The 288,358-nt window shown below is 42.2% G+C and overlaps 2 protein-coding genes and 1 long non-coding RNA gene across 6 annotated transcripts; 2 read left to right on the top strand and 1 right to left on the bottom strand.

The window, feature by feature from the left end:
• Nucleotides 1-12,263: 12,263 nt before the first annotated feature.
• HADH (hydroxyacyl-CoA dehydrogenase) lies at nucleotides 12,264-58,473 on the top strand. The gene is made up of 8 exons (XM_032860263.1): nucleotides 12,264-12,456; nucleotides 36,070-36,198; nucleotides 39,396-39,553; nucleotides 43,485-43,611; nucleotides 46,980-47,069; nucleotides 50,861-50,933; nucleotides 56,538-56,654; nucleotides 57,580-58,473. The coding sequence occupies exons 1-8, from the start codon at nucleotides 12,325-12,327 to the stop codon at nucleotides 57,696-57,698; spliced, it is 945 nt and encodes a 314-aa protein (XP_032716154.1). The 5' UTR covers nucleotides 12,264-12,324; the 3' UTR covers nucleotides 57,699-58,473.
• Nucleotides 58,474-69,585: 11,112 nt separating this feature from the next.
• LEF1 (lymphoid enhancer binding factor 1) lies at nucleotides 69,586-189,162 on the bottom strand. Of its 4 annotated transcripts, XM_032860183.1 has the most exons (12): nucleotides 188,736-189,159; nucleotides 186,164-186,230; nucleotides 184,623-184,756; nucleotides 105,513-105,645; nucleotides 99,816-99,906; nucleotides 98,085-98,168; nucleotides 95,829-95,951; nucleotides 94,664-94,826; nucleotides 89,696-89,803; nucleotides 84,070-84,118; nucleotides 83,394-83,434; nucleotides 70,666-70,778 (listed from the first exon to the last, which is right to left on the bottom strand). In XM_032860183.1, the coding sequence occupies exons 1-11, from the start codon at nucleotides 188,949-188,951 to the stop codon at nucleotides 83,400-83,402; spliced, it is 1,203 nt and encodes a 400-aa protein (XP_032716074.1). In that variant the 5' UTR covers nucleotides 188,952-189,159; the 3' UTR covers nucleotides 70,666-70,778; nucleotides 83,394-83,399. The 4 variants fall into 4 exon arrangements, with proteins under 4 accessions (XP_032716065.1, XP_032716084.1, XP_032716074.1 ...); XM_032860174.1 differs by lacking the exon at nucleotides 83,394-83,434 and having other exon boundaries at nucleotides 69,586-70,778; nucleotides 188,736-189,160; XM_032860201.1 differs by lacking the exon at nucleotides 98,085-98,168 and having other exon boundaries at nucleotides 188,736-189,161.
• Nucleotides 84,493-89,954, top strand: LOC116869200. The gene is made up of 3 exons (XR_004382980.1): nucleotides 84,493-84,592; nucleotides 86,391-86,458; nucleotides 89,927-89,954. It is a non-coding gene; the product is annotated as an uncharacterized LOC116869200 (long non-coding RNA).
• Nucleotides 189,163-288,358: the final 99,196 nt, after the last annotated feature.

Raw genomic sequence — 288,358 nt, 5'->3', positions numbered from 1 at the left:
CCCTGTTTGTGCTCTCTCTCTGTCTCTGTGACAAATTAATTAATTAATTAATTAATTCTTTTTAAAAAATGAGAACAGCTTAAAGAAAGCTGATTACATAAAAATTTTTTAAAAAAGAATAACATATTTTCTCTCTTTTCATATACCCAAATCTAAGAGTTAAGTCTAAAAAGCAGAAACAATATTGAATGTATATATATTCTATATGTGTAAGTATCCATCTATGAAACATTTGATATGGGAATGGGAGCTACTTTTCTCAGCATAAAAAAATAGATTCAGGGTTGGGAGTTAGGGATAGAGTGGCTGGGTTATGGACATTGGGGAGGGTATGTGTTATGGTGAGTGCTGTGAATTGTGTAAGACCAATGATTCACAGACTTGTACCCCTGGGACAGATAATACATTATATGTTAATAAAAAAATAGATTCAATCACAAATACAAAGCACAGTAGATTGATGACATAAAAAGGGAAAACTCAGGTTCTAAAATGACAGTTGGCAAATCATGAAAAATAATTATATCAGTCTTGACAAAAATTTAATATTCCTAATATATAGATTATTTATAACTCAGTGAATGGAACACCCAGTTTTAAAAATAAGGAGGGGCTTCCTGATTGTGTTGGTGGATAGAACATGCAACTCTTGATCTCAGGATCGGGAGTTCAAGCCCCACATTGGGCATGGAGCCTACTAAAAAAGTAAACAAAAATAGGTGAAAGACACACAAAATTTTGGAAATACAAATGACCAATATATGAAAGAATGTTTAAATTCATTGAAAATGCAACTAAAACAGTAAGATACCATTTTTTACCCATGAAATTTTAAAGATACATCTTAAAAGGAAAATATCAAATATTGATTAGAGAGAAGTGTTCATATATTGCTGTTCGCAATTACACTGAAACTATATTTCTGGAGAAAATTTAAGACTACGCATGAAGGTTTTTAAAGTATTTGTTCCTAGCTGCAGACTGGTAGTCTACATTGGATTCTGGGCCAGAATACCACATTAATGGATAAACCTGAGAATCCCAGGGAAGTCTGGAGTTTGGTTAATAGCATTGTCTTCAGTGTTAATGTCTTCATTTTTGAGAAGTATACCATGGTCATGTAAGATGTCAAAATTAGGGGAAGGGAACGCATGAACTCTCTGCACTACCTTTACAACTCCTCTGTAAATCAAAACTCATTCCTCCCAGAAGTTTTCTTGAGTAAATATCCATCCCACTTGGCTCACTCAGTTCTACTTCTAAGATATAACTATGGGTAACAATGAGAGAAAAAATAGTTCTGGATTAGTTATTCATTATTTGTTGCAGTCGTATACTTGATAGCAAAAGAGAAAGGAAGGAAAAGACAAGCAGTCCAAATGCTCAACACTATGGGCAATGTCATAGACAGACTCATTCACACATAAAAGAATTATGAGACCCGCTCTGGATATTGGGGCATAGAAGCAACCAAAATGAAGATTTCTGACATGAAAGAGCTTAATTTCCAAAAGAGGAAAAACAGACAGTGAATAAGATAAATAATACGTGTAGATATTAGTCATCAATATTAAAGCCCAAAATAAAATCACTGAAGGGATGAAAAAACCAGGGGGAGGTTGCGCTTTTAGGTAGAGAGGACAGAGAAAGCCTCACTGGGAAGCGGATATTTGAGTGAAGACCAAGGGGAAGCAGAGCGCAAACCCTAAGGACCTCGAGGCAGAAGGACAGCAAGTCCACAGGCCTCAGTGCAGGGGCCATGAATGGGACATCTGCAGCAGAGTGAACAAGGAAGGATGGTAGTAGGAGAGGAAATGATAAAGTTGGAAGAGAGCACAGATGATAGGGACAGTGGCTCAGTCTGAGTGAGATGGGAGCCATGGAGAGTTTTGAATAGAGAAGGAACATGATACGACTTTCAACTAAATGGATTCTCTCTGGTCCTGGGTTCAGAATAATCAGAATAGGGGCAAGGGTGGAATCATCGGGTGTTACTTAACAAACATTATTCTTAATAACTTGAAGGCATCAAAGTGCTCAAAATATTGCACTATAAGTTTAAAAGGAGGACACAAATCTAAATACACTATGATCCCTTCTTCTAAAAAAACAAACTGACCGAATTTTGGATAGTAAAATTACGGTTAAGTTTTGTTTTGCTCTCAACTCTTCTATGTTTCTCAACTTTTCTGTAATGAACATCTTTTCCTTTAAAAGTAAGTGAATGAAAATGTCTACCTGATTATGAATTGCTCACCTCTAATCAGTTGAGGTCTGAGTGTGATTTTTTTTTTTGACTAATGAGAATTTTCTTTTTAATTCTTTTTAAAGATTTTATTAATTTGACAGAGAGAGAGAGATCACAACTAGGCAGAGAGGCAGGCAGAGAGAGGAGGGAAGCAGGTTCCCTGCTGAGCAGAGAGCCCAATGCGGGGCTCAATCCCAGGATCCTGAGATCATGAGCTGAGCCAAAGGCAGAGGCTTAACCCACTGAGCCACCCAGGCACCCCTGAGTGTGATTTCTTACAGCATTGAGCCTGTTTGGTTCAAGATATTTTAATATTCATCTGTAAAATGAAAGCTTTTGTAGCTCTGAAAGCATACTGAACATTTTTAACTGAAACTTCTTTAGTTTAAAATGACAATAGGCTAAGGTTTTTTATTTTTATTTTTAAGTAATTAATTAGTTAATTCACATGTAATGTATTATTTGTCCCAGGGGTACAGGTCTGTGAATCATCAGTCTTACACATTTCACAGCACTCACCATAGCACATACCCTCCCCAATGTTCACCACCCAGCCACCCTATCCCTACCCCTTCCCCCTCCACTCCAGCAACCCTCAGTTTGCTTCCTGAGATTAAGAGTCTCCTGTGGTTTGTCTCCCTTCCCAGTCCCATTTTGTTTCATCTTTTCCCTCCCTACCCCCCACGACCCCCTGCCCTACCTCTCAAATTCCTCATATCAGAGAGATCATATGATAATTGTCTTTCTCTGATTGTCTAATTGACTTACTCTGCTTAGCATAATATCCTCTAGTTCCACCCAAATGTCAGGATTTCATTTCTTTTGATGGCTGCATAATATCCCATTGTGTATATGTATGTATGAAGATATATATCTATATATAGATATATATAGATATCTGTATACCACATCTATCTATCTATCTATCTATCTATCATCTATCTATACCACATCTTCTTTAGGCTAAGGTTTTTACACAACAGAACTTTAGAGCTGAAAGGTTTAGAGATAATTTCATTTAGTTTCAGGAGATGGAAGAATCAGTAGTGAAATGACCAAACCAAGGACTCTTGGATCCAGAATCAGAACCCACATGTTCCGATACCTGGTCTGCCTCTACCGTATGGTCAAGGAAAATTGAGAGCAAGATGCCAAATTTTAAGGGTTTACCTAAAACATCAAAGGTAGGATTCTTATTTCAAGCACCTAAATTAAATGGTATTTTTCAAAGATTGTATTTATTTGAGAGAGAGAGAGACTGAGCATGAGCAGGGGGAGGAGGAGTGGGGAGGAGCAAGCTCCCCACTGAACAGGGAACCTGATGCCAGGCTCAATCCCAGGACTCTGGGCCCAGGACCTGAGCCAAAGACAGACACTTAACTGATTGAGCCACCCAGGTGCCCCTAAATGATATTTTTTTTAAATATTCATCTATTTTAAGCTATTCTCTTATTTAAGGAAGATCTTCAATGGCTACTATGTGCCAAGCTCTGGTAAAAACTTTCAGAATTTAGTCTAAATGAAAAGCTATGATTGTAGTTCCTTGCCTGTGCACTTAAGGGGGAAAAAAAGAGCTTAAGGAAGTTAAAGAATAAAAAGTACTGCCACTATCAGATTTTCAACATGCTAGTAACTGTGTATTGAAAAGCTCTTTGCTGCCCCATTGTGGGGAAATAAAGATCTTCACATTAAAAGTCTTAAAGGCAAGAGTTACATTGGAAATTAGAGATAATTTCTCTGGGGGCCTGAGATTAGCTTAATACCATTTAGCCATGTGAGTGGTAAATTCTTTCTGTTCTGTTAATAAGACATGTAATTGCATAGAAAACAATGAGGCTTTGCTTCTTTCAGGAATCATCCCATGATGTGTGTAGAGGTAAGTTGTAGGCAAAAACTTCTAAGGGAGCAGAGCTCAAGCTAGCATACCTGGGAAGAAAGCCAAACATAGCAGGAAAGTGAGGACGGGACTAGGGGCATGGCATGCTTCAGACACCAGTGTCTCTGCCAGGAACTGACCGTATGACCTCTCTGGGCCTCAGTTTCCTCATTTGTCAAAGATTTGGAGAGAGGATCGCTCAGGACCTTGCTCAGGTTTCTTGTCCCGCCCTTATAGCCTCTCATGTTGAGCATCTTGGCTGTGTCCATGAACTAGTAATATTTCCCCACCCCCAAGTAAGGAGTTGTGAAATTTCTGGGCATCTTTCTCCTCCCTGCTTTTCTGCTATGCATCTACAGTGGGCATATCCAGGAATAACTACAGGCGGTGGAAAGAGGACTGGACTGGAAGATAGCGCCTGGGTTGGAGCCCCGATTCTGCAGTTACCTTCTCTGTGTAACTGTTGGTAAGCATTTAACTTCCTTGGGCCTCAATTTTTCCTGCTGTCATAGAAGAGAGTTCAACTACATCAGTGACTCTCAACTCTGGCAGTATTTGAGGCTCACCTGGGGAGTTTGGTAAAAATGCTGATATGTAGACTCCTCCCCAGACCAGTTAAACCAGAGTCTTACCAGGGTTGGGCATGAGCATCAGTAGCTGCAAAAATGGCAAAAGCTAATTAAAAAAAAAAAAAAAAGTATTTGTAAAAGCAAAGAGCCAGAGCCAGAATAGCCAAAATGATCATGATACCAAGATGTCGAGTCTCCTTCTAAAGCTACAGTAAGCAAGACAGTGTGGGATCAGCACGAAGTCAAACAGACCAGTGAGGCAGACTCACACACATAAGGGCACCTGATTTGTGATGAAAGACGTCACTGTCATACGGTGGGGGAATGGGTGGAATTTTCTATGACTGGCATTGCATCCGGTGAATATCAAAATATAGGAATAAATGAACCCTGACCCCTTATCTCACACCACATACAAAAAACAATCTAGAGAGTGACAGGCCTAGATGTGAAAAGTAAAGCAAGAAATCTAAAAGAATGTAGGAAAGTGTCTTTATGACCCTGAGGTTGTATGGTCGCCCTTACCTATTCTTTCTGTAGTTCCCTTCCACATCAAATATGGCTGACTCATGTGACCACTAGGTTACTGGGGTGCAGCTTTGGAAGATAAGTCATGAAAAATATGTGGCTTCTGCTTTGTTCTCTTTTGGATCACTTGTTCCAGGAAAAGCCAGCTGCCACGATGTCAGGACACACAAGTGACCCTCTGGAGATGCCCATATGGCAAGGAGCTGGGGCCTCCTACTAATAGTCAGCAAGAATCTGGCACATCCTGCCCATAGCGATGTAAGTGAACCATCTTGGAATCAGACATCCCTGCCCTAGTGAAGCCTTTGGTTGACTATGGCCTTTCATGACATCTTGACTATAACCTCCTGAAGAATCATTAGCTAGAACCACCTAGCTGTGCTGCTCCTGATTCTCTGACACACAAAAACCATGAAATCATTTACTTTAGCCATTAAGTTTTTTTTTTTTTAATTTTATTTATTTGAGAGAGAGAGAGAGAGAGCGTGAGAGTGGAGAGGTCAGAGGGAGAGCAGACTCCCCTCGGAACAGGGATCCCGATGTGGGACTTGATCCTGGGACTTCAGGATCATGACCTTAACTGAAGGCAGTTGCTTAACCAACTAAGCTACCCAAGCACCCCCTAAGTTGTCTTTTTTTTTTTTTTTTTAAGATTTTCTTAATTTATTCATGAGAGAGAGAGAAAAGCAGAGGGAGAAGCAGGCTCCCTGCTGAGCAGGGAGCCCATGGGACTCCTTCCCAGGACCCTGGGATTATGACCTGAGCCGAAGGCAGACACTCAACTGACAGAGCCACCCAGGCACCCTTAGCCACTAAGTTTTAGGATAATTTATCGCATAACAATAGAGAACAAATATATCCTTCAGACAGCTTCCAGACTAATCTCTTTAAAAGTATAGCTGTCCCCAGACCTTGGTCTCCAATATCATTCCCATTAAAAGGAACTGGAGCACATCACAAAATGACTCTTTCTGGAACTAAGGCAGTGTAGGTATAAAATAAGCTTCATTATGCCAGAAAGTGAGGAAGTGTTGAGAAAAGAATGGGGAATGTCACAAGAAACCATCTGAAGAGGTTCCCACTGGCCCAATCTAGAATAATTTGAATCTCAAAATAATTAAATCCAGTAATGAATTATACAGCTTTGGAAAAATTAGAAACTTGTGAGTCTAAACCAATAATAAAACCAATGAAAAAGTGTATAAGATATGAACAGATGTTTTAAAAGAGAAGATACATAAATGGCTAATAAGCTCATGAAAAGATATTCAACATTAGGGAAATCCAAAATAAAACCATGGAGATACCATTTCATACTAGAATGAGAAATAAGACAGAAAATAGAGACTATAATAAATGACCATAATAAATTGACAGAAAATAACATGTATTGGTGAAGATGTGGAGAGATGGAAACCACTGTCTGTCGATGGTGATTATATGAAATGGTACCATCACTTTTGAAACAGTTCTGTGTGAGGCACCTGGGTGGCTCAGTAAGTTAAGCATCTGCCTTTGGCTCAGGTCCTGATCTCAGGGTTCTGTGATCAAGCCCCATGTCAGGCTCCCTGCTCAGTGGGGAGCCTGCTTCTCCTTCTATCCATTCTCCCCCATTCTCGCTCTCTGTCAAATAAATAAATAAAATCTTAAAAAAAAAAAAGGAAACAGTTTTATTGCTTTTCAAAAAGTTAAACATAAAACTAACCCTACTTCTCAGCAATTACATCCCCAGGTATCTGGGGAAACAAACACTTGCAAGAGAATGTTCCTATCAGCATGATTCATTATAGTCCCAAACAAGAAGCAACCTAAATGTCTATCAACTGGTGAATGAATAGACAAATAGAGTAGATGCATACAGTGAAATACTATTCAGTAATGAAATGGAACGAAGCACTGACACATAGTAGACCACGGAGAAGCCACAGTTAAAAAACATTTTGCTGAGACAATGTATTTAAATGATTCCATTCATATGAAGTGTTTTATAAAAGGTAAGTATACAGAAACAGAAAGTAGATGTGTGATTGCCTGGGTCTGGAAGTAGGAATGAGGATTAACTTTAAAAGGGCATTAGGGATCTTACTGGGGGGATGAAAATTTTAAAACCGATTTATGGTGAAGGTTACACCATTTTGGTAAAAGCCACTCAACTGCACACTTGAGCTGTGTGATATGTGAAATAAACCTCTTTTGCAACAACTAACATGATAATCTGAAATATAACAGGAATGTAAAAAATTGACTCAATGGTATTTCATTGAAGAGGAGTCTACAAACAAGGACGTAAACCATGTTTTTATTTTAATAATAAATAATCTCTCCAATAAAACATTTTTAACATTTAGGACAAACATTGTGTTTGAGATAAAGGATAATGAAATGATTTTATCCATGAGCCAAGATGAAAATTTTAAAACCATAGTTCACAATGCAAGCAAATAAAAGTAATGACCAAAATTGAACACATTTTAATACCATATGCAGTTTTCCTCTTTTTATTTTTTTATTATGGACAATACCTACAGAAGTTAAACAAACCTTGTTTCATCTACACCAAACCCACTTTCTGTCATCCCCATTCCGCATTGATTTATTGTGAAGCTAGTCTCAGACACATCATGTGAACATATTCATAATGCAAAATACATCTTGCAAGGATGGCTCAAGTCTAGTTGCAGTTTTATTTCAAAGAAAAAAATGACAAGGTGTATAACTATATTTACGAAATAGTCTAAGGAATTTCAGAATGTCAAATCAAACAGACTAGAAAAACATGGTTGTAATTCTCAAATGTTTTATGATTAAATTACAACTGTAACAATGTTATTGAAGGTTGTATATCCTACAGTTCTTCTTATTCAGTCTTACTACTCAGATTTCCTTTATGTACGATGTGTGCTTCATTTAAAAGAAAGTTTTCCATAAGGAATATACCAATTTGGTATTTCTAATTCTAAAAGATGACACTAAATTCTGTTCTTCTCTCATCATGTTGTTTGGGAGCATTTGTCCTCATTGTATTTTTGCCGGTCTGAATTTGTGTAGAGACTCTCTTCCCACCTCATATGCAAAGGCTGAGCAGTGAGTTGTCAATTATAGCTTTTAAAAGATCTCTCCAAAGAATATTTAAGTCCTTTATATAGTTTCCTTGTTCACAAACACAATGTTCATGGCAAAGCCAGTACCTAAACATAAAAATAAAAACAAATTAACTAAACCCTCAATAAATCTGTTATTTAAAGAGAGAGAGAGAGAGAGAGAGAGAGAGAAATGAAACTAAATGCCGTATCTGACCCTAGAGTGGATTCAGTACTAGAAGGAAAAAAAAAAAAATCTATGAATGATATTACTGGATCAATTAACTAAATTGAAATACTGGTGCTCAATTAGATAGAAATGTTGTAACAATATTGAATTTACCAATGTTGACAACTGTGCTGTGTTATATAAGAGAACCACCCAATTCTTAGGAAATACACGATAAAATACTGGATGAAGAACCATGATATGTGTAACTTACCCACAAATGGCTCAGGAAGTATATCTTTCTCTCTACATGTTATACATATCTTAAATATTATGGATAGATAAAGATATGTAGAGAGGTAGACACAGATAAATGATAAGAAAAAAGATGACAAAGCAGGGGCACCTGCGTGGCTCAGTCAGTTGGGTGTGGGTCTCTTGATTTTGGCTTGGATTATGATCTTGGAGTCATGGGATTGAGCCCCACTTTGGGCTCCATGGGGAGCATGGAGCCTGCTTGGGATTCTCTCTCTCTCCCACTGTCCCTTGCTTGCTCTCTCTCTCGCTCTTAAAAAAAAAAAAAAGATGAAGCAAATGTATACAATATCAACAATAGGTAAATATGGGTATATGGGTTTCTTTGCATTATTCTTATTCTTATAATTTTTCTATGAGTTTGTGATTATTTCTAAATAAAAATTTAAATGTAACTATGACCATGAAATGGTCATAAAAAGGCCCACCCTGATCTGGCCCATGCCACCTTCCAATCTCATATTTATGGTTATTCTATATTAATTGTATTTCCAGACCATTTTCTCTTCTGTATTCCTTCACAATCTACAGACACAATCCTCTGTCTGGAACATCATTGTAACTCTTTTTCCACTTGATAATCTTCTACTCATCCTCACTACTCTGAGGAAGTAGTTTAGCATACTGGTGAAGAGCAGAAACGTGATCAGCAAAGAGTCAACAAATTGAGCATTCACTAAGTATGTTAGCTGCTACCCCTGTGACACCCCATAGACACACTGCTACTCACCCCAATCTAACCTCCACAGTCCCTCGCATTCCCCTGTGGAGAGCAGCTGCAACACATCTGAAGGACCTACTGTCCGCCCTGCTTCTGCCACTCTCCAGGGCCTCCACGATGTATATTTGCAAATAATGCTTCTTTGATATGTATTTTTGAAGTATTACAATGATCCATTTATGAGACAAAAATAAAAGCAGTCATCACTTACTCCATTCTCTGTGCCAGTCCTTCCCTTTGCAGTCTCCAAACTGGTTCAGTGAGCAGGGTCATGCTTCCTAGTACCCCTTTCTGTAGAGAGAAATGACAGAACCCCAAGAATAGGGTGAAGGTGCCAGTTAGGGACCACAGAAACTATTACTGGATCCCTGAAAGGCCACACTTGGGAAAAGTCTCACAGTCTTGGTAAAAGAAAGTGATTCTATTGTAACTGTCATTCGATCAGGACTGGGCTGGAGTGGAAATGATGGAAATGATGAGAGTGGAATGATGGAGGAAAGATGTTAGGGTTCAAAGACCACGGCCAAGAAAGAACTCTTGAGATGTCTTTGGTACAAACAGCTGGTTTTGTTAAAACACGGGGACAGGACCCATGGAAAGAAAGAGCTGCAGTGGGGTCATGAGGAGTGGTCCATTATATACTTTCAAGTTGGGAGGGGATTAGGGATAGTTAAGTTTCTAAGGCATTTTGGAAGCAAGGTTTCCAGGAACTTGAGTGGGCTAGCTATTGTTAGAAAAGGTCATTTACTATTTTCTAATAAGATCCATATCGGTGGGCCATGGACTTGGGAGGTGATTGCCAACATGTATCTTGGGGGGTTTAGAGATAATGGAAAATTCTAAAGGAATTTTTATATGTTAAAGTCGTTTCTCTCTCGCAAAAAGAAATAAATAAAATCTTTTAAAAAATAGACTTACAAGATCCTGGGGGTCGGGCTAAAGTTGCCTTTTGCCCTTAGCAAAAACATTAACATCGAGGCAGTTGAGTCCTTAGAGGAATGTCATTCAGCCTGTTTCAAGGACTTGTCCATGGCCTGTGGGTAGTAAGAAAATTCATTTCTCTTTTGCCTTTGTTTCCCACATCAAGAAGACTGTAAACTGGGGCTGAGTCTTAGTGTGGAATCCCCCCATTTCCTTTGATAGACAAGGATACTGGAGCGCAGGTAGAGCAAGTGTTGCAAGGGTCCTAGTGCACACAGGTGACAGAGCCAGGACTCCTGACGCCCAGGTCTGTGTTCTATTCTTCCCATCACACCTTTAGCTAATAGACAGCCTCAGATTTGAGAGCCACTAAAAACATGGCAACAGTTAATCTTCCCAGGGGAAAACAGATCACAGATCTGAAAATGCAGCATCCTTGGGCACTGTTTTACAGTACACACATTTTAATTAGAAAGTGTTTATTGTGGCAGTGCTAGAGTATGTTTGGATGTCTGGCCTTGCGTGAGACACAACTTGTAAATGAGAACTGAAAGCTAAAATCCACCTCAAGAAACATCCACACATCCTCCTAATCCAGCATCCTAGCCTCACTTCTAACCACACCTAATTCCTCTGTCCCACCACCCCCGCAATATTTTCTTCTGTTTCTACTTTTTAATGGGCTGCTTCTTCTGCCTAGAATTCTCTCTTCTTCATTGTTTTTCAAGTTACTAGTTTTCTCTGTGTAATCTTTCTTCTCCATTTCCAGTCCCACTGGCTTCTGCATTTGCTACATTCTAGCACTCAATGGACTTTAGTTACTTGGATGTAACGCTGTCTCCTTAAGCAGTAGTGATCCTAGTATTGCTCCAATCCTAACAGAGCTCTGAACAACAGAACTTCTCCCATAATCTTACAGAATTAGATAAAAAATGAGACCAAAGCAAAGGAATGGCGAACACTGGGTTCACTATGTGAATTACTTCTGACAGGGGAGGCCGATTTTTGTTTGGATGGTATGTTTGTGGAGTCTTATTATGTATTTAAAAATAATAAAGATTGTGTATTACTAAAGTACAGTAACCAGACATTCCTCACATGAATGAGAAGACTGACCTAACGGGTATCCACATCTCCCGTTACTTGGAGAGGCATTCTTTTCCTCTGCTTCCTGCGAACGTTACATCACAATGGCTGCTTTTTGACCTTCAACCGTCCACTTTCACTGCACTGATAGACGCTGACGTTGAAATGGGGAACACAGGTCAACTCCCTTTCCCTCCCGCGGGCCTGTTCTCTGTGTTGAGACTCAGGGGTCCTTAGCCGTTTGTTTGGGGTGTGAGCAGTTTGTTTCCTTCCGTTTCAGCAGAAACGGTCAATACCCACCGCATTAAAATGATCACTACTGCGAATCTGCAAGTATGTATTCGGCGCCGATATACGCACAAGCATCAAGGGTGAGGATTTAAAAACCTAACGGCCCGCACTTCATCTCACGAGCGGCTGGCGCCTTTTCCGAGGAGACGCGGGCGCAGCGAGGGGGCCGAAGCCCCGCCCCGCGGCCGCAGGGAGCCCAGGGCTCCTCGCAGTCGCGCGCTCCCTCCTCGCCCCCACGACCACGCCCCTTTCCCCGCCTGAAGGCCGTAGCCGCGCCCGCCCGCGCTGGGCCGGAAGTCGTGCTGCGCAGTTAGAACGCGGTTCCCCGCCCGCCCGGGCCAATGGGCGGGGCGAACCTCGGGGCTCCACCCCCGCCGTCGATGATGTCACTGAACGCGGGGGCGGGAGGGACGGAGGAGCGGCCTCGGTCTCCGCCCCCAGAGGTCACTTAACTGTTAGTGCCGGTGCCGCGGATAACTTCGCGAGGTCTTATCGGTGTCGCCGCCTTTGTCTCTGCAGCATGGCTTTTGTAACGCGGCAGCTCGTGCGCTCTGTGTCCTCCTCGTCCACTGCCTCGGCCTCGGCGAAGAAAATCATCGTCAAGCACGTGACGGTTATCGGTGGCGGGCTGATGGGCGCCGGCATCGCCCAGGTGAGCGGCGGGGTGGGCGGCGTACCCCGCTCGGTTTGCTGCGCACGCTTCCGTGCTGGTCCTGGCCAGCGGAGACCCCTCGTGGCTGCTCCGCCGGGAGGCCTGCGTCCGCGGGAAGCCGGAGGAGATGCCACCCCGCCCCTCACCCGTGCCGTTGAAAAGTCTCGAGTCTGGGCCTGACTCCTGCAGTCCCCCAAAGAACGAATGTCCTTGGACTGAGCCTCAGGTTCCTGGTCTCTAAATTCCAGCCGCCCGCAGGGTCCGACGGAGGCTCTGTGGAAAGTGTTTCTGAATGCACTTCGGAATCGGGCCGTGCAGAGAAGATAGTATTCTATGTGCACAATATTGAGGAATAACATGCGCGCTCGCTGCTCGGCTTAGACCGAATTTGCTTCCGGAGACCCGGACTGCGATCAGTTAGTTTTGTTTTTATTCCGTGTTTTCTAATTCTCCAGTCTTTGTTAGAGCCGTTTTCTGCTCTTCTGAATGGTCTCTCTTCCCCGCCCCCGCCTTGTGTTTCCTTTGCTTATGGGTTATAATGAAAGGTTAATAGTCATCCTTTTGGTAGCACTTTGTAAAGTTACCCAACCCAAGCTTGCGAGGCCCTGGGACTCCTCCAATTGCAAGCGCGTTGGCTACGCAACTTTGACCTATTACCCTTTTTGCAAAGAACAGCGCGGTTTAGGTTCTGGGGAGAGTGGGAGTAGAGTGGCTGAGGGCCCAGGAAGAGTGTCTAATCTCATTGTTCATCTTCAGGACTCTGCCCTGTTCGCCTGAGCTGTATAGTACGGGGTCAGTTGTGCAACTGATTACCTGGTTACTGTGATACTTGTTATTTGTTTATTTATTTTTAGCGCTTACATTCCAGCTCATATTGGAGAACTGTGATGTTCTTAGCTTTCCAGCCCTTTGCAACTTGTATTGTGGAGGGGGTGGGGCGGGCCGTTAACCAAGTTTCTCTTAAGGGAGTGCTGGAGTGCAATGGCTACAGTCAAGAATGTTTAATTTTTTCAGTGTCTGTTTGCAACCAAGCCCACACTTCCGTGCTTGCTTTTTAAAAAAAAATCTTCTGGGGTGCCTGGGTGGTTCAGGCAGATAAGTCAGACTCTTGATTTGGCTCAGGTCTTGATCTCAGGGTTGTGGGATCAAGCCCCATTTGGTGCCTAGTGGAGCCTGCTTAGGATTCTCTTTCTCCCTCTGCCTCTCCTCCCCCTCCCTGTCTCCCTTTTTCTCTCTCTAAAACTTTTATTATTACTATATATTTTAATTCTCCCTGCAGATTTTTTTTTTTGCAGCATATTCACATTTTCTCTTAAAAACAGAATGTTTAAAATGTTTTTATCCATCTGACTTCTTATAGTTTCTTCTTTTTTTTCTTCTGAGATTGTGTTTTTGGACATACATTGCCATTTTTGTTGTATGGATACCCTGGCTGTTCCAGTAATCTGTTTTTTGTGAGGAGGTGTAAGTCCCTCTAACCTAAAAGTTCCACGTGTTATACTATATATAATATACTTGAAGAGAGCTTAGCCTTGAGCACACTTGTATTCCTCCTGCTCCACCAAAAACTCCCAAGGTTATGAGAGTGAGATTTATTGCAGGCAGGTGTAAAATAATGTATTGGCTTAAAAACACTTAAACAGTGTCTTGGCGACAAGTTATTAGGGCTTTAGCCTCCAAGAACAGTATAGGAAATGGACAGTGCCTTGAAGACATCAGTGGAAGAAGATCAGAAACTGTGTAGAAAGCATCACCTCAACTTTTGTACAAAATGGGATTGCTCAGTTCTTGCGATGTTGCATCCATTATTGGATACCATGAGAAAGGGTGTTACGTTGCATGAAAAGGCACAAAGGTAGCTCCTAAAATTACGGGTATGGTAATAGAGCATTCACTTGAGAAAGGAGTGGGGAGAAATGACTGACATTGATGGGAACACATACTTGTGGGTCAAATCCTTGAGTAGTTGGAACAGGGAGTGTCTTTTCATTAAGGGGAAAATGTTTTTTTACCCCACTAGTTGGAAACATAATGGAATTGTCATTCTGAAAGCTGATAAACACCAGAAGTCTAGGGGTGCCTGGCTGGCTCAGTCAGCAGAGCGTGACTCTTGATCTCAGTGTCATGAGTTTGAGCCCCACGTTGGGTGTGGGGCTCAGGGGGAAAAAAAAAAAGACCGGAAGTCCAAGTAGTGGACATTCATAAGGAACATAGTTCCAATCTTACATAACAAGGTTCAAAAGAACCTCACCCACTTCAGGTGACAGCTTTAATTCTGTGGAGGGAAACCATGCTTTCCTGTAGAACCTTTCTGGGTGCCGCTGGTTGGTTTCGCTGATGTTTTGGGTGGTTTAGTGGATCTGCATTTGCATTCTGCCCTGCGGTATGCAGTCCCAGGCAGTATCACTTACTCTTTATGCTCCTTGCCCTGTGATTTTTTGGCACCCGGTAAGTCTGTTTTGCTGATTGAGTGCCACTGAAGAATTAGTTGATGTGTTTTGAATAGAGAATGGGTCCACTTCAGTATGAGGAATTGGATGATTTTTATGCTGGCTCAGCTTCACATGCCAGCTGTGTTAACATGGGAAAGTTACTTAGCCTCTGGCCTCAGTTTACTTTTTTTTTTTTTTTTTTTTTTTTTTTAGTTTACTTATTTCTAAAAGTAGGACTAATACTAGTACTAGCCTGGTAGGAGTATGGGGAGGATCAAGTGAATTAGCAAAATTTAAGCATTTAGCACAGTGTCACTTGTCACTTAATAAGAGCTCACAAAATGTTAGCTGCCTTTGCAATTACTTCTCTTCATTGTGGTCATCCTTGTCCATTTGACCTTCTCTCCTCATATCCACTCCCAACTCTGATTGTTGCTGCAGAGGTAGGACTGTATTATTTAGATGGAGAATATTGGTCATGATTTGGTTCCAACTTGCTTAATCTTTTTTTTTTTTTTAATTGGACACAGAGAGAGAGATCACAAGGCAGAGAGAGAGAGGGAAGCAGGCTCCCTGCTCATGCAGGGCTCAATCCCAGGACCCTGAGATTATGACCTGAGCCGAATGCTTAACCCACTGAGCCACCCAGGCACCGCCCAACTTGCTTAATCTTGAACACAAATGCTGGTTGATACTGTGGTTGGTTTGCTAATGGACCTCTGAAAAGAGGGAAGGCGCTTTTTACTGCCCTCTCACCCATGAAACCTCACTGAAGCCTTAGAAACACAAGCACAAACTAGCATCAGCTCTGCATTTATCTTCACTTCCCTGAACTCTTTCTGAAGTAGTTTGAATTTTATTCAGGGTGTAGTTCCATTTACAATTTTAATTTTTTATAAAATGTATCCTTTTGCCAAGTGTCCCATTTCATGCTGAGTAGGATTAAAAAAAATTTTTTTTATTTTTTACTAGATTTTGTGGGAGCCTGACACATTTCTCAAGCAATTTAACAGTTTCAGATAAGTGAGGTTTGTGCTTCATTACATTTGATCAGAGCACAGACCATTTGTACATGTGTATTCTACTAGAGCATCTACTTTGCCTGTCATTTTTGTTTGTTTTAAATTAAAAAAATCCCTTAGGCTGCAGGTTAATATTTAGTAAGGTTAACCTGTGTTGTTGCCCATTACAGACTTCTTACTTGGTTCTGATTACCAATTCAGCTATAGCCAAATACTTAGGCCAGCAAAAAAGCTTATAGAATTAAATGACCCTTGAGTGAGGGGCAGGTTGTTTTTTGTTCTGTGAAGGAGGGGAGAAAAGGAAGAAAGCTACTAGCTCTCATTTTTTCCGTTTATTGAATGAGTCCTTTCTGTACTTTGCTTTTTGCCTTTTTTTCATCTGAGGCACCCAGAGAGACCATAGCTTTCCTTAAGTTACTGGGCAGGGGCAGGGGAGTCAACGGGCTCCCTGGAAATGGCCGTTTCAGAAAGTGGATTCCTCAGGGCTCCTGGTACAGCCTTCCTTTTAATGCACTCTACTTCTTTGAAGAAATAAGAAAGTGTGGAAGAGTTTGGAGGCCTGATTCTTCTCATCCAAAGCTCCCCCCCACCCCGTTAAGAAACAAAAAATACACATTTCTTCTGGGGGGGGGGGCTTCTTAGACTATTAAAACAAAGTTGGAGTATGGCGGGGGAGAGCATTCTAAGCCTTGTTACTTTGTGGTGCTCCGAAAGACTAAAGTGGAGTTGAGAGCTTTTTTCCTCCCAGCCACTGAATTTGTTCATGCCCCAAACTCTGAATTTTCTGATGCTGAATAGGATCACAACTGCTCTGTACAGTTTACTTTTTTGTTTCTTTCTTTCTTTTTTGCTACAGTGGATATGTCTCCGTTGACTGTGCTTGGAAACAGTGCCGTGGCCTGGGATAAGTTTTAAGATCACAGGGGACTGGCATGGTTACCTGGCTCTCAGCTGTCCTTTTGGTGTTCTTTATGGAGGGGAATGTTTTTACTCCGGTGTTAACTCCCCACTCAAGGGTGTGGGATGCATTTGTCATGAAGCTGTTCCCTCCTTTCTTGTGGCGTTGTTCACTTCTTTACTGGGCTCTTGTCTGATCTTCATGATACACAAGGGACAGCAAAACCAGCCTCTGTCATCATGTTAGTCATTGGACTTGGGTGGGCCTGGAGATACTGTAGGAAAACGTGGGACTAACAGGTAAAAAAAATAATGCCAAAGAATACATTTGGCCATTGTAGAGCCGAAATGGCACCTTAGTCAGGTTTGGGGTTTTCTCTACCATGTCCTAGATAGAGCCTCACTGTTTCCTACCCCTTGCTTGAGTTTCTAATTTCTTTTCCTCCACTTCGGTCTTCTCCCCGTCTGCCTTAGGCACACCCCTCACTGCCTAGCTCTCGAGGGCCCACAGGGAGATTGTACTGCTGGTGTCTATCCTGTGTCTGCCTAGGGTGTACGAACAATGCAGTCGTTTCTGGTGAGGGGTGGTCCAACCCTTGAAAGTGAGCAGAGGAGGAGGTGCCTCCCAGAGCCTGGCCCCCAGCCCTACCTGGCCCCTGCCGTAGGAACCTTAGGCGAATCTCTTAACCCCTCTCTGCCTTTTGCCTTACCTGCAAGCAAGGATTGCCTCACAGTGTTGGGAGAGCCAACCGCGCAAAGAGCTGCGGCGACTTCTCTAGCATGTTCAGTGATAACTGTCCGGTAAATGTGGCTTTCGTGTGGATTTGTGAGACCCATCCAGGGATGACGTCTCTAATTCTCAGTTCTCTTCACTATCTTTGAAGGTGTCTGATCCCCGAAGCCGAGGTAAGCACAATTCTGCCTGGACCTCTGGCCTCTGCTGTGTTGTAGAGAGAAGTGTGGTCTCCGTGGGTGGGGGGATCTTTCGCGGGTATCTGCAATCAGTAGATAACAGCTTGACCTCTCCTTAGCTCTAGACTCGAAGTAGGAATCACTCCCTGGTGATCTCTATTTGGCTGCCCTGATGCCATCTTTCTGCCAAGAATAGACTTAAACTGTAGCCAAGACTTAATTATTCAGCCAGTTCCCTTCCTTTGCCCCCTCCAGCTTTCCCTGCAACTTTCCTCCCTCTGTTATTACCCCTGTTGTTCCTCCAGCCACATACACTCTGAGGCTGAGGTCACAGTCGGAGTCTCCTCTATTCTGCAAAAGGCTCTGCGGCTTTTCTCTGTGAGGAGTGTTCTTTCCCCTGCGCTCCCCTTTGTAATTCCTGGACCGGGCATTGATCCTCGAATCGTTGTGGGAGCCTCTTAATTGGTCCTTTTCATCAAAACCCCATTGATTCTAGCAGACACTGCCATACTCATCTTACTGGAGAGCAGTTTGGATTTGTAACTGTCTTTTCTACTCGGAAAGCATTCCTCATGGCAACATCTTGGAGAGCTGGGTCAAACCAAGGGTTTGTTTGATGGCTAGTGACATGTCCAGTTGCCCCTTCTCCTTCCCGGAATTGGTGGGAGATGGGAGGAGACAGTCCTGGGAGAGAAATTATTTTCCTCTATGTTACCAAATCCAGATGCTTACTGAATTTTCAAAAAAATGTGTTGTTCTCATCTGAAAATGAAGGCACATTTCTTTGGCTTTTTAGAAATACTTTTTGAAATATTAAAAATCAAGTAAAAAAAAAAAAGGCCAGCTAATGAATTACACTGTTCTAAGAATCAACCAGCTGGTTATGGTGGCAGTGGTGATTGAAAGCCTCAGTGGAATGCCTTGTTTTGGATCGTCGAAGTTAGCGAAGACAACCTATGCGGATGGCAGAGTTGAAGGGATTACACAATCGGAGGTAATCATAAACCCAGAATTGCCAGCTCTGAGAGACACATCTGATTTATGACTTTTTTCCTTCCTGAATCTAACCATGTGCTCAAGGGCGGGCCTTGATGCAAAGGAAAAGCAATGCCTGGGCTACAGTCAGCATCATGAGTGCTCACTCAGTGCCCTTATTCTGGGAATTGGAAGAAAGAATAGTTTTCTGAGGCAACATAATGCTGATGCCCCACGAACCTCCTGTCGCGTAGGGGTGCATGAGACAGCTCTCTGTCCCAGGTGACAGAGTTCTCACACATTTACCATTCAGGTTATGCTTTGGAGAAGCTGCTTCAAATCTGGTGATCTGTTCGCAAAAATACATAAAGCCAGCATGCTTCTGCTTGGCCTGCTTCCTTGGCCCAGTGGCTGGAGTACTCTGGGGCTTTGACAAGTGTGCTTTTTACCGGCCTATTTTTACAGCTCTGAAGCACCCTGGTCTAAAAATATTTCTCTCTGGCTAAGCCTGCCTTCCACCATGGCTAGGAAGTCATGGAACTATGAGGACATAGCCTTCAAATAAATTTTTTTCCATTACAGATTGCTTGTCCTCAAGGTCTTACAGTGGGTAGGTACTGTAATATAAAACAGGAGTTCCTAATGGGCTCACTTAAATTATGGTTGCTCAAGTTAAAAATGGTAGGCAGAGCTCTCCTTATTGTAAGAACAACAGCTGTCTATGGGAGAACGAACAAAAGACCTTTATTTTTCTGTTCCATTTCTCCACTGCCATCTCCTCCTCAAAAGTTGGGAATAACTTGGGGGGCACTGCTGCATAATTCAAGAAGAATGAGTGTGGTTTCTTTGCATCTGCAACACGTGAAATTCTTTTCTAAGTAAGAACCTCCGGTAATATAATTATTTACACATTGGTGGGGGGCCTTCAGCTACACTGGACCTTCAGGAGATCTGATCTCATCTTAGCTTTCCTACCAGCTCTGTTTGGTCGGTATTTCCTGGGGGTCGGTATTTCCCAGGGGTATTTCCTGGGTCTCGGTGCCCAGTACACAGAGACCAATGACATTTTGTTGGGAGCCTACGGTAGGGAAGTAGGGAAGACAAGGCTGAAACAGATGGTCAGAGCAGTGAGGTGGGTGCAGAGCCATTACCGGAGCACAGGAGGGACAGCTAGCCCAGAGCTAAGAAGATCTTGGGGTGGGAGGTCTGGAAGTGATCTTACTTATTATCTGTGTACTCAGCACTTAGTATGTGTGAAACTCAGACGTTGTCTGTGCGATACTGAGGCTTAGTTAGTGAGGGGAAGCTGCAGAGATGGCATGGACCATGCAGAGGCCAGGAGAGGAGACAGTAATAGGTAGGTGTGGAGGCCGTGGGCCTCACGGTGGTGGTGAAGTAGTCGGCATCAGGGAGCCGTGCCTCTGGAGCAGAGGTGAGTCTCCACTGTGGAGGGCTTTGCAAGCCATGTGTGGGAACTGAAGTTCTATTCTTTGGTTCCCAGGGGCCAGTGAAGAGTTTGGTGGAATAAGTGCTATAGATGGAAGTGCCTTTTATGCAATTACATTTTGGGTAGAACGCTACTGCCGGTAGTGTGATCTTACGTGAATGGTTTTTCTGCTTTAGTTCTGTTTCTTTCCTCAGGAAAATGAAAGTGTTGTGTTGGGATCGAACAAAGGTTTTTTGTTTTTTGTGTTTTTTTTAATTGTGGTAAAATAGGCATAACATAAAATCGATCATTTTATCCATTTTTACATGTGGGTTTCCCCCACCTTCCAAGAGCTTGCATTATGCCATACTGCTTTTCTGAAAGATCTACATCAGTCTCTTTTTGGTAACTGAGGGAAAGCCATGGAGGACTTTTGCTGTTGCGAAAATAGGTGAAAAAGCATTCAGCACTTGTTAGGCTGCCAGCGGTGAGAGAGGCGGGGCTGTGGTGAGAGAGGCGGGGCTGTGGTGAGAGAGGAGGTGCACAGCCGGAGGGGCTCCTTCCTGGGAACCGCGCTCAGCATGAGTCACCAGGGCTTTGAATTGTGTCCGTGAGCACCTGTGCTTTATCTCCAGGCGCTTTATCTCCATTTTGTGTATGCATCGGCAAGATGTGTCCTAACATATCAAAAGAGCCTAAAAGGTTATTTTTTGGGTCTGAGGAGGTTCAAAATTTTTCCTTATAAATTAATGATAAGTGCTTTTTCACTTTATACCATTTTGGCTTACGAAGCGTGTTATGGGAATGCTCTGCTTCCAGATAGTGGGGGAGACCTGTATGCAGTGCAGTGATATTTGAGCGTATACACATTGTTGCAAAACCATCACCATCATCTATCTCCAGAACTCTGAATCTTGCAAAACTGAAGTTTTGTACCCATTGAACGATAACTTCCCCCATGCCTCCCCAGCCTTTAGAAGCCACCGTTCCACTTTCTGTCTCTGACTGTTCTAGGGACCTAAGTGGAATCATACAGTAGTCTTCTTTTTGTGACTAGCTTATTTCACTTAATATTGTATCTTCAAGGTTCATCTGTGTTGTACCATGTGTCCAAGTTACCTTCCTGTCTAAGGAATAATAGTTCACTGGAATATTTTTAATGGAGTGATGTATATACCACATTCTGTCTCTCCGGTTATCTGTCTTGGGACGCTCAGGTTGCTTCCACTTACTGTGACTGATGCTGCTGTGAATATGGTATACATAGAACTAACAAGGGCTGTTGAGAGTCCTTGGTTTCAGTTCTTTTGGGTATATAACTAGAAGTAGAATTGCTGGATAATATGTAATTATTTTTCCATTTTTTAGGAATTACTGTAACATATTCCAGAGCAGCTGCAACATCTTACATTTTCATCAGCAGTGGGCAAAGGTGCCTATTTCTCCATATCTTTGCCGGGACTTATTTTCTGTTTTTTGTTCATTCGTTTGTTTTTTATCATAGCCATGCTAAGGGATGTGACTAGGTTAGAGATTTTTACACTAAAGCTCTGATGGACTGTAAGGGTTCTCTGAGTCTCCTCAGTGGTTCCCAGACCTCCCTCCCCTGACCTCTGTTTTACATATCACTCTTCCATATGCATTCCTGTAGAAGGATTTTATGGTTAAAAAAGTTTGAAAGCCACCACACTGAATGATCGTTAGGGTGTCTTTCTGATCTAAAAATCTGTAGCTAATTATCTGTAGCTAATAAACATGAACAATAAATGCTTTTGCTCATCTCTGACCGTGCAGCAGTTGTGAGAAGCTAAGGTGCCTTCATTTCCCTGGTGTGATAGAGAAACAACCTGTGTGTCTGTGCCCATCCTTGATGTGGCTCACACATGTGCCCCTCAGATGGTCACAAATACAGGGTTTGCATGCCTCTAGCCTTGCCCACAACCCCTTTGATAAAAGGGTACAAGACCCGTTCACATGCTGGAGGAAATTAAGCATAAGTTCATTTTTTAAATCACTCATACTGCACAGCAGTTGTCTTTCAGTTCTGCTTTTGCCTGCCATCTTAACCCCAGTGCCAGAAAACAGTTAATGTGCTTGCCAACATAACAGAGACTTTTGTAGCATTTCCCCCCCTCCCCGGATAATTGACTAAAGGACTGTGTTTATTAGCTCTTTCTGTTGTTGTTACTATACTTTTCAAAGTAATGTGATTTTTCATAAGTAACTTGAAAGTTATGGAAAAGTTATAGTTTCAAGGTTTTTTTCAAGGTTTTTTTTTTTTTTTTGGAATTCCAGTTAACATACAGTGTCAACTTTCAGGTGTAGAATTTAGTGATTAGTCACTTACATACTCATCACAAGTGCCCTTCTTAATACGCATCACCCGTCCAGCCCAAACCCCCATCCACCTCCCCTCCAGCAGCCCTCAGTTTGTCCTCTATAATTAAGAGTCGGTTTCCTGGTTTGCCTCTCTCCCCCACTGCCATGTTCATGTGTTTTGTTTCTTAAATTCCACATGAGTGAAATCATGTGGTATTTGTCCTTCTCTGACTTACTTTGCTTAGGATAATACCCTCTAGCTCCATCCATATCATTGCAAATGGCAAGATTTCATTCTTTTTTATGGCTGGATAATATTCCATCATATATATGTATACACACACACACACACACACACACACACACACACACACACACCATGTCTTCTTTGTCCGTTCCTCAGTCAACGGGCATTGGGGTCTTTCCATAGTTTGGCTGTTGTTGTTAATGCTGCTGTAAACATTGGTGTGCATATATCCCTTCGAATCTATATTTTTTGTGTCCTTTGGGTAAACACTCAGGAGTGCGATTGCTGGGTCGTAGGGTAGTTCTATTTTTAACTTTTTGAGGAACCTCCATACTGTTCTCCAGAGCGACTGCACCAGTTTGCATTCCCACCAGCAGTGTAAGAGGGTTCCCATTCCTCTGCATCCTTGCCAACATCTGTTTCCTGTGTTGTTAATTTTAGCCATTCTGTATAGTCCTGACTTACTGAGAACTCTGTCCAAAAATAATTTATGAACTAAGGCTTTTTAGAAATCTATTATTCATGTGTTCTTTTCACCAATATTAAGTGTCTTACATCTGGGTTTTAGGGTGGGTAAAACGTAATACGTGGTTGCTGCTCTTGAGGAGTTCACTGTCCAGAGAAGGAAATACAAGCATGAATGACTAACTAATGGAGGCAGATAGAGTTCCTGTCTGTCACATCTGGGATGTGACCTGATACAGTTGAAAGTTTTGGTGGTTTAAATATCCTAAGGTCAGTGGCACCTAGCTGGCTCATTTGGTTAAGCATCTGATTCTTGGTTTTGACTCAGGTCATGATCTTGGGGTCCTGGAATCAGGCTGCACTTGGGGGAGGTTCCCGCTCTGGGAGTCCGCTTCTCCCTCTGCCTCTGCCTCTATCTCCGCTCATGCTTTCTCATGCACGAGCTCTCTCTCTCTCTGAAATAAGTAAATCTTTAAAAAGATACCTTAAGGTAAGACTTTTAAATACATAAGATCTGATTTGATCTATATGATACCTCTTTTATGATAAGGAAAAAGGGACATTTAAAAAGTATATGTAAAAAAGGCATATGTATATGGGCACCTGGGTGGCTCAGTTAAGGGTCCAACTCTTGATTTTGGCTCAGGTCATGATCTCAGGGTGGTGAGAATGAGCCCTGAGTTGCACCCCATGCTGGGTGTGGAGCCTGCTTAAGAGTCACGCCCTCTGCTCCTTCCTGCCCTCAGCTTCCACTCTCTCTCTCTCAAAAAAAGGCATATGCATATATTGTACTATATATGTATATGAAATTTATTTTAATGGGAATTTTTTTCAAAGACTTTATTTCTTTAGAGAGCAAGCTGGTGGAGGGGCCGAGGAGGAGAGAGAGGAAGAATATCAAGCCTACTTCATGCTGAGCATGGAGCCTGATGTGGGGCATGCTCAAGACCCTGAGATCACGAGCTGAGCTGAAGTCAGGAGTCAGGCGCTTAACCAGCTGAGCCACCCAGGTGCCTCTACTGGAAATTCTGCTTGGACTACAAATAGGAGTGTGCCAGACCCACCCTGTGTTGGTATTTGGGGTAACAGCAAATTCAGACTCTGAAGTGGATGATGCAACAGCTCTTTTGAAAGGTCTCTAGGTGTTATCTTGAGTTCATCATTAAAAGTTGGTGTTGGTCAACTTTCCCATGTCCAGTTTGTCTTTTATCTTTCATACCTGGACTTTCTCCAACATACTGATGGGTTAGTGCCTGTTATTCTGAAATTTGTGAGATTTTACAACATTAAATAGCCTGTGACCAGTTTGGTTTTGATTTATCTGTTGTGTCCATATCCTGGTAACTGCATGCCTACATAATGGAGCAGCCATTGATAGCTGGTGGCTCATACCAGCTCTGTGCTTTTTCTTTCAGTATTTGGAGTCCTATATGAAAGATTTTCTTGTATCTGTAAGTCAGTAGATGTTCCAAGAAGTGACCATTTCTGTTAAAGTTTGGGAGACATGTCACTAAAGGAGAAGTAGCCTCTGTGTTGAATTCTAAAAGATGACTGGAATCCCCCAAGCAGCAGTGAGGGAAATGGGGCTTCCCGGTGGAGGGAGCCACCTGGGCTGGGGCATGAGGCCATAAAATAGTATGGAGGAGGAAGAAGTGGGGTGTGGCTGGAGAAGAGTACAGGCTCAGGTTACCGTGCTCCAAAGCATTTAGTATTTACCAGTTACTTTTGGGACAGCCACCATGTGCAAGGCATGTGGTAATTACTAGAAGGTATAAAGACCAAATCAGTTTATGCCATAAGGAATTTCACCTGGGAGCAGAGATTGCTAGACAAAGATCCAAATGACACAGTTTACTTCAGTATAAAGCAGCAGCATAAGACCAGTAAAAATCTAGCTCTGAGGTTTCAAAACAGAGAAAAGAGCACATTAATTTGGAAAAAGGCTTCATAGAGAGGGTAGCGTTTGAAGTGGGTCTTGGATAAGGAGTAGGTTTTTTTGGACAGTAAATTAGGGATTTAGATCAAGAAAAAAGTGTTATGTAGCAGATTGTGACTGTCAGAATAGTGGTACCGTTAATGAAGTTCAAAGAGAACTGGTTTTAGGGTGTCAAGATGATGACTATAGGACATCAAGATGATGACTGAGAACAGAATATGTTAGTTGTAGGCATAGTTGGAATTATGAGAATGATTGAGATACCAGAAGGAAAAAGATACAGAGGCAGAAGAAAAGAATATTGAAAGCAGAACCTTGAAGGGGATACCCTTTGTTCAGTGGTTGAGAAGATTCAGAGAAGTTAATATGGGGTGCCTGGGTGGCTCAGTTGGTTAAGTATCTGCCTTTGGTTTGGGTCATGATCCCAGGGCCCTGGGATCAAGTCCTGTGTCAGACTCATTGCTTGGCGAGGAGTCTGCTTCTCCCTCTGCCTGCTGTTCCCCCCGGTTGTGCTAACTCTCTCTCTGACAGATAAATACAAAATCTTCCAAAAAAAAAAAAAAGTCAATATGGCTAAGAGGAGCAGAGATAAGAAATTGAAGAGAGAGTTTCAAAAAGTAAGGTCTAGTTGACAGAGTGCCCCGGCTGTGGAAAAGTGGAAGATGTAGTCAGAGGACAGACATTGGCTTTAGCACTTAGAAGACCACAGATAAGTTATGTGTAATTTCCTACAGCAGTGGTGTTGGAGGAAACCATACTGGTAGGGTTTAGGAACTGTATGGCTTGGTAAAGAGTGGAAGGACCAGGCTGGGTGACCAGAGTGGCAGCTAACAAGCATCATTGCCCATCTATGTGCCTGGCATTGGTCTAAGCACTTTAAATGCATTTGTGGCAATCCAGTGAGCAGGGTACTGTGTTGCTCTTTGTAACACATCAGGAAACCTCAGAGAGGCTGTGTAACTTGCCCGAAGTCGTGTAGTAAGTGGCTAACCCAGGGTTTAAACCTAGAAGGTCCAGTTCTAGAACTTGTATTCTTCATACCACTCTGCCGCACAGTAGTCAGAGGACTTTAGTGGTGAAGCAAAGGCCAGCTTAAGGTGGTTAAGGGAGTTTGTGGGGGCCCCTCTCCACCTTTTTTTTTTCTCCTTCTTCTTCTTTAAGATTTATTTATTTGAGAGAGAGACTGAGAAAATCTTCAGTAGACTCTCCTAAGCATCTATCCCGATGTGGGGCTCAGTCCCAGGACCCTGAGATCATGACCTGAGCTGAGGTCAAGAGTCTGTTGGCTTAACTCACTGAGCCTCCCAGGTGCCCCTTACTTTCTTTTTAAATGAAGAGAGATCCCAGTCTGTAAAGATGGAAGAACAAAGCAAGGTAAACCTGAAAATGAAAACCAGAAAGGGAACAAGTCTTGGGATCGGAAGATCTAAGAACAAAAGCAAAATAAAATTATTTACCTTAGGAGGCTGTCCTTGGATCCAGTATTGGGCCTCAGACCCTCGAACAAGGAGGAAGGAAGCTGCCTAGAATAAAAATAATGAGCTCTTGCAACATGCCAGGCACCATTTTGGGTGTTCAACATGTATTAACTTGTTTAATCCTCTCAGCAACCCTGTTGCTCCACATGGCCCACAAAGGTCATGGAAAGTTTCCCATCTCACAGCTGGTAATTGAGCTCCAAATGGGCTAGCTCTTGCCCAGCTCCTAATGATCTTGACTGTTCCCCTTAGACCCAGCCGTGCCTTTTGGGTCTAGAATAGCCAGCACGTGAGCTCCAAATGCAGACAGCCCTATCTTCAAATCCCAGTCATCTGCAGACCTTAACATTGCTTATTGTTACAACGCCACCCCAAAGACTATTATGAAGATGAAATTGGGTAATTTATGAGGAGTGAAAGCTCTCTGAGAGCAGGGGTCTTGTTTTGTTCACTGCCTCATCCCAGAGCCTGGAAGAGGCACAAGCGACATAGGTGTTGTATGTCATAGGTGGTAGGCGGTAGTGGAAGGAATGAATATGGAGATGTGGCCAGCATGGTACTCTAAATGGTAGCCCCGCTGCATTCATAGGGGAGCACAGATGTTGGGGAGGGGATCAAGAATGCTCACTTCCAAGAAGCCAAGCTTCTTATCTGTGACTTTGGATCATTTGTTGAAAGCATTTTCTAATCCTGTGTTTTTTACCCAGACTGTTCTCAAAGGCTTCCCCACTGTGTACCCCAGTACCATTATTTGGCTTCCAAGAACAACACAGCATCTTGTTCTGCTCTTAGCCTTCAAACCAGAGTGTAACTGAAAGCCATGAATGAAACCCTAAGCACTTGAAGGACTCTGGATTTCACTGGGGAGGGGTCACCGGAAAGCCATAAATATGAACCACCATCTCTGTCACGGGAGAGAAGTGGGCCTCAGCAGTGGATAGGTATGGTTCTTACAAGAAAGAGTGAGGAAAGATTTCCTCACCCTTTCTTGTGGGGCGCCTGGGTGGCTCAGTGGGTTAAAGCCTCTGCCTTCGGCTCAGGTCATGATCCCAGAGTCCTGGGATCAAGCCCCACATCGGGCTCTCTGCTCAGCGGGGAGCCTGCTTCCCTCTCTCTCTCTGCCTGCCTCTCTGCCTACTTGTGATCTCTCTCTGTCAGATAAATAAATAAAATCTTTAAAAAAAAAAAAAAATGTCGGAGCTCTGAATGCCGAGGAGCGCGAGCCTCCCAGCAGTTAGTGGAATGCTTGTGATGCAGATACTTGTATTCCGTGCGTCTTGTCTCGGAGTCAGCAATGAGCTGTGGGAGTAATGGTATCTGCATAAGGAATTTTCCCATTCCAGATGTCAAAAATAATATGTGCTCTATTATTGCAGGTTTTAGTCTCTTCATTGTCTTCAGGAGAATACTACAGAACTGTAAAGTGACATCTCATTAAAATTGGCACTTGACAATACTTGAGACTTGGTTAAATAAAATTAAATGAGATAGGATAGGCCTGATGTCTGGCATATAGGAAGGACTCTAAACTGTAGTTGTTACTAGGGATGGCAAACCTCCGTGGACTTGGGTTTCCGTTGGTTGTGGAGTTTTTCAAGGGATTTCTTCTCTAGGGAGCGGAGGATTTTTCTTGGCATTGTGGCTTGTGGAGAAGGGAGTGGCTGGCTTAAGGTTGTTAGGGGTTAGCCAGGAGCCATCAGTTAAGAATCAAAGATCAGTACAGATTCGAATATGGCTAGAGATCAAGGCCGGCAGACTGCCATTTCAAGGGAGGGGACTGAAGAAAGGAATTAAGAAGCAGGTTCTCTTTAGGGGAGATGTAGCGAGTCCCTGATGTTCAAGAGGCCTAGACAGAAGTAGCAGCTTGGTGGGGCCTGACTTTTCCTTCAGGGATCTGGGGAGAAGTTAGAGGAGAGGAGTCTTCCTTCCAGATAGTATCTTCTAGATCACGTCTAGAACTTTCTCATGGCCACAGGGCAGCAGGAAGACATAGGAACCCCACGGATTTAGGGACAGATTTGCTGGCTTCTCAGTGGTTTGAAGAGATAATTGGCAACCCAGAAGGACTGGGGTGAGTGAGGATAGGAATCAGGGCAGATGGGTTCTTTTCAAGTGATGCTTTAGTATTTGGGCTGCACATTAGAATCACCTGGAGGTTTTCTCAAGCTTGCACTTTCTGTCTCTAAAGTGAGTAAATCTTAAAAAAGGAGCTTCTTGGGTGGCTCAGTCAGTTTAGTGTCCGACTCTAGGTTTCAGCTCAGGTCATGATATTAGGGCCCTGAGAGCAAGCCCCTCATTGGGCTCTGCACTCAGCAGGGTCTATTTAATACTCTCCCTCTCCTTCTGCCCCTTCCCTCCCACTCGGCTCTCTCTCTCTCAAAATAAATCTTCAAAAAAAATTGTCTTGGGTTGTTTTTAAAATGCCATGCCTTTAGACTACATAAATCAGAGTATCTACAGATGAGGTTTGGACGTTGGTCAGTTTAAATGTTCCCCACCTGATTCTTATCCGCAGCCAGATTGGAGCACAGATCTTAGAGCACCAGAATCACCAGGAAGGGTTTGTTTTAATTCTGGCCCCACCCCATAGTTTCTGATTCATTGTGTTGGGAGTGGAGTCTGAGAATTTGCATTTCTAACAAGCCCCCAGGTGTGGTTGATGCTGCTGGCATGGGCCCCACACTTGGAGAACTGCTGTCCTAGAACCACAGGGTGTTTCAGGTATCTTTTGAGGCTTTCATGCTCACGTGGCGAAGTCATCTGTCTGGAGAGATGTTCTTGGTTTTCAAGTCATATTTGCTGTGAACATGACTGTGGTTTGATGGAACCAAAGGCTGCTTCAGGATGTTATCACACCTCTTGCTAACCCTCACCATGGGACGGTGTACAAGGTATGGAACCTCTTTGAGCCCCAGTTTACCTCATCTACAAAATGGAATGGTGCTGCCAATTTCGTAAGGACTGTGAATGTGTATTAGGACTCCAGTTTGGGAAAGAACTGACATGTTATTTAAGAGGAATTTTTATAGATGTCACCATATCTGTAATAGTTCCTAAGGAAGGCATGGGGGAAAGAGAATACAAAAAAGTCAATAGCGTGAAATTTTTGTGAAAAGATACTTTATTATTAACTGTATCTTGAAAGGTGGTTGTCTCAACAAATAAGACTACATTCCTTTTCCTCCTTGAACTAGATTACAAGAAAAGTTCTGGAGCCAGACAGCCTTGGAATTTGAACTCTGGCTTCACAGCTTAGCCGCTGAGTGATACTGGGCCAAGTGACTCAACCTCTTTCATTCCCTTTTTTGCAAAACAGGATGGTGTCTACTTCAGCACGGTTATCGGATTGATCAGAAATAGTCTTGGAAAATGCAAAGTATGTGCCTGGCACGTGGTAAATGCTCAGTACATTACATCTCTTAATTTTGCTGCATTGGGTTTTTTTGCTTGTTTGTTCGTTTTAAGGGCTTATGTTCTTTCTGATAACTGTGGGTAGAGACTGTTATTTCTGTAAGCTCTCCCAGCTCTCAGGGATCTCATAGGGGAAATAAGACAAATGCATTAATAATTGAGAAAGAAACAAGCTGGCCTTTATGAAGTGGCCTGTGGCTGTCTAGCCATGCTTAATACTGCCTCAGTTTATTGAGCCCGTCTGGGATGGGAGTCGTGCAGCTGGGATGAGAGTCTGACATCGAATGCATGGGGGCAAGCGACAGACTGCTTGCATCCTGGGTCATCTCAGTGTTGGACAGTTGAGACACACAGCAGGAGTAGATAAATACAGTCAAAAAGCACCAGGATTATCCTGTGGAAATTGTATTAAGTATCTAACATTGTGTTTTATTAAGTATCTAACATTGTGTTTTGTTTGCCCATTTATTTAGCAAGTAAACATTTGAGTGCTGAGTCTGGGCCAGGCACTTAGGGTTGCAAAGACAAATAGGGCTTGAAGTTGTCCTCAAGATATTGCTGACCTGGTATCTGTTCATAGGGTATTTCTGCAAGAGGTGATTGCAAGAAACTAGAACATTGGGATGGGTTGCTCTCTGCAGTTGGGTAGAATGTAAATGTTGTTATAACTTGAAATCACTGGACTTGTAATTTAACGTTGTAATTGTATTTTAACGTTTAAATTTGTAATTTGACATTCATTTATTTCTACACAAATAAATTGTGACCTGCACTAAAGAACATCTTCATAAAATGGAAAATATTTCAGGAGAATTTAATTTTCTCTTTTTTGCCTGTATTTTCTTTATTCAGACCTAACCATATCCACTTTGGGTTTAAATAGGAATGTCCTTTCTGTGTGTGTGTGTGTGTGTGTGTTGTTTTGTTGTTGTTGTTGTTGTTGTTGTTTATTTGACCGAGATCACAAGTAGGCAGAGAGGCAGGCAGAGAGAGAAGGGGAAGCAGGCTCCTCGTTGAGCAGAGAGCCTGATGCGGGGCTCGATCCCAGGACCCTGAGATCATGACCTGAGCCGAAGGCAGAGGCTTTAACCCACTGAGCCACCCAGGTGCCCTAGGAATGTCCTTTCTATCTACCGTAAGATTTCCTTCATATTTTCCTGAAGTTTTATGAATTAAAGAAAGAAAAGCTGAAGTAGGAAGTTTTTACAAGAACAAACAAAACAAGATTCCTGGGGATAACTGTTCAGAGTAGACAATTGTGGCCTTCTCCCTGGACCAGAAATATAGTAGAGGCATTTGGGAGCATAGAAAACGCTCCAGTCACTTGAGAAAGAGAGATAACATTGAGCTTTTTGAGACCAATGAGGCCGGATGGAGCTGAGTGCAATTTTGCAGAGCAAGAATGTGATCAGTAACAGCACACTGGGAAGGATGTGTCTTCTTCTCTCTCAGGTCCGGCCCCTCCTTGCACCTCTTGCATCTCCTGGGTGAGAAGGAAACTAAAGGTTACACACTCAGTCCCTTTGACACGGTCATTTGACATGTGCACTTGGCTCTCCTGAGACATTGTCTGGAGAGCTGTGTTGTAATAGCTGTGTTTGGTCAGGGTCTACACACGTGTTGTCTCCAGTGTGCTTGGTCAGAAACTCCGATGAAGCAAGGCAGGGATCGGATTGGCTAGTGTCTTCTTACAGTGGGGGCAGGGAGTGGCTGGGGGAGTTTGTCACAGGACTTTGGATAAGAGAAGAAGGTCAGCATGAAGTCTGAAAATGCTCTTCTGGCTATGGTTTTTCCTGGTTGCATTTTAGTGTTTTTGTAACACACTTATCTCTGGTTTACTTGAATATTTGGAGTCCTTCTCATCTAGGTTTGGATCTGCTTGCAGTTTAAAACAATTACAGTTGATCCTTGAACAACATGGGTTTAAACTGGGGTGATCCACTTATACATGGATTTTTTTACAGGTTTTTTTTTCTTTTAAAGATTTTATTTATCCATTTGACAGAGAGAGAGAGAGAGCGCGATTACAGGTAGGCAGAGAGGGAGGGAGAAGCAGGCTCCCCGCTGAGCAGAGAGCCCGATGCGGGGCTCAATCCCAGGTCCCTGAGACATGACCTGAGCCGAAGGCAGAGGCTTAACCCACTGAGCCACCCAGGTGCCCCCAATTTTTTTTTTTTTTTTAAGATTTTATTTATTTGACAGCACAAGCAGTAGGAGCAGTAGGTGGAGGGAGAGGGAGAAGCAGACTCCCCTGCAGAGCAGGGAGCCTGATGTGGGGTTTGATCCCAGGACCCCAGGGATAGCCAAAGGCAGTCACTTAACCAACTAAGCCACCCAGGTACCCCTGCATTATTTTTTTTTTTTTTAAGATTTTATTTTGAGAGAGAGTAAGCAGGGGAGGGGCAGAGGGAAGGAGAGACTCTGGGACTCCATGCTGAGTGTGGAGCCTGATGTGAGGCTCAACCCCACAACTCTTAGATCATGTCCTGAGCCGAAATCAAGAGTCGGGCGCTTAACTGACTGAGCCAGCCAGGCGCCCATATTTTTTTTTTTTTTTGCAGTATTGTAAATATATTTTCCTTATTAGTTTCTTAACATTTTCCTTATAGTAAGAACACAGTATATAATACATGAAGCGTACAAAATATGTGTGAATTGATTGTTATCTGTAAGGCCTATGGTCAACAGTAGGCTATTAATAGTTAACTTTTGGGGGAGTCAAAATTGTATGTGGATTTTCAGCAGTGCAGCGGCAGGGGTCAGCACCCCTCACCCCAAGTTATTCAAGGTTTAGCTGTCTAAGGAAAGCATTGTGGTTTATCTGTTACATAACCAAAAATGCCCCATGATTATCACAATCAAACATGACTATAATACCTTTGAAAGTGGGTTTCTAGAGAAAAGATGTGAAATCAACCCTCGCTTCTTTATGGTTAGTTCTTTTATTCCTTGGGAAGTTGGCCCATTCTAGATCTCCTTTTATCCAGCCTTCTGAGTTCAGCTTCCTGACAGGATTCTTCACGAGGACCATTTTTATTTTATTTGACTTCCCTGTATGGAGTCTTACATACTTAGTTTTCCCCCTGTGTATTCTCAGAGTGATTATAAAGTCCCTAAGCAAAAGGACACTGCCCTCATTTTCTTTATCTCTGTCCCCTTCAGCTTTGGTATTAACTTGTGCCAAATGTACTTGAATTTTCTTCTCTAACTCCTTGAGGAGCAAAAAAATCAGTGATTCCTACTGGAGGTAAAGAGGGGGAAAGAGGATCGGGACCCAGTCAGGTAGAAGTCTGGGGGGTGGGGGGTCCTTCCTGGCCCTTTCAGAGAATGATCTAGGTCAGAGGTTAAGAGGGACAAAGTGAAAATCAGTTGTGTCATTCCCCAGGGACACTCAGAGGAGCCAGAGCAAGAACGGAAGGAACCTAAAGCTAGTGTCCCTGCCTGCTCCTGCCTTGCAGGCAAGGTGCCCCATCAGTGATCATCCTGCCCCCATTCAACTGTTGCCCCGCCCCCTCGCCCCGGGTGCCTGCCTCAGAGTAATTTAATTTCATCTCTAACTGCATCTGGAATTGGAGATTTATTTCCTTAGTTTCTGTGTCTGGATTCTCCACCAAATCCACCCCCTTCTCTGAGTTTGTGATTGAGTCACAGACCCAGCACATAATGATGGTCATGGCTACAGTTTATTTCAGCAAAAGGATACAGAACGAAAGCAGCGGAAGGAAAGGGGCAAGGGGCAAAGTCCAAGGAGAGCAGGGGCCGCTTCCACAGTCCTTTCCCCGAGCAGTTGCACGGGACACATGCATTTCCTCTGGCAACAGTGTGATGGCACATGCGAAGCGCCTACCGGGAATGCCCGTCAGAGACCCAGGGCCCTGGGCTTTCACTGGGGCTGGGCACACAGGTACCTCTGCCTGGCACACACCCAAGTCCCTGACCCCTGGAAGGCAGGCAGGTGTGCAGCAGGGGCCACAGTGCATCAGCAGATTAGGCACAGCGAGCCCCTCTCCTCCGGGAAGGATGGGCACTGTCTCCAAGTCTGAGTTTCCGGGGACCAGCCAAGGGCCTTTCTGAAGACAACAGTCTCAGGGCTGCTGGCTCACTTTTCCGCACGGTTTCTAAATGCGCTCTTGCTTTCTTCACTCTGCATGTGTGAGTGGGGCCAGTTCATGTCACATGATTTAAGTGTTGGCAAGCTGAGCCGCGGTCGGCTGATACTCAGGGAGAAGGCTTGCTTCGGATAGGCGGGCACTCGCTGCCCGCCTGCAGGCCTGCGTTTCTGCCAGGGCAAGTTCACTGCTTGCCTCTGTCCTTTTATCAAGATAACGCCGTTGCCCAGCCAGGCTGATGAGACCTTCCTGTCCTGGCAGTGCTTTCTTGACCTGGTTCCCAGGCAGGCTCCGGGGAGCCGGCAGCCTGACTCCTGCCCGCAGGTCCCACAGGCTCAGACCTGCATTCTCTGTAGGGAGCTGGCTCAGGGAGAGGCCAGAGGTGCTCTTGTTAATTAACTTCCATTTTTTATAAGTGTTCTTCGGAAGTCTTGGTTCAGGGATTTGGACCTCTTTGCTGTGGAGTTGTGCTCTTCTGTTACTTTTCCTCTCTGGTTTCAGTTTGGAGTTTCAGTAGCCTTGCATCCCGATGGTGAGTTACAACTGTCCTACTGTCCTCTCTGGGCAGGTTTGCTTCAGCTGACTGTGCCCTCTCCTACACACTGTTGATCCAAGGACGTTCCAGTGCAGTGGTTCTGCCGGGGCCTTTTCGGTCTCCGAGGGGCATCTCAGTTGTGCTGGTGTCCTGTATCACTCAGTGTTTGTTGTAGACTGCATGTCCTCTTACCTGCGGCGTGAACAGAGTGCAGTATTTACCTGTAATGTGACCCAGTGACCTACTTTTAGCTGCACTACCTGTTCCACACTCCTTGCAAAAGCTATTGGTAGGAGCGCCTGGGTGGTTCAGTCGTTAAGCGCCTGCCTTCGGCTCAGGTCGTGATCCCAGGATTCTGGGATCGAGCCCTGCATTGGGCTCCCTGCTCAGCGGGAGGCCTGCTTCACCCTCTCTGACTCCCTCTGCTTGTATTCCTGCTCTCACTGTCTCTTTGTCAAATAAATAAATAAAATCTTTTTAAAAAAGCTATTGGCAAATCGTGATGAAAAAGGGATTGACCTGTCACTGAATGTGGCTGAACTAAGCTGGCTCCAGGAGAACTTCGGGGCTGCTGCACTAAGTATACCCTCTGACCTTCAGCCAGGGTGGGATGGGGAGTTGCCTTCCTAAATTGGCTGGTCACCAGAGACCTACTTTAATGGGAGCCATGTCACTAAATAGCCCTTGGCGTCTTTTTTTTTTTGTTTTTTTTTTAATTTATTGGACCAAGTGAGCGAGAGTGAGCATGTGTGTGAATTGGGGAGGGGGAGAGGAGAGAGAGAGAGCCTCTCAGGCAGACTCCATGTGAAGCCTACACGGGGCTCGATCTCACAACCCTTAGATCATGACCTGACCTAAAACCAAGAGTCTGACACCTAACTGACTGAACCCCCCCGGGCATCACGGCCCTTGGAATCTTTTTGCCACCATTATGGAAGTCTGGCCTATTGCTGATTTAAGGACTACAGAAGAGATGGGCTAACAGTCAAGCTGCATAGAATGCTCTAGTTTTAAGGAAAAAAGATGATGGGTGGGGAATTAAGTGCTCTGTGAATGGGCTGTTGAGCACTTGGAATATGGCTAGTGTAACTGAGGAACTGAATTTTTCATTTTATTCAATTTCCGTTTATTTCAATAGCCACATGTGGCTAGTGGCTCCCTTGTGGGACAGCTGGGAAGTAGTTCTGGTGTGGCCTTCAGAGCCTTGAGTCACATCCCAGCTCCGCTGCCTGCCTGTCTTTAGTAACCTTATGAGGTGTTTCTGAGAATTCGTCGACCCTTTTAAGCCTTCAGAGCGGTGCCTGGCGAGAAGTGTGTGTTTAGTTGAGGTTGCCTTATGATGTTTCCTCAGTATTTGGAAGAGAATGGTGGCAGAGTTCATCTGGAATGTGAAACTCCTACTGTTTTTTTCTAACTTTTGTGTTTCCTTTCTTTCTTTTTTTGCCCTAGGTTGCTGCAGCAACTGGCCACACAGTAGTGTTGGTGGACCAGACAGAGGACATACTGGCGAAATCTAAAAAGGGGATCGAGGAAAGCCTTAGGAAAGTGGCCAAGAAGAAGTTTGCAGAAAACCCCAAGGTAATTTGTTTTATGTGACCTCAAGACCTGTCCTCTGAACATAACATGTTTGGTGGCCTTTGCTTGCTTTTTTTATTTGTCAAGTAAAGCTCATTTTCCCATAACTTTAGACAAATATAAATGACATATGATCACTGAACATTCTGTGAGGACTGACTACAAAACAGAAGTAAACAACTGTATTGCTGGGGAGGTTTTGAGGTAAGGGAGAAGATTTCTGCAGGTAGTGAACTCACTCTTTCTACTGGGAATTTGGGATGGAAGAACACCTGTTTTGTCATACGGATGGAAGAGAGCAAAACAGGAAGAGAATTTTGGTACTTTCAAGTTAAAAAGAGAATGATATAATAAACATTGCATTTAGATAGAAAATCTGGACTGCTGGGGTGATGTCTTCCGCACATTTATAATGTAGTTACTGGAGAGGGAAATATAGAGAGTGTTGTTCCCACTTCCCAGCAGCAGAGGGGGTACGAGAGCTTGAGGAACTCAGAAGGTTGGGAACTCTGGTTTACTGACTCTTTCTCATTGGACCTTCACATTTAGTTGGAAATACTGAAATCACCCAAGTGAAATTTTTTTTTAAAAATGTGTTATTTACTTGTTTGATAGAGAGATCACAAGTAGGCAGAGCAGCAGGCAGAAAGAGGGAGAAGCAGGCTCCCTGCTGAGCAGAGATTTCTGATGCAGGGCTCAATCCCAGGACCCTGGGATCATGACCTGAGCTGAAGGCAGAGGCGTAATCCACTGAACCACCCAGGTGCCCACCCAAGTGAATTTTTCCTTACCTCTGCTACCTTCTTAAAGTTGCTTGAGATTGCTCTCCTTGGGGCTTGGATGGTATTTCACTTCATATATGTGCAGAGAAGGGGGCAAGGGGGGCTTTTGTTGTGTTTGTCACCTCGGGTATCACAGGAGTGTGGCTATTCCCTTTGAAATTTTGTGTTGTAAAATAATATGTAACAAAATTTGCTATTTTAACTGTTTTTAAGGGTACAGTTGGGTGACTTTAATTAATTCACACTATTGTGCAGGTATCACCACTCCTTACAAAACTTTTTCATCTTTCCCAAGAGAAACTATACCCGTTAAGCAGTAAGTCCTCATTCCCTCCTCCTCCCCACCCCTGGTAACTTCCAATCTGCTTTCTGTCTCTCTGAATTTGCCTCTCCTAGGGGCCTCATGTAACTGAAATCAGGATATTTGCCCTTTTACGACTGACTAATTTCGTGTGCTGTACTATCTTCAAGGTTCACACGGGTTGCAACGTGTGTCAGAACTTCATTCTTTTTCCTGACTGAATAGTATTCCAGTGTGTGTAGACCACATTTTGTTTAGCCATTCATCTGTCAGTGACACTTGCATTGTTCTCACCTTTTGGTCAGTGTGAATAATGCTGCAGTGAACGTTGCTATACTGTCTGTCCAGGTCCTTCTTCAGTTCTTTCACATTTGTACTGGATGGAGAATTGCTGGGTTATAAGACAGTCCTGTGTTTGGCTTTTTGAGGCACCACCAGACTATTTTCCATAGTGGCTGAACCATCTTCCATTCCTACAAGCAGTATATGAAGGTTCCAGTTTCTCCATGTCCTCGCCAGCACTCGTAGTCTTCCATTTTTTCATCACAGCCGTCATAGGAGGTATCTCGCCATGCATTTTCTTAATATGTAGTCACCTTTCAGAAACCAGAGAGGCAGGAGTGGAGTTAATTTTTACCCTCCCCTGAAGAAATCAAAACACTAAATACCACAGGCAGATTAACATCTCTGTCACCTGTCCCCTATATTCTCCGTGACAGGGGGACCTGAGTTGGGCATGTGCGAGGGTCCAGGCAAGTGGGATTTTAAGAGCCCTGGGCTAGAGGTTGGAGTTGAGGACAGAGTGAGTCTGAACCCAGGTAATCTGCATTTTTCATGTGTTTACTCTGCAAACTTCTGCTGCTTGTCCCCTTTGGGCACAGGCTCTGGGCCCCACTCAGAGGGTTAAAAAACAAAAACAAGGTGCTTGTACTCAAGATGCACAGCTTCGGAAGAGTGAGTCCTCGGGAGCCTCGTCTCTCAGTCTTTCTCATCTGCAGCCAGAATGTGCGTGGGGGAGGGGCGCAGCCCTTCGCCTTGTCTGCTTACCACCCCGTCCGCGCCTGGCCCACACCAACCCGCACAGCGGCCACAAGGGGCCGGGATCGTGTGACATGGGGCGCGTTGTGTGTGTGAGACAGAGCCCAGAATTCAAAGACTTAATAAGAGAAAAGAGTCTAAAACATCTCAGTGCTTTTTACATTGATTACATGTTGAGATGGTAGTACCTTAGATGGATTGGGTTAAACAGTATTAGCTTTACCTGTTTACTCTTTATAATGCAGCCAGTAGAAAACTGAAAATCACCTGCCCTCTCACGGTGTATTTCTGTGGAACAGCTGTGAGAGTTGTTTTGTTGCGCGATGGTTTCGGATGCCTTTGCTGATGGTGCCCATTTTGATGCCTCAGGGACAGAGTCCATCTTTAGATAAAATGGCAGTTGATAGAGGTGCCGTCTTCGGCCCACACTAAGGTCTGTTTGTGGAAACGTGGAGTCACAGATAAGACCACAGTGGGACTGCGATCTCTTCGTGAGCAGAGGCTGTGTCTGGCACGTTGTTGTGACCCCAGTAGCTGGCCCGTGCTGGGCACTGATTGCTTGCAGACTGACCGCTGAGTCTGGCCCGCTGACCCTCTCTTTCCCTTACTCAGCTCTTCTCTGCCCCTGTTAGTAATGAACAGTCAGCACCACGTCTCAGACTAATGAAGGGTGCTAAGCTAAGCTTGTCCTCTTTTCTGGAAGGTCATATTTCAGCACCTGTTTCCTGCAACAGCACGTGGCAGTCTGTTCACGGTGGGCAAAGAGAGAAAGCCGGCCCAGACAGGTGCTGCGAGAGGGCTGTGGTGACTGGGCAGAGCCGACGAACATCGTGAGGGTTACGGCCTGTGCACCACAGCCATCTCGACCGGCAGCTGGCAGGTTCCCAGGCTGATCCTTGCCCCAGCGTCTGCAAGTACCTGAGATGCCACCATCCCTGAGCAGACATGTAGGGAGTTTTATTGCTTAGAATCCCTGGGTGCATTCAGGTTGCAAGTTCGCCTGTCCTCACCCGCAGATCACACATAGCGTCTTCCAGTGGGTCCAGTGAACGCTCTCTTCTCCTTCCTCCCACTGTCAGGCGGGTGACGAATTTGTGGAGAAGACCCTGAGCAGCATATCAACCAGCACGGACCCCGCATCCGTAGTCCACAGCACGGACCTGGTGGTGGAGGCCATCGTGGAGAATCTGAAGGTGAAGAACGAGCTCTTCAAGAGGCTGGACAAGTTTGCCTCTGAGTACGTGACCCGTGGGCATTCTCATTGGGTCTGGGGGCTCCCTCCCTGGGCTCGGGCTCTTCTCCCTGGAGGGAGTCTTTTGACACCAAGCCCACTTCTCCAAGCTGTTTCCAGAAGACCTGATGCTCTTTCCCTTGTCCTCCATCCTCCCACCCCCAGTTGGCTTCCCCAGGCTTGGGCTGCCTTCATCAGATCCTTATCCCCCAATGAGGGTGGAATTCCCCACAGTAAAGTGGGGCGTCCTTTCAGGGACAGTTCTCTTTCTCCTGCAGTGTCTGGGCCATGGGCCCTCCCGGGCCAGAAGATGAAGAGGCTTGGGCACGTCCTCAGAGGTCTGCCGAGGAACCTCAGGGTCGTTTGTGTGTCCCCCTTTTTGAGTGGAACATACAGAGTGGTGCGGTTGAGGGCAGTGCCTGTCTGTCTACACAAAGTTCCCTGGGCTTTCCTGTGTTAAGCTTTATCTGGCTTAAGTCACAACACTTGGGAGCATTACAGGAGCACTGAGTTCTCACCGGGCGGGAGGGGGGAGCAGCCCCACGCAGGTGAGGCATCTGGGTGCCTGGGGCTCAGGACCGGTGGTGCAGCTGTCTTTCTCAGAATCTGGACCCTCTGTTTGTGTTTGACTTTTGACTTTTGGCAGTCGTGGCACCTGGCTGACTTATTTCTGCTCTCCTTGGGGCTTGTGTAGCCACACGTCACCCTTCCTGGATAGAGCTGAAGTCAGAGTAAGATTATAGGACAGAAGTAATCCTCAGCCAGTGAGCAGTGGCTGAAGAGGGACGATCGCGTACCCGCCTGCTGGAACGTCAGCCCCCATAGCTGTATGGCCTGGTGTCTGAGAAGCCCTGCCCTAACGCAGAGGAGAGCTCTGCCGGTCACCTGTAGGTCACCATGCTGCGGAGTGGGCTCATGCCCTTCATAAGTCATGAACCCCACCGGCCCCAGGCAGTTTGGCCTTTATTGAAATACTGGTCATTCCACGGTGACACTGACCGGTCTGACTGCCCTCTCGTGCCTGAGTGAGTAATGGAAGGACTGTTGGGGAAAGTCAGGTGGCCTGGGGCCTGGGGCCATGTCCCCACCTCTTTGCTCTCTGTCCTCGGACAGTCATGAAGTCTTTCTGGCCATCAGTGTTTATCATCTGTAATTTGACTGAGGGGTTAGGAGTAAAACCTTTCTAAGACCTTCCCCGTTCTGATTCCCTGAAGACGAGTTTCCCTAGTGATCTGCAGAACAGGGATAGCAGTGTCCTGCGCAGACTTCTTTAGGGTATTCATTCGATTTGGCTCAGTTTCCCCAGCACCTCCTGTGTGTCAGGCACTGTGCTAGGCTCTTCCGCTTAGATTCCTGTCACACAGATGAGCCTTATGAAAGGGCACTCCAGAGGAGGCACACTGTAGATGTGACCTTGCTTCTGGCCATCAGCAGGCCATCTCTGCACTCTTGTTTTCATTTCATTTATTTATTTTATTTTTAAAAAGATTTTTTTTTTAAGATTTTATTTATTTATTTGACAGAGAGATAGAGAGCACAAGTAAGCAGAGCAGCAGGCAGAGGGAGAGAGAGAAGTAGGCTCTCTGCTGAGCAGGAAGCCCGATGTGGGGCTCGATCCCAAGACCCTGGAACCATGGCCTGAGCCGAACGAAGGCAGCTCCTTAACCAACTGAGCCATGCAGGCGCCCCAAGATTTTATTTACTTATTTGACAGAGAGCACAGGGCAGAGCTGCAGGCAGAGGGAGAGGGGGAGGGAGAAGCAGGCTTCCCGCTGAGCAGAGAGCCCGATGTGGGACTTGATCCCAGGAGCCTGGGATCATGACCTGAGCTGAAGGGAGCAGCTTAACTGACTGAGCCACCCATGTGCCCTCTTGTTTTCCTTTCAGATCACCTTTATTAACCCCCTACTAAGTTTTGTGGTTGCCTTTTTAGGTAGCTTGATTGAGATATCCTTGACTGTTGATTTCTGCAGTGATTCCTGTAATGGGAGAAGAAAACGTGTTCTAGTGGTGAGGTTCCCAGTAGCACCCCTGACGTGCCCTAGGAAAGAACACGACTTCCTTGGCTGCGGAAGTGCAGGTGAAGAGGGGGGCCGTGGCCCACAGAGAGCCCGGCTGTCCTGTCCTCCCCCTCTGCTCCACCAGAGTCCCCACTGCGCCCTCTTGTCTTCTCCACACTAAGCCTTGGGGTGTTGCCAGTGATCATCGTGTTTGTGCTATCGATTTTCTGTTAGTACCTGTAAGAGGAAAGTAGTGTTTGGGTCTCTGAGTGTCAGAAAGGGAAAAACCAAAGACCATCCAAGAGTCCAGTGTCCCAAGGAAAATGTGAGGGTGTACTTTTTTGTGGAAGGTAAGGCACCCCTGTAAATTGACTGTGTCCGCACGTTGTGTTTGTGTGGAAAGAAGGCAGTATGAACGCTATTAGGAGCAGAGCCAGCCCAGCTGATTGGGTGAGGGGAGGTAGAGGTCTGTGAGGAAGAGGCATCTTTCCCCTACTGGTAAAAGGTTCACTGAGAGCACCTTGAACTGGAGACACTGGGGACTGGGCTCTAATGTAACTTCACCCTTTAATGAAACGTGCTGTCCAGTGTGCTTCCATCTCTCCTCTCTGCAGGGAAGTTGCCTCCCGTTGTTCTATAAGACGGCACCCCAGTATGAGTGTAGCAGCCCCTGCCCATACAGCCTTGGGGTGCCACGGCCTGCTGCTGTCTTTGGGGTGCCGTGGCCTGCTGCTGTGGTCACGGTGTGCAGCCTCATGGTGCCTGTGCCAGGCACACTTGTGTTTCTTCCCCCTGACCGCTCCTCCCTGACTCACCCCTGATTGCAGGCAGATTGTAGTATTGCCTTTCGGGTAAGCTAGAGCCCCCAAATCTGGTCAATCAGGGGCCACTCTGCCTGCCTGCACCAGGCTGTTCTGGTTCTCGTTAGCATTAGGTGTTTTATGTTTGTGTACCCACAAGGTGGCGCTATAGGAAAGCCTAGAAGTCTTGCTTGTCTTTGTTTTAAAGATTGGCCCCTAATGCCTTTGGCACCCCACTTTATGGTGGTCTTTAAAAATTGAATTTGGATTAAGCCAATATGGATTTTTAGAAATTTATATTAGCAGACACACAGAGATGGTACTGCTTTTTTAGATTTCTTTCTCTCTTTTTCTTTCTCTTTCTTTCTTTCTCTCTTTCCTTCCTCTTTGAGAATGAGTGAGGCTGGGGTAAGAGACAGAGGGAGAGAGAGAATCTTAACCCCCATGCAGGGCTCAGTCTTACAACCCTGAGATCATGACCTGAGCTGAAATCAAGAGTTGGACGCGCAACTGGCTGAGCCACCCAGGCACCTCTGCTTTTTAAGATTTTATAAGCAGAATACCTTGAGCTACATTTCTTGTAGATGAATGTGTATCCTTCCTTCTCCAGATCTACCTGTGTAACCTTAAAACTATTTTTAGACCATGTTGGTTTTTCTTCTGTTTTCATTTTAATTCCCATTCAGTGGAACATGAAAGCTTTTCACTTGAGGGGGAAAGATCTTAGTTCTTTTCGAGTTTTTTGTTGACTTTGAGGGTCTGTGCTCACTTGGGGTTTCATTTTGTGACCGAGGCTGCTACTTAATTAACCTCAGTTTTCCCCCACATACCATAAAAATTAACAAATACAAGTGGAGACATGTTGCTCCCGAAAATAAATGGAAGATTGGTAAAGATTAACTACACCTCTGAAACAGGTAAGTTTAAATTACCTAATTTAAAGATTCAACCTTGAAATGAAACTGGTCACTTGATTTCAGCTCCTCGTGTGAAGATCTCTCTTCCCCGACTTCCTCCAGGGGTCAGGACAGCAGATCTGGGCAGTGGGCAGTGGCCTTGTGCGTTGTACCGAGGGCAGTCCTGTTTGTTGCCAAAGACGGGACTCATCCCGACACTCCACCGTCTCTCTCTCCGCAGACACACGATCTTTGTCAGCAACACCTCCTCTCTGCAGATCACAAACATAGCCAACGCCACCATGAGACAGGACCGATTTGCCGGGCTCCACTTCTTCAACCCAGTGCCCATGATGAAGCTGGTGGAGGTCGGTGGGCGTGTGCTTGTGTGTGTTTGCTTGCCTCGCCAGCTCCGCCAGTCCTGCTCTCAGACTCATGCCTCTTCTGCCATCCGGGGGGTGGGGGCTCCAGGTGGATTTTGTTGGGTGGTTGGAAGGTATCTTGGAGCCAGAAGAAGAGACAGCCCCTGATTCGTAAGGAGGCCTCTGTGCTTTGTTTCTTCGCAGCCCAGTGGTCTGACCAGTGATGTCCGGGAGGGCTACTAACTCTTGGGATGTCATTTACTTTTTTGTGCCATATGGGGTGGGCAGTGCAGGGAGAGGCGTCTGACTGGGAAGACAGCACTGCAGACCACTGGCTCTTGGAGGCCACAGAGGCCAGAGCCGCACGTGTTCATACAGTCTCAGTGAGGTCAGGGTGCTCCAGGCTGTGAATGGAATTTTAACAGCCTGTTTTACACAGGAGCCACTGCACCCCCTTGTCCACCGTCGCTGGGGTGAATTCTGGCCCAGGTAACCGGGCCTTACTGTTGTCTCCAGATGAGGCCCATCTCCCGGTGTTTTGATCGTAGCTGTTCAAGCAGCTCTCCGTAGCCTGAACCTCCTGAACACAGACCTTTGGAGGGGAGTGGGGCCCCTGGTGATCCTGTTGGGGTCACTTCCGCTTTCTTGCTTGCTTGCTTGCTTGGAGACTTGGGTACAGGGAGACGAGTCACAATAGACAATTTGCACCTGAAATGTGGCAACTTGCCTTTTACAGGGGGCTAATTACAGGGTCTGAGGAGCAGCCGCTGTTAAAGTAGCATTTGTTCTGGGGTTGAAGAGTTATTGCCGTGCGAAGTGTGGGGGATGTGAAGCCAGGCAGACCTCCGGGGGTGGGCCGGGGCTCCCTGGGAGAGTCTTGGGGTTTGCTTTTGCCCCTGGTGCCTTCTCCTGCCAGCCCTTTCCGTCCTTCATCTTGCATGCCCTCACCCCTGCATCCTCCTGCCTAAGCATTCACCTCTAATTCTAATTCACTTTTAATGACTACTGTATGTCCTAAGTTTTCTCTCAAAGACAGCTCTGAGCTGTCTGTGGTAGGAACTTATCTGTTCTGCTGGCATTGCTCCTCAGCTGCTTCCAGTGTACTCTCCCGTCCGAAGGATATTTTTGAAGAAGTTGAAGAATGAAGGGGAGGGGTGGGGGTAATAAAAGAAGCAGAGAAGACCAAAGAAGTGGGATGGAATTTTCAACCTTTCGGTGCTTAGGGACTAATCACTTTCCTAGTCATTGTGTCAGGTATGTGTGTTTGGAGATAAAGACACGTTGTATACATTTCCTTCAGACTCTAATGCTGTTTTCTACTGTAGTTATGTAATAGTGTAGGTCTGTGTCTTTGAGAAGGTAGGGTGTTGGTTGTTAAAGGCTAATGCTTAGCATATGTTACCATTTTCTAGAAAATGTTTTCTAAAAGTGCTCTTTATTCAGTTTTTATTCTTGGGTGTTCACATATGTGTTGCTGGTGGTGAGCATGACAGTGAATCATGTCCTAAGATGAGCCTTTCTGCTCTACTTGGGACGGGACTCACACGTATGTGTGTATGTGTTTTTTTCCAGACTTTGTATTGGAGCTATAAACGGAATATCTGTAGCACATTGCTGCTTGTTGAATGGACGAATAAATATACCTCCTCTTATTAAAAAATCTTTACTATTGACTCCTTTAAATCAGTAAATTAAATTTGAAACTCTATAATTAGCAGCCTTTGTCCTAGTTCAATCTGCAGGATTCTGCTGGAGACCTTTTCACACCTCCTTTTGAATCACTCTTGGATTGCTGTTGGGTTGAAGGTGTTTGCAGAGCAGTTTCTGGTCCATCTCCTCCCATTCCTCATCCCCATCGTCCTGGTGCTTTTGTCTGTGCTTCTCATTCACTTCCCTCAGTGTCATAACATACAGCCACACCCCAAACTGTGATCACATTAAAAGACGGGTGGTGGTAATTCTCTCCATTTATATAGCACCTTTCATCCTGCACAGACACTGGCTCATTAAGCCACACAGCCCTCTTACAAGATGCAGGACGTGGCAGATATCATTATCCCTGTTTCATAGTAGAGAGGCGAAGCACGGGGGTTGACTAAGTTGTCTCACCTCATATAAAGGGTCTAAAGTAGAAGCCAAACCTGTTTGCTTTGACTCCCATTGAAGTTCCTTTACTGGCATACATATATATATAGATAGATATATATATCTATATATATATCTATCTATATATATATATATTTTTTTTTTTTTTTTTAAATTTTAAGTTTAAATTCGCCTGGGTCTCTTTCCATTTGCCAAAATCTAGTTGCTGACAGGTGTGCTGTGTCCTGGGGCTGGCTGCAGGTGAGGTGGTTGGTGAGACCTCCCAGAGTGGCAGCGGCTTCTGTGAGCGGGGCGGCTGGCCCTTTGCTTGCTTGCAGCTCTGGGGTCCAGCGGGCTGCCAGGAGCCTTCCCCAGGTGCACGGCAGGTGGTAAGCCCAGCCTGAGGCACCCGTGTGCTGGAAGTGGAAACCTTCCTCTAGGATAAGCCTGTTCTTGGGGCATCTGTGCGAGAGAGAGTGGAGCATTGGTTCTCTGTTTTCTGGGGACACAGTCTCCTCATCTGGACCAGAAGATGGCACTCCAGGCAGAGTACTATAAGGGCACTTGTCATACTCAGTAGACCTCCCGTTACCTCCCTGAAGTATAGTAACTGTACTGAGTAAAACAATATCAAAGTCAACATTTCCTGGGCACTTTCTACCTCCTAGCAGCTGCCTTGAATGCTTCCCTTCCTGATCTAATCCATTGTCATCTCACCTCAACTGCTTGAGGTGGGGAGAGTGAACTTAGTGTCATCTCAATTTCAAGAAATGTGCCCAGGGTCACAGAGCCAGTTAAGTGATGTGATGGGCATTTGAACCCAGGTCTGTCTCAGGGAGAAAGTCTGTAAAACTCTCCTACACACATACACATTTATATTTTAAGCCTTGATTTTGTACATTCTGTAGTACTTCATTATCCTTTTTTAAAAGATTTTATTTATTTGAGAGAGTGCACACGAGCGGGGTGGTGGGGGGATAGAGGGAGAAGTAGATTCCCTGCTAAGCAGGGAACCTGATGTGGGGCTCGATTCCCGGACCCTGAGATCATGACCTGAGCCGAAGGCAGACACTTAATGGACTGAGCCACCAGGCACCCCTAGTTCTTCGCTGTCTTAATGTGGACATTTTGGTAAATGCTTTGTTTCTGGGTTTAGATTCTTGTATTGTGGAACGAAAACTATTTTTACCCCCTTCTGTATAGACACTTTACATCAGTATTTTCTTGAATTGTTCTGTGGCAATTGTTTGCTGACTCCCTGGTCATAATCCTCTGCTTTGCATTTCCAGGTCATTAAAACACCAATGACCAGCCAGAAGACTTATGAATCTCTGATAGACTTCACCAAAGCCCTGGGAAAGCATCCTGTTTCTTGCAAGGTAGAGTATAGGTACTTTGGGAAGAGGGTGGTTTTCCTCAGAACTGACTCATTTGGGGTAGAATTCATCTGCAGAAGGATGTGAGGGTTGGGGGCACTCTCATGACAGGGCTGTCTGGGGGCTGGGAAGAGCAAGCTGGGCCTCTTTCTCTAGTTTGCTGGCAGGGGAGCTGGACCCAAAGCCTTGCCCGTGGCTCTCTGGTAGATCCTTTGAGATCTGAGGAGAGCCAGGGCTTCAGTTGAGGAGAAAACTTCCCCATGGGTCTTGGCTTTTGTCTGTGAATGGGCTGCTACGTTTCCATAAATGGTTTATGTGGTCCCATTGGCTTTAACCTCTGCTGGGCCTCAGGGAGCCATGGAGCCTGTGTGTCAGCGATAGCGTGGTAGACACGTGTATCCCTGAACTGAAAACCAGCGCCTCACTTTGGGAAAGAGCGCAACAGGTGGCTAGGGAAATAACGAGAGAGGGGAAGAGCCCACTTCCCCAGGTGGGATTAATGAAGCGTTTCTCAGGGAGTGTGGCTTTATGGTCTTGTGTCTTGTTTTTCATTAAGAAGCAGGGGTCCATGGGAAGCATGCCTCCCACCTTTCTTCCCTTGTTGCCACACTCCAGCACTTAGTTGGTTAAGTGAAATGACCCCAGCTGCTGTCACCTGCAGTCATTTTCCTTCCGTCTCTGTTGCCTCTAGCTCCTCTTTAGTCCTCCCAAGGCTCAGGACTACACTTCTGCATGACTTGGCAGTTTTTCTAAATGGGCACTTGTGCCATACCGTTAAAAAGCCTTGTAAGTGTGCATCTCTTTTTTTGACCATAATCTTTTCTGTCATTGCGGTTCTTCTTACAGAATGCTTTTGCTTTCTAAACTCCTCTCCATCTTGAACTCACAGTATTGGAGTAATCTGTGGAAAGGTCTGTTTCTGAATCCTCTGAATGAGTCCTCCGTCGGCATGGCCCCTGTAGGCTTGAGAGAGCAGACTCACGTGCCTGTCCCCCAGTCCAGGAGGGTAGCCTTATTAGAGAGTCTCATTTTTTAGCACTCGTTTTTGATTTGTTTAGTGGTTTTCCTTTTTAGTTGTTTAAATTTTTGTTTTTAGTTTTTTTAAAGATTTTATTTATTTGACAGAGAGAGACACAGCAAGAGAGGGAACACAAGGTGGAGTGGGAGAGGAGGAAGCAGGCTCCCGCTGAGCAGGGAGCCTGATGTGGGGCTCGATCCTAGGACCCTGGGATCATGACCTGAGCCGAAGGCAGATGCTTAATATGACTGAGTCACCCTGGCACCCCTGTTTAGTGGTTTTACATTGTCTGGATTTTTTTTTTTTAAGTCCAATTAATAACCCGAAGTTGCACTCTCTCACTGGGTTATGCTTTGTTCGTGGCAGAAAGTAGTAACGGTGTGAGAAAGAGCATCTGTGTGTCGCATGAAAAACTAGGTAAGAAAGTGGAAATGTGGGCAAGCAGTGATTGTCCTGAGCAGCAGGATCACTCATTCACAGAGAGTGAGGGTCCCTTCTCCCACTGGAGTGGCCCCCGCAAATGCAGGAATGAGAACTCCTGATCTCATAAAACTGCCTTGCTACATCATGTTCAGAACTCTCTCTGGGTGATACGTTCCAGCTTTCTGGGTCAGTTACTCGGGCTCTTGAGGAAGTGTCCAGACAGTGTAAGGCAACCCTGAAGAACAAGGGTCAGCACACTTCCCTGCAGAGAGCCAGATAGTGAGTGTTTTCCAGTATATGGTCTCTGCTCTAACTACTTGGCTCTGTTGTTGGGGGTGGGCGGAGCGGCGGGGGGCGGCCTAGACAGTACACGCAGGGCCCGTGGCTGTGCCATGGTGGTGGAACAGTACAGAGGCAGGCTGGGGGCCGGATTTGGCCTGTAGGATCACAGCAGACCAACACGCAACATAGCAGATGATGCTGATGCGCCCGGACCGTGTGTTTCTTCATAGTGAGACGACTTGAGAGCATGGTGTGGAAAGCATGAGACCATGGACTCTGGAGCCAGCATGACTGGGATCACATCCTGGCTCTGGCACTCGTTAGCTGTGTGATCTTGGGCAAGTTACTTAACCTCTCTGGGCCTCAGTGTCCTCTCCCCCTGGTAGGTTATCATAAGGAGAAAATGGATTAATATTTGTAAAGTACATAGAATAGTGCTTGGCACATAGTGTAGTAAATAAAGCATATTTAATAATTGAGTATAAAAGCATAAGGCATCTGGTTACATAAAATTCAATTGCTTTATTAAGGGGCTGTGTCTCTTTACAGTACAGTTTACATATCAATATCGTGAGAGTACATGTCTCTGAATCATCAGTGGCGTTGAATATTAGCATGAGGGGGAAAAAACCCTTTTGCCAGTAATCTTATTGGCAAAATGCCATTTTATTCTAATGAGAACAACTTTGATTACTAGTGAGTTTAAATATTTTGTGAGTTTTAGCACTTTTTTGGTATTGAGCTCTGTGGATATTAACTGTATAAAACTCCATGTATTCTGATTGGAGCAAACATTTTCCCCTGGGTACTTTCTGACTTCTAACCTTGTAGAGGTGTGCTTCGTCTGCCCTGCCCTGAGCTTCTACAGTAAACTTTCTGAGGTTGGAAAGCACTTTGGCCCTAGTTATAAAGTCAGCATCATTTCCTTAATACAGTTGTGGTTAAGCTGATGCAGCCGTTTTGCTCATCCCTATGGTCCTGTGGAGCTGGGAGCAGGGCATGCTTTCTGCTTATGCAGAGTTACAGGAGGGACAAATCCAGTGGCTTTACTGCCTAGTTTACACAGCATGCAGTCAGGCTGGTTTAGACTAATGAGGGGGGCAGGCTGGCTTTCATTTGTACATTTATTGAGGGCCTAGTGTGTGTACTAGAAAGGGAACACAGGGCCCAGGGCAATAGCGAGGAGTTCTGTCTGAAGGAACATTGCAGCCTTTTGTTAAAATTCATACCATTTACTTAGTGGTAATCAGCTTCATAGAAATAACACCAAAAAAAATTACCAGCCCAGCCTGCCCCACAGATTCCCCCAGAGAGACCACATCCCACAGGAGGCCTCCAGGAGAGCCGATTAGCATGGTAATGAGGAGGAAATCGAAAGGGGTGTGCGGTCCGGGGCGGGGGGTTATCCGGGGTGCAGGGACCTTCTGCCCTGGCACCTGTCCCCAGTTGCACTGCCTGGTACGGTGCCCTGGAGTGTGAGAACAGCCCAAGTAGCCCATAGATGGCCCCAGGGAGTCCAGGCAGTGGCGCTTCCGTGCAGATGGTTCAAGGTGGCGCGTGCTCTTTCCAGAGCCCTGAAAGGGGTCCAGGCAGGGAGAGGGGTGAAGGGGCGACCATTTGAGGGTTGGCCGTGTGCATAGCATCTTGTGTGTTTTCTGAGTTGTCTTCACAACTTGCGGAAATTATGACTCTCATTTCACCTGTGATGAGCCTGATTTCAGAGTGTCTCAATGTCAGAAACTATTAGCATTTGAGCTGAGACGGCCTGCCCTCCGAGCTGCGGTCTTTCCAGTGACCTCTCTGCTTTCATCTGCCTTTATTTCAGGATTCCTGCAGTGGGGGCATCTAGGCTTGATCTTATTTCATTTTTTTTAAGCATTAGAACCATTGGATAAATTGTCATGTACCATAGAAGTAGGGCCGTGCTGGGAGTTCAGAAGAAACCTTGAGAACGCTGAGCTTTGTCAGTGCAGGTCATATGATACAGAGGGAGAAGGGGCAGTCTGCTGACTTGCAGAAGATCAAGTTCAGTGAAAATTCACCTGTCTTTGATTTTTCTCTCCTAAAACAGGACACTCCAGGGTTTATTGTGAACCGTCTGCTGGTGCCGTACCTCATGGAAGCGGTCAGGCTGTACGAACGAGGTAGCTGTCCTGATCCGGGCTGGGGGGCAGTGGGTCTTAGCTCTCGGCGCTGCTTCCTGGTTCTCAAGCAGCCCTGTGGGAATGGTGAGGCCATGCAGGGTTCGGGAGGTGCTTCTGTTCCTTTAGCTCTGTGAATCAGCCTCCCTCTGGACCCCAGGACCTTTGTTGTTGTGTTCTCCTGCCCCTCTGGGTTCCCTGTGAGGCCTCTGAGCTGCTGAGATGTGGCTCTGGAATGCCCCCTCTCCCCCAAGCACCCAGTTACAGTCAGCCAGAGCAGCTGCATGGCCAGCCCGGATTTATAGCCTGAATCTCTGCTTTTGATGAAAAGTTTCCTGCTTAAAATAATAATAGTGTAAAAATCACTGGACTAAGGGACCTTTAACATCCTTAAAGTTCTGAAATTTGTGACTCTGTGATAGGTGATGGGAGGTAAGTGACAAGGCTGATAGGGGACAATGACTATTTCTAAGAGCCTTCCCCATCCTTACTAAATGATGCCATGATGATTTGATGATTTTTTTTTTAACCTTAAGAATGGTCTCAAATGCTTTTCTCAATACTTGTTGATTTACAAAGAAAGATTTCCCCTGTTATAAAATTATAGAACTTGGGACATGGTCCAAGGGTATAAAATGGTGTGCATTCTTCTGCCTCCCTTCCCTACCACATTTCTGGAAAGGTAACTATCATGTCAGCTTCAAAGGCAAATAGGCCTTAATAGGACTGGATAAAAAGCAAGTGTAATTGTTTTCAATTACTTCATTCACAAATGCTTGCTCCTGAGAATGTCATTTTTGAAACAAAATATTTATACCAGCTCTTCAGAGAGATGAAAGCACATTTGCTTCCTCAAAATCTGCTTTAAATATTAAAACTTTTCTCTGTTTTATGGAAGCATTTGCCACACTTTTGCTCCAAGATCAAACCAACACTTCTGTGTTTATCTATCAACAAATATGCCTAATTACACCTCAAAGAGTGCGTGAAGCATTTTACCCTACTTTGAAAGGCAGGTGGTTTTTTTTGTTTGTTTGTTTTTTAGTGTAATGTTTTAGAATGTAGCATGCGGGTAATCTACTTCTTAATGGTTTTTTTCCTCACTAAAACATACTGTCACTTTGATATATTTTCAGATGCACCTTGTATCTGATCGTAAGTGGAGAGGCGTTTTCTTGTCTTTTGCTCCCCTCCCACTGGCAGTGGTCCCTTTGACCTTCTCCATCAGCACCCCTCACCCTGCCCTGTGAGGTGAGGCTGGATAGGGGGGTCTGAGCCCCGGGGGACGTGTTCTTAGAGACTGCCCATGGTGCTGCCCAGGACGGCACGGCACTGCTCGCCCCTCTGCCTCTTTCCCCGCGGCTGCTCGGGGCCTGGGAGCTGGAGCGTTGGCCTCGGGAGCAGCTGGGGCCATGTATGGGGTGGGCGTGTGGCCCGGCAGGCACACTGCGGTCTGGACTCCATGTATCCTGCCTCGGGCTTCTTACCAGGCCCCTTTGCCCGGTCTCCACTGCCCCCGTTCCAGCCCGGTGAGAGGGGCGCCCACTCTCAGTGGCTGGTGGAACCGCGTCATTTCTACTCTGAAACCTGAGCTAGTTTGGACCCTTCCTCTCCTGTCTGCCCTGCCTGTTCATTTGTCACGTCGTCCGGGAGGGCGAGGAGACGCTGCCTGCCGCACCTCCCGATACATGGCGAGGAAGCTTGGGGCCAGCAGCGGAGTTGTGCAGCGAAGACACTCTGACACTTGGCTTTGCCCAGCCTCTTCCCAGCTTCTCCAGGGAGCTCCTCTACGTACACCACCGTCTTAGTCGGTGTGGGCCCCGGTAACACCAGCCCCGCAGACTGGGTGGTATATCAACAACAGACATTTATATTTCTCACGGCTCCACAGGCTGGAAGCCGGGGTGCCAGATGCTGGGATTCTGGCGAGGGCCTCTTCTGGGACGCACACGGTTGCCGCCTCGTATTTTCACGTGGCAGGGAGCAGAGAGGGGAAGTGAGCTCTCCTGACTCTTGGAAGGGCTCTCATCCTTTCATGGGGTTCCACCCTCACGATCTCGTCTCATCCTGGGGGCAGGGGGTTAACATGCATTCTGGGGACATGCACAGTTGGTCCCTCACAGAGCCTGTCAAGCCGGGCTGTGTGTGCTATGCGCAGAGCTTGGCGAAGTGCCGCTCCCAGTAGGGGAGGCCCCTTGGGGGGATGTGTTGGCATTAGAGCAGTCACCTCTGTCACTGCCGCTTGGCCCCCCCGGGTGACTGAGGGCCCTGCACCAGCGCTGCTGGCCAGCCCCCTGGGGCGTCTGGGGGCACTGTGTCTCGTCCCCCACCACTGCTTTCTGATGCTCTTGGCCTCGTGACTTCTTCCTCGGGCCTGCCTTCTCAGTCCTTTGGCTTCTGGCCTCACTCTGCGTGGCTCTCATGTGTTCATGCTGTAACGGGCGGCCTGGTGGGTGCAGTTGGTCCCCCTCATCCCGGCAGCTTTGAGCAGGCTGGTGCCCTGTAGCAGACTGCCACACCCTTTGGATGCCCTTTCCTGCCAGGCCCCAGGCAGCTCTTCTGGGAGGGCTGGGCTGGTGGGGGCCCCCATCACGGTGTGACACCCTGTGCCCTGTCATTCCTCTGCTGAAGAACTGTTTGGTATTTCTGTTGTAGTCTACTGGATACAGTTCCCTTCCCGGAGAAGCTGCTCTCAGCTTCCCCTCTGCCCTTGCTGCCCCTGCTGCCTCCCCCTCTGCCAATGGACCTTACTCCCACCGTTATTAACAAGGTCCTGCCTGATGTTCCTGGGGTTCCAAGCTGGTCCTGATCTGTTTTCTTTTCCTTTTCTTTACAGCTTGACTCTCCCTCAGGGTGGTTGCCACTCTCCTCCCTGTGGCAGGGCGTGTCCCTCTGTTGCTGGATACTCTTTTTTTCTCTTGGGGCCTGGGAAGTGTCTCCTCTTTATCGTGGCCCAGAGTGCCCGGACAGGCACTTAGGGAGCTGTTGATGGAGAAGGGAGTCGGGGTGCTGCCCCGTTTGTTGTTAATGCCGAGAATGGTTGGTAGGTGGCGCTGGTGAGCCAGCCTAGGAAACAGGAACCACGTCTGGCTGCTCCCAGCTCCCCACTGCGCAGGAGGTCTGGGGGCTCACTGAGTTAGGGGCTCTTAACTGGGGAGAGGTGGGAGGCCCCATGAACCTCCTGAAGTTGATGTGAAGTTTTGTGTTTGCGTTTTATTTGGGGCAGGTGTCCTCTTGTCAGTGAAGTGCTTGATTCTCTACAAGTTTAGGAATTACTGGTCTAAAGCACAGTTCCATATTTAACTCCCACGTGGAACAGCAATCTGTGTGCTTTATTTCTCCCTCTTTTTGCCTCTTTTGCTCTGTATTACTGAGAATTTTTAGAGTTGCTGACTTTGTAACATTGCTTAGATTCTTTTTCTTTGATATGCTTTATCTTCATACTGTTTTTTGAAATAAAAGAGTCTTCACGTGAGTCTCTGAATCTGGAATTACAGAATTGCCTCCAGGGTTCATTGTTTGTCCTTGAATATAGATTTGATGAAATGGCTTTAGGTAAGTTGGGACTGTTGTGCTACGAGATTTCTGTTCCCAGGAGCGGATATTCTAATGAAGGGAGCCATCCACAGCGAATGAAGCAGTAGATACCGTGTTAGGTTGTGACCAGTAATCTGGAGAGAGATAAAGGGAAGAGGATGGCGGGAGTCCTAGCCTGGAGTTCTTACAGTTGCTAGTTTATATGCAGGGAGAGGGTGGGGTGCTCTGATGAAGGGACACTTGAGCAGAGGCATGTGGGAAGCAAATGTCGAATGTTGGAGGAGGGAGGGCCCTAGGCTCAGGGAGCAGCAGGTGCTGGGCCAGGAGAGGCGCATGCTGGGTGGTCTTTTAGCATTCTGACTCTTAACACCACAGAAGTCTCAGGGTCCAGTGAAGGCCTCTGAGCAGAATCCATTTATCAGCTGCTGTGTTCTTGCTCGTTTCTCCTTGGCGCATGCCTTTCCCTCTGCCTGGGAGTTGGTCCCCCTGGTCCCCCAGGCTCTTCCTGCCTGCCGTCCCTTGGGATTTTCTTCATCCTCCAGGACCTGGGCCTCCGTGAGTGGGTTTTGGTGACATGTGGGCACTGCAGTTACATCTCTCACCTTTGCCCATGCAGAGGCATGTCGGTCTTCATGAATCTTCAACAGGGGGTTGGTGAAGTTTTTGATTTACACATCTGAGTCATCCCGCTATATCATGAGTACTTGAGTGGTGGTCTGGTTTTTCTCTGTCTCATCCTAAGTCTCTGGTGCCTGGTATGGAGCAGACATAAATAAAAGTGGAAGGAAGGAAGGAAGGTTGCCACCTGAAGCCGATGTATTTGATCATTTTTGCTCTTTTTGCTTTCTTACAGCCTAAAACTCAGAATTGTGATTCTCAGCACCTCTGGTTGACAAATCACTGAAGCACTAATAATGTCACCCATAGGAAATAATCAGTTGGTATTTTAATCACCTTCAACTGTACTTCATAGACTTTTTAAAAAATAGAGTGTGGGGGTGCCTGGGTGGTATGGTTGGTTAAGTGTCCGACTCCTGGTTTCAGCTCAGGGCAGGGTCTCAGGATCATGAGATTGAACCCCACTTCAGGCTCCGTGCTCAGCACAGAGTCTGCTTGGGATTCTCTCTCAGAGAACTTCAGACCTTCCAGAGTTCTGCTTCACTCGTGCTCTCTCTAAAGTGAATAAATAAATCTTTTAAATACACACACACACACACACATATATACATATATATACGTGTAAGTAGCTCCTATTCTTCATGTCTAAAAATCTGAAACATGTTCAGGTATAAAATTCTCTTGGAGTATTTGAACTTTTTTCTCCTTTCAATTAGCTCTGGTGTAATTCACCATTTCTTTATATTTTGGAACAAAATTCCACATAAAAATAACTTGTTATAGACGATTCCCATTTCTCATTTTGGAGAAAAGAAACCAGGTTCTCTGAGAGACTTCTTGTGGCCTGAGGACCATAAGAGTGAAGGGTAAAATTCCAAGGAAAAAGCACACTGGCTCTTATCCTAGTCTACCAAACTCACACTTGAGTGGCAATTCTAAATCAGATTTGGGCTTCTTTTTAAACTTCATCTTGACTAAAGGGTTGATGGGAGTGGAATTCCAGAGGAATACTCATTAATTGTAAAACCAAGAAAGCTGGAAAAGTAAAATATGCATAATAATACATATAAAAATACAAAGGTTTGTTTTTTTTTCCTGTTTTAAAATCCTGTTTATCAGTAAAAATGATGCTCTAGCTTTAAGTGATGTTGGGAAATCCCAATCCATTAAAAATAACTAATGTTTCCAGGCCACCAGGGCCTTCTCCCTGCGTGAACACCGTAGCAGTGCTCTCGAATGGACCTTGCAGAACAGCGTGGTGGAATGGCTTTGGAAATCTTGTGGTGTATTTGGCGTGTACCTCTGTGATGAAATCTTACCATTGCCAGAAATCCTGACTCTGGATATTTTTTGAGTGTGCAAATTTGCAAAACTGAATTCTGGGGTTAACAGTATGACAAGGAGAACCGTGGGAAATACAGTGATGGCTCAGTGCTGCCCTCTTGTCCTCAGGTGATGCATCCAAGGAGGACATCGACACTTCCATGAAGCTGGGAGCTGGTTACCCCATGGGCCCATTTGAGCTTCTCGATTACGTGGGGCTGGATACTGTGAAGTTCATTTTGGATGGTAGGAATTGGACTTCTCTCTTATCTTTCTGTAATGCAATTGAGGTAGTCTCTTTTGACTGTGAATTACAGTGCCTGTTTCCAACCGTAACTTCAGACCTTCCAGAGTTCTTTCCCACCAACTTAAAGATTCAAATTAAAAGATGGCAGGAAAAGGAAAAATGTGCTTGCCAGCATCTCCTCATAGGGTAACTTATTTTTAAAACTTTTCATCTTGAAACAATTATAGATTCAGAGGAAGTTTCACATATGGCACTGACTGGTCCTGTGTACCCCTTCCCCGGTTTGCCCTAATGGTTCTGCAGGACAGGATCGCACTGGAAGCGGACATTGGTACACTGTGTCTTTCCATCATGAATGCTCATCTGTATATAACCTCCACTTCTGTGGAGCTCTAACCTCCTTTAAAGACAATAATATATCTATTTAGTGGCTCTGAAGATGTAAACATAATTAGGAAAACTGGGCTCCTAAAGTTTAGTGTAGCTCCTGCTCCCACCTCTCATGAAGAACACCTAAGTATTTGTGGGGAACAAGGACGGTTTTAAGTGAAGCGTGAACTTTTGGATTTAATGAGCCTGCCAGATTCCAGTGGCAGCAAATCCCAGTTTTTAACATGTGTTCCAGAAGTCATAGCACTGTGCCACTGAGGAGTCCAGGGGGCAGAGTCACTGGTTCTGTGTTTGTCCTTGGACTGTGGGCATCAACCATTTCCAGGAGGAGACGGCGTGAGTGGCCGGGCCACAGTGAAGCCAGCCGTGAGAGCCACGGTTTGTCCGGCTGTGTCCTCCCAGGGGCCCCCTGCCTCTGCCACAGCGGAGCAGGGCCCCTTCTCCCAAACTCCAGCCCCTGCCTTGCCCTAGGGATGCTGAGATGTCAAAAGAATCCCAGCGCTCCATCCTAAGCCTTTTCCCTCCTCTCAATAGGGTGGCATGAAATAGATGCCAAGAACCCCTTGTTTCAGCCTGTTCCGTCCTTGAAGAAGCTGGTAGCGGAGAACAAGCTGGGCAAGAAGACTGGCGAAGGTTATTACAAGTACAAGTGAGGCTCAGCTTGTCTGGCTCCAGGAGGAAGCCCCGGAGGCACGTGCCAGCAGCTCCCTCAAGTGCCCACGGGAATGTTCTGTGGTCAGACGTTCCCACACACAGCACAGTCTGTTCGATGTGCATTTTGATTGTAATCTAGCTGACGTAATTATTTACACTACTTGTCATAATGGCCGATTCCACCATTGAGAACTGATTTCCCTTTTTCAGTCTGTTCATTTCTATGTATTTTCTGAAAAGCGTTATATACCCTCAGTGCCTTGGAGCAAACCTTACCATTTTTGTCAAGAAGTGCCCAGATTCCCTCACTTGTGGAGGGGCCGGCACTTGCTCTGGGTGCTGTTGTGTTGGGTGTTCCCGCGTGGGAGCGTGAGGAGCTGCCGGTGGCGTGTCTGGGAGGGACCGCCGTGAGCAGCACCCGCATCTGGCCTCGCCGAGAACAGTTGCTCCCCGCAGCTGCAAGCCTTACCCTGTATTTGGGGCACGACCTGAGACGTCATGTCTTTACCGAACTCAGGTTGTCGGTGGGCCTGTCTCCAAGTGCTTGGTTTGGAAGAGGTTTCATTCACATCCAGAATCTCAGTGATGATGGTCTGTCTGTCTGTCTCTCTCTTTTCCCCATGAGAAATCATTGCTACAGACTGCCTGTAAATTGATTCTAATAAAATGCAATCTTTTAATCTGTGAAAATCTGAACTGAAATAAACGTGTATAATTTAAAATTGTAACATGCTTGAATGGTTGCGGAAGTAAAGGTTGGTGATTTAGTCAAAAGCCTTGCCCCATCTTCTTTGGCCTGTTATAATTTTTTTAAAAAAGATTTTATTTATCTATTTGTCAGAGCACAAGTTAGGGGGAGGGTCAGAGGGAGAAGCAGAACTCTCCCCTTCCCCACCTCACTGAGCAGGGAGCCTAGTGCGGGACTCGATGCCAGGACTCCAGGGTCATGACCTGAGCCTAAGGCAATGGCTTCACCGACTGCCCACCCCACACCCTGTTGTGTTCTTACCGCTGCAGTGGCAGTAGGCGATTCTGTGGAGCCGGCCTGCGGCTGTCGCTCCGTAGACTTCTTACCCGTAAAGCAGTAGTAAGGGCACAGAAAACGATTTTTAAGGAACATCTGTTTCTTCTTTGCTAACAAAGAGAAATAGTGTAACATAAGCTTCTTTTCATCATGGAGTTGAGAAAGTGTCTTCCAAGATAGAATTTTGAAGCAGGAAAGACATCAGAGGCCCTCAAGTCCAGCGGCCCCAGTAACAGTGCTTAAGGGACGTAGCCAAGGTCACGGAACTGGGTCAGAGCAAAATAGCACATCTGAAAATCTCAAATCCAGACATTTCACACAGGGCTGTCCCCAACACGGCCATGCTTGTTTGGTGTCCTGGGTCACAGTTCTCATGGTTGAGAGGTTCCCACCTCCCCCACCCCTGTGTCATGGTCTGGTTAACCCTTTTCCTGACTCTCTAGCATCATGGGAAAATAATACGGTACATTTCTACCCCACGTAGAGCCTGGCTTAGGAAACTTTTAGGGTATTCTTATAAAACATTTCCTAACGAAAGAAAGGAAGCACCTGTGACGCCACTACCGTTGCAGTACCCAGTCCCCTGTGGTCGCACAGGGCCCTTCTGCGCTAGGGCTGCTGCTTGACCTCGGCCAGGAGCCCTCACTTCCTTCCCGCTCTGACGGCAGGGCTGGGCCCGGGGCACTGGGGCGCTCACCCCAGGAGCCGCAGGTCTCGCTCCGGACCACGGAATTCCCGGAGAGCAAGAACTCCCTGATGCAACTGCTGCCCTGCCGGGCTGTTCCTAGCCTAGGTGTTTAAGTGTACTTCTAGACTACCGAAAAGTCCACAGGCTTGGCCTCTGCCGCCTCCACCATGCTTGGGGCCCGGCAGGAGTGTGAACATCTGTCGCCCCTGGCAGGCGGGGCCGCTGTCCCAGTTGGGTGCGCCTTGGTCTCTGCGTCCCCCGCAGGCTGGGTCGCTGCCCAGCCGGACCTGCTCGGGCCTCTGCTTCCCGGGGTGCACCCATGCTTAAAGACTGGGCCTCGGCGGGGACCCCGGGGGCTGCTTGGTGGCCCTTGTGCGGGAGAGGGCGAGTCTGGCTGGAGCCACCAGCCCTGGCCCTTCCTCCACACAGCAAGCCGGCACCTCTGCTGGAATCTGGAAAGGAACCACCAGGCTTTCGGTCAAGAGGATACTCATTTCCCCCTCTCTCTCCTGTCGTCCTTCCTAGTGATACTTTTATTCCTAGAAGAGAAAGGAACATCTGAGAGGAGAAAGAAAACGCACCGTGGGTGAAATGGCTCGCCGGGAAAAGCGTCTGAGCTCTGAGCTGAGCCATCCGCCTGGCCCGGCGTTCCGTCCAGCAGGAGGGGTTCTCTGAAGCACCGCTTACGTGCTTCTCGAAGAAGTCTCTGTAAAGTCGAAGCCGTGGCCCTTTAATGTCTGTAAGATTCACTGTTCATGGAGGGGAGGGTGGTTGGCTCACTCCTCTTCCTAAGGTGTATGTCCCGTCTGGGACTGTTTGATGGCAAGGCAGGGTGGGTAAGGTGGGACCAGATCTGGGAGCTGAGAAACTTCTGTACATTATCCCGGTGGTACAAAATGAGGGCCCCTTGGGTGCCAGGGTGCGGTGATTTCTCTGGCTGGGTCCCACGTCAGCTTGAAGCTCACTGGAGGAGGCCCAGTCGCTCGCCGCGGGACATCACGCGGCTCCCTGAGCCCCGGCTCAGATGCCGTGTGCGGTGTGTGCTTCCTCTCTCGGTTTGCGAGCTACACTTTCCACACGTTCGTGAACAACCTTTTGTCTCGTCTCACCTCGATTTTAGCCCCCATAACATTTCAACGTAGAGAACCAATTAAGTCTGTCTAAAAGTACAAGGTGTGGCTGTAATTTTGTGGGGCTCATTTTCTTCTTGGAAATAGGCATTGATGCTACATAAATAGTAATCCGAAAAACACTTCGAACAATGGAAGCAGTGCTATATTCTCAACGCATTTGGTTGTGTAAATTCTATTTTTTAAAATTGGTCGATGGGGGGCGCCTGAGTGCTCAGTCGTTGGGCGTCTGCCTTGGGCCATGATCCCGGAGTCATGGAATCGGGCCCCACACGGGGCTCCCTGCTCAGCAGGGAGCCTGCTTCTCCCTCTCCCTCTGTCCCTCCCCTTGCTTGTGTGTGCTCGCTCCATGTATGTATGTATGTATGAAAAAAAAAAAATGGTCAGTGGCAGAACAAATTTCACTTCCGGAAAGAAAAGTCCCATCACACATACTAATTCTATTTGGCGTTTTATTTAGAATCACCAGCCGTATTTGTTGCAGAATTAATCAGCATAAATGATGAGTGGCATGGGCTTTGGGGTTAAACAGACTTGGGTTCTAGGGCTGTGCTCCACCCTGCTTTCCCTGTGTAACATGGTGGTGGGGGGAGCTGTTTGTCCCCCTGGGTGTCTCGGGTAGGATGGACAAAGTGACAGAACCCATCTCGGGAGGTTAGGTTGATGGATTACAAATGGTGAGCACCCCGCCAGCCAATTAGGCTACTTATGCCCCACCTCCCTCCTCTCTGACCGATCTGGAAGGGAATGTTCCTGAAAACCTATTGGCTTGCAGAGTCCCACACCCTTTACACCTGGGGGAAGAGGGCTGAAGATTGAGAACAGGCCCCAGTCTCATAAAAGATCCTTGGCAGTTAAGCTGTTGGACCGCCTGGGTAAAAAGACGAGGGCCGGAGCCCCATACTCCGCCCTCAGCCTCCCCGGGGGGCCTTTCCAGGCCCCGGAGAGGTGCTGGTCCCAGCTGTGAGAGACGTGGGAGCGCGTGGGGAGGCGTCCAGCGGACGTGCGGGAGGCGGCTGCCGCTCAGGTAAGTTCCGTTTTATCAAGTAAGCGACAGACTGCTGCTGACTGAAGACCCCAGGAAAAAAGCAAGTACCCAGAAGAGATGTGTCCAAGGCTCTAACATGTACGGTAGAGAAATAGTGGTGTACGAACAGGAGAAAACTTCAACTCCATTTTATCCTAATGTGGTTTGTCCAGGCAGAACCCCTTTGCAGGCCAGAGAACGAGGCAGGCCGTGCATCTCCCCACCTGCAGCTGTTGCAGACGAATCTGTATAAATGATTACCCTGGGTTTGGGAGTTAAGCAGACTTCGGTTCTGGGGCTCAGCTCCAAGGTGCTTCTGTCACCTGAGTGTGGTGAGCATTTGTTTTCTGGGTGTCTCTTAGCGTGACACCTCCGCCTCATTTCTGTAGATGCACTTACTGGAATGTTCCACCAGAAAACGTCAGCTGTTCTTGGGCAGGTGGGTATTAATTAGGGAGGAAAGCCCAGAATGGGAAGTGCTTCCTGCTACTTCCTTGTAAACAGCCACTGGACTCCGAAATCCCAGGTTTAGAAGCCAGGAAACCCAGAAGTCTCCAAAACCAGGAGTGGGGGGAGGAAGTCCATGTGTGAACGAAGTATCTGCTTGGGGTGGTTTGAAGGACTGAGCCCCTAGTACCTCCTTCCGGAGCTGTGTGGGGGTTTTGGCGTATACTTGTGGGAAGGTAGATTTCCAGAACCTTCCGGCCTCCGTGTTAAAGCTCTAGAGAAGGGCGAGGGTGCAAACTAGCATGCCCTCCTCCACATGGAGCTGTGGTGGGCGGGGCAGGCCGAGCAGGAAGCACTGCCTGGTGCTGCCCAGTACCCACTTGCTCCCCACTTCCCCTGCTCCCTCCACCCCAGTTTCCCCCGTGGGGAACAGGCCGTCTGCCCTCCGCCCTGGCGACAGGTGAGACGCTCTCCCTTAACTGGCATCAGGTGGGGATGTGCGGCTCAGGGAAGGGAAACGGCAGAGGGTCGTCCCTCCCCGTGAAGTCCGTGTGGCCGGCGCCAGCTGACCCTATCCGCAGTTGCGGCCCCGGCCGAGAGCCAACGGCATGTGCACGGGCTCTGGGGACACCTGCTCCCTTTCAGCACCTCGTCTCAGGGTGGATTCGTCCAGGCACTGGCACCCGACTCTCGAGTCCTAGGCCCGTGGTAGGTCTCTTCGTGCTTGTATCTTTATTTTCTCTGTTGTCCTTAAGTCTTGTGTGTGTTAGGGGTTGACTTTTGCTGGGAGGGATAATGAGTTTATAGTGCCCTTTTACTAAATTCACGGCTAATCCCAAATGCCGGGAGGCCAGTAAGGGACAGCACACCTCCCTCCAGAGCCTTCCAGTCTGCAGGCCCCCGACCCCCTCCAAAATGAACCACAGCCTCCTTGGGCCTCTGCGTTTCCGGGTCTCTGATTTACCCCTTGAACTCCCCCGGCCTGCGGGACAGACGGTGGGGTAGGGTGGAAAGCCTGAAGGAGGGAATAGAGACTGCCATCCTAAAGTCTCAGTAAAGTTGGAGTGGCTGTGATATGAGGGTGGAATTCAGGTGGAAAGCTCCCGGAAACAGGCCCACTTCTGCAAAGGCTGCCTGAAGGGTTTGGTCTCCTTGGACTGGGCACCAAGGAGAGAAGAGTCCCAGCTCACTGGAGTTTTAGAACTGGGAGCCTACCGCAGGCCTAGGCCACGATGCTGGTGTGTGGGAAAGTGATGGGGGCTGTTCAGGCACTTTAGGGCTTTTGTATGCCCTTGGGTGAGCACCGAGGGGCCTCTCCAGAGCATGAAGGGCAAGCTCTATTTTAAAACTCGGTTACCCCTTCCCCGATTGAGCTGACTGGAAAGACCTGTGACAACAGGGATGCTTGGCTGGCTTGGTGGTGGAGGGTGTGACTCTTGGTCTCTGGGTGGTTTGAGCCCCACGTTGGGTGTAGAGATTAAAAATAAAGTCTTTAAAAAAAGACATGGGAGGGGCTCCTGGGTGGCTCAGTGGGTTGAGCCTCTGCCTTCGGCTCGGGTCATGATCCCAGCGTCCTGGGATCGAGCCCCGCATCGGGCTCCCTGCTCAGCGGGGAGCCTGCTTCCTCCTCTCTCTCTCTCTGCCTGCCTCTCTGCCTACTCGTGATCTCTGTCTGTCAAATAAATAAATAAAATCTTAAAAAAAAAAAAAAAAAAAAAAAGACCTGGGAGCTCCTGGGTGAGCGTGGAGTGTCTGCCTTCAGCTCAGGTCATGATCCCAGGGTCCTGGGGTCAAGCCCTATATCGGGCTCCCTGCTCAGCAGGGAGTCTGTTTCTCCCTCTGCCTTCCACTGGCTCATGTGCACGTGCGCTCTCGCTTGCTCTCAAATAAAACCTGAAAGAAAAAAAACCTGTAACAACAAACAGCTCAATTTGTAGGACTTCATTTTACTTTGGTTGCTTCATGCCTTCTATGGTAGAAAATATCATTACAGTATAGAACATAATTCAATGATTCCATGAGTTCAAATACGGAGACAAGCTGAAGATGGAGGAAAGAAAAGTGACTCATCTACGAATTCCACTGTGACCACAAAGGAAAAACAGTTGTGAGAGTCAGTCTGCTACTTGGATGCAGTATTCTCATTCCATCTGGCAAATAATACATTCCCTACCGATTTCCTCCGCACATTTAATGGGGAGCAGAAACTCCGTATAGCCCGTAACATCTCCAGCTATGATAGATTGAGAGAGATTGAATGAACACATCAGAGCAGATGACCCAGTACGATCCAGATTCTGCCCTTTGGGTAGAAGTATTTTGTTGATCTTTGGTCCAAAACAGATTGGTTAGTCCTGGTTACCAACTGCTTCCGTGAGCAGAAGACCTAATGCTCATATGCTCTATGGCTACAGGTGATCCGAGAACAACACGCTTCATACCAGATGAAATATGTTTAATAAATTCTAAGCCCATTCAAAGGGAAATGCATTTGTGAGTCATTTCCTGTGTGCGGGCCAGGTGGCGCGCTCATTTCCCGTTCCCTGTAGCCCGTGGGGGTCTGTGACCTCTCTGTTCAGCCCAGGAAGAAGTGTGTTCGCAGGGGTCAAGTGCGCAGTACCCAGCAGCACTGGGAAGGGACGCTGTTCCCCTCTGTGGGACTCCAAGCCCAGGCTTTCCCCACCGGGCCCCCGCTGTCTTAGTGGAAGACCCTGTTTCCTTGCCTTGGGTGCAGTCCCAGCTGACCTCCTCAAGCTACCGGAACACTTGGCAGTTGTCAACAGGGACTTCCCCAGTTAAAACACCCCTTCTCAGGGCAACCTTTGAGCTGCCACCTCCGTGTTTTGCCTAAGGGGGCCCCTGATGGTCACCATGTCCTCCATTTCCCTTCGTTAACTCCTTGGAGGAGGTTACGAGGAGTGACCCAGACATTGATGTAAATGATCACACAGATCTGTGCGTGTTCACATCTGAGAACAAACAGAAGGGGCAAAAAAGAACTTTTTCAAAGTCTTTTAAAGTTTTTTAAAGTCCAGATTACCACTCAGGGAGAGGATGCATGTACGTGAGAACAGGAGAACACTCGCAGATGCTGAACAATCTTAGTGGAAAACCTTTTCTCTAGGGTCTTGCCCATCGGCCGGTGCTCGGGAAGAATGTATTTCAATGGGCGCATCGATCATTGCTTTTTCACACCAGGTCATTACTGCCGCCCACGGGTCCACTGATGACACCCACCATTTGCATTATTTCCTCAAGTGTGAGTCAACAGCAAGTTTTCACTTGAGTTCTTCAACTCAGACTAAAAGTTATTAATTCTGTATTACCTACCACATAAAGTGTTCACTTTGGTTGATTTGTGCCAGCAATGTTTATTCCAAGTAGTAGCTCTTGCACGCCCACCCGTCTGCTCTCCATTCCAACAACTCCTGGTTGCGGAGCGAGGTCATGCAGGTCTTCCCAGTAGAGCACTGTGCAAGTTTGGAACCGCTGCTTCCAAAACGGTACCTGCTAAGCCGTGGCCCACCTGCCAAGGATCTTCTTTTGCCCACAATACATTTCGAATCACATCTTTCTATTTCAATTAAGATGCTCATGTGTATGGGGCACCTGGGTGGCTCAGTCATTGTCTGCCTTCGGCTTGGGTCATGATCCTAGGGTTCTGGGATCGAGCCCCGTGTTGGGCTCCCTGCTCACAGGAAGCCTGCTTCTCCCTCTCACACTCTCCCTGTTTGTGTTCCCTCTCTTGCTGTGTTTCTGTCAAATAAAATTAAAAAAAGATGCCCAGCTGTAGTCAAACTATTCAGTTTCTACTAAAAAACAGCTTAAATTTTTGCATATGTATGTATACCTAGAACTTAGCTGGCGTTTTTGAAATTAACATAAAACAGATTATTGGTGTGTGTATAATATAGTGATTTGATATTTGTAGATAATGTGAAGTGATCGCCATAAGCTGAGTTCACATCACGATCCCCATAGTTGCAAAAGTTTTCTTTTATGGGAACTTTTAAGATTCTCTTAGCAACTTTCAAATATGCACTGCAGTATTATTAACTTCAGTCACCATGCTGTACATTGCATCCCCAGAACTTACTTAAAGAATTTATTTATTAGCACAAGCAGGGGGAGCGGCAGGTGGAGGGAGAGAGAGAAGCAGACTCCCCGCTGAGCAGGGAGCCTGATGCGGGACTCCATCTCAGGACCCCGGGATCATGACCCAAGCCAGACGCTTTACTGACTGAGCCACCTGGGCTCCCTGTCCTCCCCGTCCCAGCCTTATTTTATTACTGGAAGTTTGTACCTTTGACACTCTTCACCCATTATTGCCACCACCCCATCTACCTGCCTCCCCATCCTCAGGCAACCCCTGATCTGTCCTCTGTATCTGTAAGCTCTTGGTTTTCTTTGAGATTCCACAGCTAAGTGAGATCATGCAGTATTTGTCTCTGGTGGACTTATGTCAGGTAGCATAATGCCCTCACAGGTTCTACTCATGTTGTTGGAAATGTTAGGATTTCATTTTGTCTTAGGGTTGAATAGTATTCCATTGTGTATGTTATACCCTATTTTCTTTATGCATTTCTCCATCGGTGGATATTCTGGTTGCTTTCATATCTTGGTGACTGTAAAGAGTGCTGCAATGAATATGGGGGTGCATGTATTTTTTTGAATTAGTGTTTTGGTTGTCTTTGGGTAAGTACCCAGAAATGGAACTGCTGGGTCCAATATGGTAGTTCTTTTAGTTTTTTGAGGAACTTCCACATGGTTTTCCACAGTGTCCGCCCCCGTTTACATTCCTATCAACAGTGCATGAGGGCTCCACATCCTTCCCACATGTGATTTCTTGTCTTTTTGTTACCAGCCATTCCACAAGGTGGGAGGTGGTATCTTTGTGGTTTGATTTGCATTTCCCTGATGACTAATGATAGAGAGCATCTTTGTCATGGACCTGTTGGTCATTTGTTTGTCTTCTTTGGAAAATGCCTGTTCAGATACTCTGCCTGTTTTTTTAATCAGAGTGGTCCCCCACCCCCATGGAGTTGTAGGAGTTCTTTATATAGTTTGGATATTAACCCTTTATAAGAACTCTGAAATTAAATTTCACAGGGCAGCTCTTGACATTCCCCAGGTTTTTATGTATGGAAGATAATATCCTGTGGCAGAAGTGGTAAATGTAATTTGTAGAACAACTACTATGTCATGTGGAACATTTAAGTTTCTCTTTTCTGTCAGAACCATGCATTACTCCCTCCAGATTTTTCTCCTTTAAAAGGAAAGCCACACAGGCGTCTTGTTACTGCTCACAGGCCCTTGATTAGAGGTTTCCATGTTGTCGCAGCCTGAGACCAAACTCTGGAGGAAAAAATTGTTGTACTTGGGACATCTGTAGTCATGAAACAGTTCAAAGGCCCCTTCAAACAGCTCAACAGGTAGTTGCCAGCAACCTTAGCAACTTCACACACTAAAACCAGGAGGAAAACACCCCTTCGTAAGGACCAGCATGCCAGCTGTGACCTCAGAGGAAGGCAGTGTTTCCAGAGAGGCTGACCCATCCTCCTCCTCTTGGCACAAAGTTCATCTCTGAGCTTGCAGGGAACGGAGCCAGATCACTCCCAGATCAAACGAGGCAGAGCCGGTGGTGCGTCCCTCTGCCCACAGCTGCCCCCAGGATGCCTTCCCTTGGGCCGTACCCCTCGGAGACTCCTAGCTCTCCTTGCCCACCCTGCTGCCTGCAGAAAGCAGGGTTTTGGTAGAGTGGGCCAGGAATGAGCACCGAGCTCTGACATCAAGGATATCTGGGAGAAACAGGTTATTCTAGAAGGAATGTAGAAAACTAGAAGGGAACCGAGTTGGTGGAAGGAATGACTCAAAGCCCCAAACGATCCATTTCTTCAGCATTTTTTACTGTTTTTTGTTGTTGTTGTTTTTTAAGATTTTATTTATTTATTTGACAGAGATCACAAGTAGGCAGAGAGGCAGGCAGAGAGAGAGGAGGAAGCAGGCTCCCTGCCAAGCAGAGAGCCTGATGCGGGACTTGATCCCAGGACCTTGCGATCATGACCTGAGCCGAAGGCAGAGGCTTAACCCACTGAGCCACCCAGGCGCCCCATACTGTTTTTTTGTTTTTAAGATTTTATTTATTTGACAGAGATCACAAGTAGGCAGAGAGGCAGGCAGAGAGAGAGGCGGGTGGGGGGGAGGGGGACAGGCTCCCTGCTGAGCAGAGAGCCCGATATGGGGCTCGATCCCAGGACCCTGGGATCATGACCTGAGCCCAAGGCAGGGGCTCACCCCACTGAGCCACCCAGGCGCCCCTGTTTACTGTTTTAGGTCATAAAAATGTAGATGAACCACGGAAGGAGAGAGGACTTGAGGGGGCTTTGGTGGTGTTCCATTTTCAGCTTCGCGTCCGTGCTCATACTTGGTGAACAATTTTTTTTTTTAAGAGACTATTACTAATTTAGTTTCCTTCTAAGATCCAGGGGGAGCCAATCATTGTGTTGGTGTAAGTTTTTTCTACTCACCCCCCTCCCCAAAAGTAACCCTTAAGCATCACCTCCTACACCATTTTGTTTAGATTTTCTAGTTAACTCCCAGAAGGAGCTTGAATGGCAGCATTAGACTGTTTGGTTCGTGTTATTAAGAAGAGTCAGATGATTTTCAAATGAATATGAAACCATTCTAACAAGTAGGTCTCCTGAACATAATGGAGTTTCCCCTGGTTCAAGTTCAGGACTAAATGATGAGGAATTGGAGAGGTTCCAGAGGATAGTAATGAAAATGATTAAAGGACTGATGATGAAAGGTTCAAGGAGTTGGGATCACTTAGCCTGGAGAATAGAAATTGGAGGGGTGATTTAATGGCAATCTTCAAGTACAGTCCGTGGAGGGTTAGTACAAGTGTGGCTGCCACCTGTTCCCCAGCTGTACCAGAGCCTGGGAAAGGGAAACCGACGACACTTTCAGCAAGAGATTTAAGTTAGACCAGGGTATCGGTGGTTCCCAAACTAGTTCAAGATATGGCAACCCATGAGATACTGGTTTTAAACTTTATAGTTTTTGCTAAATCAGCTGATTCATATGCTAGCCTAATAAAAGCTTAAGAGAAAATTATAGAATAGAAACTGAAAACTGGGATAATGTTGACTTTTGGGAGATCAGTGGGAGTTAAAACCTACCTTCAGCACAGGACCCCTTGCTTTGGGGGAGCCCTGTTTTGAGAAGAGGTGAGCTCTGATGATGGAAAATGACCTGTGCACTTGCTGACGGCTGGAGCCCATGAGGCTGGTCTGCGGTATTCAGGGAAGAAGAAACTCACTCCTGTCTGCATCCTGGTGACCATCGTCTTTCCACTGGCCCCCTTCTAGGTCTATACCTGTGAGGACTGCTTGTCCTGGGGAAAGGGGAAGGTGCCCTCCCACAGCAGGGGTCGGCCTGCCCTGGGAGAAGGCTGCGCGGCGGCACCCCTTGGGTGTGGAAGAGCCAGCTTGGGCCTGGCCCGCAAATGCGGTTCGTCACCACCAGCTCTGGAGTGTCAAGGAACTTCACTCTTTAAGGAAAGGACATGTTGTTTTAAAATGTTTTATTACAAAGCTTCTTTTAAAAAATGCTCAGCACGTTAACTCAAACTGGAATGACAAACGTTAGATGGCAGTTTGGGGCAAAGGCTGTGCCTTGTTATTTAAAAAAAAAAATGGGTACATCAATGCTCATTTTAACAACTGGCATAAAATCCCACTAATTGGCTAATAAAAACAGATACAAATACAGAACATTTAAAGTAATAACAATTCAAGTGCTGGGCTTTTTACAACAAGGGGGTGAAAAGGAAAGAAATGAAAATTCACTGCAAACCGGCCTGCTGAAAGTATCGGTTAAGGTTTACCATTAAACAAAGGTGATCAGAAGAAAAAGAAAATGAACTAGGACTGCCCACTGCTACTGACAGGGTGGGTTTGGCTGTTCCGTGTACTTAGCTCTATCAAACACCTTACAAGGACGGAGAGGCCACTGTTACAAGTAATTCACAGAGAATCCACTTGTCTGACAAGATACCGCTCAGAAAAGGGTGGCTTCTTTTCATTTTTTATTTCAGACTTTTCCAGATCTTTGAATTTTACTCAAAAGCTCATAGCTAGCAAAATATACAACAAGAAAGTTTAAACTAAAAAGTGAAAAATTTTTTAAAAATTCAAGTTAAAAAAAAAGCAAACACAAAATGAATCCTTTTGCACTGTTAAATAAAAGCTTTAGGAGAAAGGAGGATGGGGGGTAAAATGAAGACGGAAACAAAGAGGGAATTCTTCCACAAAGTCCCCCACTGAGACACTGTGATGGATGTGCTGGCTGCCGGCTCCAGTCGCTCCTGGCAGGCGGATGTAGCCAAGTTACTGTCCTTGCCAAAAGGTTTACAGGTATGGACGCAAGACGCTCTGGGAAGTGCACGCGGAGAGGAGGGAGGGCAGCTGCTTGGCCCTGCTAGCATTCACGGGGGCTCTGTACTTCTCGTTTAGGAAACCTTTTATGCTTTATTTTGGAACTTGGCTCTTGCAGAAGATGAAAGGGGGTTTGGCAGTGATTGTCTTTATGGAACAGCGTCTCTAGCATTGACCTCAGGGTGAAGGTGGTGTCAATTCTCCACTGGGGTCGACTGGACAAGCCCTGGAGACAGTCTGGGTTTTCAACAAGCTTCCATCTCCAGCAGAGGTCCCGGGGTCGCTGCCTTGGCCTTGCACGTTGGGAATGAGCTTCGTTTTCCACCTCAAGAAGGAACAAATGAGATGCTGTTAGTGTGTATGTGCACAGGCCTTTGGCCTCTGTGGTATACAGTACATGTCTTAAGATCTCTGCACTTAAGAGTTAGTCCACTTTGTTGACTGGGTGATGGCTAAAATGGCTAGCCCTATGGTAGCCCTAAGTCCTTGGACTACATTAGAGGGTAAGTCTTACTTAACAGAGACTTTGCTTTGGTTCCACATGCGTGTGCCTGTGTGCACAGGGACATGGAATGCACGGAACCCCTGGAGGGCTGAGCAGTGTTAGGGCCACCGGCACTCCAGCGACCTGGAAGCTGCTCTTATCATTAATGCAACTACTGTCAACACTGTCCCTCAAGAGGACAGATGGAAACTGTGAAGAAATGATGTATGTACATAGGCTTCCACTGAAAAACACAAAACGGGAGCAAATCAGCCACAGAATGTTGGTGACTGTGGAGGCCTGCCTGCAATGCCCATTCCAGTTCCCATTCTCCTGTCGAACTAGCCTTTCCCCGTTTAGCAGGCCAGCACCTGCTACAGCCCTGTGGGGTCTGAAATTTCAGCAGGGTACAGAGCCTGCACACAGGAGAATCAAAGAGCCAAAAAGGACCCTACCTTTCCAAGGATAAAGGAGCAAAGCCTGGACCCACGGGGAAGGCAGCCCGCAGACCCCTATTTCACATGTGCTTTTGCAGCACAGATTTTCAAAGGTTTGGCTCACGCTGCTGTTCCAGATGAGGAACGGCCTTACAGGCCTGGGCTAGGAGCCGCCAGCAGCTGGGGCCAAGTGGGGTGATAAGAACGGACTTCGTGCTGAAGGAGACGGGATGTCCCTCTGCCGGGATCCAGCCCGGCCCCAGCCTCAGGCTGAGGACCGTGCCCACCTCCCCACCCCCGCTCAAGGAGGCCGCACCATCTGGGACAGTACCGCACACTTCCAGCCCCCCATGCCGTCCTGGCCTTCCCCTGCCCACCCCACCCGCAGGGCCTTGCCCTCTCCCTTTCTGGAGCTGAGCACACTCACATGATTACTAAGACAAACTGGGCTGTCCAGAGTGGCCATGTGCTTCCCTGGGAAGAATCTCAACATCTCCTAATAAAGCCGTTTCTTTCTACAGCCTCCTAACTTCCCACTGTTATTTCATTATTTCAGTGTCCTCTTACTGATCCTCCTAATAGCATAACTAGTACTAAAATAAATTGGACAAGAATTTGTCTTTGCTGTCAAACAAGACCGACCAAATGTGGTTGCTTCTTTTAAGATGCAGGACCATCGGGGCAGACCAAGTCTTACCTCCGAAGGGGAGACGCGGGGGCCTTACAGAGTTGCTCTATAGATATAAAACAGGTCAAATCAAGATTCTTTTCAAGAAACCACAGGCATGAGGTTCCGGAGACTGGAGACTTCCCACATCTAAGGCTTCAGTGGGGGGCTGTGGCTGGGCCGGGCCAGGCGAGCCCCAGCGCAGCCCAACCCACCAGTGAAGTCGGTGCCATCAAAGCTGGCAATTACGCTCCTGCTTCAAAGGCGGCGCAGCAGGGCTCATCGTACAGATGTTAAGGCTTGGGCTCGGCCGGAGTCCCTGCACGGGCCAGTCCTCGAGGGTTTGGAGACGGCACACGACAGCCCCCTCTGCCACCCACCCCCACCGGCCAGCTAAAACCTCTGAAGTTCTCCTGGACCAAACTCCAATCTTGACAAAAAGAGGCCACCAACCAAATGGAAACTGGAACTCAAATGGGGAGAGCCCGAGTGGTCAAGGGGTGGCTAAGGAAGACTGCCTGAGTAGCTCGATTTCTGGGCGATAAACAGCACTAACTCTGAGGCTTTAGCAATGTCCAGGCCTTGATGCAAAAGCAGGGAAAGAAGGGAGATTCCTTCTCTGTAAGCTCCAACATGAGGTGCTGTTGGAAGATGAGTGCTTCACCAGCCCGCTCCTTGGGGTCCACAGCCCAGCCCCCTGCCCCAGGCTGTCCCCCTGCAGCAGGGGCCAAGGAAACAAAGCCCTTTAGTAAGGATGAGGCGGAGGAGAGGAGGGTCAGCTCAAGCTGTCGGGGCCAAGCTGGGGGCAGCAGAGCCGGCCTGTAGGAACCACAGGGGAAGACCGGCCCCCAGCCCCATGACTTAGGTGATATCATTTCCTTGTTCAGAAATGCTGAGGATCCCAAAAAGATGGGCTGGAATTATAGATCCTTCTCCCCGCCTCCCAAATGTTACTAGTAAAGAGGAAGAACTTTAAAATGTTTTTAGTTATTACCTGAAATTCGAGGGGAGAGTAGCAGAGAGAAGTTTTGCAAGAGGTGAACAGAGGCAGATTTTAATTGCAAAAACCGCCTTAGAGCAGCACGCCTCACACCTTGTGCCAACTGCCTAAGTCCTGGTACCTGGCCCAGGGGCAAACTGACAGAAACCTGTTATTTCAGGACGTGAACTCACTCTCCTGTTGCGCAATGCCGTGTCTCTGAAGGAGAGTGGCGTGAAGGGCTAGAGCAGGCTGCCACAGGACCCAGTGTGACCCGCCCTAGCATCGCGGAGGACACTGAGGCACGTGGTCATTAAATGATCGGTCCAAGGTGGCCCCTGGAGAGAACCCAGGCCTCCTGGGTCCACGGGGGTCAGAGCCTCATGGCTTTCCTTGTGACTTAGGGATGGCCTTGTGAGCACGCTGGTGAGGGAGAAGGAAGGAAAACAGTGTCCGCTGAGTCCTGATGTGCCAGACACCAGGACACGTACCCGGTGTGCACGGCATCCTGTCATCATGATGGCTCCCTGAATTCTTTCCCATTTACAGATCGGGAAATGGGGCGCTGTGTGAGGTTGAACAAACTGGCCTAAGGTCACCCAACCTCTGGGCGGCAGCATTCGCTCTTGAGCCCTAAATATATGGCTTCTGCACAGTATCCTGGAGCTAAATTATCATTCACTTTCTTCTCTCCTGCCTACCTTCCAACCACCCGTCTGGCCCCAGTCCACAGCTCGGCGGAGGTGGTGTGCACTGAGCTCACTGCCCGGCCCAAGATGTTACAGTCTGCTAGAAAGCAGGATGCTAACGAGAACAAAGGGCATAAGACGTTAACTCTGAAATTTAAATTCTCCTCTAAGATGGAAGTATAACCTATAAAAACCAACTCCAGCTCCTTGTAGGTGAACACTGCTCGGATTTTGGAAAAAGGGAAAAATGATAATACATGGTGAGGAAGGCTGGCACAGATCTCCTTTCTGCAGCTGAGTCAGCCGGAGTCCCAGCCGGGGAGACCAGTCAGCCCGCGAGCCACGGGCTTGGACGCGGGTGGATCCCCAGAACTGGGAGGAAGGGGTGGGAGGAGGGGAGCAGCACGAGGATGTGTCTTTGGGCCCTGTGCTTGGGTCCATGTTCTACAGACGGAGGCAGGGGTACTGGATCCATGCAGTTGCCATTCCTTCCGGCTGCACGGGTTATTCAAAGTGAATCGTCAGCGAAAGCAGACTTTGCAGTGTTGAGAGGACCCTGAGGCAGGCCCGGAACCATTACTAACTTCTCTGGGGGAAGATCTCTAGCTGCTGCGATCGTTTCTGTTGTGCCTGCTCTGTGAGCACACAGATCACGGGGCTGTGCCTCCCAGGGCAGGTCCTCCAGAGCCTTGCTGCTTCTGGAAACAACACAGAGATCTTCTCAAATAAAGGGTGGAATAAGAGAGCCTCAAAACTTCATTTTAGGTCTATAAATTGAACTGCTTGAGGAAGACAATAACTAGGTAGACACAGCTTATCCTCCCACCTCCAACTTCTTTATCCAATTCACATTTCTCTGTACGTCTTCCCCTACCAAAGATGCCAACTTCATTTTCTAAACATGAAGCAACAGAATCAGCACATCCCTGTTTTTTTTCTTTTCAGACCCAGATTTCCCTGTTAAACACCTGTGAGTGTGTGCATGTACTCAGGTGTCTCAGCACAGGGGCCTGGAGAGGCACCAGTGTGCTGTGGGCTCTGGGCAGAGCTCAGAGGACAGCCCTGGGCTGGGTCTGAACACCGGCTACAGCGTACTACCCTGTCATCTCAGGTAAGTTACCAGAACCTACCAGTTTCCTCATCTGCATAACGGAAACCATAAGCTCCCCCTTCATAAAGGAGGTCGTGTATGTGGTGAGCGGGCAAGTGTTTGGCATCTGCAGGACATAATAAAGGTTCGTTACTGCAGCAGGTGGAGACTGGGGGGCAGAGACCGACCGACCCAGGCTGGAGCCCGACCCTGCTGCATGGCGGCCGTGGGGCCCTGCCCCCGTCCCTGGGGTTTGCTCACCAGCCTGCAGGCCCGAGGTCTCCCCTGCCCAGGGCTGGCCCAAGAGTGGCACGAGGGACCCCAAGCAGGGGCAACTCTCAGAGCACCCGGGACACAGAATGTGGTCCAGAAATGTCCGTTCTATTCCTGAGGCTCCCAACCTCAACATGTTTGAGGTAATATGCAAGATTCGTACTATTTATAGAACTTCGGGTGGAAAATTAAGACCGATAGAAGAGTTCTGTAAAATGTCTCTTAGGGAAATATAAAATATCTCCAGCAACACAGTAATTGAGAAAAGTAATCCCAAAAGGGCAGCAAAAATTTGTTATATTCTCAAAGAACATACCTAAAATTTTAGAAAGTGTCAGGTTAGTATGAATTAAAACTTAAGCAAAAAGGTGAGCAGTATTGTCCCACTGAAATGCTCTCATTTTCCACTCTTTCTGCCAAAAAGAACCAAGCTCACGGATGTTGTAAAGCAGGGTCCCCCTCACTCATACGGATCTCAGTTAGCTGGCAGCCTCAGTCCTACAGAAGACAGTTGAGGAAAGTAAGCAAAAAAAAAAAAAAAAAAGCCTTAAGCTGTCATGGTGCTATCGCAAAATTCAGGCACAAACCCAGCACACTTTACCTTTCCTTGCAAGAGGGTCCTCCATATCCCAACTCAGAGCCCATCTACTTTTAACCCACAAATCATTCAAATAAGCTTCTTTTCCTTGTTCCTGAATCTACATGACAGACCAGAAGAACTTATTACTTTAGGGGAGCACAGAGTCCCCCATGACTAAGACACATAAATTATGAAGAGCAGATTTCTTAAAATCCCACCTTACTTGCAATCACTTAGCATAGCGGCAAACAGCACCCACTCCATGTTAGCATACACTATGTGCTCTGTAAAATAACAGCAGAAAGTATTAAGAAATACTTAATTTTCATGTACTCTGTTGAAAGAGATCGAGGTTGAACTCAAGAGTTAAACAAATTACATGTTTTCATACTTAAAGTAGTAAACCCAGAGTTCTCTGGGAAACCATTACCCAGAAGGGCTCATTTCCTCAACAGTTCCAGATGGCTCATTGAGAAAACCATTCTTTTTAAACCAAATTTGTCCAAAATAATTTTCTTGTTCTATAAACTATTCTTAAGTGCATTGATCTTAATTCAATTGCATGCTCTTTCATGAACAATACTAAATATTACATGTCCCAAGAGGGTTTAAAGGAGCCTCTCCCTCTCCTATTATTTGTTAATGGCACGTGACCAACCTTGGTAGCCGAGGGTCCTGTTCCCTGTTTGTTTCCCCAGGCAACTTAAACACAATTCTAGCTCTCCTGACCATGAAAGAGGGGAAAGGAAACAGAAAGGATGCTGCAACACAGGAGAGATTTTTAAAAGCTCTCACCTGTGCCTTCGCTTGGGCAGGGTTGGCAAGAGACGATCACCCTGTCCGCTGCTCTGGCAGATCCCAGCCAGCCGCTTCCTGGTGAGCGGTAGCAGACATATGTGGGGTTGCTGCTTAACTCCCCTCTGGACTGTCCCAACTCCAGCACAGCCATGATGAGAGTGATGTGCCCCAATGTGACTGTCCCCTGTGGCTAGAGCTGATGATGGGTTAAGGCCGAAGTGTGACCCATGCTGGGCTTAGCGGAGTCCCTTCCCTGGAATTTGAATCATCTCTTTGGGACACGGATGCTAACAATGTGAAAGCTTGGGAGTTCTGGACATGTGGATCAAAGAACTGAGGAAGTCAATCTACAGAAGGGAGGAGGAAGCAATTCTGGGGGACAGATGTAAGAATAGGCCCTCTTCTAGTCCTCTCCCTGGGCCATGTGCACTGCTGTCTTGGCTCCCACAAGATGCTCCTGCATCCTTGCAGTGGACTTCCCCATTCTCCTTACTCCAACATGGACTGTCTCTTCTTGCAATCAAAGGCTTCCATTGTATGAGTCAGTATAAAGTGTCCTAGAGAATGGTCAGAATTGGAAAACCTACATTCCACACAGCAGAGTCCAGCCACACAGTGTCGTGATGCGGCCACCTCTCCCTTCAGGACAGTGTGCCCAAGCCTGCCCTTCCTGCCAGACGTCTGGATTTTCCTTCCTGAATGTTCTTATTACAGAGTTCCTAGTAAGAGACATTGTAATCAAGTGCCATTGCCTTGTGACTCCTCTACAAGGTTTCTATGAACTTGTGACAAGTTTAGCAGGAATCTGTGGACAAACATACAAGGAAGGAAGTCACAAGAAGGCTGCTGCCTCAGACAGAGAAGGCGTCATTCGGGAGCCTCTCCAGGCCGCCAAGATCTCCATCTTCTAGAAGAGCAGCCTGCCAACCATGACATGACAGATGGCACATCAAATGTCATACCAGCAGCCACTTGGCAAGATACCAGGCAGGAGGCTCCTCTCTGCTCTCCCCTGCTGCCCCTCACCAGGCGGGCCTGCTGCAGGCGAGCGTTGGGCCCATGTGAGCAGGGTGTCACCTGGCGCCCAATGGAGGCAGCACAGCCATGCCCGCCACTGCTGCTCTGTCCTACGGGGTCCTCTCCATCTGATGGCCCCTCGACTCCAGGCCTTTGGCTAACTTCCTCAGAGCCCCTAGCATGTCTCCTGCTTGTTCAGTGACAATTCTAAGTGCTCAACAGACTTAGTGCCAAGCACGTGACAAAAAGATGAAAAATGGAAGGCAGGGTGTCATTTTTTTCACTTTCCCATTTTCAAAGCCTTAATTTTTACTTTGAGACTGGACGAGGCTAAGATTCCTCTGTTTCTGACCTTCTTATTTTGTAAGGGCTTGACTTTGCTTTCTAACTGACGGGTCAACCAGAAAAATTCCTGGAGGCTTACTGATAACCTAATGACTACAACTGCTCTTGGGGCACAGAACTCAGAGCAAAGATGAGGCAGAAGTGGCAAACTCACCAGGGCAAGCATCAAAAACTTTTTCTCAACAAGACCACTAAACACAGACTGCTCCCTGACTCCAGGAAGGCACAGGCTCTGGAAGACTTTCAGGCCTCAGCCCCATGGCCAGTCCTGAAGGGGCCTCCAGCCCTACGCTGAGCTCTGTAGGGAGGCTATGTAAGCCCCTGCGGCCCCAGGTCCCCCGGCCTCCATTAACAGCTCACCAGGCTCCCCAACATCACCCGCCAATGGAAAGTTAGAGTTTTTAGAAGACGTAAATCCAAGCACTGCACAGTCAACTGCTGCATTGTCTACGGCACTAGAAACTACCTCTCCCACACACCGCTTGGCCCCAGGGATACAAGGCAGAAGTAAAAAACAGAGTTTTCTCAGTTTGTCAATTATTCAAGGTAGAGATTACACCAAAGTCAAAAAGCTATGTTTTTGCAATGGGTGCCTGTGTGTATCTCTGTGTGTTTCTATTCTAGATAGCTGGTTCTTTCTCTTCAGCTAGCTCACTGATGTTATATAATCAAGTATGCTGAGGTATCATAAAAATATCTTTTCAGTCTATGTGATTTTAAGATGGGCTGTTTGTATTTGTTTTGTTAAAGTAAATGTTAATAAGCCATTTAGGTTTTTAAGTTGGTAAACTTGGGAGTGACAGTTCTCTCCAGCTTTTCAAAAATGCAAATTCTTTGTTCTTTAACGCCTTAGGAATATTGACTAAGTCAGGAAGAAAGGGAAGTTCAGTATTTGATGAGGATCTCGGACTTCGACAAACTCTTGAGATGTTAACGTTCTCCAAATAAACTTGTATGGAAACACTGGAAACTCCCGGCAATGCGATCACTGTTCTGTCAAACCCAAGAATTCCTCTCATGACCAGACAGCTCAACAGTTACTTACTCCAGGAAGCCTTCCTTGACTCACTCTGATTTAGATACTTACTCTGTTTTAGCATAAGGCATCCCTCTCCTTTATAGCATAAAATGTTTTTATAATTACCTATTTTTAGGTCTTTACCTTCTTAAATTGAAAGCTCCTCCAGGGAGAGTCCATGGAGAGAGTCCATTTAGCAAGTATCCCCACTGCCTAGTGCAGTCCCTGCCTTGCCAGTGGTCCTCGCGATGTTTGAAGAACGAAGAAGTGATGGTGTTTACAATAGTGGCCTTCCAGGTGGACACAGAGAATGTGTGCAGACCCCTTCCCCAGAGCCCTGGGCTTCCAGCATTCTGACAAGTGACAAGTTAGTCCTAAAAGATAAGGATGAATCTGGCTTCCTTGAAAGACTACACAGCTTGGGAATGTCTAACCTCTAACCTGGAAGAATGTCATTCATGGAGCCCACTTCCAATTATCCTAAAAGTTGTTGAAGAGCACTGAGACTAGGTTGATACTCATTTGTTTCAACTGGATTTCACCAGAGTGGGTGTGTTTATAAAGCCTGGAAGTACAAACACATGGAAATACAGGGACATGCTGGGTGTATGAGGAACTACTCAAGGGCTAGTTTCTACGTCAGGCTGTCATGGGGCACCTACAGTGATATTTCCCACCAGAAAATGAAAGCATCAGATGAAACATGTATCTTTTAAGAAGAGAAATGCAAATTTTGGGGAGTGTGTTTCTGTTCACTGAGGAGAGCCTTTCCTTATTAAGTGGGGGGTGTTTTCCTTACTGTGACTAGTCCTGCACTAGTTCAGAAGAATGAGAATTCTCTAGCCTTGGTGAGACACGCGTGGCCACCTGAGCTCAAAGAGCTAATGCAGCAGGACACCAAGATAATGTTAAGTTTCATTGTGTAGCTAGAGAAAGAAACCCTCTCTCAAAATCTCTGCATGTCGGAGTCACAGGACATTCCCCTCCTGGGCATGAGGTTCCAGCAGCTCTGCCTCATGGAGGAGGAGACTTAGCTAATGCTCAGCAACTTCCCTCCAGACCCAAAACCAGTCTTGGGAGATTTAACTCCCCACTGTTGGCGGGATTAGCTCTAATCGAACATCTGATCTGGGCTTGGCTTGTTCCGACTGGGAAGCCAGCACTTGTGTGGCTATAGTCTGGCAAACGAGGCACCAGAGGCTCATGTTAGTGGGGAATCCAACCCCCAAACTAGAGGCAGTGCTCTGAGGCGCCCGTGCTGGGGAGGGTGGGGGGTAGGCAGGAGGTGACCTACACAGAACTGAAAAACAGCCACACTGTCTACATGTCGTTTTCCAGACCAGACTGCTGCTTTGACAGAACCACTCAGAGAACAAGGACTACAAATCAGTAAATACAAGAGACCCAAGTCACTTCGATGACACTGGGAGGCAGTGCAGACCATGGCAGAGCTAAACAGACCTGGCAGCTGGGAGGCAAGCAGATATCGGGGAGCTCAGAGGCCTCAGGACCCAGGGAGGAAGACCTGTCTACCGGCTTTAAAGGACTTACTTACCCCCAGGCCTCACGTGGTTGGGGAGGGTGGGAGGGGCATCCCAGAGCCTGGGTGGCCTCGTTCCCAGTCTAAGCCCTTTCCACAGTGCAATGCTCGGCTCCCACGTCTTTCATTTCTGCCATTGCTCTATTCCAGAACCGCATATACAATACCCTCCATTTTTCAGGGATAACCAGCTATCACCTTCTCAGAAGGGCCTTTCCTGACCACCCCACCTAAAGCAGACCCCCAAGTCAGTCCCTGTTTTATTTTTATGACCGTGCTCATACTGTCCTGTTAATGCAGTAACTGCCCTCAGCCATGTAAGCACTACGAGAGCCTCGCTCAGCACTATCTTCCAGGTCTTACGACGCTGTCTGTCATCTGTTAGGTGCTCGCTAAGTGCTGACCACTGAGGAAACAAGTCAACTACCTTATGTAGAGAAGTTCTGAATTCCCAGAACAAAGGGGAGGGGCGATGGCAGGAACAGTATCATTCCTAATTTACTAAAATTTTTATGAATGCAAATCAGGAGCTCCTCCCTGCAGTTCTTATCAAATGGCTGGCAGTGTTGCTCTCTGAAAGGAGGCCAGTGACTTCAAAAGCTGCAGGATCAGCCCAGCAACGGCAGCAAGAGAAACACTACAGACTCTGATAATGTGAAGGACACCAACAAGCCAAAGCAGCTGCTGAGACTGGGGCAGAGGTGGGGTGCACAGGGGAGGTACCTTGTCTTTCAGGGACAGGGTAGAAGGAGCACCTTCACTTCTAGAAAAAAATAAGTGGCAAGAAAGCACAGTGCCAGCTGTGACATTAAAAGATGTCTGAGATACACTACAGGACAAAATATACTTTGCCTAATCTTGTCTAAAATACTACATAATATTGATTAAGGACACAAAACCAAATACCAAACTCTGAAGTATAGAAACCTGCTTCTGCATGATTTTTAACAGAAATAGCGTTAAAGATTTTGGAGTGACCACAGGTCCTCAGGACACTGTACTTGGGAGGGTTGTCCACTGAGAAGCAGAGCATGGAACGGCTGCTGCCCATACCTAAGTGTTCAGTAATTAAAAGGACAACATTCTTTTAAAAAAGAATGCAAAAATCAAATACAAAAAGCATGGGTACATGCTTGCTACTAGAATTACCTCTACTATGACACAGGGCCTGGAACTGTCCCCTCTGGGTCCCTAATGTCCCAGCTGGGAAGCCAGATCAGAAGAGGTCCTCCATTAATAGCCACTAAATGGAATTAAACATGGACATCGTCTGTGATACCAGTTTTCAGGTATCTTATTTGGTCATCTGTATGAAGGGAAGATCCTCTTTTCCGAGAAAAGCCTGCCCCTCAGCTTAGAAGAGTTTTGATATCATGAAACTATAATGATGGCATTTTGAAGAACCCGGGGATTCTGACTCAAGATCAGGAACGTTTCACAGAGGAGAGGGCAACTGGGTTAGGTCTCAGTGAGCAATGGAGGGAAGAAGGCAGGCATATAAGATACATGAACAACCGTCGGCGGTGGGTGTTACTCCCGTTTCACAGTTGAGGAAAGTGGATAGTGAATAGCTCAAGGAGACCGCCCAGGCAAACAGCTGATTAGAAATTCCTATCTATCTGGTACCAAAATGTCTACAAGCTTCTCTGGGAAAGTCCATTGAAATTGCAGCACCAAAATGGAGTTCTAGAGTAGTAAGCAGGGGTCATGTGTTCTAGCCAAGAACCCAATGATCTGCAGGTTACTGGTCTCTCCTCAGAAACACTGCAGACCCACCCGTCCTTCCTCGGCAGAGGAAGCGAGCTTTGCAAGCAAGGGACAGCATATGCGGCAGCGGCAGTATGTGGGGGGAACTGCTAATAATCTTGTTTGGACTGAGCCCAGGACTCTTGATGGCTAGGATGGAGGCAAGGAAGAGAGACCAAAGGGAGAGGCCAAGAGAGGATACAGGTAGAAAGAACCACACTAGCTGGTTTGCACTTTATCTTCCAGACAACAAAAAGCACTGACCGTTCTCAAGTTGGGAGGTGGCACAATCGATTTGTATTTTAGCAAATCCCTCTGGGAGCAACATGGAGGCTCGATTGGCAGAAAAGAAGCTGGAGGTGGGAAAATTATCCAAAGGCTATTCCAATAATCCAGACAGACAGTAAAGTGGGGGCTGGGGCCATGATGAGAGGAAGGACTCAACCAACACAGGCCATGAGGACAGACCCGATGGAACCTGGATGTGGGCTAGCTGGAGAGGGAGCAGAATCGAAGGTAGCTCCTTAGGGAACAGGTTGTCACTGGAAAATATGTCAATGTATGTGAAGTCAAAGCTCAGCACAACTAAGTCAACTTACAAAGCCAGGTTCCCACCAGGGCTGGTGGCCAGTTGGTCAAAATTATGGTCACTACAGTTAAACAACAACAACTAAACATCACCTATGAATACTTGACTGGGATCCAGCAATGCTCACCAGTAAAGAAAAGAGCCTGATTGCAGAATACAGTTAATCAATTCTCCATGCCATATTTTTAAATAATAGAAAAAATACATAAAGCCCCTCTTTCTCACTAGAAGTAGATTACTTTTAAGTATCTACATATCATCTCCACTGAAAAGAAGTCTCTAGAGCAAGCCCTTCTAAGTCCTGGGCTGGAATGGGTCTGGGCACCTCACACTCAGCCCTGGGCTTGCAGAGTAAGAGGCCTTGGTGGTTTTGTTGTTGTTTTCCTTCTGCAGGCAGATTTGCCACTGGTCAGTAAGGAACAGCTGAGAAGAGTTAGGAGAAAGGGAAAGAAGAAAGATTAAAGGGGCAAGAGGGGAAGGAAGAAAAGAAGAGAGAAACACATACTATATTACAATAACATAGCCGGTATAAAAACCATCCGATTTTTAAAAGCACTAATTGGATTTTGATGGAGTTTCCTCTTTAAAGGAGCAGTGTTGAATGCATCAGCGCGAGCAAGGAGATTCACAAGCAAGTTGCCTCTGTTTATAACTAACGTCAGCAGGAGGACCAGAGAATCGTTCTTACCATGTTTCAGATGTAGGCAGCTGTCATTCTTGGACCTGTACCTGCAGAAAATTGTGTCTTTAACAAATTTTTATTGAAGAGCTTTTTGTACATTCCAAATACGTAGTAGCTATAACATCATGTGGACTTGTTTGCTTTACTTTTTATGGTTCTTATACCAGCCATTTTTATTTGTGCAGTACAAGTAGTGGCCTTCCTTTTAACGAAAGAAAAAGTAATAAACAGGACCTCACTGGTTGATGCCTTGAATTAACGTCCAGGAAAGATAAAACCTGTTGTCATGTTTTGTAATTTCAGAAAACCCAAACCACAGAAAAGATTCTCAGGGACACATAAGGTAGTGTACTACACAATCAGAACAGACGCTGTCACTGTAAGGGGCTGTGGAGACAGAAGCTCAGCAGAAGTATCAGGACAGAGACAACGACAGCAACAACGAGACACAGGCCACCGCAGTCAACCACCAAGATTCTGGGGACGGGGTTTGGGGAAGGAGCGCTCAGACGTACCTTCACACAGTCACATTTAAAAGAAAGGTCTTTTAGACATTTTTAAAGACTGTCAGGAAGGAAAGCAGAGTTTAGAAAACCACGGGTTACAGGTGCAGAAGATACTGCTTTAGAAGGTGTTTGTCGCACGCAGGAGAGCGGGCTGGGAGGTCACATGGTATGCCTACCTGACGTCGACTCCTGGAGCTTCTCTCTCTTCCTCTTCTTCTTCTTACCCTGGAAGGAGACGGACACACGGTCACGTTAGAGACTGGACTGCAATCACAGGCATGAAGGGACACAACGGTACAAAAGGCAGGCAGGCAACAAAGAGAAGTGCCTCATTCTCACTCTTTAATTGACCATCTATACCTAGAAACAACAAAAGAGAGAGAAATTCTTACCTCTTTGTGACCTTTGACTCCCCTGCTTTGTATTTTACTATCAAAACTGACAATGGAAGTGGTCTTCCACTCACACACTGGGGTAGTGATGTCCTAGGCCTGTGACCACAGATGCCCACTCAAGCCAAGCCCACTTACAGAGGCATTCTGTTATCAACCACCACACTTGGAATCCACTTCTGGTAGTGTTCATGATAACAGTCCCTTCTTCTCAATTCCACCATGTCATTAAAAATTCACAATATTAGGTGAAGACCCTTAGCCCCCAGGGCACAGGCATGACATCATCAAGGATAGCGGCACAAAGGTAAAACTGAACACAAAGGTAAGACTGAACCTGAGAAAATGAACAGTGATTTCAAAGATACTTCTGGCAAATTTGGACCTTGTATCCTAAAATAGACACAATAACACGAATACTCCTGCAATCTTAAATACATCTTGAAATCACCTTCACAGATTTACAACTTTAAGTCCCATTTATGGTAGTCTAATTTTCTGTTTTTCTTCATAATTTCCCCTAAAAAGTAATTATAACAGGGAATAGACACAGTACATATTCAGTTTCTGTGTACAGTAAATGGCCACCCGGGATTAGGATGGTATTTTCACAGAACTATACAGAACACACATCACATCCAATAGTTCTAGCTTCTGTCTGCTGTGATAATCACATTAACAACATAAAACTGCAAGATTGCATTGCACATCCTGTGTGAATGTATAAAAGTCTGTTTTTATGCACCTCAGGATAGTTTTTCTACACGTCCCGTGGCCTGACCACTGAAGCTTTAAAGCTTTGGGAGCTTGACTCAAACTATCCTCAGAAACAGCAGATATTCATGCCTCTGGGAAATGGCCTATCAAAAATAATGGAGTTGCCTTTAACGCTGTTATTAAAAGCACTTTGGGAGGAGGGGAGCAGACAGAAGGAGAGCTTGCTTCTCAAGGGCTTCCTCTATTTTCCTTGCAAATGGCATAACTGTGGTTTTCAGAAGATACTATGAGGTTGTTTCATGTGTCAGGAACTTCTCACTCTCTCCTCTGGGCTCCCATTTACCCTTCAACACTCATGTCAAGTGCCAGCTCTTCCAGGAATCGTCTCAGCCCTGCTCACCTCCAATCTACCCTGGTCTGGTCTGTCCCCACCCCTCCCTCAGGTGGCCCTCATTGCCAAAACCCAGTTCCTTCCAGTGGCTGCAGCAGGCCGGGTCCCTCAGGCCCTCCCCACAGGGCTCTTGGCTCCAAAGAGCACCATCTGAGCATCTCAGCACATCTCTGCTGCTTTGTGCAGGCCCCACATACCCGACCATGGCCTGAGGTGTCGGAGCGCTACTGCCTTTGTAAAATGACCTGTATTAGATTCTTGGTATGAACCACTGTTTCAAGAGAACCAACATTTTATGCAGACAAAAAAGACTTAAGTAGTTTGGATGTTCTGATGTCAGCTTCTACAAAAAACTCATTTGCGTGTGGCTAATATAAAAATATTCTTCATTAAAATGATATATAATACTGGGGATATTAAGCATTAAATTTAAAAAACTCTAACAATACAAATATCTGGTTGATCTCACCTAAGAAAATATGTGTACTGTTGATTTATGAAAACTTTGGTTATAAAAGTTACAAAAAATAAAAATGATAAGTACTGAAGTTATAAAGTCTATGTTGCCACAGAATAGAGCATTTTAATATTAAAAATTGATATAATATTTAATATGAGGATAAGGACACTAACTGCTAAGATACAAGGCATGCATCTTGTTTAGACTCCATTCCTATTCTGCTATTTTAAGAATAATCTCTTTAGGGGCACCTGGGTGGCTCAGTGGGTTAAAGCCTCTGCCTTCAGCTCGGGTCATGATCCCAGGGTTCAGCTGAGCAGAGAGCCTGCTCCCCCCCCACTCCCTCTGCCTGCCTCTCTGCCTACTTGTGATCTCTGTCTGTCAAATGTATAAATAAATAAAATCTTAAAAATAAATAATCTCTTTAGCTAAAGCACTATCACTTGATCGACTTCTGTTTGCCTTGGTAATTAATAGGCTTATATTTATTGTTATAAAAATTGTATGTAACAAAGCTGGGTTTTCCATTCATTCCAGGGGAATCCCACAATCAAGTTATGCCAAACAATTTCCTTTAAAAATTCTGCAGAAGAACATCTTTAAAGGTAAATTCACATTATATTGGCTTTTTCAAAACTACTTTCTTCTCATCTCCCCACATGGAGAAAAGGAGAGAGGGACAGAATATGTGTTTATCTCTTTTTAAAATTTTATCCTTTACCTAAGATTCAGAATGGAAACTTCCTTCAAAGATGTGCAGCAAGCAATGCTAAATCTATACAAATCCACAACACAGCATAGTTCTTCCATGGGTCAAATCTGTCCAGAAAGATGCTAATTGTTGCCCAGAGAACAGAAGCACAGCTCAGGGAAGAAAACTCTTGAATTAGAGCACTCGACTTAAGAAGGCGCTGGAAAGACTGTGCTAGTCTCCTGCGGAGAAGGCAAACTGCATAGATTTTCAGAGTTCAGGAGACCAGGGTATAACTGCAATTTAGCCACTACGTGGCCTTGGACTAATGACTCAACCTGACCCCTTCATTTCCCCCATATTGCATTAAGATGCAATAACACTATTCATGACCCTAAATTACTGTAAGGATTAGAAAATATCACAGAAAACATTAAAGACAGTTCTTGACAACAGGCATATGGTACTTATTAAAACAACCTAACAAGAGCTCAGGAGAGTCTGAGGAGCTGCTGCTCCTCAGTAGCAAGCCCACGACTCTTCCTTCCTGTGGCAAAGCTGTAGCCAAAGCTTAAGCTTCAGATCCCGACCAGCGGTGACGTTCGTCGGAGCACGTTACAGGAAACAAATGTGTGCCAAAAGTCCTGGTGTCCCGTTATATGGGATGTCTGACCTCAGACATGGGGCCCCACAGGACCATCTACAGCAGTAGTCACACATTAAATTATATATTAATGGTTTTACCCTCACCCTTTTTGAAACGGGACAACTCTATGTAATATTAAGGCTGTCCTAATTGGCTTTTCTAATGCCAGGTGCACATGGAACACTGAAAATGAACTTCAAAAATTTTAAATTAGGAACTTAAATATTCAAAATTATTCCCTTTAATAAAACATAAAACTGAAATATATAATTTATAATATACTTTCTCAGTAATAGTCTTTGCTGTATCAAGACCACATTAGTAAAATCTACAAATTCTAAAATAATAATGGGCCTTATAAATGGGGTATTTCTGGCCAATTAGTACAACTTAAAAAATATAATACTTATTCCATCTGAATAAAATACATACTAGACATCAAGGTACAGTAATATGAAACAAAAAAATTTTTAAGTCCAGCTTTAATTAGTCTGTGGCAAAACAGTCACTTGAATACATACTTTCTTAAGAATTAGATAATATCTGGTGACTAACATAACATATTAAAAAGAAAAAGAATTAGATCCTTTTGGAAAGAAATTTGACATTAAGTATCAAAGAGCCTTTATAATGTTTATATCCTTTAACTGAACAATTCCACTATTGTGAATCTATCCTACAGAAAGAATAGCGATAAATACAGAAAAAAAAAACTGTTATGTATAGATAGCTTCATTGTAGATTTCCAGTTGTAAAATAATAGTAATTTAAATGTCTAAGAAACAGGAAAAAATGGTTAATTGTGACATTCATTGAAAATAATATAGCCATTAAAATTGATACATAGAAACACTATGCTAAACAGAAAAATGCCTTTTTTTTTTTTAAATTTTATTTACTTATTTGACAGAAAGAGATCACAAGTAGGCAGAGAGGGAGGCAGAGAGAGAGAGAGAGGAGGAAGCAGGCTCCCTGCTGAGCAGAGAGCCCAATGTGGGGCTCGATCCCAGGACCCTGGGATCATAACCCGAGCTGAAGGCAGAGGCTTTAACCCACTGAGCCACCCAGATGCCCCAGAAAAATGCTTCTTATGTATGAGAGCATGACATCAAAGTGTATGTACACACACACATCCAAGTTAAAAAACCATATATACACAGAAAAAAATACCTAGAAGATAATGTAACTAGTTATTACTAATCTCACCTTTACATCATGAGGTTATGGGCTTTTAATTTTTTATTTTAAGGATGTATTTCTTGGGGCATCTGGGTGGCTCAGTGGGTTAAAGCCTCTGCCTTCGGCTCAGGTCATGATCCCAGGGTCCCAGGATCGAGCCCTGCATTGGGCTCTCTGCTCAGCAAGGAGCCTGCTTTCTCCTCTCTGCCTGCCTCTCTGCCTGCCTCTCTGCCTACTTGTGATCTCTGTCAGATAAATAAATCTTAAAAAAAAAAAAAAAGAAAACATTTCTTTTACAGAGAGAGAGAGCATAAGCAGGGTAAATGGGGCAGAGGGAGGAGAGGGAGAATCTCAAGCAGAGTGTCTGCTCAGTGCAGGGCCCAAGGCAGGGCTTGATTCCATGATCCTGAAACCATGAAATCAACAGTTGGCTGCTTAACTGACTGCACCATCCAGGCACCCTGAGATTACAGGTTTTTAAAAAAATCATTTTTCACCAGCATTTTAGTGGATTTTTTGGATTAAGTTTTACTTTAAAAGTGCATTATATAACCAAAGGGTAAAAAGCTATGACAGCTCAAAGCTTTGCACAGTTTCAGTTACCCCTGGTCAACCAAGGTCTGGAAGCAGACAATCCTCCTCCTAACATGGCGTCAGCAGGCCAAGAGAAGGCTAACAGAACTTCACAATGCCTACATCAGTCATCTCACTTCATGCCATCATGTTATCATCTCACATCATCACAAGGAGAGAGGTGAGGATAGTACAATAAGATATTTTGAGGGAGACAGACTACATTGACATAACTTTTAGTACAGTATATTGTTATGTTTTTGTTCTATATTATTGTCAATTGCTTACTATGTCTCCTTTATAAACTTTATCATAGGTATATATGAACAGGAAAACACATAGTACATAGAGGGCTCAGTACTATTGGTGGTTTCAGGAATCTCCTGAGGGTCCTGAAATGTGTCCCCAGTGAATGAGGTAAGATGGGGGAGATACTGTACTCTAAAACACATTTTCATCACAAAAGTAACAGAAAGGCGCCTGCGTGGCTCAGTCCATTAAGTGTCTGCTTTTGGCCCAGGTCATGATCCCAGGGTCCTGGGATGGAGCCCTGCATCAGGCTCCCTGCTTCAAGCTCCCTGCTCAGCAGGGAGCCTGCTTCTCCCACCGCCTCCGCCTGCTGCTCCCCCTGCTTATGCAGATCTCACTCTCTCTCTCATTCACTGTCAAGTTAATAAAATCTTAAAAAACAACAAAACCAGAAAGGAAGTATGAGTGAAGGTAGAGAGCTGTTGGTATGCAGAAGGAGCTTACATAATTGTCTCTCGCAGACCAGCCCGGGTAGAGCTGCATGTGTAGCTGTCTTTCCTTCCGTGCTAATTCATAATATTTAGCCTGCTCTTCACGGGAGAGGGCATGCCACTAAAACAAAAAGAAGGAGGAAAACAAATCAAGGTAGGCAAAAGAGCAATGACATTCTATACTTCACGTTTCAAACGTTAAAGGATGAAAATATTCAGCACTGAAACTCTGATGCATTTTTAGATGGCAGAAGGGCAAGAGCTGTGGAAGTGCACTTGGAGTCTGGCGGCGAGACTGAAACTCCAACTTTGGTCTCTACTCTGTTCTCCCATATCACATGAAACACATCAAAGGCAATTAAATATCCAAAGTGAAATGATCTGCCCCCCACCCTTCCTCTTTTCCAGTATAAATTAGAAAGAACTTTGACTGGTGAACCTCAACACCTTACTTAGTACTTTCTCAGTCTGTACCATATTCTGGTATTTGAAACCAGGTACCATTTATTTATGCAAAATGTGATCATTTCCAGATGTCTTCCACACAGATGCACCTTCACCTTACAAGGATAATGCTCATCTGGCATATAGAGAGTCTGAAACCTTCTTCCTAAGACCTCAGGTCGGTCCGCCTCCATCCCATCACCCTCTCCTCACACTACCTAGTCTAGTGGAAGCACGCTGACAACACTGTCCAGTCACACGTGCGCTCTTTACGGCTATGGTGTTTGGCTTCCTTCTGCTGGAAAGCGAGGAGTGCTATCTAGATTTATTTTGCCATCTAGCACCTGAGATTGTAGTATCTAACCTGGAGAATGAAATGCCTGATACCCTGCCAACTTTCCATTTCCCTTCTAATAACAGACATAATTATGTATCATATACAGCAAAATAGCTTAGGTATGCAAGGCATCCATTCAGGAATTTAAGCAGCTTACATTTGCACATTGCTTTGCATATGTTTGCACACGATTCACTTTAGGTGCCCTAGCAGATGGTTTTCAAGTATTTTCCCCACTTCTTTGGTGCTAGGATCTCCCCTAGCACCAAACTTCCAGGAGAACCAGCTGGACTGGGGGACCAGCTAGCCAGAGAGGATGGCACAGAGGTACAGCCACGGGAGGGCAGACCTGACCCACGCTGCAGGCACACACACGCTGGCTCAGCTCGCTGCCCACTCCTGCTAGCCTCAGCTCCAGGGTGCTAAGCATTCTTTCTCATTCAGCTGCCCTAAGTGATTTTAATTTCCCTGTCCCAGTTTTAAAAAACAAGGACAAAGAAAAGAAACGTGTGGCTGAACTGGGGTGGGGAAAGGACAGATGAGCAAGGGAGAGGCCATGAGAGAGAAAAGCGCTCCTGGAGGAGGCTCCTGGGGTACGGCTAGGCAGCATTCCTCAAGAAAACCCCTGGGCTCGTGTTTGTTCCAGGATCAGGGATCTGACCTCAAAAATACTGGAGTACCTTCTGCCACACCCCACCCTCCCACTCCAGCTTCCTGTTGCGTGGTGCCCAAGGGCCGGGCAGCGGATTCAGTTCCTTCAGAAACCCCAGAACCGCTGGGCCTCTGTGTTGGGATAGGACAGATGGCTTCTTTTTCAATCGCTTTAGAAATACAGAGTGTCAAGTAGTTAAGAAGCAGGACATACACAGCAGGACTTGGGTCTGAACCCAAGGGCAAATCAGGTAATTTGCTTTTCCTTTAAAAAACGGTGGAAGGTAGGGGGGCGGGGGACGGACACTGGGAAGGTGGCAGGAAAAAAAAAACCCAAAGTAAGTTACCTGAGACAGAGTTCTTTGTACCGGCAGGGTGAACACAATTAGTGAAATCAAGCCTAAGAAGGAGGCATGTGTGGGACGGAACTTCAAGTTTAAACCAGGCTTCTGCTAAGCCCAGGCCTTCCTAAATCCGGAACACTGACCCAGTACTAGAGACCTACACAGGGTGGAAAACAAACTGCACACGTGGAAAAGATCCGCTTTGATTGTCTGTTTGGGGTTTGTTTTGTTTCTAAGAAAAGACTGATCATTAATATTTATACAGTTCTGGAGCTAAACGTGATTGGCAAGAGGCAAAATGTTACCAAACGGAGAGACAAGACAAAAAGAAAAAAAAGTAAAACTATAACTTCTGTAAATTTGTTTATTCATTTGACAAGTCAGAGCTCTCTTAAACTAATGCAACATACATCAGTATAATTTTATATAGTTTCTGGCAGCTTTGTAACTTGCTGAGAAAACCTGGAATAAGTTTTATAAAACATATCTCTCAAAATATATAGAGAGATTAGGTCTTTTACCCAAACACCGGTTTTTACTTAAAACGGGACATTTAGGCTCACAAAACGATCCCCAGCTAACAAAACTGAGCAAATGCAAGGAGAAAAAACAGGCCACAAACTATTTTCTTGAATTTTCAATTGCTCTTAGTTCCCTGATATTTCTAATGCCCAAAATCTTCCCACAAATAAAAGATCATTTACCAGAGTAAAACAGTAGGTAAAACAACGGTATTAAAGCCTTGTAAATAAAAACAAAAAGTCTAGTACAAATTAGAGAGATGGTCTTTATAGGAATTTCTGAAACACAATGGGCTAAAAACTTATCTTTCTTTTGCTTGTGAAAAAACTGAATTATTGAAAAAAAAATCTGATTTCATTGTCAGCATTTCCCAAGTTGAGAAAATACCAATTTAACTTTGGAAAATGTATAGAGTCCAAAACAAAACAAAACAAAACAAAAAACAATAAATTTGCAACAAATAGACATTGCTTAACAGCCTAGAAGGTCTGAAAAGGCTTCTTTTAAAATGAGATTTGTGCTATTATTATTTACAAACATGAAGAAGAAAACTTTAATTTATGTGACTGAACATTTCTTTTTAGAGATACAGTAAAGATGAATAAAATCAAAAATTAAAAATGTTACAGAATGAATTTAAGTTCTACTTTTAAAAATTCTAATTATGCCAGTGTAAAACTTCATGATTTTAAAGCAGGATCTTTAAAGAACTAGCAAGGACTACCCTGCCAGAGGGGAGTTATGAAAGGATAGAAAACCTGATCTTAATCAAAGATCTCAGAGACCTATAAATAGAAGCAGGTGTCCAGATCAAAGACAGAGAGAGATCCCAAATGAGAACCATCTTTTAGGACACACGCTCTGATCTGGGGATCGTTAAGGGAGCTGAGAAAGTAGCAATTGTTGGAAACGTGCATTAAAAATAGGAAGCATACCTCTGTATTATATCCCTACTTACTCTCTTGAGCAGGAAAATAATTCCCACTGGAGGGTCAGGGGACCTCTAACTCAAAAATGAAAAAAAGCTAAGAGTTTTATATAAACTGAAAAAAGAACATCAACCCTTCTTTCCCTCTGGTTTCTTTAAAGGGTCAGGGGGAATGGTCATCAGCCTTTAAGCTTTTAAGGTGAAGTTCCTCAAAGATGACGGGAATCATTTATCTGCTATGCTCTGGCTTGGGAAATCACTGTAATTATTGTTATTACGTGTTTAAGAATCCACAGGGAGGGAGAGTACTGTACATGGGGCACCAAGAGAGCTATAATCTGCCACCACACCCTACCCCTGAAACCCTGGTGTCCTGCAGATTAGAAATAACTACATTTTTATTCTATTCAACAGGAATCGATAATACAAGAAAGCCTGTTGCCCCCCATCTGTTCACATGGCCTGGCAATCTCCTGCATGTCTTCCATTATGAATGCTGAAATTTATTAGGTTTGTATCAAAAATAGTAAAAATTAACCACAACAACAGCTAAAACACAATCATCTAAGTTTTACAAAGGCTGTTAGGCCTTCCTCGCCTAAATGTTCATTTACAAATCATGAATTCCTTAAGAGGTTGCAAAAACAAATATATGAGTTCATAACTGAAGTAACTATCACACACATACAAAGAGCATCAACAATTAAAATGAAGCCTTTCTAAAATGATATTGTAATATTATAAAGACTCCATTTTTTTCCACCACTCCTCAGATACCCAATATTTTAAAACCATTTCTATCCCAAGAAAAGCACCTGGAAAGACTTAATAGCCTCTGGGCTGGTGGATGGATAAAGAAATCTTGAGTGTCTGTCTTGGTTGTAGCCTAGAGCCTGCTATACAGCAGGTGATCTGAAAAGTATCTTGGCATGAGTTAAAGAAGCAATGAAAAGGAAAGGGGCAAGGCACAAACCATGCACCTATACACTTTAAGACCCAGAGAGCAATTTTTCTAGAATAAAGACTTCTCTGGCCCATATAAATTCTTCCTTAAAGCTTCTGAGTAGAACAGATCTACTTCTGTCTCGGGAGGGGTGGCCCCCTGTGTTTGCCTGGGTGTTTCCAGAAGCATGGCTGGTACTGCAAGGCCTTCCCATAGTTCCCTATGTGGGCTAAGTGCTTTCTTGCTTCCGACATGAATGCACACACCTGTCACTCCATCTGGGGAGGGTCCACCTCCCGCCACTAGTCATGTGGTTAATTTCTATTCCTTACTCAGGTCTCAGCTTAAATACCATCTTCCTAGAGGGGCACTTCCCTAGCCCCCTATTATTCTTTCTCATAGAATCTTACTCTTGACATTCACAGCATTTCTCACAGTTTTAATTATACACCAGGTAATTATCTGTCTAGCATCTGTATCCTCTCACAAGACGTTAAGCTCCATGAAGACAAGGACCCGATCTATTTTATTCAGCAGTTATTATCTAATGCCTACCAGAGTACCTGGCACATAAAAGACACCCAATAAAAGATAACAGGGAAAACAGTTAACATTTACAGAAGGTTTTCTCTGTGCTAGGTACAATCTAAACTGTTAACCATGCATTCTATCGTTTAATCCTCCTAAAGATTATTATCCTATCTTCTACTACTTCCCAAAGTGGCTGTGATTATACAAATGCATTCTATGACCACCTTTAATAAGACAGTCCAAGGTCACCATAAACATTTACATCCCACCCTACTACTTACCCTTCTGCCGAGAATCTGGTTGATAGCTGCGCTTTCTTTTAAGGTACACTCAGCGACGACATTCGCTCTCATTTCTTTCATGTATAACATAAAAGCATTCAGAGGCTTCTTAATGTGAGGTCTTTTTGGCTCCTGTTCCTTTCTCTGTTCATGCTGAGGCTTCCTAAAAGGTGGTTGGGATGGTAAGGGGGTGGGGAGGAAGCGACAGGGGAAGGAGGGCACGGGAGGAGAGAAGCAGAGCATCCGTTCATGTCACCGGACAAAAACTCAGGCCGGGGACAATCCTCTAGGAGCTCTACAAGCACCCAGAACAGCATCGGGTTAGAAAAACAACTCAGGAGGAGCAAAGATCCTTTGGTCTGATAAAGCTGACCTATAGCTATGCAAGTGTTTGACGCCAAATGGGCCTGAGCCCGTACTCCTTGGTCACCTCAAGAAAAGCTGAACACAAAGTATGGGTGGTTATTCCTCTTTCAGAACTGATGTTCTGAGCTTCTTCCATCAAGGGCCCCTCTGAGAACCTAATCAAACTTTAGACACCCTCCCCTAAACAAGTGCATGTTGGCTTTGCCTGCATGTGCTGGGGTTTTCTGCACAGATGCCCCCTGCAACCCCATCCTTCCGCCCCCGTCTATAGAGACCCTAGATTAAGGAATTCGATTACTGATCTCTTTAGGAAATTTAGTCCTGGTATAACATCCTGAGAAAAGCCTGGCCTGATACGGGATCCTGGGCTTGGTCTGCCCCTTTCCCTTGAATTCTGTGCTTTTGAAGCCTAGAACACAGTTAAGTGCATGTCCAGAAGGAAATGCATGGAGCCGTCCTACTTCCCTTGGGTACCATCAGGTGCAACAATCAGAACCCAATTAAAACCTGGCAGTGAACTGCTAAAAGGCTCAAGATTACTCAATGCCCACACTTGGAAGATTGCTCCGTTTTGGTGCAGGTCCCTTGATCTTTTGAGGTCTGTGTTCCATTCCAATCTTAAAATCAGTGCAGTGAGAATCAAGCTGCTTGAAGTCCTCAGCGGCGGAACTATCAAGGCAGAGACACACTGGTTTTCGTAATAAAAGAGAGGGAGGAAGTATTCAACAACAGCAAGCAGAAGCTGTGTTTAAGTCCTCAGTCTGTTCAGGTGCTCAGGTGAAACCAGAGGCATACTCACACGTGCATTAGGTCGCTGTCAGTGTGGGGGTGCTCCTGTTTGACCTGAGGTGTTACAATAGCTGGATGAGGGATGCCAGTTGTGTGGGGACCAGGAGGACCAGGAATCATGTGATGGGAAAACCTGGAAGAAGGAAAGAAAGGAAAACATGTACTAGTGGCTGTTGCAGCAAAAAGGAGGCAGAATTCTGAAACAATCCACTAACTGCTCTTGGCTGAAAGTGAAAACACACCTTTATACATTGGAGAAATAACTATGAATCAGAGTGGGCCAATAATTAATTTCTCTCTGTATTCAAGTGGAAACATTTATACTTATTCCTTGTATAACAGAATTTTTTCCCAAACTAACAGAATCAGACATTATTCCTGGGAGGACTCTAGAGCATAGGTTTAAAAAAAAAAAAAAAGTCAATTTTCTTGCAAAGCAGTTTTCAAAGAAAAATTTCAGTAATTGCTGGAAACATTTTATTAAGATTTAGCTTTTTAAATGATTTTTAAATGAAAGCTAAAGACACCACATTAAAATATCTCTGCCTAAGCAAACTGTCAAATTAAATCTTCTCAAATGGCTGGCTTCTTTATTGATATCTGGAGAGAACAACTGAGAAAATAAAGCACAGGAAGTTTATTTTCAGTCCCTAATTTAATAAAGCTGCCATCAGCATCTTCTAAAATAATTTTCTATACGGAAAGAAAGTACTATTTGAAAGATCTAGTCTTATGAAAAACGGATAATAAAATTAAGGGAAGGGTACAGTTCGGCACCAGGTAAAAACTGCACATGCTAAAGGGTTTTCTCCCAAGTACACTTGGTAGAGCCTTAAAAAAAAAAATCTTAAACTGCCCCCCACCACACAGCGCAAAGAAGGGCAACTGCCATGCAAGAAAAAATAAAAATAAAAATAAATGCTTTGGATAAATTTTAATAGTTTTAGAAATTTGTGTGTTTCAAATCGATTGACTGATGGATTTGCAGGCTCCACACACAACAACCTGAAAACTCGAGACCCTGACATCAAGCTCTGCATGCTCTACCAACTGGGCCAACTAGCTGCCCCATTTTTCCAACTGTTTTAAGGTGAACATCTAATTCAACAAGAACAGTGTTCTCAGGTCTTTTATCGCAGCAGCATTAATCCTTGCATCTGGGAAGCAAAGAAGGAACTCTGCTTGGATCAGAAACAAATTTTTAAACATTAAGGGGGCATGGGAAAAATACAAATATTTTGATTAAGCAGTGATGCCCTGCTACGTGTACCATTTGCAAAGACACACGATGCTGGTTCTTCGCATGGGGGGAAATCCTGTCACCAGAGAGTTCTTGCAACGTTAAAAGGTGTGAAAATATATTTGGGGGGAAGGATATTAATTTTATCTCCTCCAACCGGCTACATTTGCAATTTGCTGAGCAAATAATGATTTTTTAAAAAGCTGAAATTCACCACAGAAATTGTGAATTTCATACTGAATAATCAAAAGTGAAGATTCCCAACCAATTACTAGCCCAGCAGTTTGACTTCCAGCACAATGATGCTAGCTCCCCTGAACAAGCCACATGGGACAAACAGATGATGCACAACGAATGTGTGTGTACATCGAGCACAGACGCCATCCTTTCCAGAAGCAAAAGCAGTACACAGAGCAGTGTGGCATGGCAGACCTCACAGAGCTTCGCTTGAACTACAACATGTCCACACAGGGCCTGATTCACACACTAGGACACACACCCCGCATGGCCTGACAGCCAGTAAGCACCATTCTTTCTCTTCGGACAGCCTTGGTCCAGGAAGGCTCTTGACTATCTGGGCATTTTCGGACACTGTCGCATTAAATGGATACAACTTTCCTCAAAGAAAGCAAATTACAGAACTCAGACCAGACCAGTCTTTCTCCTCCCCGCTACCCCACTCCCAGCATATTTTGAATCAAAGAAGCTCTTCTCAGAATGTCTGCTTTCAGGGTGTTTCATATCCCACAGTCGGGTGGCAGTGAGTTCTTTCAGATGCACAGTTTCCCAGGTGTTGCTGCGTCGTCGTCTCCCCAGGGGTGTGGCTGGTGCTGGGGGGGTGCAGCGTTTGGCTCCTACCCAGGAATCTCTGCGACACCTAGTGTGGGAGCCAGGCACACTGCACAGACAGACGCGGGGCTGAGGTAGGCACCCTCCTAGCCGACCGAGAGGCAAGCAGAGGCGCACGAAATGCAAGCGCAAGAGGAGCAACTTGTCCTGGGGTGCCCGGTTTCCACCTCCACCTACCTGGACATGGAAGTGTCGACTGACAGTGAGGATGGGTAGGGTTGCCTGAATCCTCCCGTGATGGGATATACAGGCTGACCTTGCCTGAGGTCACAGAAGAAAGGAACCCATCAATGACAAAACACGAGTTACCAACCAGCAATAAGAGTTTGATGAGGGGAGAAGAGGGAGGTATTCAAAAAGAACCCCATGGGGGTAATTACAGAGCACAGCATTTCTTCAGTTATCCGACTGCTTCCCTCCTTACCCTCCACCCAACCAAAGCACCATTTACCTTGAAGAAAATCTCCCACCCTCAACTTGAAAAGCAAACCAGTCCATGAATTACCTTTTTACCCCTTCCTCTCTCCCGATCCCACTAACGCTTTGCACAAAATAAGACATATAGCACATTTACTGAATATATCAGAACCATGAGAATGGTGAAATGCTCCTTTCAGAAATCTTTGAGAACTTCAGGGAAGGAAAAAGGGGGAAAATTTACATAAAAATGAACATATTTTATTTTATTATTTTTTTAAATGAACAAATATTTTAAAAACACTGCACTCCCCCACCCCTTCATATACCTATGCTATAGTCAAGAAATAAAAGACCAATTCATTGGAATTATTCCCTCTCCACTCAGAATCCCATCTCTCTCTGTTTTTCCCTACATCTCACATTTCTCATTTACACAGTCTTTACTTCCAGCTGCCACTCAACACAGGATTACTGCCCCTAAGTTGTTAAGTTCAGACAGAATAATTGATGTAGGTTTGAAAGTGTATGCATAATCAATTAAACTCAAACAGTTGACTGGGAGATTTAGTGCTAGAGAGAGAGAGAGAGAGAGAGAGAGACAGCTGGAATTTCCAAGACAGGATGACCCCTTCTTGCTGAAGAGATAACATAAGGATGTCAAGGGAAGGACTGGGGGAGTGATAGGGGGCTTTGAGGATGGAAGGTCAGATAAAGAAAGGAGAGGGTTCCTCTGCTAAAGTTGAAGCAGTGTTTCCATGGAGCGAGCAGTGGGGAGGGAGGGATAGAGAAGAAATGGGAGTGGGATGGGCATAAGCTGTGTGCTAACAATAACACGATAAAAATAGGCTACACTATGTAAAAGTCTTTCTTCCAAAAATACAGTTCCTTTCCTTTACCTTTATAATTTAAAGAATTTTGAAAACAGCAGTAAGAATTTTTCTAGATATAAACAACAAAATAATGAGTGTCTGGATTCTGAAAAAAGGAAGCCCAAACATCAGTTTTTCGCTTGTCCAAACTCAAACTGTGCTTACTTTATTAACATCCAAAAGAGGCTTTTGTATTTTTGAATTTTGAGTTGCCATTTCCCTCACTTGCTCATTTTATAAGCAAAGACTGATATCCAATGTGTTTAAGTTTGTTTCAAAAATAAGTTGTTCATAAAAAAGTAGACAAGAAGAACCACACTGAGCCCTGTGTATAGGCGTAGCAAATGCCCAAAGCCACAAATTGAATCCATAAGCCTATAAGCTTCAAAGTAAATGCTACAGTCATTTTCTACACATATTAGCAAAGGGATTCAATCCATTTCAAAGTCTATATATTTTATAATCCTTCAAATTGAAATGAAATAAAGTTAGCACCTTGCTTGTTGATGTGAAATTTCTTCAACTCCACAAGTGTTATCATTCATAAAGCTAATTTCCATGAATGGAAAGAAGAGCATATGCTCAAATGACTGATTGAAGGCTGCAGGAAGGATCTTACCAGCCAAGAGGTGGGGTAATCTGTCCAACACCACCTGGAGACAGGGGGTAAAAGGTAGGGATCTCAGGAGCTGGAGGATGTCTGGACATGCCTGTTCCAAAGAACAATGGAGAAGAAGAGTTTTCAGATTCACAGGACATCAGACTACAAGAATAAAAGAGAAGCAATAAAATGCTTTATACCATTAATTCTTAAGGTCTAGCATGAAACACTGCTTATAGGATGCATTTAACTGCGGCCAGTTTGTTAGCCTTTCTCAAGATTTCAAAATCTGAAAAAACAGGTCCTAAAACAGGACATCTTGAGGAACTCCTTAAAGAGTAAATATGCTGCTAGTAAAATAGTAACCATAAGAAGATTTTTAAATTACTTAGTTTGCCCTCATTATTCCACTTGGGTTAAGAAAATGGTAGACAGTAGTTTTTGTATAGAATGGAAAATGACAGCCTTCATGAGTAGATGGCCTGACATGGTGCCCAAGGATTAGGTAAATTGCCACTTTCATATTTTCATTGGCTCCCTTATGGACACATAGATTTGGGAAATGTGATACCTCAGAGGATCAAAGATTAATTAGGAATCATCTTCAGCCCCATAATGGTCACACTTGGTATGATTCATTTGGTCTCTGCCACTTCAGCTCCAACTAAGCTCTTCATCAAGTTGAGTCCTCTGGGCTCCAAGGTCAAGCTGTTCTGGATTAGTTGTATTCCACAGAAAATGAGCACGCCACCAAATTGTTTCTTGAGCTCACACTCCCTGGGGCACATTGCCCTATAACTGTAAAAACCACCTAAAGATTGTACCTAATCCTAGTCCCAAATGGCACCTCTTTGTTTATATTTTACCTTGGGTACAGAAAAGAAGAGGCACATGCATAAGAAGGCAAAATATAAAAACCTGGATTCAGTGTATTTGGGGAAAAGTGATTCTGATTAGAAAAAAGCCACAAAAGTTTCCTTATATAGCTGATCTGGCCTTAAAAAGCCAACTCCATATATGAGCACGCATTTCTAGGTTTAACACCCAGAATATGCATTCAGTGGCTGTATACTGACCAATATGTGGAATCAGGGGAGCATATGAAAGATGTTTAGTTATTCTGCTTTTTAACTGTTTAAAATGCCTGTGGGTTTTGTTTGGGTCTTATTAGATATTAAAGGTCTTGAGCCTATGGGAATGACTTAAGTAGTATGGCCTTCAAAGTTGGTGTTAATTCAACTCAAGTTAAGACCAACTATTACTCAATTCTTACAGGAAGAAGGTTTTTAATCCCTCAATAGAGAGCTTACATGAGATTATCTCATGTTTTGCTGTCTTTAAAAGATTGTTTCAAATCCCTGCCACCCCCCTGCCTTGTTTGCTAGAAATATCACTACTTTTGGGGCACAGTGGACTCCAAATTTCATATTCTGGGACTTTTTTTGCCTTGGGTCTGGGGAGGTTTGGGCAGTAGGGGTGAATCTAAGGGAACCTACAAGAATGATGATTTTTGACATATCAGCATCACTGGGCCAACCTGCTGCCTCCCCTATCTTTGAGATTCAGAAACCTCCCCAAACTCAGGGTCTGCAGGTGAACTGCTCAGTTTAAAAACAAACAAACAAACAAACAAAACAAATCAGACTAACTCAGAAGAACTTTGGAAACTTTGTGGAATATTGAGCTTGAAAATCATGACTACAGGTCACAGACTACCAGAATTGTCTACTTTACGCCCTTTCTTTTGCAAATAGGGAAACCAAGGTCTGGAATGATTACTGATTACTCAGGCATCCTGTTCCAGTACATAGAAAATATGTATTTTCCTGGAATTTTAGCACTGGGACACAGACAGGTAACTTACAAGCACATTATCTATGCAGACAAGCCTAAAATCTTGCTCTCCACTCTTATCCATGTTCTAGGTAAGCCTAGAGCCCTGCAGCAGTGATTCTGGGTAGAAGGACTGCAACCAAACACAGTACCAGCTGGTTGGATTTGGGTTTACTGCTCAAAGGAGGAAAGAGGAAACTACATTTGCTTACTAGCACCTGCTAGATTCTAGTTCTATGATGGTATTTAGTTTGATGGTTTCTAATAAATAAATTTCTACTCACATTTCAAATATGCCCCTCTAATGTGTATAGCTCTGAGAAAAACTTCCTCCTTGTCTGAATCTGCAATGTTTCATTTGTACTTTCAACATGGTACTTAAGATGTTCTTCATTTTGTTTTACAGTTAGTTTGGGCAAATGATTTCCTGTGTGAGCTTATATACTGCTTGGAATAAAAGAGTCTGTGTTTTACCAATCTAGGTGTCAAAGTATGGTTGTCTCCAGAGGAGGCCCTCAATAAATACTTCTGAATGACTAAACAAATGAACGAGCAATTTAAAAGTGTTTAAACAGACCCTTCTTCATTCTGGGTCAATATCACCAACCATTTTGCATGTATACACTTCATGGATATCCAAGTACGTGATGTAGCTTAGGTCATTATATGAGCAGAGAATGGATCTGTGTTTTTTATTTGGCCTGTCATTACGTTACAATCCTACAAGTGTGTGCCTCTCCACCAACTGCTATGCTATTGAAACACATCTCATGTCACTCATTTCACTAGTATTTATTGAATATTTACTATGTACGAGAGGCTAGACACTGCAGAGCCTTAACGATTTTTAAACTTTCATAAGTCACTTTGATAATTATGGATGCAATGATTCTGGAATTGGACTTGTATGGATCTATCAGTTCTGCCATGCACAAGCTGCATATCTTTGAGGAAGCTACTTAGGTGTTAAGGTTCTTTAAAATCAGGATAAAAATGGAATACAGGTTGTTGTGAGGAATAAAGCATGAATACATGTAACACAGAAAAGTGTTATGTGAGTGTCTGTGGTTATTTATAAGGATACAGTGGGTAATACAAAGATATAAACAGGCACAGAAACCCAGAATTTCCCAAAATCTTTCTTTTTAACATTTTTACCAGACATAATGAGAAGAAAATGACTGGCATCAGCTTCCTTTCCTTTTCCTACACCTGCACACATACCTCACACCAACATACTGGGAGGAAGGTAAAAAATGAATGTACTCCAATTGTGAAATTAACCTAGTTATTTTCCTACAAGTGAGAATGAGTTCTGCTGACAATTTATATTTACTCGATAGTTCTACCTACCATTAGAGTATGCGCATGATACTATTTTTTTCTTTTAAATAAAACTAACCAGCCTCCTAGGAACTTTGAAATTAGTAACTCTGACCTCATTAACTCCACGTTCTAACTAGTTTAGCTACATAAGATAACTAAAAAGGCTGGAAGAGAGAGAGAAAAAGCAAGAGACCTAATGAGCTTTTTACTTATTTTTTTGGTGATGAATATGACCAAGTGTAATGATACAAACCCCAAATCAAGCAAATTAGTTCTTTTCAAAGCAAAGTTTACATATCCCCAGAGATCAATGGTGACAAGGTCTGTGAGGTCTTTGTTTACAAAAAAGTAATTAAAAACAGGACTTTATATTAAAGCAAATACAGTGCATGGATTAGAATGCAAAAATCACACAAATTTTTAGGCCAAAATAAGAACTTCAAAGAATATGCAATTTTCTAATCATGCCCACTTGTTCTTTCTCTAGTTCTAGAGAGTTTAAAAATTAAAAAAAATTTTTTTGAGAAGTAATGATATAAATTACAATTAGTAAAGCAAAACAAGGTAGGGCAGCAGAAGAGATGGAAAGAGAAGAGAAAATATAAACGTTAATTGGTAGCTAGTCAAAAACTTGTCTTTTTAAAAAATAGAACCGTCCTAGAATTCTTGAAAGAAAAAAACTACTGAACCATCATGTGTTACTGTTTTAAATAAGTTTGTTTCAAAAGTGCTTAAAACAGGGCCTAGGACATAGTAAGCACTATGCAATTATTAAATAAGTAGTTTAAAAACAAGTAAAAAAAAATCTTAAATTCTTTTTGCTAGTAACTTGTTTGAGGCTTTTACATCTATCTTTAACTGTTATCTACAGCTTTAAGGTTCCCAGATATGAATCTCCAGCTCAGATACTGCTCTGGGAGGGGGACCCATAAGTTATCTTATTCCTTCTCTCCCTCCAGGTATCTATAAGGCACTTGAAATCACCATGACCAAGGTCATGATCTTCCCTCTTAAACTCCACCTTCTTCCTAAGATACCTTATTTTAGTTCCCTTTCTCACCATATGTCCTCCATCTGTTTTGGATGTTTCTTACTCTTTGGAGGTCCTCGATAAAAGGAAAGTAGAGAAAGACTGGAAATGAGGAGTAAAACAGAGGCAAACCTGGAGCTGCCTGGGTGGTTCAGTTGTTGAATGTCTGCCCTGGGCTGGGGTCATGTTCCCAGTGTTCTGGGATCAAGCCCCATATTGGGCTCCCTGCTCAGCAGGGAGCCTGCTTCTCCCTCTCCAGTTACCCTGTGCTTATGTTCCCTCCCTCCCTCTCTTGCTATCTGTTATAAATAAATAAAATCTTAAAAAAAATAAAAATAAAAAACAAAAAGGCCAACCCGGACACATCTGTATAGGTAATTCTACCTTCCCTAGGTAAGAGTACATAGCTTCACTCAAGCCAGAGTCCAACAATAACTAAGTCCTCAAATAAGCTGTTTTAACAATGGATGGAAATGAACGCAATACAGATTTAATGCCATGGAAAAATGAATGCAATACAACTCACAGCAGTGGAAAAAACACCTAGCCTCTGAACTCCACTCTCTTTTTACACTTAAAAATTTTATTGTCCACTGTAGATCAATGATTGGGCTGGACAAAAGGGGGAAATGCTGGTGATGGCAGATTTTACACCTTTACATTCTCTGCCTTCACAGGGTTCTATAGGATCTTTTATTTTGAACTTCTAAAGATCCTGTTGAGGTCCAAGTGTGTATGTAAATGGAGAGAAAAAAGGCCATCCTGTGAACAAATTCATCCTCAAAGTGTGCTCTCTAAGCAGATTGAGCCAGAAGACTTGGAGAACCAGAGCACTGAGTCCTACAACCAATGCATACTTATACCCATCAGGTTAGAGAAACCAGGCATTTTGATTTTTCAGACCTCTTGTGCTTTATGTTCTTCTGTAAATGATACAGAAGCAAACCTGGGTAATAACGAAGAGAAGTAAAATGGGAATCATGTTACTTTGACTTTAAACAGAGATGGTTTTGTACTTTATTATTCTATCTAAGTTGGTGCTGGTAAAAAAAAAAAAAGAGGATAAAACAAAAGGACTGAAATGAAATCACAGAAGACTTAAAAAAATAACATTTGAAGTAAAAATCTCCTATTTTGTCCCTTTTCTAACATTTTTCAAACACGACCATCAACACTTCGTACATGCAATAACTGAAGACTGTAGGGGGCACTGAGGATTGAATCTTTAGCGTAATATCTGTATAACACACTGGCTTATACTGTAGATCCTAGATTTTGAAAGCTGTAACTTTGAAAATAATCCTTTTATGTTTTTCTCCTTCTTTTTTAAAACCCTGAGAAGTAAGAGAAGCAACAACAAATTCTTATGGGCTATAAAAAATTGCTATCAAGTTAATCACTCGTCTCCTACAAAGAGACTTTGATCCATGCAGTGACACAGAGCAAAGACAACTGTAAAGGCACTGGACTGATGAGATGTGGCTCCTCACTTATTGAGAAAGGCCTAGGAAGGCAGGGTCTCTCACCTTGTTTGGAGTTGACATCTGATGGGAGGTGTGAGGGGTGTGATCCTGGAGAAAAGTGCTCGTCGCTGTACGTGATGAGGGGGGTGAGAGGATGGACCGCATGCGATGGCTGCACCACCGGCACCTTATTTGACTGCAAAGTAACCAGAAGGTCAATGGTTAATAGGAACACCCAGGTCCTGTCTCCTCTCCCATAGAACAAGTCAAGACAATAGCAGTAACTGGACATCAGCATAACCCAAGAGTCACCTCTAAACCTGGATAACGGAACTCATCTGCTGTCCTCATTATATCTTCAGAATTTTTCCATGTTAAATACTCAAGTACATGAATATCCCATCAAGAGATAATCAGTTATTTAATCACTGTCCCTTAGAGATTTAGGTTGATCACTATTATTTCATATGACATGAATTTCTGTATGCACATATTTATACTCTATTTTGGATTATTCCCTCAGGTTATGTTCAACCAGGAGTTACTGGAGCAAAAGTTATAAATATTTTATAAGCTCTTTTTATTCATTACATATGTCTGGCAATAAAAAGGCACTCAACTGTTCAATGCACAAATGAATGAATAAATATTACAATTTGAAGGTAAAATATTTAAGCAACCCAATAAATATAAATTTGCTGTACTGATATCCCCTCAGTTTATAGAATCTGTAATGCTATAGTTGTACATCTTTAAGGATTATGTTGCAGTATTTTTTTTTTTTCATGTCTTACAGCTTTGTCAATCAAACATGACCATCCATTATGCTTTAGCAGTACTCAGTTCATCTTCAGGTTCTCTAGTTTCTAGAAGTCCTAACTGATAAAAGGGAATTTCTTATCTTGAGTTTGATATGAAATATGGCTTGTAAGAACACTTTAAACTGTTAACATTTTATATATTTTGACATTTTGTATGTCTTATATTAGTTTAAAAACAAATTTTATTATTGAATTTGGAAGTCTAAAATTACATACCAATAATACTTTTAAAGATTCAATTTATTTTTTTGGTTAAAGTTGAATTTTTTTCTCCCTTCTACCCCCCCCCCCAAAATTGGTTGCTAAGCCAATCAAGTAATGTAAACAAGACTCAGGCAGTTTAACCTGATTAGGAAAATTGTTTTTTATAAATTCTATGCCCTCTCCCCCGCAAAAGAAAGTAAACTCAACAAAATTATATACATGCAAAATACATATCTGATTTTAAACTCAGCTACTAATTACAGCAGTCCCTGGAAAATCTCTATTTACAAACACCACAATAAATAACTTGTGAATTTAAGAGGAATAAAACATAATGAATTTTGAATATTCACTAATTAACTAGTTCAGACATGTCTTCCCCATAATTAGTTTGAATTAGTGAGATGTTTACTGTGCTATAAACTAAAATGCTTGTGAAATCTATTTCTCCAGAAGCAAGTATTTGTATTTTTAAAAAAAATTTAGTAAGTACCTGACATCTGCTTAAAATGTAGGTCTGTATCTGAAAGGCTGAGGGCCCTGTAACATGTCTGTTGTGTATGGTGGTGGCGCCTGACACATGTGTTAATTTAAACTTGATGTTGTTGTTTTCTTTACAAATTAGACGCAAAAAGTATGTTGCCTCAATGTGTAGGATTACCCTCAGGAAAACTAGGAACAATTATCCTAGTAACACTTAATTCTCTTTACAGCTATTAATACTAATTCTCTACCCCCTATCATTACAACCTCTACCCTAAAAAAACTTATTTAAAAAAAAAAAAGGAAGGGGGAAAAAATCACCTTTTTTTAGACAATGATATAATTTCCATACTAGATTTTCCCTGTTTTATAACGATCAGCTCTTCTCTAATGGCAGAACTTGCACAGCTCATACAGCCCTGGGCATTTATTAAATAGAGCACCATTATCAAAGCCCCATGCCTTTTCTCTATATACCTCAGCACAGACATCTATGCATATAAATGCGTAAAAGGTTAAAAAAGTGTTTCAGTGCTTTTCAAGTGTTAATGATGCAGTTTGCCAAATACACAGAATGAGCTTCTTAAATACAAGGAATTTAGAATGTTAGAGGAGGTGGGGGTGGGGATAGGAGGGTATTATTACAAACCCTTTTTAAAATGGAAACAAAAATCTCAGCACCCAAATGCTAAAATGAATATATTTCAACTCCACTAAACTGCTTTGAGTTTCATTTTAAAAGTCTTACAAGAAGCATAATTGTCAAGCAATCTACAAAGGTATTTTTCTTAGAGTGCTTCTAAAGAGTAAGCATTGCAGAAACCTTCTAGAAATGTGACATATATATATATATATATATATATATATATATATATATTTTGCATGCCTTTCTTATTTCCAGAGCACCACCTTAAGGAACCCGCATTAGCAGGCGGCATCTTCTTAATGTCTGACCTATCCCTCCAGTCATATAGCTCAGAATCTGGTGCCATGAATTTTTGCTAAATTATGCTATCCTTGCTCTCCTCTTAATTTTACGGTTTTCAACACAGATTTGCTTTCCTGTGGGAAGGAGATAAGAAGCTGAGGATTTTAATTTAAGCTCTGGCCTTGTCTTATATTTTGCAAGATGGATACTGAAAGCAGTACTAGTAGGTGTGTTAAAGCCAACAAGGATTATGTCCATTTTTGTGGCCAAATAATAAAAGCAATATGAAATCTCAATAATATGTGTGAGCACAATTCTGAGGCTTCTATTCTACCTCCTGCCGACTACCTCCACTACGTATATAAACGTACCCAGCCGTGTGCCACACACACGTCGCCATCACGGTCACATGGCCCAGTGGCAGCAGCCCTAAACTGTGGGCTTCCTCTGATATCCAGAGTTACTGTCCTTTGATACTACATGCGCTCACAAGGCAAGAACCCAGCCACTGCTACTTTGTGTAATTTTTATGACAAACAATATAACCATTCTTAATTCTAGTCCTTTAATCTCCAAATAACAGTGTGGTATATGTTGTGGTGGGGAGTAAGGGAGGGGAAGGACAACCAACTGACTGACTACCTGGTCTAATTCGTCCACCACGGACAAATTTATGTAATTATATTATAATGCATGATTATACCTCTATATGAGGGCATATGAATATATTTACTAAACATTGAAAACATGCCAAGCACTCTTTCAGCACTGCCAAAAGAGACAAGGTCCCTATTCTCATGCTGCTTCCTTTCTAGGGACCTGGAAGTAGGATGGGGGTATTGGAGACAAAGAGTAAATATGTTTAAAAAGCAAAAACTAAGCCAAAACAAAGAGATGGCATCAAGTACTATGAAGAAAAGGAACTGGGTGATAGGAGAGACAGTATATATGTAATTATATGCCTTCATATCCCATTAAAGCTGTAAGAAACGAAATTTCATTTAGTTTAAGATTCTTATTTTCTAAGACAGGAAGATGAGAAACAGAGGTCACCAGGAAATGGATGATCAAGCCGTGACTACTGTCAGCACTGCTGGTAACACAGCCTTGTTCACGACAAAACTCCAGTGATACGAGGTCATTGTGAATAAAATGGGAATGAAAACCCCCCGGGGGGTGACTCAACAGAGTAGAATCAAGTAGCAGAGAAATACCATAGTTTGGGCTCCTACTCTGTGTTGGCTCCTAGACACCCAATATCTCACTTAACAGAACCCAAATCTCCTGACTCCCATTCTTGTGTTTTCCTGCTACACATCTCCCCGTGAGGGAGAGAGGACAGGTAAAAATCACGTTGATTCTTTTTTCTTTTTTTAAGATTTTATTTATTTATTTGACACAGAGAGAGACATACAGCGAGAGAGGGAACACAAGCAGGGGGAGTGGGAGAGGGAGAAGCAGGCCTGCCACAGAGTGGGGAGCCCAATGTGGGACTCGATCCCAGGACCCTGGGATCATGAATTGAGCCGAAGGCAGACTGAGCCACCCAGGTGCCCTCTTTTTTCATTCATACATCCAGTCAAGTACATTCACAGGTGCAGTCATTGGTATTACATAGGTACATTTATAGTGAAGTCTTAGCTTCCCATGGAGAATCATGAGGTATTCCCAATGTGGGTCCCTTGTTTCATTATCCCAGGGTCACAGCACCCACTACTATTCCCTCTTTATGAGCTACCTGGCAGCTTTAAGACACACCAAATCCTCCACTGCTTCTCAGAGAGGTTCAGAAACTTAGCTAAGCTCACATGGCATAAGTGAGCCATGCCACAGACCCTCATCTTTCAACTTTTATTCTTTAATCTCGGGCAGGTGAGCAAAGGAAAAGAAGGATAGAAAGAGCAGGTACTTAAAAAGGGACAGAAAATATAAGGGGGGGTGGGAAATGCCAGAAGACACCCTCTCACCTACACTCAGCACCCACACATGGTTATTCAGTAGGAAGCCTGCAATCTTTTCCCAAGCTTGATCATCAGGCCATCCTACCCACATAGCACATAATAACTACAGCAACTAACACTCACCAAGCACTTGGTGTGTGCTAAACATTTTATAATACCTTTGAGGCAGGTACTATTCGCGTCCTCCTTTTATAGATGAGGACACTGAGGCTTGGAGAAGTCAAGTAACTTTCCCAAAGGCACAGAGATGGTTAAGTGGCAAAGCTAGGCTCAAGGGCAGAAAAGTCTGGCTCTGGAGACCACATTCGTTACCAGCACACCATGCAGCCTCCCTGAAGAGCCAAGTTCATAAAGTCTTGGACGCGGAGTTGACCATCTGGGCCGTACCTGACGGTATGTGACAGCAATGAAATGACCGTGTGGTCTCTGTCCCAGGCACAGGAGTCACATCAGACAAAGAGGCACCTCAGCAGAAGTGGTTAGCGCTACAGAGACTCCACTGACGCCTTTCTCTCCAGGACTGGAAAACATTCCAAGGAAGCTAGCTTGGCTGCCACCCAGGCTGGTCCCTGCAGGTAAGGACCTCTTTGGCATCACAGCCAATAAAACCCACACCTCCCGTGGACACGAAGTGGGTGCCACTTAGGGAGTCTGAGAGCCACCCCCAAAGCAGCGTTCCCAGAAATGACCCACTCACCACTGGCAGTAACTCAGCCTGTCATGAATGCTGTCAGCCTCCAAGGATGTGGTTCCGGGAAGGACTAAAAAGTGGTTCAGCACCCTCCTGGCTAAGGCCGTGGGCCTGCTGGTAAGTGCAGTAACTGGGGGAGAAACCTGCTGGTCTAGTAGCTAGTCCCCATCCTGCACATCCCCAGATTTCAACTCAATCCACACTGCGGGGTCTAGCTGTGAGTTTTATCAATAATCCTCCGGGTAATAACCAATTTCAGGGAGTAGTAACACTCCACCAACTTACTGAGATGAGGAATTTCATCTGGTCTCAATTTTTATGGTGCCATTTTACTTTTTATTAAACTCTTAGGAAATCTGGTACTCATGAAATAGAAACTGTGTAATTTTATATTGTGTCTTCCCCTCTTCTTCTGAGAATCTGAGCTTCTCAAGCCTTCCCACAAAGAGGAGCAGATTTAATTTACTCAGAAAAGATATAATGGTTCTTGTACCAGCTCGACCTCAAAAGTAACAACTTGTACTGGAAATCTCCTAAGGTCCACCAAAGCTAAATGCCTGATTCTGGTCTGGTGTGGCCTTCAAATCTGAGACCACTACTGGCTGTGATGTAGCAGCTTTTTAAGATAACAATTAGAGCCTAGGCTCTGAAGACTTCCTGAGCAGGAACTGATAAATTCTAAGGTTTGCCAGACAAATATTCTGAGCCTACGTCTGGAGGGAAAGGGATGGTCTCTGTTGGAGACCCAGAATGTTTTCCTAAGAGCAGAAGCAACGTGTCATAGGGAAAGGAATTAATATAGATTAGACACCCAGTAAGTGCTAGTCATTACAGCCATGCCTTTATATTCTCTGGCACTCATCCACATACGTGGGCAGCATCACCTCTGTATTTATGGCTGAGAAGGCAGAGTTCTCTTGGACAGAGGGCTAAGTAATAATTAGCTGAGCAAGGACTTGTGCCGGCATTCGTTCGACACCCAAGTCCCTGCTCCTCCTGCTCCACCCTACTTATGCCTCCACTCCCTCCCCAACTGTGTTCCAAACCACTCTGCAGGGGAGTGAGGCCTGCCATGGACCCCATTGCCCTGAAGCATCTGCACAGGAACCACTGCCCATGGGAGGACCCGGATGTCACCAGCAGGTCTTCACCCAGTTTTTCCAGTTCTCCTTACAGTGAGGGTTTCTATACGTTATACCATGCAATCCTGAAATCACCCCAAAGTTACTGGTGTTATAATTTCTGCTTTATCGAGAAGAAAACCAAGCTTCTGAGAGGGGAAGTAATCTGTACAAGATCACGGAGGATGTGAAGTAGCAGAGACAGGACTGGAACCCAAGGCGGTAACTCTCAAGTCCACAGCTTGTATCCTAAGGACCCAAAGTGGGCAGACCTGCCATCCTCTGGTTTCCAAGTGGAAGAGGTGAGAACTCATATAGTTTAAGATTTGAGTACATGGGCAGCGGAGGCACAGAGTTCAGATCCCAAACATTCATATCCACTTAGTTTCATGTTTAGGTAATTCACTTAATTATTCAGAATCTTGGTTTCCTCATATGCAAAATGGGTGGAAACAATACCTGACAGAATTAGGTGAGGATTAGTGAAAAATGCAAATAAAACATCAGATCCTGGAATATATTAGATGCTCAATAAATATTTGTGAAATGGATAAAGGAAAGAAGAAAGGAAAAAGAGGCCCAATAAATGAATTACTCTGTTCCCAAAAGTGCACACTGCTCATCTCTATGACACAGTAAACTTCAGAGTTTAGACTGGCTTGGACCTTGCAGCAGCATACATGTACACACAGGTTTTTCTATGTGTTTGCTTTGTCTCCCCTTTCAGAGTATGATTTAATAGACAATACAATCTTAGTTCATTCATTTGAAAAATCTCTTATAGCAGTAGTTCTCAAACTTTTTGCTTTCAGGGCACTTAACACTCCTAAAAATCACTGAGCATCCCACTGAGTTATTATTTGTGTGGGTTTATCTATACTTATCACATTAGAAATTAAAATGAGAAATTTAAAAGTATTTATGAGTTCATTTAAAAACAACAAACCTATGTTTGTTTTATGTTACCATAAAAAATCATTCTTATGAAAAGTGACCATTTTCTAAACCAAAAAATTAGGGGCGCCTGGGTGGCTCAGTTGGTTAAGCATCTGCCTTTGGCTCAGGTCATGCTTTCAGGGTCCTGGGATTGAGCCCCACATTGGGCTCCCTGCTTGGTGGGAGGCCTGCTTCTCCCTCTCCTAATCCCCTTGCTTATGTTCCCTCTTTCACTGTCTCTCTCTCTGTCAAAATAGATAAAATCTTAAAAAAAAAAAAAAAAGAAAAGAAAAGAAAAAAATAAGGGTGGCATTGTTTTACATTTTTTTTTTTGCAGATCTCTTTAGCATCTGGTTTAACAAGAGACAATTGGATTCTCTTATCTGCTTTTGCATTCAAATCTCCATTCTATTATGTTATTTTGGTTGAAGTACATGAAGAAAATACAACCTCACACAGATGTATTATTGAAAGGGGAAGATTACGTTACCAATTTTTTCAGATTATTGTGGAACTTCTTTGATACTATACCAAAACTTGTCAAGTGGTAAATTCCTAAAAGCTAGTTGCAATGTTAGGGCTCCTGGCTGGCTTAGTTGGTAGAAAGGAGATTCTTGATCTTGGGGTTAAAAGTTTGAGCCCCATGTTGGATGTAGAGACTATTAAAAAATAAAATCTTAAAAAAAAAAAAAAAAAAGAGGCTAGTTGCAGTGTAGAGTGAAAAACTATATCAATTTACTTTTCTAACTCCTCCATTAAAATCCACTGATCTTGAATTTTGAATTTAACCATGCATGATTTTATACCATTATGCACTGGTTATTTGGAAAATACTGGTTAACTGAGTTGACATATTTTGTTACATAATATAAAAATCACATTCATTAATATCATCACTGATCTCATCAGAAAAGCCTTAAAGATTTAGGAAGCTATCTGGCCCACAGTAGTGAATACAAGTTTTCTAAAATCCTAATTCTTACTCAAAAGCTCAAATTCTATCACTGGCAACAGTCAATTATTTTCACTAAAGAGAGACTCACTTTGCTCATTTGCGAGAAAATACCTGCCAAGTACCGAAGTCGGAAGAAACATAGTTTGTCAGGTATGTGATCAAGGGTTAAGATTTAATAAAATTATTAATTTTTACTGCTTCTTGATAGTCTTAGGTGACACTGTCATTTTTTTCCCATGGGAGGGTGTTGTGATACAGGATTCGATGATTACAAGTACTAGTTTTACCCACCATTTCTTCTGCACCTTCAGTGCAAACATCAACACAGTGGAAAAGACAATGTGTTAGTGTCATCGTGGGAATAGTTTTGACCGTATGTGTCAAACCATCTCAGGGAGTCCCAAGGGTCCACAGACTACACTTTGAGTGAAGAATGCTACAGAAATAGTCATTGATTGTAGACAATGGAAGCTAATAAAGTGAAGAGTATTATTTCAATTAAGCTGAATTAAGAGAGAATCTGATTTATGGGTTATAAATATGGAATGTTTTTGTGATATACTAAGCTATCATTTTTCCCTCCTATTCGCTAGTATTCTAAATGTACCAAATCAAGAGAAATTTGAAAAGCAAACCAAAATAACATATGCCACATCCTTTTAAATTGTTTTTAGAAATTTTTAAACTCCTTTGACTCCCTTAATTGTAGTCAGTATAGAACCCCAGACTTTTGCTCTTTCATCAATTTTGAATTTTCTTCTTCAAAGAGATTCTAGATACACAGTAGCTGGGAATACAGATTTGCACCCTTTGGTGCTAAAAAGCCTTCTTCGGGGTGCCTGGGTGGCTCAGTGGGTTAAGCCTCTGCCTTCAGCTCAGGTCATGATCCCAGGGTCCTGGGATCGAGCCCTACATCGGGCTCTCTGCTCAGCAGGGAGCCTGCTTCCCTTCCTCTCTCTCTCTGCCTGCCTCTCTGCCTACTTGTGATCTCTGTCTGTCAAACAAATAAATAAATAAATCTTTAAAAAGCCTTCTTCAAGCCCCTCAGTTACACTCAGCCATTGTCTGCACTATACGTACAGCCCCTTGGACCTGACTCTAAGTATTTGTCACCCTGTACTCTTATTGTTTGTTTGTGTATCTGTTTTCTCTCACTAGAGGCCATACCTTGGTGACTTATCCCCAGCATCTAGTGCAGGTCTCGGCAAAGCAGAGATAGTCAATACCTGTTTCCTGTAACTTAGTTGTCTGAATGAGGCACTTCAACAGTAAGAAGCCAACTCCTTTCAAGAAAGAATTCATACCCTTACATTTTAAACATGGATTGATCCTTGCATTTTCTATTGCTGCATAAAAAATTACCACAAAGTTATCAGCAGCCTGACATATGACAATTTCTTATGTCACAGTTTTGGTGGGGCAGGGTTCCAGCATGGTGTGACCAGGCTCTCTGCTCAGGTGACCACAGTTCAGGCTGGTCTGAACTCCTGTTTGCAGACTCTGCAAGCTCACTTTCATGCTTAGTAGACTTCAGCTCCTTCTGGTTGTCGCCATTTCTTCACTCGCCGTCAGGTGGGGACCACTCACATTCCCTGACAAGCACTCCTTCCATCTTCAGGCCAGCAATGGTGTGTCAAATGTTTCTTTCTTCCTTCCTTTCCTCCTTTCTTTCTTCCTTCCTCCTTCCTTCCTTCCTTCCCTTTCTTTCTTAAGATTTTATTCTATTTGTCAGAGAGAGGGAGAAAGAGACAAGCAGGGGGAGCAGTGGAGACAGAGGGAGAAGCAGGCTTCCTGCACGAACAAGGACACAGATGAGTGACTCGATCCCAGGACCCTGGGATCATGATCCTGGGATCATGACCTGAGCTGAAGGCAGACGCTTAACCAGGTTCCCCAAATGTTTCTTGTTTTGAATCTCTGACTTCCTCTTCTGTGCAGTAGAGAAACCTTTCTGCTTTTTAAGGGCTCATGTGACCATGTCAGGCATACCTCATAATCTCTCTTTCCTCAAGTGACCAGTGAGAGTGGGAGAGGCTGGAGGGGCAGCTAGGATGAGCTCAGGATGCTGCCAGGCCTGTGTCATCCGTTAAGACAAAGATAACCCATTTAACCCCATTTTTCTTCTTGTTTACAAAACATTATCTCCAATTAATCTTTAGCAGATAAAAATGGAAGTGCCTTTACAAACATTATCTGGTATTATAGTTACTCTGATTACACTGCCAAGTTCTGAGGTTCAGTTAGTTTTGTGTTTTTCTTTCTTTTTTTAATCCAGGAGACACATTGTCAAGAGTATGTTACTCACACATATCAGAATTGACAGGTGTTGTAGTTCAGCAGGAAAGCAACAAGAGTCAGGATTAGCACATCCTCTCCTTTCCTCCTAATAGCAGGGAAATGAGGGAGAACTATGTGCAAGGAAAGTTGTACATTAACTACACGGTCAGGGCTTAAGAAATGGAAAAGGGCAATCACTAAACAGTTGAGTGTGTAAATAAGTTTATTTTGAAGAAATTTAAAAGAGATTTGGTTTTCTCTCCAACATCAACAGGTCAGATTTTGGCCAATCATTTACCTTTTAAGAAAACTTTTAGAGAAATCCCTTTATATTTAAATGCAACTCTTCTGTTACGAGGATATACAGCTTTAACTTAATTGTCTCACCCTTTAGGGTGACTTAAGAGCCATATAACTGTTTTACCATTTATTAATCATTAATAATGCACTAAATGGTGAATGAAACAAACATGGTAGAAGTGAAATAAATCAAGGGAAGATCACTAAAAAGAGAGAAAGTAGAGGCTGCCACAGCTAAAACCTGGCTGCTTGAGTGAGAAGGACAAGGGAAGGGACATTCACTGAATGTTTACTATACTCTAGAAACCACGCACAATGCTTTTACACACGTGCTTCAATTTATTTCCCCATTTTCAAATGAGGACACAAACCAACGCTCAGACCGGCTAAGTTTTGCCCCAGGTCACAGAGGCTAGCCTATGATGGTTGAATGTGGATCAAAAACAGAGTTGTTTTATCCCAAAGAGCTGAATGGCTACAAAGAATGGTATCAAAAGGGAATAATTGATTCTGGGAGCCAAAAGGGGACCTACACTTTTCAGTAACTGGAGTGTCTAGATAGAGGGGCTGGGGTTGAGGCTGGGAGCTGGGAGAAGATCAGAGTAAAAGTGAAAAGGACTTTTAATTATGTAAAGTTGCCGCATCCTATTATTTGACTGATATCCTACCTTTACAACATCCCTAATCCCCTGAGTGCGTGCATTTATCTTTTGTGTTAAAGACTGTCCTCTGTCCACATTAAGATGGTCCCTTGAAAATGAAGGGAAAGAACTGGAGTCATTCAAGATTAATAAACAAACCAAAGAACAAAGCAGGTGTGGGATTAATTGTGCTACTGGTGAAGTATTAAAAATAAGTCCACACGGTGGCAAATTCAGAAGTCAAATAAAGGCCTAAGTGAAAGAAAGGACCACTAGATACTAAGGAGGCAGGATAAGGAGGAGGAGGGACCCTCCTGCACTACCAGCTGTCCAAGTGTAGGTTCTATGTGGTACATGTGTGTCTATAAAATTTTTTTTAAAGATTCATTTATTTTGAGAGAGAAAAAGAGAAAGAAAATACAAGTGTGGAGAAGGGGCAGAGAGTCTCAAGCAGACTCTGCGTTGAGCACAGAGCCTGATGCGGGGCTTGATCTCACGACCCTGAGATCACGACCCCAGCCAAAGCCAAGAGTTGGAGGCTTAAGTGACTATGTCACCCAGGTGCCCCACGTATGTAAAATTTTACAGTGGAAGGACATGGGATAGGGCAAGATTCCAATGTTCCTAACATTTTCTGGATCACAGACACTGATCTGAGGAAAGCTGTGTATAAATGTTTTTGTACACAAATACAATCACACATCAATAGATTATGGGAGGGCGTTGTAGTATGCATAGGGGAGGACAAGGCCTAAGGACTCTAGATTTTGCTGCCATGTTTCCGAGAGAAGAGCTTTAGCAATCACTGCATAATATTATTATTAATAAGCTGAATTTTAATCAGCTTGTCCAAAGTAGTATTTGTGTAGGTCACTGGAAAATAATGGATGATAAACAAGTCACTGAAGTTGGGGAAGTCAGCAACAAGAGCCTTCTCTGTCTAGCCACAGCTGCGAGCAGAGGCAGCAGGCTCCATCTCCCTCTGGAGCCCAGGGACAAGGCTGCATGCTGACAATGGGCAAGAGAAAAGGATGAAATGAGATCTCTCCGGGAACTACAGAATAAGAGAGGGGGTGCCCTGCTTTGGGCTGAATGAATGTCCAGACATTCTCCTCTGAACCCTATCGACCATTATTCCTGAAAAGAGTCAATCAGACTTTCTGGTGCAGTCTGGGCACATCTTGGTTAAAAAGGCTCTCTCAACCCAATGCCCAGGGATGGCATACTTGAAGGGAAGGTAAGTCTTCCCATGGCTGCCACAGCAGTACCTCTCTGTTACCCAGTTTCAGAGGGCTGGGAGATGCCCCAACGGCACTCAGAATGTTCAATGGCCCAAGAAACTGGATGAATGCAGCTCTCCCCTTAGGGTGGGGGGTGGTGACTGAAGCCTGCATGGGGTCAAGATCAGGGAAGTCCCACAGCTACCCAGAGGGGGAGTGTGGATGAGCTTGTATGTTCAGACTACAAATGCATGGTGCACAATTCTGCAAGGGCAAAGGCAGCAGACTTAAACCTAGTAATTTCATACTGGAAAGGCAGCTTTCACACTTAAGTAACTGTGCAAAGAATCTGCCTTATTTTATTTTATTTATTTATTTTTAAGATTTTATTTATTTATTTGACAGACAGAGATCACAATTAGGCAGAGAGGCAGGCAGAGAGAAAGGAAGGGAAGCAGGCTCCCCACTGAGCAGAGAGCCTGATCCAGGACCCTGGGATCATGACCTGAGCCGAAGGCAGAGGTTTTAACCCACTGAGCCACCCAGGTGCCCCTTGAATCAGCCTTATTTTAAATAAAATTGATTTTTGTTTTAAGAGCAGATGCAAAGCATTTACAAAACCGTAATAAGGCTTCTGTGCCTATTTTGTCCCAGCAAGCTATCTCTCTCATTTTAATAAATGTCGTAAGTGAAAAAGATTCTCTGCTTAAAACTGGGCGTTTTAGGGGCTCCTGGGTGGCTCAGTTAGTTGGGCATCCAACTCTTGGTTTTGGCTCACGTCATGATCTCAGGGTCAAGGGATCCAGCCCTGCATGGGTCTCTGCACTGGGCATGGTGCCTGCTTGGGATTCTCTCTCTCTCTGCCCCTACCCAACCCTCCCACCTCCTGCTTACAATCTCTCTAAAAAAAAAAAACTAAAACAAAAAACCGGGTGTTCTAAAAAGTGAAAGGAGTAACATTGATGTCTGTGGGGATCCTCATTTTTCTACAGATTTTACTTAAGAGTCTTTCAGAAATGAAAAGAAAAATACAATGAACAAATCATTTTGCATTCGGCTACTAACACTAAAACTCTAACTAAGCTAAAGTTTGTTAGGAAATTCAAGCCATTTTCTATGAATGTATAAATGTGATATTTGCACTGTGATATAAGCACTAAGCTAGTCTGTAGAGCTGGGCTGTCCAATATGGTAGCCATTAGTCGCTAGCTTTTAAGCCCTTGAAATGTGGCTGTAACTGCTGTACGTGTGAAATACACACTGAATTTCAAACAAATTGAAAGAAAGAATGTAAGAAATCTTAGTATCTCTTTTTTAATACTGACTACAGGTTGAAATAACATTTTGTCTGTACTGCATTAAATAAAGTTATTACTAAAATTAAATTTACATCTTTCTCTTTACTTTTTTCATGTGGCTACTAGAAAATTTAAAATTATGTAGGTCACTTGCATTTGGGACTCACATTTCTATAAGGTGGGTCTGTTTTAGGATTTGAAAATCTTTACCTAAGATTGCCCTTTTCCCTACTATACACCAACATGACTTAAACAACAACAAAGTAGGCATATTTACTGAGAAAAGTTCCTTTTGGAAAAGGAATCTTATAGATAAGGAAACTGAAAATTAGAAAAGCTTAGTGGAGGAGCTGGCAAACATTAGATTTCAATATCCCATACTCAGGCCAAGTGAAGTTTAAAACCAAATATTTATATGATAAGTCGTATAAAACTCTAACATTTCATATAATGGTATGAAAAAAATTACTAAATGATATCTTTCGTAGGTTAGAGTGAGCCTTCTGAATAAATGGTTTTATTGCACAGCAGTTATATACAACTTCTTCGGCTTGTCAGTAAGCTCAGATCACCTTTAAAAACACCTAATACACATTTTCAGATTCATTACAAGGTAATGATCAACTCATTCCTTGATGGGTAACCATCTTTTCCATCTCACATCAGAGTATACTGCCTGAAAAAACCCCACAGCTTATCTTGAGTGAAAAATGATGCCGTAGACATCACTATTCATAGGATATACTTGTATGAGTCAAGGAAAAAGAACCTTTTGTTTTGGATTTAAAAACAAAATCCTGAAATGAGTTGAGGCAGAATGGAGGCAGAAAACTTAAATGACAAATACAGTAGATTACACAAATTAGGTTTTATGTAATCTTGCACATTCTGATTCATCTTAAAGCCCCCAAGTAAGTCAAACTAGAATAGAAAAGCTTCCTTGAAAACTTCTGTTTCAATGGTATAAAGAGAGGAAGCAAAATGTAAAGACCTTTTGAAAGACTCTCAATTCTACTTATATATTATGAAAGAGAAGCATTCTATAGCAACAGAGAATCATAGCAGCCCAAAGATGGAAATAACTATTTTCAGCTGGTGAAAAAGTATACTTCTGCAAACATAAAATCAAAGATAAACTCTATTTTGTACCATTTATTTTGAAGAGGAAATTTCCTCCCTGAAAATTTTCCCCCCTTTTTGTGAGAAGGAGGACATGCTGATGAACTCGAAGGCAGATACTGAAAGCCCCATCTATAAATCCTTCCTAAGAGCAACATAGGTTGCCTTTAATTTACAGTAGTATGTTGGAGCTGGCTTGTACTAGCTCTCTAGAGTGAACTGCTACATTTTCAGGAATTTTGAGAACCTGTTAATATGCTGGTAGCTAGGGGGACTGGCCATGGTGGGATTATTTACACCATAGAAATTGGCAAATGTGAAAAGTCAGCATCACTTCCCCTGAAGCTGGTTGTTAAACATGTAACGGCACACCACTAGCAAACACTGAAACCCTTCCTAACTAACTAGGTGAAACAAATTTTCTTCCTTTATTTCTCTTTGACAAGCAACAGGGACATAATTCTGATATCTGTCCGAAACCATTCCAGAGTAAGAAATTTCAAAGATCATCATTTGACATGATCTAGAATGACCTGATCTATGATCCCAGGTCCTGTTAACACTGGGGGAACATGTAGCCATCCTGTGGTCATTAATTACTCTGCCTGGTTCCTTACGTCTGGGCCTCAACAACACAAGGGCCGAGTCACTGGATCAAAGGAGCTCCACTGCACAGAAATGAGAAGATTTGCAGAAGATTCGTGGGCATTTTCCTCCCTCTTCTCAAGGAAATAATTAATGTATTTTAAAAAATGTAAAAATGCTTGATGTAATTTATCTTTTAGAGTTCTAACAAATGAATCTTATGCAGAAAAGGAAATAACTGAAACGATGCCATATATGCATCAAAGAACACAGCTTTCACCGTGAGGGTGGTATATGAGAGTGCAATTATCCAGGCTATCCACACAGAATCACATCTGCACAGAATCAGGCATGGGACTAAATACTAAAAAAGGAGCTGAGAGGCTGCCGTCTTTGCAGCTCATCCATTCAGGAAACACAACAAATTTTTGCAGGGATATCTGAAAATAATTATGAATTTTAGGGAGAACTATAAAAAAGCAAAAATAACTTAAGAGCTAAAGAACATCTTTTAAGACACTCAACTTTTTGCTTTAACAATCCTTTTGCCCAGGTTTTGAGACCAAGGTTGTCAGTTAGGGGCCAGTTCTCGGGCAAAAATAATAGCATACTGGATTTGAAGTCGAAAGACCTAGATACTTACTATTCCTGGTCCTACCTCCTACTTGCTGTGTGAACTTAGGCAAAGGACTTACTGCTTCTATGTTTCAGATTCCTTATTAAATGAGGATAATATTTTCCCTTGCTAAGTTTGTGTAAAGATCAGATGAGATCATGCATAGAAAAACATTTTGCAAATAGTAAAACACCATGTAAACACCATATTAATTCCACTTTGGAAAAACGAAGTCATTACACTCATTTCCTACATTGAGAAAGTTATTACCTGAATCAACAATGTAAGAGTTTGGTGAAAACCAAATAAAGCTAACTTTGACATTTGCTGAAACAGTAATGGCCTCAAAGCATCCTCTCAATTACTGTTTCACTACTGATTTGTAGCCTCTGCTTGTAGCCCTCCCAGGATAACGTCTTCACCTAAGAATGTTTTTTATATGGTCCATCTAAGTGCATGGATGATATTTTTTTTTAAGATTTTATTTATTTGAGAGAGAGAGAAAAAGCAGTGGGGAGGGGCAAACAGAGAAAGAGAGAGAGAAAAGCAGACTCCCGGCTGAGCAGGAAGCCAAAAGAGGTTCTGGATCCTAGGACCCGGAGATCACGACTTGAGCCCAAGGCAGATGCTTAACCGACCTGAGCCACCCAGGCAGCCATCGAGAATATTTGAATTCAACTCTCTAATATGTATCCCCTGCTCCACCGGAATACCAATATTTTAATGATGTTTGAGTGAAGGCAGATGAAGGAATGACTGGCTGGGTAAGATCATACAGAAAATGGAAATGTATGTACTAGGGAGCTGAGAAGCACCACAGATGATCCACAAACACAAGAGGTAGGGAGAAAGGTAACTGCAAGAAAGAGGAGTGGGTAGGCTAGAACCTCAGGTATAACAACTTGAATGTGAGCTTGAGGTTTGGATTCCTGCCATCAACAAATGGTAAACATGTGGGCCTGAATATATTCAATGCCCTTTCCAGCAGGGATGACCCTGTGATCCCAAAGGTTCTAAAGCTTTGAATTCCAATAGTCTAATATTCTAATATTCTATACTTATGACTTTTCTAATAGCAGCTACGAAAAAAAGAAAGTTAGGAAGCCAAAAAACAAAACAGAACAAAAAAAGAACTGCGTACAATAAGAGATGATTTATTTACCTGAACGTGTGAAAGTCATATTTTAAAGAGGGAAGACTGCCACACTGCTGATGGGGTACAGGCTCAATGGCAGTGTGGACTGGTATTGTCAAGGAGCACCAATAAAGCTTATAGGACAGATATACAACAGAAAGCAGGAGCATTTAAGCTGTCATTAAACCTTTCTCCCAGAGCAAGGACCTAAAGGACTGTGCTAATCATGATCTCAGGACAGAACCCCCAGATGAGATGGTGGGTCATACTGCCAAAATTCCATTAAGTGCTTTTCCCTTTCTGCAGCAAAGCCTGGATCTGCCGGGTATTCCTGCACCCCAAATCTACCTTGAATCTCCAACACTAAATTAACCTTCAGAAACAAACCCACTGGACAAGTCTGTGATCAGGGAGGTGGCACTCCCCTGCCAGAAGGGCAGGAAGACAGCAGGCACCTAGAGTTTACTGCACAAGAAGTCTCCACTGACAAAGTAAGCCAACCCTGAATAGTGGTAGGCTCTAGAAATTCTTGTCTTAATGATTTTATTTATTTGAGAGAAAGAGAGAAGCATACTTGCTGCTGAGCAGGGAGCCCGATGTGGGGCTCCATCCCAGGAAGCTGGGATCATGACCTGAGCTGAAGGCAGAGGCTTAACCGACTGAGCCACCCAGGCGCCCCTGGCTCTATGAATTGTATGATTACAGAGCTATGGTTCTACATAACAGCAAACATGGAAGAAGAGTCAGCTTTATTTCAGGAGTCTCACTTCCAGGTCTCAGAGTACATTATTCCGAAGAGGATGCAGCGTTGGCAGTTTGGTCCAGCTATGAACAAGCCACTTCAAGGAAAGGCTGAGGTCTTGGGGGGAAAGCCAGAATTGAACTATAACAAAACAAGCAAATTTACATTAGTTAATAAAGTGTCTTCATTTTCCTTATCTCATTTGAACCTCCTCACCCCTTGTAAGGAAAGTATTGTCAACATCCTCATGTTTCAGGTAAGGACAGGAAAGCTCCAGAAACTCCAACATCACACAGGACGTAGAAAAGGCTGGACTCAGTCCTGTTTGCTTTTATCAAACCTTGATGTGGCCCATTTTCTCACTATTCAGTGGCCAAAAGCCCCTCTTAGGTTGGTCTGAAAAGTTGACCCGGAGAGGCCAACAGAGTCTCAGAGTTAGTCATGAAAAATGTCAAACCAGAAATGCACAGCCAAACAAGAAACCAACACAGAACATTCCTTTCCTCTTCAAATGCTATCATTGTTATTATCAAGTGTGTTCATGTTTTTGAAATCATCTTAACATGCTAACGAATAGTACAATCAGTAAATTATTCACGAGCCTCAGGACACCCAAGCAAAGCTGATGAGTGGAATGTCAAGAAGGAATGTAAAGCTATTGTTCTACTTAGAGAATTCCTATCCATAGGACAAAGAATCATCATTTTGAGATATCTAAGTGTTATTTTTTACTTTCCCTTTAATTTTCCAGTTTATGTGAATAATGGTCATTTCCATTTTCTCCAACCCTATTTAAGTCCTTTTTAATGTCTAAATGTGCAGATAACATAAATCATTACATACAACATTTTCTTTTTTTTTTAACAAAACCTGGAATTTTCCTTCTCAGCTTATTACTAATTCAGTTGTGTTTTCTCTATGTTTTTGCTTAACTGCTACCTCTCTTCAAAACTTTTAACTAGGTAAAACTTAAGACTCTAAAAATATTTAAAAGAAATAGGAAAATACCTTTTCAGTTCCTCAAAAAGTTAAACAGAAAATTATCATATGACCTATCAATTCCATTCCCGAGTATTACACCCAAGAGAACTGAAAGCATGTGTTCACATAAATACTTGCACACAAATGTTCACAGCAGAATTATTCATAAAAGCCCCAAATCGAAAACAACCCAAATACCTATCAACTGATGAATGGATAAACTGTGGTATATCCCTACAATGGAACATTATCCAGCCACAAAAAGGAATGAACTTCTGACACCTGCTAGAACACAGATGAACCTTAAAAGCTACGCTAAGTGAAATAAACCAGACAAAAAAGGTCATATATTGTGGGATTCCATTTATATGAAATGTCCAGAATAGGCAAATCCATAAAGACAGAAAGTAGATGAGTGGTTGTAAGAACCTGATGGGAGAGGGAAATTTGGGACTAACCACAGTTTTCTTTTGGGAGTGATAGAAAAGTTCTAGAATTACAGGTGACTGTTCCACAACTTAGTGAATATGCCAAAAAAAAAAAAAAAAAACAAAACCAACACTGAACTGTACAATTTAAATGCTGAATTTTATGTTATCTGAATTATGCCTTAATTTTTAAAAACAAACTAAAGGCACAAAAACTGATTTGAACTGAATGGGAGCTAATTTTACTTTATAGGTAAGGCAAATTGAAGTGAAATTCTACTGTGTATGTCTTTTGTATCTTTGAACCTAGTAATTTTAGCTGCAGCCATGGCAGGGGAATCTCAGAAGGCCAAACGTGGGATTATATATAACCATAGCACAGCTCCCAGCAAAAGCATGACATACTGTGTGTATTTAGGGACGGGGACAATACCCACATTTATCATATTGAGATCTAACTAGCAGCTAGCCTCCCACCTTCCCACACAGACATAGTTCCCCGGGCCTATCTCACGGTAATGGCACTAAGGCTGTTATTAACCCTTCTCTGCCCCTCCCCTTCCAGGAATGCTTTCCGGAGTTGCTCCATAAACAGCCATGGTCTGATTCTTTTCGGGCACTGCCAGGGAAGAGACAGTTGTGAACCGGAGAGGTGTCTTTCTGGGCAGTCTCCAACCTGCAGGAGAATGAAGAGGGTGTGTGCAAACCTTCTGGGAACTGGCCCTGTCTGTGAGCTTGCTCTCAGCTTCCAGGTGGACAGATGGTCACGTGCCATGGGAGCTAAAGGGAGAGTACCCTGCAGACCCTGAAGCAAGGCAAGCACAGAAAGGCTCAAGGGCATTCTGCTGGCCCAGTAACCAACCCAGGTTTTAGTAACCGATAACCTAGATACTATACATTTTTAACTTGGGAGTGCTACTGTGCTTTCTATTTTTTCCTATATTTAAAAATGCAATAATTTTTAAAATTTAGAAGTATGTGAAGAGTCTACTTCAATGTACTCCTTAAAGAGAACTACAAGGGTTGGAATAAAAAGCTTAAAGGCTTCTCTCTCAGAATTTTAAATATTGTTTTTACTCCAAATATCTCCATTTTCCCAACGGGTTTCGAAATGAACTTCAATAATGTTTCAGAAGATGATTTTTACTGTCATGAATGAGATTTTTAAGCCTTCTATTTCATTTTGCTATAGACGATCTGGTCAAATTCTTATGACAGAGCAGTGAAAACAATCCCATCTCTTGAAAAGTCTCTATCAGGGTTTCATTAGCCTCCCATCATAGGATATGTGCAAAATGGCTTTTGGGCTTGAGATGAAATATTCATTTTATCTCACATAAGAGGGGAAAAATTGCCACTTCAAAGTGATCGAGTGCAAAGCAGTTTATTAAAGTGGAATTTGAGAGCTGGAAGGAGCCTGAGGGCCCATGAGTCTGACTACCCTCAGGGTCCTATGAAGGAAGTGACTTCCAGAGAAGTTAGGTAGCTGGTCATTTGCAGCCAGACTCCAGATCTTCCCACCTTGGGATCCTGTCTCCCCCAAGGACACAGTGCTACTACCAGATTTGCCAAAAGTGCTCAAAAGTGAGCCCAAATCTGGCTCAGGGAGATTAGACAATCAATCAACTCAGTTCTCCTCATTAAACTTTCGGATGAGCCCCTCCCCGGCTGGCGCAGGTTCACACAAGGAAGCAGGGCAATGGGGGGACAAAGATAAGTAAAACCTCATCACTTTTCTCAAGGAACTCAGCATCTAACTCAAGGAGGTAAGGCACACGTGCAAATACCTAGAACATGGAATGTTCAAAGCAAAACTACACCAGATGGGAGAGGACCAAGCCCAGCAGGAGGTATTAGGATGGGGGGGGGTGGATGGCAGTGACAGAGGGAACAGTCACCAGTGTGAGCACTGTAGAGGAGGCAGAGGACAATGAGTTGACTGGGGTGACAGACTGGGTGTGGTGCTGAAAGGAAGGGCCAGGAGAAAAACACTCAGAGACTTCTAAACTACAGAATCCTCAGAGAACGTGACGCTGCCTTTGTGGACTGGAGTGGGAAAGGGAGGTTGATGAGCAGCGCTATCAGGCCAGGTTTCCAGCATTTGCTGAAAACCGCAATGGTAATAATGGCATACATCCATGTACGGACCAGGGTTATTTGTGTTGTGGTTCTCATTTCACAAAAAACACAATTAACAAAGTGACCTGCATGAGGTTACTGAGCTAGAAAGTGGCAGAGCCCGTGCCAGATTTCAAGGCCTGACTTCTTCTGGTCCCCAGCCATCCTACAGACTTCATAATGCTACCTCTTATCATGGGTAAGTTCTAAAGATCAGTTGCATAAAAAGAAATTATTTTTCCAAAGCCCAGTCATTTTGGTAAAAAGTATATAAGAAAAAGTAACATCACATGATCATCAAAAAAAAACACCCAACGACGAAAGTCAGTTTATACATATTTCTATTCTCTTTCGATTTTTGTGAATGCGGGGAGGAAATGCACGTGGGTGAGGAAGTAGACTAGCTGAGAAATGTGTCATGGCCCAGGGACAAGCAGAAATCAGAGAGCAGGCCAGCAGAGACTGTGTGTCACGCAGAGCCCACCAGAGGGCTGGTAACGTGAGTCCTACTAGAAAACATGAAAAATACCAACCCCACACTTCTCATGCCTCTTAAGATAAAAGTGGACAGACTGACTGGGTCTTTCAACAGCCTCCTCTCTCTGCCCTTCACCATTTTTATTTTGCATGAATGTACAGATTCATGCCTGCAAGAGGGACTGAGGTCAGTGACTTCTGCAGGTAAACACAAGGGAGTTCACAGCCATAGAAACGGAAAAGCACTTTTTGAAAAGATCACACAGGTGTAGCAGTCTCAGTTCTGGGAGAAATGAAATTTCATATAATGTGTACAAACAAAAACGAATGTAAAGATATGCACTGAAATGTTAACCACAATGTTAACTTGTAAGACTGGAGGTGATTTCTGTCTCTTGTGCTTTTCTGTATATTCCAAAATTTTTACCTTATAGTCAAGGAAAAATTTTATTCTATAAAAAGGGGAAATTTTAGCGCTACTTGGGCTTTCTAGTATGAAAGAAATTGTATTCTATGGGTTTTATTTCAGGTAGCCACTGAATTCAGCCTCACACATAAATTTTTAGTTTTTTTTACACAATTTCCCTCTATGTTTCTATCAAGTAAATGATTATCTTCTCTATCCCCCCCCCATACACACACTTTGATAACATTTTATTATGTCCACTGAAGCAGAACATCTGGGCATCGTGCCCTCCATCACGGACTGCAACACTCCCTACCCAAGCCCACTCTGCTCTCAGTGCCATTTCTCCACTGAGAAAAGAACAAGACACAGAAAACCTAGCACAGGCACATATCTCATGGGGACAACTACAGCATGTAGGTCTTACATGAGAGCCAAGATATCCCCAGAAAACACCACTCTGATGACCCACAGCCAGATACCCACAGTACAAAGCTGTCTAGAATGGGGCAGGTCCGCTGGGCAGAGGTGGGTAAGACAGAGAAAGCCACGAAGAGAAACTCTTCTTCAGTTGAATTCAAGAGACAGATGGACGTATCAGCGAGACCCAACCATATCTTCAATCATTCTGGAAAGTGTACAGCTGCAAGGGACCTCAACCTTGATATGTGGCTTTATAACAGTGTGCTTCAACTTTGAGGTTTCCTCTCCAAATGGCTCAGATTTTCCACATCAACCTTCAGGTGCTTTGCAAGAGATGACAGTTTTGTAACAAGCTGTAACATTGTGCTGGTAATAAAAAGGTCTCAGTTTATCATCATCTTATCTGTGATCAGTTTGCCATATCACTTCTTTCTTACTTTCGGCTTCTTCTAGATTTGACTCACTCTTAGTATATCCTTTCTCCTTGCAACTGACCTGGTTAAGAGATGCAGCACAGATGTTTTACTGGACTTGTTTGTTTTCCTATCCAAATTAAAGCAATGACAAGTGTACAAATTGGTATTTTCCTTCTGAATGTGTATAATCAATCATATCAAAACATGGGAGATACCCAAAGGCCTTGGAACTGGGGACACTTTCAGCAAAATACAAACAGCCTCATGGTCAGGAGAAGAAACTGAGGTCAAGTGCTGGAAAGTGTCCCACTTCATCCTACCAGATCATTTCCAGGAGGTAAACAGGATCACCCATGAAACCCATACAAATCACTACCTTCTCAATTTCCTTATTTATAAGATACACTCGCATGAGGTTAGGATTAACAGTTAAATATTAGGTTTAAAAATAAACAGAAAACAAGCATACAGGCCCTTCCTGTTGAGCTGCACTCATGCCCCTATCAACCCTCTTAATTACATTAAAAGGATCTGAGTAAAGATCTTACTAATAATTAGAGCTGACTTATGTGTGTTTTTCATTCTCTATCTGCAACCATGAATAAAGGACTGGATCCAGACCGAGTATAGAATTCAATAGGTCCCTCCTGTCCCCAGTTTAGGAGGCAGACTTTGATCTGTAAAAACTTAAATTTATACCTAGGGATGTTTTGATAACAAAGGAGCTTGGCAGACAAAGGGAAATTTGTTAAATCTTCTAGAAGCCACTTATCTGCTGTGGGCATGCCATCTTTTGGCATATTTGAGTTAGCACCTGTGTGGAAGAACTAATTAAATTCGAGGAAAGAAAAATTCATTCCCTATAAGACCATCCACTATTCCTCCTTAGTGTTTTAGCCCAAGCACTTCCTCAATTTGTTTCAATGATTAACAGATGAAAACTAAATGCTGTTGACTTGCTGGAGGCTGTCATCCAAACCCGTCTCCAAAAATGAAGAGGGCCCAAGTCGTCCTCCAAGAGAATTAGGTGATTAGGCATGAACTCTGGAGCCAGACTACCTAGGTTGCCTGGGTTTGAATGTCACTCCTACCCACTTACCAGCTAGGTGATTTTGGCAAGTTCACTCCATCTCCATGGGCCCCAGATTCCTCTTTTGAAAAATGGGGAAGAACAGAGCACCCCGAAGTACTCTATGAGGAGCACAGGTGTTAATATCGGCAAACCACTTAGAGGAGTGCTTGGCACACTATAAGTACTATGTAAGTGTTAAGCAAAAATAAATGTATGTGACATGCTTAGAATCGTGGCCAGTAAACATTCGGCATTACTACTCTTGTCTGATAGGAATCTTAATCTAGAAAACAGAGCCCAAACATGTAGGGTCCTGAATACCAAGACATTCCCTGAGCTTCTAAACGATGATTCCTGTTGAATGCACACAAATTTTTAAAAACCCAGACAAGTTAGTTTTCCATCATCAAGTCCCAAGCTCTTGGGATGGGGTGGGGAGGTCAGGTCCACAGAAATACCCATCTGCCCAGCCCCATAATTAAAAAGAAGTCACCATTACAGAACACAGATCTGTTTGAAGTTCACCGGAGCTTTAACAATACAAATTACTTTCTCCCAGTATTTCAAGCAATTATCACTTTTAAAGTCTAGTGGGGGAGGGGTGTGAAAGGGAAAGTAATGAGGATTTGTATTAGAACTGTTTTCCCTTCAATTGTTTATATTCAGCAAGGGCAAGTAGCCTCCAACGGGGAGGGGAGATGGGGAAGAAAGGCAGATGGCAATGTTGGCTAAACAGTTTTCCAGGTAGAAAATTAACATCCTCCAAATAATACTTGTTAAATTTTTCTGTCTGCTGTTTTGAGTACAGCAACAGGGATCACTAAGTATTATAATCATTTCCTTATGGGGCCTGTTTTCACTTTCTAAAATTAACACATTTCATTATTTTATACTCATTTCTCTGAAGTCAGAATTTCTTCCAAACATCATACAGTGTAGGCATTTGCTATCTCTACAGTTTAATAGCTTCAATCTGTCCCTGGTGATACAAGGATTTGTCTGTTGCCTAGAAGGTTGCTAATAGGATGATTATAATTGTCTTTGAGATTGACACTTGTGCTACCGACATTTTTTAACAAAACAACACAGGAGGTTATTTTCCAACAATGAGACAGACACATCAGTGTCCTTTATGTCTTCACCCTCCTAAGAATACTCCCCTCTCCACTTCTCTCAGGAAATCATGCTCCTCCTCTAGCTCAGGATCTCCATGCAGGCCTCTTGGTATGCAAGACCGACAGATTTGGATTCGAATTCTGACTCGGCACCCGTCATAATTCTTGTCTACTTGTTTAACTGCTCTGTTTCTTCTACTATAAAATGGAAATGTTAATATCCATGCCACAGTGTTATTGTAAGGCTTCGGGGAAAATATATAGAATTCATGGTCCTAGCAGTTGCTCAGTAAGTACATGGCCATCTTTCCTATTGTTTCAAACCTTGGATGGGCCCTCTAACCATATGGTCTCTGAAATCTGTCTGGATGGAGCATTCCTTAAACTGAAAGATGGGTCATCTTTTTAAATGCCGAGTTTCCTAACAATTGGACACATTCAGTAAGATAATTTCCTCCAGGTTTCTTCTAAACAGAATATACGGCTTGTTAACACCTCACCTCCTCCTCACCCCAATACTTCCTCATAATACACCAAAGAACATGTGAGTCGTGGGACGCCTGGGTGGCTCAGTGGGTTAAGCCTCTGCCTTCAGCTCAGGTCATGATCCCAGAGTCCTGGGATCAAGCCCTGCATTGGGCTCCCTGCTCAGCAGGGAGTCTGCTTCTCCTTCTGCCCACTTGTTCTCCCTCCCTCAAATAAATAAAGTCTTAAAAAAACAAAACACACGAGTCACAAAAGGAAGAAGAAAAGATTATTCATGGTGGTAATCTGAAGAGAACCCCTATGAAGGTAAATGAAGAATGCTCACCTGTGAGATGCACTCATGCAGACTTGATTCTCTACCGTCCTTGCATTCTCACTGTTTTCTCCTGAACGTATCGAAAGCTTTAATGACTTCACAAGAAACGTATCTTTATCACAATTCCCAGCACATTGGCCTATAACTAATTTCTGAAAGCACCACCTGCTGAGTGTGCTTGGGGACCCAGCCAGTGAACTGCTCTGTCGGCTAAGTTACCTTGCATCAACCAGGCCATGCTGTAGAGTCCCCAAACTCCTGTGTGAGAGGGGAAGAGGAGGGGAAAAACAAGAGAGCCTACAAAAAAAGATTCTTTCCCTTCAGTAACTACCATATAAATTATGAGGCCTGACTCTGTCATTTATCCCCATCACCTACCTTAAAAGGCGGCACGTTAAGAAAGGATGAAGTAGAAGAGAACAAGATGAGCAAGAAATTTGTTGGCATACAAGAGTGGCCAATGGCTTAAAGAGGACGATTCATGCTATATTTTCTCATCCATGAAATCAACCCATGCCCTAACTCCCCCTTCAGAGGTCCCCCTACATCAGAGGTCAGCAGCTAGTGGTTGGAGCAGGCAAAGAGCTGGATTGTATGGAGACAGACGTGAAACGGTGGTTCAGTGGTGCTGGAATGGTGGATTGACACCAACCATCCTAGACCATGTTGTCATGTCAGGAACTGGTGTACACAGTATGGCTGCTGGGGTTTAGAAACTCTCATCTTTAGAACACTATGTGAGCCTGTGATAGTTTTGGTGTGGTCAGATGACAGCCTGAGGTATCTACTCCATTAGAAGAGGCTTAAGAAAGGCCAGTGCCGGTACAAAGAGCTCCCTGGACTGAGGGTCGGTTTTTCACCATGTGCCCCAGTCCTCTGTATAGAGTATTCCAATCTCGGTTTTTCACAGGCAAAGAGAATGTGTCTCTGGAAATGGTACCCAGGACTATGCTGGCCACCCTACCACCTGGAGGCTCACAGCCATAGGATGGTGGTGAAAGGGACAGTGTCTAGATCAGACTCCCAAAGTCCAAATCTCAACTCTGCCACTTATGCTATGACTCTGAGCAAGTTACTTGTTTTTCTGTGCCTCATTGAAAATAAGGATCATGGTAACAGGTTCTTGCTCACAGGGTTAAAGATTAAGTGAGCTACCATTAGCTAAGTTTTTAGATCAGTTTTGGCTTATAAAAATGTAAAAATAAATCAATAGTTGCTTCACAGTCACAAAATGTCATTTGTACCCTGTACAAATGTCTTAGCATGAATATGGTTAGTGTGTGCTCCTTATTTTAAATCTAAATCCTTTTAGAGAAATAGCCCTCTCAGAAAAGGGAGAGTCAAGCCAGGGTCTCACTCTACAGAGTAAAGTTTTATCTGTCCCTAAGATGTCCCCCAGCAACCCATAAAGTACATCATTAGGTAATGTCAAGAAAGCATGGTCAGAAACTGCCTTGTTGGTAGTAGAAACAACACTAGGAGAGGCAGGACCCCAGAAATGGAAGAATGGTGCTGCCATAGCCTAGACTCTATAACCAGAGAATGCTATCCAAAGGTGAGATATTATTACAGTGAAAAATAAACCCTGTGTCAAATGAATGATTTCAAGGAAAACCATGCTCTTTGTTTAATGTCATACATGACCAAAGAGGAATAAATACATTAAGCCAGGGGTACCTGGGTGGCTCAGTCAGTGAAGCGTCTGACTTCAACTCAGGTCATGATCCCAGGGTCCTGGTATTGAGCCCTGCATTGCCGCAGGACTCCCTGCCCAGTGGGGAGCTTCCTTCTCCCTCTCCCACTCCCCCTGCTTATGCTCTCTTTCTCTTACTGTCAAATAAATAAGTAAAATCTTAAAAAAAATACATTAAGCCAGTAAATCCAGTAACCGAGAATTTTCAATTTGAAAATCAGAGCGAAAGTACATGGGTCAGAGAGGTTCTGATGAAGGCAGAAAGGAGGCAGGTAAAAGAGGTCCACAGGGCTCACTATTGCTTTTGTTGACCAAGAGCAGGGGAAAAGAGCCATTCGGGTTCGTATCAGGGAACGGGGCTCCAGTGGAGCTGTGTTAAAGGGGAGAAGGGAACATCTGCTGAATGACTGCCCCTTGACAGGTCCCTGAAACTAATAGGCACACAAAGAAACTGAATTGTTGTGGGCGTAGAGGGGGAAACTGTGACCAAAGTCAGGGAGCACCCACCCTGCCACAAGCCTACCACTGTACAGTCAGGCTCACCTAAAACATCCTGTTTTTGCCGCAGATCACAAGCACCTTAAACCCAACCCTGCACCTAGTGCTATCAAAATATCAAAACATAAGACATCTACAAATCTGCTCTTCGAAGAATTCAACAAGATTTCCCTGGCACTCTTTAAAATGAGAGGAAGGGCATATGCAAACAGTAATAACCATGTTGGGAGGTTGGGGCCATGAATAAACTATAGGTATGTGTGTTGAGAGAGAAGGAGAGGCAGGGAAGATGAAGAAATATATAGCTCTTTCTATCATTTGGCCAGACATTATCATGGTTTACAATAATCATTTTGAATAAAAGGACAGATTCCAGTTGAAAGTTGTTTTATTCTACTTTCAGCTATAAAAGATTAAGCTCTGGACACTAAACTCATTAAAAACCACTATGTGAAGACAAAGAATAAAAAAAAAAGGCAACAAGTAAGTTTAAAGCAATCTGAATTTCTTTTTTTGTTTTAAAAGGCAAATATGTTAGGAAAACTTTAGGAAGTTTCAATTACTCAAAACTTTACCTATTTCATTAAAAGTTATCAAAGTTCCATTTTTTTCATTGTAGAAATTTAGCATATTTAGGTAGTCCCAAGCATCCAAGAACTCTGGACTCTGAAATAGCCCAGAGTATTTAGCATTCAAGCAAGACAAGAAACACAAAGAAAAATTGTCCTTCACAGAGCTTCTCTCTCCTTTACCCATTTGGTAAGCAAACTAACCTAAAAAATATTTTCAGAGATAAATAAAGAAATATGTAAAAACAACCCAGGAAGAAAAACCAGGCTTGCCTCAATGACAGAATCTAGAGCATTTTGTATACAAACGCTCATCATCATCATCATCATCACCCCTGTTGGTGACACAGCAGGATGAAAAGGAGTATCAACTGAGCCCTTCCAGAAAGTGGTTATTGCAGAGAGAAGACTTGCATCACCATGACCACCCTGAGTGTCCCTGTGCTGAAGGGGAAAGGTCAAAATGAGGAAAACAAGAAAGGTACAGAGGTGAAAAGATAGATACGCAGTTTGGACAGACGGTGCAAAGCAATATGAAATGTGGAGATGATTTTGGTGAGCAAACACCATGAGCTGAGGAGATGAGATTTAACATTAAGGGAGAAAATAGAATATAGTGAGCACAGCGGCTGAAGGGCAAGGAAAACACCTTGCATTAGAGAAAAGGGGAGAAATGGGGCACCTGGGTGGCTCAGTCAGTTAAACGTCTGCCTTTGGCTCCAGTCATGATCCTGGAGTCCAGGGATCGAACCCCACATCCAGTTCCCTGCTCAGTGAGGAGCCTGTGTCTCCCTCTCCCTCTGCTGCTCCCCTCTTTATGTTCTCTCTCTTGCTCAAATAAATAAAGTCTTAAAAAAAAAAAAAATGGGATGGGGCATCTGGGTGGCTCATTTGTTAAGCATCTGCCTTTGGCTCAGGTCATGATCCCAGTGTCCTAGGATCAAGCCTCCCATCGGGCTCCCTGCTCAGCGGGAAGCCTGCTTCTCCTTCTCCCACTCCCCCGCTTGTGTTCCCTCTCTGTGTGTCTCTCTCTGTCAAATAAACAAATCTTAAAAAAAAAAAAAAAAAAAAAAAGAAAGAAAAGAAAAGGGGAGAAGTTAGGACCACTGTCAGAGGCACATGTCCTATGAGACATATAATGTGTCTCCATCTAATGACATGACACTGAAGCATATTTGCAGTATCTGAGAGAAGTGCCATCTACAGTCTGAGTGGAATGGATGATACGTATACAGAAATACACTGCTGTAACTGGTATTTGCTCTGCCGGAGACAGGTCCCTGCTGGTCGTGTGAACATCCTATTTTATATATTAGAAGTGAGCTGTCCAAATACATAGACCAATAGGCACAGCTTAACCTAGGACCAACCCAAGCATGAGAACCAGGAGTAAGTAGAAACAGTATGCTGACCTGATAAAGAGAACTTAGACAGAATTTGGTTTAATATTAACAAACTACCTCCTGGGGCGCCTGGGTGGCTCATTGGGTTAAAGCCTCTGCCTTCGGCTCAGGTCATGATTCCAGGGTCCTGGGATCAAGCCCCACATCAGGCTCTCTGCTCAGCAGGGAGCCTGCTTCCTCCCCTCTCTCTCTGCCTGCCTCTCTGCCTACTTGTGATCTGTCAAATAAATAAATAAAATCTTAAAAAAAAACCAAAAACCTACCTCCTCTCTTAGTGGCTAAGGTGAATCCATGTCATTCCTCTACTGTATAACCAATTTAAATATTGTCCCAAATAATATTTAAATATTATTTTAAAGTGATTCACTTCGAAGAGATAATGGTCTTCCTAGAAACAGTTTTGCTAATAACCCAAGAATTGGTAACTGAGCTCTTCATTGGAAAGTGAATTAGTAACAGATGCGACAGTACAGATAATTGCTATCAAGTGAATAGGACACAGCTGAGGTACTAATACACTATGGCTCCAATCTCTCTCTGCTTCTGGAATATGCTAGAAAAAAACAATCTGTAACAAAAAATGTTGAAAGACTGCACAGAAGCTTTTCAAAGAAGCTAGCAGTGACAGACCTTGAAATCACTTTAATTCTGTCCTTGCATTTTTGCAATCAGGAAACTGGGGCCCAGAGAGGTTAAGAGGTCTATTACACTCAGAGAGATGACTTAGGTATTCCTGTGGTTTGAATACCCCAGGCTAAGGGTGCACTTTCCTCCTTTAAAAAAAAAAAAAAAAAAAAAAGATTTTATTTATTTATTTGAGAGAGCAAGCATGAGAAGAGGGAGAGGTCAAAGGGAGAAGCAGACTTCCCACTGAGCAGGGAGCCCATGTGGGACCCCATCCTGGGACTCCAGGATTACAACCTGAGCCAAAGGCAGTCGCTTAACCAAATGAGCCACCCAGGCGCCCGCACTTTCCTCTTTCCCTCCCTTTCCTCTACTGAGAAGCAGTCATGGAAAATTTATTTTTGTAGGGATAGTAGAAGGCACTATGACAGAAGGCAAAGAAATGATGGTTTCCATTCTGAGTGAAGCTACAGACTCACTGCTAGTTCACACCCAGTCAGGTAAAATTTTGAATCTCAGGTAAAATAAGTAGTAGAAGCTGATAATTGGGGTTGTGAGGAATTAAGACTGGGACTCGGTGAGGAGGGCAGAGGGACCTGGGCTGGACTCCACTGACAGAAGAAAGAATCAGCAAGAGAAAGGTGTCCAAGGATCCCCCTGCATCCACCTGTAAATGAACTTGTCCACAGTACGGCAATTCACCTCACTATGGCTCCCCGTGTAAACTCCAATTTGAAAACTGCTTGCCAGGGTAGCTGTCAGAGCCTCAGCTCAGGGCGACTCTGAACAGTGTGTGGCTGAAGTGTGGGTTCTGATTCTGAGTGTTGGCTTTCCTTCTTACTGTCTGTGAGAGCTCAGCTGCATGAGCCTGCCCAAGCTTCAGCTTCCGGTAAAAGGAGGGCACCAGGATGGACCAAGAGTTCCAGGAGCAGTACCAGGCATACAGTAATCAGTGTGTACATATTCACCAATAAAGAACTGGTTATATTCCCTGGCTTGAGCCCACAAGCCTCTGAGGGTGGCAACATGTGAACACAGGGTACAGTCACTTCAAGGCGTCACTACACACAATTCACATTCACACATCCTCTTTTCTCTGAAAAGGTTAACCTTTTCATTTGAAAGACAATTTGGTTTCTTTCTTTAAAATAAAGCAGCTCTGTTTCTCCTTATTAGACTTCTTAACTCTTGTAAAACATTCAGAAAATCCAAATAAAAGTTAAACAAAAAATTACTGGTAACGGACACCCAGAAAAAAACTTTGAGATGAATTTCTTTCCAATCTTTTCTCTCTTTTACAGTTTCACACATATACCCTTATTTATAAAACAAAACAAAACAAAAACCTATGATGTTTGCAATCCAGTTTTTTACTCAATACATCAGGACTATTTCTCCTTGTTGCTTATATGTTTTACGACACCATTTATCAATGGTCGCACTGTTTCACTATACTATAATTTACCACTTGCTAGCATCTTTAGCAAAAGACTTGACCTTCACCTTCCTATTCTCACCTTTCACGTATCCCAAAAGAAAACAAAAGCACAACAATGAAAGCTTTTGATGGCAACCCTGAAACATGCATTCTCCTTTAATAAGTTTCTCCGCAGCTCAGCAGAGCCCCAGTGTTCAGAAAGTGGCTTCTAGAAAAGCCTATCCATTTAGGGGCTGGAGTATTGCAGTGCTAGATTAGGAAAGGGCAGTCCTGCAGCCAGCTGAGTGTCTCTCTGCTCCAGGAATGCCTGACCTTTCCCAGGGCTTTGATCTAGCAACCTCCTGCCAGGCACTAACTGGCCAGGGTGGCTGCAGGGAGGGAGGACGAGGGGGAGGGGGAAGGTGAGGCGGGCAGGGTGGAGGGGAGGACTCTCCGGTGGGCAGCTCGCCAACCTCCAGAACACAACTCACAATGTCTAGCTGGAAGATTCTTGGAGCTTACCTACCAACTCCCCATTTTAGAGATAAGAGAACCAAAGCTCAAGAAGATAACAGGACTTAATTAGACTTGTGAAATACAACTTAATATTAGTAATGATAACAGCCACAATTACTATTACTACCAGTTGGAACATTTACTATGCACCAAGTTCTGTGCTAAACAAATGTTTAATCCCAACGACAACCCTGTGAGATTGCTATAATTATCTCCATTTTAGGGGGGTGGGAGTGATGAGGGTTGGAAAGGCTAAATTAGCTGCCCAAGATCCCACAGCTAGTAAGTGGTACAGGTAGGAGTCAAATCTAGATCTGACCCCACAGGACAGGCTCCTTACAAGCACGCTGTAACAGTGAATGAGGATTTTTCCTTCCAGTGCAGTCTTTTCAAAAATGGGCTTATTAGTACTCCCTGCTAACTGAGAGTGTGGCAAAGAATTCATGGTTTCATCTCTCTAGTCATCTTTTTACAAATCTACTTTCTGCATTTGCTAAACAGTGACACAGAAATACTCAACAGATCAATTTGCTAGTAGTCAACCTCCACACAGTTCATGGGCTAATGGTTTTGGTAACAACTTGAGTGTCAAGTTTAGGCTAAATATGAAATGCCAACTCTATAGCTATGGTTAACTGGCCGGAAGGTGACAGACCTGATAAACACGAGGGCTCTAGCGAATGACGAATAAAAAGACATTTCTTCTAAATTTCTCTGTGAGGCCATTTCAGGCTTGGAAAGGCCTTAGGCCAGGGACTCTCCCGAGTACGTAATTACAATGCTTCTCTCAGATGATTATCAGGTAGGAGACAAAGATTTCAAATAGTTTGTTTACTTATTTTTTAAAAGGCAGAGTCTCTTCTCAGAATGACTCATGTGAGCAATTTAAACAAACAGCTGTGGCAGGAGCCGGCCACCGCAGCCTGGACTAGTGGGTAAATGTGCTGAATCCGTGTGAGTTAATTAGATCAATCTTGACTCATTTTCTTTAATGAGACAGTGTAACACAACATCCACCCGACCTGTCTTTGGGTTTTGTTTGACATACATTTGTTGTGATGGCCTGATCTGTTCTTGAGCTTCCTCCTGGTTGAAGGAAAACTATAACTCCGTATTTTTCAAACACATACAGGACAGCTACGCGTCTTTGTGAGGGAGCTCTGCTTCAAGGCAGAGCTTCAAGGCAGGTCTGTGGTCAAGTACATTCAAGTAACCTCTACCAAACAAAGAAAGATAAAAGCAGACTTTTAAAAGAAGGACTTTATTCAACGTCCCCGCCTTCCCAGGAGGTCAGCTATGTAGTTTATAGGAGCAAACTGCAGAAAGGTGAGATTTTCTTCATTTTCTGGAATATTATATGACTATGTGGCAAGATGATTTCTTGCTTTCCTGCTCCTCCTGTCTCTCTTAATTGTGCCTGTGGAATTCTGAGGTCTAAAGGACAAGAGGAAAGGTTGTGATCACAGCTCTGTCAAACAGAGGTGAAGGCCAACTCCCCATTAGGTATGAAAGCTCAAATGCCACATACTGCGCAAAAAAGCAAGTGTTTGGGTTCTAAATCTTTCGTCTCTGTTTTCTGTTATCGTGGGGAAAGTTTCTTTTTACTTTCATTTAGAATAGATCATTTCTATTCTTGATCTACTCTGAACACATATACTGAAGTTTTGTTTTGTTTTATGTAAGTAAAAGCTAGGGACATGACCAATTCTCAGCACAAACTTTCACTCAGGGAAGTTGAGTTTCCTGTAAATACATTGTAGGGTTCAGATGTCATTTAAGAATATTATAGTCACATACAGAATGACACTGAGAATTATCCATACTTTTAAACAAAATCCCACCATAACACACACACACAAAATAGCTCAAATGCTCAATAAGAGATGTCAGAGTCTTTTCTACCGTATTGTATTTGGGATTATGCTGAATGGTGTGGTTCATTATTAATAGCCTCTGTTACAAAAATACTATGTACATATCTGTGCTCTCCAGTTGGCTGCCTCAAGTCTTTCCTATCAAAGAGCCTGAAAGTTTGACTTACTAACAATAAATGGTTCTCAAACTTTTCAGTTTCAGGGTCCCTTTACTTCTAAAAATTATTGAGAATCCCAAAGAGCTTTTGTTTATATGGAATATATCTATCAACACTTACCATATTACAAATTAAAACAGAAAACATTTATTAATTTATAAAAACCATTGTAGTAAACTCATTACATACGAACATAAATCACGTATTTTTTATGGAAAATTAGTGGCACTATTCTCCATTTTTGAAAATCCTTTTAACATCTGGCTTTTAGTAGAAAACAGCTGCATTCTCATATCTGCTTCTACATAAAATCTGTAATATGTTTTATATATATATATTTTAAGATTTTATTTATTTATTTGAGAGAGCACAAGCAGAGGGAGCAGTACGCAGAGGGAGAAGGAGAAGTAGGCTCCCCATTGAGCAGGGAGACCAATGCCAGGCTCAATCCCAGGACCCTGACTGAGGTCATGACCTAAGCAGAAGGCAGACACTTAACCGACTGAGCCACCCAGGCATCCCTGTGATATGTTGTTTTATTTTAAGCTTATGCAGAAAATCTGGCCTCACACAGATATATAGCTGGAAAAGAATTATTTTACGAGCCTTTAAAGGTAATTATGAATATTCTCTCTTAATATTACAGTGGACACAATGATGGTTCCTTAAAGGTTAGCTGCAGTATGGAATTTGAAAACATACTAGTAAACGCTACTGTTCTATTAAAATCCATTAGTTTATCTTACACATTGAATGAATAGATCTTTCAATTATTTTATAAGAAGCACCAATAATTTGGGGAACTACTGGTTCAGTGAGTTATGCAGATCTTCCAAATGCTGACACATTTCATATACAATATCAAAATCACATCAAAATCACCAATGATCTCATCAAAAGTCTTTAAGGATTCAAGGTTCAATCTTACGGTGAGGGATAGAAGATTTCCAAAATTCTAATTTCCCCTGAAAGTCTGAATTTTATCACTGGTAACAAAGACAGTTGTTTTCATTCAAGTGACAGGCTCACTTCATTTAGTTTTGATAAAAGGCTTACCAAATTACTAAGTCTGAAGAGCCATATTTGTCCTGTCAATTATTTTGTAAAGTAAAAACTTAATCACATAGGTTTTTTTCTTGAAACAGCCATGACATTTCACTACATAGCAAAAGTGTGAGTGTACTTCTCATTTCATCACCAGAATATTAGAAAAACATGTATTCAAGGGCCTAAGTTTAATAAAATAACTTTTACTGCCTTATCAAGTGACATCAGCATTTTATTAACCAAGGACATGATAGTAAAGAATATAATGACTTTTAGTACAGTGGGTACCAGTGTCTTGACTTATGCTTAGTTGCCACCAATTTTACTCATCATTGCTTTCAAATCACTAGTGCAATGTAATGGCAAAAACAGGAAAAAAAAAAAAGTTAATATTATCATGGAAACAGTTTTGAGCTCAGAGACCCCCTCCAAAGTATCTTAGGGACTCGAGAGTTCAGAGACCTTACCTTGAGAACCTATCTACTAAACCAAACCTGCTGATACTAATCCACCCAAGTAAAGGAGCTGGTTTTATTTTTGCACCGGGCAAAGAACAGAAATACCAAAGCATAACCCAAACATGCCCTAGTATTTTAGGCATTAAAGAGTAACCATTTCCCTTTTCTCTCCGTCTGGACGTCTCCTTCTCTCCCTCCCTTTTCAAACTCCTTTCTATAGCCTGTATAATATTTCATGGCCAAGATCCTGGAAGACTACTTCTAATAAAGTTATGAATAATGAATATAGGTGCTAATGACTGCTAGCAGCAAAGAGTAGTCTTTTGCCTACACTGTGTCACAATCATTTCTCATGCCTCATTCTCTTTGCCCCACCACATATGGGCTGTAACTTTAGTTTTTCTTTGCTATTATTAGTATTTAAGGCCATAAGTTTCCCTCTAAGTGTCCCTTTGGCTGCACATCACTGATTTTGATTTGTAAACTTTTTATTACTATTCAGTCCTAAATACTTCCTTTGACCTTTGAGGAATTTTAAAGTTTTCCTTATTGAGAAAAGAGGGTTTTTCTTATTTACCTTCCTCTAAATTAACAGCTTTGCAATTGAGAATACATTTGTATGATAACTAATCCTCTGAAGTTTGGTAACACTTGATTCTTGGCCCAATATTTTATAACCTGGAGTTGTTGAATATAATCCACATGCGGATCAAACTTGTTAACTGTGTTATTCAAATATTTTATAGATTAATTATTTTGGGGGGGAGGGGAGTATCTAGTGATTTATCAGTTAATAAGATATGCTAAAATCTCTAACTAGAATGTAAGTTTGTTTATGTTTCCTTGTGGTTCTGTCTTTCTTTAATAGATTTTGAAGCTATATTATAAGCATAACAATTTAGAATTATACTTTCCTTTGTCTGACATCTCAGTTCCATCAGTTTATCCTGGATTGGTCTTTGCATGTAATGTATTTTTTATACCTTCATTGTCATAATTTTCCTTTTTTTTTTTTTGTCTTTCTATATATATTCTGTAAAATTTCTTCAGATCACTCTTCCATTTCATTAATTCCACCCACAACTAAGTCTAAATTGCTCTTAAACACATTCATTTTAGCTTTAAAAAAAATTATTTATTTATTTGAGAAAAAGAAAGAGAGCAAGCACAGAGTGAGAGGGAGAAGCAGATTCCCTGCTGAGCAGAGAGCCTGACATGGGGCTCAATCTCAGTTCTCTAAGTACCTGAGCCAAAGGCAGACCCTCAGATGACTGAGCCACCCAGGTGCTCCTCCATTTAAAAATTTTGACTTGAAATATTTTTTCCTTTCTAGAAATCATGTGATTGTTTTTCAAAACTATGTTATCAGGATGCCTATGTGGTTTAGTTGGCTAAGCGACCAACTCTTGATTTTGGCTCAGATCATGATCTCGGGATTGTGGTATTGAATCTCACATTTGGCTCCATGCTCAGCATGGAGTCTGCTTGGGGTTTTCTCTCTTCCTCTGCCCACTGTCCCCACCCCCCACTGACTCATGCACATGCTTTCTCAAAAGAAACAAAATCTTAAAAAAACACAAAACTATGTTATCATTTTTATATATTCTCTTGATCTTTACTCATATTTTTTAGTTCCCTTTCCTATTTCTTAAATATATTAAACTAAGTGTGTAATAATTCTATTTTCTAAACCTGTACTGTCCAATACAGTAATCACTACTTATATATGGCTACTTAAAGGAAAAATCCAGTTTCTCAGTAGCACTAGTTAAATGCTCAAAAGCCACATATAGCCAAGTGACTACCACATTGGATAAAACATACAACAACACTGATTTAAAGACTCTGGTGTCTGACTCAACTGAATCTGTTGCCTATGGCTCATGGAGCCATGTTTCTTTGAGTGTTGTGACTGACTTTCTTTTCTTTTTCTTGTAAGTTTAGCTACAGAAATTTCTTGTCAGTTTATCTTTTTCTTGTAAGTTTATCTACAGAAATTCTTTGATGCCTATACTGAAGGTAAGTGGTTCCAGAGGGGATCAGTCTTTGCTTCTGTCATGTATTGTGAAGCACTGTATCGGGACTCCTTTATAGAAAATTCCCTATTTAAGATCTTTCAGTCCACCTGGACAATGTGAACTCAGTGAAAGCCAGCTGTGGTTTTAATTCTCAGGTGGAGTGTTTTTCCTCTTCTGGTCATTGCCAGTATTTCAGACAACAAATTTTCTTTGCAGTTCCCTAGGAAAGTGGGATTACTTCTAGTTCAACTTTATGGTGAAGATATAGCCTTTGGGATCCAGCTGTCTGCTGTGGTTGGGATTTTTCTCCTATTAGACTCTGCTCTTTGTTCTGTGAACCTTGCAAGATGTAAAACAAAGCTTGATTCACTACATTAAACAAAAGCCAGCTTCCATGAGCCTCTTATATCACTGGTTCCCACCACACTTATACTTTTGATTGGTCTCACAGTATCCCCTAAGTTTCTGGCCACTCATGGATGCATTCAAAATGCATATATATATATATATATATATTTTAAGATTTTATTTATTTGACTGACAGAGATCACAAGTAGGCAGAGAGGCAGGCAGAAAGAGAGGGAGGAAGCAGGCTCCCTGCTGAGCAGAGAGCCCGATGCGGGGCTCGATCCCAGGATCCTGAGATCATGACCAGAGCCGAAGGCAGAGGCTTTAAACCCACCCAGGGGCCACCCAAAATGTATACTTTTAAAAACATTTACAGATTGGATATGTACGTGTGCATGCTTCTGTGTATATATTATGAATACACACATATTTGTGTACATGAGTGTGTTTAAGTAAAACATATCTTTGTAATTTCAGCTCATTTAATAGAGGGGTTGGTTAGAATATCTCATCTACCATGATGCTAGAATGAGAAGACCACACCAATTCTGAAGATGCCTACCATCAGTTTTAAATATAACACTAATAATCAAAGCCACCATTTATGGAATATCCTGGTTTATCATCTATTAAACAGTGTTTTAGAAACTTTCAAAACGACTCTACAGACTAAGAATTATCCTTTTAGAGGTTAAATAACCTGTCCCTGGTCTCACAGTAAGAGGTAAACCTAGATTCAAATCTGGGTCTAACATCAAAATCTGTTCTGTTAGCAAAATAGTATGGTATTGTGACCCTAAAATACATAAGGTAATAGGGGTTCTGGTCCACAATGTACTAGTTATTTAAAATCTGTGGGGTCAATCATTTCTGAGTTTTCAGAACTTTTGTATATATGAAAAGTAATGTGGGATGTGCACTGCACAGTATGTAACACCTCCAGCAGAGTCTGGGGCAGCAGCCTTTAACCAGATACATAAACATTTCCTTCAGTGAAACTCAACAAGAGTCATGTTGAGTGGGTAGACAAAGGCTATAAACAGTCTCACATCAATTTTGTTCAGCTTTGGCTATCAAAAACACTATGAAAACATTTTCAGAGTTCAGATCTTTTTTTGGATTTCCACACTTGGACCTGGGATTAAAAACTAGGGTTTTTTGTTTTTTTTTTTTTTACCTTTTTAGGTATCACCAGATTTTCCCATATACTTTAATGTAGAATTACTGGTACCAAACTGTGGGAAACATTAATTTTTACTTGCTAAATGTGAATTCTAACACACTAACTTATTTTCTCATTATAGACTGGCATTTATTTCTCTCTGGACTAGTTCACTGAGTATTCATTGTACTTATCAATTCAATGTAACTCAGCTATTGTCAGGCCAATACTACTTAAAATGGTAAGACTCCAGTGCTTTTAAATATGTCCCTCCACACATTATCATTTTTAAATTTCCCACTGTTACAGGTGAAATGTTTAGTCTTAGAATTTACTTGACAAACTAGTGAAAAATTTGTGGAAGTTAAGCAGGTATGTAGACATTATTGATAATTCATATGGTATTAGTGAGATTTTGCAAATTTGAGGTTTTCCAAAAAATCATTTGTTTACTACTGCATACCACATTAGACTCTTTTTTCTTTCTTTCTTTCTTTTTAAGCACATGAGTTTAGAAAATAGTAGTCTGGGACAACTGGGTGGCTCAGTTGGTTGACTGTTTGACTTCATCTCAGGTTATGATCTCAAGGTCCTGGGATTGAGGCCCACATCAGGCTCCTTGGGGAGCCTGCTTCACCGTCTCCCTCTGCCTGCAGCTCCCCTGTTTGTGCTCTCTGTCAAATAAATAAATAAAATCTTAAGAAAGAAAGAAAGAAAGAAAGAAAAAGAAAGAAAGAAAGAAAGAAAACAAACAGTAGTCAAATTTTGGAAACAACTGACCCATAACAGATGGTTTAGGTGCAGCAGTGTTAATGACCAGTCTTACCACCAAAGAAGAGAAGCCATGACTTGCCAGGCTTCAATTTAATGTAATTCATAAAGGCTGGTCAAATCCATTGTGATTCATGTGTGAGACGAGCCTAAATGTATTATGTTGTATTACTTAAAACTGTAAGTTCAAAAAGTTACTACTTATAACAGTGTGAACCCTGATCATTTATTTTTACCACCAAAACCCACAAGACTACCCATAATCTACCAATTTTGAAAGTTGAAGTTCTTAGATGGACATGAAACAACCTTACTAGAGTAGGGTAGCGTTTGTTGTTTCAAGAAATGGTCCTATTCCAGAGTCCACTGGTCTTAACTGTGTTCTGAAACTCATTTCCAGTAAGAATTCTGGAATTCTGACAATAAAAAACCCCAGATATTATAAATATTTTTAGTAAGTATTCAGAAGCTGTTTTAGTCAATTATGTCAATTTCCCCAGTCAGTATTTTTCATCAAAGTTCTTAACGAGGATTTAAATGAATTATTTTGAATTTGACCTTCCTGGTATGATAGGGATGAAGCAAAGTGGGCAAAAAGATCAAACTTAAGATAAATCACAAATGATAATCATGACTGCATTTTAGTAGTTTCTTAACATACTTATCTCCTGATTTTTTAACCTTAAAAAAAAAAAGAGGTAGAAAGTGCCATTTATTTACTCCATTATTCACTGATTTGTTTATAAGGGGCCCTATTTTAGGGGCTACTCATATAAAGATGGCCCCAGTCCTGAAGAACCTGTGCACAGTCTAATGAGGAGGAGGAGATGTACATTAGTCACTTTCAACACAATGTGGAAAATGCTATTAATTGAGGCATAAGAAAAATACTACAAGAGTAATTAAGGCCAGCTAGGGATAGAAGAAGGCTTTTTAGGGAAGGTTACATAGAAGTTGGGTCAGTTGGCCCAGTAGTTGGCCCAGTAGAAGTTTTCCACGTGAGGGGAGCATTTTGACAAAGAGAACAGCACAAGAAAAGGTCCGGAGTCCAGAAGCGCACACTGAAACTGGGGATGGGCTCACAACTACACTTGGGACTTCCCACCCGACAAATCAATTTTGGGGGGATATTCTATCCTATCCTCATGCTTTTCAAAGCCCTCTAAATTTGAAGGACTATTAAAGAAATGGAAGATATCTAAAAATTACTTATTTCATTTATAAAACTGTTCCTAAGCCAACGTTGACCACTTGAAGACTAAATACTATGTAAATCGCTGAAGCTTAATCTTACGTGATCCTCTAGAGAGAGGCAGGCTACAGAGCGAAGGGAATGGTGGCTAGAAAGAAGCAAGTTCAGGAGTTCGCTAATGATAACAAATTATTTATAATTACGATTGTGTTGTCACAAATTTTTTGTTCTCTTTCTTTCCGTGAATTTGAAAACCACCTGTCAAACCACTTCACTGAGACTATAGGTAGTCTCAACTGGTCTTGTAGCACATCTCACCTATTTGAGCAGAAAATTATAGCACTCTGCCACTATAAGGAACCAGATATTTTAGGAATATAAATAGTAGGGGAAAGTAAGTCACAGAGAACTTATGGATGTAGGGAGTATCCTGTACAACGTCATAAAGGCTGCCTGGTAGGAAACAGAATTTAAGGTTTCAAGTGTTTTGAGTCAAGCAAAGAGAACCATACTCAAAGACTGGGTGTCTGCCCTTTTATCTCTTCTTTCTGGAACCTTCCACCATGGTCCTGAATCTTTTCCATGGGGTCTGGGTTTGACATTTCAATCCCACAAACCTTATTTCTCTAACTCTCCAGTCATTGGGAGATTTGCTAATGTAACACCTGCAAAGAACATTCTCATAATATATGATTGGGGGGGGCAGCAAATAAATTATGTACCATTCTCAGGAGGGAGTACTACTTTCAAAAATCAATACATGTGCAAACCATATTACAAAAGTGAGAGTATTCACCTGTTGTGGAGTTCCTACAAAGGAGCTTCTACTCACAGAGAGAGCCCAGCAGTCAGGACCTTCACAAAGACCTGCCATCTTGCTCTCCAAAGACAAGTTAGAGGTTCAAGAAAAACAACAAAAAGATGAACGAAACTGGAGCAGGACCTCTAAATATCAATGTTTACAATATAAGTAAAATTATTTAGTTGTCATTTTAAAAACCATATCCATAAAAGCTTGGCAAGAGATCAGTTACTGTTAGAAAATCAAGGAAGGATTAAAGAAAGAAGGCTTTTTTTTTTTAAAGGATAAACTGATGACTGAAAGTAAAGACTTTTCTACCCTTTGGAAAGGTATTACTTATTTTCTTTTTTTAAACATTTTATTTATTTATTTGACAGAGATCACAAGTAGGCAGAGAGGCAGGCAGAGAGAGAGGAGGGGAAGCAGGTTCCCTGCTGAGCAGAGAGACCGATGTGGGGCTCGATCCCATGTGGGGCTCGATCCCAGGACCCTGGGATCATGACCTGAGCTGAAGACAGAGGCTTTAACCCACTGAGCCACCCAGGCACCCCAAAGTATTACTTATTTTAAAGCTGACTCTGAAGAAGACCTTTTATAAATTATGAGGTATGGTCACTTTAAACAGAAAATACACAGTTAAGATGCAGCACCTACACTTATACACATCTGCAGAGATGAGATCACAAAAATGTAAAAGATATGTATGTGTATGGGCAAGGACTAGAAAAGATCACGAATAATGAAAAGTGTTATTTATTTGGGTGGTAAGGCTATGCATTACTTAGCTCATTTATTTCTTTTGTTGTTGCTTTAATACAAAGTAAAAATAAAAAGAGGAAAAGAATCCATAAAAATGCCTATGATTAAAGGTTGTTTGTAGTAATCACATTAATATTATCACAGATATAGATAAATGGACACTTCTGAAACTATTAAATCATACAGAACACTTTCATTTTGGAAAATGAAGCCAGGTAAAACCTGGATTCCATCTTCACCACTCCCTTCTCCCTTAACCCCTCAAAAGGGAATCAGGATATTTATTTTGTTTCTGCTCTTTCTCTAATTCCTGACATTACCAAACCTGTTCCTCCTAAGGGAAGAAGAAGGGAATTCCGAAAATCAAGTTTCTTGAACACCTTTACAGGATTCTGGCCACATCAGTCTTGCTGATTATATGGAACTCTGGTCATTTCCAAATTGTTTAGATTACCCAAACAGCTTACCAGACACACTAACATAAAAACACTTTCCATTCCCAAGGACCAGCGGTCAATTAAAATGCTCTCTTAACCTCTAATATTCTAAGAGCACTAGAATTTCAAAGAAAATTATATAATTTTTGGAGGAAAAAATATCTTTGAATCATAGTTTCTCGAAGCCTCAGAATCATACTTTTTTGGTAAGGAGTAGTTAGAAGCTCAAACCATGTATGGACTGCTTAAATTTTGAATGCTCCATTCATGAATAATAGAGAGGCAGAAGGAGAGAGAACAATCCAACTAAAAAAGCATTTTTCTAGATTCTGAGGAAATTCCAGATATAGAACAAACCCTATGCTGGGTGTTCCACCTAAAGAACAAACAACAAAATTACATTTGGCTTTTCCTCCTGTTCTCCGTAAGTCTATCCAACACCAAAATACTCCCAATTAATTCAGGTCATATCTTGGTATTCTAATTCTCAGAAATATACTTAATTTTATGTTAGTAAAAGTAGTTGTAAATCCAAGGCACAAAAATGGGATATCAATATTGAGTACTTACTAGGCTACAACCCTAGGAGTCAACATTGTGTATTCATTGTGAGTAATTTTCTTAGCCTGTCTGAAGTACCAGTAAAAAATAGTACCTGTTTAGGAAACAAATATGGTTCTTGTGGTCATCACCAATTTATTCAACAGTGATCCCATTTTCCATATCTTCCTTCTATAACATCATCAGTCCCAATGATCATTTACAGGAAAACAATACTTCATACACTTCCCTTTGAGTTTAAGGATGAGTTGAAATGGTCCTTCAAATCTCTCCCTTCATACAAGGAGTTTTAGAGCACCGCTGGAATTCAGGTTAAGAAAAGAGGAAGGACAGCCTGAACACAGGTGACCAGAACCAATTATTAAGACTGCTTATATGGTTCTCTTTAGATGAAGCCATTAAGAGCTTGACAGATAACTATCTATCTGGATAATGTTGATGAGATCCTTAAAGGCAAAGAATACCCTTTTATGTTACTCGGTCCTATAATGCTGTGTTGTCAGCCTAGGATTATATTAACTCTTCATAGTTCCTCAAAAGGGCCTTCCAGTTAATTTTCTTTCCTTTTGCTTTTTTTCTTTCTTTTTTTACTAACATATAATGTATTATTTGCCCCAGGGGTACAGGTCTGTGTCCAGTTAATTTTCTATGAAGTAAAAATAACATGTTCCCTTCCTCACCCTTCCCAAGTTGCTTCCTGGAACTTAGCCTTGTCCCAAACTAATGAAGAAAAGAAAACGAATAAAGTATACTTTTAAAAATGTTAAACAATATTAAAGTATTACGTGGTGGTGGTGGGTGCTATATAGAAATTGCCTTCCCTAATTTAAACCATTCAAAAGTCCCCAGGCCATGCCTACACAATTATGCATGAAGCTATCATAAAAATAGATTTCCATATATCGTTAGACATAACTTTGGTTGAGAGCAAGACATTGGAAGCACTGATTTCTCAAGTAACAACATAAAAGTCCATCTCCACAATTGCCAGAGTGGTCTAAAAAAGGAGACTATTGAAGACTGACCCTTTGTTTTGGGTGGTATTCTGGCAAAAGCCAATATATGCTACTAGTCACAATTACAGATTCTGTGGGCATGGGCTCTTTGGGAACATAAATACGACTTTAAAATTTCTGACAGGCTAAACACCAGACAAATCCTGCCTTTGTGCAGTTTACCATATAAAGGATACCTTATAAAAAAGCTTAAGATGTAAAAAATTCCCAGTAAAAAATAAAGGTGTGTGCTGTATATGGTATGATGATAGAGTGAGACTTTTTTTTTTTTTTAACAAACCACACAATAAATCAGGATTATTTCTTTCTAGTTCAGAAAGCACAATGAAATGGTGTTAGGATTTAGGTCAAACAGGAGGGAAATTTCAAACGCAAGTTTCAAGTTTTCATTGATGACTTGAATGATGATTTAATTAGGTAATGAGATGACAGATTCAGGAATCCAAAGCATTATAGGACTAGACTGATGTGTCTATTCAAGCAGGATGAAATGTAACAAGGATAAATAAAGTAAGGCACTTGGGTCCAAAGAGAATTTACTTCATATCCAAAATATTTGAAAAATGTAATCCAGCAGTCTGGCTGATAGTATTGTCTTAATTCTTCCTTGTTGGTGCTTTATCTCCACTGACATTCTAGAGACAAATGAGTTCCTCAATGGGGAGGTTAACTGTTCTTTCCCCTGAGCCAGGAGTTATCCCACTGTGTAGCCCCCAAAGCCTTATACATGTCTTAAAGCACACTCTTTCCATGAGATTTTCTCGTCGTCTCAGTTAGAATCCCTTTACTTCTCCGCTATTCTCCTTCTGCATTATGAGTTTGATTTACACCCCTTCTCAAATAGAACCTTGGCATAGAGTAAGCTGGATCTCTCTATCAACCATACTTTGAGGCCTAGAGTGCAAGCACCATGGGCTCCCTCCAGGTGTTTTCTCTATGAAAAGTACTCAATAATGTTTATTGGTTAGCATGCATCTGAATCAACTGGAGGGCTTAATAAAAACAGGTTTCTGGACCTCATGTACAGAGTTCTTGGTAGATCTGGGATGGGAGTAGAAATTAAACAAGTGAGGCTGATGCTGCTGATCCAGGGACCACAGTGAAAACCTCTGGATTAGCTCAACCTCATGAAAAAAGAAGTTTATCATACAACTTTTATTTAGAATTTGAACCCTACAATGACGATACGCATCCTATGTAATCATGAGACTTTAAGCAATAAGTGTAAAGCAGTAACAGTCTCCCCGTCATCAGTGCCTGCGCTCTTGGCATGGCACCCTATTTAGCTGACATCCTAATTCGCAGAAAGAGCTGGGGCTGTGGGTTCATTCTCCCAAAGAAACCTCTTTTGGAACTCATCCTCCTAAGGTTAAATCAACTGTGTCTTCCTTTTTAAGTTTATCTTCTTTAGTAATCTCTACACCTGGCATGGAGCTCAAACTCACAACCCTGAGATCAAGAACTGCATGCTCTTCTGACTGAGCTGGACTGGCCCTCCTCAACTGTGTCTTTTAAGTTAATAAAGGTAGAGTTGATGTAGGGTTGAAAGAGGCTTTAGAGGCCAGTCTTCTGGTCAATAAACTCCTTTGATGACATCCTTAAGAGATGGCAACATAGCACCTCCCCACCCCCAACATGAACAGTCTGTGTTTGAGATATCATCGTGGTGAAAAATAATCTCACCTTATCATCAAGTATGTGAGAAAGTCTTCCTTAAATAAGCTGGTATTTGTCTTTCCAAGACTTCTATTTATCTATTGGGTAGAGGCCCACAATCTCTTGGGGCCATATATTTTATAACTTAATGTTTCAGAAGTAGAAAAGCAATATAGGACACACACTATGTATTACATATTTCCTTCAGTGGGGTCCAGGACAGTACTCTGTAATCAAACACATTTTAATTAATTAATTAATTAATTAATTTTTTTTTTTTAGTGAGGCACCTAACTATTCATACTTATTGATAAAAGACTATAACTTCACATTAGGGTAAGATGTTGCCACCAGATTTACCAAAAAGCTCAATTCTCACCTATTTTCAATTCCAACTTTATGAATAAAGGACTGTGGACCTGTATAATTTTATTCTCTGTGATTATACAAAGTATGTCTACTTCTTCCACATTAGTAGTTCCTCAATGATCTGAAGACCACTACCCATTCACCTCACCTTTTGTGTCTCCTCCTCTTCCATGTCACCATCTTCTAAATTATCAACTGATAAATCAATTCAGTGTAATGAAAGAGAACCAGGGAAAAAGTCAACCCCATGCGCAGTCATGGAGAACATAGGTGGAACAGTCAAAAGAAGTGGTACTCAAAAAAGAGAAGACTTGGGAAGCTCATGGGTGAGATGATTTAATTAATTCAAGACACAGGGATGAAGGATTAAATTTTACCTCTGTGACTCCAAAGCAAAGAGGAGAACTTATCTTTGTTGATCACAACTTATGTGTTGGGCACTATTTTTGAGGATTTACATACCTAATCTCCTTATAATGCTCTACAAAGTAGGAGGTATCATCATTTTATATAGAAAGGAATTAACACCTTGAGAAGCTGAATTATTCAAGGTCATACAGCAAGCCAACAGTAAAACCAAGATTCCAAGTCTAAAAAAGATACTTTCAAAATACCCAAAGGGCACTGATGATGAACTGCTCATTAAATCTGTTCTTAGCCCTGGTTCTACATACATTTTAATCAATGACTTCAGAGAGGATGAAGATGCCTGCCTTGCATATTCCAGTAGGACAAGAAAATAGGAAGAATAAAAAAGATGGAATCCGGGGCACCTTGGTGGCTCAACTGGTTAAGCGTCTGTCTTTGGCTCAGGTCATGATTTTGGGATGGAGCCCTTCATCAGACTTGCTCAGCTGGGAGCTTGCTTCTCCCTCTGCCTGCCACTCCCCTTGTTTGTGTGCTCTTTCTCTCTGACAAATAAATACATAAAATCTTATATAAATAAATCTTATATTAAAAAAAAAAAGGATGGGATCACTGGATCCAAAATGGCTAAAAATGTTCAAGTGATATTGAGGAGATTTAATGTAAAACTTTGCAAGTTGATTGGTTCATACATCAACATGTTGGAAGAAGACAGAAGTTTCAGTTGCTGGAAATTAACGCTGAGTCCGGGTGTCAAGAGGTGATTAAAACGCTAAAACCCTTGGCTACATTAATAGGACTCTAATGTCCACAATGAAAGATGCTACACAGATCATCCGTATACTGTAGTGGTCAAACCCAATGTGAAGTACTGAGTGGTTCAAACCTCAAGACTTTATGGAATCAAAGCAAAACATGTAACAGGAGGGGGATCAGAAGGGCAAAACTTCCAAAACCAGAGATCCAAAAAATGAGGTACGTTTGGGTCACCTGGAAGAGTGAGGAAGGGTGGGAGGAAGGCTATCACACCAGCCTCAAATACATATGAAAGAGTGATTCCATTAATTTTCAGTGATGGCCCTTAATTGAAGGTGCTCCTCCCATCTGGGGAAGAGGATGGTGGGAGCATAGAAGTGAGGGAATTACTCCCGCAGAAAGTTGGCCTCACCTGGGGAAAGCTACAACGCTGTGTCTAACAGCCAGAAAGTCAGGCCAGCACCCCCACCTATGGCCTTCCCCTTCCCAGCATCTAGGTTACAGGCCTTGAACAGGGGCCTGTAGGCAACAATGCCCCTGCTTTGTCTGTAGAAAACCTCTGACAGAGGGAACTGGGAACAAGAAGGCTGGCTGAGTGACACTTCAATGGACTGCCAGCAGGAGAGAGAATTTTAGGCAAGCACTGACTTGTAGCCCTCCTCAAGCCCTACAGTGTAGGTAATTATCCACTCTGAATCCTTCAGGGGCTAACCCAGCTTGGAGCCTGCAATTCCTTCTACCCTCCTCCCACTCACCCCATGGGCTGGCTCCAAGGAATCTCTTCTTTTTGGGTTCATCACAAGTCACCTCCCACCCCCAAATGTACATCAAAACAATATGTGTGATTAAATACATCCTTTAAAATTCCTTAGGCTGACTTCTTCTTTACCCATCTATAAAGAAAACCAGTTAAAAAATTATTAGACGAACAGGCAAACCGAACAAAAACTGGCCTCACTTTACCTAGAAGCAGGGCAGCTGCTCATAGGAAAGCGAGGATCTGAGGCAAAAAGACTTAATTAAATCTTTCAGAGGTTAAAATTCATGTAGAAAGACAAAACATGATAGGTAAGAGGAGGGGAGAAAAGACCCTCTGAACTGACATGCAAAATAATTTCCTGAGGATTATATTAAAAACTTAAAAATTATAAAGCATAGTTCAACTTTTTCTAAGATGCTTAAGTACTACAAATTCTATGAGGAACTCTTTAAAATTTCCACATGATGTTAGTTTAGCCCTTTATAAAATTTTGTATCTTTCTACCATTTCTGCTTTGTTCTTCTGCTATATATATCCCCCCCAAGCCTTCAATAGTTCCGTTGCATTGGCTATTCAACCAAGGATTCTAAAATCAAAACACTAATCTTTATGGAAACATGTGTATGGTAAATTGCCAGTTCAAATAAAATACTTCTAATGAAATACAGCTCCTCAAATTTCCTTTTTTTTTTTTTTTGGTTTTGCTTTTATAAGTTTATTTATTTTTAAAGATTTTATTTTTATGTAATCTTTACACCCAACTCTACACCTAACATGGGGCTCAAACTCACAACCCTGAGACCAAGCATCACATGCTCTAGCTACTGAACCAGCCAGGTACACCTGTTTTTGTTTTTAACCTTTAAATACTTACGCTACATGGTAACGTTCCGGGTTGCCATACCCCACACAGAATCTCAAGAACTCAGCAATGCACAGAGGATGGAATTCCAGAGCGGTGCCTTTTAGGACTCAGATCTACAGAGTCAGACTTAGGATTTACATATTTTATGAAATACATTTAATCAAGCCTGAAAATCATCTACAGTCGCATGCCCTCCAATAAGATTTTTTCCAAAAACATAAAGGTTTGTGATTATTTGCTATGCTTGTAAGATTTTGAAATAACATTCTAACTCTAAATAGCCAAGAGTAACATGAAAGATACCTTCCAATAATTTTTATGAAGTTATCTATCCAGAGGTATGTAGTAACTGAAAATTAAATAGCCCCCAATAAGAGCTTTGTGTGTGTTCTTTTAAGTTCTAAAAGGTTGGTCAAAATATCACATTGTACACCTTCAGTATGTATACTTCTTATTTGTCAATTCTACCTCAATAAAGCTGGAAAAAAATCTGAAAAAGTTATCTGGTCATTTCTGCTAAGAAAAGAGCTATTTAACTCAGACTAAGTTTCCTTTGGCTTGTCAAAATTTCAGTGTTTTCATTTCAAATACTTTTAAATTAACTTTAATTAATACTAATTAAAATAAGTTTTGGTGTCCTTCCCTAAATAATTATTCTTCAAACAGTGCAGAAAGGAGCAAATTAATTAAATAAGGGGCTTTTCTTTTTTTTTTAGCATATTTTTACAAAAATGACACAAAGCAACTCAAAGTTAGAGATTTCCTATGACAACAGAAGGGCCAAGTCATATTTGATAGAATTTAAATTTACCGTCATGCTACTACTCAGATTTTCAATTTAGAGTCTGCATGTGATAAAAGTACCCTCGAAGAGCTGAGGAGAGAAAGGTAAAGCAGGGCAGCCTGTCTGACGGCATGAGGTCGGTGTGCTGGCCGGCAAAGGGGACAGTCCGAGAGCAGAAAGGACAGACGGTAGTTACTTACACGCTGCCCATGGTCTGCTTTTATCCTGAAGGACTGTAACAACCTAGTAACCTGAATCCTGCTTGTGTCATACACGATATCCCTGAATATTATAAATTTTAGATCCTTAACCCATGTTTTGATTCAAAATATTTGAAATATGGTTTTCCTTTTTACGATTCCAAATGTAGTGAATTACATATACACATACTCTGTAATAAGAACTTAATATTGTCCTACAGAATATATCCAACTAAATATGATATGCCACTCATGGAATTTAAAATGTTTCTTCCTTTGAAAGAAATAAGCTTTTTCCTTGAGTATATTAAAAAGGCTAGAAAAATATGAATTAGTTTTTGCCTAAATTCCAAATTACTAAAACCTAGAGTTTAAGGAATTATTAACCATATATTTTCTCCCACAATTATGCAGCCCTTAAGACCACCACACCAAAACCTCCTGTTTTTGAATCTTCAATAGAAACTCTGGCTTAGATAAAATAGGCCGGACTCAACATTTCCCTCCAGTGCCTGGGCTCTACTCCAGGAATGGGACATGAAGAAATTCAAATATCAAAAGTGCATAAATAGGTAAGACAGGACATCTTAAAAGTTAGTAAGAAAATGCAAATAATGTTTCAATTTTGTGCAGAACAGACTGTTCTTTTCTAGCAATAACAATAATAGTTAACATTTATTAGCACCTAAATGTCAAGTATGTTTTGCATTGGGATTGCCTTCACACAGAGCCCATCAGTAGCTACTACTATTACTCTCATTATACGGATAAGGAGAGGAGGATTGGAATACTTAAGTAACGTGCTTAAGGTCCCACAGCCACAAAGTGGTGAACCTAGGCTTCAAGTACAGGCGATCAGATTCATGAGCTGGAGACAACACATCTTCCAGCCAGGTATCCACACACAGGTGAATACGCCTGACAGTTCACCTAGCATTTACATTACCATTAAAGGGGTTTAGGAACAGCAATCTGGCTGGAAGAGAGATTAAAGTTTCTATCCTGAAGAATGTTTTACTTAGCATAGATATTTGGGGTGGTTAAGGATATTATTGCTAGAGATTATGGAGGCTGCCCCCCCCCACCCCCTGGCCACCCCACTTCCCAATCAAGTCCTCACAGCTGCTGCTGGCTCTATGAGAGTAAAAGAGTTCAGAAGGTAGGGCTGGGATGCCAGGAATTCAAAGGTTCCTCCACGCAGGCCAGACCGGAGCTTGCTGGGGCATGGAACCTCGGTGTGGCATTCACCACCTTGCCCCATTTTCCTCCCCTGCCTTCTTCCCTTCCTCGGATGTAAACATGAAGACACTTCTAACTACATCCTCTAAAGAGCCTGGAAGGATGACAAGAAGGGATTAAAGATAGGAAATGGTAGAGAGAGACTGGATTGGAAACGCTAACTGAACCCAGCCTGAAGGAGAGTCAGAGGACAAAGGCCTAAAAATACAGATTGTGATTTTCTACCATTGCTTAATTATAAGAAACTAGAAAGAATCTTCATTCCACTTCTTCTCTCAGGGCCTATAGCACATACTCCAAGCTTCGATGTTTATAATAAAGTACACTCATTAATAGTTCAAAAAAAAAATTCAGCCTTAGATGTGTGGAAGTGGCCCCTGCCATCTTTCTGCTCATTAACTCTCTACTAGGAAATAAAAGTTGCAACCCGCAGTGTGTGGTTGTTTTCCATTTGAGTTTATTTAATTTTCAAAACAGTGAGTCATCTGAACTATGCAAATGAAAGCTATGATGGTTTTACTCAAATGATTAAGTGTAGTTTATACATAAAACAAGTTTCTTTAAATAGCAGGGTATCCAGTTCTACAATGCCAAGCTAACTACCCTTTCTCCCTTAAAATCTGGAAACCGATTATCCAGCAAGGGGCAGACTGGGCTCCACAGTGGTTAGGGAGACAGAAGTCGAGCTGGCCTCCTTTGACAGAAGCTCAGGTACCTGATCAGAGAGGAAAATAAGGAGAAACTAAGGGAAGGGTAAGAATGAAAGCTGAGCTGCCATTTTATGAAACACCTTTAGGGTAGCTAATGAAGGAAGAAGGAAGTAGATCTTGAATAATCTCAAAAATGTTTATAGTGACAGATATTTAAAAGCATAAACAGGACCCGTTTCTTTCTGTAACTTGGATTCATAAAAACGCTCGCTGGCTCGTATATCAAAATGCTAGCAAAAATGTTTCAGACAGATAGTTAAAGTTAATCTCCAAAAATATCTGACATTACCAACAAGAAACAGAGGGAAAAGACAGATTTCTTACCTCAAAAAGAATTCCTGGGGGCTTTCCTGCTCTCCTTAAAAATCTGGTTTGAAGAACAACACACACTATTGAGATTTGCCTTACTTTTCATGTAAATCTACAGCGTTCAATAAACATTAAAAAAAAAAACCCTCTCCTCAATTTATATTCAAAATATCGAGGGATTATTGAAACCTCTAATTTGCTGTTGAAGTCTGTGGCAAGTTTTATACCTTAAGTGAAATGCAGTCTAATTCCTATGTGGTTCTACTTGGAGTGGGGGGCAACTTGGAGCCCATGCTCCAGGCAGCCCTGGAGCGGACTGGATCCAGTCTGAAAAGAACTGGCAACCCTAAAACTTTTTGATAAGATAAAAATCCATTGATGTTGGCTCACATGAGGCCCACTTCGACTCTGCACTTGTCCTCTGAGTTTCCTTGGCATCTCTGCTCCTTTCCTCTATCTGCTTTAGCATAACTTTATTTTTCTCTTTTATCTTTCGATAACTGCACCCAGGGACCGGAGGGGATTGATTTTTTGTTTTGACTTATTGTTTGAAGATCTGTAACTCAAAGCAGCTCTCACGCCTCTGATGTCTAAGCTGGAGCGGCATAAAAGGTAAACCCAGGCCTGGGTAGCAAGCTGAGCGGCAGCAATACCATTCTATAATCAGCCATCTAGGTTTTCATCTTATTTTGCCTGCCCCCCCCCCCCTGTAGCCAGGCTAGCTGGCAAAGTGTGAGGTTACTCCTATGCCTTTGTGAGGTGACAAGAGCAAGTTAAAATAAAAATAAATGCCTCAACAGCTTTGCGTGCCAGGGCTCTGAGATTAAATATACTTCTACTTAAAGCAAAAAGTTATTTCCTACCTAGAAAAAAGGCCCTGCTTTTATGCACAATGAAAGGAAACTTCAACACATTTCAGAAGGTTGCTTTAGAAAAATAACATTTGAAAACAAGGGAAGATAGTACAACTGACAAAACCATTTTTCCAAAGGGCTTAAATCAAGATGAAAAAACACAATGCCTTTTTGAGGCAGAAAAATGAACTCAAGACAAAAACGTTACTTTTGAACCAGAAGATGTTTAGAAAGACTCATATATGAGGGTAGAAACTTTGGTGGTGTTTTCCATTTGGTGTCAGGAGGATATACTCCAACTTAGCAGATGTACTAACCCGAAGTTCACTTTCTTTCTCTCTTCCAGTATAATTCTCAAATCACTAGGATTATTTTTGCCTTAATTCAGCTAATATCAAATTCAAATGCTAGTATATATAGACACAAATACCCACAAGAGTTTTTGAGGGTTTGTTCCCTGAAGTTTTTCAGCTTGCTGAAATATGGTTACATATGCAAACATTATCTCCCAATTGTAACCTCATTTTCTGCTCTGCTGGACAGCGTGACCAGCATTTGTCATCATGCCTCCCCCGCCTGCGACATCATTCATATGTCTATAATTGTCATCGAGATGTGGCATGTCAGCAGGACTCCAGTGTTCTCTGCTCCCCGTCTCCACACAGTCACTCAGGTAACAAACCCGTAATCTCGTCCTGTTTTCATGATGGTTGAATTACACATAATTGTTTCTGCACAGTGATTGATTTCTGCCTGAATAGAGACCTCTGCCTTTTTTCAATGCATGCGAGTGGCAGCCAAGTCTCTCCATCTAGGAGGAGGCAGCAGCCTTTGAAGAGATCAAAGCCAAGGCCGCAAGCAGTTGTGTGCCCTGGGAATATGGAAAGCCTTTATGCTCTCAACCCCATTTCCAGCATCATGTTGGATTGCAGCTGCATTACATTCTGCCAGCATTCTTAATGCTTTTAGTATTGACTCTGACATCACCGATAGCTGTTTTAAAGTAACAAAAGCCGAAAGATGACTTATTTTCACAACTCTGTAATTGGAACATGCAAAGATGGGGGTGGGGAAGCAAGAATGAAGGGGAGGGAAGTACATTTGCTTTTAATTTAAAGCAGCACAAAAGAAAGCCAGCCAAAAAAAAAAAAAATTATATAAGTTTCCACAAATGAAAAACATGTCTTTCATATGGAAAAACCAGCAGGGGCATTTTTATAACTTAGACCACACAAAATGAACTGATGGTTAAATACACACTTTTTCAAGCCTAAAGGGTAAAACGAAAATGATGGGGTAAGTGATTCCAATTGGGAAAGGGACTTTAACATGCTTTCAGTCTGAAGACTTTGCAGACACCTGATGCAAGGTGAACCACTGGGGCTGCTGCTCAAGGAGGGCCCTTCCCCCTCCCCTGGGCCCTTTCAATTAAGCAGAGCTAAAATTTGCATTTGTAATAAATCACAGGTTATTTGGGAAATTGTAAATGCATAATTCCTTATTAACAAGAGAGGAAAGAACAGAAAAGTCAAAAGGGGTTTTCAATTCCAGCTCCAGACACACAAGCACAACTAAGTCTGCCATGATATTTGAATCAAAACCTGAAGTCACCAAACAAGGCAGAAAAATTCTTAAGGACACAATAACCTAAATATGTCAGTGCCAGTATACTACTATTAAAATAGCAAATAAGAGTGAAGGTATTTCTGATTTCTAAAAAAAAAAAAAAAATTAATGAAGTCATTTTGATTGCTATTATTAAGCACATTGTGTAAATATATCCAATACTGCTTTTAAAATCACAGAAAACAAGCAGGTCAACCATTATACTACATCTCTAGGGTTACATATAGTGCTACGTACATCAAGTGATCTGCACTCCCTAGCTATCAGAATATCCTGATATTTCAATTCCGATACTTATATTGCTGTTTTTTAAAATGTCTGCCCCAATTAATATATGTAGCTCTGTTCAGAAACTCCAAATTAATAAATGGTAAGACTTTAAGATGAAGAGACTGGGAAAGCAGAAGAATTTTTAAAGAATTTACAAAATTAAATGCATCCCATTTATTAAAGCCCTTTTCACAAAGATTTAATATTGCCTATGTAAATATTAGTCAATGAACTATGAGTTTGTTACTTGTCCTAGTCTACGAAGTTCTGGAATTCACTGAAATCGAAGAAATGACTCTGAAAAAACTGCCTCCCCCTTCATTTTGTACAAAATCTCTTCGTTCTGAAACACCAAGTAATTGGTGAACAAAAGCTGCCTTTGTCTGTTCGATAGGATTTTAAATCAACAGGCCTGATCGTCAGGTACCAAACTGTACATTTCTCTGAAAAATTTGTCTGAAACTGTGCTGACCTGGAAGACTCTTAACAGCTTGCCTACCTCAGTTTATTGCACTAAAGTTCCAGTATCTGTTTCATTTAGGATTCATTCTTTTTGTTTTTGGAGGAAGAGGTGCAAACTACACGAATTTAGAATTGCAACAGCAAAATTCAGCAAGAAAATACAAATAATAACATTCCAAAGTCTAGATTTTTTTCTTTTAGAAAAATGCTGTCTTTCCTTAATTTTACCATTTTCAGAAAATGTGAGAAATAAGGTCCAGTTAGTAAATATTTTTCTCTAGGTTGCATTCCTAATAAGCTTATCACATTTTCCATATCCCAAGGCCCCAATCTAATTTCAGATTATCAGGCAAAACCCCTTTCTTTTATGATTCTATCATTAGCCTTCTCCAGCAAAGTAACAAGCAAAATAATCACTGGCAGCATCCCAGGCTTTTCATTCACACCCAAGCAAGTCAGTACAGTGGGGGCTAACTGAACCCAGGCCCCCTGCTCACAAACAAGAATTCCATTTTCGCTCAGTTCTTTCCAGTGACTCCAGTATTCTTTAAGACTCTCCTCAGAAAACTGAATTTACATCACTTGAACTGCATATGAAGTGATAACAGCAGCCCCATGTACTCAGCCACCAACCTCAAGACAGACACCACGGCGGTGACACAGAGACACACGGAAAGCACATGGACTCTCAGCAGCCTCACTAGCCCTGGGCCCCACACACTCCTAAGACTACCCCTCAGCAAAAATTGCTATAATTGAGAATTGCGGTGACAACACTATAATAATACACAGGAGACTCGTTATATAGCATAATCTATATGCTGGCCTATTTATTTTTCCCTTCAGGAAGGAGTATAATCTTTTAGAGGGCCTGGAGGGTTTATATGCTGCTTACGGAAAAGAAAATAAAACTGCCTCAGAGGTGAGGACTTGGGGGGGTGAGGGGAGCTGGGTAAGAAACAGGACCAACAGGCACAGCCCAAGGGCTGGGATCCCTCCAGGTGAGGCATTTAAATCGCTTCATTCAAATAAACATTTATTCTTCAAACCTTAAATAATCAGATTCCATGCTTTCCTTTGATAAACCATTCCAATGTTTATTAATCCCTCCCTCTGAAGTAATTCTTCCAACCTAAATTCTTTCAACAATTTAAGCCCATTTCCTTTGGATATTTCTTCAGCAAAGAACAAAGCTGGTCACAAACTTGGGCTGAGGAAACAGTCTTAAACACTAAGAGATGTTTCAAACGGCTCTCTTGCCTTCTCCAAGTCAAATGACCATCTTCTTATCGAGCAGATCTCTGTGGGGACTAGCAAAGAGTTCTGCCATCAAGCCCCACAAGAATTTGTCAAGATTTGGATAGTGCCCAGTTTTCAACTTGTCAGGCATGAGAACTGTCTCAGATAGCACAGGGCTTTCTTTCCAAGCAGTTTCATCACTTGCACACACAGTGCCTTTTTGGTTTAAAATAGCAAACACCCTAGCACAGACATCTAATCTAGGGAAAGGAAGGCAGCAGAATTCCCACACAGCTGCTGGAGGGCAGGGCCACGAGAAGGGGAAGCAGGAGACAACACAAGGTCAGCATGAAGCATAACCTCAAATGATGTAATTTAGCTGGGCCTCACCAGGGTCATACACAGCTGCAGCCCAGCGCCAGGCGTGCAGCAAATCCAGGTGATTCTGAGCAGTCTGCAAGTAGCCTACATAGCAAAGAACTGACACAACCAGGCAAAATGAGAAGGATTTTCATAGTGCTGCATAATCTACCTGTCTCATAAAAAACTTCACATGAAACACACAGCAGAAAGGATTGTCAGAAGTATCTTACTGGAATAATTGGAATGTAGTTCCAGTTTACTTTCCCCATTAATCTAGAGCAGTGGGTTCTAGTGTACTATACAAGCATACACAGCATCATCCACTGGGGTACGGGAAGAAAACACTACAACATTAATACGTGCTTTTATACTGAAAAGTTTAAGCTTTACAAAAATATTTAATTTACAGATTGTCCCTGGAACCCCCCCGCACTTGCTCTGTATGTCAGATAGACAAGAGTGCCAAGTAGATTGAAAATAATACTAATAAAGCAAGCACAAGCAAACATCAAGAAAATGGCAGTTATCCTACTTCTAATACCAACTCTTTAAGAGCTTGCATGAGAACTAAAATCTGTAATATCTAATAGGAAGCTGCCCAAAATAATGAGAAATTATCAATTTTATTTGATATAAGGATTTGCAGCTTCCATCAATGACCATAAACATCACCCTAAGTGTATACAGTAATCTGAGTTAGTAGATAATTATGTAATTTGGGTATTTAATCCATAAATAATTATAAAATGGTCAACTTCTTTAGCTGATAGGGACATGCAATTAAAAAAATTCTCACCAAGGGACGCCTGGGTGGCTCAGTTGGTTAAGCAGCTGCCTTCGGCTCAGGTCATGATCCCAGTGTCCTGTGATCGAGTCCCACATCGGGCTCCTTGCTTGGCAGGGAGCCTGCTTCTCCCTCTGCCTCTGCCTGCCATTCTGTCTGCCTGTGCTTGCTTGCTCTCCCTCTCTCTCTCTGACAAATAAATAAAATATTAAAAAAAAAAATTCTCACCACTGATTTATATATCTGAATTATCAATTAGCTTTGGCTTTCCTTCCTCTCCAAATAGACTAAACCAACTCCTTTCCCACTGCACTGATAATTATATCTGCACCAGGGAAAAGATCTAACCTTAGGGAGGGAAGATCATAGAGCTATGAAAAGCCAGAAGGAAGAAGGAATGAAGTAGTGATACATACTATGACACAGGTGAACCTTGAAAATAGTAAGCTACGTGAAAGAAGTCAGTTATGAAGGACCACATATTATGATTCCATTCTTATAAAATGTCCCAAACAGGTAAATCTACTGAGACAAACAATAGATCAGAAAGTGCTTAGATCTGGGGTGGAAGTGAGGGAATGGGGAAATACGGGGTAAGAGCTCAAGGGTAGGTTACCCTCTGAGGTGATGAAAATATTCCAGAACTGACTGTGGTTATGGTTGCACACATCCATGAATATACTAAAAACCATTGAACTGTACACTTTAAGTGGGTGGACTGTACAGTAACATGAGTTGTATCTCAATAAAGCCATTTAAAAAATAGGTGACCACTGAATAAATGTTTCTTGAAAAAATAAATAAATTCCTCCTCACCCAGTTAAGAAAAAAAAAAGCTGAGGGGGAAAAACCTCCTAGATGTGATCTCCCCAAGCAGAACTACTGTATGGCTTTTTCCTTGTCCACAGAAGTACCTTGTGACTTTAAAACAACAAAATGTTTACTCATGAAAATGCAGCATCTGGATGACAACTGTGTGTAAGGAATTTAGAAATCTTTTGTGGTGTGAGGAGAGAAGAAAGCAAAAAACAGGTATGGGCTGTTTCTCTGAAGGCAGCCCTATAATGATAAGCAGTTCAACCCAATGATTTACTCAGGTTACATGTCCAGATCTCACCTCGTTATTAAGTTTGCACATTTGGTGCCCCAGAAAGTTACTGTCACACAAGATGTGCCCCCCCGCCCCCAGCCCAGGGCCAGGCAAAAGCAGCAGTGTGGTAATTTTCTACCTTTCTCATACCATCAGACCTTGCTTTACTCCTATAGCAGAAAAACCTCCTTTCCCAAAGCTCTGAAGTCAATACTGATGCTTTCAGGACTGATAAAACAACTAGAGAGAGAGAAATGCAAATGTGTTTCCTTCTCTGATCCAGCCCTAAGGTCTGGCACCAAGAGGACTGGGAGCCTTTAAACCAGCAAAGCACATGACTTTAGTCCTTTAGTCCACACAACAATTTGTTATTACCACTTTCAAATAAGAAAACTATGCTTGAACAAATTAGGAACATGTTTAAAGACACAGAGTTAGTGAATGACTTGTCTAACTCCACATTGGTAATTTTGCCCCAGCATGCAATTATCAACAAACCTTAAAAAAAAAAAAAAAAAAAAAAAAAAGTCTTCTAAAATTCATTTTCTTTCAGGTAGCCAAGTATTTTCAAACTTCACATTGCATACACATTATTGAGTCATTCAAAAAGTATTAAACAGGGGCACCTGGGTGGCTCAATCGGTTAAGCATCTGCCTGCCTCTGGCTCAAGTCATGATCTCAGGGCCCTACTCAGCGGGAGCCTGCTTCTCCCTCTCCCTCTGCCTGCTGCTCCCCGTTTGTGCGAATGCTCTCTTTGTCAAATAAATAAATGAAAAAAATCTCTTTTTTAAAAGGATTTTTTTTCTTTTTAAATTTTCTTTGACAGAGGAAGAGCACAAGCAGGGGGAGCAGCAGAGTGGGAGGGAGAAACAGACTCCCTGCTGAGCAGGGAGCCCAATGCGGGGCTCAATCCCGGGACCCTGAGATCATGACCTGAACCAAAGGCAGACACTCAATCATCTGAGCCACCCACGCATCCCTAAATGAAAAACGTCTTTTAAAAAAAAGCTATTAAACACAAAATAAACATCTCACATGTCCCTGAATTATTAACCGTTTTCTCATTTGTAGGTTAACGGTCTTATTTCTCTTCCCACTACACAGAGACCTCTGTTCTTTCCTGATACCCAGCCATCTTGAGAGGAAACGTTTCTTTTTGAAAAATTTAATCTCTGACTAATTTCCCCAATTATATACATAAGAATCCTTCATAAAATCTAGTTAACATGATCTTGCATTATAACTTTGGTTTTAGGTTAGAATTATTTGAATGGTGTATAAGGCATGAAAGCAAACATCCTTAGGCCTACAACGCACAGATCTATCTTAGCACCTTATTCCTAGCAGGCAGTGATTCCCCACTATGGATTTTGCCCCAATATTTCCTATGTTAACTAGGTGACATCATTTTCAAAGCTTGGTTTGCAACCATCATGCAATGTTTCAAACTGTGAGTAAAGAAACAGAAACAAAACTTAAGAGTAATTTTCCCATTAGACACTTAGCAAGCAGCTGATCTTGGATTTGGGCTCAAGCCACTACATGATATAAATAAATGGGAACTTGTCTATCTTCATGAGATTCTGTTTGCCTAATTCTAATTATAGTCAAATCTGACAATTACTATTTAAAATATGGTTAAAGAGCACACAGAGCAAATGTCTTCCAAGTGAAGGTTTCTGGTGTCTTTGCTAACAAAAGAGTGCCACAGCATCAATAACATGAAACAGAAGAAGGTCTAACCCCCAGCCTTCATTCTCGCCAACCACCACCAGTTCCCTTGGTAGCTATGTTTATAAACCTTTACATTTAAAATGTTTTAGGATGGATATGTTAAACTAACTTTATTTTAAAAATAAATTTAAAAAAATAAAATGCTCTATGGGACACCTGGGTGGCTCAGTGGGTTGAGCCTCTGCTTTCGGCTCAGGTCATGATCTCAGGGTCCTGGGATCGAGTCCCGCATCGGGCTCTCTGCTCGGTGGGGAGCCTGCTTCCCCTTCTCTCTCTCTGCCTGCCTCTCTGCCTACTTGTGATTTCTGTCAAATAAATGAATAAAATCTTAAAAAAAAAATGCTCTAGAAATCTAGAAATACTTCTTCTTCTTCTTTTTTTTTTTTTAGAAATACTTCTTTATCTAGGTTACTTAAGAAGCATGACCTTTTATTTAAAAAGTATTTATTAAGCAACTTTCCCGCCCTGACCAGAACAGAGCTATCGAGCAACCATTTTTAAACAAGTAAACCAAATATTATCATCCTTGGAATGGGCCACTTAGAACTGCAAGCAGGTAAAGAAAGAATGGCCCATTGTAAACACGGCAGTCATATGGAATGGCTGAACGGTCTACAGTCCTCCAGGCCTGGCTCATCTAGGCGTGATTTGCACCCCAGGCTCTGTACTCTCACATAGCTCCTGCTCACTCTCTACGGTAAGCTGGAGGCGTCCGCACAAGTTTACATTTAAACCATAAGCTCCCTAAGGCTTCTGACCGTCTTCATGGACATACATCCACGGTATGGCTCAGCACAATGACTTTCAAAATTAGTGTTACCTCCAATGAGTATGTATAGGATGAATGATAAACCATTCCTGAAATAAATGTTCTCTAGGGTCTGTCTTCATTCTACCAGGATACTTGCTTAACCCTAAATTTTAGGGTTAGTTCAGAGACAACTGAGACAGGTGTAACAATGGGTATCTTCTTCTGAACAATGAAACGAGATAAAGTGTCCTTTCTCGTTACTGTACCATTCTACTGGGGACAAAGAATTTTACGAGCCTCTTCTTTCCTAAAATAAAATACAAGAGATGAGCCAAGCTAATGCTGGAAAGCATTTTCTTTAATGAAGTAGTTAGTTGTTTACACAACAACCAGCAGGTAGATCTTAATTGTGTTGTTATGAAGAAACAGAAAAATATTTATAAGTTTGGTGAATTATTTTGAACCATTATTATTTCAAGAATAGTTGATCAAAATGATTAACATTGCTTTATATATAAAAAGCTCCAATAAATCCATAAGGATATGAACAAGCAGTTCACATGAACATGTAAACCACATAAATATATAAACATAAACATGTAAATACCTATTTTTCTACATCTATTTAATTAGATTTCTATTTAAATCTATATAACCAGAGAAAACCTAAGCTTAGAAATCTACTTAAATCCATATAACCTATAAAAAGTAGATTATAGGTTATATGTATTTTTTTTAAAGATTTTATTTATTTATTTGACAGAGATCACAAGTAGGCAGAGAGAGGGGGGGAAGCAGGCTCCCTGCTGAGCAGAGAGCCTGATGTGGGGCTTGATCCCAGGACCCGGGGATCATGACCTAAGCTGAAGGCAGAGGCTTTAACCTACTGAGCTACCCATGTGCCCCAGGTTATATGTATTTTTTTTTTAAAGATTTTAATTATTTGACAGACAGAAATCACAAGTAGGCAGAGAGGCAGGCATAGAGAGAAGGGGAAGGCAGGTTCCCTGCTGAGCAGAGAGCCTGATGCAGGGCTTGATCCCAGGACCCTGAGATCATGATCTGAGCTGAAGGCAGAGGCTTTAACCCACTGAGCCACCCAGGAGCCCCTATATGTATTTTTTTAAAGATTTTATTTATTTATTTGAGAGTGAGAGAGAGAGAGCAGGGCAGAGGGGTAGAGGGAGAAGCAGACTCCCCACTGAGCAGGGAGCTCAATATGGGACTCAATCCCAGGACCCTGGGATCATGACACGAGCCGAAGGCAGACACTTAATGGATTGAGCCACCCAGGCACCCAGTTATGTATATACATATATATTTTTAAGATGTTATTTATTTATTTAACAGAGATCACAAGCAGGCAGAGAGGCAGGCAGAGAGAGAGGAGGAAGAAGGCTCGATGCGGGGCTTGATCCCAGGACACTGGGATCATGACCTGAGCCAAAGGCAGAGGCTTTAACTCACTGAGCCACACAGGCATCCCGGTTATGTGTGTATTTTTAACAGGGTTTCATTTTAGCATTGTTTAAAATAAAGAGTACTTTAACATCCATAACTGAAGATATAATAAAAAAAATTGAAATATCCTTATAACTGGATAGTATCCAATCATAACAACTGATACAAACCTATATTTATTCACATGAAAAGATGAGCACATGATTACAATAAAAAAAATCTTATGAGCCCATTTATAAGAATTTTCCCCCCTAAATATTATTTATTGATTTATTTGTCAGAGAGACAGCAAGAGAGGGAACACAAACTGGGGAAGTGGGAGAGAGAGAAGCAGGCTTCCTGCTGAGCAGGGAGTCTGAGGCAGGGCTCGATCCCAGGACCCTGAGATCATAACCTGAGCTGAAGGAAGATGCCTAATGACTGAGCCACCCAGGCACCCAGGCACCCCTATATAAATGCTTATATTCTAAGTATAGATGTGGAAAAAAACATGAATATATGTGTGTGTGTGTGTGTGTGTGTGTGTACACATATAAAAATGAAACCATTATATCTGAATGATGGAAATACAGATTTTTATTTTTTCTATTCTTTGATGAATTCCCACAATTTTTTAAAGAAAATATTACTTTTTAAAAAACAACCTAAAAATAAAAGACTTTTTTTTTGAGAGAGAAAGAAAATTACTCCTAATAATTATCTCCATAGTAAGAAAAGTTTCTTCACTTTTTAAAGGAAACCCACTGTTGCAACTTCTCAGGAATGATCATCATTCCAGTTAATTCTAAACTAATTTCTCTTAACCTAACATCATGATATCACAAAAATCACCACTAACAGCCCCTAAAAATGAAGCACATACCACATTTTAATTGCTTATTGTGCAAAGAACATTTTGGCAGTAGATTTTTGCCTGTGAATGCTCAGTTCTTATGCAATAAAGAGGCAACATCATTTATCAAAGAGATTCCAAGAGTCACAAAACCTTTGGCCACCCAGCTATTGATTAATCTATTTAGTCCCTAAGACTTGGGGACACTGGGCCCTAGAAGTGAACAATAAGGATTCCCATAAAAATTAGACATTTATCAAAATGAGTCTGATACACCCAAAGAACAAATATTCCCAGGAATTTTCAAGAACACATTAAAGCAATCACATGGTTATGTGTTGAATGAAACAGAAGACAATTTCTAAGTATGCTGAGAACCATTATTTAAGCCACCACTAAAGCTGAACTGTTTCCATTGTTTAATAAAACACACACATACAACAGACATTTTAATCCTCAAAGTAGTTTACTGACATTGACTAAGGATTCTTCTCAATACCTTTTCAAGAGAGGAACTAATTTATGGATTGGGTTCCAGCTCCTGAATCAGGGATACCTGGCTTTGAATCCAAGTTCTACCACTTACTAAACCTTGGGAATACAGCAATCAAATAGCTTCTCTGTGCCCCAGTTTCTTTGTTGGAAACATGGAAAGAATAGTAATATTCACTTCAAGGATTTAATAAGAAAAATGCATGTAAATGCATTCATTAGATAATACATAAATACTAGTACATTGATACTGTAACTCTTGTTATCTCTAGGCAAAATACAGTTCTGTGTCTCATAATCATACAGAGGCTTCTGGTCAAAATCCAGGCAGCTTCAGAGTAAATGAAATGATTTTGTGAGGCACTGCTGATTTAAACCAATCATGGACCAAGGAGTGCTTGGGTGGCGCAGTGGGTTAAGCGTCCATCTCTTGATTTCAGCTTAGGTCATGATCTCGGGGTCCTGGATTCAAGCCCCACATCAGGCTCAGCACTTCGCTTGGAGTCTGTCTGAGATTCTCTCTCCCTCCCTCTCTGCTCCTCTCACTACTGCAAGCTCTCTTTCTGTCAAATAAATAAATCTTAAAAAAAAAAAATACCAAGCAATCAAGGACCAAAATTATGGCCGTAATATAAAATGTTTGGTTCCAGATAATGGTTAGTTTCTTTCCTTAGCATAAAAGAGAAATACAGGACGATCCTTTAGCCAAACTCATGAATGTCTGTCCTGAAACTTGCTCCTCTTTCTAAATTCATTATTTCCACTAATGCTGTCCCCTCATCTTTTACACATATCCCTCCCTGGGCATCTAACTGGTTTGCCTTTGAGCTCCATAGTCCCCATTAGCACAATAGCTATTTCTACCAAACATAAAGAAATTTATAATTTCACATACTATCTCATTTATACTCACAAAACCTTTATAAGAACCAGCTACATCTCACTGGTGAGAAGCTGACTGATTGCATGGTTACCTGGCATCTTCCGTGTGCCAGTGGCAGTGATGACAGTAAGACACTGAAGGTGCAGAAGGCACCCAGCAGTAGGAGTCAAACCCTGGGCCTCAATTATGGTACCACTGCTTACTAGCTGTGTGCTTGGAACAAATGACCTATTTTATTTGACCTCCCACTTCTTGATCTGTTTTATAGTGGTCCTTAATCCTTTCTACGGCCTTTATGCCTCAGTTTCTCAATGCTCTTTATGCCCCAGTCTCATTTGTAAAATTGGGATATTAGAGATATTATCAGGTTATTCTGAGGATGAAGTGAACAAATACAAAGTACTCAGAACAGTTCCTATGTAGGATGTACTCAAAACTGATAGCTCATGCCTAGTCCATGAACTCCATGCTGAATGCTCAGATAATTTCTAAGTGCAATTTCAGCTTTGTGATATGTATGAACTTATTTTTTTTAAGAGTTTCCATTTAAATATGGAATGACATCTGATATTATTGCTCAGTATTGGTTAAAATTAAAATTTTCTGAATTAATTCCGCCAACATCTGGTAAGTAGCCTGCTCTATGCCAGGGAGTATAACAGGTTCTGGGTAATAGAGACAAAACATGCGCCCTATCCTGAAGGGACTAACAAGCTTAGTGAGAAATACAGACACAGAGACAACCAACTACTTTAAGACATGGTAACAGTTAGGAAAGTCCTGTGAGAACCCTCAGGAGACAGCACTTAGTTTTATCTGGTGGTAGAATCAGGAGGGGCTTCAAGAAGGAGGTACCTTTTAGCCTGGACCTTTCAGGATGAACAAGATTGTGCTGGCAGGGAAGAGGGAGCAGGGCATTTCAGGGAGGCCAAGGCAAGAAAATGAAGATGGGGATTTGGGAAAGGGTTTAGGGTGCAGGTCTGGAAATGGAGCTGAACAGTAAGCTACAGGAAAAGGAGGTGAGGAGACAAGCCTTGAAAGGTAGATGGCTCCATACTGTGGAAAGCTTTGAAAAAAATGCTAAGGAATGTGGGTTTTACTCTGTAGCCAACGGAGCAGGGCACTCGAGAAGGAAACCTGAGCTGACTAGAAGTGAACTGAGTGCCAGGGGTCTCTGTACGACAGGGCTGGATAGCGCTGAGCGAAGAGAACGTGAGTTCTGGGGCTGACGTGCCCGGAGTGCTCTACTGCTCTCCTGGTTTGAGATCTGTGCAAGTCACTCAGGTATTCTGAAACCCAGTTAAATTATTAAGCATCTACAGGGTTAGTGTTTTTCCAAAACGTACTTATGGTAAGAATCAATAAAGCAGCATGTTAAAAGTGGACACACGTGACCTGCCTGCAGCTTCTGGTTCAGGACACCTGCAGAGGGGCCCAGGTATCCGCCTTTTTAACAAGAGCACTAATAATTCTGACGCAGTCAATCCCTGTTCTAGAAACACCACCACTAACACAGAGTCCTGTACATTTTTGCAAATAGAACAGGTGGCAATCTATGTTATTGGTGAAGAAACCAAGGCCCAGAAAGAGTAAGTAACTGGCTGAGGAACACACAGTGAGTCAGTACAGAGCGCTGGGATGTAGACCTTTGGACTCCACCAGCAGCACTCTGCGGTGACTCCCATCACATGCATGTATGTATGTTACCATTAGAGTCTCTGGCCCACAGTCTGATCAGTCTCTCAAGGATTATGACTAAGGGGATACCCACTCTGTCCTTCTTCCCTCCTTCCTAGCTTGGCCAATAAAGTAGGAACTTCTGGTCTCTGGGTAGCTGCTATTCTTCTCCTCTCCCCACTCTCCACAAGGGAGAGCCACCCATCTTCGGTGATTTGGAGAAGAAAATGAGCTAGTACGGACTGATTCTTTGTTCTCTCTTTGGGGGCTAGCTTGCCCAAGCATGGATTTGTTCTCACCTCCAGTTCTACAGGAGGTGAGCTCCCTGCCTGTTGGGAAGTCTCTGGCTTAGTGATGTGTTCATTTTGGAGGAGTCAAAGGGAGTTCAAATTCATGTCATGGTTCAAGCCACATTCTCCAATCCAGCCTTAATAAAAAAACTGATAGTCTGCTCTCCATCTGTCTGACTTCTTCACTAGTACTGGACTGATTCTTGACCAGAGAGGCATGAAAATTATCAGCCTCAAAACACCAACCATAACCAAACTTGAACATAATCAAGTACATACTTTTAAACAATTGTCTTTAAACAAATGCGTTTTTTTTTTTTAAGGTTAAATTGCAATGTTGGGTTAATCCCAACTTAAAAATAAGGTGCATTCACTATCTTTCACTCTGCAAATTCTACTAGCAATTTATTTCAAGCAAATAGAATCTGTGCAAAGATTTAGTTAAACAGTATGGATTTCATCACAATGTTGCCTAAGACAGGGAAAAATGTGACTTCATCTGAATGTCTTCAATAAAAGATTGATTACATAAATTAGGCAATAATTAAAAATGATGTTACAAAAGAATATCTTGGTGGGAAAAAAGCAAGTTATGTAATGGTATACTATGTTCCCATTGCTATGAATGTATAAAATACATACTTTTGTATATTTCTGTACACGCATGGGAAGAGGCCTAAAAGGCTACATAGCTAGTTTTAGGAGAGATCATCTCTAGCAGTTATTCCTCTTGCTTATATATCTGAGTTTTCTAATTTTTCTAGTAGCCATATATTACGTTTTTAAACAAAAGTATTCTATTTTCACTAAAAATAGTTAAGCATTACTGAAATTTCCAACAAAATCATCAAAATAACAACTATTTTTCTGTTTTACATTTTAATCAATATTATGATTCATTTAATAAGTGTTTTATGTTCTGAATGGCAAATGTGGTTATTTTTAATGAAAATAAACATGCCTTTATACCTTAAGGAAGGGCACTAACTCTGCAACTTATTAAACTGAGGCAGGTTACTGCTGTCCCCGAGGATGGCTCTGATCTCCAACACAGGGACTATAAAACTCACCCACAGTTTTCAGTTAGGATTAAATTAAGGAACAGTATCTAGCTCAAAGTAGTAGTTTCTAAAAAAAAGGTAGCTGTTTTCCCTTTCAAAAAACCAAAATCTTGAGTTTTAATGCATATACACAAATGAGCAAAGCCAATTCAGAGACTTAATTCTTTTCCCAACCCTGCTAAGCTAGCTAACTGGCCAGCCCAATTACAGTAAACAGTAAACAACTTTCTACTTCAGTACTTTTAGGTTTATTCAGACTTTTAAAAAATCTAATTGTTGGAGTCAAAGACAAAGTCTAACACACTTAAGATTACAGTACCTTATTCTTTTTTTAAAAAAAATTTTAAAGGCTTTATTTATTCATTTGACAGAGGGAGAGAGATCACAAGTAGGCGGAGAGGCAGGGAGAGAAAGAGGGAAAAGAAAGAGGGAAAAGCAGGCTCCCCACAGAGCAGAGAGCCCGAGGCAGGGCTCAATCCCTCAACCCTCAACCCTCAACCCACCGAGCCACTGAGGAGCCCCTAACAGTACCTTCTTCTTGATCCAAGTCATCTGAACCAGTGCATCAAGATGATATGTGATCATAATTATTATGAGATATAATACATACTATTAAGAATGGAAGAATTCTTTGCCAAGAAAGCTGACTCCACGTTAAAATATATTTAGCATTCACCAGGTTTTATTGAAAGAAAAAGTAAAGTCTTGAAAGGATGGAAGCTGGAATTTTCCATAAGGCTAGGAAACCACTGATTTCTCCTTACTGCTGGGCCAACATGACCCCCTGGACCTGATCCTTGTAGGTGCCAGGAAAGCTGGAAAGATTTAACTTAGAAGAAAATTCAAGGGAGGGGGGGAATACTTGCCTGTCATCCTCTACATTCACATGACTCTTAGATCTCCTGTCTATATAACTTTTGCAGTGGAGAGAAGAGACTTGGCTCCTAAAGGATTAAGGAGAAAAGTCTCCTAACCAAAAAAAATATTCTTACCTCCAGCCAAGGAGTTCAGAGTTATCTGGTAATTTCATATCGAGTTTATTAGAATGACATGAGATTTTTCACAAATATGAGATTTAGAAATCTGTTCCTTCACACATCTCATTCCCTACTGTGCTAAAGAGAAAAATCAGGTCTCTCTCAACATGACTGGAGAGAAAAAGGAGCCTGAGAGAAGAAAGCCACCTCTATATAGGACATAATGACAATCCCCAAACCTATTTGTGCAAGTATTTTCTCAAGGTGATGTAAGGCCTTCACACAGCGTCCAAATTCCAGGTCAGCATGATGACACAGTAATACCCAAAGCCTTCTTCCCTTCCTCAGTAGCTTCCTGGGTACAGCCAAACACCTCTGTGGCTACACAATTCCCACCAGGTGGGGGCCGCACATTGGCTCACACCACCTGACACTTGTGCTTTGCTCCCTAAGAAAACGGAGTACTCTGACAGGCTCTGTGCCACCTGAATTTCGCACCAAACACGTAAAGTATGCAAGCAAGCTATTAATAGGCCATCTTATAAATGAGGAAACAAAGGCTGATAAAAGCTAAACACCTCTCCACAGCTCTGAGGAAGAATGATGGACTTGGGACTAGCCCCCAGGTCTCTGACATCTCACCCAGAACCGCTCTTCTCCACAGGCTCCCCTTCATAGGGGACTGCCTCCCTCCTCCTGCCCAGGACTCAAGCACAGCGGACGGCACAATTCATAGCACACCCTGGCCTAGAAAAGTCAGCACTGATATTGCCACATCTATTTAGAAAGAACACACAGAAGTTTTTAATACTTCAAGTGTTACTGAAAAAAAAAAAAAAAGTCCTTTCTAACTGGAAAAGAAAAAAATAAAGTGAAAAGCATTAACCATATGATACTAAAACATAATTGAAAGTGGTTTTCTTTTTATTACTATTATATTTGCATCTCAAGCACCCTTGGGAATTAAGTGTTTCTATCACCTCCTTTTCTTCAATTAGGTTTCTAGAACTAAGGAAAAAAGTACTTCTTATGATCTGTCCTCATATGAGAGTCCAGTCCCATTCTTTTTTCATTATTGCAGCAAGCTCCTGGCTGACTGTTTTTACCTGTTACTTGGAAACTTAACAGTCTGTAAGGAACAACTTTGACTTTCTTGTTAAAGACTCTCATCTAATGTGTTCTCTCTTTTCACTGATGCAACAAACCAAAGAAAAAGTAAAATAATAAAATACGAAGTATTATTTAGCAGACACTGTCAGATTTTGGTTTTCACATAAGCATTTGGTTTGATAAAAACAGATCACTTGGAAATATCCAAAAAACATACATGAAAAATTTCTAGTACATTTTTTACTCAGCAAATCTAATGAAGTGTCTATTCTGTGCTAGGAGGAATGAAACTATCTTGTAATTCATCAGTAGTCCCTGATCAATGGACCACATGATCAACTACGACCAATAGTTGATAGGTTTTACTGTAAAATTTTTCAGGACTGAAAAAAAAAGGACTTATAAGAGTATCTTAGTATGTCAGCACTTAGAAATTTGTTTTTGGGGGGGCACTTGGATGGCTCAGTCATGTGAGCATCTGACTCTTGATCTCAGCTCAGGTCTTGAATTCAAGCCCTGTATAGTGTGGAGCCTACTTTAAAAAAGTTTTTGTTTTGTTTTGGTAACTGCTTCATTCAAAAGTTGACAATAATAAAGCAAAATTAAAGCTACACTAGAGCCACTCCTCTTTTATTACAGAGCCTTTCCTTTACACCTCGTGCAACCTTTCTCTATGCTGAGGAAAAAAGCAAGAGGACTCTTTCTTAAAGTGAACATAATAACATGAACAACAAATTACTGTGATGAAGATCAAAACTTGATTCTGAAGAACTATCAAGTTTCATACAGAATTATTTGTGAGCATAACTAGAAACAGTGGCCAACAATCAAAAGCTTTTTTAGAGGTTTACTTGCTCCTAGTTAGCTGCAAAAATAAAAGGCATTTCTAGCCTCTTTGTGATGTAACATCTCTTCCAGTCATATTTCTCCTAAGATGGGAAAAATGGGACGGGTAAGCAAAATTCTTGTTTGCTCTGTAATGCCCTTGCAATATTCCCCACATGAATTCTCAACGAGCTTTGTGACTGATCTACATACAGGAAGCAGTTAATTTCAGCAGGTTTACAAAATTTAGCTAGAGTAGGTATTGTGTGTAAATGTGTCATTTCACAGAGATTTTAAAATCCCCTGAACATCCTGTTAAATACTCCGCAAAGAGTGGCTACATTAGCGGATCTCCGGAATTAGCAATCCCTATTTCCAATTCATCCTCTACTCAACTCCCCACTCTCCCCTTTAGTGTATTTAATGACCCTACCTGTCTACCCCCATATCCCACCCAACCTTTGTGGTGGTTTCTCGGTTTTCTGGCTTTGCATCTCCAAATTTTGCAAAGACTGAATCATTTATAAGCCTAAAATGATGTAAGAGCTTGTAGCAAAGTCTACAGGTCTTATGCTGTGACTTAATTTGGTCATAATTAATAATGAAAAAGTAATCATCATCTGAAATATATTTTTAAAATTATTTAAACAAAGTCCAAAGTCTGTCTTTTCCAAATGACTAAGAACTGTCAGAACAGTCAAAGCAGTACAAGCCTCTTGATTACTACAGTATTAGCTTTCTATAGACTCTCTGATTTGGCATAATCACTTAAGTAATTATTTTATTTTATTTTAGTAGCCCAGGATTTGAACTCATGACTCTAAGATCAAGACCTGAGCTGAGATCAAGAGTAGGTCGCTTAATCAACTAAGCCACCCAGGTGCCCCCTAAGTAATAATTTTAAAGATACACAAGTTTTAAATAAGTATCTTCTTTTCAATAAACCTCACTCCCATGACAGTAGCACATGTAATGCTGAGGTCTACTTTTGCCTAGGAATAAAACATATGCTTTTCTGCGAACCTATGGACAGTGCTGGCTTGTTTTCTCTTTAAATGCTGAGTCTCTCTTGAAATCAAAGGGAAACCAGTTTTATAAAATTCCAATCATGTCTATAATACATAAGCGAGGAACAAAGGAGTCAGACAGGAATGGAATGATCTGACTAAAGAAATGTCAGTCACATATAAACCAAAAATGGTTCTGCTTAAAGAACTAACAGGATTAGTTAAACACAGATACAACAAAAAAAAAACAAGACTCAAAAGCTGGAAATTTTCCTCAACTGATATTATGAAAGAATACATGTGAGGCTACCAGTTCAAGTCCAGATAAACCCATTTGTGATGTTCTATCTCTGTCCTGTTGAATCACAGAAGTCTTTGACCACGGGAAACACTAGATGAAAATAGTGGGGTTGATGAGAGCAAGGTCAGGACCTGTATGGGGCAGGGAGAGGGGTACTTCAAAAAGTAAGATTTTCTGCAGGTTGGCTCAATGGTCTTGTTTCCATGAAATTGGGTTATTCTCATGTTTTTATGAATGAACAAGAAATTTCTAGAGTCATTTCAAAAAAAAAAAAAGCTAAATAATGATAATTTGGCAGCACAAGTTATGCAAGTAGAGTATTAGCTCCTGAAAGGTCATATGCAGGTAGTATGGTTCCCTGGGACCCACGAGTAAGCAAACCATTTGGTCATGAGATATCTAAGATATATGAAGTTGGGGGAGAAGGGGTGGCAAGAGCTTCCAATTATTCTAACTGAGATCCTTCCCAGCTTTATAGCAGCACAATTAAAAATGAATCAAACAGAAGAGTTTGAGGGCCCTGAGGAATTTCCCCACATATCTCCTGATATCCACATTCAAATGTGAGATAATACGTACTTTCTAAAATTTAGCTTATCCTGCACTTGGGGTAAAGAGGAAAATTTAATACACTTAGCTTCAGGAAGTATACAACTTAGATTAGAAAATTTAAAATAATTTATCACTAAGTCAAATTAAGTACCTTTTTGCAGTAAGGTGAATACACTCCATCTTAAAAATCTTGCTCAAAATATAGGCCATAGTCTCCCTCTACTCTTGAATTGTTTCTGTATTTTCAAAGCTATGCAGCAATGGGATGGACGGTGGTATAAAAATAAGCTTACTGATAAGCGTAAGCGTACTTAGTTTCTAATTCGAGATGTGACAATGACAAAAATCAAATTTAAGCTCTTTGTAAGCAAAAACAAACATGGGGGTAGGTTCAGACAAAGTCATAACAGGTACAATTCTGTTCCTCAGAAATCAAAATGATGATTCCCTTAAGGTAAAAAACTATACAGTAGAACTGAGATGCTCAAAATAATGAAAGAAAGATCCCCTGAAACATCTTAAGAGCAACGTCTACTAAAAATAAGGGAAAAAGGAAAGATGAAATACAAGAATCATCCTTTCCCACCTAAAAACCCATCCTCAGAAAGAACACAAAGAAACAAACACAATGAAGTCAGCAGCAGGGTGCTGACCAGGTGTTACTGCGGTCGCGGTGACCCAGCCAGGACGTTTGCTGTAGCTTCCTGCATGGAGGCTGCTGCTCTGCCCTCCCTGAGCATCGGAAGAGAAATGACATGTTTCTCTTCAGAGGTGTTAAAAACTCGGGTTGCCTGAAGGACAGATATAAGTTTGACACCTAAGATTAATAACCACAGCGTATTGGGCCAGTGGGAACTTTCACTATGTTGAAGCCAGACAAACTTCCTGCTCATACGGTATTCAGGCACCCAAATGCCAGGACCCAGTGGAGGTAACAAACTGTTTTTTTCTCTTCATACTTTACCATTGGCCCACAGGGACTGCCATAAATAAGACTCACAGAAAGAAAGGCTTGGGAGTATGCTTTTAATAAATTCTCTGGGGTCCTTGCTCTGAAATATTTAACAATCTTCCGCATCTTCTTACTCTCTATGAAAACTACCAACTCAAGCCAAAGTTCACTGTGCGTTAGGAACTGACACCAAATGTGTTACGATTATAGGTGCTTTCTTCTTAGGCCTGCTTTATCTGAACTAAGAATTCTTATTTAAAATTCTGTGAGACCCTCAAAAGATTTCTGGCATAAACACACCTCTAAGAATTCCAGTTCTGAAGGATGTAATTAGCCAACTAAAATTTCCCTTCAGAAGGAAAAAAAGCTGGACTGGCAAAGGTGTTTCAGGTTCTCTTGAGTAGATAATACTGTACTTAGGTTACAGGTAAAAGCTGTGCAAGCATACCTAAGTCAGTGTCTGTCTAAAGCAGAGCAAAAGCATATAGAATTGTTAAAGTGAGCTACCAACAGAAACATTTCTGTGCATGCCAACTGGCCCTAGCTGCATATAGCTGATTTTATATACAGTTACATACAAATGGAAGATTCTTTGTGAGGAAGGGGGCGGTGAGGCCCCTCCCCCACCCCCAGATGTTTTTCTAGTTCTAACACCTGCAGGCAGCAGATGCAGTAAACAAGCAGTTGTTTGTAATGCAAATTTAAGTAACAAGGATTCCTCCTGGCTGCTCCCACCTTAAGCTCAAACACAAATGGTCACACCGCTCCTGACACCCTAAAGGAAAACTTATCACTAAGGATGTCAGTTACACAAACACTAAGTCCTGCTAAGGACAGAGTTAAAGAGCAAGAAGGCACAAGCGTGGTTAGTAAGGGTGAATAAGACAGGCTGCCTTCCGGTTAAAGTGTTGGATCTCAGACACATTAAAAACAGCTGTTGGGTATTAAAAACCAAAGACTGCCACTCACTTTGGCTGGATCCTTAAAAAGAAAAATGGACATAACCTTGTGGTTAAAAACTGAAAAGCTTCTGTAATTGTGCAAATGCAGAATATCACAAGAAAATGTGCCTAAAATAAATATGTCCTAAAATGTAACAGAATAAACCAAAGCAGCAGATAACAGGGTAAGGTAACTGCTTCCTGACCACACCCCTTTCCTCCACTCTACACCCACCAACATTTATTCTGGCCACAAATCTTTCCTAAACAATGAATGACTGTTCAATTCACCAACCTCAAAATTTTAATATATGTACTAACAATAAATACCTTCTATCAGAATTTCAAAATGGTTAGTACTGGGGGAGGGAGGAGGTGGCTGGAGAGACCTAAAGCAGAAAATGCTGATTTAAAGAAGAGATGCTTAATTTTCAAGATGCTTAGGGATAATATATAAATACTGGTAGATTTTTATTACATTGACTTTTAATAAATTATTGCTTTGAAAGGAGAAGTGGCTGAACTAAGGAATAAGTTATTAAGTATTAACTGTGTTTATAGCCGAAAAATGTTTAAGATTGTTTTAGGGGTGGGCGCCTGGGTGGCTCAGTTGGTTAAGCAAGGGCATTCCGCTCAGGTCATGATCCCAGAGTCCCGCATGGGGCTCCCAGCTCCATGGGGAGTCTGCTTCTCCCTCTGACCTTCTCCCCTCTCAGGCTCTCACCCTCTCTCCCTCAAATAAATAAATAAATAAAAATCTTGGGGGGGAAAAAAAAAGATCGTTTTAGGGGTTATTTTCTATTGTTACCAAGTCAGAGACTATAATTTAGATTTGTCAGAAATATTATTTGTCGTTCTCAAAAGTCTTTCAACAGAAATCTTCAATTATTCCTTACCTAAAACATATTTTCCTCCTCACCACTAAGAAAAAACAACAACAAAATAGCCCAACTATAAAAGTATCTGATATGTTTGCATATTTAGTTTAACAAATATAAAAATCTACAAATTTTAAAACTCAGAAGCATTTATTTGGGGGTGGTCCCTAAATATTAAACTGTTTTTGCTTTTTATTTGGGGGTGGTCCCTAAATATTAAACTGTTTTCCTTTTAATTACTTTTTAGGCAGGAGATTCATATGCACCACACATATATCTCTATCATTAAATATCTGAAAAGCCTTTTAAAATAAAACATGAAAATGGTATTTCCTATCACAACTGTGGTAAGATCTCGAGGATCACCATTTTAACTACTATATGAAAATGAGAACTCATTCCCTACTTGAAAGTTCAAATATCGTTTTGAAATTTATGGAAAAATAATTACAGGAACTTCTAAATCATAGTGTTCACACAAAGTGGTTGTATTTCCCGTGCCTATCATTCTAACTGAAGACTACAAATAATCACGCAAATACTCTTGTTCATAATTGAGTCCTCTCTGCTACTCTGGTGAATCTTTTAGATCCCAGATTCTGTTCACTGAGGTATTAACACAGTACTTTCCCCAGATGTTTGTGACCTTTTTTTTTTTTCACTTAGCATAAGCACTGGGCTAATAAGGCAAAGACCATAGGTTCCATTTTCACAATCCTGGATTTGTCTCCCTAAGGGGTCAGCCAGACTGAAACCCTAATCCCCAAGACCCTGCAGACATACATGTTCTTCACTGGGGGTTAGGTGGTAGAGGGAGAAAAAGGCTGAAACAGAGTTAAATATATTGATGGATCAGTGAAAATCCATCACTACCACCTGAGGGATGACTGTCAGAGAGAACTTCATCACCAGTACATTTCACATTCACATACTACATAAGTTACCCTTTAGACGTCTTCCTACTACGTAAATGATATTTCCACTTCTCAACAAAAGAGAAATATCAAATAATATATCTGAAATTCTTCACAGTGCTAAACATTTGAATGATGCAGTTACGTTGCCACCGCATTTTTAGAACTTTAAAAGTTAACTGAGCTATGAAATAAAAAGAACAATTTTCATTAAGGTTATCTTCAAGTGATATTTTCTCAACAATTGACAATAAAGTAAAACCAACTCGTCCCCACCTCCCTTCAACTGATTTTTTTAAATCTTTTTTTTTAAGATTTTATTTATTTATTTGACAGACAGAGATCACAAGTAGACAGAGATCACAAGTAGGCAGAGAGGCAGGCAGAGAGTGAGAGAGGGGGGAAGCAGGCTCCCTGCTGAGCAGAGAGCCCGATGAGGGACTCGATTCCCAGGACCCTGAGATCATGACCTGAGCCCAAGGCAGAGGCTTAACCCACTGAGCCACCCAGGCGCCTGCCCTCAACTGATTTTTTAATAAGATTTATTTATTTGTGAGAGAGACAGAGAGAGAGAGAAAGCAGGGGGAGGGACAGAGGGAAAGGGAGAGAGAGAGTCCCAAGCAGATTCCGTACTAAGCTTAGAGCCCTGACTTGGGGCTCCATCTCAGACCCTGAGATCATGACCTGAACTGAAACCAACACTCAGTCTCTTAACTGACTGAGCCACCCAGGAGCTGCCCGGCCCAGAGCAACTGATTTTCAAAACCATCATGTACTACAATAAAACAAGACAGGGTCTTAAAAGCTGAAGTAACATTCTCAATTCAGGCCCAGATGAGGTCAAGTAGTTCTGATTCTAGATAACTTGTGAGCAGTGAAAGCTATATAGTACTTAGGTAACTGAAAAATTAAATCAATTTTTTCCTCTCATCAGCATCAACAGCACAATACTCATAAGAGGATAAATTTGTTGATTTAACTTTACTTGATTTCATGATAACTGGCAGTCTGTTATTTATTTATATTAACCAATAAGCCAAAAGCTAAGTCCCAAGTGTAAGACATCAAAGGTAGCACTCTTTTAAGGCAGCCATTCCTCACAGCAGGTCTTGTTTAGTAATGACTGGTCACATACAATGAAACTATTTCCGATGTGTTTTAAAAAACAACTATTTTGCGAAAATACAAATTAACTTGCATTTCTGAAAACAATTTGCCAACATCAGTGTGTTACTCACTGTTCTTGGGATGGGTGGAGAAAGAGATCCATTTGACATGTATGGGTCATTATTCATATTTGGCATCATTATGTACCCGGAATAACTTGAGTAGGAGGGTCCCTTATTGTAGAGACCTCCATCTGGATGCTTTCCTGGGAGAATCCAAATAACAGTCAATGATGCATTGAGTTCCTTTTTATATCACCGTATTTTTCATCTGAAAATCTAATCAGACCTTACATAAAAGATTTGTTTACAAAATACTGTAACTGAATTATTATGCTCTATTTTAGATTGACAGTATTTATTCTCTTAAATGGCTTAGCGTGAAACACATGTTTTAAAAACATGTGGTTCAATTTACTTCCACTACTGACTAATGTTTTTACAAAAATAAGTGTTATTCATCTAATTTAATTTGTTCTAAAACTAACAAACTGGACCAAGAAATATAGACACATGAAAGAACACGCACGAACTTAAAGCCATATTATAAACATATTAGGCCATCTAGCTATACACACACACATAAGTACTTACACACCTGAAGTTATGCTCCACCTTATCAGCAAACTCAAAAATTCTACCGTGCTTCTAGATTTTACTGAGGGAAAGGGTTGTATCTAGTATATAAGGGCAACTACCCAAATTTATGAAGGATTAACTCCAGGAGACTTAATTTTATATCCTACACCATTCTGCCAAAGAAATCTGTGTGTTTAATATGTACCTTTCTTCTCTTTAATCTGTATAACTACTTTGTAGCTCAGAAGGAAATCTGATATTATAGTTCCCTTCCCTTCTTCTCCTGGCTGACATATTGTACATATCAACACTTCATTCTGGTCAAGCCAATTTTAAGTAAAGAGAACAGAAATGCAGACTATTTGACAAGAAAACCCTACAGATTATTTGATTATTTTACAGTCACAGAGAGTTCTAGTTCAATCTAAAAAAATATATGCAATTTTTAAAGTTTTGAGCAAGAATTAGGTATGGGGACAAAGTCTGTCATTTTCCATGTGCAAAATTCCTATTTTAAGAATAAAGTTTTATATTTTTACAAATTAGATTTACTGAGTCATATTTAGTCTGTGCATTCACTCCCTTCCTTCTCACTACAATAAGAAACAGCAATTTAACAAATGAACGTCCACTTGAAACTATTCTGTTGGAAAATAAATTGGTGTAGACTGTCATTCTGGAACAACGCAGAAAAAAAAATACTAAAGGTCTAAGCCAACATGAACTTGGGTTAAAATAAGGAAAAGAGGAAAACTTACTATAGACATTTCCTCTTCCACATAAAATCTGGAAGCCAACTAAATTTCAAAGGCCCCTAACTCATTCAAAGACAATTTTTAAATCATGTAAATATACATGAGAAATAGGCAGTAAGTTTCCTAGGTATTCTTTCCCATTTTGTTAAAATAGGGGGCACACTCTTATCACATCTGGTCCCCATTTCTTGGACTCAAATAAAAACCAAAAATATACCTCTAGTCACAAATTGCACATATTAAGCGACAAACTTGGGAGAAGTTGAATTAGTGTCTTACCGTCATCAGGGTGTTCTCTGGCCTTGTCGTGGTAGGACTCCTGAGAGGTTTGCGCTTGTCTGGCCACCTAACAGTAAGAATCCCCATCCCCGAAAGAAAGAAAATCAACTTTGAGTTTGTGACTAAGTATGTGTCCACTGGTGGAGGACCGGCTGCAACTCAATTTACCTATTTTATCAATCTAAGAGGCTATTTTATCAACCGTAGGCTAGGGTTGAGAACCTGGAAATCTTTTGCTTTTTCTTTTCAACACATATTTTTGAGTGATTATTATGTACCCAGGACTAGGAAGCATAAAGAATAATAATAACAAAACCAGTAACAGTACAGTAAATTTGAGAAAGATCCACATGCTGCTCTGAGTGCTGGTTGCTACAATGTATCAAGGCTACTTCTGTACCTAGTATGATAGGAGTTTGATTTAATGAGGTTCATCATTTTGCTAGCTTCTTTAAACCACTGTTCATGGTCAATCAGAGCTGATTAAAGTCGGGAAGAAATATCACTTTGCAACTATAAAGACATTTTAAATAAAAAACTAGGCACTCACATTTAGGGGTCTCAAGGCAACTGTCCCAAGCCAGTCCCAGCAGGAGACCCCCTCTTTATAACCTACCGTGGCTGGCTAAGCCCAAAGTGACAAAAAAACCCAAAAAAACAAAAAACTATTTTGTGGTTAAAGGGAGGAAAATTTGAGAGTTGGGTTATAAACATCTAAAAGGTAGCCCAGCTAATATCAGTTCTGGTAACCACCATCTACCCAGATTCAACCACGTGCAAATCAGTGGTATTACCCATTCACTATCTTCCCTGGTCTGCCCCATGCCCACTTACACCTCGGCAAAGATTCACAAAGCCCTAATCCCTCAGTTCTAAGCTTCAAACTGCAGGACCCTTCTTCCAGAGCAAAAACGGAAAATGTGAAGTAGGTGGCAAATTTATTTATGGACTAAGGAAGGACAAGCAAAATGAGCAGAAAGAACAAGAGACTGCTCTGCAAATTTAAGAGTTTGGCCCCTAAGTTAAGTGTTTTGGATGTTACTCGGTTCCTTGGACATATGTCCTCCAGGTAACCTCCTCCCCCCAATACATATTCACAAACCTTTCAAGTGAGGTGGGTGCACCCTTGCCCCCCCCAACCCTGGCCCCCTTCAAATTGGCAGGTTGGGATGAAAGATTCGGGGATAACAGCCGTGTGTATCTCCTTAGAACCCAGGCCCCCAGCCTTCCAAATGCGTACTCACCCCGGCCATTGGTATAAAGAAGGTAACTCTGAGGTGTTCTTAAACATGTTGTTTAAGACCCAAAATGTCCCCGCCCCCAAAACCACACGCTTTCTTTTTGGGGGCAGAAGGATGCCATTTAAGGGAAAAGGGTATACCCTCCAAGTTTCTTTGGAGGGAAAAAGCGTTGGTGAAATCGTTTGAATGTCAGGACTTTTCTACCGGATTTCCTCCAAAGCGCTTCCCAGTTGTTAAACGAGGGTGGCCAGTGGAGTGTCGGGTATCAGGGTCCATCCGCCCACCCCACCCCACCCCCTTTCTGAAACTCTCCACCGCCTGAAATAGCCCTTCCGCGCGGTTCTGCTTGCGGCTTTCTCTAGCAGGCACGCACGTGTCTCTATTTACTCTACTTGGGTTACCTGCGCTATCGCCCGCAGCGGGCCAGGAGATCAGATAAAGCGCTTTCCACCCTCCCCTGAGTGGGTGCCCTGGCTTCCGCCACATCTCGACTCTGACTCGCCTTTCTTCTACAAAGATTTAAGGCCTGATCCGGGCCCACACTTACCCCAAATATAAGCGGTTTTTTACTTTGCCGGGTTTGGAGAAAACTAGCGTTGCTGGCGGTACGGGGAGCTCCCCGCTACCACCACGCCCCGGGGGGAGGGTGGCTCGGCTCGGTGAGCCCACGGCTCCCAGAAGCCGGCCGGGGCGCTGGGACCCGGCAGCCGCAGAGACACAGGCGCGCGCCCCCTGGGCCAGCCGGCTTCGCGCGATCCCCGCTCCGCGGCGGTTGGGACTGCCCCGCCTGTCCCCGGCCCACGCTCGCCTCCCCTTCCTCTCAGCCCTCGGCTCTGCTCATCTCTACCTAAGCCTCTGGTGGTTTAACGCACTTTTGCAGAGACATCTACCGCGAGAGATAGCGGGTGCACTTTGTTTTCCGTTCCACGGAAGAACTTCTCAGTGTTGGTTCAGACATCCTGGCTTTAATGCGTCGCACCCTCTCAACCCCACTCAAAAGTCCGCAGGCGAAACGTTATGGGTTAAGGGCAGCTTCTCCGACCCACAAACAATTTGGTCATCGAACCTCAGAACTGATCCACTCGGAATAACCTTCCCTGCACACTCCACCTCCCACCGACACCAATACACGCGCCAGGACCCACACACACGCACACACAGGAAGAATGTTGACCAGGAGCCCATCCAACCCTCCCACCCCACCCCCACCCCAGCAAACAAGGGACCTCCTCGGGACCCGTCAGTCGAGGCTCTCCGGCGCCTTCCCTCCTTCTGTGCTCTTCCCCGGGAGCCGCCACGCCTCTCGGACCTCCGGGCAGCGGCCCGCTCACCTCGTGTCCGTTGCTGGCCGGGATGATTTCAGACTCGTTAACCAAGGAGGACTTGATGTCGGCTAAGTCGCCTTCCTCTTCGGGGTGACTGATTTCTGCGAAGATTTTCTCCTTCTGAGGATCGCCCTCATCTTTGAAGGGGATCATCTCGTCGGTAGCGCAGAGTTCCGGGTCTCCCCCGCCGCCGCCGCCGCCGGCCCCGGAGAGTTGGGGCATCCCGACCACTCTATAATCTCCTCTCCGCTGGAGGAGCACCCGAGGCGACAGCAGGAAAGACAGGGGGTCAACGACAGAGGGAGGAGGAAAAGGAGAACTGGAAGGATGCGTGAGGGAGAAGAGCAGGCGGAAACCGGGTCGGCGGCCCGCGGCCCGAGCAGCTGCGGCGGTGCCCGAGCCCCGGCTGCCGCCCGCGCCTTCCCGCTCCGCAGAGATCGGCGCCGGCGCCCGCCCTCGAGGCCGAAGGGCACCGGGCTGCTAAGGCCGCCGCAGCCGGCGCCTCTGGGGGCGTATGAGCGGCGTGGCGCGCGCTAGGCTAGGCTGCCCCAGCGGCCACCCCACGCCCCCAGCGTCTCCAGGGTCTGCGCACAGAGGACGCCGGTTCCGTAGGAGGCAAGACTCTCCCAAGCGCAGAGGAGGGTCCGTCCGCGCGTCTCTACGCAAACCTCTCCACCCTAGCTTGCGCGGTGGCCGATTTGGGAGTTTGTTTTCCGAGAAAGGAAGCAAGCTGGGCAAAAAGGCTCCGTTTGCCCCAGCAGAGAAGGTGCAAGGAGAATCAGAAAATAACGAAATGTCCACTTCCTGGAGGGTTTAAAAAAAAAAAATTTTTAAAGAGCCACCCAGGTTGAGATGTCCGTTTTAGAGCTTCTCATTTCCTTCCCTTCCGCTTCAGTTTTCCTTCTCCAGGCGCATTTAATCTGCTGGAGGAGGAGGAGGAGAAGGTGGGGGAGGAGGAGGAGGAGGGAAGAGAAAGAGAAGTTTGCCAAGAATAAAGTTTGTGGCGGCGAGCGCTGGGAATCGGCAGTGGAGGGTACTGGCGGGGTGTCGGGGAGTCACAGCTGGGGCCTCGGACCCAAATGCTTCTGCGGGGAGCCCGACCCCTCTTTGTTCCCGGCTCGAGTTTCTCAGCCTGGCGCTCTTGCTCGCCGCTCTCCACGCCTTCGCCGGGCCGCTCTGTCAAAGCAAAGAGCTGCACCCTTCGGGTTCGCCTGGCCGAAGGGAAGGAGGGGGAGTGCCCCGAGTTTGCCCGCGTTAGAGGCTCCGGCGCGTCCCGGCTCCTCGGACCGTGAAAGCTCAGCCCAGGTCCCTCCTCCGCACCCTGCCCCGCAGGTGAGCGGCTGCGCCTCCCCACCGCTTCTCCTCCTCCCGCGCCTCGCTGGCGCTGAAAAGCTACCCACTTGCGTCGCTTCTCCTCCCCCTCCCCTCCCCCGCCTCCAGCTCTCCTTGGCCGCCCGCTGCGGGGAGGGGGGGCGCGGGGAGAAGGAGGTGGTGATTGAGGACTTTTTTTCTTTTCCCAGAGCCTGCAGGACGAGTCCTAGTGGGTGTGTGTGTGTGTGTGTGTGTGTGTGTGTGTGCGCGCGCGCGCGCGCGCGCGCCTAGAGGAAAGGATCAAGCAACTCGCTGAGAGAACGAAGAACCCGGCGCTTCCTGTAACCCACCGAGAAGCACCCTTTGCCCGTGTGAAATTGACAAGAAACTCTGCGGGAATGGTTTAACTTCATCATCTAAGTATCTCTTCTCTTGTACCCCCCACACCTTCTTCTGCCAGTCTCTACCGGCCCCCCTTCCCGCCTCCCTCTCCCTCCTTCCCTTCCTTTGGCAGGGCAAAGAAGATGAAAGAGAAGCCGCCACAGCTGTGATCGACACCACATTGATAGATGCTCTGACAGAGCGGATGAGGCGGGAATTGGGGACAGAGAGAAGGAAAAGGGGAAAATATAACAGAGATTGCTTAACTAAGAAAACGGAAATAAGGACAAGGAAGAGAGTTGTGGCTTTCCTAAAATATGTCAAAGGACAAGGGAGCATATGCTAGCAAAAATTAAATCTCCAGTCTTACTGAGAAAAATAGGATAAAGAAGACAAAACTGAAGACTGGATCTTAATTACTGCCTTTTAAAACAAGATCTCTTTCTGTACATCCTCACCATGGGATGTTTAGAAAGTTGCTCTAGGTCTCTCGTGGATTTTAGGAGATATACACCACAATGTATGGGAACCTCATGGAGAATGAAAACTCAACCTAAGGAGGGAGAGAGAGAGAAGAAGAAGGCAAAAGGACCCAGGAGAGGGATGGCAGTAGAGGGAGGGAGGACCAAGCAGTCTCTGGCACCTCAGACTACGCACTCAAAGGGACCCTTGAAGATGCAAATCTGAATCCAACCTCAAAAATTTGTCAGCCTCTACCATCTCTTTGATGCATTTTGTACACGGACAGGACTTTTAAGGAGATGCTTTGTGAAAGTTACAGTATAAGCGAAGCTGAAGTTTGAAAACACATTTTGTTCCTTGGCTCTCAAACCCCCTCAGTTAAAAATTCAGGCAAAATTATTATACCTAATACACTAGCCATCTGTAACACCTCAGAACAGTAAACAAGAGGCAGGAAAAATGTGTCTCCATCTACCTTAAATTGAAAAATAAGGAAAACTCTGCAGAATCAGACTTTAACTCTATTTTATAGGAATAGTTATGCAAAGATCCCTCTTTTCCTAAGGAAAACATTGCACGCTGCCGGGCATTACATAAGTTAACCTTAACAGTGCTCACATTGAGCACTTAACACTTCGGCTAGGGATGGGAAATTCACTAAAAAGCAATATTAAAAACTATCAGTTGGTCACATACAGCATGGTCAGTTGTCACACATAGTCTATTTGGGAGATTGAAGCAAAACTAAGGATCTGGTGATGGAAGCCAGGAAGAGTAAAACATTTAAACACACTAAGTGCAGACAAATGTAAAGCCTTAGAGAAGAAAAACAAAAAGAATATTCTGCTACAATGTGTCTGTAAGACAATACTAAAAAGATTGGAAAGAAACCAATTTTTATTGGTGGCAGTAGTCAACTTCCCTTGAAGTTATGCACCAATGTGAATGTAAAGTACTAGTGATGTGAACATGTAGCTATGTAAGACATTAAGACCCTCTGTTCTAAGAAAAAAAAAAAAAAAGGGAAAGCAAAGCCAAAAGACCTCCCATAAATGTGCCAATTTGGCTGATAGGAAAAGAACTGGGAAATGCAGTTTCACCAAAGTAACCAGAGTGGAGGTTCCTTTTCATCAAAATGTTGAGGAAGGGGAAGGATGGGGGACAGGAGACACATAATTGCCAGCGAATATTTTCTGGAAGCCAAAGAGATTAAATGACAGCTCCTACATCGCCCTGTTGAAGTGTTACAACTAATTCGAATCCCATTTTCTCCTTCATGTTAATTATCTGGACTTCCAGAGTCTTTTGGAACTCTGCTCCAGGTGTCCTTTAGATTAGGAGCTCGAGAAGATGGGAATTTGGGGAATAATAAACTCGTAGGAACTGTTCACCGGAAGGGCGGAGGGTAGGTGGCTATGTTTGGTATTTTTCGGTAACCCTCTCCTGTGGAAACACGGTTTTTAACGAAATCACCAGCGCTTTGCTCTGTTTCTGTGGCTGTTTGTCCTCCTCGTGGCGTGCGGGTATTGACTGTCCCCAGCTTTGTTGCAAATCTTGAGACGGGCTGAATTTAAAGGGGGCTTTACGAAGCGAGAAAACATTCACCCAAGTTTTAGAGCTTTGTCTGGGAAGGAGGTTGACATTTCCACGTGAAGTCTGCCTTTACCAGGGTCGAGAGGGAGGGGGGTTGGGAAACAGGGGCACTCGGGAGGGGTGAAGTAACCCCGGGAAGACGTTCCTTCTTCTCTGACAGGTTCGGAGATGTTCCAGGCAAAGGCAACTCTGTCACCGGGAGGTCTTTTCGAAATCATGTGGGGGCTGCTATTACAAACGCAGCCGCCTCTTTGGGTGCACAGTCCGGGATGTGGTGGGCGCGGCGCGGGAGAAACGCCGCCGCCCGCCGCCCCCTTCCCTCGGATGTAGAGGCGGGTTGTTCGTGTGAACTCGAGCGAACGACTGGAGGTTGGCTGTTACAGGTTCACTCCTTCAGGATGTGGGTTTCAGGGGGCGTTTTGATGTGATTTAATTCCGACCGTGAAACAATTGCTAGGGGCTGGCTGGATTGCTGTTGGTTTTTCCCCTCTTGGTGGCTTTGGTTGGTTTTGGTTTAGTTTGCGAGCAAACAGTGACTTGTTTTATATCAACATTTTTCTCAGTGCCGGGCGCCGTCGCCGGCGCTGCGCGTGGGGGACGAGGCGCCCACCCCCGAGCCGGAACCGAGGTGGGGGGAGTGGAGACTGGTCTCGCAGTCCGCAGGGTACCCAGCCCCCCGCGGGTGCGGGCAGGGGACCGAGGAGAATGACCCCCACCCCTAGCAGAGACCCCTCCCCCCAGCGGTTTTGCTGCCAAGTCGACTCGGCTACAGACACTCAAGTGAGTCCTTAATTACAGGGAGGAGAGAAAAGCGCCGTGCCCTTCAGAGCCCTCTCCGCCCCCTCGGTCCTAACCCCCCCGCCCAGACTCCGGGTCTTCCCCTTTGTGTGGCCTGGACTCTCCTCCAGCTACAACTTTGGTGGGATCCCAAAGGAAGGAGGTGGCGGGGGCCTACGCAAGAGGATGCTGGAAGAGAGAGCAAGAAGGATGAAGAACTAGGAAAACGAATTATGTTGACTCCGGAGACGGTTAGAACTCCGGCACCCTCGACTTCCCACCCCAGCTCTCCAGGAGACTAAAGCTGTGGCACCTCCAGTTTAACGGACTTCGCAGAAAGGAGGAGGGGGGTGGGAGTGGCGAGGTAAATGGCAGTTTGTGTCCCAGGGGTTCTTCCGTCTCTTCTTGCCCCCTTCTAAGACAAACAAACTCAAGCCCCTCCTCGCCGGGGTAATAGAACTCGTAGCACCGTGAAAATGTCGTTCCCCAATTCCGCCGCGTGCAGACGCCCGGTTCCCGCGGGGCAGGCGCCCGTTGGCGTCCTCGGCTCTGCACCGCCTCGCGAGGTCCGCCGACGGTGACCCCGCGGCCGCCAGCCCCTCCAGCCCTCCGGGGGCTTCGCTCGTGCGGATGCGGGCCGAGCTCGGCGTCCGCAGCTCGCTGGTTGGGGGCCCGAGGCGCGCCCGTCCGGGGAGCTGTGTCCCCCTCAAGGCCCGCGAAGGAGGGCCACATCCCAACCCGTCTGGGACCGGCCGAGTCTCTGTCAACCGGGAAGCGAGGGCTCCCATCCCGGGGCCTCCCACACCCGAGAGCAGTCAAGCCGGGGTGGTCGCGGACAGGAACGCGGGGACGAGGGACGCGTTCGGGGGAGCCGAATGGGCCAGAAAGAGCCTCGCCACGCGCCCTCACGGCTTGGGCTCTGCGACTGGAACCTCTGTCAACCCTCCCTCCCCCCGCCACGGGGACCCGGGCTCCGGGGCAGAGGAGCCGACGCTACGTTGGGAAGGGGAAAATCCCCAGAATGGAGTGGTATGGATGTGCGACCTGGGATAAATTTGCAGGCCACGGGACAGCTCGCCTAATGGGCTGGACGTAAAATTATTTTCCCTTCTGTGAAAACTTTTCTCAGGAGCCTTAACTTGGCGTGGGGACCGGCCTCCGGCCGCCCGCGGGTAGCACCACGCGGCGGCCCGCCCCTTCGGCCCCGCCTTGCACAGCTGGTTCCCCTTCAACCGCTCTGAGGCCGAGGACGCGCGCGGGGCAGCGGCGCAGAGAGGCCGCCCCGCGCGCGCGCGAGCCGCGCCTTATATCCTCGGAGGGCGGCGCCTGCGCAAGGCCCGGCTCGGCGGCATGGCCTTTGAAGTCCTGGCGGCAGCAGCTTTCATCCTTTCTTTTTTCCCTTGCAGGCCCCTTTGTGTGACTAAATTTGGCAAGAATATGGATCCGAGCCAGTCTTTCCACGTGTGCTCCCAGCTCCCAGCTGAGAAGGCCAAGGGTTCTCTTCCGGGTAAGGAGACAGGGAGAAAGATCAAAGAGTTTGGGGAGCTGGATCTGAAATGTGAATTGAAAATAAAAATCAAGCCTGGACGCATTCCAGTTTCTAAAGCAAAACCAACCCTTAGCAGAGGCCGCCTTGCTATGACTCTCTTTCTCTTTCTGCTCTTTTTTTACCCTTCTCTCCCTTTCTTTCCCGCAACCATTCTTGAGGACATGGAATAAAATAAAGAGGACATAGGGAAACACTTAGTTCCTCCAGATTTTGTCTTGCAGTAATTTTATTAGGGAAAATATCTTGTACATAATTACTGTTACGTGAAGCCGAATTTCTTGAGCCATAAATATTGTTTTATTTCAGTATGCTTCACACTTTCTTTTGTAGCCACATTTGGAAAGAGAACGTTGACACACGCGTGTGTATTCACTGTGCATTGTGCTTCTTTTGCTACACACGATATGCTGCACTACCGAGTTTTCTCCCACAGAAGTTAGATCCTGCAAAACCAACCTTAGTATTATTTGTTAACAAAGCACTCACTATCTGGTGTCCATGATTTGAAATCCTCTTACTGACAGAGTCCTGAAATATTTTCCTACAGGTGACTAGCTAGGAAGTCTGTCTTTGAGTCTAGAAAAATCACAAGGCCCCTTTTGGAATACAGTATTCTGTTGTTTCAGAAGTAACCGATATGAAGAGACTGCTTTGAAATAGTGTAATGCAGAGTGGGAAATCCTGCATCTGAGGTGGGCTCTACCCCTCCTGTCATGCTGTGCTGACCTCAGGCAAGCCATTTAACCTCTCCCAGACTCAGTTTTGCTTCTGCAGAATGGGTGTAATGATAGCATACTTGACAAGGTTGTTGTAAGAATGCAGTGAGATGATGCATATGAAAGTATGTACAAATGCAAGGTCTTTTTGGTCCGTTAAGCAGAGATGATTCTGCAGGAGACCTGTAAGTTGCAAAACAAAACTTCTAAGGCACTAGGCATCTCTACCGCAGGAGTAAAGGGGGATGATTTCACACACGTGCCCATGCTACGACCATCTCCACATCCGCAACAGTTGTGTTACAGAGACACCAAAACCATCTTAGCATTTGTTACCCCTAGAGCTTGATGAGGAAAAAACCATTCCATTAACTCTGCCTCATGTTTATGTGGGACTCTCTCTTTTTTTTTTTTAAGATTTATTTATATATTTGAGAGGGAGGTTGAGAGAATGAGTGGGAAGGGGCAGAGGGAGAAGCCGACTTCCTGCAGAGCCAGACTTGGGACTTGACTTCAGGACCCTGGGATCATGACCTGAGCCAAAGGCAGACGCTTAAAGTACTGAGCCACCCAGGCTCCCTTATGGTGGGATCTTAACGAACAGATATAAATGAATGTAGACACATGACACTGAAAATAGAATATTATTTTGTGAGGCATTTTACACAGCTTGTAATAAGTCTGAGAACGGCCTTAGTAGTATGACAGCCAATGAATGGGCTAACATGTAGTGTATATAGATAAAATACTCCGACAACAACAACATTAAAGACACTGTGGGGAGTGACTAGAAAGGTGTAGGAGAGGTGTTTCTTGGGACTAAGTAAATACCATCAGAATTTATGTTTCAGAATAGAATGTGATTAGATATCTCAGACTGAGGCATCTCACGTTTAGAAGGCAATAAAGGTTATGGCTAGGGCTGGGTGTGAGGTGACAGGGCTGCCACATCTGTAGCATTTAGGGCATCTAGCTGAGGATACTTCATGTGCCATCCTTTCTAACTTATGGTAACTCCTCCGAGAGAGTCATTTCCTGGGCTCCACCACCTAGTATAAGCTTTCCAGTGAGACCTGCGTACAAAATGGTAAAAGCAGGAGTAGGGAGTGGTTTCCAGAGTTCCGCTTCCATTCTCCTTTTACTGTGGCCCCAGGCTGCCCAGGTACAGAGCCTTCCTGAGACGCCCTTCTTTATAGATGCAGCCATTTTGAAATGTATTTCTGGCTGGGAAAAGAACATGGGACAAGGCACTGACGGTTTTGTCTTGTTTTGGGGGGCAGTGAGGAGGGCCTGAAAATACTTAGAGAAAACCTGGGGTCCTCTGTGGGAAAAAAATGAAATCCCTGAATGGGGAAGCATGGTTAAAGGATTTTTCTTATTTTTATAAATCTATTTACTCAGTGGATATGATAACGAGGTGTTTCTTGAATTGAGGTAAATGCACCTCTCAAGATGGATGGCCTCAGTAGTCTTCTCAGGCCTCCCAGACTGTAGAAGCAGGGCCCCGGGCTCTTTCAGCACTGAGCCAGAGTCTAATCCCTGGTCTGAGGCGAGATGCCAAAGCCACAACCTTCTTGCCTGAAGGCAAGGGCAGTACCAACAGAGCCATATGGAGATTAATGCAGAACAAGGTCATTAGTCTCCTTGTTTATCCAGTTACTCCCAGCACAGATTTGTGTAAATTTCAGCTACAGTGGTGGCAGTCTGTCTTTGATTGAGTGTAATCTATACATTTTAGTGCTCCAGGAAAGTACCCACCTGACAGGAACGACATCCAAAGCCCAGAAAACACATCTACACAGGCACAGTGAAGCATGTTGAACAATTTTCCAGTGAGTTCCATCAAAGTAAATAAAACAACCTGGAGGGTCAGGCCAGAGCCTCCTTTGTATCATGATATGACTTTTAGAAGTCGTTGTGACTAATTTGTATTTGTTTCCATTTGAAACTGGGTACCTACTTTAAACCTTCATTTGCCTCCTAGAGAAGGGACTTGGCCTATGTAACATTTGACCTTGATGATACTTTCTTTTTTAAAGTACTTCTGTCCATAAAAACAGACTCACTGAGTGCAGTTATCCAGGCTAACATCCACACTTACCCAAGATACAGCTTCAAGTTCTTAGCCCTGTCTTGCATGTGTAGCTATGCTTAAACTGAGAATTAGCAATTATGGGAGACATTCAGGAGGTAGGCAGAGCCAATGCAAATAGTTTAGGCTACAAAATTGTCATCTGGCTCAACTGAACACTTTTCTCTGGCAAAAATAAAGCTAATTTGCCTGATCTGAGTTTGATTTAAAGGTCCTACAATCCCACTCTGCCAATTACAGATCTCAAGTCCACTTCCCTTAGGTTAAACTGGCAGAAAGCAAGGGGCAGAGCTAAATGACTATGCTATGAAGTTAGACAATGATTTTTGACTGCCAGTTCAGATAACTGTACAGAATCCCAAATATATTTTGAGGCTTGAATTATCCAGACATTTGACCTTTGCTGTTCAAATTCTCTGAATAATTTTAGATTATTTTACTTTGTATTGCAGGAACAGCAAATCTCCAGGGGCTGAGTCACATAGACCTTATAAGATCTCTCTTGCACGACTTAAGCAGCCTCCAGCTGGTGTCTGGCTTCCACTCTTGCGAGGTTCCGTGCATACCCCGCAACAGTCCATGCATCATAAAGCAGTCAAAGTCATCCTTGAACAGTTCCTAGTGTGGGAAGGAGGCTTCCAAGTTGCTATGTGGACTGGGTCCTGGCTTCCTCTCCTACTCCTCTTCACTGCTCTCAAACCCTGCTCTCCTGCTGTTCCTCCAGTGTGTAAAGTGCATACACACACACACACAGACACACCCCTCAGTCCTTTATTTGTTGTTGACTCTGCCCAGAAACTCCTGGCGGGGTAGATATTCGTAGGACTCATTCTTCATGTTTCTGCTCAGATGACAGCTCTTTCTCACTGCTACCTTATCCCAATTTTGGTCACCCTCTATGCTTTTACAGCTTCATCTTTCTTCAACAGTTACTTCCTGACATGTTTTTTATGTTTACTTATTTTTTACCTTCCTCTCCCACTAGAATATAAATTCCACAGGAATGGGGACTTTGTTTTCTTATATATCCACTGCCTACAACAGTCCTTGGTGCACAGAAAATATACTAGATACATGCCGAATAATGAATTAATACAGCTTTTGAACCCTTGATTTCCTTCTCTGTAATGCTTCCTTAATGGAAGATTACATATATTTGATGTAAAATTACCTGGTGCCCTGAGTAGGGCACCTGAGTAGGGCTATAACCATGTAGATCAGCACTGCCAATAGAAATACAGTGCAAGCCACATAGGTAATTTTAAATTAAGCTAGAGACAGGAAGTTTCAATTAATTTTAATAATATATTTTATTTAACCTGAATATCCAAAATATTACCATTTTAACATGCAATCATTATAAAAATTAATTAATGGAAGATTTTGCATTCTTTATTTTATATTAACTTTTTGAAGTTCAGTGTTTTGTTTACTTACAGCACTGTCAGTTCAGACCAGCCACATTTTGAGGGCTCAGCAGCACATGTGGCTAAGGGCTACCATATTAGACAGTGTAGCTGTATTTGGTCAACTCTGTAATGGCAAAAGTTTGTCGGATTCATCTTGGTAGCCCCCTTGCTACAATAGTAACTTGCACAGTTCCCTCGAAACGGTAGATGATGAAAAATGCATCAAAGAGTATTATAACAATATGTTGTTATATGCCATTTTTCATGGCAAATACAGATTTTCAACTTTATTGGAGAGTGAAATAAGTCTGAACTAGCCGGAGGTTGTAATCATCACCCTAAGTACCTTATAGTGCTTTGCACATAATAGGGGCTCAACAAATAGTTGTGGTTCAAGTGTGTAGTTGAATTGTGTCTTTGGGTGTGTTTTCACATTCTAAATAGTGGACTTACCATTGAACTTTAAGAAATATAGAAGTTGATGATTTCCTGAAGCGTATCTTCTTGAATGACTTTCTCCTCCCTGACCAAATTGCTGAGCTCAAAGTTCCCTACAAGTCATCTGAAATCATAGGTTTCTTAGGAGATAGATAACAGGGAGAGCTCCCACTCCCACCCCAGACTTCATTTTCAGTTATACTTCCTCAACTGCTTTTCAACCACAGATGGGCAGGTAGTAAATCTCTGTCTACTGTCTAGAGTTTTCAGCCAAAATACCTTAATAAGGCATTAGTCTTAGGCTTAGGCAGATGCTTTATAGTTACAAAATCATTTCACCCATTTCAGAGATTTAAGCCCTGATGCAATCAAGAAAGTACACTGAAATTATTTTGCCAGCAAGGAGATCACTGAACATATATTCAGTGGGGTGCCTGGGTGGCTCAGTTGATTAAGCATCGGCCTTTGGATCAGGGTCCTGGGATGGATCCTGCATCGAGGTCCTTCCTTGGTGAGGAGCCTGCTTCTTTCTCTGCCTACTGCTCCCCCTGCTCGTGCTCTCTCTCTCTCTCTCTCAATCTCTCTCTCTCTGACCAATAAATGGATAAAATCTTAAAAAAAAAATACACTCTTAAAAATAAATAAATAAAAATATATTAAAAAGATTGTCAGTGAGATGTTTCTGGAGGTGAAAGGCTTGATCGTTTAAACTAGGGGATTTGTTAAACACATTCTAAAAAGCCATACAGGGGAGCACTATGCAGATATGAAATGATATAATTATTTTTATTTGCTGGAACAAAAGATATTAGTGCTATGTAGAAAAAAGTGGGAAAAAGAAGATTATAAAAGAGCAAGTACAACCGTGCCTCATTACAAAACAAATCTCCTCCATGGCGTTTATTAGCATGTAAGCTCTATGAGGGCAAGGGCACTGTCTTATTACAGTTTACCCAGTACCTAGAGCAGCTCCTGCCACAACGTGGTCACTCAGTCAATATCCATTCAATATATACAGAAGGATAGACACTGAAATGCTGACAGTAGTTTTCGCTGGGTAGTCGAGCCTTGGGTGGTTTTTAGTTTCATCTTTGTGCTTTTAAAAACATTTACATGCAACAAGTCAAGATTAAAGGATGAAGATAAAAAATATTAAAATGTAATATGATAAAAAAGATTTAAAAAATAAAAGAGCTTGTGCTAGGAAATTTTAACAATAGTAACAGCAACAAACAAATTAATTATCAAGGAAAAGAAGAGGATGAGACATCAATGGCAGTGTTGGAGCCACTATGTCATAGGGGACTCAATTTCAGGGCCCATTGAAAGTGTGGGCATGCAGAAATTAATACAGAGGGGCTCTGACCATTTATAGAAACTTAAAAAAAAAAAAAAAGGTGGGGGCTTTCGGAATGCCTGGGTGATGTAGTTGGTTAAGTGTCCGACTCTTGGCATTGGTTCAAGTGGTGATCTCAGGCTCCTGAGATTGAGCCCCACATTGGACTCTGCTCAGCGAGGAGTCTGCTTAAAACTCTCTCCCTCTTCCTTTCCCCTCCCTCCAGTGCTGAGGCGTGCTCTCTCTTTCTCTCTCAAATAAGTAAATCTTTAAAAAATTTTTTTTCCAAAAGCCTTTTGTACTTTTAAGGCAAAGTTTAAACAGTGAAATGCACAGGTCTCAAGCACATAGTTCAACGATTTTTTAAAAATATTTCACTACATGCATTAATAGAATGAGTATCACTTCCATTCACTAAAAGAACACTGTATTGAATGAAACTTGCAAGTACTTTGTAGAAACATCTTTATAAGTTTTGATAAATACATACACCTGTGAAACAATCACTCTAATCAAAATAACAACACTTCAGTTACTCTGGAAGTTCCCCTGGAGAATGAACTTATTTTGAAGCAACTTTTTTAGCTACATTTTTGGTGAAATGTCATAATGGTATTAGATTGTTCTTTTCTTGCTGGCTGCTTTGGATATGTCCCTTAAGGATTCTGTGTTTAATTTTTCAATCTGAAAAATTTGTCAGATTAAAATACGCCTTTCCAGAAAATGCACTAATAATGTACTTTGTAGGAAGGGCAGAAATGGAACTTGTAGTGTTGGGTTGGCTATTGAAAGGCTGTATTGGAACACCAACCAAGTAAATTCGGTGAAATATGTGTATTGTAAATTGTTTTTCAGTGTCACAGATGAAATGATGTCTGTGGTCTCAACAAACCTCAGAAGAGGTCTTGGTTGCTACAGACATGGATGTTTTGGAGGGAGGAGCTGCAGGGGGTAAACTGAGAAGGAAGTGATGGGTGATTTCCAGAGACAGCTGCGTCCCAGAGACTTGGGAATGTGAGGATCTTTGGTGGGTGTAGAAACACAGAAGAGCAACATAGTGGATAATGTGCATGCCTCCAGCTCATGCCTCCTGGGCTTTTCGCATTCCTCTGGGCTCTGTCTGATCCACCCCATTGCATACATATAGTTGAATACAGCAAACAGGAGGGGTTTCTGACTGTAGCACAAAATTGTTCTCAATGTTAAAAAAAAAAAAAAAAAGCATTTCCTGGATTTCTTTTATGGGAAGCGTTAAAAAATACAGACGGGATGTAGTCTGATGTTTTTTCCCCTTATTGTGAAATGGTTGGCGTTCTTGTGTTTTCTCTGTCTCTCTGTCTCTCTGCCTTTAACATGAAGATAAACCTGGATTTCCAAGAAGGGGAAGATTTAATCAACTTAAACGTGGGTACAAAGGCCATGCCAAAACAAGCTGATCAATAAGCAGGTCAGAATTGTCCAAAAGAGGACTGGGGAATGGGTTGCCATATGGTTTGGGTTAGACGATTTCTTAGCTAAGTGTCAGAACTTCTTGGATTGCTATCCTGGTAGTCCAGAGAGACATTGCATGCTATGAGGGAAATAAAAACAGTAATGTGAAAACAACATTCAGAATTTACTCCCAAGTATGGACTGCAAAATGCTTCTGAGCTGCTGCCTTGCTCCGTGATGCCTTTCATCTGTCCCCCTTTCTTCATGGACCCTGCAGCATGTGGGGTGTGAAATCACTTGATAAACTGTTTCCACTGTTGAGCCGTGAGGATTTCATAGTTTGACCCCTGAAAATGAAGGGAATTAAGAACTGATAGGAGAGATGATTTTGTGCCCAAGGTGGTGAATTGGTCGCCAGAAAGACTCACCTAAGAAGCACTTTTGCATAGCGGCTATCTAGGTAAGAAATCATAAGGGAGCTGAAAATTAAGATAGTAAAAAAAGATTTATTTCTATAACAAGGCCAGTCAGATAGAGAATAATAATAAAAGTTAAATTATAATCTGAGAAAAAGAGGCAGGAGAGGAAGTTTGCTTAATAACTATTTTTCTTTAGTCTCTACCCTTCACTTATAAACCAAAGTCATATTTATTTATTTATTTGCTTATTTTCCAGGCAAGAGCTAGTATTTATAATTAATTATATTTATAAGTCCAGCAACAGCCAAAATAAATTTTAAATGATAATCATTGTCATTGTATCTATTTTTTAATTACTAAAAGTGGAAAAAGAAGGTTGAATATCAAATGGGCATTGTACATTATATACTGTGAGTATTCCACTTACTATGGTTGATTAAAAATAACTTACTCTGTTTCATGTAATGCTTCAAGTAAATTACATTTTCTGCCTCTCACATTTGAATACAAGACTGTTATCTTAGGGTTCCCAGGAGTATGGAAGAAACATTTCATGGAAAGAACTCTATTTCAGCTGTACTGTCTCTTTTCTGTTCCTTTTTTACTGAAGGGAAAAAAAGGGAGGCGAAAAATAAATAAAACAACAATAATTATATTTCTACTCTAAGACTATGATCCTTTGGATAAAATGCCCTCACTTCTCGTTATGCATGAAGGTAAGAGATATCCTATTTCCTCAGTTTCTTCTAGTCTCAGTAAGATGAAAGGAATTTACAAATAAAATTGGAACTGCAGACATTACAATTAATTTATATAGTTAAAAACTCAGGATTGTATTCAGATCAGCATGACACAAGATTTAATTTAAAAGGAAAAAGGAGCAACTTCTCTTTTTATTTTGGTAACTTAATTCACATCGTACATGAGTCAGTAATTATATTGCGAGCCTCACTACGAACACTGATGAGTGTGACTTTGTGTTCATCATGTTGAGAACTGGGTTTAAACGGAACCAACTCCATCGTCAGATTGAAATAAATCAGAATTATTGCTTGCTCCTATATTTCTTCTACTGTCTCATTTTTCCTACCTTCCAGATCATTGGTGCCTCACCAGAGGGGAAAAGAGAGAAGGAGAAATTTGCCCACATATGTACTACAAGTCACTACAGAGACTACATATGCAGAATATTCATCATATATACTCCACATATTAGAGTTTGTAGCTGATATTTTGTTCAGGTAAAAAGTAAAGCAGAAATCAAACCAATCATTACACATCTTAGGTAAAAGAAAAAAGGAAACTTTTTTTTTTTAAGATTTTTTATTTATTTATCGGAGAGAGAGAGATCACAAGTAGGCAGAGAGGCAGGCAGAGAGAGAGGAGGAAGCAGGCCCACTGCTGAGCAGAGACCCCGATGTGGGGCTCGATCCCAGGACTCTGGGATCATGACCTGAGCTGAAGACAGAGGCTTAACCCACTGAGCCACCCAGGTGCCCCTTTTTTTTTAAAACCTGAATTAATCAGCTAATCAATTAAACAGAATTAATATTTAATTATATGTTATTTTGCCAGGGATAAAAATCAGAGAGGTGCCTGGGTGGCTCAGTTGGTTAAGTGTCTGCCTTTGGCTCAGGTCATGATCCCAGGATCCAGGGATTGAGTTCTGAATGGGGGGAGGTTCTCCCTGCTCAGCAGGGAGCCTGCTTCTCCCTCTCCCTCTGCCCCTCCCCAACTCCTGCGCACATGCATTCTCTCTCTCTCTCAAATAAATAAGCAAAATCTTTAAAAAATCAGATAATCAGGCCCCAAACAATGCTAAAATCACCAACACAAAGAAGGTAGCAGATATAAATACATTCCTCTTCTCTTATTTTTTCTTTTCTTTTCTTTTTTTTTTCAAAGATTTTATTTATTTGACAGAGATCACAAGTAGGCAGAGAGGCAGTAGAGAGAGAGAGAGCTGAGTGGAGAGCCCGATGTGGGGCTCGATCCCAGGACCCTAAGATAATGACCTGAGCCAAAGGCAGAGGCTTTAATCCACTGAGCCACCCAGGCGCCCCTCTCTTATTTTCTCTTGAACACACCCTGGACAAGCTTTTGGTCCTACCTTGCCACCCAAATTGCTAAACCTAAGGGTTAAGTTCTAAGTCTCTTTATTTGACCCAGCGTCAGCATTTGTCACAGCTCATTACTCTTTCTTCGAACACTTCCTTCCCTTGCTTTCAGGATGTCATCAACTTCTGGTTCTTTGCTGGTCTTCTGGACCAGCCCTCAGTCCCTTTTGCTTGTTTCCCATCTTCACCCTGATTTCTAGTTGGTGGAGTGCTCCCAGGGCTCAGCCTCTCAGCCCTCCACTTCTATTTGTTCCCTTGATGACCTCATCCAGTCTCATGCCCTTAAATACACTGTAGGTGCTAACAACTCCCAGAGTTTTATCTCTACCCTAGACCCAGTCCCTGACATACAGACTTGCTATATCCAACTGCTTAAAGACCTTTCCATTTGGAGGTCCAGTACTTATCTGAAACTAAACGTGTTGAAATCCAACTTCTTATCGTCCCCCAAGTCTGCTCCTCTGTAGTGTTCTGTATCTCAGGAAATGGGAGGTCTATTCTTCTGCCACTCAAGCTAAAAGCCTTAGAGTCATCATTAACCCTTCTCTTTCTCTTACGCCCACATCTAATCTATCTACAAATCCTTTACCTGCAAAGTATAACTATCCCCCAACCCTGTTCAAGCTGCTGTCCTCATTCATCTGGATTTTGACAAGAACCTCCTAACTGGTCCCCTTATTTCTCCCTTTGCTTTAACTGCCTATTGTCTGCAGAACTGCCAGAGTGATCCCCTTAAACCCAAGACAGTTCAGGCTTTTCTTCTGCTCAGAATGCTCCATTAGTTTACCATTCACAATGGCCTACACGATTTTTTTTTTCAAATTTATTTATTTGACAGACAGAGATCACAAGTAGGCAGAGAGGCAGGCAGAGACAGGAAGGGAAGCAGGCTCCCTGAACCCTGGGATCATGACCTGAGCCTGAGCCAAAGGCAGAGGCTTTAACCCACTGAGCCACCCAGGCGCCCCATGGCCTACATGATTCTATACGATCTACACTCATCCCGGACTTTCTGGTCTCACTCCTGCTTTTCCCCTTGCTTGCTCTACATCAGCCTCACCACTTTCCTTGCTATTTCTCAGATGTCAGGCATGCCTCTGCCCCAGGACCTTTACACAGGCTATTTCCTCTCAGTGTAGTAATCTTTCTCTAGTTCTTTCCATGACTTACTCCCTCATCTTCTCTTGGTATTTTCAAATATCCCTTATCAGTAATGTCTTCTCTGATCATCCTCTTTAAAATGATAACCCCTCCACAGCCATTGGTACTCCCTGTCCTCCTTTCCTGCTTTAGTCATAGTACTTCTTACCAGCAGACATCCCATACCTATTATTTATTTATTGGCTTCCCCACAAGAATATAGTTCCCTGAAGGGAGGGGATTTTTATGTTTCCTTCACTGCTATATCAATACACCTAGAATAGTTTCTTGTATATAGTCTAATAAATATTTGTTGAATGAAAGAGTATCTAAAAAGCCACACACAGTTTGGTAGCACACAGTTCCGGTATTTTATCCATTATAATAGTTGTGAGCTATGGGTGGGTGGATACTTTGATAATTGTAAATAAACCATATTTTTTGCCTTTAAAAATTTTTTTATTTTATTTTATTTTTTTTAATTAACATATAATGTATTATTTGCCCCAGGGGTACAGGTCTGTGAATTGTCAGGCTTATACACTTCACAGCACTCACCATAGAACATAACCCTCCCCAATGTCCATAACCCAACCACCCTCTCCACACCCTCCTACCCCAGCAACCCTCAGTTTGTTTTGTGAGATTAAGAATCTCTTATGGTTTGTCTCCCTCCCTATCCTGTTTCATTTTTTCCTTTTCTACTCTCTAAACCCCCAACTTTGCCTCTCAAATTCCTCATATCAGGGAGATGATATAATTGTCTTTCTCTGATTGACTTATTTCACTCAGCACAATACCCTCTAGTTCCATCCATGTCATTGCAAATGATAAGATTTCATTTCTTTTGATGGCTGCATAGTATTCCATTGTGTATATATATACCACATCTTCTTTATCCATTCATCTGTTAATGGACATCTAGGTTCTTTCCATAGTTTGGCTATTGTGGACATTGCTGCTATAAACATTTGGGTGCATGTGCCGCTTTGGATCACTACATTTGTATCTTTAGGGTAAATATCCAGTGGTGTGATTGCTGGGTCACAGAGTAGCTCTTTTTTCATCTTTTTGAGGAACCTCCATGCTGTTTTCCAGAGTGGCTGCACCAGCTTGCACTCCCACCAACAGTGTAGGAGGATTAATAAACCATATTTTAAGGGAATCAGGGAAGATATTACTTGGGGGAATTTGACGGTTCTTTCCTAAGAGCAAAAATTCCTTTTTAAAATGGCCATTCATATTCTCATTTGTCTAGGTGGTCAATTTCTTTCTAATGGCTTTCTTCCATAGGGAAGAATCTTTGATGACTTCACTGGGTAAGCAGATATGATGAGGCTATTTTGAATTGACAGGGAGGAAAGTACCCTTGAATTTTAAAATATTTTAGAAGATCTGTTTTTCACGGGCCAGGTTTGGATGAGATTCAGCCCAACCCCTCAGGAGCATTGTTGGGTTAGACTTCATCCCTTCTGTGCTGCTTTGGACCTTCCAGGGTACCTGGAAATTTCACAGGGTGCTGGAGCCTTAGCTTGGTTGTAGGGAAGAGGATTTTGAGTGATTGACACGCCCAGAATAAATTCCCTTGACTCAAATGAGGAGAAAGCTGTTTCCTCTTCTATTCTCTTTCAGTCTCAGTCTGGTATTGAGCAGCCTCCGTGGGGCCCCACCCATAGCTCTTCATGTTTATCCAGTCAGAGGACCCCTGCCAGGATTGCAAGGGCAGCATTAGTATTCTTTGCCTGAGGTCTTTTCTTTCCTCTGGGGCCTGCTGTGATGCCCACAAAGTAGCCCAGGATTGCGGGGGAACTAACAGCCCCAGGATCAGCTTTCAGCAATGGTTGGTGTATCAATACCCCAGCTCTCTCATGCTTTCTGTGGGCCGATGCTGAGGTGTCTTCCGCACTGGCTCCCAGAGTTTCCGCAGGGGAAGTAAGCTTCAGTTGCCCAGAGTGATTGCTGGCTTGATAACACATCATTTATTGGCTACCTTCCCTTTTCTATCTCTCTTCCTAACTCCCTCATTTGTGTTCCAATGCTTCCTTCACCTTTGAAGTAAGCTACTTGCAACTCCATTCTTATTTGAGGGTTTGCTTCTGGAGAAATCCAAACTAAAACAATACCAGTAAGGCTTTATCTACTTCTAGTGCTTATAGAGCTTCCTTTTGACTGGAGTGCTAGTTCAGGCCTCAGGCTGGAAAATTTGGGTTGTTGAAATCATCTTGCCAGACTTACTGACAGTAGTTTTGTTTTCATTATACTTATTTTTCAGTTACCTTCCACTTTCTATGATAATGATTTTCCATTTACTGTTGTGATATAAATGGATCCACTTAAATTTAAAAAGTGAGTTGGTTTAAATACAGTGTTTACTAAATAATACGATGGTGGTTAAGGGATTTGACACAAGTCATGGACATAAATGGCTGAAGTTTGGAGAACATGCTGCTATGGGTTCCTGAGCTGGCTTTGTGGGGTCGCCAAGGAAAGCAGAGAGTTTCCCGCTATGCTTCCTGTGGCACCTTCACATAGCAGCAAACAGGGACCTCTAGCAGCAATGTTATTTTATGCCATCTTCCCTATAAAGTTGGTATCTGCCCTTGGGACTATAAATGTTTGAACATGTTAAATAATTTTGTTTCATCCATATAATTTTTAAAATATTTTCCTGTTGGAATATTGTACCCGCTTCCTCCCTTGACCCCTCAGCTCTTTTCTAGGAACAGAAGGAAGTGACAATCACCCATAATCTCAATGCCCAGAAATAATTACTGTTGACATTGTGTTATATTTCCTTCCTGTCCTTTTCTAATAATATATGTAACTGATGTGCTGAACCCATTCCAGTTAAGCTCCCTGATGACCACTAAGAACAAAGCTTGTTTTCACGTGAATCAAATTACTTGTTCCCTCCACCACATTTGACACTGCTGATCCTTCCTGAATGTCTGTCCTGACTTACTGTGACTCTATTCTCCTTTCTTCCCGTCTAGGTCTGCTCCTTCTCCATCTCCCTGTAAAGGCCCACATCTCTGTTTGTTTCTTAAATACAGGCCTTCCTCTTGTTCTTCCTGAGCAATCTCACCATCACACAAAATTGATTCCATTGTTCTCTCTTCGGCCCCAGATCCAGGACATCCTTTCTTGGCTGGCCCATGACCGCATCAAACTCATCAAGTCCAAATTATATTCCTACTTTCCTCCCACAAACCCGTGTTTCTTCTGTATTTCCAAACCCATGAATTGAAGCCCAAATCAACGTGTTACCTTGACTCCCCCCTCTCAGTCACCCTTGCAAATGACGAGGACCTGAGTGCCCTTGTCTCTAACCCTTGGTGCTACCTGCCCTACTGGCTCTCATCCTGTCTGTAAGAACTGCCCCAGTCACGTGGAGAATCTCCCTGTCTTCAAGTACACTACCTTATACTCAAAAGTAATTTTTTTTTTTGGTACAGAATCTGATCATGACAGTTTTTTGCTTAAAACATGCTTCACTGGGAAGTCCAAGTCCATGATAAACACTAATATGTTACCTCTATGGAATGGGGCAGAATTGTTTGCTTTTTATTCTATGTACTTTTTTACTATTTGCTTTTTCTTAACAAGGAAATAATGGTTCTTTTTTCCCAATTAACATGAATAAAGATAAAGATTTTCAAGAGGAAAACATGTTCAATGAACACCCCCTGTTGCTTACAGCAAGGGGTCTAAAAAGTCCCCGTGCTCCACTGTGGACTGTCCCTCAGGCTTTCTTTTCCCACACAGCAGTCTTACGCCATCTAGCCCAAGTTCATACTGTAGGCTCCAGGTATTTTGAACTCCGCGCAGCTTTCTAGGTCTTTGGTCATGTGGCTTCCCTGTGCTTGAACGTTCTTCAAGACTCAGGTTGTGTCACCTCTTCTGCGAAGGACTCCCCTGCCACCCTCCAGAAGGTGTAACCCGCTGTGAGGCTGCAGAGGTAGAAGAGACTGACTTCCTCCCTAGAGTGAACATTCTAGCAGTGGGAAGCAAGCATGCAAACACAGAAAGACAGCTTGGTGTGGTGTGTGCAACAATGGGCAGGCCTGCCAGCACAGTGTACATGTAAAGGGTAAGTGAAATTCTGTTTGCAAAGTGTCTATACAAATATGGATTTGTAATCAGATTATTATGTCTGTACTGAGCACCGCAGCACTTAGAGATAAATGGGAACCACACTCGGTCAGGTTGCTGTTGGGAAGTTGAAGGCTTCCTGCTGAACAAACAATGTTACTTTTTTGCTATTGAGGATTTGGGCTGCACAGTACTTTGATCTAAAAATTTTAGTAGATAAAGAATGAATATTTATTGTTTTTATGAGCATTGTTTTGTATGAAACAAATTTAGGGGAGTGGAGAGGAATAAATATTTGGGACAGCAAACATTTAAATGCCAGAAGTTAATTTACTTTCTTACCTTGATTTACAATGGTAACATTTGGGTGGAGAGCTGAAAAGAAGGACCGCTCTTTTGTTCTTGTTTTATTTAGAATTTCTTAAAGTCTAAAGAATGTTTTTATTGCAAGTACATAAAGTAATGAAAACAAAACAAAACAAAACAAAACAAAAAAAACCCCAAACCCAAGGATTTAAATGCCATTAAAGAAGCTTAACCTTAGGGTGTTAAATGAGCAAAGGATAGTCTAGCAGATTTCTTTTGAATCTTTTTCTATTTTTTTTTCTTCTTAAATACCTTCCAACGTCAAATTTGTTTTTTACAAGAAAAAGGGGGGGCAGAAAGGAGTGTTAAAAAGGGGGAACAGTTAAAAGAAACTGGAACTCCAGATGATAGACCCATCACTCAGCAAAGTGTTCAGAGTGGGCTGATAGCTTGGCGCTTTGAGGTGGAGGAGACAGTAGGTGTCTCATAGACTGGAGGATTTGATTTGGATGACTCGGATAGTTCATCTAATACAGCATGGACGGCTCTGTCCTTTGCCTGCATAGATCCAGCTTGCATTACTAAACAGCCACCAGCTTCAGAGTCTTAGAAACCTAAAATCCTAAAATCACATTTAGAGCTGGTATGATGTTTAACAAGGGTCATTTAGAGGGAAAGCAACTGATAGGCTCAGGAGGTACTGATGCTGGCTCTTAATGTTTCAAACATACCATTTGCCTTGATCAGATGTTATTTTCAGGAAAGAAAATAGTCTTGTCTCGGAGACTCTGCGACACTAAAAATTGTTCCGAAATTTAAAAATACTCTGAAGTTTCATCATCCCCACAAGTGTTCAAAGGGCAGAAAAAACCCACAGCTTGTGTTTTTTTGGGCCTATTATTTGATTTCAAATTTGATTTTCTTTATGTTTTATTTGGTTTACATCATTATCACAAGCAAAATGGTGTAGCTATGGCAATGCTTATAGAATTTGTGTGTCACGCTCTGGGCAGCCGTGCTGTGGGCGGTGTCACACACTCTAGAGCAAGGAGGAAGATGACATCAAAGAGCTTGAAGACTGAGCACATTTACTTTTCTGATTCAAATTACTTTGTTTGGAAAAGAGTAAACACAATTACCTTAACAACTGAGCTGGGAGGCTTTGAGGGTTTAACACTACATTGTTTTCCTAGGGAGAGGGTGGGGACCGCTCAGGATCTGGGAGGGGGGCCTCAAGAACCAGGTGGTTTTATTTGTTTTCACTTTCTTCTCAGAAATGCGTTTGAGTAGTCACAGGGCATTTGATTGAGTTTCTTATAAAATTAGCTTTGTTTATTTTCCTTATTTAAAATGGAATTAATGTTCATTGTAAAATCATTAGCGAGGCCAACAGAGAAAACCTACAAAATTCTGTCACCAAATCTCTTCCTACATTTGTACCCTCAGCCAACTGTCTGCCTATCTCCATGTATAAACACCCCACCCCCCACCATGATGGCATGTTATTCATTGTTTCCCTTTTTTACTCAGTAGATTCTGAAGGGCTTTCCCTCTCAGCCCCTATCGAGCATCTGTGGCATTGTATTCCATTACATGCATGTTACCTAGATTATTTAACCCATCCTATATGGATGTGTATTTAGGTAAGTTCTAATATTTTACTACCAACAACAATGTGGTATTAATGTTCTTGTAGTTGTGGGATTTTGCAAGTGCGAGAGTGAGCCTGCTGGGTAAATCACTAGAATTGGAATTGCTAGGTTAGAAGGTATGAGCACTGGTGGTTTTGTTTGAAATTGGGTTTGCTCTCTTCCCTTAACAAGATACCAATGTGTACTTGTGCCAGCCATATATGAGAATGCCTGTTTCCTCACATCCTTGGTAACACAGTGTGATGTCAAATGTCTGGATCTTTGCCAGTTTGGAAGGTGAACTAGTGCCTTCGTGTAGTTTAATGTATACCTATCTTGTTGGTAAGGGTGAACATCTTAGCTTAAGTTTAAAGAGCTGTTTGCATTTCTTACTCTGTGACCTGTATGTTCACATCCTTTGTTCACTTTCCTATTGGGCTTTATTCTTTTTCTTGTTGATTTCTTATAGATCTTTATATATTAATAATGCTAGCCTTTTTTTCTAAGAGATGAATCACATACATATTTACCAGTTTGCCGTTTGTGTTTTATTTTATTTCATCTCTTCACTCCCTACCCTATGCGGAAAATTTTTTTTTTATATAGACAAATATCCAGGTCTTCATTTTTTATGACTTAAAGGTTTTATTTTATACAAGAGGCTTTTCCCAAAATAGCTTATTTAAAAAAATTCTTCCAGGTTTTCATCTCTTTGCCTGTTAGTTCATATTTGATACATCCGGGAATTTATTTTTGTTGGGAGGTACAAGGTAAAGACCAGCCTAACTAACATTTTCCACATGGCTACCTGTTTGCCTCAGCACTATTTACTGAATGATACATCTTTTCATTAATGCTTTGGAAAGTTAGTGTTATGTACTAACTTACCTCAAGAATTTAGGTGTTTTTTTTTTTAAGATTTTATTTATTTATTTGAGAGTGAGGGAGTGAGAGTGAGGGAGCAAGAGCCAGCATGAGGAGGTGAGGAACAGAGGGAGAACAGAGGGAGAGGGAGAAGCAGACTTCCCGCCAAGCAGGGAGCCCAACGTGGCTGGATCCTGGGACTCTGGGATCATGCCCTGAGTGGAAGGGAGACGATTAAGTGACTGAGCTTCCCAGGCACCTCAAGAATTTAAGTCTTTTATGAACATTCTGTTTTATTTCATTGATCAGTTTGACCTGTTGTGCACCAGTACCACTTTGTTTTTAAAGCTATATACTTCTAGGGGCGCCTGGGTGGCTCAGTCAGGCAACAGTTTGATTCTTGATCTCAGCTCAGGTCAGGACTTGAGTTCAAGTCCAACATGAAGCCTACTTAAAAAAAAAATTAAAACTATAGTTTTATCATGTATTTTAAAATCTGGTTTGTTCTCACACTCTCTCCTATTACTCCCCCTCCCCCCAGATTTTCATGGCTATTCTTGCTTGCTTATAGACATTGAAACCAGCTTATCCAGTTCCCCCGCAGAAATAGTTAATTTTTTAGTTGGAAACATGTCAGGTTTACAGACTGACATAGGGAGAACTGAATTTTAGGATGTTAGTCTTTGACCAAGAACATGGTATTTTTTTGCAATTTTTTCCAAGTCTCCTTTTGTGTCTGGTAGCAGGTTCTTTTGATATTTACTCCAATAAAAAGAAACTCTTGTAATGAAGTACTGGCAAGAGGGCAAGCTCGCCAGAGATTACTCAGACAGAGCAAGATTTTGGCTTTACTGACGCATATTTCTAATCTTTGAAAATCATCTTTCTCTCTATGTAAATATACAGCCAATAATTTCGCATCTGTGTGATCTTATTAGGAACATTTACAAAATTATCCTGCGTGGTTTTTCTGTTTGGATATGATGAGAAAAGATGATTTCCTGGCCTCTAGCATTGTGTTCTTTCTTTTTCTCTTATTTTTACATTTAAATTTTATTTATCTTTTTAAACACACTTTTTTAAAATTTTGAAGTAACTTTAGGTTTATGGGAATATTCCAAAGATAGTAAATGTTCCTGTGTACCTTTCACCCAGTTTGTCCTAATATTAATATTTTAAATAACCATAGGGGATTTGTCAAAACCAGGGAATTAACACTGATTGTACATTAATTCTAACTAAACTCAGGTCTCACAAATTTTCCCATTCGTGTCATTTTTCTGTTCCAGAATCTGGTCAGGAAACTACACTACACTTAGTATTGTTCTTTGATTAACCCACAGAAGGAGGCAGCAACCTTGCTCTTTGCTGCCTCTGGGGTTAACCATGTAGGTTCTTGTCATATGGCTGGAGGGAAACCCTAATGACCACAGAATCAGATCATTTGATCGCGTGATACAGCCTTTCTGCCCTACATGTGCTTTCCTGTGTTTGCACCATTCCATTAAGTTAACCATGGTGTGTATATTTGTATGTGTACAATATAAAGACAAACTCACATTTCTTTACACCTTCGTAATGTTTTCCTTCAAACACTATCGATAAGCTTGTCATGTATTTTGATAAAAAGTCTTTCTTGTTAAATCAATAAGTGGGTTCTTTTTCATACTGTCCACATTTGCCTAATCTGTAAAGATAAAGCAGTATGGTTTGGTTTAGTGATTAAAAGCACCGAGTCTTAAAAATCTGGGTTCAAACCTAACTCAGATATCACCAGCTATGTAATCTTGGGCAAGTTACTTAATGTCTCCGAGCTTCAGTTTCATCCTCTGTAGAACTGAATGATCATAGAAACGTCTAGAGATAATGCATGCAGAGCCCTTAGTACAATAGAAATTTCCAAGAAAAGATAGTTTTTACTTACTTTTTTTTTTCAAGGTAGTTTTTATACATTGGCCATCTCCCTTCTTCCCCGTTTTCTTTCTTTCTTTTTTTTTTTCCTTCCCTGTTTTCAAATAAGCTTTATATGCAACATATCCTTCAGGATCACAGCTTGGAATTCAGCAGTGTCACCCTTTATGCTGTGAAGGAACAAGTATGAAGAAGTTTCAGTACTGAGGGTTCTGGCAAGTGCCAATGCCACACATTGTTCCAGCCTCTCTTCTTTCTGTGCACTGCTCTTTGATTCTGTACTCAACAGGTTTTCCCCGAGTGCTAGTGGGAAGAACGCATGGGCTCAGGTCCATGTGGAGGCTGGAGGAGTGTGGAGCAGGAAGAATCTCGTCCCCTTTCTCGGTGGCTCCGTGTGTGGGTGCAGGGCTTGAGTATCTGCCCAGGTGGGCTTTGCTAAGAGACCGGGTGGCCCCAGTTGCGATAGTTCTCTCAAGCCTGATTCTGGTGACTCTCTGGTTGGGTGTTCATGACTGGCTGCGGGGGTCCTTAGGGAGTTTCCACTAAGCGTAACTTCTGGTCTTTTTGGATACCAGAAGGAAATTTTCTAGTTTACCTGGGAGCATTCAGAAAAGGCTAGAGAACAGGAGAGCAAGGCAGGAGCTGGCTCCTTAGTCCGCTCTACAGACCATCCTGAACTACAGGGAGAGATTCTAGCCCAGGGAGTTTCTGGGAGATTTATTGTAATTAACATTTTTCAGCCAGTGCTATTATCTCTGCAAAACTTGACATTTTGCAATATGGAAGTACGTATTCTTGGCTTTACATTTAAAGGCCTTCCATCTCGGGTCACATATTTCTTTACCTGGAGGTGATACTACTACTTTCTTCTTAAAATCTTATTTTTTCTGTTGTGGTTATAGAGCCTCTGTTTGGGTGTGTGAGTGTATGTGTGTGTATTTATATATACTTATATATATTTATATGTGTGTATTATATATAATAACAGTTATTATTTCAGGTTCCGATTGGAAAATTCTTTATAAGAAGTAAAACATTAAGCTACAAAGTTGCTCTTTTCTAATGGTGTGTCCTTAACGTTTAGAAACATCTCATAGGTAATACATAGTACCCCCTCAAGCCTATTTAGCAACAAAATAATCCCCAAGCCCCAGTAATAAAAAATCCACATGTTTATATCATTCTTGCAGATATAGTACTGTTTCAGGATCAAGGACATGAGAAGAAAGAACGTTGATTTTTAGTGTATTATGTCCTTGTAGACTGGCAAATTATTTCTTTGCTATGGTATTGCTAATATAGGATCCTACTTTACATTTTTACCACTTGTTTACAAAGCTGGTGTATGGATCTTTACACCTTGGAATATGATTATAAATGGTCACTACAGTATCATGGAAAAGGAAGAAATCTAACACATGCATTTCTCAGACTGCTTTCTTTCTTCTTCGAGGAAAACCAGTTCGGTTATTAAGGGAAGCTCTCAACACAGAGCCGAGCAAGAGAAGGCGGGGCTTCCGAGAGAATAGCTGTGTACCATCAAAGCGAATTGGGTTGCACACAGACATGGTATATCATACACGAGACAAAGGTAAATATGCCACAGTCTTCACAAGTAATTTACTGTGCTTATATAAATGCACTAGAGCCTCTAGAATTCTTCTGATCATATTACTTGCTTTTCTATTGTTAAAAAGAAAGCCAAATAATCAAATATAATTTCAAAAGTCAGTTGCCTGGATTCCCCCACCCTGAAAAGAACCTGATGCTTCTATTTTGTCAACATCTGTTTATCTGAGTGATGTGTTTCTTGTGATAAATGCCAATTTGGTGATACTATATAATGAAAATGTACTAGCCTTTCATTTATCAAAGTGTCTTTCCTTGCTCAGTTTTAAAAAGCAGAAATTTTACTTGGAGTTATATATTTCTTAGGTTAATTCATATTTTATAAATATGTGAAATTATTAATTCATTCTGTATGTAGCATGTGTGGACCCTGAAGCTTATGGCAGTGCTGTTATCTGTTGCAGGGATGCAAACATGCTCTTTGATGTGTTATTCTTGGGGACTAGAGAGGATAAAGATGGAATACTCATTGGGCCCAGTTCTCCAGATGGGCTGAAAATGCAGCAGCGGTTTCTATGCGTTTTCACAGAGCAGGGTCATAACTTTCAACTTTGTACCATGTTGTAGATAATGGGACACTCCAGGGAGTAGTGACCTGAGCCACTCTTGCTGCCTGCCCTTCTAGGGTGGGACACTGGACACCGCCAGTCCTCAGACGGCCGTTCCCACACAGGCTTGTTTCAGTAAACTGCCTCTGCCTTCACTGTGTGGAATGAGGTACATCACCCAGGAAAAAGGCCCCTTGTGAATAATAAAAAGAATAATCACATACAATGCCAGGTTTATTTCTATTAACTCACTTAATCCTCATGACCCCATAAGATAGCCTTTTTACTGCTCTCCATTTGCAGATGAGGAAACTGAAGGGTAGAGGGGTTACCTAGAAACCCTTCCTATTCTCTGGCCCCAGGGTTTTGTCACTTTAACAGAGGCAGGCTGATTCTCAGCATTGAGATTCATTTTCATTTTGCTCCCTTGGGACTTTATTCTTTAATTTATTAATTCATTCTTTCAGTCAACAAATCTGTGTTGAGAGATAGTATGGACCAAGCACAGGGTTAGGAGCTGAGGATACAGTAGTCATGAACAAGACAAGTATGACAGTGGCCCCATAAGCTTACACTCTGAGTGGAGGCTCAGCTGGTGGAGCACGGGACTCGATCTTGGGGTTGTGAGTTCAAGCTCCATGTTGGGTGTAGAGATGACCCAATTAAAAAGAAAAAAGAAAGAAAGAAAGAAAGAAAAAAGCTTATGGACGCCTGTGTGGCTCAGCTGGCTAAGTGTCTGCCTTCAGCAGACACATCAGGTCATGATCCCAGGTCCTGCCTCTCCCTCTGCCCATCACTCCCCGCGCTTGTGCTCATGCATGCGCTCCCTCCCTCTCTCTCTCTCTCTCTCTCTCTCAGAGAGAGAGAGATTGCACTCTGTTGAGAAAATCAGGTATTAAACAGATAATCACAATAGACTCCAGTGCTAGTTGGGGAAACCCTAGGTGCTACAGGAGAGCAAAGCCAGGGGATCTAATCTGCTCTAGGGGTCAGAGTCATTTCCCAGTGGTAGGGTGGGATTTTGCCAATGAAGATAAAAGAGAAGATGGCTATTGGCAGAGGGCACTCCAAAGGGGAGTCAGATAGAAAGTCTATGAAATAAAGAGAACAGGCTGCTTGAGGAACTGAAAAACGAAGGTCAAGGCTAGTGTGGAGTTGGAGGGAAAATGAGAATGATGGCATGGAGAGGAGGGCTTGCCAAGCCATTGAGTTCGTGCTTTATACACAGAGAGATGCCTTTAAAGGGATAATCAGGGAAGTGGTGTGATTTAATGTACAGCTTCAAAAAGATAGGTCTTAGGTTCTATGGAGTATGTCTGTAAGTGGAGGCAAAAATGGGGCTGGGAAGACCAGAGGGGTGCCTTTGTAGCCATCCCCCAACCATCAGGGATGCTTCTTTTGTAACCCCATAGAGATGTGGACAGATTCTCTACTTCGTCAGCCAACACTGGGCAGGGTAAGATACGTTTGAGGTGCCTTCATTCCAATCAAAGACCAGTGAAGACAAATGTGCTTGATTTACACAGCTGGGTGACAGTGACCTGAGGTTTCAGCAGCCTGTGCGCTCACCGGGGAGAGTTGCGGGGAACAGAACCCTGAGACAAGGCCCTTGGATGTTTGATCAGTATTGGTTCATTCTGTTGATGTGCATCAATTCAATAAATATATTGGCACTTAAATCTTGTCCAATTAATCGACAGCCACCATTTCTGGAGTATTTATCAGGCACCATTGTAGGTCTTGGTGTAGATGATCTCATTTATTCTTCATCATGGCTCTCTGAAACTAATATTTATTCTCCAGTTTCTAGAACAGAAAGCTGAGGCAAAGAGAGTTTAAATTACTTGCTAAGGGTGTGCAACTAGTAAGAGAAAAGGAGCCAGGATTCCACTATATGAATAAATGAGTAAGCAAATGAGCAAAACCTACTGCCTCCTCTCATTTGCCTCTAAGAACATGTGAGAATGCTTATCTGATTGTGAACTTTTAGTCACAGGAGTGCTTGAAAGACGGTAGAGTGGCACCTGGGTGGCTCAGTAGGTTAAGCATTTGCCTTTGGCTCTGGTCATGATCCTGAGGTTCTGGGATCGAGCCCCACATTGGACTCCTTGAAGTAAATAAAATCTTAAAAAAAAACAAAAAAGAAAGGCAATAGTTTGAAAGACAGTGGATCATCTCTTCTGTCTTCATGTAGACTAAGAAACTATGTGGGCCTCACTTAGTCTGCCATTGGTGGCTTTGATCCTACAATGGAGAAAGGAAAATGCAGCTACTGAGCTTTCTGTATTGTGGGGAGCATGTTACACTGGTCAGCCAGTTAAAACAAACAAAAAAAATTTTTTTTGAAGATTTATTTATTTATTTTTGAGAGGGAAAGAGCGAGAGCTGCACAGGAGCCTATGCACGGGCTGGGGTGGGGAGGGGAAGGGAGAGTAGAGGCAGAAGGAGGGAGAGGGAGAATCCTGAAGCAGATACCCTGCTGAGCCTGACAGGCTCAATCCCAAGACCCTGAGATCATGACCTGAGTGGAAATCAAGAGCCAGCCACTTAACTGAGTGAGCCACCTAGGTGCCCCCAAATAAGTTTCTAATAAAGAGACAGTTTCTCTAGGGAAAACAAGTATGTAAAAAAGATTTTACAAAATTTGAAGGGGTTTATAGTTAAGTTGAAGCACAAAAATATCCACAGAAGATAGCCAACATATTCAAAAGCAGCTAGGATCCTATTATAACTTTTGGTGGCCTTAGCAGCTTTCGTCTTTACGGATCCCTTCCTTCACTTAAAAGGAAAGGAAAGGAAAGGAAAGGAAATAAAATATATATATGAAATTTTACAAGTGAAAGGTACAAAGATGAATATAATACAGGTTGGATTATTATATCTTCATTATTATTATTTTCTTTTTTCTTCTCATTTTACTTATTTTTAAAGATTTTATTTATTTATTTGAGAGAGAGGGAGAGAGAATGAGCAGAGGGGAGGGGCAGAGGGAGAGACAGACAGAAGTAGACTCTGTGCTGAGCAGGGGGCCTGTCTTGGGGCTTGATCACAGGACCCAGAAATCATGACCTGAGCTGAAGGCAGATGCTTAACCAACTGAGCCACTAGGTGCCCCTTTCTTCTAATTTTAAAAGAAAGTAATGTGTAAAAACATTTTTGAGGGCCTATAGGTACTCTGCAGTACCTTGTGGATAAGTTGGTCCTGTTTACAAATAAGTGACTCAGTGAGAAAAAGAATCAGGAGAAAGAGATTGTTTTGATCTGAACTATGACTCTGGGGATTTGAAGTTAGCCAAAAAGATGATGCTAAGTGGTCGGTTTCCACGACAAGGCAAAGATGGAATGGGCAGCTGAGTGAAGTCCAGAGGGCAGTGGGAAGGAAGGGGGACAGGTGCACGGTGAGAGAGACCAGAGATTCCCTTTTATCTGACGCCAGTTGTGGAGTTTGGAAAGAGATTGCTAAAACTCACTGTGCAGGGTGGGACAGAGACCAAGAGGAGCCATTGTGGGTAGGGAGGGGCACAGGGGAAAGGTGGGATTCTGACCAGGACCCTTAACCAGCTTGTAAAACAGGGGAGCCTGAGGTGATGGGCAAGTACAGGGACAAGACTGTGCAAGGCAATCTGGAAAGGCACATTGGAAAAGAGTGACATGGTGATACTGTGAAGTGACCCTTCCCCGTTGATGGTAATCTGATTTTTGTGCTCCTTCCCATATGGCAGAGCCTACTAATCGTGGACACCCTCAGAGCTAGAGTTCTGGAAGTGAGTTAGGTTCTCCCAATCTGATGCATCTTGCGAGGCTTAAATTCAGACCTGAGTTAAGTTGGGAGAAGCAAGGACTTCAGCACAATTTTGCGGAAGAAAAACCCTTAATGCTTAAACCCAATTGAAACATCTACTTATGTCATTACTATGCAAAACACAAAGCTGAGCCAGAATTAAAGGGAGGGAGGGAGTTCACTCCCAAGTTACTTGGCAAAGGGCACCAGTGCCGAGAGGGGTGAAGACTTAGGGTCATGAAAGGTGATCTGATACAGGGAGCAATGTGATAGGACCCCCCCCCCATATTAAAAGGGCCACTCCAGTAGCTGTGTGGACAACAGACTGTGGGGAGCACGAGTGGAGTAACAGAACACCAGAATTGTCCAGGCTGGAAATGACAGTTGCTCGCAATGGGGGAGTTGCAAGGGAGATGGGGAGGACAGGTTGAATTCTGGATATATTTGGAAGGTACAGCCAACAGGATTTCCTGATGGCTTAGATGTGTGATATACAAGGGGTAGAAAAGAATAGAAGATGACTTCTAGGTTTTTGGCCCAAGCAAGTGGGCCTTTCTCTGAGGCCCCACTAGTCTGAGCTATGATCCATCGTAGGGTGATTACATGAATGGGTCCCTTTGAGATGATCCATGGAGCTGCACGCGCCGTGCATTTATACCCGTGGCCTTCTGTATGCGTGGCAGCTGTCACTTAAAAAACCCGGGACTATTAGTAAAATGAAGCTGGGAGTCATCCTCCTTTCCTCTAATTCATTGTCTTGGCTCATGAACTCCTCATTCAGTTCAGACCTCTTAATTACAAGAGAGCTAACTCCTACCACTGCCTTCGGTCCCCTGTCTGTCCTCACACTGTGGCAGAAAAATCCTTATAGAACACCAATATGGGGGCACCTGGGTGACTCAGTGGGTTAAGCCCGAATCGGGCTCTCTGCTCGGTGGGGAGCCTGCTTACCCCTCTCTCTCTGCCTGCTGCTCTGCCTACTGGTGATCTCTGTCTCTCTCTGTCAAATAAATAAATAAAATCTTTGAAAAATAAAAAAATAAAAGCAATAAACTTGAACAAATGAAAAAAAAAACTTAAAACAAAAATACCAATATGATCATGGCTCTTTCCTGCCAAGAGTCACTTCCCCTTTAGAGGAAAGGTCAAACTCCAGTATTTATGATGTAAACCCTTTCAGGTGGGTTTTCTACCTGTCACACCTAATCTTCCACTGCTCTCTCCTTCCCACGCTGCATTCCAGCTGTCACAGCTGTTGTCAGTTTACTCAACACCTTGGGCTTGTGCCCTCCTCTGTCTGTAGGGCCCTTCTCTCCTCATGGGCCTGTGGGAGACCCCACTAAGCTGCCCGCCCCTCTGTGAGGCCTTCCCAGTGTTCCCAGGCAAAGCCTCACCCCTCCTTTGTACCAGCACTTCGCCTTACCCTTCCTTCCATGTATTATTACAAATAGCATTTGGGGTTATAATTATTTTATATTTGTGTTGTAATCATTTTTTAAGGCAAAGTTTATTTTCTTTTTCCTATTAAAGATAACTGAATAAAGTGAGAGAACTAGACATTTCAATATGGTCTGTATCAAAAAATAATAGAGGGGTGCCTGGGTGGCTCAGTCGTTAAGTGTCTGCCTGTGGCTCAGGTCATGGTCCCAGGGTCCTGGGATTGAGCCCTGAGGAGTCTGGCTCCCTGCTCAGCTGGAAGCCTGTTTCTCCCTCTCCCACACCCCTGCTTGTATTCCCTCTCTCGCTGTCTCTGTTTCTGTCAAATAAATAAATAAAATCTTAAAAATAAAAAAAAAAGTAATAGAAGGAAAAGATATCCCAAATCTCACTAGCTCAAAATCTTTCCTTTTGTTCTTTTTTTTTAGTCTTTCAGTGCTTATTTTAAAGATATACTTGGAAACACACAATATAAATTCCGTGTCTTGCTTTTTATGTAATATTCTAACATAATGATTTTCTCTGGATATTTAAAAATATTTCATGTATGTTTGTGGAATACCTATTTCCATGTTACCTCTTAGCACCTGTAGTTACTCATCTGTGGGTTTTTTTTTTTTAACCTATGTTATTTTCTCATCAGCTTATTGGTTTAGTGTTTTTTTTTAATTTGTGTAAAATTTTCTTATATAAAAAATACTACTTGTAGCTGATGAATCACTAAATCTACCCCTAAAACTATTACTACATTATATGTGAACTAACTTGAATTTAAATAAAATCTTGAAAAAAAATTACCTGTTTTCAGTTAAAAAATAACATTTAGGACTGAATTAGTCTGCAAGTAACAGAAAACCTGGTCTATTAATTTGCTTCCCCTCTCCCCAGGCTTATTGAGGAATAATTGACAAACAAAACTGTATATATTAGAAATGTACAACATGATGATTTGATATATGTATACACTGTGAAATCATTAGCACAATCAAGTTAATTAACATATCCATCATCTCACACAGTTACCTTCTTTTGGATGAGAATGCTTAAGATCTACTCTCTTGGCCAACCAAGTTCCTATACACATGGCTGTACTCCTTGCCTATTGTTGCTATAACAAATTACCAAGCTTGGTGGTTTAAACCACACAAATTTATTCTCTTAGGATTCTGGACATCAGAGGTCCAAAAGGAGTCTCACTGGGCTAACATCAAGGCATTGGCAGTGCTATGTTCCCTTCTGGAGGCTCAAGGGAAAAGAATATGTTTCCTTGCCTTGTTCAACTTCCAGAGGCTGCCTATCCCTTGGCTGGTGACCTCCCTCTTTAAAGGCAGCAGCAGTGGGTGGTCATTCTCATGTACAGTCACTCCCACTTCGGCTTCCACCATCACATCATCATCATATCATCTTCTTATTATTTTTTTAAGATTTAATTAATTTATTTGTCAGAAAGAGAGAGAGAGCACAAGCAGGCAGAGAGGCAAGCAGAGGAGGCAGAGGGAGAAGCAGGCTCCCTGCTGAGCAAGGAGCCCCATGTGGGAATTGATTCCGGGGCCTGGGATCATGACCTAAGCCAAAGGCAGATGCTTAACCTACTGAGCCACCCAGGTGTTCCCCATCACATCTTCTTTGGCTCGGACCTCTCTTCTGCATCCTGTTTCCACTTTTTTTTTTTTTTAAGATTTTTATTTATTTATTTGACAGAGAGAGAGATCACAAGTAGGCAGAGAGGCAGGCAGAGAGAGAGGAAGTGAAACAGGCTCCCCGCTGAGCAGAGAGTCCAACATGGGGCTTGATCCCAGGACCCCAGGATCATGACCTGAGCCGAAGGCAGAGGCTTAACCCACTGAGCCACCCAGGCGCCCCCTGTTTCCACTTTTAAAGACTCTTGTGTTTACATTGGGCCACCTGGATCATCCAGAATACTCTCCCTGCTTTAAGGTAGCAGAGTAGCCACTATAATTCCATCTGCACCCTTATTTCCTCTTTGTCATGTAACATGGCATAGCTATGGTTAAGGCATTAGGATGTGGACATCTTTGGGGGGGTGTTATTATGTGACACACCAGACATATCAACAAAGTGTTACTTGTTTCATGCAAAAATAAGTCTAGGGATGTCATTCCAGGGCTACTGTGACAACTTAATTAAACCGTCAGGTATTCTGGCTCCCCAACCCCCCATCTTTTTGCTATATGATCCCTAGTGCCTGGATCTGTGACTTGGTACTTACTGCCTCGTGGTTGCCTGATGGCTGCAGGACTTTCAGGCATTTCATCCATGCTCTAAAAAGGGGAAAACATAGCAGTGTGAAGGAACAAAAGATGAATGCGTAGGCCAGTTGAGAATATGTCTTAGGTCAGATTCCCTGGAAGCAGACCTTGGACTGTTCTTGTGTTATTGATTTCTTGTGTTAGTGATTTACTAGGGAAGTATTTCTAGGAGAAGTTGATAAAGAGAGTAGGAGAAACAGCATAGAGAAGAAGATAAAGCCAAGCAAGGGGGTGCTACAGCCTGACCTTGGACTCTGAGCATAAATCACGTAGGTGTATGTCCTCTTAAAGCCAAGAAGCTCCCACGTTCAGACTCCTGCCCCAGTCATGGGGGCAAAGATGCTCTAATAGCTCAAGGGTAGATGAAGAAAGTACTAGGTGCCAGTTGGATCAGAACCCACAAAAACAAGGACATGGGCACACAGAGCAGATAAAGGGTTTCTGAGGGGCCCTGGGTGGAGCACCAAGCATTCACTACAGTTTGTCTCTTTTACGAAATTCCTCTGGATGCCCTCTTTAACATCTCTGACACATTGCTTCTTTCTAAACTTACCACATAGCCACCCCTTGCTGCAAAGATGTCTAAAACAGGGCCACCTGGGTGGCTCAGTCATTAAGCATCTGCTATCAGCTCAGGTCATGATCCCAGGATTCTGGGATCGAGCCCAGCATTGGGCTCCCTGCTTGACAGGAGGCCTGCTTCTCCCTCTTCCACTCTCCCTACTTGTGTTCCCTTTCTCATTGTGACTCTGTCAAATAAATAAGTAAAATCTTAAAAAAAAAAAAAAGATGTCTAAAACAGGGTTTTTCGTTGGACACTGCTCCTTTGACAAAATTGGAGTTCTGTTAGCAAGTCAATAGGAGAGAGTGGGTATTGGGTAGGCAACCATCATTTTGTTTACTTTAACTTTTAGTCATTTTTCTTAAACAGAGGATTCAATATTTAACATGGTAGATATTTTCTTCTGTAATTTCTTCCACTATTGTAAAATTAATCAACCTATATTATATCTGTGTTTTCTGGTTGATACAAACATTTAGTTCTTTATAACTTATTTTGGTAAATAATTTCAGATGATGCTGTAGATGATTACCCATACATCCATTTAAACTTGCAATATTTTATTTGTGGCCCATGTATTCCACTCCACTGGTCTTGTCTGCATGTCCCTTCCTCAGCGCCACATTTTTAAAAATAATGTGCTCCTATAACATATTTTAGCTTGTAAGAGGACCAGTAGCCATCCTCATCTCTCTCTTTTTTTTTTAAAGATTTTATTTATTTATTTGACAGACAGAGATCACAAGTAGGCAGAGAGGCAGGCAGAGAGAGGAGGAAGCAGGCTCCCTGCTGAGCAGAGAGCCTGATACGGGACTCGATCCCAGGACCCTTGGGATCATGACCTGAGCCGAAGGCAGAGGCTTTAACCCACTGAGCCACCCAGGTGCCCTCATCTCTCTTCTTTTAAATTAGCAGTGGGTTTCACCAAGTTACTTTCACCATTTATTGTTATGGTCAGATAATTTTTCTAAATGATCAGTTCAGAGGTATATTAGTAATTAGATCTGTCACTTAACATCTGTGAGCTTCTTTGGTTCAGTCAGGTGACTTTTGGGTTCCTATCCAGGTCTAACACATTGTCATCCTAAGAATTATCTAGCTGTCTGGAGAAGATTCCTCTTGGCTGACCCCGTTGGACCTAGTAGTGGTGACTTTTAACATGAATCTTATGTAAGGTGTGGGGTGAGAGAACACTTCTAGAAATCTGTGGCTTCTAGGCTTCCTGCCGGTACACTTTTCTGCTTCTAACCACCCAAACTAACTCTTCTAAAGAAAAAAATGGAGGAAAACAACTTGTCCCATTAAATAATAACAGTAAAAGTATTTAATAAATAACTATATTAACATATATTTAATTAATAAGCTAAACTTAGACTTATGCTTGGCACATAATAAATATGACGTAGTTATTATCATCTTTTGCGGTTATTCTCTTATTTAGTTATTCCATAATAAATGGGCAGTGGGTGACCTGATCCTGCTGGTCCTGCAGTGGGTCTCAGTTCACTCTCGCTTCTCATATAGTTAGATCTCCTTGCCCTGAGACTCTCCAGACTTTCATTCTCGTGTTTAAAGTTTCATTTTAGTGTTTTTCATGCAGCGTGGCCCCTAAATGCAATCTAATGGCTTTATCTGGTCATTTCCCAGAGAAAGAGCTTTCCGTCAAACACAGAAGAGAAGACTTGCTATGTTGGGCTTATTGAAAAGAGACAGGTCAGTTTTCAAGTTGACATGGTTAAGCCTCATAAATCATGGTCTGTATTTGTGAATTCACCTACTTATTAACATTTATTTATACCTCCAAATCAACATTGGTGGCACTTTCATGCTCATTCACAGACATGGGTGGAATGGTGAAAAATTAGAGTTGCCCAGCACACAAGTTTCTCAGCTGAGGTTGACCAGTGTGATACTCTGCGTTCTTGTTTCTGCTGCAGTCAGTAAACGTGTCCTTTTGTGGTCATTTTAATGCCCTGCTTTTTGTATTTTTGTGCTTTTTGTTGGTATTTTTGCTGTTTAAAATGGCCCCCAAGCACCCTGCTGAATTACTGTCTGTATGCAAGAGGCTGTGGACCATACCTTATGAAGAACCTACGGGTATTGGATAAGCTTTGTTCAGACATGAGTTGAAATTCAATGTTAATAAATCACCGGTACATAGTTTTCTTTTTAAAAAGATTTTATTTATATATTTCAGATATAGAGAAAGTGTGAGCAAGAAAGCAGGAGTGGGGAGGGATGAAGGGAGGGGAAGAAACAGACTTCCTGCTGAGCAGGGAGCCCTGGGAGTGGGGGCAAGTGGATCCCAGGGCCCTGCGATCATGACCAGAGCCGAAGGCTCTGACTGAGCCACCCAGGTGACCCGACAGTACCTAATAAATAAGATGTTTTTAAACAGAAGTACACACAAAACAAGGTTATGTACTGATCTCTTGACAAAAATGTTGTGATAAGAGATTCATAGAAACCTAATCCTATATTTCCCCCGGGAATAATGGTTCAGTATTTGCTAATTCAGTGTTTATAGTGACTTTATAGAACAGAACTACCACAAAGAACAGGAATCAAGTATACTTTCCTAAGGGAGATATTATTGGGGCTACTTGCTTTTTTTAACCTTGAGTGTTCCCATGTCACCTCCTGCTCCCCAAAGATGGGACTCCCTATATCTTATTTGGGCATGACACAAGAAGCATTTGGATGCCCATGGCACTCACTCACAGTGTCTTCCACTTGAAGTCATTTAGACCGTATTATTTGAAAGTCTAGAGAAGGCGTTTCATTATTTCCTTTAACATTATATATTGTATGTTCAGTTTTATCATCAGAAAAAAACAAAAACAAAAACAAAAAACTAGGTGGTGCCTGGCTGGCTCAGTTGGAAGAGTGTATAACTCTTGATCTTGGGGTTGTGGGTTTGAGCCCCATGTTGGGTGTAGAGATTACTAAAAAAAGAATAACTGTTTTTAAAAAAAGAACACCTTGTTTGTTTTGATACACACTGAATACTGTTTTTAGGGAGGAGAAGAAAATTGTACCCTGATTAATGATGATGTAGATTCCTCAGTGACTAAAGCATTTTCTTAATGGTAAAAATAGTCACCATTAAGTTCTACCACATTCCAAGCACTGCACAAAGCACCTTATTACATTATTTTATTGTATCCTCCCAACAGTGCTGCAAAGTATCTTATTGTCTTCATTTCATTAGTGAGTGCAGATCAGGGAGCTGGATTCAAATCCCAGTCTATTTGACTGAAAGTCCAGGCCTTTCTACTAAAGCATTTACAACAGGTGTTACTTGTTCATATTACCTGTTCTCCTTGCAGGGGCTGTATAAAACCCATCAGGAGAACAAGAGTCAAGTTTACTCATCCAGACTGAATATGTCCCATTAGCACTTTCTTGACTCAAGGCAAGGCAAACAAACGCAAAGAGCATGAGACTACTCCACCAATTTATCTCATGCATTGTTATTTTGACCAAGAAAGAAATGGACAGGGAGAAAAAGGAAAGGCATGCACCAAACCATCTTGCTTTTAGAATATGCTAAGAATAAATGCAAACAAATATTTGTGTTACATCTACATTTCGTTAGCTGGAAACAAAGCACACGCTTCCAGAAGTGGCACCTTTAGCTCCAATGTGCAGTGACAATGTAACAATAGTTGCTATGTCAAACAAATAAAACAGGTCTTTCTGCCAATGCTTTCAGGGTAATGGTAATTAAATAGATTTTCGGTCACTCCTGTCCTATATCCTGCACTAAGTTGATTAACCTGCTTAATGAGTATATGAGAATGACCAAAGCTGACCTCACATCAAAGAGCCCCATTGTTGCTGTGTGCTGACCTGAATTTTAATTGTGCAGTAGGTTCTTTAATTGCACCACAGATGTGCTGGAGAATGGAGCAGGTATTTTAAGCAGCAGTGGGTTTCTTTCCCCAGATGTGTTTGGTTGCTCATAACATGCAATATTAGATGTCGTTTTGCAACTCCAGGCTCTCAACCCTCTCCCTCTTTGCAAAGATTCACAGTTTAATAGTTCTATTTGATATAGCTGGCAGTAGTGATCAGTTTTATTTATATGATAAAAAAACTTTTTGTATTAACTAAACATCACAAAGACATTTAGGAAAAAGTCTGTCAATAAGTCAGCAGTAAGTTAGAATAGCCTTGAGGACTTCTTTAAGGCCTCCAGCCTCCGTCTTCAGCTTCTATGAGGATTGTTAGAGGCAGACGTGGCTTCCTTAGCGGGCTGTCACCAAGGCCAGTTGTTACTTCAAGCAGCAAGTGCCAGACTATAGAAAAACGAAACCAGTTCTAAAGTGATAGCATTCATTTTTTTAAAAAACCCTAAAATTCAGTAACATGTGCTGTAGGCTTCTTCCCAAGAAGCCTAAAGAATCTCTTTAACTTAATTTTGTAAGCACGTTGACCAGGGCATTTTAGCTTTCCACCTGCAACAGGGTGATGACACTTTGAACTCATCTTTCACTGTGGCACTTTCAAAAAAAATTCAAACACCAATGGTGATAAACTCCTGGTGCTTAAGACTTTAAAAAAAAATGATAGGTTGACTTAAAATCTTTTTGCAACAAGATAGGTTTTTGGGGGTGGGGAGGTGTAGGGAGAGGGCGTATATAAATAAGGTTAAATAAAGCCACCATAGCTGCTCTTTGCTATACTCTTCCCCACACCCAATCCTGGGGTATGGAAAGTGGACCCACAGAGTGGACCCACTGTTATCCACTCTGCGTCTTCTTATCTGTCACAGATGTCAGTGGGAAATGGCACCCGCTCCCGGATGGGTGAGAGAGATGTGAACAATGGGGATGGCAGCGGAGATGGAGGAAATGTGTGGGACCAGCGGGAGACTATGGGATGTGTGTGTCTCTAACTAATGGAGCAGCTGGGATAACCCCCACACTCTTGGATTCTCAAGCTGCCTTCTTGACCTCTTTTCTTCTGCTGCTGCCTGTCTTGCTTATTCAATTTCTTGTCCTAACACTAACTTGTACTGTGGCCTGGGAGTGTTCCCTTAACTTCTTTGGACCTCAGTTTCGTCAACTATAAAATGAAGGTACACTACGTTATCTCCCAAGTTTGTTCCAGTAAATGAAGCGTCTGCTATTTTGTGGTCATCTTATCAGAGTATTTGACTGAGAAGAATGATTAAACTATTTCCCTTTTCCTTTTTTGAGATATCTTTGGATTTTATTTCATGTTTCTCTATAAGCATTAAAAAAAATAAGCACAGTCTATTGGTCATAGATGGTTTTATAGCTAGGCAAAGCTGTTGGACTTCAGACAGTCTGAAGATGATGTTGGGGTTTCCCCCTAGAACTGCGATTAGTTTTCTGAAGAGAAGTCTTCATATCTGTACATGCTGGTACATTATCACAGTCAGAAGGGGGCCATGGAAAGAAAGTCAGGAAGGTGAGGGCAGCAAGGGTGCTTGTGTCATTGGCTAGATCCTGTTAGTGGTGATCTGTTCCCCAAACAGAAAGCATTAGATTGTTTTGTTTGGGAAAGATTACTAACACATCAGTAGGACCCCTCCTTCACACAGTAAGTCAGCAGGAGGGAGCCTAAGGAGTTTTTGTTTTTCAGTGCGTCTGGCTGCAATTAATCCCATGTTTAAGTGGGTACGGTAGCCCGCAGAGAAACCTTCCATACATGTTGAGGACAGAAGTGGCAGATCAGAAACACCATTCTGGAAAAGTAGAGTCTGAAGAACTTTCCTTAGGGTTATTCAGGTGGGGAACAGGCCTGTGGGTGGTGGTGGGGGTAGGGGAGGTGAGGGACAGGGTGCTGAGGCCGGAAGGGTAAAGGGAAAGGAGAGTCTCCCAAGGCTAGTTAAGATACAGATACCTCTTTGGAAGCAGCTCTCCCAGAAATGATCTGTCTGGAAGTCCTCTTTCCTCATCACCAGAAATCTCCTTTGCTTGCTTTTTGGTCTTTTTTCAGACACTATGTCTGAGCCCCTTCTGATTCATGTCTTGGTTCCGACTAATTACAGGTTTATGCCAAGGTGTCCAGAGGTTGGTCCACACATTTCCTCATGTAGAGAAGACCTGTGTAGAGAAGACCTGCTGTGCCCTGGGGAGCAAATCCCTCCCGTAGTAATCCTTCCCTCAAGATATTTCACCAAAACCTGAGGAACTTACTGTAAAGGAGGGGGAGGTAGAGTCTGATCTTACCCAGAGAGAAAATTCAGGAAAACTCCCTAGACCTACCTGAGCAGTGAGGAGGAGTCTGACGTATGTCAACAGCGGTGTATGGAGATGCACCATCAGATTCAGAAAACACTGGTTCTAGAGTCAAACTCAGATTCCGCATATCTGCCAAATTATTGTTATTATGCTATAAGTAATTGTAGGTTAAAGGGACAAATAAAGATTTCACCCAAACTATGGTTCATTATGTTCTCCCATTTGGAAGAGATGGTTCAGGTGTGGGTGATTTGCGAGGCGTCCTAGGCAACAGGCTTTGGAATTAGTTTCTTACCCCAAAGTGTTCATTTCAGCCTTGGTTCCAGTTACACTTACTATCTGTGGGAACTCGATCAAACTTCTTGATTTCTTTGAGCCTCTAGTTCCTGACCTATAACCTGCACATTAGCTATAGGGAATGGCTGCTTTGAAGACCCAATATGAGAGTCTTTGTGAATGTATGTTATAAACTACTGTATACATTTCAATCTTCTGTCCCAACCATAGCAAATATATAAAGACTATTACACATTTTTTTTGGTGTTAGCCTTATTCTGAGTTCCATTTTTTGTCCCTACTTTTGTTTTCTTATTTCTTTCCACTTCCAATTTATAAATCTGCTGAATATAGAAACCATTTTGGGGGAAAGACAGAGTATGTATAAATAAGTTAATAAATTTAAATTTAAATTTAAATTTTGCTAGGGGATTGCTTGAAGAGTCAGAAGCAAAGGTAGGCTAATGTTCAACCTTCCCCACTTTACCACCATCCCAGGACCAGCCCTGCTAGCTTACACCAGCCTCAGTCACTGACTTACGGTACATCATGTATTGTCTGTGGCATTTTCCTTGCCATAACTTCCTGGGGGAGGTGATACTTGATCAATGTTTACCTGATTGACAAAATCAGTTTATGTTGCTCACCTTATCTAGCCAAGAAGTGGGCAGATCTTGACTTTAGAGCATGTACCATCAAGGGCCACCAGCTTGGTGAGTTCTTTCCCTGGTGCCACTTTGGGCTATCACCTTGTGGAGACAGCTCCCTGTTCACGTACCTGGAAATCATAGGAAAAATCCATTCATTCATTCCATAAAGAGTTAATGAGTCCCTACTCCTCACCAGGCACCATGGCAGGCACCCCGGGTGATGTAGGAATGCATAACAGATGGTCCCTGCCCTCTGGGAGGGCTTGGGCCAGTAGAGAAACAAATATGGGGGTAACTAAGTAGCTTGATGAAATAGGGAAGGATGGCAGAGTGCTGGAGTCCCACGGTCTCTGGGGATGGTCTGCTCTGTCATCTCCCAGGAGAGTGGCCCTGGGCACCAAACTCTCAGTGCCTTGAGGGTCTCTAGCTACAGAGCAGTAATAATAATGGGTGTGCTGAGGATTACTTAAATCAACACACATAAAACAGAACAGTGCCTGACATCACAGAGACCCCTGCAAGAGGATGATGACGGTGATGATGATGGTGGGTGTGGTGGTGAGAAGTGCTCCCCTGTGGAAGGCCTGGAAAAGCGCTGCAGAACTGGGCTTGCTGGGCAGAGGAGCCACCTCCAGAGGAAGGGGTCAGCACTCTGGGTACAGTGAAGGTAGAGAGAAGAATGTTCTGAGAATTTTTAGTCAGCTAGGAATTGCTCTCGGCTCCTGAATTCGGACCTTCCTCCAAAGTGGGAACAAACATGGCATGTTTCCATCTCAAGAATGTTTTGTTACCATGAGAAAAAACTGGCCGGGCTGGAAAAATATGGTTTGCAAGCAAATAAATGCTTCTGTCAAGTAGACATAGTCAGTGCCTAGAGTTGTAGAGAAGCTGATGGTAAGAACTGATATTATTAATCCCAGGCTGGGGAAAATCTTGTTAGGCAAATGAAAGGTTTAAACAAATCTGAATGAAGGTTGGTAGTGTGGTCCAAGTTTAGCAAATTATTTTTTAGCACTTCACTTTCTTTAAAAAAAAAGAAAAAAGTCACAGGCAGGCTTATGTCCCGCAGTCAAATGATATCAATGTTGGGCAAAAACCCTGATAAAACCCTTGGCATTTTTTGTCTTTCTCATTCCTGGAAAAGTTTCTTTAAAAAATGAGGGACATGAGTTGCTGTGAGTCTCTAAAATGACAGGAATTACTAAAAATAAAACCAATGACAGGTAGTGAGAAAAAGCCCACTTAACTTTAGCTGGTACGTAAATAAGTCCACTTATATATAATTCAGGGTATTCTGTTAGAAAACATTGAATTCCCAAACAGAATAATCAGTTTAAAATTAATGTGGTTTATTAACAATTAAAAGTGATAACACAAGCTGAAGAAATTGGAGGTGAAATGTTGAGTTTCCTTTGATAGGTAGAGTAATTACAAAGTGTGCTTTTGAAGTTCAAGAAGATAGCCTTAGGACACAACATTTTTAAAGTAAAAATTGGCTTGCCCTCTGTTCAAGTGATTTATTTTGCACTAAGAAATGGGTGTGAGACATGATGTGATTTAAAATTTCATCCCTTGATGGAACTGCTTGAGGGTGACATGATTTTTTTCTTTTTTCTTTTCTCAGCCTGCTCAGCCTATGAAGTTTCCTATCTAAAAGTTAATCTTCTGAAATTCCTTAGGAATTTAAGGAAACCTAATCTTCTGGTGTGTAAACAAAAGGGACTAAGTATATTGCTTTCCCTCTGATATCTAGGAGCTAAGACTGCCCAAGTAGCCCCTAGGAGGATCTGGTGCTTACCATGGCCAAGCAAATCCAGCCATTCTTGTTTTGTTGCCTATTAAGTAAGTAATTACCTTTGGAAAACTTCACCTCTGTCATTAAAAATGCTCTTTCTCTCTTAAGAAAGCTTGAAAGGTGTGGGGGTGAACTGAGGCGGGGAGGCAGAATATCCCTGAAGAGGAAAGTTAAAAGAAACAGGGATTTAATTAAAATAGAAGTTTACATTATCAAGCAAATAGGTTATTGAGGAAGAGAAAATGAGTCATAGTTTAAAAAATGGAGATTTTACATGTTTCAGTGAGTGCTTCTCTGTTTTCACCAAGGAAAAGAAATGCATTTAACAGATTTATACAAATTGTCAATAGTCTGTTTACTATAAAGAAAAAAAACTTGAAAAAAAGATCTCTTATGGTATATACCAGCTATATATATAGTATATAACAGATGCCCCAAAACTTGCTGTCTCGGCGGAGGTGAGAGCTGGCCCGGTTTTGTAGTGTTTGTCAATTTCCTTGGTGTAAAGTCTCCCACAATGGCGGATCCAATAAATGTAAACACGTGGACCTGGGAAAAGATGTACAATAACATACCATTACTCTTTCCATCATAAGACCCAATAAAGGCAAATAACCCCAGGAATGTAGACAATAGTAAAAAGCTGAGGGGGGGGGGAAGGAAGTGATGAGTCTTGAGTACTTTTTATCTTTGTTTTTAATATAATTTAATTGTAAGTTTGTATAAGTTAATTTTTAATAATGACTGTGTTTAACAACCAGCTCACAACTTTTCCTGAATATTTAAGTTGGCTCTCAAGAACCAGTATGATCTGGTTCTAGCACGTATGACATTTGTGGAAAGGGGTTTGGAAGGTCACACCCCAAATTATTTCCTGTGGTAATTACCTCTTGGGGGGGTGGAGGAGTTGTGGGTATAGAAGGGACCTTCATGTTTTACTCTGCATACTTCTTTTTTGGTATAGAATAATAAAAGTGAATATAAGATGGTTTTGATGAAGTATCTATTTTTTTTTTTCTAATACTTCCTTTCACTCCTTGCAACTGGACCCAAACCCCTGAGGTAGCATGGGTCGGCAGAGAGAGTATGGACTAGGCAATAAAAATTTGGTTTTTAATTCTGGTTTGGCCTCTGACAGTCTGGGTAACTGAGAACAAGTTACTTAACCTCTCTGAGCCTTGGGATCTTTGTTAAGTGAAGACACTTGGAGTTTAACTGTGAGAGTCTATTTGGCTCTAACCTTTCCGTTCCTGATTATATCTCATAGAATTCAACATGTATACTGACTGCAGAAGAGTCAGAGCATACCCACTAAAAGGAGTTCTGTGAAGTCTCAGCTCACTGCATTTATTACTTATTTTATTTCCTGACTTTTCAAAAGATTATAGACTTGAAACTCATGGTTACTGTTGGTAATCATGATAATTGGCTGTGTGGAGAGAACTGAGGTTTGGAAACTAGCTAAAGGAGGGTACAGGAGATGTTCTCAGATTAGCTCTTTTTATAGCAGAGGGCTTGTTGGCTGACTGGCTTCTTGATGGTGCATGTGACATGAGGTCCTCGACATGGGGGCCCTGGAGGAGCCCTTTCCATGCTGCCTGGTTTGTGTTTGTCTGGAATGAATTGGCTTGAGTAGCTGTCCTGAATGTTGAGTCTTCATTGAGTTGACTCTAATCTTTTGACCAGACAAATGAGGAATCTGTTCTCAATCAGAATAAGAACATGAGTTTTTATTGTTTTAATTTTTTAAAAATTTATGTATTTGAGAGAGAGAAAGAGCACGTGCGCACGAGCGGGGGAGACGGAGAATCTCAAGCAGTCTCTCTGCTGAGCATGGACCCTCCCCCCAATCCCAGGACCCTGAGATCGTGACCTGAGTTGAAATCAACAGTCCACTGCTTAATCAACTGAGCCACCCAGTTGCCCCTTTATTGTTTATATTTTCAAACTATAAAATAGTTACTAAATTTATTGTAGAAAATTTAGCAAATATAGATGAACAAGAAAGAAAAAAGGCAGATCATTGATTTTAAAGTGAAGAATTTCCATTTTTGTTGTTGCTATGCTTTGTGTGTGTGTGTGTGTGTGTGTGTGTGTGTATGAATACATGGATGTTTGAAATAACATCATCCTTTCTGCGAATGAGGCATAGTGGAGACACAGAGCATGAGCTCTGGAGCCAAAGTGCTTAGGCTGGAATCCCAGCTCCACCTGTGAACTATGTGATCTTGGGTACTTTATCCTGCCATTCTGCTTTAGCTTGCTCATCTGTAAAAAGAAGATGCTAGAACCTGCCTTGTGGGTTTGTTGTGAGAACTAAGTGAGTTAATAATATGAAACCCTTATGGAATAGTGCTTGACATGCTATTCAATGAATGACAGCTATTTTTATTTTATTCTATTATGTATCATTATACTATAGCTTACTAACCTTATCATTGGCATGCAAGTGGCTTCTAATTTTTTAAAAAAGATTTTATTTATTTATTTAAGAAAGAGAGAGCATGAGCGAGGGAGGAGCAGAGGCAGAGGGACAAGCAGACTCCCTGCTGAGCGTGGAGCCCAATGCCAGCATGATCTCATGACCCTGAGATCATGACCTGAGCCAAAATCAAGAATTGAGTGCTTAACTGACTGAACCATCCAAGTGCCCCAAGTGCTTCTAATTTTTCACAAATGTGATGAAATCTTTTATAAGTTACAACTTTACAAATATCCTCAGGATAAATTCTTAGACCTGGAATCACTGAGTATGCACATTTTAATGTTTTAAACTATATTGTGAAGATTAAAATCCTCTCTGTATAAAGCATAAAGAACACCCATGTAAATGCACAAGCAAACATGTCCCAACTCTCCCTCATGTCAATGCCGCTGAGTGGATTGGGCTTTCACATTCTTTATCAAAATGAGAAACACAGTCTATTTCCATAATGTATACAAATCTATGCTCTTCATCTTAAATGCAAAATAAATGCCCTGAGATACTATGAAACTGTGAAAAAATAATTAAGTCGAAGGCAAGTATTTTTTTTTTCCCCACAAATTATTTCATCTGGTTGTGCCTAGGCATGGAAATACATCAGTGCTGAGCAACCTTCCCCATCTCCAGTAACCCCCCAAACTCCAAACCGCCCCCTGCCCAGCCCCACTGCTGGACAACAACAGTGGAAGAGACACAAATTGCCTCAGGGAGAACATGTGCCTCCAGGGTGAGGGCAAAGGGCATTCCTGTCTCTCCTTCCCAGCCTTCTTGTCAGGACAGATTGCAGATCCTGATACTTCCTGCTGCTTTGAGGCAGATCCTTTCGGACGCCTGAGGGAAAGATGCTCCTTACTCTGCTTGAAAAGTTTGTTCACCTGACTGACAGGGCTGCTGGTGAGGGACAGCTACAGTGTGCAGAATATCAGCCAGAGATATCTACCAGAGACCAGAACCAACAGGACACTGGAGACTCTCTGGCAGGGGCCGGAGCTGCTGACCACAAGTAGGATTTCTTCCTCCCAGAAAATAAACTCGGTTTTGCTTTTAAGGTCTTTCTTCTGACTGGAAGAGCCCCTCCCAGATTATTGAGGACTATCTCCTTTACTTAAAGTTGACTGACTGCAGATGTTAACCCCATCTACAAAGTACCCTCACAGTACCACGTAGACTGGTGTTTAATGAAGGGTTTATTAGCCTAGCCAAGCTGACACACAGGCAGTCACAAGAAGAAGCCTGAATGGAGGCTTGAACACATGAACACGTGAACAGGGGTCTGATTCTCTCTCTCTCACCAGGTCGGGCCCTGAGCCCCTGGGAGCGCCACACCAGGCAATGCACAAGATTGCTGAGCTGACGGAGAAGCTGCTCTTGGTCAACTCCTCTCCTAAGACAGGAGAGTGCCAGCCTCTCCTCAGAGGAAGGCAGAAGGGACTCATTATGTCTATGTTCATGCAGCCTGATTTGGAAATTATAATTCATCAAGTTCATGTAATTAATGATTTTAGAAGGAAATCTTGAATATCCACTCCAAAGACCAGTGGAGGCAATAGAAGTCTAGTCATGACATAACTCTGTGTTTCCAAATATAATTCCAAAGTGAGTTCAGAGGAGCTCTACTTCCATGGGATAGTAAAGGTGCAAGGTGGAGAGTCCATGATCAAAAACATTTTAAGAAATTTTGAATTAAAGTTAAACATGTTTCTTTACAGAAAAACTGAAAAGTCTCCTTCATAGGTTAATGTGCATAGGGACTCTTGAAAGGGGCTGTGGTATGCAGTATTTCAAACTGACTTGATTGGGCAATCAAATTTTTGCTGAGCACATTTTGAGTCTAGAATCTCATGAAGTACTTTGGGAAAAGATGTTATAATCTATAGTGTTGGCCACTGAGAATACAGATGGGATAAAATTTCTTCCAGATTCTCTCATGCACTGCCATCTAGCATCACTAGCTTCTGTACAAAAGTAAGTTTGTAGAAGTTAATTGAACGCCCAGCCTCATTCACTGGATGTCCATATGCAGCAGGTATTATGACCAGTGGTGGGAACATGGGATTGCTCAAGACTGACACAGTCCCTCATCTCATGGAGCTTATGTCTTTCTCTAGACATGTGTCCCCTCCTCAGCAAGTGCCCCCCGGTTCCTCAGCTGCTCTAGATGGAGCTCCAGCAGACCCATCATCCACTCTGGTGCATAGGTTAAAGGATTATAGAAATGAGACCATATATCCAAACAAACAGTCTATGCCTTGGGTGGAGGAAGAGAAGTGCTAAGAAAAATCATGTTTATTTTGCCAGAGAGCTCAATCAAAACCAGAAAAAAGAGAATCCTTTCATGTGGGGTGGGTAGTTTGGCAAAAAGCAATGCCTCTAGGGCTGATAGAAATAAAAGGTGGCCAATCTCCCCTTCCTGCTGCCAGCATTTTCCCTTGACAGCCAAAGACATCCTTGAGTGAAAACCCTGAATATGGGGAGATTCAAATAACTAAAAAAACCTCAGGTTTTTCACAGCGTATAAAGTTAAAAAGCCAGCCAGGAAACCCTGTACCTATGGTTCTTACCTCTAGGTTTCTCATTGGTCTTAGTTTGCTGAGGATAATTTTAGTCAACGTGAGACACTCTACTGTGGGTCTTAAAAAAAAAAAAAAAAAAAAAGAACCAGATTGGTTGTCTTAGGCTGGACGGAGGATTCCTTGGTTTGCCACACCCCGTATCTTACTGGTCAAGCTCATCTGAATCAGTTGTAACATAGCTAGCCAGTGCTTAGTTGTGAGTACAACTGCAAGCTTTCTAGAGTGGATATCCTATCCTGGGGAGTGCTAACTGGCAAGGAGGAAGTGAGTCTCTAAGGCAATCACGGGGAGGGGGGGGATGGGAATGACACTGGGGGCTGTCTTTTCTATCCTACATTTGACATCAATTAACAAGTTTGTATTAAACATTTATTTTATGTGAAGTGTAAAAGAAAGGGACATTAAAGTAGGTCAGATATCTTGACAGCAGAAATTAACTCGAAATGGGAAAGTATAAGTGGATATTTCTTCAAGTTGGAATTGGCCATGGACCTGAAAATTATTCCCTTTATGTTTATTCTAGTGTCTAGCCTCTGCCCTTTCTCAGCCCCTTTTCTGTAATGCTTCCATTTGGCTCAACCATACTCCATTCTTAAATCAGTTCTGAGGAGGTCAGTGAGCAGGTTCAGTATCCTTGGCTTATCAGATATTGTGGCATGACTTAATCTTGTTGTTATGGACTGTTTTGGGAATGAGTACTGACCTGCCCATTCAGTTCTAGGTTCCCCTTAATATTGTCCTCCCATTGATCTCTACCCCATCCCACCTTGATGTTTAAATTTTGACATTCCTCTTTCTAGATCTCTTTGGACTCTGTAAAAGCTCCTAACTTTGTAGGAGCTGGTCCTCTAGTGAGTCAGTTTCCTCAACCAAATTCTCACAGAGCCTGAGCATGATTGAACCAAGTGAGAGAAAATTTTCTCTGTGGGTCATATGTGACCATATGAAACTTTGTAAATGCTCAGGGCCAGTCTATGTGGGTTCAAATCCTGGATCTGTCATTTACTTGCTGTATAATCTTTAGGAAATCACTTAATCTCACTGGGCCTCAGTTTTCTCATGTATAAAATAGATATATAAGCTCATAGCATTGTTGGTAGGATTAACGAATGGCAAAGCAATATTATTGGCAAATAATGGTAAATTAATGGTAAAACAATATTATTGTTACTAATATTATTTTCCTGGTTGGTCTAAGGGGTCTCTCAGTTCAATGGGGACAGAATTCATCAGTTTGGGTTCTGTTCCTAGAGAGTAGCAGGGGTATGGGAAATGTGTATCTCAATTGCCAAACCCACACTGGTATTTCCTATTGGCAGGGAGTTCAAGACTGACCCTGGACATGTTCTCCCAAATCTGCTATACTAACTTTGGAGTTAGGAGTTGAAACACAGTCCACTCTAATTTTCAGTGCAAAGTAATGACTCTCACCATGGCATATCAGACTCCACCATTGATCCATTAAGCAGAGGTTTAGGCAAGGCGTATAGGCAACCTCTTACCTCTTTTACCGCTGAAACACCACTTGGCTGAGTACCCCTCCCCACCTTTGAACCCCAGGCTTTGAACTGTTGCCTAAGACTCTCACACCTTTTCTTTAAAAATACTTCCTAATTTGACTGTTACCCTTGGGGAAATCTACTTGCCAAAAATTCCAACAGTAACTATAGGCTGAGATCCTGGGAGTAAATTAGTGTTGAATTTCTGGGCAATTTGCCCTAAATGCTAATGTATAAAAATGCACCTGGATGAGGACATTTTTCTTCTGAATCACAGGTTCATGGCCCAATTTTTACTACTAAGAAGAAAAGTGCTACTTTTTAAAAAGCTAAGTTCATTAAGTAGATAACCACTACAGAGATGTACCCAACCTGAAAGCTGAGACTTGGTGACATCACCGTTGTGTCCCTCACAGCTCTTAGCCAAGTGCCTTGAACTTTGTTGACACTCCTCATGATATGGTGTGCTGAAAAGTGGATATATACTGGAGGCATAGAATGTTGGGTTCAAATTCATGTTCTTTCACTTATCTACCAGTGGTGGGGTCTCGACTAAGTGTTTAACTTCTTTGAGAACCACTGAAGAAAATAATGTAAACGAAGTACCTGACACATTCTCTTCCGTTGCTGAATGTTATGTAATTGAATCTAGAATTTCTTCCCAATTCTGGGGGCCCTCCTGGGCTTTTGAGAAACTTCTCTTGCAGTGCTTAGTTTCATAAACTTTTCTCAAAACCCTTGCTATTAGAAAATAATTCATTCGGTATAGCCTAATTTTTTTAATAATAGAGATAAATCACATTTGCTCTTTTGCTGCTCATCTAAAAAAGACTAATTATTATGCCTTTGGTAAAAATTAGCCACTTTTTAAAGTAGAATATAAATTATTCTTAAATTGCTTTTGTGAAATCATTAAATCCTTGGAACAGAGGTTAATTTTTTTTTGAGTAACATTTTACTTCATATCCTTTGAAAATTCTCAATGCAAGCTTCTAGGCAAAAAACCCAGATTACTCACCAAGATAGATAATCAGATTGGAATCAACTTTTCATAGGCAGATAGTATAAACTAAGAGATGATGGATTCTAAGGAAAAAGGACCATGGTCCCAGAATTCCACATCCACCCAAATTGTCATTCAATTGTGAAGACGTAAGAAGACATAGGAAACATGCTACCTACATAGCTTTCATAAAAACAGTTACTCAGGAAAATACTCCAGCCAAATGAAAAATAAATCAGAATAAAGAAATCAAGAAGGCAAGCCAAGGCATAAAAGATAGAATGGTGAGTATGAAATTCATAGTAACTAAGAGATAGTGTCACTGTAAGCTTAATGCAAATTTTAAGGATTTTTTTTTTTATGCCAGAGGAGACAGATTATAACAATAAAACAATCTGTAACTAAAATTTCAGTTTACTTCAGTGAAGGCTAAGAGTTGGGAGAGTAATTAAAATTCTGTTGAAATTCTGATCTTGTGGTTGTATGGAGATAGTTTATAAATTTTGAGTAATTCTTGACTTTGATAGAGAAAGAGAAATTCAGTTATATTTGGTTATATTTGAAATAAACACAAGCTAATAAAGAAGAAAGGAAGCAAAAAGCAGATATAATAAACTGAAGTACAAATTAAGAAGGTGGCAAGAAGACTACTTCAGTAGTAAGAATATATGAGTGGGCAGAATGAATGTGAATGAGTTCCTTCCCTTCCCTGCACTGCTTAACACCATGTGCACACACTCACAAGCAAAGGCTTTCCAAGTAGGTGAAAAAGCAAGATCACTATTTTCCATTTACAGAGACTACTTAAAAGTAAATGACAAAGAATATTTTTAAAAAGAGACATGAAAAGATATATCAGGTAAATGCATACAAAAATATATTAGGGGTGAAATAGAAGAGAAAGGAAATATTTAAGACAAAATACACGAAAATAACAGAGGGGCTATTTTAATATTAATAAAAGATGAAATCCACTCAGAACACATAACCTTTATGCACTGAAAAGTGCTTTACTGAATTGAAAACTATTTGCAAGCACTATGGCAAAAAAAAAATTAGAAAAGTTAAAAAAAATTCTTACAAATTAATTAGAAGTGAACATTGCAAAAAAATACTAACAGGTAGTTTATAAAAGAACAAATACAAACGTCCATTAAACATATAGAAAGGTTCTTGACCTCTTTATATTCAATGAAATGCAGATTAAAGGCACAGTGATATTTTTTCACATATCCAATTGGCAAAGAATTTAAAACACAGTTATGATAGTTTGTAAGGATATGGAAATCAGTACTCTCAAACAACTTTTGGTGGAAATGTGGACTGATAAAATATTTATTTTTGGAGAAGTGTTTGTTAGTATTTATGAAAAATTTAAAATGGATCCATTTCTAGGAATTTATCCTACAGACACATTCACACACCTGCACAAAGACATATTTATAAAGATATTCAGTATAGCATTATTGGTAGCAAAGAAAAATTAGAAATAACTGATGTGTTCATCAGCAGAAATTAAATTTTAAGACTTCCCCTACAATAGAATACTATGCAGCTATTAAGAAGAATGAGGTATCGGGGTGCCTGGGTGGCTCAGTGGATTAAAGCCTCTACCTTCAGCTCAGGTCATGATCCCACGGTCCTGGGATCGATCCCCGCGTTGGGCTCTTCACTCAGTGGGGAGCCTGCTTCCCCCTCTCTCTCTGCCTGCCTCTCTGCCTACTTGTGATCTGTCTGTCTGTCAAATAAATAAATCTTAAAAAAAAAAAAAGAAGAATGAGGTATGAAATGATATGGAATGATCTCCATAACATTATGGGGAAAAAAGCACAAATGTCATAGCAGTATATATGTGCTCAGTGTTGTACTTGGTGTTGGGGACACAAAGATGAATTTGGGTACAATTTCTTTTTGGAAGGCCCTTACCATGAAAAAGATCAGTGTACCTTTCGTAGATAATTCAAAATGACAATAATGCTAAGCCATGGGGGAAATATGAAAGTACAACAAAGGAGGTTGTTAACAGCATGAAGTGTTTAAGGATGAAGAACACACATCCAAGGAATACTTGGATACCAGCTGGGAGTCCTACAATTCAACTCAATTCTGACACTATCTACCTGGAGATAGCATTAGATCCCACAGATTAGTGGCTCAATTCTACAAGACTGCCCTCCACTTCAGGTGTTGCTAGATTTGGCCCAGGTTGTCACCTGCGCTGCTGATGGACCAGCTATAAATCAGGGGTTCCCATGACTCCCTCTTTGGATTTGGCTAACTGGGTAGAGTGACTTACAGAACTCAGAGAAACAGTTATTTACTAGATTACCAGTTTATTATAAAAGGATATAATTTAGGAGCAACTGGGTGGAAGAGATACATAAGGCAAGATGTGAGGAAGTGTGAAGAACTTCCATGCCCTCTCCCAGGGCACCATTCTCCCCATGTCTCCACATTTTCACCAACCCAGAAGCTCTTGAAACTCCCTCCCTTTGAGTTTTTACAGAGGCGTCATTACATAGGCATGACTGATTAAATCATTGACGTTGGCGAGTGCTTCAACCTCCAGCCCCCTTTCTGCTCCCCAGAGGTCAGGGGTGTGGGCCTGAAAGGTCTAACCCCCCAGTCACATTGGTTGGCAAGCAGCCCTCCTCCTTAGGTGCTTTCCAAAAATCATCTCATTAACATAACAAAAATCACCTGATTTTATTGCTCTCATTACTTAGGAAATTCCAATGGTTTTAAGGGCTCTGTGCCAGAAGTGGGGATGAAGACCTGATACATGTTTCTTACTATAAGTCACAATGCTCCTTGGACTTATTGGAATATAGGTAATGTGGGCCCACAGTTTCTTCTTTGGAAAGCATAAAAAAGTTTGGAAACCTTCATGATTTACTAGAAAGACATCCTGGAAAAGCTTCAGGGATGTGCTATGGGCTATGGCAATCCTCTGTCATCCATCCCCACTATGAGGTCTGGGAACTTTCACGGAAGATCTTCTTATCTTCAGGCAGAGGGCTCAGTGCAGTGTGTGTCCTATCTGAATGTTGTTTAGATAGTATTTTTTAAAGGAATAAAAGAATCTGAAATCACTTGACTGGTTTCTACCCCTTAATGCATGGAATTTTTTTGTCTCATTACACTTAAAAACATTGAAGTTGCTCATTCTCTTGGTACTTGACTCATGGATAGCATCTGACTTTTTCATGTTTCCATGATTGGTACATATCGTGCTTTCTTTGTCTGAAAGCCCTGGTTACTCCTTTTCTTCTTTAGTTTTCAGCTCAGATACTTACCAGAAGCTGTCATAGCTGACCTTGCAAGTCTTGGCTGGTATCTGTCTTCACATCTGTTGTAGCACATATCCTGTTGTTTGGGTCTAGTTTGTTTGTGGGTCTGACTCTTCCACGAGGGTAGAGCTGTTTGAGGGTAGGCTGGCAGCCAGCTCAGGGCCTGACGTATGCTCAGTTTACGTTCAATAAATACTTTCTGAGTCATTTAGTTAGTGATCGAGTGAGCTGGAATACCTCTTTTCCTGAGATAGAAGTGAAGTGGGAGAGGAGGTGCGATGACATGGCTGATTGGACAAGTCAGGACAGAAGCAGACTTGCTCTAAGGCAACTGTTATCTCAGTGAAGGGGAGGTTAAGCCACCTGCTGAGAGCAGGGGAGGCAGGGAGCTGGTCAGACCCTCGAGGAAAGTGGTAAAGGTTTGGAACAGCTGTTATGGAGAACGGAAATGGAGTAGATGAGAAACCCTTGAGGGCCCAGTTAAGATTGGAGTTCATAAATTTATAATGGCGCCCAGTAACATGAATATGTAATTTTCTCCAGAAGGGTTTAGCAGACCTAAACCAGAAATAGACAAAATAATGTTAGTTACTATTTATTCATCCCAGGATCTATGGTATATAATTAAAGTGCCCATTCTCTATTCCTCATAGTGAAGTATGTGATGAAGTAATTATTATTTCCATGATACGGATGGAAAAACTGAGGTCTGTGGAGATTAACAACTTAATAAAGTCATACAGCTGACCACTGGCTAAGGCATAAACAAACCACAGACTGATTCCAAAGGTAGTACTTTGTCTGAGGCCATGCCATTCCACTGATGCTTCCATGAATCTGGTTGGGTTGAACTGAGTTGGCTTTGTCATGGTGAAGGCAGTAAGAGACAAAGGAAGCTAGAAAGGATAGAAAAGGTACAGGCTAGCCTGCTGCCATAGACTAAATGTGGCTTTAGGTGAGCTAGTATCTGAATCCAGGTATGTTTGGAGGCCTCCCAAGTGATGAAAAACTAAAGGTATCAGCAATATCAAAGACTAGCTTTAAAAGTGTAAAGGACCAGGGCAAGGGCATAGATAGAAAGGTGTGGTTTGCATTTAGGAGACTTATTTGACCCAATTCCAGGTGATGTAAAGCTAAAATGTAGCCATGGGAATGGATGTGAATGAATCAGGGTTAAGGAGACCATAGAACTACAAGATCCTTCTGTATTATTTCTTGGAAGGTCAATGCCTGCCACAGTTTAGATGTTTTCGATATTTACTGAGTGAATAAGAGGATAGTCACACACACACACACACACACACACACACACACACCCTATAAAGTAATGGGACTTCTTGTGTGGTTTGTGAGCATTTAACACTCTTTTATAATCCCACTGTACCCATAATCAAATGAAGTGAAAACCCAAGTTTGCCATCAAAAATGAAAACAAAATGCTTCCCTGAAGTGGCTGTCTGATTTTTGGAGAGAAAGTTACAGTAGCTCAAACATTTGAAACTATTCTCAAGAGAAAAGAAAGTTCAGCGAACATAAGTTATTGTTTTTATGGATGAGAAGAACGGTGATAAAATTGAGAAATGACAGTCTTCTGTATTTCTGTTTTTTCCTATCCCGTTACATGAGTTAACACCTACATGCTCCTTCAACAAAGAAAGTACGAATAGTCTGTGATTCATGTGTTTTACCAGGGACCCAGGCTTGGTCAATACTTCGTGCTTTAAAACCTGTAATCAAGACATAAAGTCTTATTTAAGCTAAGTCATGGTTATCCTACACAAATGGAATATAAAACAGAATCCTGATTCATGAATTAGTTCATTGTTTTTCCCTGCTGATGTTTGATTGTTAGGTATAACATACACGCATGCCAAGTGATGAGAGATGAGACAGCATGATGTAATCTTGCTGCGTTTCAAAGAGTAAAGCCTCCAGGGTATTGGTAAACACACAGCTAAACAGAGCTTCACAATACACTTCTGTGTTTTATGGTTCTGTCAAAATCAAAGGAAATGTATTTACTTTGGAACAAATAATTGTGGGAAATTTCTATAGTGTCCCTGTGGCTTGTTTTTCATGGTAACTAGAATTCCCTTTGGTGTGTGAATAACATTGTATAAGTAAGCAGTGTTGGACAAGGGACAAGATGTATTCCAGCCCTAATTACGGTATAGAGGAGTTTTACCCTAGGCTTCTTCACTTGTCAGGAAATAGCCATGGAAAGGTGCATTATTGTTCCACAATTAACAGAATTAAGGCTCTTAACTGAATATAGTCTTGGTGAAATATAAGAAAAAGGCAATTTCTCAACTCTCAATTCTTTGATCATTAAAACTAAAAGCTAGCCCAGGGGCGCCTGGGTGGCTCAGTGGGTTAAGCGGCTGCCTTCGGCTCAGGTCATGATCCCAAGGGTCCTGGGATCGAGTCCCGCATCGGGCTCTCTGCTCAGCAGGGAGCCTGCTTCCCTCTCTCTCTCTCTCTGCCTGCCTCTCTGTCTACTTGTGATCTCTGTCTGTCAAATAAATAAATAAAATCTTTAAAAAATAAAAAAATAAAAAAAAATAAAAGCTAGCCCAGGCTCTCTGTACTTTTTTCCCTTTGTGATTTTGCGGTAGAGAGGGTAACCTCCATGAGACCTGGCTATCTGGCTCTGGCATTTTCTATGTACTTGCAAACAGCATTCAGCTCTTTCTTGCTTAACTATGTGATATGATGGTGAAGACATACTGTAAAGAAGTCCTTCTTCTTAAGAATACACCCATAAAAGGGGCACTCTAAGAAATAAAATCTGTGAACCAAGAATTTTTAACACCCTCCAAGTCATACTTTCCTCCTACCTTTCTTCTAGTAGAATTAAACCATAACACTTAATATTTTTCTATATATATTTTTTTAATTTTATTTTTTCAGTGTTCCAAGATTCATTATTTATGTACCACACCCAGGGCTCCATGCAATATGTGCTCTCCTTAATAACCACCACCAGGCTCACCTATCCTCCACCCCCCGCCCCACAAAACCCTCAGTTTGTTTCTGAGTTCACAGTCTCTCATGGTTTGTCTCCCCCTCCAATTTCCCCCAGCTCACTTCTTCTCTCCATCTCCCCATGTCCTCCATGGTATTCCTTATGTTCCACAAGTAAGTGAAACCATATGATAATTGACTTTCTCTGCTTGACTTACTTCACTCAGCACAATCTCCTCCAGCCCCATCCATGTTGATATATGCTGGGTATTCATCCTTTCTGATGGCTGATTAATATTCCATTATATATATGGACCACATCTTCTTTATCCATTCATCTGTTGAAGGGGGCATCTTATCTCTTTCCGCAGTTTGGCAACTGTGGCCATTGCTGCTATAAACATTGGGGTACATATGACTTTTCTTTTCACTACATCTCTATCTTTGGGGTAAATACCCAGTAGTGCAATTGCAGGGTCATAACGTAGCTCTATTTTCAATTTCTTAAGGAATCTCCACACTGTTTTCCAGAGTGGCTGCACCAACTTGCATTCCCACCAACAGTGTAAGAGGGTTCCCCTTTCTCCACATCCTCTCTGACATTTGTTGTTCTTTGTCTTGTTAATGTTTGCCATTCTAACTGGTGTAAGGTGATATCTCAATGTGTAAACCTTAACACTTTAAATTTGTCTGAAATGACAAAGACTCACTCTTTAGACACTCTCAGATGTCACCCTGCATTGCATGAGGTAGAAATAGAAATGTCCTTAGTTGTCTGAAACCTGGAGAGACCAGACAGAGAGACCACACCCTCAGTTTTCTGAAGGCTCAGTTGATTCTTATACTATGATTGAATGTCATTATTCTAATTATAAAGCATTTATATTGTGAAACTGGCAAGCATGGGGTTAATTGATGACACTAATACGGATATGTCAAGGCAGAACTAATGATACACTTTGGAAGATAAGAATGCATTAGAACAGATTGTCAGCAGAATCCCAGTGAAAGTGAGTCATAGCAAAACAGAAACAGCAACATGTAAAAAATTCCTAAAACTCATGAAAACATGTTATTAATCTTGAATTTCATTCTGTCATAGTTAGAAGAGTATATGTCATGGTCCTTGACTAGAGATTATAGACATATTATATCTGGATTCTAGCTATGTTTCCCCCACATTTTTATTGCTTATCTTTCTTCAGAATAATGAAAGAATTAGTTCAATTGATTCATTGCTATTCCTGGGAACTACTTTTATAAATAAGGACTACTGTATGAACTCTAAGACTTGATATATTTCATTTCATACAAAATGGATTTCTATATTATTAATCAAAATGGTTATATAAAACACCATATACTGTCATTATGCTCTAAAAATTAGAGTATTCCAGAAAAGAGGAAAAAGAACCTGCATGATTTGTAATTTACATCCTGAAGTTTCTTCCTTTCTCTGAAAAACAATTAAGAACATTTTTTTTCCTCCTTCTAAATCAACAACACACAATTGTGAGAATTGGGTGGTACTTAATTCTTATGAGAATGTCACTGAAAAGGCCTAACTCTACTCCATTTAACCTTGGTTTCAAATTATTTCTCTAGTATCTTGTATTTTCCTTGGTGATCTGTGCTAAGTAAGACACTCTTATTAGAGCCACATGGCTGGGAGGAAGATTGCCCAGGCATTGGGTGGTCAGGAAGTGGAAATCAATGAGTATAGGTTTCTTTCAAGAAGTTGGCAGTTAAAAAAAGAAAAGAAAAGAGAATGGATGGTAACTTGAGGCGTAGCGTATCAAGGGAATGTTCTTATAGGATGGGAAGAGAGACTGTAGCTTGTTTATAGGCTGAAGGGGGGAAGGATCAGTGGAGAGGGAGAAAGGGAAGAATCAAGCCAATGACAATTGATATGATACTCCAAGAAGATGAACTGGGTAAGATCAGTGTCACAAGCTTAGTGGTTAGCCCTGGAAACTATTCTGTTCTCTGTGCTGGGTAGGAAGAAAGGAAAAATGAATGGGAGTTTGGAGATATTTGGAAGAGGAATTGGGCAAGTTAAAAGAGCTGTCCTATGGCTTCAGCTGAGGTAATGTGGTGGGAGGATTTGGAGAAGGGAAATGATGTGGAATTGGCTTTGTAGGGCATGCAATTGGGTTTCACTGAATGAAAGTACTGTTGTGTAGGAAAAGTTGCCAGTTGAGGTTGGATTGGATTTAATGGAACTATTCAGTTTTAAATTATTGTTATTTTTATTTTCAATGTTTCCAATAATAGAACCTTGGAAGAAGAAAATGTGACCATGGATGGTTTGAAGACTCAGGTTAGGGGTTCTCCAAGTAAGTTCTCCAAGACTGGAGAACATGGGCTAATAGAATTAACGGAACTAGATAGAGATACTAAAATGGTATAAGAGGGACCAACAAATAGTAAGGTAGGGTGTGTTTTAGGAAATGGAGGAAAATGAAGGCAGATAGCAGATTTCATAGGGATTCGAGGTTATCTTCAATGAGGGACATTTAAGAGTTTAAGATCTTGGAAGTGAGCAATTCCAAATTACAGATAACCAGATCTTAAGGGGAAAGGGGTTTCTGTTTGTAGAGCAGACAAATAGAAAAGCTGAGGTGATCAGGGTATGCAAGATACAGGGCTTAGAAGGGGAGACATAACGGGCAGGGAGGTGACTGCAGGGTGTGAACTTCTGTTATATCGGTACTTATCTCCTTGATAGCACTCATTATAATAAATAATGTTCTCTTATTATTATGTGTCCGCTTTCCCACCAGACTGCTAATTCACAGAACCTGAATAATGTCTTATTTACCTTTATATTCCTAAGGCATGATGTAGAGTTCCATGCACCTATTAATACAGCATAATTGTTAAATACATGAGTAAGAATAAAATTCAAATCAGGTATAATTCATGAAAGAGATAAGAAACATGACAGCAAAAAAAAAAAATGGAGGAAAGTGATGTATATGGATGGTTTTGAATTCAGAGGTAAGCACATGTTGGGAGGTGACTGAACTAGGTTTGCAATTAGAATATGCTCATCTCAAAGGTGGTGGGTTATGGGATGAATGGTTACCATTACAAGGGGTTGTAAGGGAAATGATACCTTCAGGGAAAAGCCAGCATTGAGGAGAAAGGACAAAATGCGTGTTTACACTGAGACAGAGGTTCCACAGGGCATGTGGAAGAGCCTGGTAGGGGTGCAGGAATTCATGTTGTGGGGAGGGATGGAGTTGAGCCAAACTGGAAATAGAGTATAAGAAGTAATCACAAAGTGTGGACATTTCCCTGTAGGGCAATAGTCCAGGAATAGGAAAGAGGAAGGAGATCGGAAGGCAGGCTGAAGATGCAATGGTGATTTTGACAGAGTTTGTTGAAATAATACTACCTAACATGGATTGAGACCTTGTTATATGCTAGATAGACACTGTAAGATACACTTTATTATCTCAAGGATTTCCACAGCAATAATATGAGCTAGATAACATCATTTCTATTTTCTGGAAGGTGAAGTAACTTTCCCAAGGTCGCACTGTTGGACAGTAGCTGGCCTAGGACTCAAACCTCCAGCTCTTAATCATTATGCATTCAGTCTTCAAAATAAACCCCCAAGTTCCAACAAGTAGTGTTGCTTTTTCACAGACACTTCCCATGTGTCATCCAGGGGTGAAAGTTCTAAGAACTCAGGAGATTTCAGGCCCTTGTTCTTTTAGGTAGTAATCAGGAGAAGGACATTCATTTCTGTTCAGCCCACGGTGGGTGATCTTCAAAGCTCCATGGTGACTCACAGCTTGGGAAAGCACCTCAAAGACGGAGACATTTGCAGCATATATAGATTATTGATTTCGTTTATTTTACTCTTCTTCAGAAAGGGCTAGGTAATTATGGAAAATGTGTAGCTTTGACAGAAGAAAGAAATGCCTTAATAACAGACTAAAAAAGACAAAGGCATTGATGAACTTCTGTGAAGAGATGTGTGTATGTGTGTGTGTGTGTGTGTGTGTGTGTGTGTGTTGCTGAATGGGAGAAATAGCAGTTGTGTGTGGAGGTACACGTTTTGATAGTACATGAGGCAGAACCAAGTGTTTTCCTGTGGTGACAAAACTGAAGGAAGCCCAAATTAAATACACTTCATTGTAAATCATGCCTCACGTGTATATTTGAATGGGCTGTGTTGTGCTCAGCGAGAGGGCTGAGCAAGGACAGAAGGGCCTGTGGGGTGTCAGGTATGCACAAGAGAGAGACACACACTGGTCCAGTGTCTGGGGGCTGAGTGAATTGGAGTGAGTGGGGAAGGTATAAATGCGGACTCCAATAGAACACAAAGAGCTTCATCCGGGAACTCAAAATGTTATCATGTGTGGGCCAAGAGGAATTTAGAATTGGGAGAATACTGTTAGGGAAAAGGTCACATGAATGTGGGCTCAGATATGCTCTCCTGGTACCCTGGGTTATTTTCAACCACATGGTGGTCCTCACTCCTGGGTTTGTGGAAAGAGCTATTCACCCCCCAGTACCAGAGGCAGTGGGAGGAAATTTGGCTTGAAAAATAATTCATAATAAACTATATGAGACATTTTTAGTGTGTATTCTGGGAACATGTTGAGGAGTTTGCAACTCCTGCCATTTTGGCTTTCTCTGACCTCAGTGTATCTGAGTGCTGGTCAAGAGATTAGTTACAATCCACTCTGTGGCAATTCATGCATCTTGTTCACCTTAAAGATCTTTATTTCATAATTTTTGGTACAATGCTAGGTAGTGCATATGACAATCTAGATCTACACTCTGCTACTTAGCAGGTGAAATGTGACTTTAGGTAGGTATATGGGTCTCCATTACTCACCTAAAATAGGAATAATCGAACCTACCTTCCAGTATTACTGTGAGGACTCAGTGATCCATGGGCAGAGTGCATAGCACAGGGACTGTGGCACAGTAGGTCTCCAATAAATGTTAGTTACCCTGCCCTTACCCTTCTCTCACACTTTGGTGTTGGTGTGATTCTGATCATGTCTCTTTGACTCAGTTGCTGTACACCCTGTCAATTAGACATACTAGATTTGTCTTCTACCTCTAGGCCATTCAGAAAAGAGGTTGATATTTTGATTGTTCAAGGAAATGTGTTTAGATCGAATTAATTAAGAGATGGCTATGTTGAAATCATTTTTACCATTATAAGAGTAATAGGAATACCTGACAGAGGGGGGAAAAATCCATAGTTTTGTTTGAGAACCCAAGAAGACATAAAGGGAATGGTATTGAAATAGTTTTCCAAGTCACTGTGAAACTTGTAGATCACAACATTTTGCAAAATAACCACTTGGAAAAATATTTATCAGTATAGTTAAAGCTAAATATACACATACCATATATTTACCAACACTTTTACTCCTGGCTATATACTCAATAGATATGAGTACCTGTGTTCACTAGAGGACACATACAGGAATGTTCCTAACAGCTTTTTTCATAATGGCTACAAATCGAAAATAATCTGTATGCCTATCAACAGTAGAATGGATACATAGTTTGTGGTATTTTCAACACCCAAACAAAAAAAGAACAATTTAATAATATATACAATATCATGTATGAATCTCATAACGTTGAGTGAAAAAGTCAGACATAAATAGGACATGTTATCTGTGGTAAAATAAAAATGGCCACATTTTTTTTTTTGCAACTACTTTCAGTAGGATATAAAGTTTATATATTCCTCTCTTGAATATCAGTTGCTGTTGTGACTTGCTCTGACCAATGGAATATGGTGGGGTGGGGAGTGTGAGGGGAAAGGACCACTGTGTGACTCCTCAGTCTAGGCCTCACCCTCTCAGAGCACGGATGTCACCTGATAAATGCCTGGTCTGCCCTGCTGGACACATACAGGCCAACTGACAGCAAAAACCACTAGGTATTTATTTGAGCCTCGTTAGGCCATGAACCACCAAACTGAGCTGCCACATAACTGTAGCCACATAACTGTAGCCACATGAGTGACCCAAGCTGAGACAAACAGGGGAACTTCCCAGCTGAGCCCAAGCCAAACTGCTGACCCAGAAAATTACGAGCAAAGAATGGTGGTTGTTTTAAACAATTAAGTTTTGGGGTGGTTTGTTATTTTGGAAAGATAACTGTTACAGTGTATGACTTTATATTTCTATGAAGTTCAACAATAGGATAATTTATAACGAGGGAGGTCATAAAAGCAGTTAGTTTTGGTGGGACGCTGGAAGGCGGTGTAAGGAAGCCCCTCAGAAATGCTTTACTTGAGGCGCCTGGGTGGCTCAGTGGGTTAAAGCCTCTGCCTTCAGCTCAGGTCATGATCTCAGGGTCCTGGGATTGAGCCCCGCATCAGGCTCTCTGCTCAGCAGGGAGCTTGCTTCCCCTTCTCTCTCTCTGCTTTCCTCTCTACCTATTTGTGATCACTCTGTCAAATAAATAAATAAAATCTTTAAAAAATAAGAAAAAGGCTTCACTTATTGAGCTTGTTGATGGTCACACAAATCTATTCACTTAGTAAAAATTCATCAGATTGTACAGTTGAGCAACTGAGATTTTTGTGCTTTACTCTATGCAAATAATACCTTCACTGAAACACACACACACACATACACACATACACACAGAGCGTGCACATGATCTGGAATCTTGAGAGATACAGGCATGGCACTAGACAGATGAGTTAGCGAGCAAGAATGCAGGGACTGGCAGAGTCTGCAAAACACCAGAGAAGGAGAGTCAGTCGGACTGTTGAAGAGGGAGGCAATTCATTTAAAATATACTTATAACCCACCTACTTTGGACAAACACTCTGATGGGGATAAATACTTGAATAAAACACAGTCTGACCTTGTAAATTACATGTGTTAAGCCAGGCCAGGCCAGACAAAGACAAAGGCGAGAACTCAATTATATTATTTCACCACAACAAATGGTCAACTGAGGACAAAAAAATGTAATAAAAAACTAGATTATAAATCCCATCATGGTCTTTGAGAGATAAACTGAATAAATACTGCTTATTAAAGTTCAGATCCATCAGCAAACCTATAGAATTCTGTCATTTAGTATAATGTGTTTGTGAGACTTGAAGCTACCACGGAGTTTAGCAATTGTCAAGATTGAAAGTACTACCCCTCCCTTGGTTAAGATCACATTTTAATACTTTTGTCAATGAGCTTTACATTGCAGCATATCAAAGCAGAGAGTGGTTAAACAATTTCATTCATCCTTTATTCACTATTAAGTACAATGTTAAGTTTCTGGAAAATATGACACTGCGCTTAGCTTCCACAAAGGGTAAAATTTTTCAGTGAGCTGGATGAAGGCTGAGAATGAAGCCAACGCAGAAGAGGGCAGGCTGGGAGGTAAAGAGGTAGGATCTGATGACATTGTTTGAGCCTCCAAATCTAGCTGTACTGAAGCATACAGAACTTTCCTTTATTATATATTTGACTTTTTGTTACTTGCAGAAACCCTAACCTTGACTGTCCTTCCTACCTCCTACCCCTCCTTGGCTGCTAGCTAAACCCTTGTTTTCTCTTCCTAGGCCCAAAACTGTCTAGGGTTATCCTCTTTCTAGACAACTGCATATAGAGTAAAGGTATGATAGATGAGGGTAGTGGCCAAAAGACTGGAAAACAGTAACAATGGCAAGATCTAGAATTGTTTTTATTTGAAAATATGAATTCTAGCTGCCATTGTGTCACTGACCCAGAGGCGTGGCACTGACATCATTATAATTGCTTATATGTGGATATAACCTTACTGCACACATATATTAAAGATAAAACTTGGGGTAAGGTGAACAAACACTAAACAACTTTAATACATTTGCTTTGCCTTTTAACCACTTAGTTAATTAACCTATTAACTTCCCGTTGTGAATTGTAACCACCTGTATCTCTTAAGATAATTGGAATCATTGCTATTTATCAAGAGGCATGCTTTAATTTATTATGTGTTAGTTATATAATTAAATACTTCATAATAGACCCTTATATATGTGAGCTTCATGTATTTCAATTCAAGGAAAACTTATGTTAGTCATTAGAAGTGCCAAGACAGGAATAAGATATGGCCTTCATCCTTAGGGAACTTAAAACTTAGCGAGAAAGACAGATATATAAGCTGTGGGAATAGGAAAGGACATGTTGTAGGTGTCATCTCGTAGTAATATGTATCGTCTGTTATCCAAATGTATATGTAAATAAAAGTTGAGAGTTCAAAATTAGGCAGGCAAGGAGAAGCTGTGGTTCTTTCACAAGCTGTATTATATTATGATCTCTTACCCGCTTGTCTCCCAAACTAGGTGAGTCCCCCTCATCAGGCTAATGTCTTATTCAGCTTGTATTCTAGACCTTTGCACAGTGCCTGGATTAAAAGTGTTTTGCTGAGTTGCATTAATATTGTAGTTGTGTCCTTGGTTCACTTAACTTTATAAACACATACCATATCCATCTCTCTTGACTGCCAGCTACCTTTCTATGGTTCAGAGGAAACAAGTAGATTCCTAAATCTTGCCTTTTGCTTTTAACATGTTCTGGGCATCAGGCCAAGCAATGGCCAGGTGGACAGGCAGACAGGAGTCTAGAAAGTTTATACCGAAGGTCAAGGAAAGGTGGATGGCCTTGGGTTCAGCCAGCCATGAGAAACATGATGGGCCCCAATTCAAGAAGTCAAGGGTCTGGGCAGACAGCCAAGGCAGCTCTAGGAACAGTGTCAGAGGAGGGGGTGCTGTGGGTGCAGGTGAATGGGCAGCTAATTCTCATGCAAGGCTCTAGTCAGGTCAAGAGCTTACTCTTTTGAAAGTAAAATTCAATCTTAGGAAATGGGAAATGCAGGGAGCTCTTGATTGAAACTGGTGGGCTGTGTAGTGAAGGTCCAAGGCAATTCCTGAAGGCAGCTCACTCCGTATTTTTTTCTACTGACAGCAGTATCTCACTCACCTGAACAAAGCATCATTCTTCACAATACTTCTAGAAACAGAATTCCAACATATGAATTCACAAGTGGCTATTTCCTGTTTATGTGCATTAAAGAAATTTTACTTATAAATTTAGGTCTAAAATGCAGTCACAAAGCTGGATACAAAATATATACTCATGCATGTTTCTAGGAACACCCCCTCCCCCCCACCATGCTTGCATGCACAGAACTAGAGAGAAAATCTCACCAAATCATTAGGCTGGTATCTGAAAATATGGAGCAACACACACTATTACTTATGGGTTGTGTGGCTCTGGATTGGACTGACAAATTTGTAGCAATTGCTCAACATCAACCCTTAGAATTTATAGTTAAGTTCTTTGAACCTGACATTAAGTTTCCTGAATCAGTTTCACATTGTGCTATGATGGAGTAACAGGGACTGAGTTTACCCTTCTACATTAGACAACTAAAAAAAGGTCAAGAATATGTGTAACAACTGTGTTTAGTTATTTTAAAATAGGCAGTAAAAGTGGTGCCTGGGTGGCTCATTTGGGTAAGCATCTGACTCTTAGTTTTGGCTCAGGTCATGATCTCAGGGTGGTGAGACTGACCCCCACATCAGGCTTCATGCCCAGCAGGGAGTCTGCTTGAGATGCTCTCTCTCCCTCCATCCTTTTCCTCCTGTGTGTGCTCTCTCTCTCTCTCAAATAATAAATAAATAAATCTTTAAAAAAAAATAGCCAGTACAAGACAGTGATCTGTGAGAGAAGAAAAACAAATGAAGGGAATTCTATGATTAGCCCAGGTCACTGCCTAGTGAGTGTGTCTGGGATGCACTGTCATCCTCCCTGAGTTGAGGAGAAAGTGGAGGCCAAGGTGGCCAGAATTCTTAGGGCTAAGTACCAGAGAGGAGAAAGCTACGGAGAGAGAGACAGAAAATGCTATGGAGATTTGAAGAGGGTACCCTTAAGTCTTTAGCTGAGAACTGGTCAGTGTATGTATGTGAGGAAAATTCTGAGGCTCTGGAGTCAGTGGGAAGACTTAGGTAGAATGATCTATGGAGCTAACACAGAGCTCAGAATAATTTACCTTTCTACCATTCACAATGAAAAGAGCTCTTGACCATAGGACATTCAGTAGGCTGCTCAGAAAGGCCTTTCTGTAGCTGTGGGGTCAAGCCCTAAACTAAATGTTACTGTGGACCCACCTAACAAAGATTAAAAGCAAACCTTGAAAGGCTCAACCTGTTTCTAAGTAACTTAACTTTCCTACAAAAATGTTTAAGAATATTTAAAGGAACACAGCAACAAATTTCTATCACTCCATGACCAAAAATTCACAATGTCTGGCATCTAATAAAAAATGACTAAGCATGCAAAGAAATGGGAAAATACATAATATAATGAGGATAAAAAGAAATAAACAGAAACAGACACAGAAATGACATTGATTCTAAGATTAACAGATAAGGAAATTAAAAGTACTATTATAAATATGCCTCATATGTTCAAGAAGATAGAGGAAAACATGAGCATGATAAGGAGAGATGTGGAAGACATTATAAAAAAAAGACTCAAATCAAACCTTAAAGATGAAAATCAATACTTGAGATGAAAAAATACACCGGATGGGATTAATAGTAGATTAAACACTAGAGAAGAAAATATTAGTGAATTTGTAGACATAACCATAGAAACTATCCAGAATGAAACAGAAAGAAAAAAGACAAAAGCAATGTACAGAAAACAGTGACTTTCTTATACACTAACAATGAAAATATAGAAAGGGAAATTAGAGAATTGATTCCATTTACTATAGCACCAAGAATCATAAGATACCTGCAAATAAACCTAACCAAAGAGGTAAAGGATCTGTACACAAAGAACTACAGAACATTCATGAAAGAAATTGGAGAAGACACAAAAAATGGAAGAGCATTCCATGCTCATGGATCAGAAGAATAAACATTGTTAAAATGTCTATACTGCCTAGAGCCATCTATACTTTCAGTGCCATCCTGATAAAAAATCCACCAGCATTTTTCAAAGAGCTGGAACAAACAATGCTAAAATTTGTATAGAACCAGAAGAGACCCTGAATTGCTAAGGAAATGTTGAAAAAGAAAAACAAAACTGGGGGCATCACGTTGCCTGATTTCAAGCTTTACTACAAAGCTGTGATCACCAAGACAGTATGGTACTGGCACAAAACAGACACATAGACCAGTGGAACAGAGTAGAGAGCCCAGATAAGGACCCTCAACTCTATGGTCAAATAATCTTCAACAAAGCAGGAAAAAATATACTGTGGAAAAAAGACAGTCTCTTCAATAAATGGTGCTGGGAAAATTGGACAGCTATGTGTAGAAGAATGAAACTCGACCATTCTCTTATACCATACACAAAGATAAACTCGAAATGGATAAAAGACCTCAACGTGAGGCAGGAATCCGTCAGAATCCTAGAGGAGAACATAGGCAGTAACCTCTTCAACAGTGGCCATAGCAACTTCTTTCAAGATATGTCTCCAAAGGCAAAGGAAACAAGAGCAAAAATGAAATTTGGGACTTCATCAAGATCAAAAGCTTCTGCACACAAAGGAAACAGTCAACAAAACAAAGAGGCAACCCACGGAATGGGAGAAGATATTCGCAAACGACACTACAGACAAAAGGTTGATATCCAAGATCTATAAAGAACTCCTCAAACTCAACATACACAAAACAGATAATCAAGTAAAAAAATGGGCAGAAGACATGAACAGACACTTCTCCAAAGAAGACGTACAAATGGCTAAGAGACACATGAAAAAATGTTCATCATCATTAGCCATCAGGGAGATTCAAATCAAAACCATATTGAGATATCACGTTACACCAGTTAGAATGGCCAAAATCAACAAGACAGGAAACAATAACTGTTGGAGAGAATGTGGAGAAAGAGGAACCCTCTTACGCTGTTGGTGGGAATGCAAGTTGGTATGGCCACTTTGGAAAACAGTGTGGAAATTCCTTAAGAAATTGAAAATAGAGCTACCCTATGACCCTGCAATTGCACTACTGGGTATTTACCCCAAAGATAGAGATGTAGTGAAAAGAAGGGTCATATGTACCCCAATGTTTATAGCAGCCATGTCCACAATCACCAAACTGTGGAAAGAGACAAGATGCCCTTCAACAGATGAATGGATAAAGAAGATGTGGTCCATATATACAATGGAATATTACTCACCCATCAGAAAGGATGAATACCCAACTTTTGTATCAACATGGATGGGACTGGAAGAGATTATGCTGAGTGAAATAAGTCAAGCCAAGAGAGTCACGTATCATATGGTTTTACTTACTTGTGGAGCATAAGGAATACTATGGAGGACATGGGGTGATGGAGAGGAGAAATGAGTTGGGGGAAATTGGTGGGGGGGACAAACCATGAGAGACTGTGAAATGTGAGAAACAAACTGAGGGTTTTGGAGAGGGGGAATGAGGGTGGGGTGGGTATTAAGGAGGGCAATTATTGCATGGAAGACTGGGTGTGGTGCCTAAACGATGAATTTTGGAACACTGAAAAAAAATTAAAAAAAAAGAAAAAAGAAAAAAGACCACCACAAACAAACAAAAAGAACAAAGGGGAACAAAAGACCAAACAGCATCAGTGAACCTTAGGACAACATTAAGTAACTCTATACCTATTAAAGATGATGAATTAATTAAGCGTCTTCCTACAAAGAAAACCCCACATCCATGTGACTTTACTTTTGAATCCTACCAAACATTAAAGAAAAAACATTACTAATTCTCCATAAACAATTTGGCCATTCTTAAAAAGTTAAACATATATCTACCATATAACCTAGTCATTTTATTCCCCATTTACCCAAGAGAAAAGAAAGCATATTTCCCAGGAATACTTGTCTACAATTGTTCATAGCAGCTTTGCTCAAAAAAATGGAAACAACGCTTGGCCTTATCAGTAGGTAAACAGTTAAACTGTGATATATCCAGGTAATGGAACACTACTATAAAGGAACAAAGTATTCATACACAGAACAACATGAATGAATCTTAGAATCATTATGCTGAAAGAAGCTAGACAGAAAGGAATAGATATACAGCACTGCATTATTCCCTTCACATAAATTCTAAAATACAAACACATTACAGTGACAGAAATTAGACCAGTGGTTGTCTGGGCATGGAGATGGAGAGAAGAATGAATTACAAAGGGGCACAAGGAAACTTGATGGGTGATGGAAATGTCTGTTATCTTGATTGTAGTGATGGCTTTATGGTTAGATCTATGTCAAGGCTCATCAAATTGTATACTTTAAAGTGAGCAGTTGAGTAGGTTATCCTTCAATAAAGTGTAAAGAGAGGGAAAAAAAGAAGGAAGGAAGGAAGAAAGGGAGGGGAGGAAAGAGGAAGAAGAAAAAGAAGGAACACTGGGCAGCTCCATTTTTGATATGTCTCTCTTTTGCCATTGGCTGATCAACTGGTGGGCTTTCCTACTGGGCTTGGATGGGGGTCGAATTCCATAGTGTTCTACTCAGTTTGTTGTGGCTCCTGGGACACTGGCAACTAGAAGCAGCTCTGGTTTGCCCTATGAGCCACAAAGAGACAGTAACTGCCTTGGATTTGTGCCTCTGGCTTCTTCTAGAGAAGCTGTATAAGACTATGGCAGCTAAACACTTGAGTGTAAGCCCTCATTGGTGCAGATTTCTTGGGGGGAAATGACAGTATATGTGGTAATCCTTGAACTTTGGATAATTTTTTTTTGGTCCAAAAGTTCACACTCAGTTGAAACTCAACTGCATAGAGAAAGGGAGAAACACTTTGTTGTGAATGTAAAATTTTTGCAATGTTTAAACTTAGATGAACACTTGTGGAAAAAAGAATAAAGTCCTTGTTTCTGCATGTCCAGAAAGTGTGTATGGACCACACTGAGAATCTTTGCTAGCAAGCAATATTCCTGGCCTGTGATAGCCTTCTATCAAAATAAATACTTGTCCAGCAAGGAATTTTCCTTAATTTCCTCCTCATAGGCTGGATGCCCTCCCATTGCTGAGCTTCCAGAACACAGCGGGAAACCGAAGGCTCTTTTGTCTCTTCTAAAGTAAATTTGAGTTATCTATCATTACGCAAGTGATTATATACTTTTTCAAATGGAAGTTTTGGAGGCTAATAATTCCTAGGTTAGTGGTTTATAAGTAAAGTTGATTAAAATATTTAAAAGTATATAGGTTGGCTAATTGAACATAATAATAAAAATAAATAAAAGAACAGAAGAACATTTGAAAGTGCAAGACTAAAAAAAAGTTGCTGGAATCCCTGATGTTACTTTTTTTTGGGTGAGGGGGTTTGGAGGGAAGAGTAATTTGGGGAGAGAAAAACCAGGAAAATAACATTGGAGAGAATGTTTGGGATTTAAGGAATATTAATGATAATTCTCATTTAAATCACTTTTCTGTAATATCTAGTTTTAGTAGTGTATTAGTTGGCCCTGGTCCTGGGGAGGAAGAAACTCTAAAATATATGTATATATAAAACAATATTGTATAAAAACGTCCAGCTTTCGGTTAAAGTCAAATGAGCAAACTTGAGCTTTTAATGGACAAATGCTCTTCACCTTCCTCCTATCTGTGACCTATTATGTGGGGATCACGCCTTTCCTCAAACTGTCCATCCCTTCACTTCAGTGATTCTAGATTCTTTTTGGTTTTGAATTCTAGTTTTTGAGTCACTTGTGGTTCTTTCTTTTCACATACCCCTATGTGTCATCGTATAGTCTCTCTTTGGGAGATCTCATGATTTCTATTTTTTTTTTTTTTAAGATTTTTATTTATTTATTTTTTTCAGAGAGAGAGAGAGAGAGAGAGCACAAGGGGGCAGGGGGAGCAGCAGGCAGAGGGAGAGGGAGAAGCAGACTCTCCGCCGAGCAGGGAGCCTGACTTGGGGCTCCATCCCAGGACCCTGGGATCATGACCTGAGCCGAAGGCAGACGCTTACCTGACTGAGCCACCCAGGCGCCCCCAGAGATCTGATTCCTGAATCTCTACCTCCAGCTCTAAACTTCATCCTGACTAAACACCTTCATTTGCGGTTGCCTTGCAATACCTCTTACCTATGTCACCAACACCTCACACCTGAAAAGTACAAAATGTGCCTGTGTCCTGCTGTGTTCCTCAACTTGAGTTTTCTACTTGATTAGCAGTATTAACAGCTTCCAAGTCATCCTATCAAGAAGTGGTGGCACCTCCCTTGACTTCCCATATCCATTATCAAGGAGTATTTTTAGTCAGTGTGCAGAAGCCTTTAAAATATCTTTCTTTGCGTCCGTGCCTTCTGGCGTGTGCACGTTTTGGGTTCTAACTCTTCCTTACCTGGATGAACTCTAGTCCTCCCTACTTTTTTCCGCCTGCCAACACACTTTCTCCTATTCGTGAAATCCTTCACACTGCGGCTTGAGTTTTCCTCTTCAGTTTCAGCTTAGTTTTTGTAGCCCATTCATTTACAAACTGCAGTAACTTGGGATTGCCTGTGGAATTAGGCCCAACTCCTTTGCTGGGTGTTTAGCCCTCTCCTCAATCTGATGAAGGCTCCATCCTAATTTATTCCCTAACCCAAACCCTTCGTGCATCCCTTATTCATTTTTATCGTTCAGCACCTTTCCATGGATGTTTTTCCTTTTTCTTGTGAGACTTCTTCCATTGTACCTGTTAAAAACGAAGCCATTTTTGAAATTGTGCAGAAATGCTCATTTTTAGTGAAGGTCAACTAGATTGAATCAGTTCTTGCTTCTCGCGAGAGAGCCCTTTGCTCACGCATCTGTCCTAGCTCTCATGCTGTGCTTGGTGTGGGATGCATTTGGCTCCACGACTGGCCTCTATGCTTCTAGAAAGTAGAGACTGTCTTATGAGTCTTTGTAACACTGATGGGGCTTAGCACACTGCTTTGCATAGACAAGCAAAGTTTCCCATGCCACTGATAGTTATGTACAGTTCACCAAGCAGAGGACCACTGTGTAATAAAGCTACTTAGATCCTTGCCTAAGTATGTCTCAGGTACACAGATGGGAGATTTGTGTATAAAGCCCCTGGATAGTAACTGCTGACCACACCAGGTTTGGATCCGATGTCCATCTATGGACTGGGGTCAGATACCTCCGTGTACCCTGAGAGGGGGCAATTTTCCCAGGAGAAAGTCAGGGGGCTCTTAAAGGCAGAAAGGGAGGTTAATCCTGGATGGGAAAAACAAAACAAAACAAAAACAACAGAGGCATACTATAACTTCTGAAATATAGACTCCCATTGAAAACATGATAATTTAGTAAATTTCAATAACATTAATAGGGAAAATGTTTATTTAAAAAATTAGTACCATGAATAAAATTACGAACATATTTTGTAGTCAATGTAACAGGAGGAACTTTAAAAAATAACGCTAATATACTGTCTTTGGTCATTAAGACATTCATTCATTCATTCATTCATTTAGAAATTCCTTTTGAGTGTTTAGCCAGGCATTGTGCTAAATGCTAGAAATACAAACTCTTGAAGATTAGGTGACAGATGCCTAGCTGACCTCAGTCTCGTGCACTTGATGCTGTTGAAGTCAAATCTCTACCTGACAGTGTGGATAGAATTTCACTTATGTCTTATCCTGCAGAGTCATGCAACTTAATTTCCTTTTAAAAGTGTTCTCTAGGGCCACCTGGGTGGCTCAGTGGGTTAAAGCCTCTGCCTTCGGCTCAGGTCATGATCCCAGGGTCCTGGGATCGAGCCCCATATCTGGCTCTCTGCTCAGCAGGGAGCCTGCTTCCTCCTCTCTGCCTCTCTGCCTACTTGTGATCTCTGTCAAATAAAATAAATAAAATCTTTAAAAAAAAAGTGTTCTCTACAAAGCATTTTGTAACTTTGCATTCTTAATTCACTCATCCTGGCTTTGCTTTTAGGTAAGCCAAATTAGTGATTTGACCAAATGGTGCCTTTCTCTAGCTTCTTAGGCCTGAAGAGTTCAGGATGACCATATACGGAGGCAAAAATTCTTAAACCATTTGTATTTCTTCCATTATGAGTAAACTTGGATAGACGTGTGATCATACCATCTAATGTAACTCATCTTTTTGATGATCCGTCTCTAACTGGCGCGGAGTCCTTCTGTTTTTGAACCAGCTATGCTGAAACAAAGGCGGTCTTTCTTGTTTGAATTCTATTGAATATTCACATTATTTATTAAAGGGGGATTATGTAACATTTAAATGAAGCCTCCAATCCATAAAAATACCTGTCACTGATGAAAAACATGTACGTGGATAGGCATAATGCGTTCATTTATAGGCTACGGATCAGCTGCCCCTCAAGGAATGTTATAAATCCACGTGGTGTCCTTGGGCGTCGGGGTTGGCCGCAGCATCTGTAGCTGTGGGAGCCAATGTGGTCCACGAGCTCCCCACTGGCTGCACATCTGAACAGCTTCAAGAGTACAAGTTTCCCCATCAAAGGTTTGGAATAAATCACACTAAAAAATTGGCTCCAGAAAGAGTTATTTTGGATAGGACAAGGTGAAGATCTCAGGAGGTGTGTTAAATGAATCCCTTCTGTGCGGTGGGTGTCTGTGGGAGAGTTGGTGGGGGTGGTTACAGGCTGTGGGGGAAGTAGGAGAATACAAACCACCCCCCATCCCACACACACTTGGCCAGAAAAGCCAAGTCTACTGACTGGACAAGGATTGGAAAATTCGGTTTCTTAATAAACGGCTTTATAACTTAATAAGAACACATAAACTAGTGATCTTTTTTTTTTTTTAAAGATTTTATTTATTTATTTGACAGATCACAAGTAGGCAGAGAAGCAGGCAGAGAGAGAGGAGGAAGCAGGCTCCCCGTGGAACAGAGAGCCCGATGTGGGGCTCGATCCCAGGACTCTGGGATCATGACCTGAGCCGAAAGCAGAGGCTTTAACCCACTGAGCCACCCAGGCGCCCCTAAACTGGTGATCTTTTATAAGAACATTTATAAACTAGTGATCTTTTTCCTGATACGCGTTTTCAGGAGACTGTCTTTTCCCTTCAATGGCGTGCTAGAGCCCATGTGTACCCGCTTATGAGAGCTGATTGTTAAGTTTGTTGGTATTTTGTGAGTTACTTGTTAAATACAGCCGCTATTAAGAATTAAATTATATAAACTTAGAATTATGTAAGTTAAATGAAAAGTAAAGGTAATGAATAACCCCCCAACTCACTACTTCTAAATTATTCTGCTACATTAAAAAAAAAAGATTTTATTTATTCATTTGACAGAGAGACACAGCGAGAGAGGGAACATAAGCAGGGGGAGTGGGACAGGGAGAAGCAGGCTTCCCACCAAGCAGAGAGCCCGATGCAGGGCTCAATCCTAGGACCCTGGGATCATGACCTGAGCGGAAGGCAGAGGCTTTAACCCACTGAGTTAACCCACTCCTGTGATGGAGAAAATATTAATAACATAAGTAATAATAAATTTCATGTGTTTTCTGCTGGTATTCATTACATGTGGCTAGCCCTCTAAACTGAGGAAGTATCTTTGGGTATTTAGACACTATTATCTGACTCAGCTTACATCATCAATGAACAAGTGTTGTTCTGACATCTGTCTTTATTGTTTATTACTCCTCAATAGAAATGAAAATATTAACCAATATTCATGTGAGAATTATACTTGTTTGAGAATTGTAACCATAGGTGGCTAAGAATGCAACAGTAAGATAAAAATCAAAGAAAGCATTCTGTGAGAAATCAACTGATTATATAGAATTTCTAATACAGAGGCTTGAATGTCTTATTTATACATTACAGCCATTCTTATCAGTAAATTTGTATTAAACTTATGCATGTATTTATGTATATGATTTTCCTACTGAGCCGATTGTTAAACTTTTACTAGTGCACTGCTGTCTGTAAATGAAGTTGCGTTTCCTACTCTTTTTATTTATTTATTTATATCTATTTTTCAAAAATATTTTATTTATTTATTTGACAGAGAGAGACAGAGTGAGAGAGGGAACACAAGCAGGAGAGTGGGAGAGGGAGAAGCAGGTTCTCTGCTGAGCAGGGAGCCCGATGCGTGGCTCGATTCCAGGACCCTGGGACCATGACCTGAGCTGAAGGCAGTTGCTTAACCAACTGAGCCACCCAATCGCTCCAGAGTTTCCTACTCTATTTTTCCAGAGCCAGAGTTTCTTCTGTGTTAGATACTAGAAGACCATCTATGGCCTGGTGAAGTCAGGGGTGAGAGGTGAGGTGAGCGTGAAATGGCTTGAGATAGCTGTTGAGACCCCCTCCACTCCCCCAAATTAATTATAGCTTTCCCAGAAGAGAAGAAAAAAAGTCATACTCCTACCCACAGGCCCTACATGTGGACCTGATTCATCAAAAACTACATGTGAAAGAGAAAAAAATCCAGTTATTTCCTTGGACTGCATTCCTGTGGAATCCTTTTCTCTAGTACTTGAATCCATGGAGCCATATTCCAACTCCCAACACATGCTTCAGACCCTACTAACCTATTATACCTCCTTCTCTTGTATGCGTCCCCACTCCCAGCTTAATGGTCTGGTATCCCCTGATGCTACCAGCTCTGGTCCACAACATGTGAGCTGGACTCCACCACCACCACTGCCCAGCCCACCGTCCAGGGAGAGCAATCCAGAAGCCTAATGATGGCACTGGTGCTTTCAGAGGCAGGTTTTACTTGGACTCCATTCATCAGTGGCTTTGCCAGGGACAGTAACCCTGGGGACAGTGGAAGGGAAAGGCCACATGGTAGCCAAGATGCTAGTTTGTAACCCAGTTGAGGTGCCCATTGGGTTAGTCTAAGTAAGAGGGTAGAAGTTGGAGTTTAGAGGAAAATTGGGCTTATTATTTTATACTCTCGGGGCATGTTTTCTAGTATTCTGACTTCACAAAATGGTCTGTCTCATCCTGATTGCAGTATCCTCCTGAGAGGGGTGCAGTGGGGAGACTATCTGGGCCAATGGGAAAAGACTTGAAGTCAGGTGACCTGGTTCTTCTCTCTCTTCTGCTACTCATGAGCCCTTTGGCCTTGGACAAGTTATTTTACTTTTCTGGAACTTGGTTTTTTATCAAATGATCTACAGTTTCCAGTAGTAACAATCCCTTCTAATTCCATCATTCTATAACTCTTCATCTTTTGTTTTACAGTTAGAGTAAAAGAAGCACACATCTTTGGTCAAAAAGTCAAGGGCAGAGTCTAGCATATTGGTCATATCAGTTCTTTGAATATGGGCTTCAAATCCTTTATGGCAGTAGGCATAAATCATAAATAATTCCAGGCTACTACTCCCAGATTTCTTAGAAGGATCAGAGCACTGACATTCTTTGGCAGATGAAAAAAGAAATTCAATTATCTGGAATGCAAAGAAAAAAAGAATATTCTCTCTTGTTGAAAATCTTTCTGAAGGGCAGTAGCAGTTTTTCTTGCTTTAGTAAGAACAGAGAGAAGATAGCAGCATTTCTTCCAATATCATGGCCCTGTTCTGCTTCAGGATTAAAATTCTGAGTACGTTTGCTCATTAGGCATTCAGTATCCCATGCTCTGCCTGTAGAAGATTTAAGAGATTGGCCTAAATATTTACTGTCCTAGGTGTACATGGAGATATTTTCATCAATTACATCTGTGGTCTCTGTGAGTCCCTTAAAATTTAGATCTTTCTCATAAAAGCAGGATGACCAAAACAAAACAAAACAAAACAACAACAAAAAAACCCATATTTTTTGGAGGGTGGGGTTAGTTAGTGTTCCATTTCATCGAGTTCTGCTTAATGAAGGCTCTGAGATGCTTAAAGAATTCAGAAACATAAAAACATTTGTACTGTGTTCTATCAAAGAATACAGTTGTTATTTAACAAGACAGTTGCTCATAAGCAAATGTTTTCGGATTCTGAGATAGGAAAAACAATGTGCCACATCAGCCTGACCTTCCCTGTTCAGGAGCCGCTCCCCCTCTGACATAGCTACTTCCTCAGTGTAAGACCTTGGCGTGGTCCTGGTTTTATTCTTAATTAAAAGTGCATGTTTGAGCACCTTCTCTGTACAGTCTTAGACCTCAATGAGCTTGTGTTCTAGTATTCAGGTGTAAGGCATATTCCCCACCCAGACCATGACCAATTTCCATGACGACGGAAGAGAAAGGGGCAGGTGAAAAAGACGACAAAGAAGAAAAGAAAGAAAAGAGATAGAAAAACAAGAGTATGATTAGTCATGAAGAGATTTTGCTTAATTTTAAGCAGGAGAAGAGAATTCAAATCTCAGGAAGAACAAGAACACTTACCCTGCCACTTGTGGAGTAGCCAAAGTGGAACTTTTCCTCTCATGGGAATCATGGGCTCTGGGTGTCAAAACTGTGGCATATAGTTGGTCTCCTAGGGGGCTTTGACTCAAGATTTTCCTGTTCATTGTTAAAAAAAGTATATCATAAAACTCATACAACACCATTTTGGCCATGTAGGGATTAGTGTCAAAAAGGAAAGTAGAGTTTAAACATTGAGCTACTCATCTGAAGTAATTTAGAGTTGAACAAGTTTCTTAATGACCCTGGATGTTGGCAACTTTTTGTGTTTTCTTAGGTAAGAAAGGAAATTGCAGGCTTCATTCCAGGCCAACCAACCAACAAACCAACGAGCAAGCCAACCAACCAACCAACCAACCAACCAACCAACCAAAGAAACCAAATCTCTCTCCTCCACCTCCACAGCTGCATTCCTGCCAAATGCAAAACATTCCACCAACCCTTGTATCGATCTCCTGATACAGCCATGCCCTGATTATTTCTTTGATTTCATCAATTACCTAGATAGCTTATGACTTCTCTTGCCTGCCTGTTAACTAACATCTTTACCAATAATGAGAGAAGCAGGTCTCAGATAAGTTTATTTGGCTAGATTTTAGCAGTTCTTGAATTAGTTTTAGTGGAGAGAAGGTTGCAACTAATAGATAAAATAGAGATTTTTATATTAGTCCTGCATTTCAGTTGTTTATGTCAGCCCTAACCCATGTTTCTATGGATATTTGAAAAGTTATTTTCACTTTTGTATTTTTAGATTTCAAGACCAGTTCTGTCAAATGGCTGAGACCCAACCTTGCCTGGTGATGGTGGCAATGTTGACATGCTGTGCCTCCTGGCTTCATTCTAGGTAAATAAATCAATAATAACTCTTTTGAGCCTTTCACCTTTCTTTTATTTTCACTGTGGAAAAGTTTAGGGAGAAATATATCTGTCTATCTGTATCATGCATATTTTTTTTTTGTGAAAAGGGTAATGGAATACAGAATGCCACACATGGGTTATTCCCACTATGAATTAGTCTCTTTTATCTGTCTCTGACCAAAACAGATGTTGGCAGCCTTTCTATTTCAGCTCTCTAAGTCAGACTAAGACTATCAGTTCCGCTTAGGAAAGCTGTAGGGAAATGATTTAACTCTTTCAATAGACCCTTACTAGTTTTTTTCCCTTGGTTCCTTTTGATTATAAACTACAAACAAAATTAGAATGCGTCTCTTTGCAACAATAAAAGAAAAATAGCAATATTAAAAATACATCAATACAACTCTAGAGGGAAGTGAATTTTTATTCAAGGACTTTCAAGAATTCTGACACTGAAAAGACATCTTTGCTTGAGGAGGCAGCTGAATGTGTTTCTAACTTATAGTCAATGTTCATTTGCATAGAATACCAAAAAAGCCATTTTTTTTAATTCAGAAAAAAGAAACATCTATCAGAGAACTGCAGGATGCATCCTGTAAGGAGTCTACTCTTTTCTGTAGAAACTGACCATTTAAAAAAGTCACTCTGATTGGTGCCACGATAAAGCTCTTGTACCAGGATTCTGCAACAAAATGTAAATTAAAGGAATGTGAGAAATGGAGAGACTACAAGGGAAAGAAAGGATCAAAGGGTGAGAAAGGAAAGAGAGATTATTAGGAAAAAATGTTTAAGAAACACATAGCATTTCAAGAATTTATTATGGAAAGAAATGGTCATGTAAGACCATTTGGGGGGGTTGTGAAAAAATTTGGGGTAAGTCACTAAAGAAAGACTTTAAACATTTCCCCAAACCATGCAAAGGAAAGAGGAAAAGGCGATGACTTCATAGACTCTAAGTAGTTTCATATTCTTTATCTCATTTAATATTCACAACTATCTTACGAAGCGGATTTCTATCAGTGCTCTGTCACATGGTACCCATGCCAAGACACTTGTGCTTCAGACTCTCAGGCAATGAGTTCTGTGGAAGAATGCCACTGTTGGCACACTCCCTCCTTCCTCTAACCCTTCTAGGAATATTGGAAATACAGGTCGGGAAGAGCCTCTGCCTATCTTATGTGAGCACTTTTAACAAAATCATCAGACAATGAGTATAACTACAGATGCAATTAGGGAGACCTGGGTGGCTCAGTTGGTTGAACGTCTGCCTTTAGCTCAGGCCATGATCCCAGAGTCCTGGCATGGAGCCCAGCATTGGGCCTCCCTGCTCAGTGGGGAGTCTGTTTCTCCCTCTCTCTCTACTCGTGCTCTCTCTCTCAAATAGATAAATAATCTTTTTTAAAAAGATGCATTTAATTACCATTTATCAATAAGTGGCATCTGGAAACTCAAATTCTCTATACTGCCAAATTAAAAGCCGAGATCTGTTGACATACTTCCCGTCTGCTGGGAACTATGTTAAATACCTCACATATATCACCTAATTTAATCCTTCAGCAGCCTGCAAGGGAGGTGCTGTATTTTTTTCTCTCATTTTCAGAAATGGAGGGTTGTTTGTCTTCTGATATCACACAGCCAGTAAGTGGCAAAGCCTGTTTGTTTGTTTTTTTTTTTTAAATCCCAGACCTAGAATACCTACCTCACTACCTCAACTGAAAATTCAGCTCTGCTGCATGTTGTCGTTCATTTCTTTCACAGCCAGTAAAGCTGTGGGGTGGGCCCTCTGTTTCCTTTCTCCAAGAACCTCATCACAGAACATTGAGGTGGCTCTCTTCCACCATAGCACCTGTCATGAGCAGGTGTGCCATGTGACACAGGGAACATCACAGAGAGGTATTTCTTGAGATGTACAGCATTTCCTGTGTGTGACAGGTGATAGCCAAACTGTGACTCACGGATCCCAAAAGGCCTAAAAAAGTGACGTTAAACATCAGAGGCAGCCACAGACGGCATGAGTCCACCCATTTGCCTGGGTCACATGATGCGCATGATTTCAAAGCCCACGTGCTTCCTCCACGCCACATAAAAGGAAGGACTCAACCAGAAGCAGGATAAGGACTTCTGAGTCCCTTACTCACCCTACCTTGTCCTCTAAGATATGATTAGGGAGCAAAAAATAAAATATCTTTAGGTGGATGGGGAGGGGGTGGTGGAAGGAGGGAGTGTTCTAGATTCTCAATGAAGAGCACATCATGCGCTTCTAAGAGTAGAGCGGAGGCTGGGTGAGTCTGTAAGGGGCCAGAACTGCATTAATCCCTGCATGGTCAGTGTCACGCTGGTAGCTCAGTACTACGATGATGAGCCCTTGTTACATGTTCATTCCCCAGATTGACCCGTATTTCATGCTAGCCATGAAAATGGCCCACAGTAGTGGAATTCATTGTGCGATGGCCTTTAGGGTATTTTCAGTATATAAATACCATCTCAGCTGGGTGACAAGGTGTTGAGGGTATGAGTTTGGTATGGGGAGGATGGAATTAGAGAGACAGAGGCTAATATTCGTATGTGGAGTAGGAACTAAGGAGCCAACGTGACTAGGATTTCCATCAGGGTAGGATTAAGTTTTGTGATTTATGAAATAGATCAATTCTTCTTCTTTCTCCCATTGTACTAAAGGGTTGGGGGTGTTCATTTGGTGCAGCATATTTTAGAGCTGCTGGGGAACTTCCAGTCAGTGGGAATCTATTCTGTGAGGTGACAGTCCTGCCTCCTCTCTTTTGAGCAGGCCACCTGTGCCAGCTGTGCTCGCCCTACAGGCAGCTGGGATAACAGCTGTTCTACAAGCACACTGACAGACTTCCATGTAGTTTGGAAGTTGTTGTGGAGCAAACTGTTGCACATTTGTCACTAGACTGTCCCTTCTGTGTAGGCCTCACTTACTGCTGTGGCTGACAACAAAGGAAACATCATGTGTCTTCAGGACAGCCCCTTTCTGATGACTGTACTAAAATTCAAATTTCTTGTTGACAGCCTTTCCCCCCCAGAATTGCTCCCTCTTCATTCCACAAGTGAAGCTGGGGATACAGCCGTGAGGGAGACAGGCAAGATCCCTGCTCTCACAGGGTTTGCTTTCTGGTGGGGAAATAGACCATGAACTCAACAATTTTTCAAAGTGAATAAAATAGAGAATTGTTCTAGAGGACACTTGGAGAGCTACTTTAGCTAGGCTGGTCAGGGAAAGCTTCTCTGAGGAGCTAAAACTTCACCTAAGCCCAGAATGACAAGACAGACACCCAGAAGACCTGGTAAGTGCCTTGTGGGCAAAAGAGAAGAACAGATACAAAATTCAAGGAGGAGAAGAACATGACAGGTTGCTGGGACAGAGGGCATGTGGACCCCATGAATATGGTGGAGAGAGGTAGGAAATGAGATCAGAGAGGTAGGCAGGTCACGGGTGCTGTTGAACACTGGAGGCTCCCAGGAAAGAATTTGGGTTTTGTGCCAAGTGTCTGGAGAAACCACTGGAGATATTTGAGTGCAGGAATAACATGATGTGATTAATATTTTAAGAAGAGTGCTCTAGTTGTTGCTATATGGAGGGGACAAAGATGGAAACAGGAGACTAGCTGAAGGTCCTTCTGGTGATATGCTGGTGGCTGGGACCAGGGCAAACAGGAGGCAGATTTGAGATGGAGGATACCAGGCACGTATTGGAGATACAGAAATGGGAAGAGTGGGGAGGGTCACTTTCAGGGAGGGAGGTGAAGGTAAAGTCCATTGTTCTGTTTTGGCCATGATAGGCTTGAGATGCTTGTTAGATGTAGAAATGGAGAGTCAAGTCAGAAGTTGCTCCTATGTGTCTCGACATCAGGCCTGGCCATATAAATTTGGCCTCCTTTACAAACTTGCAGCTACCCCGATTACAGTAAAAATGAAAACATTTTAAAATCTCGATGGATCCTAGAAAACAAAAACTTTGGAAAAGGAAAGGAGGATGGTTACATTATTTTCCCTGAAGTTATTGTGTGAACATACATGGAGGTATGAGGTGCATATAATCTGTACTATGTAAGCACCAATTGCAAAAATCAACAAGCTCCAGTTCCTGGGCTCAAAGAACTCCCAGCCCAGAGGACAATATACACACACAAACAGACACCTATTTGTGAGTTACTTCTTTGCCCTGTATTGAACAGAAGCTTTCCACTAGGTGTGCATGTCATTTTCTTGGGTATTGAACAAGGAAGAGATCCTGTGTCTAATCCTTCAGGTCACGAGAATCAGCCCTGGAGGTCAGGGGGATGACACGCTGGAGGCAGACCGTTCCTGAATGCTAACATGGCGTGTGATGAGCGGGGGGCGGGAGGTGGGGGGAGGGATGTCTGTACAAGGGGACAAAGGAGCCCGCTAAGACATCACAAACCTTTGCCTCGGGGCTGAGGGAAGGCTGCACAGCAGAGCTGACAGAAAACTTCACTGGACATTTGAGATGCTTTTTAAATGATGAGCAGGCATTTGCCAGGGGCCTTGGGAGGTGGGGGAAGGCTGTTTCTGCTAAAGGAGTTGTCTAGAGCGAAGGTGTGTCCTGGACAAAGTCAGCCACAAACACTATTTTTCGTCTGCTCAGTTGGACACACAGATCCAGGCAACCTTGGCTAGATTAGTCGAGTTTTTCTTTTTACTTTAGAAATCTGCCAATGCCCACCTTCCGGTGTTCGGTACATGCATTAAAAACCCTGGATCATTGTATTTAGCCAACTTGTGGTGACTTGAAACACATTTTCATTTAAAGCTTAACTGAAGCGTATTCTCCCTACACGCTCCCATCCCCTATCACAGACAGAATGAACAAAAACTGCGTAAGGGGATTATTGCAGCCTAACTACAACCTATTTCCTTTTATGCAAAAAAAAAAAAAAAAATCCCAAATGATAATTATAGGTAATTACTACAGTGTAAACCTCAGTCTGTTCACCTTCTACCCTAAAGCGAGTTCATCTCGGAGTCATGTATGCAGAGCGGTGCCGGGTTTTTCAACAGGCTGGTGCCGTCCTTTCTTCTTTATCCTTGCATTTGTGACAAAACGCTTTTTAGTTGCTTTCTGGCTGCCGTTTGTAGCTACTGTCTCCCCATTACACCCCTTAATGTCAGTTTCTGCCTCTTCGTCTTAATGACAGCACAGATGTTGAATTGAAGACTCAGAAAGACATGACCCAACCTGGGCTTTCTTACTATTGGTAATAAGATATTAGTAAACCACTGCGCTGTTTCTGTCGCTTAGGATGTCCCGGAAGTCCCGTAGTTCTCCTGGAATTGCGTGGAGAAAAAAAAAATCGCAGCCAACAAATAGCTTGTAGGAAGGCACCGATCATAGTCTAATTAGTCTCTAGAATTCTGTTAGTACATGACGGGCTGAGTGGTCATGGTTTCTTGGAGGCCGTGAAGAATTAATATCTCTTCCCCTTCCCAGGTGAACAGAGGGTGAAAGTTGATTTTCTGCTGCCGAATTTAAGCGTGGCTCTTGACCTCGGTTGTGTAAAAACATTTCCTGATTTTATAAGTGACTTTTCCTTGCGACAGTTATGCAAACTTTCTAATTTCTCAAGCTGTTAAATGGGGATTCTATCTCCTTTATAGAGCTGTGAAGATTACAACAGAGCATATAGGCAGAGTCTAGCAAAGAGCCTTGTACCTTCTGAGTTTGTGGTGCGCTGTCAATTATTTCCTTTTACCCAGAAGCCTTAGTAGGGCTGTTTTTATATGACGCTCCTGATTCCAAAAATTTTCTAAGTTTAATAATTAACTTCAGCTCTCAGCAAGTGCCTTATGAGACATTGGTGTCACCAGTCACCATTTATTTACTTTAGTGACCCGAATTACAAGCCTTGGTGATGTTATTTGGAATTGTGCTCAGGTGGTTATCTTGCTGTCCAAGTGGCCCAACCCCATTTGGTAGACACACAGGATTCAGATTCATGCTATGCTTGATACGTCAGTAAATTCTTGGGAGTCCCACAAAGTTCCAGGGCCAGATTTTGATGAATCTCCAAAATGGACATATTTCTGCAGCTCGCGAGCTTTCCTATGGTTATCCATTTTGCCTGTAAATCTTCATATGTGAACCAACCTGAAATATAAATTTATTTCTTATTTTATTGCTATTTTAAGTAAATATATTGTTTAAAAAATAATTACTTGGAGATGTGCCCTATACTCACAGGAGATCCAAAAGCTGGACCTAGGGTGGGGCGATCATACATTTTAGTTTGCCCAAGACAGACTCAGTTTATGCCTGTTATCCTACTATAATTATTAATAGCCCCCTCTTTTATTCTTTTTTTTTTTTAAGATCTTTATTTTATTTATTTGACAAAGAGAGAGAGAGACTACACGAGTAGGGAGAGCAGCATTAAGAGGGAGGGGGAGAAGCAGACTTCCTGCTGAGAAGGGAGCAGGACTTGGGGCTCAATCCCAGGACCCTGGGATCATGACCTGAGCTGAAGGCAGACCCTTCACTGACTGAGCCACCCAGGCGTCCCACCCTATTTTCCTCTTAAAAGTTGTCCCAATTTTGACAGGGTGGTGGGCTGGTCTAGTAGAGTGTGCCACATCCCCATCACTAGCTATGTGGTCTCTTAGGAACTCCAGCCTTGCAACAGAATTACAGATGATTACGTGGCATAGCGCATGGAGGTTGCTCCCCCAATGGTCTACTATGAATAGCTGAATCTGCAAATGTCAGGGATCTCTAGGATTTCAACTCCCACTGAGCCACATCTGTCTACCACGAAGCAGCTCCCCCTCAGATGGGACTGTGCGGTCTTTCAGCAGGCAGACTCCCACTTCGTTCAGAAGATTTCACCAGTGTTTGAGTTTGCTTCCTATCACCAAGTTTTTATGGCATCAGAACCCAGCCTGAGGAGTTCTTTTTTCTGCTCTCAAGCTGTATTGTTACTCGAGTGTGCTTCTCAAAACAATGAATATGTAACTCATTAAATGCCTTCAAGAAAAGGGAGATGTAAAGACCTAATTTTATTGACTGACATGAACAGCAGAGACACACAGAGCCTGCTCCCATTTTTTGTAAAGTCTGGATTCAGAGACACTTCTTCACTACCCCCCTGCCATGGGGAGAGACGCCATCACACGTGTTTATTGGCTGGGAGATAGCGAAGGTCTGTTGGCCAGATGCATGTGCGTAAAAAGAACACAGACCTTGATAGGAGGTGTTCTTGTAGCTGCATTTAGGAAAGATTTCTCTATCCAGGGATGCTGTGATCACCTTATTGATAGCAAACCAGCTGGCTGGGAAGAGCTCAGTGGGTTATCTCATATACACCTTACTCTAGGAAGGACAATGTTCACACCAACTCAGAAAGGCTGTCTCCAACAACAAAAATAGGTCACCCCTAGAGGATAAAATTCCCACTCCCCCGTAGTAACCCACTTTGTTCTATTCAACATCTTACCTCCCAATTCGTGCACTTTCATTGATACTCCAAACTTTTTTTTTAAAGCTATGCTCATCACAAGCGGAGCTACCTTCTGTCACCATTTAGCACTCTTAATTTCAAGACCAATCCCCCAACTTTTTAATCTTGAAGGAAATAGAGCAAGTGCTTATAGTTAACGTTACACTAACAGAATAACAATAGCAAACACATAGCACTAACTACGTGCCAGGCACTCGTTCAAACATTTTACATATAGTAACAAATATAATCCTCAAAAAATTTAATGAGATGGGCACTTTCATCGTTGTTACTTTACAGGCAAGGGGACTGAGGCTAAGTCTGGCTCCAGAGTCTGTGTGTCTACACTGTTTGCTGCCCTGCCTCTCGTATACTGGTGATATTCTAGAAAGCAGTCAGGGAACTGCAGCTCACAAGAAGCATCTGCTGTCAAGTTCAATATTGTTCCACTTGTGTGCATGTGGTGGATGGATCCTTGCCATGTGCCTGTTAATAACCATCCCTTTCCCTTGGGAAGAGAGTCCTATCCCCGTCCTCCCAAACTTCTCTTAAGACACAAGTGATCTAAATTCTTCTATTTCTTTCATTGTGAGGACTGTTTCCCAAACATTTAATCATTTTGGCTATCCTCTCCTGGTACTCCAGAACATTCTTCACCTGGCACCTTCAGCCCCGTCCCATTTCAGCCTCACTGGATGCATCAAGAAGAGGGGTTTTGTATGGTTTAGGGATAAACAGGAGAATAAAAAGAGACTCTGCCCCAATGCCCCAGACCATAGCTCATTTTAATCAGGAGAGTAAGGCCACAGTGATTCCCTGATTCCAATGGAGGAGAAGTCATTTCATTTTCTATGAAGAGGGGTCCATGCTGTCACAATTATAACCTGAGTTAAAAATCTTCTTTGGTCACCCAGAAAACTCTACTGGTGGGAGACATGAATACATGTACCTTAAGCAACTAAACAGATAAAGGAGAAACCATGCCATGCTTCCAAACAGCTGTCACACTATTTTGAAATCTCTCCCGCCTTTAGTAAATGTTGTAAGATAATTGAGGGTTATGTATTTTTTTCTTGTTTCTTGTGGTATTGTGGTCTTCCTCCTTAAAGGATAGTCATCCTTTCAAGTGAGATCCAACAACCTTCCTCAAAGGTTGGAAGTAAAACTGAGCCCAAAGTACTTTGAAATGATACTTAATATCAGGTAGTCAGGATTTAGGAATATGAAAGTGTTTGTATTCGCAGATTACTTGCTTGGTTACATTATTGGATTTTGTGAAAATTCCATGTCCATTCAGAAGATATTTTAACCCACTGAGCCACCCAAGGCCCCATTCAGAAGATATTTTAAATAGCCAGCACACAGACTACACACCATAGTTGCCCCCCAAATATTAGTTTCTCACTGTACTGTAATTTGCTCAGTTATCCTTCAGCACGGTTTAAAAATGCCATCTGGTATCCTCAATTTCACGCTTTATGTTTGGTCTAGGTTGTCACATGTGATGTAAACATGAACAAATGACAGCTTTCACATCAGTTCAAAGTGACTATATCTGACGACCAGCATTTCTTAAGGTAGGATATGTGTCACTTTTCTGGTTCCTATGTCAGTATATCAGGTAGTACACAGGAACTTTTAAAAATATTGTATTAGCTATATATTTACTTAACATGTCTTAGAAGACCTATTTCTAACATAAAAACTCATTATTTTGTGGGTACTATTCCTTAGGACAAGGCTAAATACAAAAGGAGTAGACCCAAAGGAAAAAAATTAGAGCAAATATGTCTATTTTCCAATAGGGCAAGAAATTGGAGCGAGAGTCATGAACGTATAAAGTTTGGGACCCATTCATATAGGACACCTTGAGACCCAGGAAATCTATTTTCCTAAATCGACTGATGGTTGCAGATAAGTGCTAAGAATTTCCTGGCTCCTAGTCCAATATCTTCTAGATTTGTCTTTAAGTCTCTAATTTTTCTGTCCATTCTTGACTCTAGATCTTGTTCTTCCCTACACTTGGACTGGCTTTTCCAATCCTCTGTTCTTCCTCTTCAAGGCCCATTTCTGGTAATATGCTTCTGTGAACCTTTCCCACCCATGCAATCACATAGCATTTGCACACTCTCTCCTCCCCGGGTCTCAGCACAGTGCCACTCTTAGCTTGCTAACCTATGTGATATGCTGGGTGTTGCGTAGCCTTGGTTTCTACCAGATGACCAGTCCGGGGGAGGGCAAAGGAGAAACCAATTCAAGCAAATCACAGATCAAAGTAGGCTCAGAATTTGTTATTAGCTCTGCTCATAAATATTCTTCTAAGTTGACCTGCTATCCATCAGGCCAGTCTGAGAAATACACATTCTCTCATATTATAAATTACATCATCAATCATCTAGGAACAATAGTGTTCATTTTTAGTTGGACTGCTTCTTCATTAGTAAAAATCCTGATTTTATTGATTTATTATTATTCTGGATGCTGGATTTCAACAAAATTGCAAAGTCAAAGGATAAATGTCTTTTAAATTTTGGCATTTTGCCAAATTGTCCTTGAGAAAAATTTCATTATTTATCTCTTAACACACACTTGCTGACATGCTTGCTTTAATTTTAAATGTGGAGGTCAAAAAAGAATACTTCCTTGTTGTATTAACTTGCATTATTAAAATTATGAGTGATGTATATAAAATTTTGAGAAGATTTTCATGTTTGCCCTTTGCTTATTTTTCTTTTTTGCCTTTCTTCTTCTTTTTCTCCTTTCTCCTTCCTCCTCCTCCTCCCTCTTCCTTTCCTCTTCCTTCCTTCTTTCCTTCCTTCCTTTTTAAAAATTTTTTTCTTCTTTCTTCCTTTTGATTTATAAGAAATTTTTTTTTAAATAAGCAGTATGTATTATAAAAGTTTTATTCAAGTTTGTCTTTTTACTTTCTTTGTGGTATTTTTTTCTTACAGTTTTACATTTTGAGACAAGTTCGAGAGATTAATCCTTCCTCTTATGGTTTCTGGGTTTTATAATTTCCATAAAAATAACTTCCCCACAGAATTTTTTGAAAATCCACCCATTTTAGGGGCACCTGGGTGGCTCAGTTGGTTAAGTGTCTGCCTTTGGCTCAGGTCATGATTCCAGGGTCCTGGGATTGAGTCCCACATTGGGCTCCCAGCTTGGGGGGGGCAGTCTGCTTCTCCCTTCTGCTGTCTTCCCACCCCCCAACTTGTGCTCCCTTTCTTTCTCTCTCAAGTAAATAAGTAAATAATCTTAAAAAAAGTCCACCCATTTTAAAATTTAGATTTCTACTTTTCAAAAAAGGGATTCTGTATTTTTTTCCATCTATGACATGTTAAGTGGAACCAGCCACACACACACCTTCCGGGAGCCAGGAAAGATCCTATCTCTGGCCTCCTTTGGTGGCCTCATGCTTCCCCCGCTCCTGTCATTCTGTGCACGGCTTGACTTGACTTTGGCTTCAGCTCCTGATCCCTGAGTCAGGTCTCACTGGTTTGGATGGCCTCTTGGAGCCTGCTTCCTGGGGCTATAGACCTCAGTCCAGTGCAATACTGTTTGTTGAGTGAATGCATTAAAGGGCCTATATTAACTAGAACAGCATCTGGGATAAAGGAAGGTTTACATAATTGCTAACTATTATTATTTCCAAGTGTTGACTTGAACTTGCCCTTTTCAAAGTTCAAAGTGGTTAAATAGTTGAGGCTGCTGACAGTGAGGACAAAATCAATTTCTAAAACTCCAGCAGGATACTGTAAACAAACTAGGGAAAATATATTTAGCCACACTCGATTTTGCAGTATTTGTAAAGATTGAATTAGAAGCAATTCCTTTCGAAATAACTGTGATAGTCTGTTTGGGATGTGGGATACTTCAAGTTTGATCTGAGACCTTTTGGGAGGAGACTTACTAAGAAGCTTTGCTAGAGGTGCCTTCAATGTGCTCTCACAGTGTAAGGAATGGCTCTCCCATTGAGTTTCTGTGCCAGCCTGTGCTCTCTTCCTCTCTTGCCGAATGCCTGCCATGTACTTTCATAAACGGTTTTATTTGTTTTTGTGGGATTTTTCTGCATTTATCACAAAACAAATCAAGTCATGGATAAGCTGTTGTAGATATATGCTTTCTTTCCCATTAGACTTGGTTCTTTTTGCCAAAAAGTATACCGGTTTTTGCCAGGTGGAGAGGGGTGTTAGGCTTTTCAAACAAATCTGGAGGTATCATAATAAGCCACCAACTAACAATGCCTCTGTTTTCTTTCGTGACTCTTAAGATCCAGTCATAAGAAGTGAGAATGATTTTATGAAGACTTCACCAGGAAATGGTATATCATGTTGAAAAAATACACTGTAATGGTTAATAGCATCCACTGTAGAGAAATGGATGTACGTAATTTGTGTATTTTATGGCATATTTTAAATTAGTGCTCTCTCACCATATCCCCAAATGAAGTGGGGAAAAAAAAATCTGGACTCCATCATCTGAGATCATTTTTCACGGGCTTGGAACATTTATTCACTCTTGTCAGGTGCTGCAGCTGGGCAGTACACTCAGCATTGACAAACATGAGCATCTCTTCCCATCTCTGTTGTTAATGACCTCATGTTGGTAGCTTGGAGTTGGTCTTTATGGGAATATTTACACCATGGAGATCGCAAATACTATAATCGGGGCTTTATTTTCCAAGAGCCATTTTACTAGTGCACCACTGGTTTCCATCTTACATCTTACAAAGGGAGGTGATGAACAGGCTATTACTGGAATAATTTACTTTCTGAGCTGATGTAACTGTATATCTAAGAGATTCTGTGACTAAAAGTCAACAGTTTGGCTTTAAATTATAGAATGAGTACCCAGTTCTTGACTTAGCGAGTGTGACTTAGGAATAAACAACATTTTAGCTGGAAAAGGCCGTAAAATTTTTGCGGGCCTGGCTCCTATCCTTGCTACAGGATGGCTGCTGTCATTTTCCTCTATCCTGAAACTCCTCCCTCTTTTCTGACAAAAGCATCTTGATTTTCCTTTGGCAACTCTCAGTCCACATGGTTTAGGAGGCTGGGATTGTTGACCCCATGCCCACCCTCCTCTCCTACTCTAAGGGTGTGCCCATGATGCAGACCTATGTGCTGTGACCACCAATGACTGTGCAAGGGTGAGCACATGACTTAGGTCTTGCGTGTGGGATTGCTGCTTTCCCAATGTCAGAACAACAGGTTTGGAGGAAACACTTGATGGGAGCTAAAGTGAATTCCAGCAATTGCTGGTTCTCAAGAAAGAAGACACTCCTTCCATTCCTGTTACCTAGTTGGTGTAGTGTAAGACTGAAACCATCGGTTACCATCTTTGCCACGAGCTGAGGAATAACCTGCCTTAGTATGAAGCCAACACAAAGGCAGGCAGAACTGAGTGATAAAAGATTCCTGATGATAGATCACTTGAGCTTCTGGATCCATCTATGCTGAATCTAGAATTATACTGAACCAAATAATTTCCTTTTTTGCTTAAGTCATCTGAATTAAATTAGTTTTCTGTCACTTGCAATTGAGGATTCTCACTAATCTAAATCCTCTCTCTAGTAACTCTGATGAGTACTCAGCAGCTGACTCAAGTACATCTAGAGATAAGGGCCTCACTATTTTGCTTAGCAGTTCATTTGCTTTCTGAGGATTCTGGATATTAGAAATTTCTGCATTGATCCCCGATTTCTCTCCTTTTATTGGTCCTGGATGTGTTATCAAGGGCAACACTTCTAAGCCTACATCTTTATCTGCCTTCTCACCCTTCAAAAACTTTGAGCTAATTACCACACTTCTGCTGAGTTTTCTCTAGATGAACAGACTTAGTCTCTGCAAAGATCCTGCATGTTCTTACTGCCCCAGTCACAGTCTTATGGATGTACAACAGTTGGTCAACATCTATTTAAAAACATGGCATATATATAGACCTGATATTTGTCACATAGTTGAATAGAGTGAAGAGGGATTATTATCTTGTTCTACCTGGAGGACTGCTTGTTTGGGAAATTCCTAAAGGGGGAAAGTGTATGGTTAAAATTTGGGTTCCATTGCTATTTTTCACTTAAACTTCTCTTTCAATTATTTCAGTCCTTTGGGGTTTATTTTCTCTTTCTCCCCAAGGGTGTTCTCATCGTTAAAAAAAAAAAAAATCTTATTTATTTGAGAGAGAACATGAAAGGGGAGAGGACAGAAGAAGCAGAGTCCCTGCTAAGCAGAGAGCGTGATATGGGACTCGATCCCAGGACTCCAGGATCATAAGCTGAGCTGATGGCAGTTGCTTAACCAACTTGAGCCACCAGGGACCCTGGATCATCTCACCCTTTACCTCTTCTCTCTCTATCTCACCACTTCTACCCCCCACCCCCTCACCTGCTCCTTGTTAAACAAAAAGTAAGAAAAGAGTTTGACTCATATATTGAGTTCAAGTGCATATAAATGATAAGTTTCACACACCACCTATCTTTAGGAGTATATGTTTTTATTTTCATAGACAAAGCCTTGTTTAATTGAGTCAAAGAACAAACGATCCAGCTGTGGAGGTTTTGCTGTTGTTGAGCCACCTTGAGAAGGTGCTTCATGAAATTATATCATGTTTCAGGCCCCCTTTCCTCACAGACTCTTTGCCAGTCTCCAGTGTCCAGGGTCCTGCTTCAGCAACCTGCTCCCACTGCCAGCTCTCATATTTACATTTACTGCTTTTCTGAACTTGGTGATGTCCAGCTGTGTTTTTGCCTTCTTATTCTTCAGGAAGCAAAATAGTTCTTGTTCTCAATGGAAGACGGATTAGACAAAAACAAAACAAACATTTCTCCTGTGAAAAGCACAGAGTTCCTCCTGTCACTGGGACAGAGATGACCTCAGTGTCCTGGATGGTATCCAAGATAAGAACAAGAGTTCCATATTTTAGACACTGTAGTCGTTTCAAGATCATGTCCTTCGGCCCTTTTTAACCACAGTCCAGCTCTATAGGTTTGATTGGGCAACCTGTCTATCTGATACTATCATTTAAATGACTAAAAATAGCAGACCAATGTCTTTGTTTTCATTTCAGACACATACCTTCTATCTGGTTTTAGCATTCTTTTGATATTGCTAATAAGCAATGTGTGGGTGTGTGGTTGTTGTTGTATCCCAGAGACTAACCCAATTCCTTGCTCTCAAGACTTTTTTTTTTGCAGTCGTTTATGAAAAAAAAAAAATAATGTGTAGATAGACATTTTCAAAGCAGTATCACAAAGCTACTCAAAACTCATCCTCAAAATTTCAGTTCTTCGGCAAGTTTAATGGAATTTTTCCGTAAAACTTATTTATGGAGGAAAATTTGTGATAGTGTGGGCCCATCTTGTACTAAATCCTGGGATATTCAATTTCTCAAAAGTAGCAGAAAGAACTCTTTATAACATCGCTTTTCCCGACGTCAGTGTGTTTGGAAGTAGACCACCAAGGTAGCATTATAGTGACACCCCTGTGTACACACACATTGAATCCCTCAAGCAATGGACGATTTTCACCAAGCTGGCTTCTCCTCAAAAACTGAAAATTAATTTTTCTTTTGGTCAGTTTTCGTGTTAAGAATCTTTTCCAAATCACTTCTCAGTCTCTCTCCATGAAACCACCACTGGTTAATGGAAACCTAGGGTACTTGATGGGCGGGATACAATGATAAGTCCCTTAGTCTGTTTTCTTCTCTCAATAAACAGGTCTTTTCTAAGGGAATGGCTGGTGGTTTGATGCTTGGCAGGTACTCTCCTCAAAAACGTGTCTTACGAGAGAAAGTGGTTCTTCTGAGAAGAATGAACACCTTTCAGAGCCCTTTCTGTTTGTTTAGTTTCTTGATTATATGAAGTACATTAAAACCAGTCCAAGGCCCATTAACATAATTTTCATGCATGTTAGTTCTGGCGAAACACACTAGGCAGGAACTGTATGATAAATGAGATAAATAATTTTGATGGAGCAGCGAAACAAAATAAACTTTTGCCATATAAGAAAACAAACCATGACTAGTGTTGTGTATGGGGATCGGTTTGTGTTAGGGTGGTATTCTGAGGGTGGCCTCTCATCCTTAGAATGTTCTGGGGAGAAAGAGTGCCTGTCTAATTCCAACAAGGTCTAGTTGTGGCTTTAGAATAGAATATTATGTTCTTTATTTAGGGTTTCATTATCCAGGCTATGGATTATGTGAGGGCCCCTGGTACTTCTTCTTGGTTGCCTTTTAGCACTTTGCTTAAAGAACGGTCAGGGGGTGGACAGATGAAATAAAATTTATATAAGTTTGTCTTGAGACTTACTAATACCTTAGGGAGAAATTGTTGGAGGTTGAGTGGATTTTTTTTTTTTTTTTGAGTGGATTCTTTTTAACAAGTTTGGTTTTGCTTAGTTAGCAGTTCACCAACTGTCACGTGAGCAGAACCTGTTAAAAATGTCCATCTAAGATAGTAGTAGAATCAGCTTCATGGGCTTGGGTCAAAAATATAGCCTTCTTGTCAGATAGGCCTGGGAAATGCTCTTTGACATGATATTACAGTCTCCGTGTGTCCGCTAAATTATGAAAGGTAGAATGAACGTCAGAGGAGACCTTGAGAGATTCTTTCTTTCTTTCTTTCCTTTTTTTTTTAAACTCTCTAAACCTGGCCCCTGGAAATAAGGTAGATTATTTCTCAGTCTGTCAGCTGTTCTGATGTCACCTGAGTTTTGCACCATTGAGACCATCTCCAGGGCAAACCTATGTTTCCTGGGTGACAGGAGGAAGATTCCACCCAGGCATCATCCCTTGACAGAAGGCAATGAAATCACACTCGTGTGTGTTTTGGGTTTTCTTTTGACTCCTCAAAAAAAAAAAAAAAAAATCCACTGAGAGAAATTCAATAAAGTAAAGTGAATGAGATTATTGGGATAATTGATAAATTTCAAACGTCATTGCCAACACTGCCCTTGTAGACAGCACCTTTAGGAATTGAAAACTGGTTATAAACCACACGGGGCAGGAAGCCCTTGAGTTTCTGCTTTTAAAGCATGTAGAAAAACACAGGACCGTATCTTTGCCACCATAGCACATTCTAGCCTTTATTTTAAAAAGATTGGATCTTCTACCATAATAAAATCCTCATTATCTTAGTAGTCTATAAGGTTGGTGATTGCTTTAAAATTTGGAATGCTGAAAGAGTGGAGGCAGCATGATTTTAGGTGTTCCTAAATTCCTCACAAAAAACCACAGCGTGAATTGTATGCCATATATATACATATATATATATACATATATATATATATATATATATATATGCACTCAGAGTCATAAATTATAAGGAAAAAAACCAGAGCAACTACATCATAAAACCAAAAATCCATGGACAACTATAAAAAAAACAGGGAAAGAGGTAAACCAGTGACCCCTAGAATATGAGCCATAAGATCTGTACCTTTCTGGCATCTGTGTAAAAGAAAACAGAGGGAAGTAATGGGGCTGGATTTGATAAATATGGGAATAATGGATGAGCCCCAAAATAGATAAAACTGGAAACTAAGCCTGTCAGTTTGATAACAGCTGAAATTGTCTGGTGTTTGATACAAGGGTCCCATGTTAAGGTTTTAAGTACCTGGGGTAACAAGGCTTCTGTGAGTCTTGAAACTGACAGCCAGGGCTCTCCTCCAGCATAGGCCTCACACTGAAGAGGTGCAGAAAAGTCGGGGTTCAGATAAAAGTGGATAGGTGGAGGAAACAGCCAGGAAATGTTAGAAAGCAAGCTGCCCTATGGATGTGTTTGTGTGTAAAATAGACTTTATTTTTTAGAAATAAAATTTTATTTATTTATTTTTAAAAAGATTTTATTTATTTGACAGAGAGATTGAGCACAAGCAGGGGGAGCAGCAGGAAGAGGGAGAGGGAGAAGGAGTCTTCCTGCTGAGCAAGGAGCCCAATGCAGGACTCAATCCCAGGACCCTGGGATTGTAACCTGAGCCGAAGACAGATCCTTAACCCACTAAGCCACCCAGGCACCCCTAGAAATAAAGTTTTAGATATAGAAAAATTGAAAAAATGGGACAGAGAGTTCTTGTATACTTCCCACCCAGTTTCACCTGTTACTAACATCTTTAACATCTGATCGTAGTATGGTACACTTGTTATAATTAAGGAAACAATATTAATACATTATTATTGACCAAAACCCGTAGTTTATTCAGATATCCTTAGTTTTTACCTAATGTTCCTTTTCTGTTTCATCCCATCTGGGATACCACATTACATTTCGTTATCATGCCTCCTGAGACTCCTCTGGGCTGTAACTGTCTCAGATTTTCTTGGTTTGTCATGACCTTGAGGAGTACTAGTCAGGTATTCGTAGTTGCCATATGTGTATATATTTTAAATGACCTACAAAAACAACAGAAGAGAGATCTCTGTGAAGTTAGAAAATTTGTATGAACCAAAACCCTTCTGAAAAGTTTCAGAAAACTGATTTTACAGAATTGGCAGCAGAACAATTTTAAGGTCTAATTCTATACAAAGCTATTGAAAGAAAAAAGAAATTGAGAGCAGAATAATATTTCTACAGGCAAAAAATCATACCAGAAAGACATAAGTAAAAAAAGATAAAAACTATAATGTGCTCTTTCGAAACAAGCTAAACATTTCAAGAAAATTATTAAAAACATGAAATAACAATAATTGTACTTTGAAAAACTCAAAAGTCTGGTGTCTAAAAATTCAAAATAAAAGAAAAAGTGAAGACTAAAATAAGAAATAGAAGTGAAGAGGAAGAGGGTAAAAAGGAGAAAAAGATTAAATTTCAAAATTGAATGATGAAAGAAATAAAAAAGATTCAATATAATAAGGCAGATATTTAAAGACAGAAAAAGAAAATAAAGCCTGAAGATAACAGAAATTCCTAAAGAAGAAAAACAATGCATAGGAACAGAACAAATGCTAAAGTTCAAGAAAATGTTTCTGAAACAGGAAAAAAAAAACATTTTACAAAGCACACCATGAACCTTAGAGTATCAACCTGGAGGGACGCCTGGCTGGCTCAGTGGGTTAAAGCCTCTGCCTTCTGC

This window comes from Lontra canadensis, unplaced genomic scaffold, assembly GCF_010015895.1.
Source record: "Lontra canadensis isolate GAN:19392208 unplaced genomic scaffold, GSC_riverotter_1.0 scaffold1, whole genome shotgun sequence".
NCBI lineage: Eukaryota > Metazoa > Chordata > Mammalia > Carnivora > Mustelidae > Lontra > Lontra canadensis.
Note: the sequence above shows the minus strand (reverse complement) of the source record. Positions and strands in the feature narration are given on the sequence as shown.

Bases quoted from the DNA above. Each gene is read 5' to 3' on its own strand.
- HADH (XM_032860263.1), top strand. From the start codon at position 12,325: ATGGCTTTTGTAACGCGGCAGCTCGTGCGCTCTGTGTCCTCCTCGTCC. The intron at 47,070-50,860 runs GTAGAGTATAGG...CTCCTAAAACAG, and splicing joins AGCATCCTGTTTCTTGCAAG to GACACTCCAGGGTTTATTGT. The intron at 50,934-56,537 runs GTAGCTGTCCTG...TCTTGTCCTCAG, and splicing joins GGTCAGGCTGTACGAACGAG to GTGATGCATCCAAGGAGGAC.
- LEF1 (XM_032860174.1), bottom strand. From the start codon at position 188,951: ATGCCCCAACTCTCCGGGGCCGGCGGCGGCGGCGGCGGGGGAGACCCG. The intron at 184,757-186,163 runs GTAAGACACTAA...GGATTCTCCCAG, and splicing joins CAGAGAACACCCTGATGACG to GAAAGCATCCAGATGGAGGT. The intron at 98,169-99,815 runs GTAAGATCCTTC...CTGTGACCTCAG, and splicing joins ATTACCCCACCTCTTGGCTG to GCAAGGTCAGCCTGTATATC.